The 242,725-nt window shown below is 43.1% G+C and overlaps 1 protein-coding gene, 1 long non-coding RNA gene and 1 pseudogene across 2 annotated transcripts; 2 read left to right on the plus strand and 1 right to left on the minus strand.

The window, feature by feature from the left end:
- The first annotated feature begins 57,240 nt into the window (after positions 1–57,240).
- Positions 57,241–238,276, plus strand: CHD6 (chromodomain helicase DNA binding protein 6). The gene is made up of 37 exons (XM_008158512.3): positions 57,241–57,395; positions 105,433–105,488; positions 111,738–112,258; positions 124,622–124,769; positions 126,570–126,719; positions 139,093–139,155; positions 140,250–140,308; positions 140,967–141,084; positions 145,725–145,811; positions 146,018–146,152; positions 146,724–146,845; positions 148,067–148,310; positions 149,718–149,894; positions 150,485–150,628; positions 154,182–154,437; positions 155,192–155,402; positions 166,040–166,235; positions 179,159–179,323; positions 180,608–180,787; positions 181,749–181,859; positions 183,476–183,678; positions 184,365–184,564; positions 185,272–185,431; positions 190,539–190,628; positions 192,741–192,844; positions 195,302–195,431; positions 197,143–197,203; positions 213,684–213,744; positions 214,380–214,596; positions 216,872–217,080; positions 218,201–219,784; positions 223,045–223,196; positions 223,561–223,767; positions 224,723–225,175; positions 227,127–227,318; positions 228,266–228,385; positions 235,565–238,276. The coding sequence occupies exons 2-37, from the start codon at positions 105,456–105,458 to the stop codon at positions 236,459–236,461; spliced, it is 8,160 nt and encodes a 2,719-aa protein (XP_008156734.2). The 5' UTR covers positions 57,241–57,395; positions 105,433–105,455; the 3' UTR covers positions 236,462–238,276.
- On the minus strand, positions 185,738–219,974 carry LOC114229130 (uncharacterized). The gene is made up of 6 exons (XR_003615217.2): positions 219,905–219,974; positions 212,843–212,952; positions 196,449–196,539; positions 196,067–196,192; positions 194,746–194,783; positions 185,738–185,870 (listed from the first exon to the last, which is right to left on the minus strand). It is a non-coding gene; the product is annotated as an uncharacterized LOC114229130 (long non-coding RNA).
- LOC114230067 (U6 spliceosomal RNA) lies at positions 234,900–234,999 on the plus strand (annotated as a pseudogene).
- Positions 238,277–242,725: the final 4,449 nt, after the last annotated feature.

A 242,725-nucleotide genomic window follows, 5' to 3' on the forward strand; every position in this document is an offset into this window, starting at 1 on the left:
AAGTAATAGGTAATAAATAGATTGAATAATGCCTCTCCCCAAAGATGTCCACATCCCAATTCCCAAAACCTGATAATATATTACCTTGCATGACAAAATGAACTTTGTAGATGTGACTCCATTAAGCGTTTTGAGATGGGAAAAATTTTCCTGGATTATCCAAATGGGCCCAATATAATCACAGGTCCTTTTAAGATGGAGGCAGAAGGGTCAGAGACGATGAAGGTTATATGATGACAAGTAGCACAGAGAGAGACGATGTGACGATGGAAGCAAAGATTAGAATGATGTGCTTTGATTTATAGAGGAAGGGGCCACAAGTCAAGGATTGGGAGCGGCCTCTACTAGTAGAAGTTGGAAAAGACAAGAGAACAGATTCTCTCCCAGAACCTCCAGAAGGAACACAGCCCTGCTGACACGTAGATTTTAGAACCATGGACTAGACCAATTTCCAGCCTCAAGAGCTGTAAGAGAATACATTTGTGTTGTTTTAAGCCACTGAATTTGTGGCCATTTGTTTTAGCAGCAATGAGAAACTAATACAAAGTACATGTAAGATCAACTTTTTGAGACCTATTTTGTCTGAACTTGTCTTAAATTCTGCTCTCTCATTTGCAAGTCTGGTGGCTCTAGAATTCTAGGTTGGAATCCTGTTCTCAGAATGAGATAGGTAGTTTTTTCCCCCTTTACAATTTTTATGTTGTTTATTTCTTTTTCTTGTCTTACTATGCTGGCCAGACTCTGCAAGTACAATGTTGAGTAGAAAGGTATTAAAAGATGCCCTTGTCATTTTCCTGATTTTAAAGGGAATGTTACTAATACTTTACCATTTAAGTATCCTAATTGCTATAAATTATTGGTAAAGTGTTTTCAGTCACGTTAAGGAAATTTCCTTATACTCCTCTTTGGCTACGATTGTTTTTAACATGAATGAGTACTGATTTTTATCAAATGCTTTTTCTGTGCCTATCAAGATAGATTTTCTCCATTAATCTATTATTGTGATGATTTATATGAATATTTTTTGTTTAACTTGGACCAACTTTGTATTTCTGCACTATGACCAGCTTGGTTCTGCTACATTCAGCTTTCTAACACTGTAATTAAAACTTCGACTTACACGCTTATGAGTGAAACTGGCTCTAAGTTCCTGTCTTCTGCTTCCTCATCTAGTTTTGGTTCAGGTTTATGTAATTGAGTTGGGGAGTGTTCTCCTCTCCTCCTATTTTGTTTGTTTTGTGTGTGCATGTGTTTTTTTCATTTTAGAAAGTAATCATTTATTTATAGCTACAGAAGATACAGATTCAATTCTCTTAATTTCATACACTCTGATCCACAAACACACTTCCATTGCCTTCATTCTCCCTATATAGTTATATAATATTTTTTGGTTCAGTCAATATTCAGCATTATCAGGATTAAGTAAATGTTATATACTAATGAGCCACATCATATATTACTTTTATATATCCCTTCCTGTACAACTTTGGTTTTTCCCTGGAGTAAATAAATGGCCTCTTTTTATTTGGTTGGATTTTTTTACTTAGTCTTCTATGTGCCAATCAGTAATTCTTCGCAAAACTCTCTCACAGAACTATAACTCAGTTCACTTCAATATTAGGCAGCTGATGTTGTTGTTTTACATGGATAAATCTCTCCTGGAGTTTTCTTGTTCTCTCCTTCCAAACTGGATTGTACTGTGCCTGTTCCTGCTATTTTGGGATTATTTCCCTCTACTAACACCTTTTGTATCCCTTTTGTCTCTTTTCTATTTTGGAAAACCTTGTTTCCAGGGTTTTCTCTTTCTTGATTTACTGGTTCATTTTGGTGGAGCACATTCTCTCATTTTGAGAAGGGGAGTATGGAAGATAACATTTTTGAGGCCTAACTGCTCTGAGTTTACCTTCCTTCTGCTCTCCCACTTGCTTCTTTGATGGGTCCAGAGTTCTAGATAGGAACCTTGTTCTTTCAGAATGTGAAGGCATGTTGTCTTCTACTTCCAGTCTTGATGGTGAGAGACCAATTCACTTCTATTCTCAGTTTTTTTGTACATGTGGTATTTTTTCCTCTCTTCTTGCTTCTATAATATCCTTTTTATCTCCGATGTTCTGAAATTTCATAAGGATATGTTTTGGTGTAGATTTACCCCTCATTGCATTGGACTTTTAATCTAGAAATGCACATCCCCAATTCAGGGAAATTTTCTTATATTATTTCTGTGTGTGTGTGTGTGTGTGTGTGTGTGTGTGTGTGTATGAGAGAGAGAGAGAGAGAGAGAGAGAGAGAGAGAGAGAGCATTTCATATATATAAAAGAATATGAATAATATAAGTTATGAAACATAGTAGTAAAACAAGCATCTATGAAGCCACCAACCTACTTAGGAAATAGGATATTATCAATACCTTGACCTTCCCTATATGTTCTTTCTGATCTCATTCCCTGCCTTCCCATGCTGCCCCCCTTCCCTCACCCTCCACCAGCCACATGCTCACTCTCATGGCTTTTTTCCCAATTTGATTGCCTTTTAAATTGTTTAACTACACATGTATGTGTTGCTAAACTACAACTTGTTTACTTGTGCTTGCTTTGAATATTGTAGAAATAGCATCATATGAAGAAATGGCATTCTTCTGTGGCTCGCATTTCATTTAACATTGTTCATAAGAGTCATCTATGCACATAGCCATAGTTTATTATGCAGTATAGCATTCTGTTGTATGAAGCTATTACAATTTCTTTATTCTCCCAATGACAGGCATTGAGTTATTTCCTTTTCTTCCTATCATGCCTACTAGTGTGATCATTTCCTCCCCTCATTTTCTCTCTTCTCTCTGAAACTTATATTAGTTGTTGGATCTTCTGGAATAAGCCTTGAATTTTCTTTCCCCTTCTCTCCTGCTTTCTGTTTCTTTGTATTTTTTCTACTATCAGAGAATTTCTCAAATTATGCATCTATTGAATTTTTTATTTCTGCTATCATATTTTGAATTTTTAAAAGCCCCTAGTCTCTGGATGTCCCTTTTTCTAGCTTACTGTTTTGTTTTCATAGTTTTCTTTTGCTTTGTGTATTTTCTGCTTTCCTCTAGGATAGTTGAATGGGTGGGTGGTGGATTTATGTCTCTGTAGTTTATATTAGAAGCTCCCCTCTGATATCATGGGATGCTTAGCTATCTGCTCAGATGTTTGAGCCTTGGGTGCATGAGAGGGGCCCATATTCCAATGGGCTTCACAATAGGGTGATCAAGTGGGGACCCAGCTGTTTCATTGAGGGAACCAAATGCCAGTAGGTTTTTTCTCTTGGCCTAGTCAGTTTCTCCAGAGAGGAATCTTCCATTCTTCCTCCCAGAGGATGTAAGCTTGTCTACCATCATTCTGGCTGCTCAGAAGAGAGAGTATGTGTGTGGGGAGAGGGGGTGGGAAGGGAGGTTGACTCACAGGTAGACTTTCACTTAGTGCCTTTTTTTAGTGTAGTTCTCTGTTCTCCTTTGGTTAAGGGAGGGAGTGGAGATCTGGTGTCTCACTGCTGCTCAAACACACAGCCAAGATGCAGCTCCTATTTTCAGCGCCCCCCCCCCGCCCCCATCCTCATCCCGAGCGGATATTTCAGTTAGAGTCCCCAGAGTAAAAAAATCCACTTGCTTCTTGTTGTGCATCACCTTCCTTTTCAGGTTTAAAACTCAGCTATTTCTGCTCTTCTAAATCAGTTACCACTGACTCTCCAGCTTCCAAAATTTTCTGGACATCTGTCATCTGTTCCTGTACCCTCTTCAATTCACTTTGTCCTTGTGCATATATGCTTTTTTGTTGTTGTAATTTCTCTTCTCTCATTTTGAGGCTTTGGGGAGGAGGCGGAAATGAATGCACATGTTTTCAATGTCATTATCCCATAAAGCAGAGATGTTAGAACGTGGCAAGTACCTGAGGGGAGGGGCACTGGAAATTGCAGGAAGTCCACAGGGCCTTGCTCGGATGTCTGCGCAGCCTCTTGATACTGGCCCACTGCCTTCACCGTATTCAGTTATGTAGTGAATAGAGAGGAATACTGTGTGTGTGTGTGTGTGTGTGTGTGTGTGTGTGTGTGTGTGTGTGTGTGTTTTGAGACCAGTGATGCTTTTGCAAAGAGCAGTAGAGGAAAGTGCTTTTGAACTGAGGAAACAGAATTAGACTCAGGGCCGATCCATAGTGTGTGGGTTCTTGACTTCATGCAGGAAAGATTTCACAACACAAGTCCAGGTAATTTTGAGAGTACGTTTATTAAAGCTGGGGACAATGGAACAAGGAAGGGCCTAGGATAGAAGAAGCAACAGGAGGGAGCCTAGGTGGGGCTGCTTTGCTCTCTAGAAATGTTAGGAAAGAAATGAGCCAAGGAGAGGCTGCTGTCAGCTCACTGGAAAGTCAGAGAAAAGGGGGGCCTTTGGGACACATTCAGGGGCTTAGCCTGGGATGAGCTGCTCCCCTGGTTACAAGTCTCATGGGGATCCTTAGAGTTTAGGAGATGCACATCTGTGGGGGAAGAAGAAGGGGAAGGAATAGTCACAGGCATTATGTTGGGAGGGAGAGCTTGCACTGGGTCCTTTGGCTTGAGGGTTTTAAAGGCAGGGAGTTTAGCCCTGTCTGGTGTGGCACAGTGGTTGAGCGTTGATCCATGAACCAGGAGATCATGGTTTGATTCCTGGTCAGGGCACATGGCCTGGTTGCAGGTTCGATCCTCAGGGGGGAAGGGGAAAGGGGGTGCAGGAGGTAGTCAATCAATGATTCTTTCTCATCATTGATGTTTCTATCTGTCCATCTTTGTTCCTTTCTCTGGAATCAATGGAAACATATTTGGAAGAAAATAAAGGGGGGCAGGGAATTTAGGGGAGCTCCCAGGGGAGAATCTCAATGGAATATCCATCGTTCATGGTCATAGTCTCCACTGATGGGTTAGTGCCAGGTCAGGTTTCATCACAGCTAGTCCTGGTGTCACCCATCTGGTTTTGCTGCTTTTCTGGGCTTGGAGCTGAAATACAACCAAGGCCTAGATGTTATCTTGACAGAGGAAAGGTCAGAGGGGTCTAAATTGCATGGCCAGCAATATGCCAGAGGAGGGAAGGCCACCCTGGGGGCGAGGAGGTCCAGTACCAGTTTTGCCGGTTGCTAGGCACCTGGTGCTTTCCACCCTGGTGACTCTCTGTATCTGGCCAGTTTTTTTCAGCTGTCTCAGTTTCCCCATTCTACTTGCCAAGGAATTTTCCTAGCTTCTTAATATCCTGCCTCAGTCGTAGCAAACAAAAATCTACAGGAAAAGCATTGATGGCCAAGATCCAGATGAATGTCACCCACCCCATTCTCCCATTCAGAGACTTCATTCAGGGGGAGGCAGTATCTGGTGCTTTTGAGGAGCAGCTCAGAGTAGCAGTGTTCACTAATAGCGCCTGCTCAGACTCCAGGAGCAATGCGATGCAATCCTAGGATGTAGGATGTACGATGTAGGATGTACTTAGAACGCATGACTCCAACACCTGTGACTGAGTTCCTGACGTGGGGAACAGCAGATTTCTCACCCTGGGTCAGAAATCGAGGCAGGGATTGGATTACAAGATTATGTGCTTTCTTAATGGTGGTTATGCCTTTGAGGCGTATTGCTTCTGGCATTTCCAAGGTGTGTTAACCTAGATGCATAAGAACAATGGACAGGGCTGGCTTAAGCCCCTTCAGTAGAGAAGTTATAGGCCTGAGGTGTGACTACCCACCATGACCTGCCCAGTTAGGAATTTATGATCTATTACAGCAACTTTTTCGTCCACAGTACTTATCCTTTTCTTCTGCTAGTGAGCCCCTCCATCCTCCCAAGGAGCTAAGACAGGCCTGAGAGGAGTGGGAAGTGCGAGAAGGGCCTGGAAGAAAAGCTTCTGCTCTGGTAGGTAAACAGGTTCTAGACTGTTTTCAACACCACCAAGCCATTCTCAGCAGATACTGACTGGTGTCTGCTGCTCTGATACAATTGAACTCAAATCGGACACTATCTACCTAGAGATAGCAGCAGATCCTACAGGTTAAGGGCTCAGTCCCACCAGACTGCCCCCACTTCAGATGCCAATTCTAAATTCAAGTTGTCACCTGTGTTCCTCATCCATAGGCTATAAATTGGAGGTCCCCAACAATCCTCCCCAACGCCCCCACGTCCCCTAGGTTCGATCAGTTGTTAGAACAGCTCACAAAGCCCAGGGAAACAGTTGCTTACACTTATGAGTTTATTATAAAGTTTTTTATGATAAAGGATCTAGATGGACAGCCAAATGAAGAGATACATAGGACAAGGTGAGGAAGGGTCCTGAGCTTCTGTTCCCGTGGATCTGGGGTATGCCACCCCTCCCGGCATGGGGATGCCTTCACCATCCCAGAAGCTCATCAAATCTCCTTGTTCAAGAGTTTTTATAGAACTTAAGCTGCAGCACCGAAGCACCCATTCCCACTTTCCTTAGATCGGTGGGTAGGACTGAAAATTCCAATCCTGTCATTACTTGGTCTTTCTGGGTGACCAACCCCATCCTGAGGCTATGTAGGGACCCCACTCTGAGTCACCTCGTTGGCATAAACTCGGGGGAGATTGAAAGGGCTTGTTATGAATAACAAAAGATACTCCTATTATTTAGGAAATGACATGGATTTTAGGATCTTGGCGCCAGGAACCAAAGAGGGAAACCAAATATATTTCTTATGATACCGACAGCCACCCTCAGTGATAGCTGCTCTGCTTTCTCCGGTGGCATTACTCACTTTGGCGAGGAAATGATCCTACACGCAGCTCCCTTCCCCTCACAGAGTGGGTACGGAGGGGAGAAGGAACGGCTGCAGCAGATGCTGTTGGTGCTTTGCCCACAGCCCCTAGGATCCCTGGACTGGTTTTCGTGCACCCTTGCTCTCCTCTCCGTTTGACTTTACTCCAAACAGCCTGCACCTGCATCTCTTGATAGACAGCCTGGGAATGTATGTGCCCTTAGGGCCAGCCCTTTAACAAATGACGAACAAACATGGGGGAACAGTCCTCCAGCTCTCTTGCTCCCTGTTGAGGCAATGGTCAGGTCTCCAGAGTTCCCACAAGGGATTGAGCCAGAGCTGCTCTCCTTGGGACTCTGCTTTCTGTCATATCTTTGCTTGGCCTCGTTTTTCCAGGCCCCATTTCCCCACCCAACCCCCCATCAGTTTTTTCTGGGAACACTTCTTAAATAAATAATTTTTGCATGAATCCTCTTTTCCAAATCTGCTCCTGGAACTCAACCTCATATTTCAGAGCCCTTGCTGGTTCTTTGCTACTAAAAATGGAAGAAATGGATAGCCCTTTATTTATAAAGCATGATAAGGATGCTGCCGGTGTGAAAAGGGTGGACCCTGCCATGAGGAAAGAGTGGAGACTTAAATTATTTTTTCAAATTAAGGAGAGAGATTGGGCTTCTGAAGGGAACCTGGAGTGGTGAGAAGAGGAGGAAGCCAGGAGTTTGGGGTGGAGAAGGGGCTAAGCAGCATGGCAGATGAAACCTCTCTATGGCCCCACGCCGTCAGTAAAGACTGCTACTCACACAACCACTGAGTGGTGTGATGTTTGGGGCAAGGGGGATCCAGTGAAAAGGCTGCCGCCGGTGGTGCGATGCTGCAGTGCAGAGCAGAAGACAGGGCGATCCTGGAACTGTGCTCATTCAGTGGAAGCAGAAACAGAAACTCTGAGCCAGAGAAGAGTTAGGCAGATGTAATCCAGCATGCATGCACCACACACACACACACACACACACACACACACACACACACACACACAGGAACCACCAAGAGGTAGAAAAAGAAGAAATACTTCCTCTGAGATCTGAGTTAGGCATGCAATGACAAACTTGAAATAATTGAAGGATAAATTCTAAATTCATCCCAAGAATACCCAAAGGCATCTACAATATCAGAACAACATTTTGCAATTAAAATCTGTAAGTTGACTCCCACAGCAAACAGGAGTTGCTGGAAGGTGGGGGCTACAATTAGAAAGGACAAGCTAAGCAAGCATGTCAAACTCTAAGGCTAACATGGGCCAAATAAACAAGGCATGCAGCCCGCGGGCCGCAAGTTTGACATGCTTGAGCTAAGGCAATGTCATCCAAACCCACAGTGGGGGTCCTAGGACATGGCATCCCTCTCCCCACTCCCATATGACCTCAGCCCTTTCCCTACTCCTCCATGCCCATGGCAGAGCCTGGACATCCATGGGACGCCCTCCCTCTACCCTGCTCCCCTAGGGGCTCAGCAGCCTGTGCTGATTGATAGCCCTGCCCCTTCCTTACCCTCCCTGTCCACCCTGCTGCCAGCTGCCTCCCTGTGTGCCCGGGGCCTCACGGTGGGTGCTCCAGGGTGAATAAGGTCTAATGCAGTCAGGGAGCTGGGGACCTGCCTCTGGATCCACTCCTACCTCTGACTCTTTCTCCTTTCAAGTCTTTATTCCACAAACATTTATTCACCACACGCTACTCACCAGGAACTGATATCTTTGTTCTGCCTCTATTCCTGTTTCTGTTTCTTTTTCTCTTCCCCCCTGACACCATTCCTGCTTCTTTCCTCCTCTTTTCCCCTCTTTCTCTCTTGACGCTTCACCCTTTCCCTCTCTCTATTCCTTCTCTCAGTCCTGATCTCTTCTGAGTTACTTTGGCCTGTAGCTCTGAAGAGAGATGACACAGCAAGTTTGACAGTGCCCACAAAGCAGTTTGTGCAAACAAGTTCTAATGTCTTTTGCTACAAGGCATAACAGTAATGAACATGATTGTAGATCTTTTTCTACCTCTCAGATTAATTACTACAGAAGAGCTCCCTGGGTGTAGTATGTTTAGGTCAAAGGGTAGAGACATTGTTAAGGCTTGTGATATATTGGAAAATTATTTTCACAGCAATGTGTACATGTAACTAGACTTCTTTAAGTTCATACCAACCTCATATTTAAGGTGGCGGGGGGGAGGTCACAAATGTTTTCCCAGGGTTCCTAATGACACACACCTTCTGGAATACTGCTACAGATAGGTTGGTTTGTAGAAGATACGCCTAGTAACCTTTCTGCATACTTGTTTGTTGATTTGTTCAATACACACTAATATCAAGCATGTGCCAATCGAGACTGTTAATCGAGACTCCTCCTTTTTTCAAACATCTAAACAGCTTTGATGTCCTATAATTTGTAGTCACACTCGCTCTAGATTGAATGTTTGTGTTTGTTGTTGTTTTTTATTGATTTTAGAGAGAGGAAGGAGAGAGAGAGAAACATCAATTGGCTGCCTCCCTTATGCACCCCAACCAGGGGCTGAACCATCAATCTAGGTGTGTGCCCTGACCGAAAATCAAACCTATACGCTTTCAGTGTACAGGATGACACTCCAACCAAGTGAGCCACATTCCATGCTTAGATCTCTTTGCACCTGGTTATCATGACAAGACAGGCATGTGAGAGACCAAGCCTAACAGGCAAGCACATTTTAAGCCTCTGCTCACATCATGTGTACTAATATCCCATTGGCCAAAGTAGGTCATATGGCAAAGCCCAAAGTTAAGGTGCAAGGAAATTTATTCCTCTCATAAAGGTGTAATGAGTAGTGAATATTTGTTGAATCATCATCTAATCTTCCACAAGCTGGATCTTGGAGAACCAAGGGATGTTGTTCTAGGGAGCAATGGGAGGAATGAGTGTTCCAGACTAACCATATCAGGAAAGACTAGGAGACACTGGATGTATGGTATATTTAGGTAATTGTGAGTGGTTTGAAGGACAGAATCCCAGGACACTGTGAGAAATGTTGAGTATCCACAGGAAACTGAGTTAGGAGAGGGAGCCAGGGTTTGAAGGAAACCCAAAAGATCTGAACAGATTGAGGTAAGGTAAGAGGCCTGCCCTCCCTGTTGGATTTTCAGGGGACTCCTGCCCTGTTCATTTTTTTAAATTGATTTTTAGAGAGAGAGGGAGAGAATGAAACATCAGTGAGAGAAGAACATCATTGATCAGCTGCCTCCTGCACACCCCCTACAGGGGATCAAGCCAGCAACCTGGGCACATGCCCTGACTAGGAATTGAACAGGCAACCCTTCAGTGCACGGGATGATGCCCAACCAACTGAGCCACATTGACTAGGGCTCCTGCCATGTTCTTGAAGTATCTACTTGCTGGGATAGGGGAGATTTCCATCAATCATCTGTGCTTTCTAGGCAATGAATATTACCTTCTCTTCACCATTCAAGGAAAGAATTGCACTAACTCTCCTTTTCCTCCTGTGTCCAGTATGGCATCAAATCAAGTTTATTGTATATATACCCTAGAATGTATGAACAACTGGGAGTTCTTTTTTCAAAATAATTTTTTTTCTGATCAGGAATACTTATTGAAAGAATGGTACAAAATGGTGAATGTGAAAGATACACTGCCTGTGGGCAGAAATAACCAACCTTCACACTTTGACCAATAGCCTTCCAGATTACATACAATGTGATTACATAGCGAGAACCATATTCTATTATACTTAACCAGTTTTTTTATATCAACTCGAAACATAAACTCACCACATTCTTTTTAATGCTGCATTGTACTTAATTGTGTTGCTATGTCATCATTTATTCACTCTCTTATTTTTCACTACTTCTAACTAATACTCTGAAAAATAGCCTTTTAAATAAATATTTGCCTCCTGGTCTAGTTATTTGTCTAAGAATAAATTGCTGAAAGTAGAATAGTTTGTTCATATGCATCCCCACTTAAACTTTTCACACATATTGTCAAATTGCCTGCCAGAATACTCCTACTAGTGGTGTCTGAAAGTGACTTTTTCTCACACATTTCATAACATTGGGTATTTTACACATTGCTAATATGAAAAATTTTATCTCATTGCTATAATGGAGCAAAACTTTTTTTTTATTTCTTTGTAAAAAAATATTTTGAACTAGAATTCTCACAACAAATGTGAAGATAAAACACAGATAGTAGGAGAGGAATTATTAAATATAGTAGCAGAAACTAATAAATTAGAAAGCAAAAAATAATTAGGCTGGATAAATAAAAGTAAAAACTTATTCTTTTAAAAAGAAGGGTGGCCCTAGCCGGTTTGGTTCAGTGGATAGAGCATTGGCCCACGAACTGAAGGGTCCCGGCTTCGATTCTGGTCAAGGGCACATACCTTGGTTGCAGACTTGATTCCCTGCCCTGGTCGGGGCGCATGTAGGAAAAAACCAATTGATGTGTCTCTCTCTCTCTCTCTCTCTCTCTCTCTCTCTCTCTCTCTCTCTCTCTCTCTTCCCCTTCCTTCCACTCTCTCTAAAAGTCAATGGAAAAATATCCTCAGGTGAGGATTAACAAAAAAATAATAAATAAATAGATAGATAGATATAGATAGATAGATAGATAGATAGATAAAAAGAAGGGTGGAGGGTGGAGGAAGAAGAAAAGAAAAAACTATCAAGCACAAGCAAAAAAAAAAAGAGAGAGAGAAAGATAAAACAAAAAGCACACAGTGCCAGGTATAAGGAATAGGGTCTGCACTCCACATATAAAGATCTAAAAATTATTTAAAATTTTATGCTAATATTTTTGATAATACAACTGAAATTTTATTTGAAATGACTGGTTTCCCTTGAAAATATAATTTCCCAAATCTTATTCTACAGAACCTATATACCAGAATATACAAAGATCCATTGATAAAATGGAAAAGGTCATAAATAATTTATGCCCCCAAGTGACAGCGCCCCAGATGGTTTTATGAATGAGTTCTAGGAAATCTCATTTTAAAATACCATTTCTCTGTGTTATTTAAACTAGATATTTAAACTAGCATGGGAAAAGATGTAATTTATAACACAAAAATGCAATGCATTTTATAATACAAAAGTCTAACTGGGCACTTACAGATATGAAAGTCTTAAATAAAATATTAGTAAGTTATACCCAGCAGTGTATTAAAAGAACTGTGCACCATGACTGAGTAGCGTTTATTCCCAGAAGAATGATTGGTTCAGCATTAAGAAATCTGTGTTGAATCAAGCATTCTGTAATATATCAGATAGTGAAAGAAAAAAGCATATGATCATCTCAATATATGCCAGAAATGCATTAATTAAAGTATGACATTTATTTCATGCCCTGACCAGTGTGGCTCAGTTGGTTGGAGTGTCATCTGGTATACCAAAAAGTGATGGGTTCTACTAGTATTCCTGGTCAGGGCACTTACCCAGGTTTCAGGTTCCATCCCTGGTTGAAAGCTGCTGATCTCTCTCTCTCTCTCTCTCTCTCTCTCTCTCTCTCTCTCTCTCTCTCTCTCTCCAGATAGGCCAAGGATACTTTTTTAAAAATTTAAAATCAAAGCCACAAGCAGCAAACTTAATGGTAAAACATTACAAACTGACAGTGTCTCCATTGAATGAGATGCTCACTATTATTATTAATCAGATGTTTTTGAGGTCTCAGAACAATGCCATTAGTTAAGAAGAAGAAATATAAAGGGGCCTGGCCAGGTGGCTCAGTTGGTGGGAGCATTGTTCTGTACACTAAAAAGTTTGTGGTTCAATTCCCAGTCAGGGCACATTCCTAGGTTGCGGGTTCAATTTCTGGTCAGGGACCATATGAGAGGCAACCAATCGATGTTTCTTTCTCACATCAATGTTTCTCTTTCTCTCCTTTCTTTCTCTCTAAAATCAATAAAAATAAATAAAAAATAAAACACAACACACAGCATATCCTCTGGTGAGGTTTAAAAAATAATAATAAATAAAAAGAGATAGATATTAAAAGACATAGCAAGTTATCTTTATTTCCTGACTATATTATTTTCTTCCTGTAAAACCAACTGAAATATTATTGAAACTAATGAGCGGTTAATGAAGTGGTTCAATATAAGAAATACATAGACAAATCTTATATACTATCAATAAGTAGTTAGTAAATATAATGAAAAAAGGAGATTCCATTCATAATTGCAATGATAACTATAGAATACCTGTGTATGACTGACCAAAAATATATGATTTATATGAAGAAAAGTATATATTATTTCTAAAGAAAATAAACTTAAGTTGGAGATACCACATTTCATGGTATAAAGATATTTGTTTTTCCTGAATTATTTTATGAATTTAAAACAGTTCTAATCAAAATCCCTATGGGATTATTTTTGGAACTTGAAAGATTGATTCTAAAGTTGTCTGGAAGAAGGTATGCATAAAGCCAAGAAATTTTGGATGGGCTCATAGCCACACAGAATAAAGACTACATTTCCCATTCTTTTCTGCAGCCACATGTGTTCATGTGATTAAGTTTTGACCAGTGTATTTTGTTGATGCATCTAGAAAACTATTTTTTTTTAAATCCTCACCCAAGGATATGTTTTTCATTGATTCTAGAGAGAGAAACATCGATTGGTTGCCTCAGGCATGCTCCCTGACCTAGGATCAAACCCATGACCCTTTGGTGCACAGGATGACGCTCTGACCACTGAGCAACACCAGCCAGGGCTAGAAACCTTTTTAAAGAAACAATTTACTTGCATCATTTCCCCTTAGCTCACTCCTTTATGCATCCTGCTGCTTGCAACATGAAGTCTGAAGGTGAGGATGTGTAGGCTGGACTTGAAGGAAGAAGGTCACATTCTAGTAGTGACAGAAGCCTGGTTTCCAGTACTCAATATTTGGTTTCAGGAAGGAGAGAAACCACATCAGCTCCAGATCGCCTGAATCTGGACTTACACGTGAGGGAGCACAGAACTATCTTGTTTAAGCCACTGATATTTTAGGTTTTCTTCATCCATAGGTGAATCTAATCCTATTATAATAACCTTTCATGTTTTCCCCATTAAATAATTATATAATTACATCCAGATCTATTTCACACACACATTTTACATAGGTTTTTGTCACTGAGGGAGGAAAAACTGTCTTCAGCTTGTTTTTCTCAGTCTATACAACCTTGTAAAATGTTATCCATGTCAATTAATATAGCTCTACTTCATTTTTTTTTTCAAATTATAAGAGAAAGTCTATTTAGAAAGTTACAGAGGTAGCAGAAGTGAGCCAGCTGGGCTGCTTAGGCTTCAGGAAACAAGTTACCGAAGCAAAAGAAGGGCCCTTGGAGTTTAGGGGAGAGAAAGGCAAAGGTAACGCACCTGGGGGGGGGCGGGGGGTGGGGGGTGGGGAGTGGCATGGGCGCACTCCAGACATTACTTCTTTTTTTTTTTTTTAAAGGACCAAAATGTATTTCTCCATCCTCTCATTATTGGGCATTTGCTTTGCTTCTGATTTCTCTCTCACTATTGACAATGAAGTAATAAAGATATGTTCCTGTGTACTGGTGCTCCTGTTTCTAAGGGATAGACTCCTAGGCGTAAGTTAACTGGGTGAAGGGTGCATGTGTTTTAAATTTTAATAGAAATTACTAGATTGCTTTCCAAAAAGCCTGCAACACTTACATTTCCATCAGCAATGTATGAGAGCACCATTTCCCTATATCCCCACCAGCAATAGCTCCTTTTTATATTTCAGCAGTCTAGTGCAGTGGTCGGCAAACTCATTAGTCAACAGAGCCAAATATCAACAGTACAACGATTGAAATTTCTTTTGAGAGCCAAATTTTTTAAACTTAAACTTCTTCTAATGCCACTTCTTCAAAATAGACTCGCCCAGGCCATAGTATTTTGTGGAAGAGCCACACTCAAGGGGCCAAAGAGCCGCATATGGCTCGAGAGCCGCAGTTTGCCGACCATGGGTCTAGTGAATGGAAAATGTTACCTCATGTTGCTTTTCCTGACTATTAATCAATATCTGGTAATGTAAGACTCCTATCTCTTCTTTTCATAATTTTAAGGCATTTATTCTTCCATATAACAAGATCACTTTATTCAATTCAAACAAACCCCTATGGGATTCTAAATGGAATTACAATAAATTGATATATAAATTTTGAGAAAATTGAAATTTTTGTATTAAGACTTCTACCCAAGAACATGGTAAACTTTTTATTGGTTCAGTTCTTTTATGCCTTTCAATAAACTTTATAGTCTTTTATATAGCTTTTCCTATGCCTTTCTTTTTTTTAAATAAATCTTTATTGTTCAGATTATTACAATTGTTCCTCTTTTTCCCCCCATAGCTCCCCTCCATCCTATGCCTTTCTTGTTAAATTTATTCTTAAATATTCTGTAGTTTTTAAAGTTATTATAAATATTTTCCTATTTACACTTCTAGGTATTTATTGGTAAAATAGAGAAACATTATGGATTTTTGTATACTTATCATATAACGAGATACCTTATCAAATTATCTTATTCATATAAGCTTTTTTTTTTTTAATACTGGAACCGCTTGCATTTTCTTGTTAAATAACATCAGAAAAAAAGAAATAGTTTTAGCTATCTCTTTTTATTTTCTTTTTTTGGCATTTTCTAGAACCTCCAAGACTATGACTAATAATAACAGGCCAAATTTATTGGTTTTTAAATTCCTCTTCTTCAATTGCTAGCATTCTTTCATTTCTAACTTGATTGGACCCCTTAACATCTTACTTGAGGACAAGAATAATGTCTGATTATCCCAACACTCTATCCCTAGCACATACTATAAAAATGAAAAAAATATATATTTATTTTAAGAAGGAGAAAGTAGCCAATGTTGAGTTCACTAAGATCAAACAAGAATTCAAAATGTATTTTAGATTTAATAACAGGAAGGTTATTGATGAATTTAGTGATAGTATTTTAATGGTAGGAACAAAAGCCACCGGACAGAAATTTTGGAAGTCAGACAAGCCAGGCATGAGGGAACTTTTTGTACAAACATTGGAGATCTGAGTTTCCCTTATGGGACACTGAATATATTTCAGAATGGCGGAGCTTGGTGCACATGGAGATGAGCAAGAACCATGATAAGGACTTTGAAGGCCAGGCTTCAGCTTGAGGCTGTGGGTAACTATGGAAGAACTTTAAAGAGTTAGAGCAACAGACTTGCTTTTTAGAAAGATCACTCTGACGGAGTACTATTTTATTTAACTCAACCATTTCTCCTGGTAGTTATTTGCATTGCCTTTTCTTAGATTACCCTCCGCACATAGGGATTATTGCAACAACTTCCTGCTCTCTGTGCATCCATTTTTGCTCCTCATCAATTCATTTTTCACACCAGCTTCCAAGGTAATCCTTTTATTTTTCAGAGTAATCTTTTCCAGATTACAAATTTAACCACTGAGGATCTAGTGACCATCCTTTGAGATGTGAGGATGCAGATTTCTTCAAACCTGTTTATTCTCCCACCCTAGAGCCAGTTCATATTGTGCTAAAAGCTCAGGTTATCTCATTCCTCTGCTGAATGTTGCCTACAGGAGGTCCTGATACCATCATGTCTGTTGGAATGGGAGAATGCGTTCTCTGCAAACAGTCTGCACTGTAGATGTGTGTCTGAGAAGAGAACTAGGAGGGTTTGGATGGGGTTTAGGGAAAGTTCTTCTTAGAAAACTTCACATTCAAGGCTAAGATTCAATAATAATAATGGTGATGATAATGTGGCAGGATGGTTAAGCTGCCACAACTCTCCCCCCTTCTCCTTAAAGCCTGGCATCTCCTGAGGCCAAGATATTATAGGTAATGAGACTTGGTCAGATTCTGAATACATCATGATGATAGAGCTGATGTGAATTGCTGGCAAATTAAATGTGGATGAGAGAAAAAGAGATGGATCAAGGATGACTGGAAGGCTTTTAGCCTGGGCAATTGGAAGCATGGAGTTGCTACTTATTGACATGGAGGAAATGATAACATGAGAAAGTTTTTTTTGTGTGTGGTTTTGTTTGTTTTTTTATAATATGTTTTTTATTGATTTTAGAGAGAGAGGAAGGGGGAGGGATAGAGAGATAGAAACATTGATGAGATCGATCAGCTGCCTCTGGCACACTCCCTACTGGGGAGCCAGCCCAAAACCCGAGCATGTGCCCTGCCCGAGAATCAACCAGTGATCTCTTGATTCAGGGGTCAACACTCAACCAGTGAGCCACACCGTCCAGGCAAGATAAGAAAGTTTTGAAGAGGTCTGGAATTTAATTTTAGACATATTATATTTGAGATGCTACTAGACACCTAAAGGAGGATATCAAACAGGTAGTTGGATATACAAGCCAAGAGTTTTGGGAGAAGCCTGGGTTGGAGATATAAATTTGGGAGTGTTTAAAGCCATGGGACTGGATGAGGTCACCAGGAAGTAAGTGAAAATAAAGAAGAAGATCAAGGACTGAACCTGGGGAAATCCAACATTTAGATGGGAAAATGAAGAAGAACCAGCAAAAACGACTAAGAGCAATCATGAAAGTAGAAAGAAAACTGGAAGAATGCAGTGTCATGAAAGCTGAGCACAGACAGTGTTTTCAGGAGCAGAGAATCATCAACTGTGCCAAATGATAGGTTGTATTAGTCCCAGTAGAACTAGCTGCTGTAATCAAGACATCCCCATATATCAGTGGCATAGACAATATAAGTTTCTTTCTCACTCACATAAAGTATATTCATCAGCAGAGAGAAAGGATAAAAGGTGGAGAAAAGCATTTCTCTGCTCCACGATGATAATCAGGGCCCCATGTTGACGGAGGCTGAGTCATTTTCAACTTGTGGCTTTCAAGGTCGCTCAGGGTGTCATTGTCCTCCAGTAAATGGGGGTGGGAGGTGAGGATGGTTCATGGAAAATGTATTGGTAAGAGGCTGGCAAGAAATAGAGGGCACACTCAAGCCGGGTAATTTGAGAAAGGTTTATTTAACAAAGAGACTATCTATAAAGGCATGAGCAGGGGAAGGAAAACTATCAAAGGATTTTCATAACCTTGAGGTTGTTGATAGTAGAAGCTGTTACCACCCCAGATCTGAAGAGACAAAGTTACGGTTAGTGGAATTGGGAGAGAGACACAACTGAGTGGGAGGCATGCCTGAGTGAAGTGTTGGTATAAGAAAACAGCCAACTCAAAGCAACCCCACAGTAGGGAGCCAGGGGAACAAATACCCTACCTCACTCTTCTCCCTCCCTCCAGTCTCCTGTAGGTATCTGCCATGGACTTAACACAACCAGAATCCAGAAGTCTCATTGATCAAGTCCCTGATAGGTAGGCTCCTGATACACAGAGCAGGGTGGGAAAGGTGAAGAGTGGGTCTGGAGAAGCAGATATCCAGTAAAGGACATTTCTGTGAATCAGACTTGGAAGTTGCATACATGCCTCACATTCCATTGGCCAGATCCCAATTATTTGTTCACATCTAACTACAGATAAATTTGGGGAATATGGTCCAGCTGGTACCCAGGTGGGAGAAGGGAGAGATTTGGTGAGCAGCTAATCTTTCTCTACCTCATGATCAAGCAAGCTGATAACCGAGAATTAACATTAGATTTAGTTAGCAATATGGAGGCAATTGATGATTGTGATAATCAAGGCTTGGTAGACTGGTGCATGTGAAATTGAAGTGAAAATGGGAGGAGGATAATTGGAGCAATTGTTAACAACAACTTCTTTCAATAAGGTTGCTGTGAAAAGAAGACAAGCAAAAAGGCAGTAGCTGGAAGGTTGTGCAATCAAGTGGGTTTTGCTTTGTTTTATACAATGAAGAACTAAAAGCATGTTTTTATGCTGATGGGAATGTTCCAGTAGAGAGAAAAAAAATTGATGATGCAGGAAAGAGAGAGAATATTGCTGGAGCGATGTCCTTGAGTAAGCAAGAAAGGATGGAATCTAGCGATAAGCAAAAGGTCGACCTTGGAAAAGCATACAGGCAGTTCATCTACAGTAACAGTGAGGAAAGCAGAATATATGAGCAGAGTCCTGGCAGGGAGTAAATTCAGTGGAGGGAGCTTGTTGAAGTTCTTTTCCAATTACTTGTATTTTCTCAGTGAAACAAGAAGCAAGATTCTCAGCTGAGAGTGAGTCTGGAGGAGGAATTGGGGGTTTCAGCAGAAATAAGACAGTACGACACAGTTATCTCAGAGAATGTGAGATATTATACCCAGAATTTAATCTTCCCAGCAGAGATGGTTCATTTGTCTCTGAGATGTTCTACTCTGAGTTCACACCCAGGTGAAATCTCTAGCCCTCTTTTCTCTACTCTATCTGCAGACCTCTCCTTGCCCTAACCAGTATCAGAACTGGTATAGGAATAGATAGCACTTCTTGAGCACTTACAAGGTCCAAGCACTGCTCTGTATTTAGTCAGAGTAACTCTATTAAGTTGATAGTACAAATTTTTATTTTATTTATTTTTATTAAATTATTGGGGTACTGGGATAACATTGGTTAATAAAATTATATAGATTTCAAGTGTACAATTCTGTGATACATCATCTGTGTATGGCATTGTGTGCCCACCACCCAAAGTCAAATCTCCTTTTGTCACCATAAGTAGGCACTACTACCATCAACCCCATTTTATAATGAGCTATAAGGTAGTTAATATAGTAGATGTGTGAACTGAATTCAAATTTGGGCAGTTTGGCTCCAGAACACTTGCTCTTGACTCCTACATATCTATCTGTGCATACTCGAAGTGTCAGAGTGAGAAACACTAGCAGGGGCTGGGGCTTGGGAGAAGTAAATTAAATTTTAAAAGGTCAAAGGGCTGTGGCTGTGTAGGTGAGGATAAGATGCTGCACTTAGGAGATGGTTGGTAGGGACTTGCTGCTGAGAGAGGGGTGGCTACATGGTGACTCAGAGAGCCTAGGACCAAAAGGCAGAACCAATGTCAGGAGCACAGGGCAAAGCTGAGTCGGCTGGAGGAGACCCTGGTGTTTTCTCCATTTTGTGTAGGTTCTGCATCTTCACCATATATTGCTTCATTTAATCTTAATTTAACATACCCCTGGTTTCCGTGTGTGTTTCCCTGGCTGACTAATTCGGTTCTGTTTCCATGACAGGGACACATAGTGCTGTGATCATAGCAATAATGATGCTGATATGGTAAAATAGCTCCCAATCAATGAACACTTCATCGGTGAACAATGAACTTCATATAGAACTTTACCAATGAAAAATCCATCAATAAGCAAAGACGAAAGCATTTATTTACATTATATCATTCAATGCTTATAATACCTCTGTGATGGATATACCATTATTCCCATTTTCAGATGACGAAAGTGAGATCCAGAGAGGTTGTATCACATGTTCAAGGTCACTAGGTAATAGGTGGTGGAGCTAGGGCTTGAGCCCCAGCCTGTGAGAGTCAGAAGCCTGCACTGGCTACACTGTACCAGCTGCCTCTCTGTCTTGGGATGAAGCACCAGGAGCATTAAGGAACCCTACAGAGCCCCAAGGGTGAGAGGGACTCCCTTTAATGAAGGCAATTGAGAAACAATCCTCCTCTTTATTTGCCTGTAACAGGGGCTCAGAAAAGCTAATTATCTTCCTGTGAACCAGTTAACTATTCAATTTTCTCCATTTGGGTAATTAATTATCAGAGTCAAATGCAGGATCCAGCTAATTTTAGAAAGATGCAGCTGTAGGGTCATCTGGGGGAACAAGCTCAGCTGAGAAAGGAGGAAGCGAGGGCACCAGCCTCTGCAGTGGCTTGGAGGGAGCCAGCAAGTTGAGGGGCCTCAGGTTGGCTGGAGTGGAGAAGCAGGCAGAAGGCAGGCTGGCTGGGATTCCCTCAGCACCGCAGAGCAGCAGAGTCAGAGTCCTGGGCCCGGGAGAGCAAAGCTGCCATTGCAGCTGCCAGCACCACTTGAGGGTAGAGATAGGGACATTTCAACCACCAGCTGCTTTAACTGTCTCCTTTGACCCTTTGAGGGATCAGTGGGAATCTGCCATCCCCTTGGTCCTGTCTCTGGCTATCAACACATGTTAACATTGCTAATAGTATTTATCAAGAGCCAGGTATGTCTCATACGGAGAAGGCTAGGTACTATTACTTTCCTGTATTACAGATGAGAAAACTGAAGCTCAGGGAGGTGAGCTTCATGATCAAGATCTCATGATTAGGACATGGCAGAAGCTGGGATTTGAACTCAACTCCTGAATCGATCCTCTCACTGCCTCTTAAAGTGACATGCTGCTTTTATAATGTTCTGGGACAGCACCAAGATGAAGAGTTGGGATATTTGGGGCAGCAAGGGTTGGAGGAGAACTTGGTTCCTTAAACAAAGTTAACGGGTCAAGGATAGTCAAACCCTTAGCAAGCTCCTCAGGGGAAGTGATCATGTTCCTTCCATCTGCAAAAGTAGAAAGTCTAGGCTGCATTGATATATCTACTCTCATGTGCTCTGTGGGCATCAAGAGAAAGGCCTGGCCATAGAGTCTGTCATCTGGGCAAGTTGCTGAGAGTGAGAGTTGGGTGGAGATAATGATGATAGTTTTACTGAGCACTTACTACATGTCAGAAAGTGTGATAATCACGTTTACATGGGTTAACTCAGTGGTCGGCAAACTCATTAGTCAACAGAGCCAAATATCAACAGTACAACAATTGAAATTTCTTTTGAGAGCCAAATTTTTTAACTTAAACTTCTTCTAATGCCAATTCTTCAAAATAGACTTGCCCAGGCCGTGGTATTTTGTGGAAGAGCCATACTCAAGGGGCCAAAGAGCCGTATGTGGCTTGCGAGCTGCAGTTTGCCGACCACTGGGTTAACTCATTGAGTCCTTACAGTAACCCATGAGGTGGACATTCTTATTATATAAATAAACTGAAACACAAATTTTAGTCCTTTGTCATTGGGTGAGGAAGCTGAATTCAAATCTCAGCAGTTGGACCTCAAGCCTACTTCCTGGTCACCTGGGCCCTGGCAGAGGGTCAGAGAGAGAGCTGGTGGGGAGGCCACCCAAAATCATGGACAGCTGCCCATGGCCTATAGTTGAGTAGCCAGGTTCCAGAGGCTGGCTTGTTGTATCTTCTGATGCCCACTAATGTCCACCCATTTTGAAGAGCTCTGCTTTCTTGCAGAGGAGAATTCTTCTTGGACTGACTCCCAGGGACCAGATGCTCTGACTTGATTTGAGTCCGTAGAAGTCCTATGAGTTCGGTCCTAAGCCAGGACTCTCCTCTGAAGACCCTCCTCTGAAGAAGCATCTCTCTGAACTCTGGTGCAGCCCTGCCCTTCCTACACCTGCCATTACTTCTCACGTCCCATTATGTTGGGCCCTGCAGAAGCCCAGGGCCCAAGCTGGACCTGCCCAAATTAGGTCTTCCTCCTTTTTTTGCCAGTCCTGATGGGGGTTTCCAAGTTCAAAGCCAGGCTTCCTGGCCCAAGCTGCGGGCTCAGAGCCCCAGCAGGTGCAGCAAAGTTGCTAAGCAACATCTCTGGAGCTCTGTGTGTTCCTGTCACATGATTATTGTTGCTAAGGAAACAAGTCCTCTGGCATCCCAGGACACAGCAAAGCCTAGACAGTGGTGTGTTACCTGAAGCCTAACAAAAATCTTCCTGTCCCATATTTTTGATGAGTTGTGAGTCCCTAATTGCTATAAGGTTGGTCCTTGTCTTTTGCCCAGGCACTGGCTCTTAGAAGGGTGTGCCTACATTGGAGTCTTGGTCTCTCACTAGGCACTCTGGAGTCTAATTCTTTTGGAGTGGGCCATAGTAAGAGAGGCTACAGAGAGATGTATTAATATGCTAGGGTTTAAAAGATCATCTTATATTCCCAATTCCTCCCCTCTCTCTTTTTTTTTAATCTTCACACAAGGGATGTTTTTTCCATTGATTTTTAGAGAGAGTGGAATGGAGAAGGAGAGACAGAGAGGAACACCGATGTGAGAGAGACACATCAATTGGTTGCCTCCTGCATGCCCCCGACCAGGGCCAGGAGCCTGCAACTGAGGTAGCTGTCCTTGATGGGAATCGAACTTGGGACTCTTCAGTCCGAAGGCCAATGCTCTATCCACTGAGCCAAACCAGCTAGGGCCCCAATTCCTCCACTCTTTATCACAGACTTAGCTGTAGAAGCACAATGGGAAAGATTTGGATTGGAGGATGGGAAAGCCAATGAGGGGCTCTGGACAGAGGGTTGTAGCAGAGGTCCAGTACTATACCAGCAAGAGAGCCAAAGGGGGTTTGCCCCCAATACTATCTCCCAAAGGAGGAGATAGAATGACTAAATAATATGAATTCACAAAATAAAGAATGGAGAAAACAGATGGAAGTAAATTATCAAAGAAATAATATAAATATAATGAAAAGATAATCATGAGTTTCCAGAGTGGCCAAAACAAACACTAAAAATATTTCTATCCTAAGTCACATCTTTGGGAAGTATCAGATTATTGGGGACAAAGAGGAGACCCTAAAAGCTTCCAGAGAGTCAAAATTTTTTCAAAAATCAGAATGATATCAGATTTCTCAAATAGAAGATGGAAGACCATGCAGCAATATCCTCTAAATATCCAAGGAAAATAATATCATCCTGGCTATTAGAGCTGTTTTCATTTCCAAGACTTCTTTTTTTGATCTGAGTGTTTCCCTTTTTATAATACTGTTATCTTTTCATGGGTGCAGTATCTAATCTTCCCTCTATGTCATCTCGAATTCCTTCAAATTACACCTATTAGTTTGTGTCTCTATTTTCACAGTGGAGGCTTTCCTCAAATATTTGAGAATGTTTAGTGGTTGTTTGGAGATTTAGATTAGGCTTACGTTTAGACATTTAGATTGCCTGATCAACTTCAGAATAAAGCACCAAAAACTGATCAGGAGCTCACTCAGTCGGTGTTGCTCAGTGGTTGAGCGTCAACCCAGGAACCAAGAAATCAAGGTTCAATTTCTGGTCAGGGCACATGAACTGCTTACATGCACTGTTTCTGCCAGCTGACCCCTTATAAAGGAGTTCCTGGTATCCTATTTCAACCAATAGGACATAGCCTTTCCTCATCCAATCAATCCCCTGAAGGGGGCATGCAAGAGGCAGCTGATCAATGATGTTTCTCTCTCATCAATGTTTCTATCTCTATCCCTCTCCCATCTTCTCTTTCTAAAAAATCAATAAAAAGCATATTATTAAAACAAACAAAGCAAAAGAAACCAAGGAAAGAATTTAAAAAGCAACAACTGATCAGAAGCTTTTTGCACTTGGCTGGGCATGTAGTTTGTGAACTTTACTGTAAAGTGATCTCCCAGGATCCATGTGTTAGAGCCTTCTTCTTAGGTTGCTTAGATTCCCTGGAGAAAAGGGTTGCCCACTCTCCTGTCTAGAGGGAATGATCCTAGCTACCAGCATTCTAGCAGGGTTGAGATAACAAGAAGGGAGTTTTAACTTTTAGTATGCAAATTTACATCCAAGTTCCCTATTTTCATCAGGGACCACCCCTGCCTTCAATTGAAACTGGCATCCCCCAATTCTGAAAGCCCTCTTTTACCTTCTCAGGAAAACAAAGCTGCAATCTTCTGCTGGGCCTGTGGAGAATTGGGGGGTCTGCATCTTAGACTTGTGGACCAGGAAAGAAGATACCTACTAAAAAGGGCTGCCATGGTTAACTGGGGTCTAATCTAAAACAAACCAAATTAAAAACCAGCCGAGCAGCCATTTCTATACAGGGGCCTCTCATACAAACTGTACTTCAGGGAGAAGCCTACACTGAACTGCCTACATGCACTGTTTCTGCCAGCTGACCCCTTATAAAGGAGTTCCTGGTATCCTATTTCAACCAATAGGACATAGCCTTTCCTCATCCAATCAGAGCAGCCTTTCCTCATCCAATAAGAGCTGAGCAGCTTTATCTCAACACCCCTTTCCCGCCTTTTGGACCAACCAAACTTCAAGGATTTGGAATCCTCATTTGCATAAGAATGAACCAATCAGGGACCACAGGGAGGTACTTCTGTCTATATATGTCAGCTCCCAACTGTCTCTGGGAACATATATTCCCTTTCAATCCAAAACTGTGTGTCCTCAGCTGAACTGAAACACCAAAGTTGTCTCACCAGGGCAAAGCAGACCAGCATTGAGCAGAGCAGAGCTGTCTCTGTCTAGCCAGAGAGGGGCCTGCCCCCAGGGTGGCCTCACAGCCCAGCTGTTTTCACCACCATTACAATTGAGCTGTTTTGCACTGAATAAAGTTTCCTGCTTCACCACACCTCAAATTGGGGATTCCTGTTGGTGTTGAATTGGCACCAACAACTGACCATAGGTTGACAACTTTAAACCAATCTTACTGTTTTAAACCATCCAGGGATGCTACCAATCCCTGAGCTTTAGGAGTTTCTGCTGTGAAATCGGTTGTTGTTTCTTGGCTTTTTCCACAGCCAGTCTAGGATTTAGCTTTCTGGGTCTCCTAAGCCACTCACCATTCATTCATCTGTCTTCCGGCGTCTAATATTCTATTGCTACTTGGGGATATTGTCTCCTCTCCCACCTTCTTTGTCTTCATAGATTAAAACTTTTTAAAAAATTCCTGCACTATTATTTTAGTAGGACTTTGGGAAAGAAGGTTAGTAATCAGTTGTATTTATTGAATCTTCCGTCTTGAACTGAAGTCTTCATGTTGAATAACAGCCAGGACTGAAACACACATCCAGACTGCCTGGGTTTGAATGCTGGCTTTAGCATCCTGGCTCTTAGCACATAGTAGCTGCTTAACCATGGGAAAGTTACAGAAACTCTCTATGCCTCAGTTTCTTCATCTAAAATGAAGGTAATACACACTTCACTTGACTATTGTGAGCTCTTAGAATAGTGCCTAGCACATAGTAAACCATTCTATCAAAGTTATTATTATCATTATTATAATGTGTTGACTATGTGCCAGTGCCTGTAGCAAGAACAGTGGGTCTGGTAAAACCAAGAACACTTCATGTGAATTTCCACTCTTTCCAGCCTTAAACTGGTATGACCAGTTTTCCCACTCTGGTCTATACCATATAAATACAGTATGTGCCCTAAGTAAATTACGAGCAGGTGAAAGTTCTAGTTGTGCAAATATATCTAGTAACAATGTAAATAGAGTATTTAAATGAACTGGAGGCCAGGAACACAGGGCAGTTGTTTTCAAATATGGTTGAATTTCTTCTGTGTAAGGATAATGTTGCCGGCGTCATTTTCCAAATGACTGACTCACACATTTATTTCTGAGCATTCAAACCATGTTGTCTGTTACTTGTTTTGCAGAGCAAATGACACCATCTGGACAACGGGAAACAGCACTTGCTTGGGGCAGTGTCCTCCTCCCTCCCCAAAGGCTTCCGCAAAGTCTCCACCCCCTTTCAATGAGCTCCTCCGGTGTTTCCTTTCTTCTGGTCGGCTTGGCTTTTCATCTTCCTCCCTCTGCTCTCCGTCCCGCTGAGCAGGCAGCAAACCTGCAGTTTCTGTGTTCCTGCTGCTCAGCTCTAAACCAAACCAAAACAAAACAAAAAAACTCTTTTGTAATCTGTGAACCTCCCCTCTTAGAAGGCATAAGCCATCAGCCTTTGTCAAGTAGCTACTACAATGTCTTAAAAATGTGGAGAAAGAGAGACAGAGGAAAGAAGAGAAGCATGGAGAAGAGGGAAGGAGGGAGAGAGAAAGCGAAGGGGGGAGGCCAGCCAGCCTCCAGGTGGAACAGTGTACTCAACCGTTAAGAAACAGGGCTTCTCTAACATGAATGCATATACCAGCCAAAGCATTTCCACTGCAGATTCAGGACCAAGCTGAAGATGACGAGACATTTTTAAAGTGATAGCAGCTGGGCCAGTCATGGAAGCTGCAGTGATTCAGGTTATTATTGTCTCCACACCTCCCACTCCCTCTGCTTGGAATGGTCATCATCCAATAACCTGTATTTTGATGGCTCTTGCTCCCCGCTTCAAACACAAAATTCCCACTTCCAGGGGATAATCTCACACCAGATCACTCAGGGCTCCAGGGGTTATCCTGGGAGGTTATCCTGACACATCTGCAGGTATAGTCTTCTTTGGCTCCTGCCACCCTCCCAGTGGATACAGCTATATTGCCGGGTAATGGTCTCCTCCTCCAGACATTGCCACTGATACTGAAATGCACTGGGGTAGCAAGGTGTCATGCCGTGGGAACCAACAAGACTGATAGCTGTACTGTGCTTGAGGAAAGGGCTTTTTATAAAGTCTCTAATTTACAGTATGTTTTCACTTTGCAGAGTTCAGTATTTCCTTCTCTCTATCTCCCCCTGCCCCACCTTAGCATTCAGATATGTGCCCATTGGACACAAATCTAAGTGGAAGCGACCTTTCTGAACTCAGAATTAATTACCCAGAATGAGGACCTCACTCAGTAGGTCATCTTGTTCTTGGAGCCCCTCTTTGTTTAGGGTGAGTTTTCTCCCAAGAAGTCCCCCATACCCTCAGACCAAGAGATGACTGGTTTTATCGAGACAAAACCAAACGCGTCTACACCCCATGCATGGACCCAGCTTAGACCAAGTCAAGCTGACTCTGCCTCCCTGCTGATCTCAGTAAATCTTTAGTCCCTTTCATGAGCCTCTTCTTTCACCTACCAATATCTCCTTAAAAAGTGGAGATATGATGATTCTTCTATTAACCAAGACCCTTGAGTGCTTCTTCAGGGCTTAGCTCTTAGGGACAATAACGCCTTATGCTAAATAACTCTGTGCTAAATTCTAAGTACAACAGTAGCTGTTCTAACATACCTTAAGAACAGAGTAAGTAGGCGCTATTCCTGCCCTATGCTGTGGCCTCCTGTCTGGGAATCTGCCTCCACCCCGTCTCGTCCACCCCCAGAAGTGATTGGTTTGGGGATCACCCTGCCAGGCCCTGAGTTACATGGAAGCAGGCAGCTGTCTTTGGCTCAAAGGTGGAAGCAAGTCCATAAGGATCATCTGGTCCCCAGCCAGTGTCTCTAGCAATAGCTACTTCATCCTCGGATTGGCCTCCATTTTGGTTCTTGGTCAGTTTCTTCGCTGAAGAAGATTCTCCTGTTTCCTTTTGGGGCCACTTTTTCATGCCTTACTCTTTACATTTACTGTGGACCCGGTGGCAAATAACACAGCTTTCTACCTGCTCTCTCTTTGGGGGGCAAACTTTTCTGCCTTGCCTTTGGCCTTGGGGTCCTGCTCTCCCTGGGAATGTTGAGCACTTAACTCATGCTGAGCCAATTGGACCCTTTCTCTCCCTTCCTAAGATTTTGAATCTTGAGCAGAATGACCCAAGGACAAAGCTACTTCAATCAAACTTTTTAAAGAGATGGCTAATTTCTGCTCCTTAGATCCTGGAGCTACCCTTGTTCCTGATCATTCCAAAAGCTGAATAGTCTGCTTTCTTTACAATTCTGAGACTGTTCCTAGTCTCCCAATAAATCCCTCTTATCTTAAGTTAGCCCAAGTGTGTAGCTGTTGCTCGATTCCACAGGGATGGCCCTCCCTCCATCACCCACTGTCACCTCAGTGTCCTTGCCCTGAACTCATTCAGTCCAGGGCTGGGAAAGCCCAGGTTCATTCCCTTACCACAGGCCCACTACTCCCAGGCAAACTTCAGCTTCTGGTTCTTTGTTACCCTCATTCAGAAAGTTGTCATCTTCAGTTTAAAAAACAAAAATGTTCCATCCATGACCCCTCTCCATTGATGTTACATTTATCAGGCAGGACTCAACCAGGAAAACAGAATCACGCTAAAGATTTAAAGGCGAGGGAATTCAACTCAGAGAATTGGTTATGTAAGTGATGAGAGAACTGATACGCCAAATAGAGGATAAAGCAGCAACACAGAGTTTAGCAACAATAGGAAGGCACTATCACGCCTTAGCTGGAGGGACAAAAGAAGGAGGTGGTGATACTGGAGTGCGGGGTTTAGAGTCACTATGGGAGGCGGGACCATGCCAGGTATGTCTGATGAGAGCTGGAATCACAGAAAAGACAGATGCTGTTGAAAATGCTGCCTGTGCCAGAGCGGGAAAGAAACACCCTGGGTTCTCCTTTCCTCCTGCTGTCCAATCTCACGTCAGTACCTGCCATGCTGTAACCCAGCTGACAGAAGAGCCTGAGAAAGGAGCCTGTGGGGTCGGTCCTGCTGTGACACGGAGCAAAGCAGGGGAAGGACCAGGAATGGATCTGAGAACAGACAGACCTTGGACAGCACATGCTTCCATATTTAAATTACATTTGTTAGAGTATTATTTAATTTTTAGAAGTAAATTAATTTAAATAGCACTTAATTAGTATGTATCAATGTTCAGAATGTATGCACTAGTTTAATTCCTTATTAAATACAGATATTATTACACAAAACAAGAAAGTCTTTTTTTTCTTTATTGGAAAACTTGCTATCATTAAGATGAGGGTTCTATCCAAAGTGGTCTACAGATTCAATGCAGTCCCAATTAAAATTTCAGCATGAATTTTGCATAACTTAATAACCAAGCTCTAAAATTCATTAAGAAACACAAATGATCATATAAAGAAATAGGAGCCAAAACCGGTTTGGCTCAGTGAATAGAGTGTCGTTCTGCAGACTGGGGGGTCCCAGGTTCGGTTCCGGTCAAGGGCATGTACATTGGTTGCGGGCACATCCCCGGTGGGGGTTGTGCAGGAGGCAGCTGGTCGATGTTTCTCTCTCATCGATGTTTCTAGCTCTCTATCCCTCTCCCTTCCTCTCTGTCGAAAATCAATAAAATATATTTTAAAAAATAATAATAATGTGTGTTTTTTTAAAAAAGAAATAGGAAAGTCTTTTCTATTAGAAAAAGCTCTGTACTTGATCATGTTCTTGACATAATCAAGGAACCTGTTCCTTTCTTTACTGTTCATATTAACAACACTTTCTTTGACTCATAAGTCTGTAGGGTGAAGGGATGCAGTGACCCCTCAACAGAAGTTTCGCTGCAGAAGCAGCGTCCCAGATCCCCACACCTCCAGGCCCTTGGTGACTTAGTTACACAAATCTCTCAATTGCTCCCCACCCTCCCCTGCCTTCTCCAGGCTTATTTCCGGCTCTCAATGACTGCAGGGCAGGCTGGCCTCACATCAGAGGCCCGAGAAATGGGAGCGGCACAATGAGAAAACAGGATTCTATTTATTATATACATAAGGCGTTGTCAGAATACGTACAAACATTTTGTTCAGTGACTTGTTTTAATTTAGTTTTGCAATTTTAACTATAAAAGCAATACAAGTACTATGTGATTTGAGCAGTCCGTTTCATCCGTCTATGCTGGCTGAAATGAAGGCTCCAGCATTCTGTAGTAGCTTACATAATTCTGAGAGAGGTTCTGCTGCAGTGTTTGGGCTCAGTCTCCCTGAGAGAAGTGCTGACCTTCTTTCCTGCAATTGTAACAAAACAGTGAGCCTGGGGATGGGATATAGAAGGGAACACATCAGGCGAAGGTGCAAAGCGGGCCCTCAATGTTTATTACATAAACTAGAGGCCCGGTGCACGAAATTCGTGCACTGGGGGGGTGGGGGGGGGTGCCCCTCAGCCCAGTCTGCACCCTCTTCAATCTGGGACCCCTCAGGGGATGTCCAACTTCCAGCAGTCGGACATCCCTCTCACAATCCGGAACCGCTGGCTCCTAACCACTCACCTGCCTGCCTGCCTGATTGTCCCTAACCCCACTGCCTGCCTGCCTGCTCGCCCCTACCTTGATCTCCTGCCAGCCTGATTGCCCCTACCTTGCCCTCCCCTATCAGCCTGATCACCCCAAACTGCCTGTGCCTTGGTCCCCAGTCTGGCCTCCCTCTGGAGGCACCACCCCCAAACCCCAATGCTGCTGCCACTGCAGCTGGTTATGGATGCCTGAGCCTTGGCCTTTGTAGCCACTGCGGCTTTGTCTGGAAAGATGTCCGGAAGACAACCACTCTAATTAGCATATTACCCTTTTATTAGTATAGATTTGGGGACCATTACAACCACGCAGAACTTGAAGAAAACACATGGCCCTGGTCAGTTTGGCTTAATGGAGAGAGCATCGGCCTGTGGACTGAAGAGTCCAGGTTTGATTCTGATCAGGGGCACACATGCCTGGGTTTCGGGCTCAATCCCCAGTAGGGGGCCTGTGGGCGGCAGCTGATCAGTGATTCTTTTTTTTTTTTTTTTAATATATTTTATTGATTTTTCACAGAGAGGAAGGGTGAGGGATAGAGAGCTAGAAACATCGATGAGAGAGAAACATCGACCAGCTGCTTCCTGCACACCCCCCACCGGGATATGTGCCAGCAACCAATGTACATGCCCTTAACCGGAATCGAACCTGGGACCTTCCAGTCCGCAGACCGACGCTCTATCCACTGAGCCAAACCGGTTTTGGCTGATCAGTGATTCTTATCATTGATGTTTCTATCTCTCTCTCCCTCTCCCTTTCTGAAATTTTAAAAATATATATTTTTTAAAGAAAACACATGATCTTCACTTTGGGCTTTGTCATCTTACAATATCCTTTGTGCAGTGTTTTAACTTCCCTCAACTTTCCTTTACCCACCTTTAAAGTGCAATCTATTTTGGGGAAGATGATCAGGAAAGTGATTCCAATGGGTAGAAGTTTTTTTTGGAGGGGATGGGTCATGAAGATATTTATAAATTGAGCATGGTGATGGTTGTACCACTCTGAATTTACTTTAAAAAACCAGTTCATTGTACACTTTAGGTGACATGTACAGTATATGGGTTATATCTCAACAAAGCTGTTCTTTTATTTCTTTTTAAATAAAGACCAGTCTTATAATCAATTGCAGATGTTTTCAGAGGCCCCTCAAGATTTGCTCACCATGTCCCAAATCACGGCTGTGATTCCCAGTTGCCTCCAGTCCTGGTGGATCTGGATGGTGTGGTTTGCAAAGGAGAAGGTGGCAAGAGGCTTATGGAATTTCGGCAACCCCATTCCCCAGGTCTCCTCATAGGGCACCAGGGCCATTCCCACTGTGCCAGCTCTGCTCCCTTTAACCTGTTGGGCAAAAGAATCCTGCGTGCTCTGGCCAGAAAGTGCATTCTTTCTTAGGTGGCCCGGATGCTTTTTTTAAGGTCGTTTTATGGATTCAAAAGAATAAACAGAGATGTGGAAAGCTTTTGTCAAAATCCTTTTACATGGTTCTTCCAGTCTCATGGGAAATGAGATGTGGCTCTGAATTCATCCCAAAGTGTGTCTTTGGGCAAAAGCACCCAGAACGGCACAACTCCTGCAGAATGCCCCACACACTTTGCTGTCAGGACTCAGGGGGGCTTGAGGGTGAGCGAGGCGGAGGTGCCAGCACAGGACCTGGGAGAAGGTAGCGCTTTCTACACTCCCCAGGCCACGTGGACTACAGCAGTACCCGCCCAGGTGGGCAGGGTGTTTCTGCTGTTTTGTTTTGGTCTGGCCTCCACCCCGTCAGCCACGGACCTGTGCCTGCACTGAGACTGAATGCTTTGATGGCCCTACTTTTTGGTGGACAGTGGATGCACTCCCAGAGACTGGCAGTTAGACTCTGGTGGCTTCTGAGTCCCTTGCGGGGAGAGCCCAGCCCTAGGTCAAGAACAGACTCAGGCGTCCTCGGCCAGGAGGCCTCCTTTGGCTAGGGGCCGCCACAGTTTGAAGGCTGGCCATGACCCCAATCCTGGCAGGGGTCTCCTCTGGGGTGCTGGCAGGCCTGGGCTAGGGCTGCGGGCGGTTTAGAGGCCGGTCACGCCCCCGATCCTGGTGGGGATCTCCTCTGGGGCGCTGGCAGGCCTGGGTTAGGGTCACTGGTGGTTTGGAGGCTGGTCACTCCCCCGATCCTGGTGGGGGTCTCCTCTGGGGTGCTGGCAGGCCTGGGCTAATGGCCACCCTGGTTTAGAGACTGGTCAAGCCCCCGATCCTGGTGGGGGTCTCCTCTGGGGCGCTGGCAGGCCTGGGCTCTGGCGCCGCAAAGGGAGAGGTTCCTGAATCTGCTTCCCACACACCTAGGCTAGGATACATCTTGTAGGAGGCGGCTTCAATGCCGGGGGTCGGTGACCAGGTCCTCCGGAGCCTCGCTTTCTGGGCTGCAGTCCCACGTCTCCCAGTGCCCCAGCCTCGGATGCGCCCACGCAGTTGCCCCCACCACCAGCCACCTCAGCGCAGGCCACAGCAGCTGAAGCCAGCCTCTTGGAAGCCAGGCCACCACACCCACCACCTCTAGTCGCTCTCTGCTGCTTGCTCTCTGTGCCCTGTCCACTGGGGTGGGGGAGTACTCCCAGCCCAGAGGCCCTCCCTCCCTCCACAGCCTGGCTTGGGAAGCTGGCCTCCTGCTGGGGCTACTATGCCAGCATGCCCACTCGGCTTCTATGGGTGTGACACGGGCCCCAGGGAGGCAAACCTGGAGAACGTGGACCCCAGCTCTGCATCCGGCTGCTGCAGATGGCCTCGGTGGTCAACTACCACCTGCTCCTTCCACTGGCCCCATTGATCCCTCTCAGCACCAGCCATTTAGGCGAGGGTGGCGATCGCCGGGGACCCCGCCCCGGGAGCAGCTGGCTGTGCCCGGCCACGCGCCCCCGTCACGATCCAGCCCAGGACCCCCCGGAGGCTGCTGGCCGTGCCCGGCCACGCCCCCCGGGTCCCGATCCAGCCGGACCCCGGGGAGGCTGCTGGCCGTGCCCGGCCACACCCCCCCGGGTCGCGATGGGTCCCGGGACCCCCGGGAGGCTGCTGGCCGTGCCCGGCCACGCCCCCCCGGGTCGCGATGGGTCCCGGGACCCCCGGGAGGCTGCTGGCCGTGCCCGGCCACGCCCCCCCGGGTCGCGATCCAGCCCGGGACCCCCGGGAGGCTGCTGGCCGTGCCCGGCCACGCCCCCCCGGGTCGCGATGGGTCCCGGGACCCCCGGGAGGCTGCTGGCCGAGCCCGGCCACGCCCCCCCGGGTCGCCATCGAACCTGGGACCCCCGGGAGGCTGCTGGCCGTGCCTGGCCAAGCCCCCCCGGGTCGCGATGGGTCCCGGGATCACCGGGAGGCTGCTGGCCGAGCCCGGCCACGCCCTCCCGGGTCGCGATGGGTCCCGGGACCCCCGGGAGGCTGCTGGCCGTGCCCGGCCACGCCCCCCCAGGTCGCGATGGGTCCCGGGACCCCGGGGAGGCTGCTGGCCGTGCCCGGCCACGCCCCCCCGGGTCGCGATGGGTCCCGGGACCCCCGGGAGGCTGCTGGCTGTGCCCGGCCACGCCCCCCCGGGTTGCGATGGGTCCCGGGACCACCGGGAGGCTGCTGGCCGTGCCCGGCCACGCCCCCCCGGGTCTCGATCCAGCCCGGACCCCTGGAGGCTTCTGGCTGTGGCCCGCCACGCCCCTCTAGGGTTGCCATCACTCCCCAGGACCCCCCTAACTAAGAGGATTTGGCGCCGCCATCTTGGTTTTTTCAACGGCCAGATAGGCCACCCGGAGTCCCGCCCCCAGCCTCTCGCAGGCCCAATCATGGGCATAGCGGAGGTGCAGTCAATTTGCATGTTTCCCTATTATAAGGTAGGATGTTTAATGGCAAAGATGGGGCCAGAGTCTGGGCCATGGGACTTCAGAGTCCCAGCATCCTCGGCTCCAGTGTCCCAGCTGGCACAGACTCTAGCACTGCTCTCAGGGACACCAGAAACCCCAAATGGTTCAAATTTTCACATGTAATCCATATGGGTATGGGTGGGTTTCCCCAGGGACCTCTCTTGTAATGAACTTCCCAGTGGAAGTCTCTACCTGAACGTTCATTCCATAGATGCCTAAAACAATGGGTCGGCACATTAATTTGTTCATCTCTACCCCAAACCTATTCTTCCGGTTCCCTTTCTCAGGTGATGGTACCCCCAGCCATTCATTTGTCTATGAAAGGAATCAGGATATTGTCCTTGATACTTTGCTACCCTGCCAGCATAACTATACCCCAAGCAGTATCTAATTTATTGTCACCCAAATATCCCATGAATCTGACCACTTCTTTCCATCCCCACAGCCATCACTAAAGGTCAGACCACATATTACTTAATATTTGGACTATAGAGTCACTTTCTAACTGATGACCATTCCAAAGTGGTCATTCATTCACCCATTTAAAATATATATTTTTATTGATTTCAGAGAAGAAGGAAGAGGGAGAGAGAGATAGAAACATCAATGATGAGAGAGAATCAGCTGCCTCCTACACGTCCCCCACTGGGGATCAAGCCTGCAACCCGGGCATGTGCCCTGACTGGGAATCGAACTGTGACCTCTTGGTTCATAGGTCCATGCTCAACCACTGAGCCATGCTGGCCGGGCATTCATTCATTTTATAATTGTTTACCAAGCACCTACTATGTGTTAGGTGCTGGTCATACAGTGATAAGCAAAACAAAGTCCTCATCTTCATGAGACTAACATTCTTACAGAAGTCAGTTGTCCTTCCTAAAGCACAAATATTGTCATGTCTTCTCCCAACTTAAAATATATCAATAGTACCCCACTGCCCTCATGATAAAATCCAAACCCACTAATATTCTTTCTTCTCCTGCGCATCTCACTCCACCATCCCCTTTGCTTATCTTCCTAGCCATGTGGAATCAATGTCAGTTACTACCTAAATACACCAAGGCTTTGCACATCCTGGAATAAGCTTTTGCATAGCCTTCCCCTATCTCCTACTCACCCCTCAGGTCTCAGCTTAGAGCTCTCTTGGCCAGAATCGCCAATTGTAATGAGTTAAGTCATGCTCAGAATAACAGAATTTGGAGGATGCCCAGAATTTCCCGAGACGTGAGACCCATCCTGCCACAACCACTACTGTCCGTCACTTCTCCCCAAGTCTTTGAAAGAGAACAAGGCCAGAAAGTCTTTTTCTGGGGTTGTGGCCTATTGTGCTGAATTGAACAATGTGAGGATTTCTTTGACCTGGGCTGGAGGGAGAACAAACTGACCTCAAGAGGACATTTACCATTTTTTGGCTGCTCAGCATCTGAGCACCCATTCTATTTGGAGGAAACCAGAGCCCAGCACAATGGAGGTGTTTTTCCAGTGGCAGCAGAACTGGCAGAAGTGACCTAACAGGATTGTCCCTTTAGGAGGAGCTTATCTGTCTTTTCTGAGGCCAGTTTTCCAGTGTTCCTATCATTTTCATATGCTACTTAAGATTCTTCTAATAAATTCCATTCTCTTTATGATCACTGGGTAGGCTGTCTATTGTTGGACACCAGAAACCCCAAATGGTTCAACATCATTTTCATTCTATTCCCACCATGGGGCCCATCCTTACTCCCCACTCCAGTGGTACAAAGTGGCAAACCCAATGACAAATATACTGAGCAAGATAGAGATCTTAAGTTCCACAGCCCATCTTTTTAAAAATATATTTTTTTTATTGATTTCAGAGAGGAAGGGAGAGGGAGAGAGAGATAGAAACATCAATGATAAGAGAGAATCATTGATCGCTGCCTCCTGCACACCCCATGCTGGGGATCGAGCCCACAACCCAACCTGGGCATGTGCCCTGACAGGGAATTGAACCATGACCTCCTGGTTCATAGGTTGATGCTCAACCACTGAGCCATGCTGGCTGGCCAGGCATCCACAGCACATCTTGATTTACCCACCCACTCTAGGCTTTCTTTGACGGGCTGGAAATGCAGAACCTAAGTGGGAACAGACCCAGGCCATTTCCCTTCTCAGCCACATGAGAGGAAGAAAGGGAGAATTTCACAAAAGAGCTCATCGCAAAAGAGGGAGATTAACTCTTAGCCATGTGGCCCCATTAGCATCCTGGCCCTAGGCCCATCCATATTGGTACGCCTCCTGCTTAGAGGCAGAGTCAGGGAGAGTGGACCTGCATCTCTCCCTAAAGTCCGGCAGTTGTGGAGGATCAGAAAATACTTGTCTTCCCAGGCATCCTGTGACACCCCCCTCCCCACCAAGAAATGAGCACTATTGCTCTTCGCCTTTGTCACTTCACCATGCTCATGATTTCATGCCTTTCTATCTCTACTTCTAGCTCATGGTTTCTTCCTCTGGTTGGTGTATTGATTTCTCTACCCCCTCCCAACCATTTCCTCTCACAGGGTCATAGCTTCATGCCAGGCTCCTTCTGTCTGCCCTACGGTCTCTTCTGCTTGGTGACTTTGCTGCCTCACTGCTTCTACTTGCAGCCTTCTCTCTGTGGTTCTCAAAACTTGAAGGCCACTCTGCTGTTTAAGTTGATCTCTTGGATCTCAACTTCCCAAAAGATGGTGTGATTAGATCTCTTAATCAGGGCTCATACAGAGAGTCCTGCAAGGCCTAAGCTCTATACCTATATTGCTCAGAGAGGCTAAAGATGTAGCAAGTACACAGATCGAATGGATTCCACTCTAATTCAGCATTCCAGACTCAACTTGTATAAACCTAGCATGTCATCTTCACTCCCAGGTGTGTTCCTTCTCCTGTGTTCCCGAGCTCAGTGACTATTCAGCTGTTCTGCTATAGAGATCTGGTCTTCAAAATGAAGTCCTCTCCTGTAACCTACTTTTTCAGCTTCATCTACCTCACTCCCTCTGTACCACAGCCATCTGATTCTCAAAAGGTAATTCTTAAAGTGAAATCTGCTCTCCCAGCCCTCTGGCCAATGCTCTCTCCTTTCAACCACATTGCACACAAGGGAGCTTTGTTTGGACTTCTTTGTCTCTACTTGTATTTTCTCTACAAGAGCCCAATCTGGAATGCTTTAAAACATCCTCATCTGCTGGACCATGAACCCTTGGGGGCAGGAATGATGTCGTAGTAATGTTTGAGGCTGGTGTAGAGTGGGTGTCAGTGAGTATTTAGAGACTAACTCAGTTATGACTCTCAAACATCCTCACCCTAGAGCTCAGAACACACATCCTCCGTTATCTGATCCAACAGCTCATCTTGAGGAGGTGTGAAAAAATGAGGGTCCTAGAGACAGGCAGGGGAGGAGGAGGGCATGGTCCTTCCCCTATGCCAGGGATTGCTTGTGTGGGAATGGATCTGTAGGATTGGCACAGAGAGCACTTCTCTCCAAAGAGTAGCAACAGCTGGGAGGACACAGTTGTATCTAGCTGGTTCTTTGCCTGACCTGCCTGGAACTTTAGGTTGCCTGGCTGCTCTAAGTGCCTCTCTGTGGAATGAGCTAATTTCCTTTTCCATTGATTTCGCTCATGATGGTGATGCTGCAGGACTCCTGGCCCAGGAGTAACTCAGCTCATTTGCTTTCTGACATGCTTGAAGTGGTGTAGGAGGTGGGAAGAATGGTAGGGGGTCAAGTTGGAACCAAAATTTGAATCTGATGGTCATGAGGAGGCCTGGTCTTATGTTTATAAGACCATGGAGATGGCCAGAAGGTTTAGGACCTGGTCCTGAACTTGCCCTGGGAATATGGCCAGATTGGGGAAGCTGCCAGCTCAGGTAGGATTTAAGAGGTTTCAGGGTTCTCAGTAAAGTCCAGGCTCCGAGATTCTCCCACCAAGCAGTCGGAATTAGCTGGCAGGTAATACAAAGCAAAAGATATATCAGGCCCTCATAGCAAGATTGAATGGGAACCAATCTTCACAGAAAGTTGGAGAAGGAAGCAAATTATTCAAAGAAACTAATCAGAGTGAGAGCTAAAGCAGGTCTGTGTGATGCGTGCATTTTCTCCCGGGGCTCACATGTATGTGGAAAGCCAAGTTTTCATAGGAAGATACATAATAAGAAACTTAGAAGCAGAGCAGTGAGACTCAGAGGATCTAAATGTAAAGTGGTTTTAGTCCATGCTACCACAAGCCAGCAATTTCATGTTAGGGATAGCTCTGTGAGGCTGGGAACAGGTTGGATGGGGAGAAGAGACCTCAGGTTCAGAAGCACCGTCATCCATTCATCAGTCTGTGCTGGGCACTGGAGACGCAGAGATGACTGAGCATGCTTTCTGCTCTGGAGGACACCCCTGTTTGAGCTTGGTGGATAATCTAGATATACAATTTAAGTGGTCAAATTCATCAATGTTCTCCTTTTTTTAAAAAAATATTTTTATTGATTTCAGAGAGAAAGGGAGAGGGAAAGGGAGATAAAACCATCAATGATGAGAGAGAATCATTGATCAGCTGCCTTTTACACACCCCTTACTGGGGATTGAGCCCGAAACCTGGGCATGTGCCCTGATCAGGAATGAAACTGTGACCTCCTGGTTCATAGGTCGATGCTCAACCACTGAGCCACGCCAGTCGGTGAATATTTTCCTTTTTAGCTGGGTCAAGAGGATTAAGTTTCACAATACACAGCATGGGAAAGGCTATCCCTGATATGAAATTGCTGGCTTGGGGTTACATTTAGATCCTCTGAGTCTCACTGCTCTGCCTCTAAGTTTCTTATTATGTATCTTCCTATGAAAACTTGACTCCCCACATTTGTGTGAGGCCAGGTAGAAAATGCACAGATCACACAATCCCTGAGCATTCTAGTCTTTTTAAAAGCTCAGTTTCTCATTGAAAATTAATTGACTGTGATTTGCTTTATAATTGGTCTAATGAGTTTTCCCTAGAGGTGAATCTGTTCTCAATGTTGACAAAATCAGGTTCCTGAATTGTAAATTTGAGAGTCGGAATTTAGGCCGAGTTAATTCATACAGATCTTTTTAATATATACATATATATATATATATAATATATATATATAATTTTAGAAAGGAAGAGAGAGGGAGAGAGATAGAAACATCAATGATGAGAAAGAATCATTGATCAGCTGCCTACCCACATGGGGAATGGAATCTGCGCAACCCAACCTGGGCTTGTGCCCTGACTGTTGGGGAGCACATGAGACTTGGTTGGAAAGTTTGAAAGGAGGACATTCTGAGAAAAGGGAAGTGTGTGGAAGGCTGTCTGCCCTATTTATCGGAATTCTGACTTAGGGGAGAATTAGGGGAGTGTCGAAGGCAGCGCCCCTAATTATTCCTTGACCTTTCCAAACCAGTCTGTGCACATGCAGACCCCTGGGTATTTACTGGAATCCTTATGCTTAATCTTTTGGGTGTCCTTGCTTAAAAGACACTACAAACACATGTGTCCTCCCAAAATTACTTACCCTGATGATTGTATCTAAAAGATAAACTTTATTTCAAACTGCTGTTACAATAAAAGGCTAACGAGGCAGGCAATCGAGGCAGCCTGGTCCCTTTGGCCAGGCTGTCCCTTAGCCTCTCATTCACAGCAAACGTTGTGTCAGAGTAATCCATTCATCCATCGTTCAGGGGCTTCTGGTCAGCCCCAGCACCTGACCAGGAATCAAACCATGACCACTTGGTTCATAGGTTGATGCTCAACCATTGAACCATACTGGCCAGGCTTAATGAACTATTTAATAGCCAGACAATGTATATGCTATAAACAATACTTGTTTCTAATTACAGATGCAGAAAATGGAGCCCAAAGAAATGGAGTAACTTGACCAAAGTCATGAAATCAGAATGATTTCTGGACCATCTGCTTTCTCTGTGCTAGTCTTTGTAATAGCTGAATATGACCCCATCTGGACATCTCTCTATAGCTTAGATATCTTCACTGCTATCTAATTAGTCCACTAACTATTCTAAAAATAAGTTGATAACCCCTTTCCAACTAATTTCTTTATTTCTATCTGAATTTTCAAATCTTCAGCATTAAATTATGCACGTGAGCACTCTGTGGGTAACTCACAGGGACATCCTGCCAAAACTCTCTTCCCAGGAAATGTAGGCCTCCATTCTTCCACTAGCTTCATGGCTGCTGTGTCCAATTTAAAATATAAAGGGTTTCTTGTGCATTGTCTTCTAGCCAGAGGCAGCAGCAATAGGCTGACACATTCCATATAAGGTCTTAGGCCTCCAGGAAAATGTCTTTCCCTTACCGGCTTCCAAAGTATTTATTTAGCTCTTTATTTCCTGAATGTGAATATAGAACTTTATTTACCAGTTTCAGATGGCTTAGTAATGCTCAAATAACTAAAATTGACCAGTCTATAATTGAATGGAGTTATTTGGAGGATATAAAAATACTGTGCAATTTTGTTTTTTATGTAGTGCTATTTTTATGAGGACTAGAAAGTGTTCTGGAGACAGAAAAGTGGAAAATAGAAAGGGAGATTGCATTTTGCCTCAGGAAGAAACAAGAGAAAAAAAACTTGGAATAAAGAAGGGAAATTAATAATTGATTGTCACTCGCTGTTGCCAGTCATCATGCTAGATGCTTCATTTATATCATCATGCTTAATCGCCACAACCACCCTGAGACATATATTTATTGCATCCATTTCTCGGATTAGAAATCAGGCTCAGAAGGGTTACATAACTTGCACAAGGCACACAACTAGTTCACACAGAGCTGGGATTTGGGTGCTGCTCTCTCATGTACAGAAAGGAATAGAAGATAAAGTTCAAACTGAAGCCTAGCAGATAACTGTAAATGTCAAAGTGAAACTAACGGGATGAGAGAAAAGAAGGATGATCAGAGTGACAGAAGAGGTTGTGTTAGCTGTCTGTCAGAGGTGTGGTCTCTGGATCTGTTGGCCTGGAGCAGGGAAGGGGCAGGTGGCAGGACCTGGCACTGATGGAGGTTGGGGTGGGAGATGGCTAGACGGCCTCATCTAGTCAGAGAGGCTGCTGGTTCCAGGACCACTGAGTAAGGAGAATCTGAGTTAAGGCAAAGAAATAGTTAACCTTGTCTCTGGCCTCTCTAGGTCAGAGGAAGATTTGAACTCAGTGGATGGCTTTTCTCTTTTGGAGGAGCACATTCCTGGTCAAAGTCTGCTATCAGTAAAGCCAGACTTGGTCATCAGGGGATCAGTAATACCCTGGCCACCCATCAAGATCTTTCCTGATGATTTGACTGGGAATGCCACAGGAAGGTTCCAATCCATCCAAAAAAGCACATTTTCTATGGGCCAAGCATGACTTAAGGGATGGGGATAAAATGGTATGCAAAAACACTTGGATCCCTGCCCTTGTGGAGCTATTGTCCAGTGGGATAGACTTATACTAATTAAATGGTCATACAAATAAATGTAAAATTGAAATTTTAACAAGTGCTGCAAAGGGAAGGTACACTATACTATAAACACATTTTAAGTAAGGCTTCCCTGAGAAAGCAGTGCTTGTGCAGTGATGCAGGGAATGAGTAGAAGTTAATTACTTGAAGAAAGAGTATTACATTCCAGATAGAGACACCATCAAGTGCAAAGGTCTCTTGTTTTATTTTTATTGATTGATTGATTGATTTTAATCCTCACCCGAGGATATTTTTTCCATTGATTTTTTTTTTTTTTTTTTTTGAGAGAGAGATTGGAAGGGCGGGGGAGAGACAGAGAGGGAGAAACATCAATGTGAGAGAGACACATCAATTGGTTGCCTCCCACATGCGCCCTGACTGGGGCCAGCAACTGAGGTATGTGCCCTTGACTGAAATAGAACCTGCAACCCTTCAGTCCACAGTCGAACGCTCTAACTATTGATCCAAAACGGCGGCAAGGTCCCTTGTTTTAAACTGTTCATCATAGAGGATGGAGGCTTAGTGCACGAGGCTTTGTGCTCACTTTATAGTCTATTTGGATGTGCCCCTTTCTAATTGGAAACTCCCCTACTGGCCAACATCCACATTTCTGGTTAAGGTAGTGCTTCTGTCTTTAAGCATAAGATACCAATCCATGTATTGTCCACCCACTCACCAGATAACCATTTATCTATCCAAGTATCTACCACATTCTGTCTCTCCATGTGTTTATATATCCACTTATCTGTTCATCCTCCACCCACCTATTTACCCATTCATTTACCCTTGTGTCCATCTATTAATTTATCCATTCATGTATCTATTTATTCATTTATCTATCTCTCTGTGATATAATAAAAAATAAATGTTTGGTCTCTACCCCCAGTTTCTGACACAGACCTCCTAAAACCCTTGTAATTTTTTGAGTAGTGAGGTGATAGAGTGTCTTACACAGAGCTCCTAAGTCTCTCGGAATTTCCTGGGTGATAAGAATATTTTTTGTCCTAAGGAAGGGATTCTTGGTGGGCTCCTGAATAGCTCCCATATGGCGGCTAGTTACCAGAAAGATCAAGCCATGATTAGAAGCTTGGAATTTCCAGCTCTACCTGCCCCCATCTCTGGGGGGGAGAGGGGAGGTGAGAAGGACTGGAGATTGAGTTAATAAGCAATCATGCCTATGTGCTGAAACTTTCATAACAATCTCTAAACTATGGCCCCACCAGCGTGGCTCAGTGGTTGAGCATTGACCTGTGAACCGAAAGGTCAGAGGTTCAATTCCTGGTCAGGGCATATCCATTTATTATATATCCATATATTATAATTTCATTTTTACCCATTTATGCCCATGTTTCGGGATCAATAATTCTCTCTCATCATTGATGTTTCTATCTCTCTCTCTCCCTCTCCCTTCCTTTCTGAAATCAATAAAAATATTTTTTTAAATCTCTAAACTATGGGGTTTGGAGAAGTTCTGGATTGGGGAATGCATCCATGTACTGGGAGGTGGTGCACCTCAAAGTCCACCAGGTCAAAAGCTCCTATGCTTAGGACCCTTCTAAACCTCACCCTGTGTACCTCTTCATCTGACTGTTCGTTTGTACACTTTATAATATACTTTATGATAACCTTGTAAATAGAAGTATAGCATTTCTCTGAATTCTGTGAGCTGTTATAGCAAATTATCAAGCCCAAAGGAGAGGGTCATGGGAAACCCCGATTTATCTAAATTGGACAGAAGTGTGGGTAACCTGGGAACTTATTACTTGTGATTGGTATCTGAAGTGGAGGGCAGTCTAGTGGGGATGAGCCCTTAACTTGTGGGGTGTATGCCAACCCTAGGAAGTTAGTATCAGAATTATTTAAAGTGAGGGAAAAACCACACATTTGGTGTGAGAAGCATTATGAGTGGAGAAACAAGTTTTCTTTTATCCCCCCCCCCCCCACCAACCAACCATTTATTCATGTTTCTGTTCATCTATCCTCCCATACATCCATTCATCTACCCATCTATTTGTGTATTTATCCCTTTATCACACCCATTGAATCATCCAGGTACTTATTCATCTTCCATTCACTTACTTACCCACTGATGTAGTCATTCATTTCTATTGCTGCAGTGGCCAATGACAAACTTAGTTCTAGAGTTCAGAAGTCCAAAATGGGTCTTAAGAATTGAAATAAAAATGTTGGTAGAGCTGCAGTTTTTCTGGAGGCTTTAGAGGAGAATCTGTTTCCTTGCCTTTCCCAGCTCCTAGAACCACCTGCATTTCTGGTCTCAAGGCTCCTCCCTCCAACTTTAAAACCAGCAGTATAGCATCATCACATCTCTCTGACTCTGTTCCTTCGGCTTTCCCCTTATAAGGATACTTGTGATTATGTTGGACCCACTTAGATAATCCAAGATAATCTCCTCATCTCAAGGTCAGCTGATTAGCAAGCTTAATTCCCCTTTGCCATGTTATCTAACATATCCACAAATTTCAAGGATTAAGACATTTTGGGGGACCATTATTCTGCCTACCATACCATCCACCCATTTATACATTCATTCATCCATTCATTCATTAGTCCATCTTTGTGTCCATCCATCAATCCATCAGTTTGATTGTTCATTCATCTATCTATCTATCTATCTATCTATCTATCTATCTATCTATCTATCTATCTATCCATCCATCCATCCAATTGTTCATTTATTTATCCATTCATCCAACTAATCATTCTCTTGCACACCATCCATTCATCTGTCATATCAACCATCAATTCTAATTTCATTATAACCATTTATCCATTCATGCATCAATTTATTTATCCATTTAACTATTCATCTAATCATTTATTAGCTACCCTTATCTACCTTGACTCTGAGCTTTTATTAACTATACAGTACCCTTTTAAGACCCCTAACACATATACACGCGTGCACACACACACACAATTTGGACCTATTTACCAAAACAGGTCTTCCTACCTGGATCTTTGTCATTTGTTCTCAACCACCTCTTTTTATGCCAAATGCCTCGAAGCCCCTGGCTCCTAACCCTGACTCAGTTTTGCCTGTGGCACCGTGTATACTGGCTGCATGCCAATGGGTCTTCCTGGAATTTTACTTAGTTTACAGAGCCCTGCCTGTGTTGGTCCTGATCTGCCCTTCTCCTGGTTATGCCCAGAAGGAGTGAGAAGAACAAACAACTCTAACACATGTGAATATGTATGTAGGGGAGGTACTGGATTACAACTCTGTCTCAATGTTTTTCCTGCTCCACCCCGCAACCCTCCAATGAGGAGGTTTGGGTGAGACCCATACTCTGCACAATCCGGGTTGATTTTTTTACCCCCAGGGAAGTAAGGCAAATAATACTAAAAATATTTGTGGTACAATGGTCATAAAAGCATTTTTAAAATACAAAAAAAATTAAAGAATTTTTAATCATTAAAATTGCTGTTACATAAGTAAAAAATTAAGTAAATGTGGTTAACTTTATTTCTAACAAGGTTTGTTTTTCCTGTAGATTTTCAGTAGTATATGAGAAACCACATGTTACTGAAGCAAAAGAATTAATTGTGGCAATAACTATAAAATCACCACTCACAAGCACCACCATAATTTATAGTTGTCAGACTGGTAATAATCTTTCACCATAGGCTGAGGCATAGGTAAGGTAGACTGTGGACTATGTGACAGTCCCAAGGCCCAGCTAAAATGCCATCCTCTGCTCTATTATTCATGAGAGCATATTAGAATACAAATGAACAGAAGTGACAGTATTATAAGAATATATGCTCCCATTTATTTATTTTGTAAAAGGCAAGTCATTTGGACTGTGGTACTTTATATATGATCTATGACAAGTTACTTGCCATATAGCTCATGACTGGCTATGTCAAAACATGATCACTGACAATCATGACTAAATGACTGCTGGTTTCCTATAGAGTTTTAAGGTCAATAATCCATCATGGGCACAAGTTCAAACTGGAATGAAATTGGGCAAGTCTTGGTAGCCCAGATCCTCTCCTGCAGATACCATTCACTCAGGTGAACAGAAGTGCTGGCACTTCATAATGGAGCTCGAACTGGCCCTTTGAGGGCACAGTCCACCCCAAGCATGTCAAACTTGTGGCCCACAGGCCACATGCAGCCCACAATGAATATTTTTGCAGCCCAGCCAATATAACAGTATGTAAGAAATGTTTTAATAAAAATTTCATAACTTAATTTTTACAATATCCTGTTATACATAATCTATCCTATATAATAAAAGCCCAGTGACAGAACGGTGGAACAACCAGAACAGCTGGTCAACCAATTGCTGTGACATGCACTAACCACCAGGGGGCAGACACTCAATGCAGGAGTTGTGCTCTGGTGGTCAGTGCACTACCACAGTGGGAGCGCTGCTCAGCTGACCAAGATGAGCAGCTGCTCCCGCTGTGAACCCCAGGCCACTGGGCAGGAACCTGGGCTGCAATTATCATCTCCTTGCCCCAGGCTCCTCCTCCTTGCTCCCTGCCACCTCCTCCGGATGCCTGCAGGCTGTGCAGCATTGCCGCTGCTGCTGCTGGGTTCGCAGAGCTGACTCTGGAGGCTGGGAGGTGGGTTCATATCTGCTGAGGGACTGAGGCCTACTCTGCTGCGGGTCCCCTGGAGAGGTGAGTGCTCTGGCTCCACGGAAGATACTGGACCAGGGAGCAGCCACTCAGACAGTGGGTCCACAGCTGCTGTGCAGACTGGGATGAGTAGTGCTCCCACAGTGGGCCGATGCCTGCAGGCCATGCCCCACACCAGTGCACGAATCCCATGCACCAGGCCTCTAGTATATATGACCGACCATACATCTGTCCGACCATTTGACTGACCATCCGGTACATATGACGTGCACTGGCAATTTAAAAATAAACATTGACTCGCGCATAGGTGATATATATAAAGCTCTCAGTGGTGCCAATCACATGCATGTGTTTTGATCTGTCATTGTCGATTGTGAATTTGGTTGACACTTTTATTATAGAGAAAGGGTGAAGAGTGATATTAAAATATTTCTTCTAGCCAAAACTGGTTTGGCTCAGTGGATAGAGCGTCGGCCTGCAGACTGAAGGGTCCCAGGTTCGATTCCGGTCAAGGGCATGTACATTGGTTGCGGGCACATCCCCAGTAGGGGGTGTGCAGGAGGCAGCTGGTCGATGTTTCTCTCTCATCGATGTTTCTAGCTTTCTATCCCTCTCCCTTCCTCTCTGTAAAAAAAATCAATAAAATATATTTTTTAAAAATATTTTTTCTAATTAATTTCCTTTCAATGTGCATGAATCCGTGCACCAGGCCACTAGTTATTAATAACAAACTACAACATTTGCTAATGACTGTTTACTATAATCGTGTTGCATTCATTTCCCATATGTGCAAGAGCACCATCTCTTTCCACTAATACTAGCAGCGAATATTTTAGCAGCTGATTGCCATGTCATTAGTCTTGGACTGACTTGTTTGGTGTGCACAACAGGAAATATTTCGCTTTTGGAGAACAAGAAAAATAGGTTAATTTGCTTTACGCTTATTAATTTGTGCAGTTATTCAGTGTCTGGTAAGTTAATGTTGAAGAAAAAATATTAATTTTTATTAAAATGTTCTATTATTTTATGTTAGTGATTATTCATTTATTTCAGCCCTTTGTATTCAGCATGTCTCTATCGAAATAAACCTGCGTTTCCATGAAAATCAAAGCTTTTGTTTTTTTTGCAGCCCACATAAACTTAAACCTTGTTTATTTGGCCCATTGAGTTTGACATGCTTGGTCTACACTTTTCAAAACCATTCAAGAAAGATTTAATGGAAAGTGTGCTACTATCAGAGCCGTGGCAAAACAAATATTTCAGAAATGAATGGAAAGGGCCAGTGCCCGGGCAATACTCTATGTCTTATCGGCAGTCTGGTCTGGGAAGATGTCACTCCTTAGGAGATGGAAGATTCTAGGGCTCTGGGTCAAAAGATCTTGAAAGAAATGACATTTCAACATGAGACCACTGTTTTATGACTATGGGCTCTGGTCAAATTACACATAATGGGTTTATACTTTGATGTCCTTTGTATAAAACGCTACACCTGAAATCCTCAACAATAATTCTTGGCTTTATGCTGAAGCTCTTTCACATGCTGTATCTCATTTGACTTTTATAACAACCCCTGAGACATATTCTAGACAGGCATTATCCCTATTTTACAGGAGAAATGACTACATCTAGAAAGTCAATGTCAAGAGATGGCAAATAGGTTTCACACTGCAAGCCATTCCTAGTTGGCACTATTCATTACAGGAGGGACATTATAAGGGTTTGAATCCCAGCACGTGGAAATGAGATCATGGAGGCCTATCTTGAAGCATAGAGACCATCCTTACCTCAGGATAAACATGGAAACTAATTAATTCATTTTGAAAAGTGTGCTTTATTCCTAGAGTGTAAAAGAGCATTGCTTCTTTTTATTTTTTAATTGATTTTAAAGAGAGAGGAAGGGAGAGGGAGAGAGAGGGAGAAACATTTATGTGAGAGAGAATTGTAGATTGATTGCCCCTCTCCCATGCGCCCTGACTAGGGATTGAACCAGCAACCTGGGTATGTGCCCTGACCAGGAATCAAACACGAGACCCTCTGGTGCATGGGACAACACTCCAACCAATTGAGCCACACTGACCAGAGCACAACATTGCTTCCTTTATTGTCAATTTGCAGATGGTAGCCCCTCTAAATTGTTCAATAATGCAGATGGTAGAATTGTGCATAAGGAAAAGGATTCCACAGCAACTTGAGGCTTGATAAAAAGCCTCAGCTTATGCAAGTTTTTATGGCTAAACTTGTGTGTCTCTGCAGGAAAGTACACTGCTGAGTGAAAATGAGGGATTTATGGAGCTGTTTCAGGGCAGAACAACCAGTGATTTTTAAAAAGTCCTGCCCAAGAACATTTGAGGAGTGACTTTCCATAAATCATAGTTACTGACAGTATCTCAGATTTTAAAAGATCAAAATTGTGGTAGTGCTATACATGGGTGGGAGAGCTCTGCAGCTCTTTAAGAGTTAAATCAGTCAGATTAATACACAAGGGATGGAAGCCATATATCAGCAGAAGGCACTCTAAAAGACAGGTCTCTCCAACCAAAGACAGGAAGAGCAGAGATTGACTTTAGTCGAGTTAATGGAATTAATATGTTTCAAAAAGAACAAGTCAACAAGAAGGAGATTCACACAGAACATGAGGAAATGGGAGCCAGAGGAAAGGATGTAATAATAACGCAGTAATTAGCAATTGGTTGAGCAGTTACCATGTGCTAAGTAGTTTGTATGAATCGCTTAATGCATATAACAACCTCATTATTGGCATCAAGAAACTGTAAGTTAAGTGACTTACCTAAGGTCACTAGTGGTAGAGCTGGGATTTGAACCAGATTTCTCAGGTTCTGAAGCCTGTGGATTTCACTCTTCTTATCCAGTTTTGTCCACTCTTCTTTTACATCTGTAAGTTTATTTTTACAAGCTCCATGAACCCCACTCTACCAGCTCTGGGGAATAAGGTCCATGATGGAGCAGGGGAATTTCATTTTTTGGCAACAAGTGAGATGTGATTCTAAAGAGTTGCAGCTCATTTTCTTACATGGCTTGTTATATGAGTCATGGTCTAATCAGAAAATGAGACACTTGGAGAGGTTAAAACAAAAGGACTGGGGACAAATAGGCCTGGGACCAGCACACTAATAAACTGGCTGAGAATTGTTTGCCAGGGCAGCATTATTAGAAATAAGAGTATAGCCTCATAAGATATTACTTTGAAGGGCAAAATTCATTGAGGTGATATGAATTCATATCATATTTCCGATCTCAGCTCATGAGTAGCTTTCCTGACCTTGACCAAGGCTGATCCTTCCAGCACAGGCTCTCACAGCACCACGTGCCCCTCCTTTATAACACTTACTGTTGTGAGGTTTTATATTTGTTTGAATGATTATTTGACTAATGCCTGTCTCCTCCATAGACTGCTAACTCCATGAGGGCTGAGTTTGTGCTGAATTTTATTCACCATTGTATTCCTAGCACCCTTGTCAGTCATAGCCATTAAATAAAAATCCTTTTAATAAATGTGCTCAATTTTAAACATCAATTTCTTTAGGTATCTACCCAAGAGAAATGAAAACATATGTCCACACAAAGACAGGTACATAGAATGTAGTCCCAAAGTGAAACAATCCAAATGTCCATCAGTTGTTGAGTGGATAAACAAAGGTGGCATATCCACACAATGGAAGACCATTCAGCAATAAAAAAGAAGGAACTAACAATACATTATACAATATGATTGAACCACAAATATATTGCATTAAATGAAATAATCCAGACACAAATGACTACATATTATACTATCCTATCTAATAAAGAGGGAATATGCTAATTGACCCTCACACCATTGCAAAGATGGCGGCGCCCACAGCCCATGAGGAGGGAGTATGCTAATTAATTGACTGCCCCACCCTCAAAGATGGAGGCGCCCAACCCAATAAGGAGGGAATATGCTAATTGACCGCCCCACCCTCAAAGATGGAGGCACCCACAGCCAATAAGGAGGGAATATGCTAATTGACTGTCACGCCCTCAAAGATGGCGAAGCCCACAGTCACAAGATGGAGGTGCCCAGTCCCCTCAGTCCTGCCAGCATGCCTGCCTCCAGAGTCCCCCAGTCCCCTCAGCCCCCAGCTGCCCAGGGCCGGCCCAAGGTGCAGGCAAGCCTTGATGGCGGCTGCCCAGCTGCCCAGGGACACCCGAGGCTCAGGTAACCAGGGTCAGCCGAGGCTTGCGCTGCCAGCAGTGGCAACAGCAGAGGTGTGATAGGGACGTCGCCTTCCCCTGACCACCTGGTCGCCTCCCGCCCCTGAGGGCTCCTGGACTGTGATAGGGGGCAGGCCGGGCTGAGGGACCCCCCGCTCCAGTGCATGAATTTTCATGCACTGGGCTTCTAGTCTATATTATAAAAAGCCAGTGGCCGGAACGCTGGAATGACCAAACGACCGGTCACCAGGAGGTACATTGATGGGTCCCGCAGCAGCGGCGGAGGGATTCTGGGTCCTGCGGTGGTGGTGGTAGGGACTCGGGGTCCTGCGGCAGTGGCGGGACTCTGGGTCTTGCACGCTGGGCCACTAGTTCTGTATATATGAAACTTCTAGAGAAGACAAAATTTACAGAGAAGATAGCAGATCAATGATTGTCTGATCCTTGGGCAGAAATGGGGATTGACTACAAAAAGATCTCACTCATTTGTGAAATATAATGAACAACATAAACTGATGAACAAAAATAGAGACAGAGGAAAAATATTTTAGAATATAATAGAAGTAATCCTGTTATTTGCAGATTTTTAATATTTCTAACAACTTTTGTAATATTATACTATGTTAGAACAGTTTTGGTAATATTATATTTAAAATATTTTTTCTTGAAATATTAATGTTTAATGCATGTAATATTATTGTATTTAAAATCGTTTTTCTTGAAATATTAATGTTCATTGCATGTAATGGCTAATTATTTTGTATCTATAATCTGGTAATAGATTTATTATGTATAATGAAAAAAATAATAAAAAAAAAAGAAGAGAATTTTTGGAGGTGATGGAAATGTTCTAAAACTGGGTGATGGTTGCAGAACTGTATAAATTTACTAAAAATCACCAAACTATACATTTGCAATAAATGAATTGTATGGCATATGAATTACACCTCAATAAAGCTGCTACAAATTTTTTTTTAAATAATCTCCTTATTTATTTTATCCCAACTTATGTTCTGTGGGAAATTGTGCCAGAGACTGCTAGTTGAATCTCTTTAGTGACAGAACCTCACTTTTTTTAGAACCTCAATTTTTAACTTTGCATCTAGCCAATCAAAATAAAAATAGCATATTTCCTAGCTTCCTTTGCAGCTTGGTGTGGCCATGTGACCAAGTTCTGGCCAATGAGATCTAAGCACAAGTGATGTGTAGTATTTACAGGAAGGCAGTTTAAGGAACATGACTCAGCTCCACTTTTTCCATTTTTCCTTTCAATTTTTCCTTCCAAAGACATGTGGACTGGTGCTCCAGTAGCCATCTTGGACCATGAAAAGGAAAGCTAAGGATGGAAAAGCAAAATTACCAAGGCCTGGACTGCTCACAATACCACAGAGCTGCCATACCATTCTTGGACTACCTGCTTCCCAGTTTTCTTTAAAGCAAGGCAAAAAATAGACCTCAGTCTTATGTCCTTGTTCTTTTTCTATTATATGTAGGCAAATCTAATCCTAATATCAGTATTAAATGAAAAGGGGAGGAGGTCTGTGGTCAAATAATTTTGAGAACTATTATGTTAAAGTTTAACAGATGTCATTAATTCTCAGAGTTTTTAATATGCTACTGAGCATCAATAGGAAGGGGCTAGAGTATGTGCAATTTACCAATCGAACTTGACCCCAAAACCTCTTTTCTTTTTTTAAAAAATATATTTTATTGATTTTTTACAGAGAGGAAGGGATAGGGAGAGAGAGTTAGAAACATTGATGAGAGAGAAACATCAAGCAGCTGCCTCCTGCACACCTCCTACTGGGGATGTACTGGCAACCAAGGTACATGCCCTTGACCAGAACCGAACCTGGGACCCTTGAGTCCGCAGGCCAATGCTCTATCCACTGAGCCAAACCGGTTAGGGCCAAAATATCTTTTCAATGGAGCATCTTATGGAATGATTTGGGGCAAAGGGAAATGTTGCTTTAAAAATCCATATTTTTGCTTTCTCCTTTTTAATTCATCCTTCTTCTAGGCTGCTAAAAATATTTTTCTTAAACATAAACTTGATATCACATCCCTGTTTAAAATCCTTGAATGATTCCTGTAGGATATCGTTCAAACTCCTTCCATAATGAATAAGACCTTTTGTGATGTGGCCCTTCTCTCTAGCCTCATCCTAGCCATTTCCCTCTCACACCATCAATCATTTGCACTATTGAGAACTATGTATGTTCTCCCCAGTCTCTCTGCTCTTCACATGCCATGCCCCTCCGAATACGCCACTTTCAACCTTCTACCTTGTCTGATATTCTACTACTGATCCTTTAGGATCAGGCTCAGGTATCAGCTCCTTCACACCCATTTACCTAGTATACCTTGAGCAGTGCCTACTATTATATGTCAGGCATCATACAAATACTTGGGTTACAAAAACATATAAACATGATCCCTGCCCCTGACGGACACAGATTTATTATTATTATTATTATTATTATTATTATTATTTAATCCTCACCCAAGGAGAGAGGATATTTTTTCCCATTGATTTTTAGAGAGAGTAGAAGGGGTTGGGGGAAGAAAGGAGAGAGAGTGAGGGAGAAGGAGAGAGAGAGAGAGAGAGAGAGAGAGAGAGAGAGAGAGAGAGAAACATCGATGTGAGAGAGACACATCAATTGGCTGCCTCTTACAGGCACTGGAAGGAACCTGCAAACCAGATATGTGCCCTTGACTGGGAATCAAACCCTCCACCCTCCGACTTACAGGCTGTCGCTCTAACCACTGAAAATACCAGCCATAGCAGGGACACAGAATTAAATGGAGTCAGGCAAGTACTGTATTAGTCAGTGTGCTAACAGCTGTGACCAACAGCCTTCATATTTCAGTGACTGGACATCATGGCACTGTATTTCTCCCTCACAGCACAGCCTACTGCAGGGAAGCACAGGGGTTCTGCTTCATGCAGTCAGTCAGGGACCCAGACTCACTCCATTGCCATTTTCTGGGATGGTACTTCTCAAAAGTATTCTTTGCATCTGGCCAGCTAAGGAATGGAGGGGAGTTTGAGGATTACACAGGAGGTCTTAGGGGATGCCCAGAAATGGGATATATCTATCACTTCTGTCTAAATTTCATTACCCAGAGCTCAGTCACATGGGCCTGCCTGATTACTGAGAAATGTAGTTTTGCTATGAGCCTAGGAGGAAAATGAAATGGGCTGACGAAAATAGCCTTTCCTCTGCCACAGATACATACCGTATTTTCTGGCGTATAAGACGACTGGGCGTACAGAAGATTTTCCTGGGTTAAAAAGTCGTCTTATACGGTAAATAAGAATAGTAAAGAAGCTCACCATCTAATGGAGGAAACAGACAAGTGAACAGAGGCAGGAAGGTGGAACACAACTTGTGTTTATGGAGTTACTATGAGAATGTTCCAGAACTGCTGGAAGCCCTTCTGTAGCTTCCCTTCAGAGCTCTTAAGGATTTGCTCTTCTGGGGATTTTGTAAACGTGGACATACTATATAGTACAGAAAGTTGTGGGTTACTGGTGTCACCCCATAGCAGACCTTCAGAGCCTCTAGTGTCAACCATCTCTTGTTCCAGCGGTTGCTGTGGGACCCAGTTCTACATGGCCTCCATCTGATTTGCAGCTGTACCCTGATAATGCTTTAACTCACGGCCCCGAGTTTTGGGATGCCACAGAACCCCACCTGGCGCTTATTTGTGAACAACTGGAGTAAATCTTTTATCCAATGGGAGATGAGCAGGTGGATAAATTTCCTTCCCTTCCCCCTCCCACAGGCTATACTGAGACTCATTTTATGTGGATAATCCCTTGAGCAGAAGCAATCAGCCACACTTAGTGGAGACCAGATGAATAACCACCCTGCCTTATTCCTTTCGCCTCTCACATCTGACCAATAGAACCAGATTCTGCATTCTGGTGAATCCAGGCTAAATTATCTCCATGAATGGCTATAGCTAAAAGCCACTGAGCTGTCTGTTTCCCTTCCAGTGCCTAGCCACAGGTCCCTGGAAACTGTGGAAATATTTTAAGGAACAGAGTCCACTAACCCTGCTCAGTACTGCAAACCTGACTCTTTGAAGGTGAAGCCTGCTGCCTCTCCTGAGTGCAGCTTCCAGATCTTTCCGTTGCTTATACCTGTTCCATTCATTTGTGAATCAATCATGTCCTCCTACTGATTTATTTAGTGACATATTGTGTCTCTGTGTGTGTACTTCTTACATGCTACTGACTTTTCTCAAGTTTAAGAACAGGAATTATTGACAAGTCTACCTTCCCCCTCCCTCCCGCTCCCACACCTCCCAATGCTGTCTCTTGCTTCTATGCGTTGGCATATATATTCGGTGCTTCCTCTGTCTGGATCCCATTCCTCTCCAGCTAATTTATTTTATCTTTTGTGTGCAAAGAGAGGACTATATAGAATATCCATATAGGATTCAAGTCTATCTCTAATATAACTCTGCACCCACCCCCTTTCCAGAAACTAAAGTGCACAGACCTGAGCACCATGATCACTCTTGAAAATTTTAGACCCCTTGATCCTGGTGTCAAAATGAAGAGGCTGTGGCTATCAGCTGCCTGGTCCTGCCTTAGCCCCAGTAGCAGCTGGCTCAGGAGAGCAAGTTCCTTGTCCCGTGAGGCAGGGGGTAGGGGGCAGGGGACAAGCTGCTCTCTGCACACTCACTCACCAACAGCTTGGCAGGATTGGAGGGCCATGTGTAAATCTCTATCTTGTCCTCAACTAGTTTATGAGTTCCCTGAGGATAGGGATGTTGTCTGCTTTATTTAATGCTGTATCCCTTGTGTCTGGAACAATACCTGGAACACAGCTGGTGCTTAATAAAGATTTGTTTAAGGAAGAAAGAGGAGGAAGGAAGTACCATGAACCTTCTTTACCAGCCTTGAGTCAAGTGAGAGCTAGGCATGTACACAGGTGAGGTAGACAGGTGGCAGGGGGCTGCTATCTCTGTATTTTCAAACTGGTGAACTCTCTGGTATCTGCCAAGAAGAGAAGTGGTCCTCAGAAGAGAGTTAAGATCACAGGCTGAAAACCACAGGAACCCCGGGGGTTTCAAAGACACTAAAAACATCCTCTTTCTGGGGGTGCAGTAAGGCTCTGCTAAAGTGTTATAGCTACTCCTGACAAAGGCAAATTATGTTTATCTGAAATGTATCGGACAAACTGCTCTTGAAATCATCAGGACTCACATCACTGCTACTTTAATGAAGGTAAAAATGAGCCTCTACAGTTAGAATCCAACCTTTAAAAAAATTTTTTTAAAATTGATTATAGAAAGAGGAAAGGAGAGGGAGAGATAGAAACATCCATGAGAGAGAAACATTGGTCGGCTACCCAACTTGGGATTCAGTCCAGCATGTGCCCTGACCAGGAATTGAACAGGTGACCTCTTGGTGCATGGGTCGATGCTCAACAATTGAGCCACACGGGCCAGGCAGAATCCAATCATTTGTGTGTGTGTGTGTGTGTGTGTGTGTGTGTGTGTGCGCGCTAAGGAAACACCCATGGTGGGGACAGGCAGAGGGTGAGGGGTCAGATGATTCACAAGGTCCTAGCAGGGGGGCATTCATGGGATGCCATACTCAGCAAGACAGGGCAAACTCCCCATCCTTCCCTGCCTCCATATATTTTCTCTAGAGCATTTATCACTGCCTGCCCCTTGTATTTACTTATTGTCTTTCTTTCCTATTAGCTTGCCTATTCCCTGCGGTCTTTGTCCTATTGACCGCTGTATCCCCTGTCTTAGATCAATGCCTGGCATTTAGTCGGCACTAAAAAATTAGCTGCTAATGAATGAATTAAAATTTTTTAAACAATTACTTGAATCCCTGCCCTATGCTGGGTCCTGTCCTTGAGGATGCTACAAGGATGGTGCAGGAGAAAGGCCTGAAAATATATACACCATAGCGCAGACACCTGCTTTTACACAGGTATACCCAAAGCGCTACAGGATCCCGGGGCCTGGAAAACTCCCGGGGTGTGCGAGGGCCTTGGGAAGAAGCAGGTCGAGTGCCAGGGAGCCAAGCGGAGAGGCAGAGATGTGGCTGGAGACAGAGCATAGATTTCCTTGGCTATTCGCTTAGCTTTTCGGCACCTTCGTTTCTTGCCCTGCGGGACCCTCGCCTCTCCTGGATTCTGTCTGTGGGACCTCGGCCCCAGCGGAATCTCTCGGTCGTGGGACCCCAGTCACATCCTTTCCCATACCCGGAGACGCCAGGCCCGGGTCTTCCAGATGGCTAGCCGGCTACCTGCGAGACCTCCACCTGCCGGCTGAACCCCGGCCCAGCTCGCGCGCTCTCCAGGTCCCCGCCCCCTGCCTGCCGTCTACAGTGTGCCAGACCCCGCCCCCCCCCAAGCCCCCAGGACCCCGGCCCCGCCCCGCCCCCCGTGGCCCCTCCACTCAGTCCCGGGGGGCGGGGCCGCGCGCAGCGGCGTCTCCAAGGCGGGGGGGGGCGCGAGGCAGGGGGCGGGGCGGTCCCAGCACTGGCCAATCAGCGCCGCGCTCACATCCATGCAAATATGAGCACAATGGAGCGAGCCCATCACTCGCCCCTGCAAGCAAGCTTGAAATGGGCTTCTACCTGAGCGGCAGCCAGACTGACCAATGACTCTATGTTTTGGGCTGGCGAAGCCCAATGATGTGGCAAGGAAGGCGGGCCCGAGCCGGGTTAGGGTGTCCTTGCAGGGTGTCTGAGCTAAACTTCACCAAATAATAGCTGTTTGTATTTTGGCTGCTGCAGGAGCCATTTTAGGTAAGTTCTTCTCTTAACTTTTTATTTTTCTCCCCGGCCTCGGGGGGCCGGCCTTGTCCGCGGGTCCCCGGCCCCGCCCCGCTGGCCGGGCTGGGGTGCTCCTATGAATGGAGTCGGGATGAGGGGCTGCAGTGGCGCCGAGGCCCGGTCGGGCCGGGTCCGAGCTGGGCCAGCGGCGGGCTGCCTGGCGGAGGGCAGGCGGCGGCCTGAGGCCTGAGGAGAGGGGCCGGCCGCTGCCGCGCCTCGCACCCGCTCGCGCTCTGGCCGCGCTCGGGAGGGAGGCCGTCCTTGGGAGCGCGTTGCTGCGGGCCGCGCGGAGGGGCGGGGGTCCGGGCAGCCCCCGGCCCTAGGCCTGACGGGCGGGGGCGGGGCGTGCGGAGGACCCCTCGGGACAGGTCGAGGAGTGACCCCCCAACCCGGCCGCACCGCGCCTTGGCGGGGGTGACCGCTATTCCGCGGCCGCCCCCGCGGAGAAGTTGCTCTATTGGCGTCTTGCGTCTGTTTGCAGGGGTGGAGAAGGGTGGGCTGGTGCCAGGCTGCTGCTCCAGGAGGGGGCGGGGGCCCCCGCGTGTCCTCGGAGCGCGCACTCCTCCGTCCCCTTCTTACGCACTAGCGCGCAGTCGCCCCCCAAATTGGCACCCTGGAGGTGCCCAGCAACCCCGTAGCCAAGTTTTATGCTTTATTAGATTGCATGTTTGAGCTTTAAAAAACAGGCATATGTCCTCTTCAGGGTATTTATTTCCTTTGCTATTGGGAAGTAACGGAGTCTGTTGCTCCCAAATTTCCAGGGACGTGCCTGTCAGATGTGCAGAGGGTTGGCAGCGACTCGGTTTTTAAAAAAGATGCTATTAGGAAATCCCCTCACTAGTGAGATAATTGAAATTGGAGTTTGTTTGCAGCTTCAGTTTTATTTGATCCAATTAAAAATACATAAGCAGGCACTTATATTTGTGTACATAAAGTATTCCTAGTTCCAGTTATGACTGATGGGACTGTGGTTTCAATAGTGTGGGATCTAATAAGGCAGTATAATTCAGTTTTGAACTTGTAGGCCCATGTGCTCCAAATTAGGGTTTATGAACCATTAGTAATCTGGCCAAGGATTTTAGCGAGTCCCTGGCATCTCCAGGCATCTTTGGGGCTGTGTGTGGGCATTATTCCTCCTCCTCCCCTCAAGACTACCCTTTTCTGGTGTAAGCAGATCCACGAACAGAGAAATACTTAATTTTTTTATTTTTTACAATTTTTAGAATGTCTGCACTATTGCTGGAGATTGTATTGTTTCTCAAATACTGTAGAGGAATACCATCCTAGTAGGCCCCAAATTTTGACATATTTGGTAGGGATACATTTGTGGCCCTTAGAAAAGTCTGGACAGGAACCATTCTGTGGTCCCGAGGCTGAGTTGTCTTTCTTACTGCGGATGTGTACTCATTAACTGCATGACACAATAAGAGTTTTTTGGTAAGCCAAATTGGGAGATCAGGTAGATAGTTTTGGTGAACTTTGTGGCTCTCTGTCAATAGAAAGAAGGTTTGAGATTCATGTGTGATAACATGATTAGGCATGAATCGTCAAGTAACATGGTTTATGCCAACCAGAACAGGTGGTTTTGTATAAGCCATGCATGATTGTAACTGCAGGCCTGGGAAAATTCGGAGTGATAAAATTATTAGTTTTGGACTGCTTTCTGTACCGGGGCAATTTCCAAGATGAATTATGATGAATTATTTAAACATTTTTTTTTTATTAATGGGCTATTAAAAGCTATCCTCTATAATTTTTTCCCCTTCGTTTCGCTAACTTTGGAATCTCCCTTATAGTAACTAGACTTTGATACTGTTCTTTCTGTAGTCTGGCTATGGCAAGTAAATCTAGACCTTTTGTGAAATTAATTGTGTCTTATCATGGTATCCCAGTCTGCCTAGAGTCACATCTTTTATACTGCAGTTATTTCTTTGCTTTTTACATTAGCTCTTTCGTTGTTATAGCACTGAAAACTCTTTCAGTATGATCACTTTCACAACTTGTTAATATTCTCTTTATAATTATTTTTATAATTTATTATTAATATAGCTGGAAGTTCTCTGAACTCTTCAGTATAATACTTCATGCGAACCACACAAGAAGTTGAAAGGCCAGTTCTAAGTGAAATGGGGAAGCCATGACTAACACCACTGCATTCCTGGAAAATCCTTTGGCAGATAGTTTTTTGTATTTTATAATTTACTTTTTTTTATAACTATTTTAAATACCAAAGAAAATCTGAAGTAGAATTATATCTCTTTAGAAACCAGATCTCATTTGTGACTGTTGCCATTATATTACAGGAAACCTATCAGAAACGACAGGCCCTTGGGCTACTGTGTCTTGGAAGTCTCTGATTTATAGAAGCTTCAAAGGAGTTTTTTGGTTTTCTTGAAAGTATGGCTTTGCCCCCAAGCAGAGTTTATGGTTATGTCTTCCTGTGTTAACCAGGAGGGAAACTGGTTTCACATCCTCAGGCTTGTTTTTCAACTTTCATAGAAAGACTTTGTATTAGTTATGACCAAATGGAGTCACACGTGGACCCCTCATGTTCTGAACCCTTTTGAACAGGTTTTAGGATTCAAGGATTCTGCCTGCAAAAATATCTTTGGTATATGACAATGACAGCAATTAGGACAGTGACGATATCCAAATCAATTGAGGTGACTGACTGTTCCCTCCTTCCCTCTTCTTCCCCAGTATAGCAAGGCTTAAACTAGTTTTATTTTTAATAAATATTTAGTGGTTCTCTTTATACTTTCATTCCTCCTACAAAGCTTTAGTTTAATTCTGTGGAAGAGCTACAGCGAATTTCATGGTACTTGCCTGAATTCTCCAGTACCAGGTTACAATGGTAGTCCCCCTATATCCACATGGATATATTCCAAGACCCCCAGTGGATGCCTGAAAGCAAAAATAGTACCAAACCCTATATGTACAGTTGACCCTTGAACAACATGGGGGTTAGGGGCGCTGAACATCTATGCAGTTGAAAATCCACATATAACTTTTGACTCCCCAGTAACTTAATTGATAGCCTATTGTTGACGGGAAGCCTTAGTGATAACATAAACAGTCTATTAACACATATTTTGTATGCTATATGTACTATATACTGTATTCTTACAATAAAGTAATCTTGAGAAAAGAAGATGTTAATAAGAAAATCATAAAGGAAATACAAATAGAGTATTTCTGAAAAAATCTGTGTCTGAAACAGCGCAGTCCAAATCTGTATTGCTCATGAATCAACTGTACTATGTTTTTTCCTATACATACATACCTGTGGTAATTGAATTTATAAAATTGGTGCAGTAAGAGATGAACAACAAAAATAAAATAGAACAATTATAGCAATATACAGTAGTAATGTGGTCTCTCTCAAAATATCTTATTGTACTGTACTAACCCTTTTGATGATGTGATGATTTAATGCCTATATGATATGATGAAGTGAGTTGAATGATGCAGGCATTGCGACAGTGTTAGGCTACTATAAGGTATAAGAGTTACTTGAACACAAGTACTGCGATACCTAGACAGTGTCTCTGATAACTCAGATGGTTACTAAGTGACTAACAGGTGGGTAGTGTACAGAGCGTGGATAGACTGGACAAAGGGATGATTCATATCCCGGTGGGACAGAGCAGAACGGTGTGAAATTTTTATTACACTACTCAGAACGGTGCGCAGTTTAGACTTATGAATTGTTTATTTCTGGAATTTTCTCTTTAATATTTTGGACTATGATTGACTGTGGGTAACTTGAAACTGCAGAAAGTAAAACCGTGGATAAAGAGGGGCTACTGTATATTGAAAACTCTTTGAAATACATAAAATAATAGCTAGGGCTTAGATATCTGTTCCCGAGAAAACATTTTTGTTTGCAGCAGAATGTGACATAATTGTGAAGGAAGCAAAAAAAGGAGCATTGAATGATTACCTGGTGTGTGTTGAGCACTCAGCCAGGTACTGGGGCTAGAGATGAAAAACTATTCCTGTTTTCATAGCCACTTGGTGAGTCTGTCATGTTTTAGTGGTATGGTGCTAGGTAAAGTAACACACCTTGTCTACATTCTTCTCTGCACATGTCCATTTTTACTTTATCATTTAAAGTATTTGTCACTGAAAAGGCATATTGGAATATAGTTTGGGCACCCTTTTCTCCCCTTGTCTCTACATTGTAGGTATGTTCTTCCTAGGACTTAGGAGTTCAGGCTTAGCTGGTACAGTAATAACCATGAAATGCAGAGGGAGAGTGCAGAAAACTGGAAAGTAGAATTTTAAGATAACTTCAGGAAATGAATTGAAACAACTACAAAGTGATGTATACAGATTGCACTTTCTAAATAAGTAAAGAGAGTCTTTAATTTTTCTCCTCCTTTATTAAAATTCTTATGGAGAGTATTCATTAATTTAATATAGTATTTTCTCAGTAAATTTATATATATACTAGAGGCCCAGCGCACGAAATCGTGTGCAGGTATGGTCCCTAGGCCTGGCCTGCAATCAGGGCCATCTTCCCTGGCTGCCAGCAGCCGGCCCCGCCCCCTGCTGCCACCCACCCCGGTTCCCCATTCACCATCGGGTGATTGGAGCCTGCCGGCATGGGAAAGGGACTGAGAGGTGGTCAGTGCGCTTCACAGTGACTGGTCCAGCGGTCATTCTGATTGTTCTGCTGTCAGGGTCAATTTGCATATTACCCTTTTATTATATAGGATAGAGGCCTGGTGCACGGGTGGGGGCCTGCAGGCCTGCCCTGATGGGGGCCCCGGATTGCGGTGGGGGTCCCTGCTGGGGATGGGGCTGGCTGGGGCGAGGGGCTGCGGTCATTCTGGTCTCTGGTCGTTCTGGTCATTCTGCCGTTTTGGTCTCTGTGCTTTATTACATAGGATATATATTATTGATTTTAGAGTGAGGAAGGGAGAGAGAGAGAGAGTCATTGAGTGTAAGTGGGAGAAACATGGATCGAACCTGCAACCTGGTTTTGTGCCCTGACTGGGAGCCAAATCCACCAACTTTTGGTGTATGGAATGACACTTCAACTAAGCCACACCAGCCAGGGATCTCAAAATTTTTAATATGCTTTGGATTATCTTGTATACCATGTGACTAAGATATTTTATTTTTAGAATCTCTATATTTTTTTATTCAAAGATTCTTTATGTAAAAAGATCAGGCTTCAGGTTAAAAGAAGGTCTAACTACTGTGGTAACATTGACCTTTAGTTCTTACCTATTTAGGTTGAGACTTTTTGTCCTGGGCTTCATGGACCCCTAGAGAGTCTTTGGTCTGTGAACTCCCCTAAATGGTATGCAAAATTTTGTTTGTGTGTGCACTTTTATGTGAAGTGAATCTTTGCTTTTTAGGATCTTAGAGGGGTTTGTGACTCCTACTCTCCTGTCCTCTCCCTAATCTCTTCTCATTCACATGCAGAAACAATAAGGATCATTGATTTAGGTCATTTCAGAACATTTGTTTTGTGTGACCATAGTCTTTTGCCTGGAGCCTGATTTCTTTTGTCCCCCTTTAGCAGGACCTACAGTCTCAGTCTGGATCAGTTAGCCTGGTCTTGGGGAAATACTTCTGCAACCCTCCTGGCAGCGTCCAGGCAAGGATCTTCCCCAGAATTCTCCCTTGCCTAGTTATACTTGGGAAGCTGTTCCACACTCTTTCCCATGCAGCCTGATGTGGAAAGGTTGAAGCGGGAGGCATGAGGTCAATTGCTAGACAGTCTTAGAGGGTCCTGGGCCTCAGTTTCAGCCATCTGCCTCTGCAGATGGGACTGGAAGGGTGGCCATGGCAGAAGCTCCTGACATTTTCTTGCTTTGAGTACTACTTTTTATTCATTCTGTTACTCTTTATTCAATATGTTGGGAGGAAAAGAGTTTTCTTTCATACACTGAGAGAGGAGCAATTAAAAAAAAAATCCCTCTATTTTTGTATTCTCCAGACTTTGTATGAGATACTTTGCAACTTCTTTTTTTAAGTAAATCTTTATTGTTGAAAGTATTACATATGTCCCTTTTCTCCCCATTACCTCTCCCACCCTCATCCCCCCAGCAACTTTTCTTTTAATGTTGTGCATTTTAAGTGGAATTTGTCTTAATATAAGGTCTAGTTCAGTGTATAACCTTATTTTACATGCATATCTGTCAAGTTCTATTGAACTAGCTGTTACTATAGGAAAAAGGATCACATATTAAAGTTCTCTAAACCTTATTTTATAATTTACTTAATAAAAAGTCAAGCAAATTGGCAAAACAAAATTCTAGAGCGACAAGAAAATCCTAAGATTAGTGTCTCAAGGAAGTGGTTGAACTTGAAGTTACCCTGAAGATTTTCATAAAAATCCATTTGTGGGGCTAGACCAGAAGTTGAAAAATCTGTTTGACTTGATAGTAAATTGGGGAAATCACCTAAGCTTCAGGCAGTTCCTTACCTAAGTGTACCTGGTAAAGAAATGTACCTGGACTCTTTATTTTGGCTTCAAGGAAACCATCAGTACGCTAAGAAATCTTTGACAAGATTATATCTGATAAGCTAGATTCAGATAATAGATTTTATTGACTGAAAGAAATTTTACATAATTTAACAGAGACTTTATTGAAGTTCATTGTATATTTTGGCATAACACCTTGCAATATTAGCAGCCTAAATTCAACCATGGGTTAGCATGAAAAAGTCAAGCCATCATGCATGTTTTACCATGTGACAGAATTGGATCACATTATAACTGATGATGCCATCAGATTGCTTCTATCAGCGAACCCTGTATAGTGTCATTTTAAGGGACTCAAGGGTATTCTGCATAATGGAATTAACAGTTGTGCCTTGAGTTGTAAAAATCCACTGAGGAAATGATAGAGGGTATGAAAGAGATCATTAATGACCAGCTCCAGAAAGATTATTGTAAAAATATAAAATAAGCTCTCTTAGGTCTGTGCTGCTCAAAGTTAGTCCGCAGATCTGTGCAGGTCTATGGACTGTTTGTGACCTGTCTGTGATGGGTAAGTCCAAAATTCGAAAGGAAGCATTTAGATGCTTTTGTAGAAGTTTTTAGAAAAAGGATTTTTCTGTTGAATCTAATAATAAAGAATGTAAGTTTATAGTGTAGTCCTTGTTTAAAAAATATTTTTTTCTGGTAATTCATTTTTCTAGTATTTTAAAGTATTGGTCCACGATGGATTGGGAAAAAGCAAAAACTAGTCCTTCTTTATAGAGAACACTACTCAGGATGATAGGCAACATTAGTATTATCTTAGAGCTTGTTAGACATGAAAATTTTTGGCCCCAATCCCAGACTGACTGAAATAAACTACCTTGAGTGGGGACCCAGTAATTTGTGTTATAACAAGCTGTCCTGGTGATTTTTGTGCACATTAAAATTTGCAAAAGTGTTCTAGATTAGCACTGTTCAGCAGAACTTTATGCTGTGATGGAACATGTCCTATGTCTGTGTGAGGCCTGTTAGTCATATGTGGCTTCTGAGCCCTCAAAAGGTGAGTAGTATGAGTGAGGGACAGAATTTTAAATTTTATTTACTATTAGTTAATTTAATTTAAATAGCCACATATGGCTAGTGGCATTGGATTTTGACAGCAAAACTCTAGACCCTTTCGCTGCCTCACAACCTTTTTTAGGGGTCGGGGAAGTAGAATTTTTTTCTTCATTTACAAAGGAAAAATACATTATAGGACAAGACTACTCTTTAGCCTAAAATGAGACTAAGCAAATCATTTAATAAAATTTGGCACGTTATACCCATTTATATTTACCTATTTATTTTTATCTAAAAGTTGATTTGATGTTAAGAAAATAGTAGGATCAAAAAATAAATTTAGATTTGTGCCTTGTAAGGTTTTGCAAATAGCAAAGCTGTTCCAGTGACCCCTTCATGGCTGTGACTAACGTGCATATTGTCTTTCAACATGACTTCTGAAGCTTTTTCCTTTCATATAAAGATTCAAGACAGGCGGCTGTTAAAGGCAATACTGTATTTTCCAGTTCTCCATATAAAACGCTGGTTATTGAGGGTTCTCATTTCTTTAGACTAGTTCCATGGTTGGCAAACTGCGGCTCGCGAGCCACATGCGGCTCTTTGGCCCCTTGAGTGTGGCTCTTCCACAAAATACCACGGCCTGGGTGAGTCTATTGTGAAGTGGCGTTAGAAGAAGTTTAAGTTTAAAAAATTGGCCTCTCAAAAGAAATTTCAATCGTTGTACTGTTGATATTTGGCTCTGTTGACTAATGAGTTTGCCGACCACTGGACTAGTTAATGGAGATTTTTCTATGTAAAGTATTTCTGGTTTTTCAGTTTACTTAGAGGATGGTTTTTCAGTTTATAAAGGTAATCTTTGTTTTTAATAATATTCATGAAGGCTCCCTAGAAAGATTGAGACTTACCCTCTGTCCCCAAATATTTAAAAATTGATTCATTAAAAGAAAGGTGTTTTTTGTTTTATTTTTCTCATTCAGGGTTGTTTATGCTTCCTGCCTCCAGCCCCATCTTCCTATAATTTAGGTTTTAAACTCCTAAAAATCAAGGGTAACAATGATTCCAACCTATTGTTCAATATCCATTTCAGAATTGGAAATTATTTTGTGATTGACAAGTAGAATGAAACATGGCTATAGAAATACATGAAGCGCTGGCCAGCATAACTTGCTGTTTAGAGTGTTGGCCTGTGCACCAGAGGGTCACCCATTTGATTCTCTCTCAAGGGCATGTACCTACCTGGGTTGTAGGTTTGATCCCCATCCACAGTGGGGGTATGTGTGGGTGGCAACCAATTGATGTGTCTCACATTGATGTCTATCTGTCTGTCTCTCTCCCTCCCTCTCCCCTTCTCCCCCTCTCCCCCTCTCTTCCTCTGACTCCCAACCCCCTCCGTTCCACTCTCTAAAAATTAGTGGAAAAATGTCCTCACTCCTCGGGAGAGGATTAAAAAGAAAAAAAGAATGGAAAATGAAGATCCACATGTGGAATCTTAGCTTTTTAAGATTCTGTTCAGGCATAATAAGATGAATCTTTCTAATCATACCATAATTTTATTAAATATATTTGCCAGGCTTTAGGTTTTCAAGCAGGAGAGTGTTAGTCATTTAGGCAGCGACTCTTGAACCATGAGAGGCAGTAAGGGGTCCCAATATGCTCTATACACTCAGAATGTTGGAATCGGAAGGCTTCTTAAAGATCATGGATAGGGCTGCAGGAATAGCAAAATTATTAATACAGCAGTGTCTGTTGCTTTGTTGAAATGATTGTCTTATATGCTCAGACATGGTTGTCTGGGCAGAGGCTTCTGTTTAACCGAAAATGACACAATTATCACTGATTGGGGGCTTATTGTTTTGTAACATGCTTTGGGCTCTTTTTGTTTGACTTTCTCCCAAGGGTTTCTAGGCTTACATTTGGATTATTGTTTTGGGGTCTTAAGGGCTTGGAAAACCCAATCTGTTGGGTTTGAGATCTGATAGTTGACAGATCCTAACCTTGAAGGTTTGGAAGTTCCTTGCTTCAAGTTTGTACCTGTCACTGTCACTGGTTCCCATAGCTGCAGCCGGAATGTGGTATGAGATGTTACTAGAAGATGGATTTCATAAGCCATGCCCAGTCTCCTTATTTATACATGATAGTCAGACTCTATTCACTCCTCTGTGCTCTGACTGCAACATTTCATGCTAGCAGGGCTCTCCCTGGATACTCTGACTTTCTTCATGTTCACTCTTGAACAAAGTTTGTTGCCACCATTATAGGTGTGGTCGTGGCAGTTATTTCTGGTTCAAGATTTAAGCATTATAAGGTTTCACACAATTCAGCATATTAACTAGGTTCTTCTAAATCAAAGCCTCTTTCTGGCTTCTCAGAATTGCAGAAGAGTAGAGTAGGAAGGGACTTCAGAGGCTATCTAGTGCAATTATGGATGATGTACAGAGTCCTAGTCATGTAAATATTTCTTGATGCCATGAGTTGGTCTATGGCCAAGTTAGGATTAGAATTCTACTCTTTCCCTAACAGATGGTTAGGGTCTTGAAAATTTTGTGGGGAATTATGGGCAAGGAGTGTTCTGAGATTAGAAATAAATTTGTGAAAATCTACATAATCCTTTTTATGTTCTTAAAAATAAAATAAAGATAATTATTAATGAAATTTTACACTTCTTAAATGAGTATAAATGAGTGGTACTATTTTGGTAGCTCTTGTTTATTAGAAACATTTTGGCATGTCCTTCCCTTTTGGTAGCTCTGTTTACTATATTTTGCTTACTGGAAACTTTTTGGCATGCCTCTCTATTATATCATGGTGAAATTCACCTTTGCTTTATTACAAATAACATGCATGATAGATTTTCTCACATCTGCTCAGCTTTATGACTTAGGGTTATTAGAATAGGTTTTTCCCAACCCCCCTCAATAATCATGATAATAATAATAGCAGCTATGCCAGGTATGGTCGTCGGCTCTTGCATGGTGTGGTGGTCATTAGGACCATTCACCAATATTCTCTTTCTTCTAGGTACATTGTCAGACTGCATTTGTCCATCACCTTGAAGTTGAGCATGGCTGTGTGACTGCTTTGGACATCATTTCCACTCAAATTTCAATATCCAAAGCAGAGTGGAAATGATGTGAGACACTTTGATACCTTTTTTTTTTTCCCCTGAAAGACATCTGCAATGGTTATGTAATGTAAGCAAGTAAGCTAATGCTTTAAACCACTGAGGTTTTTGTTTGTTTGTTTTTGTTAATCCTCATCCGAAGTATTTCTTTCCATTGAGTTTTAGAGAAAATGAAGGGAGTGAGGGACGAGAGAGAAAGAGAGAGAGAAGAGAGAGAGAGAGAGAGACATCGATGTGAGAGAGACACATCAATTGATTACCACCCTGCATACACCCTGACCATGGCCAGGGATCAAAACTGCAACCCAGTACATGCTCTTGACCAGAAATCAAACCTGCAACCCTTCAGTGCGTGGGCTGAGGCTCTAACCGCTGAGCATACCAGCCAGGGTGCCACTGAGTTTTTAAAATGGAGTTTTAACTGCACATAACCAAGCCATCCTAATGAGTGTATGTGGATTATTATCGATTATGCTCATGACTAAGTGCTGATACTGAGCCCATTCAACTGTTGAGTAAATGAGACAGGAATTAAGTTGTCTGTAATTGCAGAACTAGTAACCCAGGCAGTTTGAGCCCTACATTCTTAAGCACTAGAGTTTGCTGTCATTCTCTATGCTGTGCTATCTCAGTACCCATTATTATATACAGACTAAGGACTCCGTCCATGATAACTTCATGCCAAAGCTTACACTTACCTCTGTTTCATCCCTTCCTTCAGATGCCCTTAAATTTCTAGTATCAAGGGTGATTGTCTCTTATTAGCACTTGTCTTTCCCAATCTTGTACTGCAAAGATCTCCATTCCTTTTATATTACCTGTTACCTACTTTCACTGCCCTCTGGAATTCCATCTTTCATGTAATGAGGGTACTTTTTTGCCTTAGATACCTTCACATCTCTAATATTTTCTAAGTAAATTTCTCAGAAGGCCACCTTTAGCTTTATGAATAGGAGGCTACCCAGCAACCATGAAGGCATTACAACTAGTGGTTAAATGCATGAATTCTGCAACCAGACCTGGGTTTGAATCTTTGCTCTGCCACTTAATTGGCTGTGTGAACGTCTCTATGTCTAAGTTTGCTCATACGCAAAATGGAGATAAATAATAATACCTATCTCATATGGTTGTTTTGAGGATTAAATGAGTTCACTTATGTAAAGCCTTGGAATATACCTGACACATTATAATATGGTATAGGTGTTGCATATTTTATTTTATTTAGTTTTTTAAGTGTTGGATATTTTAAAGAATCAGGTACCATAGAGCCATGATGAACCGAGATAGGTCATTATTGATCTTAATCTTTCTGATGTTAATATGATAATATTAATATTTAATTTAATTTTTCCTTTTATTCAACAGGGATTACTGAAAAACTCTCTAAGGCACTGTGCTCTGGAAGCCTGGAAGCTGAAGGGGATGGGGGGATGTCCTAGAGCTTGCCTTCAAAGAATTTACAGTATAAAGGGGGAGATAAGATAAACTTGTACACAAATAATTTTGCTATTACGATATAGTCTGTAAAAGTGTTATAAGACAAGGATAAAGGGAGAGGTGGGGCTTCATAAAGCCTTAGAGTCAGATAGGACATTTATTAGCGTTTGGGAGGATAGGCAGGATTTGGATGTGTGGAGACTGAGTGAGGTTGGCTTCCTAGGTGAAAGGGAGCATTAGAGCAGAAACCCATAATAAATCTGTTCATTTACCCTTTCAACAAATATATATTGGACATTTACTATGTGCTAGGCACTGATATAAACCCTGGGACAGACAATAAACAAAAGGAAGTTCCTGCTCTCATGGAGCATATGTTCTAGTATTTGAATATGCAAAACCATAATGTATCAAGTGGTGATAAGACTTAGAAGAAAAATAAAGCAGGATAATGAGACAGAGAGTAGATTTCTATAACAAAGAAAAGCATGCTTAATTCCTAAAAAAAATTTTAGGGTATCTTTTGAGGAAACGCAAGGCACAGCTAAATGACTTTATCCCAAGCTCATAGTTTTCTGCCCCTTGCTCCTGGCCTATGTAGATATTTTCCTTCCTTTGAGACTTGAGAACAAGTCCCAGTGTCATCATGGGGCCTTCCCCCCTGTATATCTGCCAGAAGCACTCTCTTTCCTCTACACTTCTGAGTCAGATTTTGCCTCTATAACTAATTTGCATTTCATATTGAACTGCCTTTTTCTTTTCTCATGTTACTTGTTTATTCCACAGTATGTGATAGCTATTTATTTAGTAAATAATTATTGAACTTTCATTTTGTTTCAGCATTACTGAGCATTGAGAACTTGAAGATAAATGCACTTGGTCTCTGTCCTTGAGGAATGCACAGTTTATTAGTAGAGATAGAAATGTAAACTGCTACTACAATGTCAAATTTCAGCTATGTAGAAAGTTTTGTTCAAATATAAGAGGGAGCAGCCATCTACCCAGGGGACTTGGTTAAGGCTTTGGAAAGGAAGAAACTTTAAATTGCTTTTTGAACGTTGGTTTGGAGTTTCATAATCAGAGACTGGAAGGAGTGTTTGAGTTTAGAGAGTCTCATGCATAGGAAGTATTCTGTGAACAGATGGAGGCAAATGTAAGTTCATTGTGGCTGGAGTATAATGGAGAGCTGTGGAGTTGTGGTGGGCGATGGGGCTGGGGGAGTAGGTGGGAGAAATTGCAAGGCTTTGAAGATCATGGTAAGGAGTTTAGAGTTGTTTTGCCATTGAGGAGTCATTAGAGGTTTTAATGCGAGAGAGTGGCTTGTATTCTACACTTGGCCAGCTGAGGTTGGTTTATAACAGCGATGCTCAAACTCTGCTGCATATTAAAATTGAGAGCTTTAGCCCTAGCCGGTTTGGCTCAGTGGATAGAGTGTCGGCCTGAGGACCAAAGAGTCCCGGGTTGGATTCCAGTTCAAGGGCACGTACCTCAGTTGCAGACTTCTCCCTGGCCCAGGCCCTGGTCAGGGCGTGTGCAGGAAGCAGTCAATTGATGTGTTTCTCTCACATTGATATTTCTCTCTGTCTTTCCCTCTCTCTTCCACTCTCTCTAAAAATCAGTGGAGTCTGGCCAGCGTGGCTCTGTAGTTGAGCATTGACCTATGAACCAGGAGGTCCTGGGTTTGATTCCTGGTCAGGGCACATGCCCGGGTTGCGGGCTCGGTCCCCAGTAAGGAGTGCAGGAGGCAGCCCATCAATGATTCTCTCTTAACATTGATGTTTCTTGCCCTCTCCCTTCCTCTCTGAAATCAATTAAAATATATTTTTAAAAAATCAATAGAAAAATGTCCTCGGGTGAGTATTAAAAAAAAAAAAAAAAGAAAAGAATTGAGAGCTTTAAAAAATACCAGTGCGCAGGCTCCACACAATAAAATCAGATTCTCTGGAAGAGAGACCTAGGTATTGGATTTTTTATACTACCTCAGCTGATTCCAGTGTGCACCCAAGTTTGAGTACCAGTGGTCTAGAGCAGCGGTTGCCAACCAGTAGCTCCATGAGGTCTGAAAGGTTGGCGACCGCTGGTTTAAGGAAACCTAGAGGTCTGACAGCAGGGTAATGAATTCCGAGGTTACTGCAGTGACCTGGCTAGGATTTAAATCTTTGAATTGAGGCATTGGTAGTGGAGACAGGGGAAGATGGAGCCAGCCATTATTATTTTTTCTTCTTCTTTTTTAATATATTTTTATTTAAGCCCACAAGTAAAACTGCTCTGGTGGCAATCAAAGGGCTTGCCTTCCAGGAAGGTGAAATGGGCATCTTTATTCTATGATTTGTGGTGCCATCATCCCTTCTCCCTTCTAAAATAAGAAAGTGATTGTGGGGTCGGAGTGGAGGGAAGGAAGATTGATTTAATGTTAGATAGTAAAGCCTGAAATTCTTGAAATCCTCATTACTTAATTGGATTTATCCATAAGAATATTTGAGAGAGTGACTATAGAGATCTGTGTATTTGATTAATTTACTGTCATTAATCTGTTAAAAGGGAATAGAGCACTGAGGAAATGAAATAGGAAACTAAGTTAGGGGGAATCAGCAGTGTAAAAGTGGAAGCGAGTGGTGCAAAGGCCCAGAGAGTACATTTGGCCCCAGTACCGGGCAGGGCAGGAATATGATAGGACCAGATAAAACCCAGGCATCCCCATCCCATCCTAGAGCAGCAGAATAATTAGAGCAAACATTTATCAAGTGTTTGCTATATGCTAGGTACTAAGTATTTTACATTTATTCTCTCATTTAACCCTTTAAAACTGTGGGAAGTTGTAGGTTGTGTTATTATCCCCCACCCCCACCCCCATTTTACTAATGAAACAAATTGAAGCACAGAGAGGTAAAGAAACTGTTTAGGGTCACATGGTTACTTGTGCTTCCATGTAATATAAGTGCAGGAACTTGGAGAGCCTGCCTTGAAGTGAATGAACCCACTGCTTCGGGGACCATTCTGCTGTACCATACCTCTGTCTTCTGGAGCATAGCCTATCTGGCAGGTCCCATGATCTTCATTTAAGTCATTTAGTCTCTAGGTTGCTTCTCTGAAGTTCACTCTTAGAGGCTGGTGACTACAATACTAAAAATAACATTGTCCTAGAGAATATTTATAGTTTTTTTTCACTCTTCTTAAGTACAGACTATTCCTTATCTGGGAAATATTACTTATTTTAGGACTCTGTAGTTAGACATTTAAATGGTAGGGTTTGGTCGGTGGTAGTCAGTTCAACAGATATTTGCATACCTCCAAAGTACTCTGCCATGCACTTGGTGCTGGGGTGAGAGATGTGATTACAGTATAGAAGTGTAAGAATGCCAAAATAAACATGATCAATATTTAAATTGCAGTGAAATAAAGTATACACAAACATTAAAAGGAACAGAGGAGGGTGCAAGGTTAAGAACTTCCCAGGAGAGTTAACATCTGAATTTGGTTTTGAAGGATGAATAAGAGTTTGCCAGGTAGGCTGCAGAATAATTAAATTAAGTTATAATTGCTAGAGAGATGGACAGAGGCTTCCTTCTGATATTATTGCCAATGTGTCTAGATTCTTAATGTGGTAGAACAAGTTGTGAAATTTCCTTTTTTCTGCTAGTATCTTAAAATGTCACTGGGATTCTGTGTCTCAGCAGTAGGGCTGGTCACGTAGGGATTTTGCTTTCGGCAGTTTTAGGAGGGAAAAATTGCTACCCATTTAGCACTTGCAGGCTTGCTGCAACTTGGGGCAGACGTGAGTTTCCTGCTTATGTGGGGATGATAGTGTTTCCTAACCTAGCTCCAGTTTAAGACTTTGATTGTAATGCTTGCTGAGACTTTTCTTCTCTTATATGGAAAGAGTAGATAGATTATTGTTTTCAAAAGGCATTTAGGGCTCTGGTTAGTGTGGCTCAGTTGATTGAGTGTTGTACCATGCACTGAGTGGTTGCTGGTTCCATTCCTGGTCAGGGCACATGCCCAGGTTGCAGGCTCAATCCCCAGTAGGGGCATGTCGGAGGCAGCAGTCAGTATTTCTCTCCCTCTCCCTTCCTCTCTCTCTCTAAAAAAATCAATGAAAACATTTTTTTAAAGATATTTAGGCATTCAGACAAACGTTAATTGAGCACTGACTTTTTTGGATGGAGGGTAGGTTAGGACCATAACATAGAAATTGGGTTTTTTAAGTATAACATACATTCAGTAAAGTAAAATGCATTTTTTTATATGTGTATATACCTTTGTAACCATCACCTTCAGATTAAGATAGAAAACATTTCCTCTCCCCCAACACTATTCTGACTTCTGTCACCAAAGATTAGTTTTGCCTGTTCTTGAACTCTATTTAAATGGAATCATACAGAATATATGTTTTGTATCTGGCTTTTTTACTCAACTTTTTGATTATGAGATTCATCCAGATAGTCAGGGAACACTGATTACCAGACACACTGTTAGGAAGAGACCCAGAATAATCACATATGAGTTATGTCATTGAAATTTAGTATGAATTTATTGGTGGCATTTATTTATTCAGTACACATTTACAAGTACCATGCACCAGGTGAATTAAGCTGAATAAGTTTCTGCCACCAAGGAGCTTTCAGGCTAATGAAGCAAATATCATTTTGGGAGGAATTTTTGAGGAAAACATTGATGTGTAAGCTTGACTGAGGTCTTAGGCTGGAGCCATGGAAGAAGACCACTTTAGCAAATGGTTATAATGTATCATTGTGGAGTAGGCAAGGAATGGAAGTGAATTTTGGTGATTGCTGTGTAGCTAAGGAAAAAACGTCCAGCAGTGTTTTATGAGGTTAGATAAAACTTTAGATGCTTATTATGAATGTGTTTTATTGTTTTTTCCCCCCAGTTGTTGAGATGACTTGAGATGTCCCTTAAGCCATCAAAAATTTCCTAAGGGTGGCTTTAGATGCAGCATCTCTTCTTTAGTCAGGGCATTTTGTAGCAAAATGCGTTCCTGGTAGTATCAGTTTGCTGAGGCTGTTATAACAAAATACTAGGAACTGGGTGGCTTACACAGAAATTTATTTTCTTACAATTCAGGAGGCTGGAAGTTCATGATCAAGGTGGCAGGTTTGATTTCTTCTGAAGCCTATGGACTTGGCTTGCAGTCCTTCTCACCTGTGTCCTCACTTGGTCTTTTCTGTGTGTTTGTGTCCTCATCTCTTCTTAAAAGGATACCAGCCATGTTGGATTAGGGCCCATCCCCAGTGACCCCACTTTAACTTAGTCACCTCTTTAAAGGCCCTATCTCCAAATACGTTCACATTTGAATTACTGGGAAATAGAGCTTTGCTTCAGCATATGAATTTGAGGGGAGGAGGGAACACAGTTCAGTTCATAACACCATGTTGCAAAACCTACCATAACATTGTTGGACTGTCTGAGAGTTGTTACCAGAGAAAAGCAGGGGCCATAACAGGGTCAAGATAAGCAGAGGTATAGACCAACGTCTGGTGTGACCCTTGTTGGGGCTGGGCTTGGTCTTAAAGTCCACCTCTGTGTTCATAGTGTGTCATCTGTGCACACACAAACCCATGAGCCTTTGGTAATATGTCTAACACTGTTAAGACTATGGTGTTTTATCCTCCTATATAATAAAAGGCTAATATCCAAATTGTCCCCTCGACCAGGAGTTTGACCAGGGGGTGGGGCCAGCTGGCAAACCGCCTGCAGCCCTCCCCCCCTGGCTGGCCCCGCTCCCAATCAGCCCTCCCCCTGGATGGCCCCACCCCCATGGGCTCCGATCAGGACTGGGCGAGATGGCCCCCATCATCCCCGATCGCTGGCCAGGCCAAGGGACCCACCAGTGCATGAATTCGTGCACCAGGCCTCTAGTCTATACTAATAAAAGGGTAATATGTTAATTAGACCAGGTCGACCAGACATCTTCCCAGATGTCCAACTTCCTTCTGGACAAAGCTATGGTGGCGGGGGCCGAGGCAGAGGCAGTTAGGGGCAATCAGGCCGGCAGGGGAGCAGTTAGGGGGTGACCAAGCTGGCAGGGGGGCAGTTAGGAGGTGACCAAGCTGGCAGGGGGGCAGTTAGGGGGTGACCAGGCTGGCAGGGGGGCAGTTGAGGGTGACCAGGCTGGCAGGGGACCAGTTAGGGGGCGACCAGCCCGGCAGGGGACCAGTTAGGGGGCTATCAGGCTGGCAAGCAGAGACAGTAGGGGCAATCAGGCCAGCAGGGGTGGGCAGTTGGGGGCAATCAGGCTGGCAGGGGAGGGCAGATAGGCGGCGATCAGGCAGGCAGGCAGGCGAGTGGTTAGGAGCCACCGGATTGCGAGAGGGATGTCCCGGATTGGAGAGGGTGCAGGCCGGGCTGAGGGACTCCCCCCTTCCTCCCCCATGCATGAATTTCGTGCACCAGGCCTCTAGTATTAATATAATACTTGTGTTATCTTTGACTTGCTTGGTTGTTTACTGAGGAATGAGGTCCTTTTAATAGACATTATCGAGTCATTGATAACAAGAAGGAACTTCATTATTTGAAATGGGTCACAGTTCAAAAGTGTACCCAGAATTTTACTTACTTTTTGAAGAAACAAAATTGTCATTTTCAAAATTCTTCTCTGTTTAGGACACTAAACAGTAGTTCTTATACCTCAAGCAAATAAAATGTTTTAACTTTCCAAATTTTTCTTTTTTTAATAAATATATTTTTATTGATTTCAGAGAGAAAGGAGAGGGAGAGAGAGATAGAAACATCAATAATGACAGAGAATCATTGATTGGCTGCCTCCTGCATGCGCCACACTAGGGATCGAGCCTGCAACCCAGGCATGTGCCCTGACCAGGAATCGAACTATGATTGCTTGGTTCATAGGTCGATGCTCAACCACTGAGCCACACCAGCTGGGCCAAATTTTTCTATTTTGTATTCATTCTGTTTTCTACCATTTTGTTCTACTTTTAGATTTGACTCTATTTGCTTATTTTGATAATTCATTACTTTTTTATTTTTTATAAATTAGGTAGTTAATACTATTCTAGAAAAGTGTTTTTTAATCCATAAATATGCTGACTGATTTGAAATTCTGTGTACCCTGGTAGAGCTGTCTGATGTTTTTTTTTGTTGTTTTTTTGTTTGTTTGTTTGTTAAATATATTTTATTGATTTTTTACAGAGAGGAAGGGAGAGGGAGAGAGAGTTAGAAACATCGATGAGAGAGAAACATCGACCAGCTGCCTCCTGCACATCCCCCACTGGGGACGTGCCCGCAACCAATGTACATGCCCTTGACCGGAATCGAACCTGGGACCTTTCAGTCTGCAGACCAACGCTCTATCCACTGAGCCAAACCGGTTTCGGCCTGTCTGATGTTTTATTGGCATCTTCCATCTATGGAAATCCTTGAGCAGCCGCTGCCATATTTTTTAGACATGTCTTCTGACTTTCTTAATTCTTCCTCCCTTCTTAATTAGAAATATTTCAATAAAATAATTCAGATGGTGTCCTACCTCTAAGGGGAGAAGGGAGAGATATGGGATTCAGAGGTAGAGTTGCATTGGGAAGTGGACGCTCCCAGTGTAGTGTGCCTTTGTTCCTAGATAATTTTTCTGATCTCTGTGTTTTAATTAGCCTAGTGGCCCGGTGCACAAAATTTGTGCATGGGGGGGGCGGTTCCCTCACCCAGCCTGTACCCTCTCCAGTCGGGGACCCCTTGGGGATGTCCACAGGGATCAGGCCTAAACCGGCAGTCGCACATCCTGCTTGCAATATAGGACCGCTGGCTCCTAACCGCTCACCTGCCTGCTTGCCTGTTTGCCCCTAACTGCCTCTGCCTGCCTGCCTGATTGCCCCTAACTCCTCTGCCTGCCTGCCTGATCACCCCTAACCTCTCTGCCTGCCTGATCGCCCCTAACTGCCTCCCCTGCTGGCCTGATCTCACCCCCAACTGCCCTCCCCTGCCGGCCTGATCTCGCCCCCAACTGCTTTCCCCTGCCGGCCTGATCGCCCCTAACCACCTCTGCCTCAGCCCCCGCCACCTTGGCTTTGTCCGGATGTCCAGAAGATGTCTAGGCTAATTAGCATATTACTCTCTTATTAGTATAGATTCTTTGAGTTGCAACAAACAGAAATTTAGGCCAAGTTAGTTTAGAAAAGTGATGCAGAGTGGTTGAGTTATTGGCCCTAATTTTTGACTCTTGTAGTAGTATTTCACATTTAAACCCTTGCCATAACCTCATAGTAGATGGAATCATGTCCCTACCCTTTGATTTTAGGCTTGGCCTTATGAGTTGCTTGGCCCAGGGGGATGTAAGTAGACATGATGAGAGCAGAGGTTTGCAGGACGCTTGTGCTGATGGGCTTGTCTTCCTGTGCTTTTGCCATCACTGTGAGAAGAGCCCTGAGTAGCTGTAGCCTTTTCAGGGTGGGCCTCAGGGTGAGGCCATAGAGCAGAGCCACACAGCAGACATGAAGCTGAGCCAATCCAACTCAGATACCTGAGGGAAAATTAAATGCTTCTTGTTCTAAGCCCTGAGATTGTGTGGTCTATTGTTGCTTAGTATTATTGTGGCAATAGATGACCAATGCTGGGCAGCTCTAGGCCTCTAGTAGCAGGCTTTCTTGGATGGTCTCTCTTAGTACTTTGCCATTTACATAATGCCCAGTGGGTCTGCCCCACTCTACTCTTCTCACCCACTAGCTTCCTCATCCTATGTATTGCTCTCCTCTACTAGTACTTTACAGTGTCTGCCTACTTATATATTACTAGAGGCCCAGTGCATGATTGAATCATGCACGTGTAGGGTCCCCTACACGCTTTCCCTTTCGATCACGGGGAGCTGGGTGCCTGTCCGCTGGTGCACCAGGCGCCAGAGGCTTCTGAAAGGCCTGGTGCCTGAGCGGAAAGGCACCCAGCTCCCACGCTTTCCTCTCAATCGCTGGTGCACCAGGCCTTTCAGAAGCCTCTGGCATGGTGGAGGCTTCTGAAAGGCCTGCTGCCTGAGTGGACAGGCACCCAGCTCCCACACTTTTGCTTTCGATTGCGGGGGAGCTGAGTGCCTGTCTGCTCAGGCACTCAGCTCCCCCGCTTTTGATAGTCCGCGCGGCGGGACGTCAGCTCGCTGCCCTAGAGGCCCCTTCTGTGCCACAGCACAGCCATGGCTCAGACGCTGAGCTCGTGCCGCTGCTGGCGACGCAGCTCAGCGTCCCGCCGGCCCAATCAGCTACCCCGGCCACCCCGAGTCCCGCCCCCCCGCGCCTCCTGGCCAATCATGGGCATAGCGAAGGTACGGTCAATTTGCATATTTGTCTATTATTAGGTAGGATGTTCTCTCTTAACTTTTCCATGATGTCCAAGGCCTCTTAAGAGTTCCTCCAGGCTCTCTCAACTTCATGATTTCTGAGCTTCTACTCCTGTTGTTTAATGCCTTGTTCTTTTGGTACTTTTCATTTTAGATTTCTGAGAAAACCGATTTTGCCGCAACAGGGTGTTCCCTGCCCCTAGAAATGTCATGTCCTCAGTTGTTGGCCTGTTTTTAGGCATTGGCTGCCCTTGGGTTAGGGGTCCACCTCTGGTCCAATTAGATGTGTTTGGGGGGGTGTTGGGAGGGAGGGACATGTCTTAAAATACATGGGTGCAGTAGCCTTATTAATAGAGGCTGTGAATGTGTGGAAGGCTTAGTGATAAGACAAGTCTTTTACACAGTGTTGTATTTCATCTGGGGATTTTAGTATTAAAGCTTGTCAGTGTCTGGGTTCATCAGTCACCAGAAGGGAAGCTTTTAATTTGGATTTTGCAAGCTTTTAATTTTCTGGGGCTGCATTCCATTTTTGTTTCTTAGTTCCAAGATATCAATCACACAGCATGAATTCTCAGGATGAATCTCTTCTAAGGGAAAATGTGAGGAAAGGGACTATCTACTGGAAGGAAAGCTTACTCATGCAAAACCTTCCAATGAGTTGAGAAGAAAATAAGTCAGCTTACTCTGAAGTTTTAGGCTATGTAGGCTTTACACAGCTTTTCTATATAGAGGAAGAGACTGGTCAAATTAAAGCTGGTTTATAACAGTTATAAAGTTGCTCTTAATTTTGATTTACCTTTAAGTATTTAATGTTTTGGGGTACTCTTATAAATGGTACTTTTAAAAAATGTTAACTTATAGTCCTGGCTGGGTGGTTTAGTTGGTTGGAGCATTGTCCCGTACATCAAAAGGTTGCGGGTTCGATTTCTCTCAGGGCACATACCTTGATTGTGGGTTTGATCCCTGGTCTGGGATGTAACTAACTGATGCTTCTCTCCCACATTGATATTTCTCCCCCCCCCCCCCAATCCTCCCTTCCCCTTTCCCCCTCTTTCTAAAAATTCATTAAAAACATATTCTTGGGTGAGGATTTAGAAAAAGTTAATTGGAGTATTGCCAGCCTCATAAAATGAGATAGGAAGTGTTCCCTTCTTTTCTATTTTTGATTAAGAACTTAAAAAAAACACTGCATGTAATCTCTGAGGTGTCCGGAAAATTCATTTATGCAAAGTATTTTTTTCTCTCATTATGCCTAGTAAAAGAAGTGTCATGTAGAAAAGTATTTGTTTTTGAATGAGTTGTCTTTAAAAGGTTTTATGGGATTATTAGCCATTTGTGAAATATTTTTATCTACATTGGGGCTTGCTCCAAAGTTAACAAAGTTCTAATGTTACTTTGGTTGGGGATTATGGATCATGAATTCATGTAAGTCACTTGAATCCATGTAGGTCATTTATTCTCACTACTGTGATCACATATTATTTTTCCTGTAATCCTACCTAGATGGCTGTTGTATAAATGTCAGTAGTAATATTTGACCTTATATAGTACTTCTATATGTCATATACTGTACTTTGTAATTTGCATGTACTAATTAATTAATCCTCAAATTAATTATCATTCCTCTTTTACATATGAGGAAACTGAGGTAGAGAGATTAAGTAATTTACCCTGATCACATAGCTAATAAATGGTGAGTGCCAGGATTTGGACCCAGTTTGGTTGCAGAATTTGTGCTCTTAGCAGGAGAGAGTGGATTATGTAGTCTCTGTTACTAGAAAAATACCTCAAGTGTACTGTCCTACAAGCCCTGGAGGATAATCTATATTTGTATGTAAATAATCTACATATATATTCTGTTTGTTTATAGAGAGACATATACAAACATAATATGTCCAAATGGAGGAGCAAGTATATAGGGTTTTCCCTTTAGAGAGGTCCTTCTTATTCTAAAACCTTTTTTTGAATCTTTTAACTTGACCTTATAGATAGAGGCAGAAACAGCCCCTAGACTCTGCTAATATGCTCTGATGTAGAGGGACTTATAAGGACAGAATAGATGGAAAGGTACAGACTTGAGTCACAGATTCACTCACATAGGCACAGAATACTACTCTGGCCGATAGATCGTTTCTGTCTTGAAGATGAAGCTGCTTGCTCTCTAAGCAGCCACCCAGCTACACAATTTCAGATTATTTTTGGAGTAAAAAGCCATATAGCTAGTATTCAATACCATAAAAACAAATTTTCAAATTCTCCCATCAGCAGTCGCCAACCGGTGATCCGTGGACCACTGGTAGACTGTGAGGTCCGAAACGTTGACAACCACTGCTCCAAGTCATGATAAATAGCAGCCATAGGTCTCGATTACAGAACCAGGAGTCAGGAGGCACTGTAGATAATCTTGTCCCGTTTATCTCTACTGTCTCTTTGCCAAGTGATTTTTTTTTTTTTACGTTGAGGTAATGTAGCTCATATTTTAACAAGCTATTAAATAATTCTCTTCCTCTCTTTTTCCGTCATTCTGTATTTACTTTAGCAAATGAATTTATTATTTCCACCAAATGTCAGTTCAGATGGGAACATTGAATAATTTGAGTGGTCATGTTCTTTCATAAAATATCTCTCCATTTATCTATGTTTTTATATTTGAATTGTGCTTGTTTTTTATGGGTCTGATAAGAGGTTAATCTGTGTGGGTAAGAAAATGACTAGATTCTTAAGAATGTGAACATTGTTGTAATAGTCTTATGGTTTGAACAGTTGGATATCATTGATAGGGGTAAGAGCTGAATGATAGGGATGTAGCTAGTTCTCTTTTAGTCTGTTTGAAGCTTCCAGCAGTTGTGTGCCAGTGGTAAAATTTAACAGGAAAGACCTGATTGGATTGATTCTCCAGGTATAAGAGTGAGGATGGATTTAAAGACAACACGCTTCTTAATTTTGTTTTATTCTATTTATAGATTTAAATATTGACACTGTATATAGCTTTGGTAATTATTATTGCATGGTTTAATTTTTCCCAAATTTAGAGAATTTCTTAAAGTATTTAATACTTTTTTAAAAAGTAAATTGTTCTTGCCTTCTAACAGAAATAGATTTCCTGAATCATCTTTCTGACTTCTGTGCAGCCCTTCCGTTTTAATAAGTCTTTTTGAAGAAAAAAATGTATTACCTTTCTATCTTTAAAAAAAAAATCACAGAATAGTTTCTTATTCACCTAGAGAATGGAGAACTCAGTAAAGCAGGGAACATATTAACTTTTTACAGGATTCATTTCCATAGTTGGTTTTTTTTTTCCTCTCTCTTACTATGTAGCTATTATATGTACTGGAGTCATAGAATTATAGGATTTTAGGGCATAGGATTTTTAAAACCTTACGTCAAACACCTTTATTTTATAGTTGAGGAAAGCGTCAGTTCTTTAGTTTATATTGGGTTTTTTATTTTTTTTTTTATTTTTTTTAGAGAAAGAGAGAGAAACGTTGATGTGAGAGCAAAGTATCAATGGCCTGCCTCCTGCAGAACCTCCACTGGGGATCGAGCCCACAATCCAGGCATTTGCCCTGACCAGAAATTGAGCTGGCAACCTTTGAGTGCATGGGGGACGTCCAGCCAACTGAGCCATACCAGCCAGATCAATTCTTTAGTTTCATTGGTGAAACTAGTTTCATTGGTTCTGTATATCCTCTTGTTGGTTGCTGAGTGAGATGGCCAGCTCCTGAGATATACGATAAAACAAAAAACGAGATGGAGAAATTTGAGAAATGGTTGAATTTGTCATAATAGAAATTCAAGATGAATATTATGTTCATCAGGCTAAACATGGGTTGCCCTTGTGTGGGCTTTTGGCTGATTAGGTCTGTTTCAGTATGGTGCTAAACCATACTACAGGAGGTTGGTTCTCCTGTCTGACCTGTAAGTGGGCCTTTGCCTTGGCACCAGTCCCTGAGTAGGAAGTCACAACCAGAGTAGTAGAATTGGTTTCACTTGATATGCATGACGTGAATCAGCAGCAAGTGCATACATGAAGCTTGAGGGTTTTTTCCACAAAGTTATTGATATTTACATAAATATATTTTTACTGACCATTTATAAACTCTTTCTTGATTCTCATGGTTCTCAAATTTCTTAAAGGCTTAGAAGAGGAACAGTCACATCATATCCTATCTAATAAAAGAGTAATATGCAAATAGACCATTACTCCAACACACAAGATGACCGCCCCCATGTAGTCAAAGATGGCCGCCCCATGTGGACACAAGATGGCTGCCACAAGATGGCCAGCAGGGGAGGGCAGTTGTGGACAATCAGGCCAGCAGGGGAGGGCAGTTGGGGGGAACCAGGCCTGAAAGGGAGGGCAGTTGGGGGTAACCAGGCCAGCAGGGGAGGGCAGTTAGGTGTGACCAGGCCTGCAGGGAAGGGCAGTTGGGGGTGACCAGGCCTGCAGGGGAGGGGGGGGAGGGGTGACCAGGCCTGCAGGGGAGGGCTGTTGGTGGGGGACCAGGCCTGCAGGGGAGGGCAATTGGGGGTGACCAGGTCTGCAGGGGAGGATAGTTAGGGCCGACCAGGCCATCAGGGGAGGACAGTTAGGGGCGACCAGGCCTATAGGGGAGAACAGTTTGGGTCGACCAGGCCTGCAGGGGAAGATAGTTAGGGTCAATCAGGCCTTCAGGGGAGGGCAGTTAGGGGCAATCGGGCCAGCAGGGGAGCAGTTAGGCATCAGTCAGGCTGGCAGGGGAGTGGTTAAGGAGTGATCAGTCTGGCAGGCAGAAGCTGTTAGGGCAATCAGGCAGGCAGGCAGGAGAGCAGTTGGGAGCCAGCAGTCCTGGATTGTGATAGGGCAGTCGGACATCCCTCGAGGGGTCCCAAATTGGAGAGGGTGCAGGCTGGGCTTAGGGACACAAACACACACCCCCGTCCACAAATTTTGTGCACCGGGCCCCTTGTATAAATAATAATTTTGTATCTTTCTTTACAGTTTATACATCTTATAATTTTCCTTCATGTTCTCTAGAATGTCTAGAGCAATGCTTAATGGATGGTGTCCAGATTTTTTAATAGGAGTGCCTTCAGCATCTGACCATAAGATCTGATTTTGTTGCAGTTGAATATTTATAAGGGTTGATACTACTTTACCCAGATAAAGTATCTTAGTTCAGGTTTTGACTTCACAAATTAAGGAGGATACAGAACATAGAAGGTTCAGGAAAGAGCAGAAAAATATATGGAGTATTAAATAATAATATTAAATATCTGGGAATATTTACCCTAGAGAAGGAAAAGAAAACACACCTATGGGATGATTTCATTATCCTCAAGTGTAGGTATGACCTATGCTGGCAAATTAAAACTTCCAGATCATCTTTGAGAATAAGAAAACAGTCTAATGCTCTGGGCTTGTGAATAGACCATCAGATAGATGTCCCTACATACTTTCACTGGTGACTCTGGAGTAGGAGCAAAAACAAGCAAAAGCACTGCACTCAAACATGAAAGACCAGCTATCTGCTTCCTGCAGTGTCCCTCCACTGCCCTCTCCTGACCAAGCTTAATATCATACTCTGTAAAGGAGAAATACTTAAGAGCACAGTGCATTATCACAGAGCAGGTACTGAAGGGTGAATTTGGAGTTGAGAGGCAGTAGATGATAAGTATCACAGAAGCCACACACAAGAATATATACTATGTAATTCCTCTTTTATAAGGTACAGAAACAAGCAAAACAAATCTATACTGTTAGAAGTCAGACTAGTGGTTATTCTTGGAGAAAAGTAGTAGTGATCAGAAAGGATCATGGATAGGTCTTTCATTGTGCAAATAACCGTGTTCTGTTTCTGGATGTGGATGCTGGTTACATGCATGTGTTCATGCATATTACCTATATACTAGAGGGCCAGTGCACAAAATTCATGCACTCAGGGAGAGGGGGTCCCTCAGCCCGGCCTGTGCCCTCTCACAGTCCGGAAGCCCTCAGGGGATGTCTGACTGACAGCGTAGGCCTGCTCCCCAGAAGTAGCTGGCCTAAGCCGGCAGTCAGACACCCTTAGTGCTGCCGCAGAGGCGGGAGAGGCTCCTGCCACCACTGCTGTGCTTGCCAGCCGTGAGCCCGGCTTCTGGCTAAGTGGCACTACCCCTGTGGGAGCTCACTGACCACCAGGGGGCAGCTCCTACATTGAGTGTCTGCCCCGTTTGTCAGTGCATGTCATAGTGACTGGTCATTCCGCTGTTTGGTCGATTTGCATATTAGCCTTTTATTATATAAGATAGCTAAGCTCTGGAAACAGTCCAAGTGCCCATCAGTAGATGAGTGGATAAAAAAGCTGTGGTAAGTACATTTACATAATGGAATACAATGCAGCTGTAAAAAAGAAGGAACTATTCTATTACCTTTTGAGAACAACATGGAGGAACCTAGAGATTATTATGCTAAGCAAAATAAGCCAGTCAGAGAAAGACAAATATCACATGATATCACTTATATGTGGAATCTAATGAACAAAATAATCTGTCAAACAAAATAGATCCAGACTCATGGAAGCATGCAACAGACTGATGAATCTCAGAGGGAATGGGGTAGGGGGGAGATTAACCAAAGAACTTAAATTAATATAGGCATAAACCATGGCCATAGACAATAGTGTGGTAATGGCCCGGAAGGGGGACAGGAAAGGGAAAAGGGGGGGGGGGAAGGGGGGAGACATCTGTAATACTTTCAACAATAAAGATTTTTTAAAAAGTAAGACAGCCCCTCCCTCAAAAAGAAAAAAACTGCTGCAGAAAGTCACCCCATGTGAACCAATTACTGCTCATGATGCCGTGTGATCATGTGATAGTCATTTGCCCAAAATTGTTTACGAGTGGTGACTCTTGGATTTAAATATGTAGACTATAGTTGTAGATATGTAATATTTATGTCAGCAAAATTACTCCAGTGTTTTTCCAACATATGGCCTATTCACTAAAATTTGTTAAAAATAACAGTGAGCCAAAACCGGTTTGGCTCAGTGGATGGAGCGTCGGCCTGCGGACTCAAGGGTCCCAGGTTCGATTCCAGTCAAGGGCATGTACCTTGGTTGTGGGCACATCCCCAGTAGGGGGTGTGCAAGAGGCAGCTGATTGATGTTTCTCTCTCATCGATGTTTCTAACTCTCTGTCCCTCTCTCTTCCTCTCTGTAAGAAATCAATGAAATATATTTTAAAAAAAAAATAACAGTGAATTAATCACCAAAAAAACAAAAACAAAAAACCAGTTAATTTAATTACAAGCAAATCTTGGTTAAAAACATTTAAAAATGAACATGGTGTTAATTTTCACATATGGTATAGGGGCCAGAAGTTTTGTCCATTACATCCAAAGTCCATTAAATTGAGGTCCTCAAAATTGTTTAGCTGTTAGAAGTCAGTAGTTTTAATAATATGATGCTTGCTAATACATTAATTTAAAATAGGCTGACTACATATTTACCAATTTGTAGGCACATTAGATGGATCACCTATAATGTAGATGGTGTTACCAGATTTTAGTTAATTGGCTTGCCTAGGGTGGGTGGCCTCTTAAGTGTTCTGTTTGTTGCCTGCAGTTTCTACTCTTGGTGCAGTACAACCAGAGTCAGAGAACCAAGGCATTGTATTGGTAGGAGACTCCTGTGCCAGCCACCTGCCTCATCAATCAGCTTGCTTTTGCAAGGAGAACCTTTTGCATCTCAGTCACATCCCCACAGACTGGTTCTGCATTTATCATAGCACTCTCTTCCTTTTAGGTTTCATGTAATGGGGAATTGAGGGTGAGAGAGGATTAAGAATAATTTTTTAAAAAAATTCAGAGCTTAAAAAATTGTTTGCAATTTCCATTAAACAGAAATCCCTAGGCCCTAAGGAAAGTGCAGGAGGTGCCAGAGTTAAACAGCTTTTAGGAGACGGAAATGGCTATGGAACCCATCAGGGTGCAGCATCCTCCTGGGCTGGCAGCAGTTGATTCAATGCAAGATGTGAAAGTTAGGTTTTAGGGTTGAAGGAAATTTGCGTCAGATTCAGAATCCATTATTTGTTTTGTCTTTAGACAATAGGAAAAAAACACTTGGGAAAAATTCTGGGTTTTTATTTTACTTTAACAAAATGGAGTTGTAGAAATAGGGGGAAATCCCATCTTTTTAGTGCTAGTGTTACTGGGGCCTCAGGCGGGCTTGTAGTGTGTGGGTTCTTGACGTTGTGCAGGAAAAGATCTCACAACACAAGCCCAAGTAATTTTGAGAGTACGTTTATTAAAGCTGGGACAGTGAAAGAAGGAGGGCCTAGGATAGAAGCAACAGGAGGGAGCCTAGGTGAGGCTGCTTTGCTCTCTAGAAATGTTAGGAAAGAAATGAGCCAAGGAGGGGCTGCTGTCAGCTCACTGAAAAGTCAGAAAAGGGGGCTTTGGGGACAGGTTCAGGGGCTTAACCTGGCATGAGCTGCCCCTGCCCATTGCTCCCCTGGTTGCAAGTCTCGTGGGAACCCCTAGAGTTTAGGAGAAAGTAAAAAGTTCACCAGGATGTGTTCCAGAGAGAGTGCACCCTCGGCTTGTCTTCAGGGGTTTTATCTGCTTTCCAAAGGTGGGGAATTTAGGGGAGGATCTCAATAGAATATTCATCAGCTTTTCCAGGTGTGATCTCCACTGATTAGTCAGTGCCAGGGCAGGGGTCATTAGTCATTATAGCTGGTCCTGGTGTCACCCCCCTAGTGTTGCTGCGTTTCTGGGCCTGGAGCTGAAATACAACTGAGGCCTACATGTTATCTCTATGGAGGAAAGGTCACAGGGGTCTCAGCTGCATGGCAGCTATATGTCAAGGGAGGAAAGGCCATCCTGGGGGTGAGGTCTGGCACCAGTTTGGTCCCCCAGAGCTTTCCAACCCAGGTGAAGTGTATCTGGCTTTAAATTGCTCTGCCAATTTGTTCAGCTATCTGTCTTCAGTTTTCCCATCCCATTTGCCAATGAATTTTCCTAGCTTCTTACTATCCTGTACCTCATTGAGAATTCCACAGATTTAGTTGATAAAATGTTTTCATATTGTACAGTGGTTTGTACTTAGGCAGGCTCTTCTGTTTCCTGTAGAATAGAGTGCATAGCCTGGATGACAATAAATATGTCATTTTTCTTTCATTTATCCCAAAGTAAAAACTCTGCTGAGTATTGTCTGTATTATGATTCTGTTGGTGTTTATTTTGTTTCCTGCTATCAGGTAGACTTTGTTCCTAACTGTAAATTGCCCCCAAACAATTTTGCTTTTACAATTTAGAATTCAAATGGAAAACTTATTGAAAGTAGATAAATAATTTAAACAATTATTTGCAGTTATATCACTAAAGGTTTTATCTGTTTATCATATGAGTAATTTATATATTTTGTTCTCTGCAGTGATATCACTAAAGGTTTTATCTGTTTATCATATGAGTAATTTATATATTTTGTTCTCTTGTTTGTAATATTATCTGAAGGGTTCAGCCATCTTGTGTAAATGTGCTCAAAAGGTCCACATGAATGATAGTTATATCAAGCTGTTTTAATTGCTTCCTTTTCACCCCATGGATGGATCAAATAAATCCATTCTCTGCTATAGCCTGCCCCCCCCCCCTTTTTTTTTTGCCATATGGGCTTTCTTTTTTTAGACTGTTATCTAAAAAATAGCTTTCTAACCTCTGCCCACACTCTGTTCCAACTAGAACATCTCCAAATTCTGACTTTTTACCGTTTTCATTTGCCTACAAGGCAGCTTGATGTAGTGCTAAGAGGGTTGAATTGGAACCCAGGAAATGTACTTCTGAGTAACTTGTGAGCCTTTGGGCAACCAGGCAGCTCTCTTAGTTTCATTAATCCTATCTAATAAAAGAGCAATATGCAAATTAACCATCACTCCCCTACACCCACACGCCACGCCCACCAGCCAGAGCCCACCAGCCACTCAGAGCAATTATGCAAATTAACCCAACCAAGATGGCTGCGGCCATGGAGAAAGCAGGAGGGAGGCTTGGGTTTCCCAGGCGATGGAGGAAGCCAAGCTTTCCACACACCCTGGCCAGCCCAGGCCTCCGCTTAAGGCTACAAAGTTTCAATTATAGAAGGTAAATAAATCCCCTGCCGCCATTGAGCGAGCAGGAGGCTTGGCTCCACTCTAGGCTACAAAGTTTCAATTATAGAAGATAAATTAACCCCAGATACCAGGGCCTCCACTTGGGTCGCCTGTGGCTGGCCTGCAAACCACCACAGGCCCCTCGCCCAGGCTGCCCCATGCCCCAAGGAACCCCCACCCTGATCCAGGACACCCTTCAGGGCAAACCAGCTAGCCCCCACCCATGCACCAGGCCTCTATCCTATCTAATAAAAGAGTAATATGCAAATTGACCATCACTCCAACACACAAGATGGCTGCCCCCATGTAGTCAAAGATCCTGCCCCTATGTGGACACAAGATGGCCACCACAAGATGGCTAGCAGGGGAGGGCAGTTGGGAGGGACCAGGCCTGCAAGGGAGGGCAGTTGGGGGTGATCAAGCCTGCAGGGGAGGGCAGTTAGGAGTGACCAGGCTGGCAGAGGAGGGAAGTTGGGGGCAAACAGGCTGGCAGGGGAGCAGTTAGACATCAGTCAGGCTGGCAGGGGAGTGGTTAGGAGGTCATCAGGCTGGCAGGCAGAAGCGGTTAGGGGCAATCAGGAAGGCAGGCAGGCGAGGAGTTGGGAGCCAGCAGTCCTGGATTGTGAGAGGGCAGTCGGACATCCCTTGAGGGGTCCCAGATTGGAGAGGGTGCAGGCTGGGCTGAGGGACACCTCCCCTTGTGCACGAATTTCGTGCACCGGGCCTCTAGTTTAAGATAAAAGGATTGCATTGCCTGAGCTTTAAGTTCCCTCCCTTCACTTTGTTGCAGTCTTTTTTTAAAATATACTTTTATTGATTTCAGAGAGGAAGGGAGAGAGAGAGATAGAAAGATCAATGATGAGAGAGAAGCATTGATTGGCTGCTTCCTGCACACCCCCTTTTGGGGATCGAGCCTGCCACCAGGGCATCTGCCCTTCAGTGGAATCAAACCTGGGACCCTTCAGTCCGCAGGCTGACACTCTATCCACTGAGCAAAACCGGCTAGTGCTGTTGCAGTCTTACTGTTCCTTCAAATTTAGCTTGTTCAAAATAAAACTCATCCATCTCCTCTCCCTAAAGATGGTTTTTGTCCCTAACATACAAATGAAGAAACTGAGACCAAGGAAGATTGAATAAATTGTACAAATACTGCTACGTGAGTGAGTGTTCAGAACCTACATATCTTCACTCCCAAATCTACAGGTTTTAATCTTTCTTCACAGCATTACTGGTGAGACCTGTTGAGTTTGAATGTGGAGTGTTATTTGTAAAAACCTTTGGTCTTCCCACATATGGTTAGTTTGCATTTTCAGGGCTCTGTTCCTTGAGTGCTGGACTGTCAGGAGATGTGATCGTTTTTTATCTGGATCAGTTGACATTATGGTGTGTAGGGTTTAATGACAAAAAAAGTACAATCAAGTTTTACTTTACAAGGTGATCATTTGATAGCACTGATAGTAGTACCTGATTACTTGCTTCTACTATCCTTAATAGTGATTCTTACCGAGGAAGTTGAATTTTACCACCAGATTAGGAGTTAAAATTATTTTCTCTGATTGAAAAGATGAACTGGTAGTTAGAGTTGATGTTTCTTCTGTATTATGCAAATGTGTCTCTTTCATTATTAAAATCAAAGTGTTTGGCTGAAGGAGCTCAAAGCTCCCATTTACGTCTGATTCTGTGAAGGCAGCATTGTTGAAATGTTTCTAGCCAGTGGAGAACTTCCTTAGTTTACACCAAGCATGTCACACTCCTGGCCTGCGGGCGGCACGCAGCCCACAACAAATACTTTTGCGGCCCAGCCAATATAACGGTATGTAAGAAACGTTTTAATAAAAATTTCGTAACTTAATTTTTACAATATCCTGTTATACTTAATTATTAATAACAAACTACAGTGTTCGCTAATGACTGATTACTATAATTGTGTTGCTTTCATTTCCCTTATGCACCTTACGCGCAGGCGCACCATTTCTCTCCACTGATACTAGCAGTGAGTATTTTAGCAGCCGATTGCCACGTCATTAGTCTTGTACTGACTTGTTTGGTGTGCGTAACAGGAAATATTTCGCTTTCAGAGAACAAGAAAAATAGGTTTATTTGCATTATGCTTATTAATTTGTGCAGTTATTCAGTGTCTGGTAAATTAATGTTCCAGAAAATATTAATTTTTATTAAAATTTTCTATTATTTCATGATAATGATTACTCATTTATTTCAGCCCTTTGTATTCAACATGTCTCTATTGAAATAAACCTACGTTTCTATGAAAATCGAAGCCTTTGTTTTTTTGTGGTCCATATAAACTTAAACCTTGTTTATTTGGCCCATGTTAGCCTTTGAGTTTGACATGCTTGGTTTACACTTTACTGTCTCAGGCACAACAGATTCTAGTAAGGAATTATACAAACACAAGACGGAAGTCACTAGTATTAGTTTAAATAACCAGAGGAAATTCATTCAGTTAGTAAAAAGCATTGTTATGCAGTTGACCAATAAGAAGCCTTTCAAAATGGGGTTTTCTAAAACTCTTGATTCAGTAACAAGAGTTTACTAGGTTATTATTACACTTACTGCTGACTATGTCTTCTCATAGAGAAGGATTAAAATCACTACCCTTGATTTGCTTTTTTGTTCACATCACCCACATACAGAGTATCACAGCTTTCACTATAATACATTACGTGTTTAAAACACTTGTTTTTAGGAGCAAAGTATTTAAGTTAATGTTGGTGGTGGTAGTGTACTTTCCAGCCAGCAAAAGAGAGCTGCCTCAGTTTGGAAGTTGACAGTACTATGCCTTCTCACTAGTAATGTTTGGCTGTTATTTCAATTTAGGCATATACATTTTTAGAGAGAACAGTTTTTAGTCCAAGCCTGATACATATCCCTTACACCGGTATGATCCTTCTCTTTTGACCCTCCCCCATTGATAAATTTATTTGTAATATTAATACATTTAATTTATTGGTTAAATACTGTACTAGAAATTAGCTATATAGTAGTAGTCAAAATAGATAGGTTCCCTCCCAAAATATAAATAAAAATTTAAAAAATAGAAAAAGTATTAACAACAAAAATAAGTAAAAATAAATGAAAAAAAAATTTTAATTATTTAAAAAAATACCCAAAATGATGAGAAAAAAAAAAAGATAGGTCCCTATCCTCATGACCCTCTTTGTCTTACAGATGTGAATGCCTTTGACATATACTTAGGAGATTAAGGTGGTATGTTATCTCTAGCCTGTAGTAGAGAGCATCAAAGATCAATCTATGCAGCTCATCCAGTGTGGTTCAGTGGTTGAGTGTCTACCAATGAGCCAGGAGGTCAGGGTTGGATTCCTGGTCAAGACACAAGCCTGAGTTGCAGACTCTCTCCCTCTCCCTTCCTCTATCTGAAATCAATAAAAAGAAATTATATATATATGTGTGTGTGTGTGTGTGTGTGTGTGTGTGTGTGTGTGTGTGTAATGTTAATCCTATATAATAAAGAGGTAATATGCTAATTGACCATCACTGTCACAAAGATGGCTGCACCCACAGCTGAAGACAAGTTCCCATCAGGAGCCTTAACGAGCAATCAGCAGGGACCTGAGGCTACGCCCTCCCCTGCCCCCGTGGGGCTTGACAGGGGACCTCTGGCTGCACCCCCCACCCAGGCATCAGGCTGGGGAACCTCAGGCCCCATCCCCCGCCCCGATGCCAGGCCAGGGGACCTGAGGCCATGCCCCCCGCCCAGCAGGGCTTGTTGGGGGCCCTCAAGGTGTGCTTCCCATCCTAGTGCTGGGCTAGGGGACCTCAGGCTGCTCCCCCCGCCCCAGCGCCAGGCCGGGGGACTTCAGGCCGTGCCCCCCACCAGGTGGGGCTTAACAGGGGACTTCAGGCCGCACCCCCCACCCCAGCACCAGGCTGGGGAACCTCAGGCTGCACCCCCTGCCCTGGCACCAGGCGAGGGGACCTGAGGCTGCGCCCCCCTGCCTGGCGGGGCTTGACAGGGGACCTCAGGCCGTACTCCCCACCCAGTGGGGCTTGACAGGGGACCTCAAGGTGCACCCCCAGTGCTGGGTCGGGGGAACTCAGGCCGCACCCCCTGCCCAGCGGGACTTGACGGGGGACCTGAGGCTGCGCCCCTCTGTCAGTGGGGCTTGACGGGGGACCTGAGGCTGTGCCCCCCTCCTGGTGCCGGGCCGGGGGACCTGAGGCTACGCCCTCCCCCCCCCCCCCCCCGCCTGGTGGGGCTTGACAGGGGACTTTAAGCCATGCCCCCCACCCAGTGGGGCTTGACAGGGGATCTCAGTCCCTGTCCTCCACCTGGCAGGGCTTGATGGGGGACCTCAAGGCACACCCCCTGCCCTGCTCTGGGCTGGGGGACCTCAGGCCATGCCCCCCATCCTGGCACCAGGCCAGGGGATCTGAGGTTACGACCCTGCCTGGCTGGGCTTGACAAGGGTGGGACTGGCCAGGTCTGGATCTAGCCCAATGTGGGAGGGGGGCTGGCTGGGTCTGGGTCTCATGTGATTTTGAGGCGCATGTGGGTGGGCGGGGACTTGACTCTGGGTCCCGTGGTGTGCCCCAGACTCTGACAGGAGGAAGGTTTTCTTATACGTTTTACTAATTTTCTTTCATCTCTGACACTTCTATTATAGAGAAAGGGCAAATAGCAATATTAAATTATTTCCTCTAATTAACCCCCCTTTAATGTGCATGAATTTTGTGCACCGGGCCACTAGTATAGTAGTAATATGAGTTCCATTAAAAGAAAGCAATAGGGAGGGAATTGTGAAGAAATAATACAAGAGGATTTCTGAGAACTAAAGCAAGAATTTCTAGATTGTGAAAGAATCCACCGGATGCCTAGTCTCATAGATGAAAATAGCCCCAAGGCACATCATTGTGACAAGATGATCCTGAGGGGAGTGGGGCAGAGGTTATATATACAAATGATCAGGGATCAAAATGGTTCAGATTCCTTAACAGAGATGGTGGAAGGAACTAGACCAGTGATGGGCAACCTTTTGAGCTTGGTGTGTCAAACTTCGACAAAAAACTGAGCATAACTCGGGTAGTGTGTCACTTTGAGGAAAAAACATTATTTCGCGATATTTATAGTTTAAATAACATAAATGTATAATTGTTATATATAATTGTATTTAATAAACCAAAAACTAAATATTTAACTTACCTGCTTAGTGACTTCTTGGTTCATCCGTCAGTCGGTTTCTTTTGTTGGTCTTGATATTATTTAGCTTGTGTGGGGTGCCGTGAACTAAGATAAGTGAGGGGGAGGGGGAATTCTTTAACTAACCTGCCTATTAGTGACTTTTTTGTTGCTGAATTTCATTGGCTAAATCTTCAATTGAAGGTTGGTATTTTGTACACTTCAGGCCCAAGCAAGCGCTACTAACTTCATCTGTCAATCTGTTTCTTTTGTTGGTTTTGATATTATTTAACGCTGAGAATAAGGCCTCACAAAAGTATGTAGAGGGAAAAATTGTGAGTAGAGCCATTGCTATATTTTTCAGGGTGCTGAAAGTGTCTGGTAGTCGGTTCCAGGCACTCCAAATTTCCTGTTCGTAGTGGCACTCCTCTTGATTCTCCAAGCGGTACCTTTCCAGATTCTCAAGCTTTGACCTCAGGTTGACAAACACCTGAGCCCAGATACTGTCTTGAAATTCTGCAAGTTGCATCTCCAAATCATCAATTTGCATCCATTGGAAACCATTTAATTCCAAACTACTGTAGACTACTACATCAGGATACTTAATTATTTTCATAGTCTGTTCTAGACTTCTAAATTGACTAAATCTATCACTAAACTGGTCAAGTAATGAGTCTAAAACATGCTGGTACTTCATATGCAAGAGTTCCATTTCATTTTGTACAGCTGCACTGACCTTCTCAAAATACTTTGTTACTCGAGGAAAATACTTATAAGTTTTAGTTTCTACGTCTCGCTTGAAAATTTTTACTTTCAAAAGCTTTTATGTATCCAAACATAACGTCAATACTTTTGCCAAAACCTTGTAACTTTAAGTTCAGTTCATTAATATGAACAGAGAGATCTGTAAAAAACATCAGGGTGTTGACCCACTTATCATCATTAAGCTGAGGAAAGTTTCCCAGATCCTTATCGTCAAGAAATACCTTAATTTCTTCAAAGCACTCCACAAAGCGCTCAAGAACTTTGCCTCGGCTCAGCCATCTTACATTATTGTACATCAGCAGTCCACTGTAGGTGGAATCAACCTCCAGTAAAAGTGCTGAAAATTCTCGCTTGTGAAGGGGGTGAGCAGCTATTAAATTAACTATTTTTGTAACAACTGACATTAAGTCGTTTAAGTCGGTGAATCCTGCCTTGGCACATAAAGCCTCCTGATGGATAATACAATGAAAAGGCACAATCGGATGTCCAATAGCTTCTGTAAACAATTTGACAAATCCGACTTTTTCCCCCACCATATTTGGTGCCCCATCTGTCATCACTGACACAACTTTAGAGATATCAATGCTTAGGTCACGAAATGTTTGTATAACAACCTTACATATTTCGCTTCCTGATTTACTTGTTGACACTGATACTAACTTTATCAACTCTTCTCTCATCGTGAGACCATCAGAATATCAACCAATAATGGCCAACTGAGCATGTGATGTGACATCAGTAGTTTCATCAAGAGAGATCGAAAAATATTTACACTTCCTTAATGTCTCTCTATAATTGATGTTGTACGTTTGTGTTCAGTCTCATTGTTCGGTCTTTTATGATATTTCTACTGAGTGGTAACTCAGATATTCTCTTAATAATTGCATCTTTATTCTGCATATTGTGAAATAGAACTGGTGCACATCTTAGGAGAGTTTCTTTAATAAATTCTCCCTCACTGAGTGCTTTTCCATGCTGAGCTATAGAGTGAGCAATGCTTAAACTTGCAGATGTTAAATTTGTAGAGCCTTTCATAAATTTAAGGATGGAATTAGATTGTCTCTTATAAAGGTGTAGCTGCCTGGAAATGTATTGCTTCCTTTCATCCTCACTTTTTTCCAAGAGCTGGGAATGATTAGTTTCAAAATGTCTATTTATATTCTATGTTCTGCTTACTACTGATTCAGTACATAGAACGCAAAATGATCTGCCATTTTTTTCTATAAAGCCATACATCTCGGTCCATGTCTCTTGAAAGGGTTGGCCACTGCTACTACCACTTCCTTTACTTAACCTTAGTTTTTTATTTTTTGGGTTCTCCATCAGGGGGGCAGTGACAGAAGATAGAATTATAGATAGCTTGTTAGGCCTGCAGGCAATTAGGGGTTAACTAGCCTTACTAACCACAAAATGGTGCATATAACTGTCTTTTAGGAAAGGGCAGGGTTAATAAGCAGAAATAGGGGTTAATAAGGATGCACAACAGTAATAGTGGTGAAATGGAGTCTGCACTATGGAGCAAGATGGTGTTCCTTATGTGAATTAAAATGGCTTCCGCTATTTCTAATGGTGGGAAACGGCACACATAGCACACCACAAACCCTCGCCTCTCCCAGCCTCCCCCTCACTTATCTCAGTAATGATGGATTAGAAATCCATGACACCCCAGAACAGTAGATAATGGTTGCTGTGGTTAACTGTTATTTGGTTACTGGTAATGGCAGGGCCCTCAGAGATGCGTTCCCCGCTGCGTTCCGCTGCTAACTCCAAGACTCTAGTCACAAATGTTCCATCCTCAGGAGCAGCAAATGTTTCATCCTCGGCATGCGGCCGCCTTAGCGGCCGCGTGTCATCAGAAATGGCTACGCGTGTCAGTGCTGACACGCGTGTCATAGGTTCGCCATCACTGAACTAGACAGTGGCACAATGCTCTCAAATTCTTAGGAGTAATCAATCTCCAACCTGTGATTTGCTACCTACCTATCAAGGTAGAATGGAAACATATTCAGACATGACAGTCTCAAAAACTTATCTCTCATTCATACATTTCCCAGAGGGTTACTGGACATTGTGATTAACCAAAATGAGAGTAAACCTAGAGAGATGAAACATAAGAGCCCACTCTTGAGAGGCACAAGAAGGATGATAACGAGTAGTCCTAGGAAGATGACTTTGAAGCAGGTTAGACAGACTAAGACTCCAGATACAGTGATCCAAGGGAGAAAAAAAATTTTTAAGGTTTTGGGGGAGCATTCTAAAAAATGAGGTACTATTTTTAGGGGGAAAATTAGAAAAAAAAAAAAAGAAAGAAAGAAAGCTTTAGCATAGTATAGTTCATGGCTTAACTGTGAATTGAATATTGATTTAATAATGGTGATAATAACTATTGGGAAGATAACATTTCATATTCAATTGCAGGAGCTGGCTACTTGTTTTTGTAAATATTTATTGGAATGCATGTTGTTCATGGCCTGTTTTTGTGCGGCAGTGGCAGAATTGAATAGTTGCAGCAGAGACCATATGGCCTGCAAAGCCTAAAATATTTATTACCTGGCTTTTCATAAGAATATTTGCCAACCCCTGTTTCATATGAAGAAGCCAAAAGAATAAAGTTTAAAATTGGGGGAGGGGTGGTGTAATAGCATATTAGCATGTTTAAAAAATATTATGGAAAGTAGCAGAAGGAACAGCTAAAGATCAAATGATTATCTTTGGGAAGAGTGAATCAGGAATGGGGAGGAATAGAGTCAGGGGTTTATTTTTTGTTTGTTTGTTTTTGTTTTTTTTGTTACTCCTCACTCGAGGATATTTTTCCATTGATCCAGAGAGGGAAAGACTGAGAGAAACATCCATGCGAGAGAAACACATTGATTGGTTGCATCCTGCACACGAGGGCCTGAGCAGGGGAGGAGCCTGCAACCCACAGTACATGCCCTTGACCGAATTGAACCTGGGACCCTTTGGTCTGCAGGCCGATGCTCTATCCACTGAACAAAACTAGCTAGGGCTTAAGTTTTATATTATTGAATTCTTAAGCTAAGTACATGTATTTGAAAAGTCTGAATGAAGAATGCTGAGAAATTTGCTTGAACTAGAAGAACAGAATAAACAAGAAAGGAAAAAAAGATACAGGCCACCAGTTATGAAGAAAGCAGGAGCTCAAAGCCTTTCCTGTAAACAGGCTTTCTCGTCTATTCTTATGTCCCATTTTCTCATTTATTCATTTCATAGATTATCATTTCAGAGTACAAATGTCAGGCCCTGAGCTCAGTTCTGCAGAACAGAGTTCCTTCCCAGAGACACTTAACAGCTAATGGCACGCACAGAGAAAAGATGGTATCTCAAGATGCTTTCATGGTTTACGGAAGGCCAGTAAGGCATCCTGGAGAACATGACATCAGACCTCAGCTATGAAGGATAAGAGATGGGAGAGAAGGACACTGGAAGAATTTCTTAGATGGAGGCATAGCCTTAACAAAGACCTGAGTGAATAGGGATGGTTTCAGAGTCTGCAAGTATTTACTATAGTTGGATGGATGGCAGAAGGTAATGTCAAAGCTGTAGACAAGGACCAGAGGCCAGATTTCTTATACAGGGCTCTGTGCTATAAGCAATTTTGTGTTTTTTTGTTTTTGTTTTTTTGTGGAAACACTAAAGAGATTCAATCAGATTATATTTATACTGTAAGAAAACAGTGAGGGTAATGGTGCAGTGAGGGTAATGGGATGAAGATAGAAGGCATGAAGAGTAGAGGCTATTTCAGGTTAAAAGAAGACAAATGTGGGAATAAAGTAAAGAAGTGGACTGGGGAGGAAACAAGGGATTCAGGAATTATATAAGAGTTCAGGGAAAAGGAAGGAGTTAAGATGTCATTCTGGGCTGGGGGACACAGGAGCAGGTGTATATGTGTGTGAAGGTAGTATGACCAGCAGGGGGCAGACGCTCAATGCAGGAACTGCCCCTTGGTGGTCAGTGTGCTCCCACAGCCAACCTCACACCGCCGTCCGTCCGGCATCTGTTCCTTCTGCGCCCAGCCCGGCGACCGTTGCCTCCTTTCCCAGCCCTGCTAGGGCCTTTGGGCCCTGGGCTGGGATGGGGAACCGACGGTGGGTGGCAGCGGACACGGTCCCTTTCCCAAAGGGGCCGAGGGCCGGCTTCCTCCTCAGGGCCAGTGGCCAACCTCCCGCGCCCCATCCTCCCCCCAGGCGGCAGGCCCCGATCAGCCTGGCTCTGATTGGCCCTGATCACCAGCCAGGCTAGGGACCCCACCCGTGCACGAATTTGTGCACCAGGCCTCTAGTAAATTTATAATAAGCTAGACATAATGTCAGGTAGTAACAAGTGCCAGGAAGAAAACTAAATTAGTGTAAAAGATAGAGAGTGAAGTTGGGGCTGAGGTCTAGGGGAGGTGTATTTTCCCATGGGGTGGTTAAGGAAGGCATCACTGATTAGGTGGCATTTGAGGAAAGACCTGAGTGAAATGAGGAAAGACTAACTGCAAAGTATCCCGAGGGAGCTGAGAAGTGGGAGAGAATGGATCCCAAGTACTGATGCAAAGGGTAGTTGTCCTCAGGAGAGAGGGCCACCTTCTTCTGACATTGGAGGAAGCCCATAAGGTCAGGCAATACTAATGTTCACCACGTGACAGACACTATAGATTCTCATACCTTTTAATTCTTAAACCCTTTGAGGTAGTTATTGTCAGAATTTTGCAGGTGATGGGGCAAAGTCTGGAAGAGGTTTTACCTGGCTAGTCATTATTAGAGCCTGGATTTACCCTCTGCTTCTTGACACTTCAAACCCTTGCTGTTATCCTCCTGTAGAGTGCTCCAAGCCTAGCAAAAGACATAGATAAATTTGTCCAGTTTGTGGAAGGTGATGGAGAACTGATAAGCTGAAGGATATCTTGCCCATTACATCCTCTTTGTGGTCAAGAATGACTGTCAAGAGTCTTGGTAAGAGGTGGTTGGAGAGGGTTTACTAGTAAGCAAGTTGGCGTTCCCCAATACCTCACTGCCTTCTTGAGTAACTCTTCCCAAGTGAGTTACTATTCTTCATGTCCCTTTCCTATTCCCTTCTAACATCCCACCCTGTAACAATATGGGATTGCATTATTTGTGCCTGCTGATGTTAGAGTAGTTCTCAGGAACCAACCTTGAGGTTGAGGGTGGGCATAGATTATAAAAGTACATGTTCATTATGGAAAATTTGAGGTGTATCTGTTTTTTACAGTTGCTTCCCACATACTCTGTCCCAAAGGGCCTGACAGAGTGGAAGGGACAGGGGCCTGTTAACAGCAAAGGTCCCCATCCTTCCTGACGTCCTCTGCTGTCTCCTTGAATACAAAGGACCATGGTAGCAGTTTGCTGTGTGTGTGTGTGTGTGTGTGTGTGTGTGTGTGTGTGCGCGCGCGCATAAACACACACTCTTGTAGTGAAATAAACCAGGGGAATTGAGAGGCATTGTTAGGGTGGCAGAGTTCGCAAGGTATAGTAAAAGTAAATCTCTGTGAATGAATGGTGGAAGAGTGTATACCTTGTTTTATTATTTTTAACTAGAGGCCCGGTGCATGAAATTCATGCATGGTGGGAGGAGGGGGGTTCCCTCAGCTTGGCCTGCACCCTCTTGCAATCAGGGACACCTCAGGGGATGTCCGACAGGGATCAGGCCTAAACTGGCAGTCGGACATCCCTCTCGCAATCCGGTACCGCTGGCTCCTAACCGCTCACCTACCTGCCTGATCGCTCCTAATCACTCTGCCTGCCTGATTGCCCCTAACCCCTCTGCCTGCCTGCCTGATGCCCCTAACTGCTCGCCTGCCTGCCTGATAACCCCTAACCACTCTGCCTGCCTGCCTCATTGCCCCTAACCACTCTGCCTGCCTGCCTCATCGCCCTTAACTGCTCGCCTGCCTGCCTGATTGCCACTAACCGCCTCTGCCTCGACCCCCACTGCTGCGGCTTCATCTGGAAGGATGTGAGGAATGACGTCCGGAAGGTTGTTTGGCTGTCCGGTCTAATTAGCATATTACGCTTTTATTATTATAGATTGTCCATAATGGCACCAAGGAACTTGAAATGGCACAAGCACTGTTGCAAAATTTTTGAAATGGAGAGAGAGACACAGTAATAACAATAACTTTCAAAACGTTCTATTTGAAACCTGGCACTCACCCATTTTTCTTAAGGGAAGCAACATTAGGTGGGTGAGAGTAAGAAGGAATGGGAATTTTATATTTTTTCCTTGTTACATTATTAGCTTATCTTCTTGTGAAGGTAATTAAATGCTATATGCATACATAAGCATTGAAACGAAGTGAGGAAGAGAGCAGGAGTCCTACCAGTTTTCATATAATTCAGAAGTTATACACATTTCCCCCCTCCGCTGACAAATTTCTTGGTTTGCCCACACAGTCTGTATTATGTTCTAATTAAGTTGTGGGATGCTGAAGTTACTGTTTAATTTGTTCTTTATTGAGCCAGAAAAATGTAATCACAACTTTTGAGCGATGGCAATGCAGCAACAGAGGCTGTAAAGCCATTTCCAGTGTTGTGCAGAAGTATAGGCTTTAGTGTGCATCTATTCATCCACTCCTGCAACATAAAATTTCTCTTTACAAAAAGATTATGTAGTTTTATATTTTTTAAATGTGCACCATTAAAGAGGTAAAAAAAAAAATTAGAGGTAATTTAAGAGAGAGTGCTTTGTAAATCATTAGTTACTATTTGTAGAAATAAAAGTCATTCAACACCTATTGATGTTGTTGATGACATCTGTTATGTTGTGGAGTGGCAGCATGCTGGTGTGTGACAGTCCATCCGGGTGCAATAAATGATTTCACAGTAATAACATGAGATTTGCCAAAGATTGTTTTCAGTGAACTAGAGCAGTTGTTCTTATAGTAGTATCACTCCCACTCACTCGGAATTCACACACACACACACACACACACACACACACACACACACAGTATGGGGTGAGGTTATCTGTACAGCATGAATATCGCTGAAGGTGCAGGTGGCAATATCTTACATGTGAACAAATTGGGGTGGGGGAAATATTTGGTTTCCTCGATCTCTTTTTCCTCCAAGTCTTCTTTCTTTGCTGAGTAATCTAATTCAAGCCATACTTGAGTCAGTCCCACCTCTTTCCGAGTCATTCAAGCCTGTGTTCTCTGATCTTCTCCGGCCCTATGATAACACAGGCCCAAGGAGTGGTGATCCTGTGTGATCTCTGTGCCTGTGTGATCTCTGTGCCTGTGTGATCTTCGTGGCTGTCTCCAGTGTCAAGCATTTTATGTCACACTTCCACCTACCTCATCCCTGAGCTCCCGCTAAGGCCCGGGTTTATTTCCTCCTACCTTGTGGAATTGGCAGAGAAAAGGACTGCAATAGTTTACATATCTCATGGCACATTGCCCGAGTGCTCTTCAGAAAGCTTGAAAGAATTAAAAGTGCCATTAGCAATGATAAGTTGGACCTGGTTTCCTCACATTCCTGGCAATGTTGTGGCCCTACTTATTTGCATGCTAGTTTGTGGTACTTCATCGGAAATTGTTTTTTGTTTTATGTGTTTTTGCGGTGAAGGAAGCTTTATTCAGTGCAAAACAGCTCAATTGTGATACAGCATGGCTGTAGGACAGCTCTGCTCTGCTCCTCCATGCTCTGCTCTGCTTCGTGCCAATCTGCTTTGCCCTGTGCTGGTCTGCTCCCGTCTGCCATGCTCTGCTTCACTCTGCTTTGGCGAGACATCTTCAGTGTTTCAGCTAAGTCCAGAAGACGCAGTCTTTATTCTTCGGTGGAAAGAAAGTGTGCTTGGAAATTGTGTTTTTGATGTCTCTACTGCATTATACTTATTCTTTTATATGTTAAGAAGTAATGTTTGCCCTGGCTGGTGTGGCTCAGTTTGTTGGAGCATCGTCTGATACACCAAAAGGTGGCAGGTTTGATTCCTGGTCGGGGTACATATCCAGGCTTCGGGTTCGATCCCTGGGCAGGGTGCATACGGGAAGGAACCAATTGATGTTTTTCTCTTTCTCCCTCGATTGATGTTTTTCTCTTTCTCCCTCTCCCTGTCCTTCATTCTCCCCATCCCCCCATCTCTCTCTGTAAAAAATAAATTTTTAAGAAAATTTAAAGGAATTTTTATTAGCATTGGTGAAATTTTTCTTTATTTTTTAAATGACTGATTTCATTTTGTTGGGCAGAATTTTGAGTACATATGTCTGATTATAATATATATCCCATTTTATTAACTGGATTTATTTCTCAAACTTTCTTCATTTCAGAGTTTGTAACTGTTGAGAATGGTTTTCTGGGGTCTGATAATTTAAAGTTGAGAAATAAAGGAGATAAACTCGTATTAATGTAATTTACCTAGAACTCACTCCACTAGTAAAGATTGAGGGGTAAAATTCATTTAACTATCTTGATTCAGAGCACTTACCATTTCTCTGGTATTTATAGTTTTCTTAAGCTGAATAATTGTTCCATCAATTGCTAATCCTCGCTGTGATTCTTAGAAACATCCCTTACTAACCTGACTTTCCTTTTCCAAATTCCTCTCTGCCCTCCTCCCTTTCCCCTTGGTCTAGGGCTGACTACACCCACTTTGAAGCTTGTTATTACCTCTTTGTGAGTACCAATATCCTGGCAGCGTTTTAGGGTCCTTTTTATAGAAAATGCCTCTGACTCCTGGAGAAGAAAAACCACACTAAATATACAGATATTAAACTGATAAACTGTAATTGTGGCCCTAAGGATGCTTGGAATCACAAGTCCTTCCTTTTTCATCAAACATACCATGAACACAGAAAATGGGGCCCTCTCACTTTCAAGTTCTGCTTAATTGCCTACATGACACATTGATTTGGGTATGAGAAATAATCGTGAACATGAGGATAATTATGTGCCTCTGTGATGGTTTCCTGAGGGTATGGTATTCTGTAGCTCTGTGGGATGTTTAGGAAATCAAAGTACATAATAAATAATGAGGCAGTGTCTGCCTGGGCTAGAGTGGGCAGCTGAGACTCTATGACCTGTTTGTACACTGTTTGTATATGAGGAAGGTGAGTGCTTCAGACCCCAGGCAGTACAACTAAATTCCAGGTTTCCTAGACTAGGATTGTTCCTGTTCCCCCTGATGCTCAGTGTACCTCCGAGACCTCTAAAGCCACTTGCTGGGCTCTTATTATTATGGTGCTCCGAAGTCATTTATTTATTTATTTTTTAAAAATATTTTTATTGATTTCAGAGAGGAAGGGAGGAGGAGGAAGGGAAGGAGGGAGGGAAGGATGGATGGAGGGAGGGAGGGAGGGAGGGGAGAGAGAGAGAGAGAGAGAGAGAGAGAGAGAGAGAGAGAGAACAAGAATGAGAGAGAATCATTGATTGGCTGCTTCCTGTACGCCTTCCACTGGGGATTGAGCCCACAACCTGGGCATGTGTTCTGACCAGGAATCGAACTGTGACCTCTTGGTTCATGGGTTGACATTCAACCACTGAGCCACATTGGCCGGGTTCTAAAGTCATTTATGAGGAAAAGGTCAATGTCATCAAGGGCATTGTGGTTGGAAATGGGACTTAAGTCCTGGGTAGCATAAAACCAGTCATTTAAAAAGTCATATGAGCCCTAGCTGGTTTTGCTCAGTGGATAGAGCATCAGCCTGCAGACTTAAGGGTCCTGGGTTCAATTCTGGTCAAGGGCACATGCCTGGGTTTCAGGCTTGATCCCCAGTGGGGGGCATGCGGAGGCAGCTAATCAATGACTCTCTCTCATTATTGATGTTTCTATTTCTCCTTCTCCCTTCCTCTCTGAAATCAATAAAATATATTTTAAAAAATAAAAAGTCATATGAAATATTGGAATAGAATCTATTTTGTCAAGTAATATATGCACATGGTTTTAAATATCAAATAATACAGGATCTCATATTATGAGGTGCAAGAGTGACCTTTCCTACCTCACCAATTCCTCTCTCACTTTTTCTTTTTCTTTTTTTTTGGTTAATCCACACCGAGTATATTTTTTTTCATTGATTTTTTTTTAAGAGAGTGAAAGGAGGGAGGGATGGAGGAGGAGGAGGAGGAGGAGGAGGAGGAGGAGGAGGAGAGAGAGAAACATCAATCGGTTGCCTTCTGCACATGCCATGACCAGGGCCAGGGTTGAACCTGCAACCCAGGTATGTCCCTTGACTGGGAATTGAACCCTTGACCCTTTGGTGTGCCAGCCGAAGCTCTAACCAGTTAGAAACACTGGCCAGGGCTCACTTTTCAAAAGAAATAATTTGAACTCTTTTACCTCTCATTTTTATTGTGTATATTTGTATTTCGTGATTTATCAGTTACCGATATTATTTATTGATTTTCTTTCAAAGGAAACGAGAGCTTAGCTTACTTCTGTCCCTTATCTGGAGAAATAAATTAGGGTTTGGGATAGGATTGGGTAGCACCCGGGCTATACTAAGGACTCTGGGGGTTGTTGGACTAGAAGACTACTGATTACAAATGTTCTGTAGAAGTATTCTTTTCTTTGTTCTGTGTACTCCTCATGTGTCACAGTTAATCCTGAGATAATCTAAAATATTTTATTTTGGATTTTATCAGAATCTTTGCCTTTTTTTTATATTTTACAGAAATAAATATCTTCCTTCAATAGATGATAATGAAAATACAGAAGAAAGAGAAGCAGGTAGGTGATGTTACTTATCTTTTTTATTTTTTTAGTTAATCCTCATCTGAGAATATTTTTCCCATTGATTTTTAGAGAGAGTGGAAGAGGGTTGGGGGAAGGAAGAAAATGATGTGAGAGAGACACATTGATACGTTGCTTCCCACATGCACCCTGACCTGCAATGGGGATTGAACCTGTAACCCAGATATGTGCCCTTGACCGGGAATTGAACCCAAGGCCCTTTGGTGCATGGGCCGACACTCTAACCACTGCTCCAGCTGATTTCACATATCTTTTAAGTGAATGCATCCAGCATACACTAGTGCTTTTTTAACAGAAGGGAGAGTCGGCAGTTTTGACTCCTATCTTAGCCTCTGGTTGTTACCTTGCTGCCTCTGTTTCCCATTCTCCATGTAGTAACTGAGAGCTCTGTTGTGAATGACTTAATATATGGGTTTCTAAGTTTTTATAAGGAGCAATGTGATCAATTATTTATATGTTTATCACTTTTGATGTTTGGCTAAAATGAAAGGATTCTCATTTATAAATTCTGTGGAAGTTTCCTTCTAGAGAAAACATTAACTATTTGGTACTTGGTTTCTGCAAGAGAGGGGAGTTGATAAAAAAAAAAAAAAAAAAAGGCCTCTGTGACTGATCCTGCCAGGATCTTTTTCCTTAGTTGGTACTTCTATGCTCCAGGTGGTTACATATTTAAAGGAACCCAGAGACCTCAACCAGTGAGGCTCAGGGAAGTGAGATGGGGGGACCTGCTTCTGTCTCTTGGAAACAGGCTATCTCTCATGGGCTGGTTTTCCTTGTATAGAATCAAATGACCACCTGGTAACTGGGGAGTTCTGAATTCCTGCCCTTCACCTGCCCCCTGTGCAAATATGTTGCGTGGGACCAGCCAACTTTCCTCTCCACTCTGCTCCTAAGCAGCAGTGACCAATTAGATAAAGGGCAATTTAGGGATTTGGTTAAAAGGACTACCTTCTGGTCTGTCCTCAGTGGATAGGTCCTTGTGAAACCAAAACAAACGACTTGTTTTGGGAAATTAATTGACTCATCTGCTGCCAATTCTTAACAAGAAGAGCAGTGATTAAATACTTTCTTCACACTGATTTCTTCCTGTCTGGCCCTATGGGGTGTCAGCTGGTAGACAAACACCATAGGGAACGCAGTTACATCTGTCAGGCATTTATCCTATGGATATACTTAGACAGGTATGCAAAACTGTATATACAGGGCTTTCATTGCTGCTTTGTTTAGAATAGCAAAACTGGAAAGACTTACATGTCCCTCAAAAAGGGGACTATTTGCCCTGGCCGGTTTAGCTCAGTGGATAGAGCGTTGGCCTGCGGACTCAAGGGTCCCAGGTTCGATTCCAGTCAAGGACATGTACCTTGGTTGTGGGCACATACCCAGTAGGGAGTGTGCAGGAGGCGGCTGATCGATGTTTCTCTCTCATCGATGTTTCTAACTCTCTATCCCTCTCTCTTCCTCTCTGTAAAAAAATCAATAAAATATATATATTTTTTAAAAAGGGGAACTATTTAATCATAGCATATCCACCCAGTGGAATATTATGCTGTTGTTAAAGAGAACACGTTATTGAAGAGAGCCCCCAAACCCTCAAAACAATTGGCATATTTAATTTTAAGACAATCTTTAAGGCAGCGGTCACCAACCTTTCAGACCTCAAGGACCACTGGTCCACGGACCACTAGTTGGTGACTACTGGATAAGCTTTTAGTTCAATAAAAACATTCTTTACCAGAATTACCCCCAAATGAATTAGAATTTCTTTCTTTTGAAGTTTTACTTGTTCATATTAAGATCTTTGGTATGTCAGCCAGCTATTGAGTAGCCTCAGAGGGGTTTTCATTTTAGACTTCACAGTAATATTGATGAACAGGGCAGCATTTTTATTTAAAAGTTAATATTAGCTGTGGTAGAGGAGCAAGTTAATTAAGTGAAGACATTTTCAGGAGGAATTGATTCTACTCCTCCTATGGCACTGGTGATAGGCCATACTGATGATTGAACCACAAGAAGTTTCAGAGCATGAAAACAGAAAATTATGATCATGCTAAAGCAGTCCTCAGACTTCAGGACCGAGCATATGTGTAGAGAGTTCATTGCCTGACAAAAAGGCACGTACCTCGGTTGCAGGCTCCCAGACCTGATCAGGGGCATGTGGGAGGCAACCAATCGATGTGTCTCTCTCATATGGGTGTTTCTCTCTGTCTGTCCCTCTCTTTTCTACTTACTCTCTCTAAAAATCAGTGGAAAAAATATCCACGGGTGAGGATAAAAAAAAGAAACAAAAAACCTATACTGTTGTCCGACTGGCATGGCTCAGTGGTTAAGCATCGACCTATGAACCAGGAGGCCATGGTTCGATTCCCGGTCAGGGCACACACCCGGGTTGTGGGCTGAAACCCCGGGAGGGGGCAGGCATGCAGGAGGCAGCCGATCAGTGATTCTTTCTCATCATTGATCTTTCTATCTCTCCCTCTCCCTTCCTCTCTGAAATCAATAAAAATATAAAAAACCAAACAAAAATACCACACCATTTCTGGTGGGTTATTGACAGATAATAAGTTTATAATTTTTATTACTAACATCTTTCTTTTGGGGAAAATCCCCCTTTTTATCATTGATTAATTGTGCTACATTTCGTGGGTTTCCCTTCTCCCTCTAGTATGTCCTAGCCCTGCCACTGCCTAGGAATCTAACCATGACAAATTTCTTCATCTATTTGAACTAATGGTCTTTTTTTTTTTTAATAAAATCTTTATTGTTGAAAGTATTACACATGTCCCTTTTTTTTCCCATTGCCCCCCCCCCCAAAGCCTTCACCACCCTATTGTCTGTGTCTATGCGTTATGCATATATGCATATGAGTTCATTGGTTGATCTCTCCCCCACCTTCCACCTTCCCCTGCCTTCCCTCTGAGGTTTAACAATGTGCTTGATGTTTCTATGTCTCTGGATCTATTTTTGTTCGTAAGTTTATGTTGTTCACTAGATCCCACATGAGTGAGATCCTGTGATACTTACCTTTCTCTTACTGGCTTATTTCACTTAGCATAATGCTCTCTAGTTCCATCCATGCTGTTGCAAATAGTAGAGTTCTTTTTTACAGCTGCATAGTATTCCATTGTATAGATGTACCACAGCTTTTTAATCCACTCATCTGCTGATGGGCACTTAGGCTGTTTCCAAATCTTAGCTATGGTAAATTGTGCTGCTGTGAACATAGGGATGTATATATTCTTTCTAATGGGTGTTCCTGCATTCTTGGAATATATCCCTAGAAGTGGAATCACTGGGTCAAATGGGAGTTCCATTTTTTAATTTTTTGAGGAAACTTCAAACAGAGGCTGCACCAGTCTGCATTCCCACCAGCAGTGTTTAGGGTGCCCTTTTCTCCACATCCTAGCCAACACGTGTCGTTTATTGATTTGTTGATGATGGCCATTCTGACAGATGTGAGGTGGTACCTCATTGTCATTTTGATTTGCATCTCTCGGATGGTTAGTGACTTTGAGCATTTTTTCATATGCCTTTTGGCCTTCTGTATGTCCATTTTTGAACTGATGATCTTATTTATGAAATGAGGGATAGACTAGACAACTATTTATGATTCCTGGGAGTGGAATTGCTGGGACATCAGTTAGGTATATGTTTAGTTTTATAAAGAAGTATCTGAGCATTTCCAAATATCACACGTAACGTTTCTAACTTTACGTGATCATGTGGGTCTGGTGTCCCAGTAGATGTTATGATTCCCAGGGATGGCATAAAATACTTAATGAAATGAGCATTGGCCTTTGGCCAGAGGATTAATGTCCAAGCTCCTCCGGCATGTCACTTAACATCAATAATCTTCTATTTCTTTCTATATAAAATGACATCTTTACAGTAACCTTATAGGATTGTTGTGAAGACTAGAGATAATCATGAAGCATGCTATGTGTCCAGTAAATGTTAGCTGCGCTATTGTTATTGCCAGTTCCCTTGAATTGAATATCCAGTTGCTTCCATCTGCCTCAGCTTCATTGGAGAGCCTATCCCTCAAAAGAGAGACCTTGACATGAGGTATGAGTTGAAGAGAGGATCCCACTTTCACCTACAGAGACCTGCTTTACTGAAATCAGGTCTTTATAATGTATTGTTTTAAAGGCCTCTTTAATAAGCAAATCTGTATCTCTTGCTTTTTTAGTGTGTTCACCTTCACATGCTAAGCAAAAACTTCCTTCCTGAGGGCCCTGTGTCCCTGGCACAGAATTTAGTAATACCAGGGATGGTTATGCACTAACAGGGCTTCAGCTTCAACTGGGCACCTGTTGCTGCACTGTTGGGTTTCTTGTTGCCTTGTATTTTCTTTTCTTCTTATTGCAATAAAAAACACATAACAAAATTTACCATTTTTTAAGCATTTTCTTGTATTTGATTTTAAATTCCTTTTAAGTTTCTTTAGCTCCTCCTTTTCCTAAACCACTCAAGTACTGAAATCAGTAGTTACTCTGAATTGTTTTTCACTTTGTGTAAAGTAGTAAGTCCTGCCAGAATGACCAGTTTCCTCTGGATTTAGGCTTGTTTATAAGGCTGGCTTTAGTTATGAAAAAGATCCCCCCCCTCTACCCCCCAAAAAAATCCTTTCTTTCATCTTTTTTCTCCTGGGATTCTGAGTGTTATGCTTAGGATTATGCTTGGGAATATCAGATGAGGGAAGGGAACTGGAAACAACAGAAGGGGAACCATGCAGCTGAATTTTGTACTCTCCATCACTCCCAGGGTGGGCCAGGAAGTCTGAGCACAGATTGGGTAACCAGAACACTGGAGGCAGACCTCACCACCTGGCAAGTGTCTGTGCCCTTTCGCACCAGCCAGACCTCTTGTTAGGAGAGCAGGCTACTCACATATGGTGCTGTTCCTGAGCCATCAAAGATCATTGTAACCATCTTCCTGGAAAGCCTGCTTGTCCCTCCCAGGTTCTCCTTAAGTTAGTTTCTTTGTTCCTGACCCAAAATAAGGGAGTTATTTTGGTTATTACAGGAGAGTGTGTTGCTCTGTGAAACTGGCATCCATGTTATTACCAGATTACTGCCAACCTTAGCTTAGTTATGAAATGACAAATGCACTTTGCCACACCAGACCTAAAAGTATGAGCTGTAACTTATGCTTCCAAAGAGATGTTTCCTTAGAAGTGGTTTGATGGTGCTCAAAAACAGCTTTGGAACTTCCTTTTTAGGGTTGTCTTTAGCTTCTGTGACACATTCTTTCTAATGGCATCCATCAGAAGAAAGCTTTCTCCTATATGGTAGTTGTTTTTTTCATGTGGGCAAAGGTTGTTTGGTGCTGAATCTGGTGAATAAGTTAGGTTATCATACAGCAGAACACCATTTTTAGTTAAAAATAAAAGGCAGCCGAAACCGGTTTGGCTCAGTGGATAGAGCGTCGGTCTGTGGACTGAAAGGTCCCAGGTTCGATTCCGGTCAAGGGCATGTACATCGGTTGCGGGCACATCCCCGGTAGGGGGTGTGCAGGAGGCAGCTGGTCGATGTCTCTCTATCATCGATGTTTCTAGCTCTCTATCCCTCTCCCTTCCTCTCTGTAAAAAATCAATAAAATATATTTTAAAAAAAAATAAAAAAATAAAAGGCATAGTTTTGAATGATGCAGATTTTCTTATTGAAAATCAAACCAGCTGAATTTTGATGCTGCTTAATGATATGTGAGAGCAAAGATTTGGGGGATATAAAGCAACATACTGAGTTTGACCCTGCATCCTTATCACCCAAGTAATATTACCTTTATTCATGAACACATTTGAACAGAACTTTTGTGTATGAGCATGATAAATGCAACTCTAGGTGAGAACAGTGTTCCTTGGGTTTGTTTCTGTTAGTGCCATCTAAAGGTATTTTGTGGGAAACTATTGTTGTTACCTGTTTAACAACATGGAGCTTTAAAAATGTTTCAGAATTTTGCATATAATGTGGAAAGTCCTTGAGGTTTTTACATATGAATTTCTTACATAATTTCTTATTAACAATGACTTGGTATAGCTCCACCAGAGGAAAGGCAAATAATGTGTGTCCTGTTTGCCACCATATCCCCAAGGCCTAGCCCTGGACGAACTAACACATAGTAGGAACTTAGTAAATGTTGAACAAATACATGCCTTCAAACTTAATAATGTTCCTTGCATGAAGCATGCAAAAGAAGAGTAATACTCTTGTTTCTTTCTTTTTATAGTTGTCACATTTAAAAGTTCTGAATCACTCCCCAATGTCTGATGCCTCCGTCACTTTTGACTACAAATCCCCCTCCCCGTTTGACCGCAGCACTGATCAGGAAGAAAAAATTGAAGATGTTGCCAGTCACTGTTTGCCCCAGAAGGACCTGTACACTGCTGAAGAGGAAGCCGAGACCCTTTTTCCTAGGAAAATGACATCTCATAATGGGATGGAGGACAGTGGAGGAGGAGGCACTGGAGTGAAGAAGAAACGGAAGAAAAAGGATCCAGGAGAGCAAGAGGGGGCAGCAAAGGGAAGAAAGGACAGGGAGCCCAAGCCAAAGAGGAAGCGAGAACCTAGAGAGCCAAAGGAACCCAGAAAGGCCAAGGAGCCCAGGAGGGCCAAGGAGCCCAAGGATCCCAAGCAGAAGGAGGGAGCAAAGAAAGCACGGAAGCCCCGGGAGGCCTCGGGCACCAAGGAGGCCAAAGAGAAGAGGAGCGGTGCTGACTCTACAGCCAGGACAAAGTCCAGGAAGGCCAGGTGCGTCCCCTTCACCCCATTCCGAGCTCTTGGCTCTGTCTCTACCAAGCAGTTTGCCTTTGGGCTTACTCCAGCCCTGGACAAAACTTGTCTACGTTCAGCCAAAATGAACCATTTTCTCACCTCGTAATGAGAGAAAGATAACCTAGTACTGGCCCTACAATTTCTTGCCATTCCTTTTGAATTAAAAATTAGAGTATGTTAGCATGCTCAGCATGGAAGGGAAGGGATGTTACAGTGTGATTCAGGGAGGGCAGCGGGTTTTAGAACAGCAGCAGCATACAGCGGCAAAGAAAGGGTACAGTCCTGGGAATCAGTGGTGCAGGTAACCTGCTAAAGCCATGGGTGTGTGCAGAAGAAAAGGACTGCCAAGCTTCCCTAGGCTATGAGCTCTTGAGTGCAGGACCATTCATTCCTAGTCTTTATTTGCATTCAGTAATTAACACAGCGCCTGACATGTCCGTAGGTGCTCAGGAAATGGTGAGTAAATGAGACCAGAGGAGACCACATGTAGAGGGAGATGAGAGGACATGGACCAAGTACGGAGTTGGGTGATAACTGAGGGCCCTGGCTGCAGATTCTATCAGGATCCAGATGTACTCAGGGAATTCAACATTTGTCGTCTGTATACAAATGTAATATTTTACGTTTGGTTTATTTCTCAGTTCTTTGTGCAGAACATATTTTGAGGACATACAAAACAACAAATATATAACTTTTTAAATATATTTAAGAGGAATTTAAGTTTCTAAAATCTAAGTGCAGAGGTAGAATATAGACCAGGGGCACCCATAAAAACACAAAAATGCGAATGCTAACAGAACATAAAGTAGTGAGTCCATCCTGTATGAGGTGAGGCATGGAGGAAGTAATTTTTAAAGAGAGAAAGCATTGTAGGTGTTGTCTACTGCAACTCTGAATTTACTATATGGTTCCGTTCATTTTCAGAAAGACAGTTGGTTGGGACCAGATGGATAATTTTGTAATCCAAGTTAAGACTGTCTTATCAAGTTCATTCCCTTCTGTCTGGCGGGAGATTTCATCTTTTGTCTTTTGTAGAGGCTTGGGTGGGATCCTAGGAATGTCTGCCTGCCCCAGAAGGTCAAGATAAATAGGTAAAATCAAGATTCTGACTAATGAGAAACTTGTGGGCTCTGTTTCTCAGTGAACCTAATGTATAAACTCTGATCTCTGATGTGTGTAAGGGGTGGCAGAGTGAGTTTCTGTCTTCTGCCAATAGCTTTCCTCTTCATATTGCTTTGCGAAGCTGAAGTGGTTCTCTGGTAATAGCATGTGTGAAGAAGGAGAGTCAGATGTGAGCTAGTGGAGTGACTTATTTTGGTTATTACAGAAAACAGGATCCTTCGGGATAATGTTTTAGAATTAGGGTAATTGGAGGAGAGTTTCACAGCTCTAATAAGGGGCTTGGTTTGTGTGTAAGGCAGTAGAAAGCCAGAAAGCCATTGCTATCTGGTATCTGAACTCACTTCAGCCACTGGTGCTTACAATTTTCTTCCCTTTCTAAAAGGAATTCACATTTACTTTGGATAAAATGTGAAACAAGGTGATGAATACAGACATTGCTGGAAAGTCCATTTTGGGGCAAATGAATGTGTAGAAGATATTGAAGAAACCTGATTTTGATTTGATTAGTCTGTATAAAGTATGAGTTGGAGAAGTGTTTGGTAGTACTTTCAAGGGATGCTAACTTAGAAAACAGAATCTCTTGAGGTTTAGACATTCAGAAGACACCCTTTGGGAGGATGCTGATGGATAGATAGGGTTAGTTATTCCTTTATAAATGTGGGCAAGTTCCATGAAGCTTTCTCTCTCTTGATTTTGGGGCTATGTAAGAGGGACTTGTAACATAATAGAATTTTTCTATGTAGCCCATTAGGGATTCTGAATGTCAAGCCTTTCACTTCTTGTCCTTTATATATTTATTAAATTGTTTTGGTTCCTTTAATTAATGACCCTACTGGTCAGCAAAAGCAATTTTAGTTATGACAGAGTGACATTAATTGATAAAAAAATATATGTTGGTAATTAAGTCTCAGTGGTTTTTTTTAGCTCTTTGATTTATCATCTTGCAGATTGACTCAAGTACATGTCTTGATGTAAGCAGTTATTGATTAGCCCCCAGACAACACTTGATGGTTACAAATGGTTCACTTGAATGCTTGGATTATTGCAGTTGCTCCAGAAGTGATTTAGGGGCTTCCAGTCTTTTCCTCCTTCAGTCCATCTTGCTAGCTGCCACCTGGCTAATCTTTCTGAACCACTGCTGTTTTCTTATTTATGTTTATAATTGGTGGTATAAATCAAACCCCCTCTTCCCCTCTCTTCATTCACACCAGTTGAGAAATAGTCAACAGAGATGGAGATGCACTTAAGCTTTATTATTGATAACTGGATTGACAAATTTCCATTGGCTTGTGGCCAGAATCAGGCTTCTTGTAAGTTACTCCCTCAGTTGAGTTTTCCCATCAGAACTGCAGGCTTGTCCCTGAGCAGAGAGGACGCTGGGCCACATGGGCTCCTGGGCCACATGTGCTTCTTTTCCTAGTCTCATTAGTCTGGTAGAGAAGTGAGAAGTGTGAAGAAAGGCCGAAAATATGTTTTCAATATTGTTCCCTTCTTGGTAGTAAAACATGATTTTCCTCATGAAAACACAGGGATAGGGAAATGGGATTTCCTCTAACATTTTATACCTGCTTAGAAACCTCTGATTGTTCCTACTGCCTCCAGGACAAAATCCAGACTCCTTTTTCTGTTATGTAAACCCTTTGGGGTCTCACCTCTCCCTGCCTTCCTGCCTCTGACAACAGATCTTGCCAGGTTGAACTCACTAACCCTTAAAGGTACTTGACTCATTTCTCCTTCAGATTGCTCTTGCTCTTTGTCCCAACATTATGCCCTTTGTCCTCCCAGTGTTCCAAGTCCTCTCCATTCTTTAGGTCTCAGTGCAAGTCCCAGTTCCTCCACAGAGCTTCCCAAACCATTGTGCTCACCCATCCCGTCTCAGTTTCCATGGCAGTTGGAGCCTTACTTTGCATTGTCACTCAGATGTTTACACCCGGGAAGACTAAAGGAGATCTAGTCCAACCCTGTTGTACTACAGCCATGGAAACAGAGACCCACGAAGCAGTAACTTGATTACAGGTGTCACAAACTCAGACCTCCTGATCCCCAGTTTTGTACACTTCCCTCTGCAATAGGCTACCTTTCAGTCATACACTGTTGTTTTTTTGTTAATCCTCACAGAAGGATATTTTTCTATTGATTTTTAGGGAGAGTGGAAGAGAGGGAAAGAGAGAGAGAAACATTAATGTGAGAGAAATACATTGGTTTGGTTGCCTCCTGCACACGCCCGACCAGGGCCCCGGCTGGGGAGGAGCCTGCAACCAAGGTATGTGCCTTTGACCGGAATTGAATCCAGGAACCTTTGGTCCACAGGCCAGCAGTCTATCCACTGAGCCAAACTGGATAGGGCATCCATACACTTTTGTTTTCTTGTATGGGTGACTTGTCTCCTCAACAAAAGTTAAGTGCCTGAGATCAGGACCACCATGCTATTTGTTTTTTTATGGTTCTGGGGGTCCATTACCAGAGAGGTTTGTCAGGTTATTGGCTACATAGGAGGCATAAAATTTATTTTATATAAATATATTTAATTTATATATAATATAAATTTACTTTATGTGTGAAATATGTATTTATATAATACTAGAGGCCCAGTGCATGAAATTCATGCATGGGTAGGGTCCCTAGGCCTGGCCAGCGATCAGAGCGGATCGGGGCCTTCTGGCTGCCAGCCGGGGCCTCCCTTCATTCTGCGCTGACCACCATAGCAAGTGATGGAACTCCCAGTCTCCCGGTCGAACTCTCGTGGTGACACTTTGCATATTAGCCTTTTATATATATAGATATGATTTTATATATTATTAACATACACACACTAGAGGCCCAGTGCACTAATTTGTGCATGGGTGGGGTCCCTCAGCCTGGCCGGCAATTCAGGCGTCTCACCCAGACCCCCGTGGGAAGTTGGCTGGCGGGGGAGGGGGGGCTGCGGGAGGTTGGCTGACCAGCAGTGGGGCAGAGGGGCCGCGGGAGGTTGGTTGGCCGGCCAGGGGAAGGGCTGTGGGAGGTTGGCTGGCCGCAGGAGGTTGGTTGGCCACAGGACGTTGGCTGGCCATGGGGGGTTGTCTGTGGGAGTGCACTGACCACGAGGGGGCAGCTCCTGCATTGAGCGTCTGTCCCCTGGTGGTCATTGCGTGTAATAGCGACTGGTCCACTGGTCTTTCTGGTCATTTGGTCGTCACGGTTGCTTAGGCTTTTGTATATATAGAATGTATATATCTATATCTATCTATCTATCTATCTGTCTATCTACATATATATATAATTTGATATTTTCTTGGAAGTAATGGATAGAGCTCTTCTCCCTGAAAATAAGATTCATATAAGATAGCGTATAATAACTTCCATTGTTAAATAACAGTAAGTGGTGTTTTCATTTTATAATTAAAGAAATGAAATGTTCTAATGAGGCAACTCTGGGTGGGTTCCTGAATGGCTACTGGGGGCTGGTCACCAAAGACCAACCCATGATTAGAAGCTTGGAATTTTCAGCCCTACCCCTTATCCTTCAGAGAGGGGAGAAAGGCTAGAAATAGTTAATAATTGATCATGCCTATGTGAGGAAGTCTCCATAAAATGCCAAGTGTAGGGGTTTTGGAGAGCTTCCAGGTTGGTGAACGCATTCACGTTCAGGGAGGGTGATGCACCCCAGTTCCACAAAGAAGTGCCTGTGCTCAGGACCCTCCCAGAGCTTCCCCAATGTATCTCTCCCTCTGACCGTACATCTGTGTCTTTTATCATATCCTTTAACAAACCGATAAACATGTTTCCCTGGGTTCTGTGAGCCACTCTTGCAAATTAATTGAACCCAAGGAGCGGGTCATTGGAACCTCTAATTTATAGGTGGTTGGTTAGATTTATGGGTGACAACCTAGGCTGGTGACTGGTGTTGAAAGTGGGGTGGGGGGCAAGACGTCTTTGCACTGATCCCTTACCCTGTGGAATCTGCTGCTATCTCTGGGTAGATGGTGTCAGAATTGAGTTAAAAGCTGGTGTCCAAGAATTGTTTTTGTAGGAGGAGAAATGCGTGGTGACCAGAAGTGAAGTGTTTTGAATGAGTAGTCAAGGGACTCGAAGGAGAGGAACATTGTAAGAATTGGGTTTTCTCTGCACAGGAAGGTGGAAAACTGAGTTTTTTCCAACACAAGCACCAGTTTCCGTGTCTCAGCTTTTTACCCTCTTTGTTGTGGTTTTGTCAACTTACAGCAGATTTTTCTCCTATCCAATAAGTTTATTAACATCCTGGAAGAAAGGTTTTACCTTTTCTGATTTTCTTCTTTGATGGCTGCTTCTAGAAAGTTAAGCCCAAGAGTTTCTGATCATATACCCATTTGAGCTGTGAGTCAGCTATAACTGTGACTCAGGATGAGTAAAATTCAGTCAGCTCAGCTCTGCCTCCCTGTTTGAAGGTCATCACCTTTGTAGAGTGCATATCTTTATTGAGGAACTAGAGGCCCCGTGCACGAATTCATGCACGGGTCAGGTCCGGCTGGGGGAAGGGGCTGCGGGCAGTTGGTTGGCCGGCCCCACCCCTGATTGAGGTTGGTGGGGCGATCAAGGGTGAGGCTGGTCGGGGGAGGGGCCATGGGTGGCCCCGCCCCTTGGTCGAACTCCTGGTCGAGGGGACAATTTGCATATTAGCCTCTTATAATACAGGATTCTTGGGCTCCAGAGCAGTCAGTTGACCAGATTCTTTCTGTTGGGAGACTTGTTTTTACATTCTAATAATTTATTAGAAGTAAGAAGACAATGAATAGACACCTTGCGCTTTGAACCCATTGGGCTTTATGTTAAGTAGGGGAAGAATTTAAATGATAAGGGCAGAGACCATTTCTGAAGCTTTGGACTAAGTCTCCATTCCTAGTTTTCTAAGAACACCTGGAGTGCTTCCCCTGTAATCCCAGAGCTTTCTAAATTAGGGTCTCATGTATGTTGGACCTAATCGATAAGAAAGCAGTTGCTAAAATACTAATGCTTGATATATTTTTCTGGTATATATTTAATGTGTCCTGTGTGCCTTGCTTTGTTTACAAGTACTTTTGTTGGGAATAATATAGTTGAGGAAGGAAAGTGTCATAGAAGTATCATCTACGGGCTCTATCTTTGAGAAGCTTTCAGGAGTAGAGAAACAGCCTTGCAAACATTCAAATAAAAAACAAAAACAAAAATACAAGCAAACAAAAGAACCTAGTATAATTGTATATAGGATAGCTGAAAGAATTTACAAGATTAGGGGTATTTCATTTCTGTTCCAGAGAGTCCCTTGGAAGAGGTGAATATTGAGCCAGGTACTAAAGGAATTAGTACATGAGAAAAAATGAAGCAAAAGACCAGACTGCATTTAAATAAATGTTCTTTGGGGGGTATTTTCAATTTTATGATGGTAGACTGAGCATACTTTTATTTTCCATTCACTAAATCTTAATGAAATGACTGGAAGAACAGAGGGAATACATTCTTCAAAGATGAGCAATGTTAGGAATTTCTGGATGAGGAAGGCCAGTATATCATACGGATGGATAAATGCTGTGGAGGGAGTCCCAGCTCAGAGCATGTGCAGGAGCTATGCTTGTAGCCGAGGTAGAAGTGCTTCCTCATAGTAGACCTTGCAGGGACTATCCGCAGAGTGGCGGTGTGGTTTGTCAACTCTAGGCTGAAGTTAGGCAATTACTCTAGAGCCGTGGTTCCCAACATGGGGCACATGCCCCACAGGGGGGCAATTCGAGAATGAGTTATTAACAGTGAATTTTTAAAATGATTTCTTAGTGATTTCTTCCACAGTACTTCAACTGTCCTTTCATTCTTTTATTTTTCTCTTTCATGGATGCCATGTTCTTTGGAAGCTTGTTTAGAGCAAGTTAATGGCTTTTTAGGCTTCCTCCACGTGACTAAGAGTTCACTTTTTGAATAATAAGAATTATATGTCACGGGGAGTGGGCATCAGGATTTTAGAGATGTGTAGGTGGGGCATGTCCAAAAAAAGGTTGGGAACCACTGCTCTAGGGATATTGAGCAGTTTACTCTGGGGGAGGTTCTAGGGCTGCAAGTGGAGACTGACATCCACAAGAAGGGAGTCTAGGGGCACTAGCTTCTCTGCCTTTCCCTGCCCATACTCTAAAAGGGAGGGAGAGGGCCACCTGTATGCATGTTCCCAGGCCTGGCCTCCTAGTCTGAGGCTTGTTGATGGAGAAAGTGACTTTTTAGGCAGCAGATAGCCTCACCTGCATTGTCAACCTCATTCATTTTAAATAGGAACAGTTCACCAAAGACATGAGACTGTGAGGAAAGCATGCAGCAAAGAAGAGGAAAAGAAAAATGAGCAGAACAGCTGTCTTAGGAGAAACAAGTCAAAGAAAAGAACTTGTAAGATTTTAAAATATATATATATTTTATTGATTTTTTACAGAGAGTAAGGGAGAGGGATAGAGTTAGAAACATCAATGAGAGAGAAACATCGATCAGCTGCCTCCTGCACGCCCCCTACTGGGGATGTGCCCACAACCAAGGTACATGTCCTTGACCGGAATCGAACCTGGGACCCTTCAGTCCGCAGGCCGACACTCTATCCACTGAGCCAAAGCAGTTACGGCAGAACTTGTAAGGTTTTAAGTTAGAATCCTCAGATCAAGATGAAGCTTTGTCTGCAAAACAAGAATGGGTTATGAAAAAGAAAGTTTAATAAGAAAAATGTAATACATGGTTGCCTTGATTAAAATAATTCAGCAAAAATATTGAGTAGAGGAAGAAGTGGGGAGATATATAAGATCTAAATTCATTAACTTTCATATCAGGATGCCTATAACTGGGCTTTATGTGGATAACTAAGGAACTAGAGGCATGAGCATATTTGGAGTTAGGGAGGTATCAGTGAAAAGCGATTCTGACTGGAAAGTGGGATTTGTTTTAAAGGGACTGAGGACAGGGTGATTTGGTTCTCATTTTGTCTACAGCTGACTATATCTGTACCAAAACAATTAGGGGTGTTTTGTTTTGTTTTTTTTTTTTGCATTTTTTCTTTTAACCAATATTTTAAAAATCTGTGCCCAACTCAGTTCTCTGGATACAGGCTGAACTAATATGGGCATTAAGTAAAAGTTGAATTATTTTTGCAAATGAGCTCTTTGGAGGCAGTATCCCTGTTTTCAGTGTTGTACTCCTGGGAAGAAGATCAGAGCCTGTGACTAGGCCTGGACTGGACGCTTCTCTGAAGAGTTGTTCCTAGGGTGAAGCAGTGGCTCTCAGGCTGGACTCCCCAGACCTATGCATGTCTGTGAGCACAGTGATTGCCATCATGAGCTGTTTTCAGTCATTCTGAGCTGGGGAATTGTGGCATCTCACTATGGCAGTAACTGATTCTTATCTGCTAAGACTTTGATGGACATGTTACAAGATTTAATTTAAAAATGGGAAGACTAATCTTTTTTTAAATAATGCAATTTGTTTGGTAAATAAAAATTTTCATTACCTGGAATCCAGGGGAGCAAAGTAATAATAAAAAAAGAAAATCATAGTAATACAGTGTCGTGACACCTACCCAGACTTTTCTCCTCATACTCAGATCTAACACCCAGTCTCTTAACTACCAATTTTAGCCTCTAGTAGTTTTATATATTTGAAGTTTCTTGCATGTTGTAAACACATGGTATGTGCTTTCTTTAAAGTGGGTATATATTTTATTATAAAATCAAGGTTTTTTTGTTTTAATTTTAAATATATTTTTTTATTGTTGACTAGTGGGTTAGGGTTAGGGTTAGGGCTGGCTATCAGTCCAGATATAGGGATTATGTGTTTTTGTCTACCAAGAGCATCTCCTCCTGCTGAAAAAGGCTTTCCCCCCCATTCAAGCAATCCTATCCTATATAATCTATCTATACTAATAAAAGGGTAATATGCTAATTAGACTGGGTTGACCGGCCATCTTCCAGAAGTCCTACTTCCTTCCAGACAAAGCCATGGTGGTGGGGGCCAAGGCAGAGGCAGTTAAGGGGGATCAGGCCGGCAGGGGAGGGAAGTTGGGGGTGAGATCAGGCTGGCAGGGGTGGGCAGTTGGGGGCGAGATCAGGTCAGCAGAGGAGGGCAGTTAGGGGTGAGATCAGGCAGGCAGAGGCAGTTAGGGGTGATCAGGCTGGCAGGGGGGCAAGGTAGGGGAGATCAGGCCGGCAGGGGGGCAAGGTAGGGGCAATCAGGCCAGCAGGCAGAGAGGTTAGGGGCGATCAGGCAGGCAGGCAGGTGAGTGGTTAGGAGCCAGTTGTCCCGGATTGCGAGAGGGATGTCTGACTGCAGTCGGACATCCACTGAGGGTTCCCAGATTGGAGAGGGTGCAGGCCGGGCTGAGGGAACCCCCCCTCCGTGCATGAATTTCGTGCACCGGGCCTCTAGTAAGTTCTTTGGTTTATCTCTTCTTGCCTGCCCAACCGCACAACGACGTATGTCAGTCTGTTCCATGCCTCTAGGCTTTGGGTCTTATTTTGTCGGTCAATTCATTTTGTTCATTAGATTCCACAAATAAGTGAGATCATGTGACATTTGTCTTTCTCAGATTTCACTTAGCATAATACTTTCCAAGTCCATCCATGCTGCCCCAAAGGGTAAGAGATTCCTTTTTTTTATAGTTGAGGGCGGGACTTTGGGGCCTGTGCTGCTTTCAAACCTGTTTCTTCATCTGGATTAGATGACTCATCTGCTTTGCTCCCTCATAGAATCGTGGTTTTAACAGTTCAGTGAGGCTCGGAACATGAGAAGTGCTTTGTAGAATATAAATTGCTATACAGTTTTCTTAGTGAGAAGCCACATAACATGAGATACATATTCCTGTGAAAATTTAGCATCTTTTAAAACCGTTTCACCTGAGTCTCCTGTCCTGAACTGATAAGTGGAAGAAGTTTTGCTTACCCGCTCCCTGCTTGAGAGGGCAAGCCTCTTGTTCAAAGGTGTAATCCTCTAAAAGGGCAGGACCCCTTAAGTTTCATTGCCTTCGGTTGGACCAGAATAATTTTCATAACTTTCCTGATAGGTAGACCAGCCAGTCTTCAACCTGGGGAATTGAGAGTGGGCTGTTTATGCTGACCAGTCATCACCGGCTGCTAGTCCTGCCACAGTTCATCATGCTGGATTTCCCTTCTCCAAACAAGGCCCTCGGTTCTCCTCTCCCCCCACACTGTCCAATAACTCACTTGATGGAAAATACATTTTCCCATTCTGTCATTTGCCAAGACTTACTGGTTCTACTTCAGCTGAATCTTTAAAATTATTTCCACCTTTGAGTTTTTATTGATTATATCTAGCCTAGGTCTTCATTGCCTCTTGTGTGGGCATACCATCATGGCCCTTTCACACAGATTGAAGTCTAAACTCTCTAGGCTGGTATACTCCTGGTTTCTTTCCAGCTCTATCACTTAGTACTTCTGTTCACTTCCCTGTCACCCAGTCACGCAGACTGTCTTTTACTAAATGTGCTCTTAAAACTCTTCCATTCCCCAAAATGTCATGATGGTTAAAAGTATGTCTGGGTTCAAATCTTTTCTCTGCTGTTTACTAGCCATGTTATCCTGGAAATCTGACTGAACCTCATTGTGCCTACTGATAAAATGAGACTAATAAGACTAGTATCTGCCTTACAAGGTTGTTGAGAAAAGTAAAGGAAGTAATTCACATAAAGGTCTTAGAGAATTGTGTCTGCATGTATCGTTTATAAGAATTAGTTGTGATGAGGATGATGGTGATTGCGCCTGCATGTATTGTTATATAAGCATTAGCTATGATAATGATGATTCCTATCTTGTGTCAAAATTCTATGTATATCTCCACTCATATACATTTTCCTAAATCTCCCCAATGATAAGTAATCTAATCCATCCATTGATAAACTCCATCTGTCTGTATATTCAATAAATATTTATTTAATACTTATGTATAAGGCAAATATAAAACTTATCCAAATACATATTGTCCTCTAGGAAAAGTCATCCATTCAACAAATGTTTATTGAGCAACTGCAGAGGATCCAGGCACTGTATGGTACTGAGCCCATGTCAGAGTTAATGACTAACTTTGGTGACAGATCAGAGTTTGAGTACCTTAAGGAAAGAACAGTTGGAATGCTTTGGGAGTGTAGGAAAGAGATTCTATGCACTAGGAGGGTCAGGAAGCCTTTTTAGAGGAGGTATTGCCATTTTAGCAGGGTTGCAGAATGGGTGGACTTTGGACTGTGGCTCTGCATGGTCTTTGGAATTTTCATAATTGTAATCTCCTTAAGGGCAGGGACACTGTTATCTTCCTTTTTCATTTTTGAGTTTTTAGTACTCACTTTTAGTCTTATACATAGATTATTCTCAATAGAGGATGATGACAGATTAGGGAGATGTCTCTTCCCATGTAACTTAAAGGGAGATTGAAATTTGATGATTCTCAATATCTGCAAAGCAAGTGCATTTCCTAGAGAAGACATTTATATAAACTGGAAGTGAGGTTTTTGGCAATGTTCATATTATAGTGGGACCTTGTTTCTCGAACTCAATTCATTCTGGAAGGCTGTTAAAAAACCGAATCATTTTTTCCCATTAGAAATAATGTAAATTGAATGAATCCATTCCAGACCTCCAAATGATTCCCTGTTTTAACCTTTTTTATATACAGTACATGTCTGTTGTACAGTTTAATCTATAAACACTTTAAAAACAAAAAGGACATGAAATATAAATGATAATTTAACAAAAAAGAAAGGAATGTACAGTAAAAAATAAAATATAGCATTAATTATAAACAGCAACAACAACAAAAACCACGAAAATATTCACAGCACAATATCCTGAGATTTTAGCAGTGGTAAACTGACTCATATTCGCGGATTCTCTCCTTTGTTTGTCACCTGAGAGATGTGTGACTGTTCATACAGGTATCAGCATGAAAAGGTTGTCAGGTTGAAAAGCGAATTGTTTAAGATGGGAGACATTTGAGTAACAAGGTTCCACTGTATTTTATTTCTTCTCACATTAATCATAGCCATAGGAGTCACAATAGGGGTGTAAAAAGTGAATTCTGCATGGGAAGCTATTTCTTCCCATGTTTTTGTATATTTTGGGGAAGAAATTCTTTTAGATTTTCAATTAAAGTCTACCGTGGTCCAAGGATTCCAGGATGTGATATCATAACTTTGATCACATGAGAAATCTTAGTTTAAAAAACTGCCCAACAGGTTTAATTTTGAATTTCTCCTTGTAGCAAGGAGCCAGGACCAACCCCAGTGGAGAAAAAGAAGAAAGGAAAAAGGAAAAGTGAAACCACAGTGGAGAGTTTAGAGCTGGATCAGGGCCTGCCGAACTCATCCCTGCGGAGTCCTGAGGAATCCACTGAGTCTACAGACAGCCAGGTACAGCTGTGACCGGGAGCCCTGGTGAAGGTTACGGCTGCCAGATGGGATCTTGCTGACGCGATCCTGTCACTCCTCTCCCTCTCTCAAGCCTACGTCCCTTGTGCACAGACCTAGGCTGGGCTTTCATTGTTTTGGTGGGTAAGCACCAAAAGACCACAGACCTTTTCCCTAGCATCCTGATCTTTAGTATATTATAATTAGTATGAAATAATCTCCCAGTTTTCTTGTGGTGTTTGCTTCCTTCTTGGAAAGGAGCATATTTGGCTGCAGAGAGAATGAATGTGGAAAATGAAGTTGAGAGCTAAGCTAGGTAAGGCACAGGGCCCTGTTTTGCAATGTAAGTATGCATTTAGGACTCAACGCTGGGCCAGTCTGCACAAGGACATTTTCATAGTCCTAGATGCTGGAAAAGTCAGGATGTATTTATTACGCCAAAATAGGAAGGAAAGTTTGGCCAAACATGAAAACAAGGAGTTGGCCACCTACATGCAATTTCTGACAATATGCCAAGTGTTCCCATGACCTTGGTAGGACATGACTTTGGTGAGATATGACCTTGGTCAGCATGCACTCCCTGAGTGAAGCAACATGAGTCTCCCTTTTGAAGTGCTATTCCTCTGATGCCCACAGCAGTTCATCTGAACTGTGATGCTGCAGGGGACCATTGAGAATAAGACCAACTTGCTTTAACTTCAGTGCCATCTGGACCCTCATAGGTTTCTAGGTGATCTTCATTGTAGGAAGGTGTCAGCTCCTGATGTCATCATGGTAATAAGTAGTAGTGTCTGGAGTGTCAGAGCCAACCCCCCTCACTGCCTATAAATTTGGGCTTGTAGCTGCTAGATATCTGATTGGCAGAGGAGAAAGCACATTGGGTTGATGGGAGTTGGCAGGGGGTTAAGTGTTTCTAGGGTGGTGATCTGTATGTGGGACTAGGGTTAGGTTTCTATGTAGAACCCCTCATGTAAAGTTAAGCACCAGAGGTGACACAGTGAAGAAATGGTGGGAAGGCGTAAGAGAGGCTCAGGAGATACCTTTTAGGAAATAAGGGAGGTGGGGTTTTGCTTTTGTTTTGTTTTTTAAGGTTTAAATACTTGAGAGTGAGCTAGCTGGTGAATGGTTCCCAGCATGTTTCTGCCGCCTGCATGATGTGTACACAGAAATGAACCATGTGTTTTTATGTTGGAGGAAAGCCACTGGGCCACTCTATTGCAGAATGTTGTCTCTAAAAGGTCACAAGCTGCTTAATTATAGTCGAGTCCTCAGATGGTGACTCATGAGTCTTGTTTTGTCACACTTAAGATGTCTCATGTCTCCCTGTATTTCAAGGAGTATTATAAGATTCTAATAAAATTGGTATTATTTAATTTAGGAGTTATGTAAGTTGGTGAATTTAAGCAAAACCAAAATCAACTATTATATATCATTGTCATAAAATCAGAGCTTCCAGCTAGGCTAGAAGGGACCTCAAAGATGATGAAGTTTACCTCCCATCTCTGTTTTACTGGAATAGAACCCAATTCTAGGAGGAGGTGAAAAGTCACTGCTGTTGATGAATAAAACATGCCTCACTGGATTCCAAGACTGCACCTTCTCAGTTCCCAGCAGTTTGGACCCCCTCCCTCAACTAGGTCCCATTTTGAGTGAATTTAGTTCTTAAAAGAGTTGTGTTTAAGGAAGACTCCTTTTGTAATGTAAGAAAGTTCTCCTTTGCATGTTAGTGAGTGTAGTTGAGAGTATTCTTTTACAAGTTTTTGCTTCTGACTCACAGAACTCTCTGATGTGTTTTCCTTGCAGAAACGACGCTCTGGACGGCAAGTGAAGCGCAGAAAATACAACGAGGACCTGGATTTCAAAGTGGTGGATGATGATGGGGAAACAATCGCTGTTCTTGGAGCTGGCCGAACATCTGCCCTCTCAGCTTCTACCCTGGCTTGGCAGGCAGAGGTATGGCCTTTGCATGGGATGTTGGCCTACCTAATGGAGTTGTTCTGTGGCTATTTGCTAAAACAAGTTAGATCATTTTAACTACCGCTTATAAAATTCAGACCCTCGCTGTGCCAAGCAGGATCCTCTACCATTACACTATTTCACCAAATGCATTTTTCAGATAAATGACTTTTCCTCATCCCTCTCATGACACTGCAGCCAAAAGACGTTCTGTCTTTTAATGCCTCAACTAGCAGTTCTTTCCCACCTACTGGCCTTTGTATGTGTTGTCCCTTCTTCCTGGAATGCTCTTCACCATGTGCTTTACATTTTACACGACTGGTTCACCGTCTTTTAAAGTAGGTTTCTGTCCCTCAGCCTAGTGATTCTGTATTTCACTCCTGTGTGTTTCCTTCATAGCGCTTACTACACTTGTAATTTGGATTTATGATTTCATTTTGTTGTCTCTCACTAGAATGGAAAAGTCTGATATGTGATAAATAGTTGTTCAGTGAATAAAATCATGTGAACTAGTCATTACAGTTGGAACTTGTGTTCTCCAAATGTGTATTGAGAGCCCACCGCAAGGCCAGGTCCTGGAATTCAAGGATGAGCATGAAGGGTTGGTCCCTGCCTCCCAGGAGCCTTAACTAGGAGAAGGAGCGTATAGCTGTCCTACTACCATGATAAGTGCAGTCCTAGAAGTATGTGCTGGATACTGTAACTGCACAGAAGGAGGCATGGACAGGAAAGGGAGGGCAGTCAGGGCTTTAGGAGAGGTAATGTCCAACATGAACTACAGCCCCAGAGCCTGGATGGTACCACAGGCTGTGGTATGATAGATAGACAAGCGTGGCTGGATGGTGCAGTCTAATTTGCAGAGTGGTGGGAGATGAGATCTGAGTGGTTGGTAGAAAAAGTCACATAACGTAGATCCTTGGATGTCAGCTAAGGTATTTGGCCTTTATACTGTAGATCAGAGAGGCACAGGAGGCATCGATGGGCTCAAGCAGAGAAGCAGGATGGCCATATTTGCATTTTAGGACTTTCCACTGGCAGCAACATCAAGGAGGAAGAAGATAGCATTAGGACCTATGCCCAGATGTTAGAAAGGAAGAGCGGTAAATGTTGAAAAGGAGGAGGTCTGTGCAAAGGAGCTTACAGAGAAGAAATTAGAAGCAAAAGGAGAAGCAGGCTGAGCATGTAGGAGGGGCATCATTGCCAGCAGCACCTTCTGGCTATCTGTTGTTTCGGAGTCACCGTTGCTGACTTGGCAGAATTCATGCTCTGCATGTGCAGCAGCAGCACAAATACCTGTCCTTTCTCCTGGGCGCCGGTGTGGCTCACTGAAGCCGATAATCCTTTATCTGTTGAAACCACCTGGCCTCCTATTTGAAGCAGTTTTACATAACTTCACATGTCCTTTCACTCCTTTGGCATGGAAGGGAGCTAGAAACAGGGTCATTGTTCCTTTTATAACAATCAAGAAAGAGGCACAGAACGACCCAGGTCATATAATTATATAGTAGGTGTTGATCAGTGACTAGCACTAAGAGTTGGTTTCATGTGGGATATAAGACTTAATAGGAATAATAATTGACGTATTGTCATTGTAGTACTTTTCAAGCAAATAGTTAAGAGTAGCCCTCGAAGACTGCTGTGCATTGATAGGATTATATTGCTTTATAATGGGTTTTTCTTCATTGGAGATTTAATGGTTGGTTTGGTATTTAAAAAACTATAAGGGAGCCCCGGCCCGCATGACTTAGTGGTTGAGGAGGTCATGGGTCGATTCCTGGTTGGGGCACATGCCGGGAGTTGTGGGCTCGATCCCCAGTGTGGGGCGTGCAGAAGACAAGCCGATCAATGATTCTCTCTTATCATTAATATTTCTCTCTCTCCCTCTCCCTTCCTCTCTGAAATCAATAAAAATATATTTTTAAAAAATCTATAAGAGATTTTATTTTCTCCTACTAGCCATTTAGCCTAAGTCATTAACTATATTTCAGTTATTGTTATGATTTCTCCCCTGGTACCTGAAGGGCAGAATTAGCTGACCTGACAGAAACAATTCAGGAACTTGTATGTATCTTAAAGCTCTTTTTATCCTCTTAAGGATACAGCAAAGAGAGGGATATGTACGGTGAAATACTAGATAGAATCTGAATTTGAATTAATTATGCCTCAACAATTGTTACTAAATTTAAGCAAGAAAGAGGCCTGATAAGAGGTTTTGGTGCTGATGTTCAGAAAAGCAACCAGACCATAGGCCTGGCCCAACACCCAGGGCAGACCAGATAGCTTGCAAGGGGGGTTGAGTGAGTTTCAAAATCAGTGCTCCATGGAGCTCTGGCTGCTGCAGAACCAAACAGCTTCACTTTCATCTGTTGGGCTTCCTGGTGAGGTGTGAACAAAGATTTCCTGGGCTAATGCAAAGCTTAAAAGCCTTGGATCTCATCTTGGATTCCAGGCAATCCTCAAAGCATCCAGTGGCACAGAAAAATCAGTTGAAGAAGATGAGGCTCTCTTTCATCTCCCCCCCACCTCCCCGCCCAGGCCCTTTGGATGGGTGTCTGCTTGCTTGCTGGCTTTAGCTTGGGGCAGAGAAGGGTGTGGAAAAGGCATAAAAAAGGCCCCTCTGGCACCTGTTTGCAATTCTGTGCTATCTCTTATCAGCATACTTAGCCCAATTCTGTGGCTGCTGGCCCCTGTCCCAGCCCCAGATTGCAACCTCAGTATTGGTTACCTAGTGGTGAGTTGCTAAAAACATCTTTACACATGATTCATTCTAGTTCAAGACTGGCAGATTAGCACAGCCTGCTTTAGAGTCCAGAGGACAGTCCTCTTACGGGAGCTGGGATTCAGGGGCTGGAAATAAGTTTCCACCCTGACACGAACTCCTTGTTTTCCTATTCTTTGTCACATGGATGTTAGTACTTGGAACACAGGGAACTTTCACAGGTGTACATTTACAGGGTATAGATTTTTACAAGGTTGTCTCAGTTTTTGCCTCCTACAATTTGTGTGGTTTGTATAATTTTGCCTTTTGGAACAAAAGGACTTTAATTTGAATGAAGTTCAACTCATGGTGCTCCCCTGTGCCTCACCACTTTGCAGACAGCCCCTCTGCTTTGGCCTTTTCCTGTGCCTGGCAGGTTGAGCTCAGTTATTGCCTCCCCCAGCAAGCTCCCTACTCCCCCTGAGCTAGGGATAAGTTCCTCTCTCCAATGCTCCCACAGCATTCTCATATGATTAACTTTTTTATTGTCCTTTCAACACCTGCCAGTTTTTGCTTTCGTTCTAAACCAGCAGTTTTCAACTTTTTTTTCTGATAGCACTCATAAACTAATTACTAAAATTCTGCAGCCCACCAAAAAATACACTGTATTTTGCCTGACCAAAAAAAAAAAAAAAAAAATAGGTATAATTTTTATTCATTTACAATGGACGGCTATTGTTGTGTTAACTGTTGTCATTTTTTTTATTTGACAATCTAAGGAAAAAGAGGTCAGTGTCCCTGACTAAATAGTCAGGTATTGCATGTTTCAAAATTTCTTGCAGCACACCAGTTGAAAATCGCTGTTCTAAACCATGAACTATTTAAGGATAGGGTTTGTATCTTTTTTTCTTCTTCTCTGTATCTCTCAGGCATGAATTTCAATAAAGTAAAATTTACATGAATTCCCAGGAACTATTCAGGCAAAAACTCACTTATGGCACTTTCCAGTCTCTGTTTTGTGGTGTTATGACTGTTTATTTATTATTACCAAAGTCAGGAGTCAGTTGGAATCCATATCCCACGTGTCCAGTGCCTGTGACTCTTCGGATTTGTCAGTGCCTCTGTCACACTGTTCTGAATATTACTCCCCATTGTTCCCTCAGTCAGATTATAAACTTGCAAAACAAGTGTCACTTTTCAGTTTAGCATAATGTTCACCTAACATAGGTAGTACTAATGTAAAGACTTGTACTAAGTTGTACTTACATATTTATTTAATACTAGTGACCCAGCATGTGAAATCGTGCAAGACCTGGGACCCCGGAGTCCCGCCGGCACTGTGGGACTCCCCTGAGTTCCTCCGGCGCTGTGGGACCCAGAGCCAAGTCCCCGCCCACCCGTGCGGGCCTCGCCATGCACGCAGCCTCCTGGTGACTGCTCTTTGGTCATTACGGTGTTATGACCACTGGGTTTTTATTATGTAGATATGAATAATGAATAAATATGCTTAAAACCCATTATGTAAACAGGTATGATTTTTAACTCCTAGGTTAGAAAAACAAGGATGAGATATTTTTCTTTTTTCTCTCAGCCTCTTGTTTTCTCCATTTCTTTATACTGGCATATTTTTCCCATTGGTATTCATTTACTTCTTGCTCCAAGTAGACACTCTAGCCTGCAAACAGACCCCTTGGCAAAAATGACTCGGTGCTCTTTGGCATTTGGCACTGCTCTAGTTTTGGACCAGCTTCCATGATTCAGTGCTTTGGCTCCTATCCACTTGGCCTGGGAGGATGATCTCGATTCTTCCTATTTCTTCATTGGCTACAACCACCACTTCCCACCCTGAATCTTTCTTCAGATCATCTCCTGTACTTGTTTCCTCTTGGTTTCTGCTGCCACCCATTGTGCTGAGGCCAGTGTTCAGGATATTGCAGTATGCACTTGTATAGTTTCCTGCTGCAATCTCTGTCCTCCTAATCCATTACCAAACTAATTTTCCCACAATACCAGAGAAAGTTTGGTGTTTCTCAGTGTCCTGCTTAAGAATCTAAGCTGGTTATTTCTTAACTCCTATAAAAGGTTGAAATTCCTGCCTAATTTGTTTAAAAAAAATGTGGCTGCACCTGTTTACCCTCATTTATTTCCACTCCTCATTGTGTATAATGCTTTTGCTCTACTGAGACTGGTTACTGAGTGTTCCAAATATGCATCCTATTCCCCATAGACTCCTTCTTTCATCCTTTGGGTTCATTTTGGCTTTTCTTCCTGTTTGCTGACCTCTTATGAATCACCATTCTTTTGAGCCCAACACCAACTATTCTGTGAATTCCAAGCTGTTCTTGCCTTCTGCATTCTGGTTAGCTTATGGTTACTATCACACTAATTAGCTTTATCCTGGGACATCTAAGAAAAATCTGTTTAAATTTGCTTTCCCTGAATGAGTATAAACCCCTGAAACTGGACATCTTGTTTGATGCTACTTTTGTATTTTCCTTGACACTTGGGAAATCCTTGATGATTTCAAAAGGTGATGTGCTTCTTGTTATAGTCTCTTCTTATGGTTAGTTAAATAGAAGTAAATCAGGTGGTTGGTTGAAGTTGGGAGCAAATTGGTTTGAAAATTTTTGAAATTTTCCCTAAGAAAAACTGTTTCATTATGTGAGTCTCTGACATGAATGTGAATGAATTAAAATGGTCTTCTTTGAAGGATAATTTGAGAAAATTCCAAGCAGTTGAGAACAGATGGTTGTTATGGAAGTGTGCTTGGCAAGCAGATTTAGTTTATATCTGTGTGTATCTGTATACACTAAGTGTTTATACACACATGATCCTGCTTTTATGCACAATCTCTGTTTAGGGGGGAAAAAATCTTGATTTCCCAATTTCCTTCCTATTTTGATGTTTATTTTGGAAATGCTACTCTCCTTTCCTTTTATTAGGATAGAGTAAGAACCTGTTCTCGGAATTTGATGATGACCATTGATTTTTTTTTTTAACCTCTGCCAAAAAAATAAATTGAAAATGTATTTCAAATTTCTTAATTGAAATTTTTTTATAATTAAGAATGTTTTGAGTCTTCCATCCTTTTAATAGTCAGAATAAAGTCCTGTGCTTTCTTCATCCATGTGTTACCATTTCCTTGGATTTGGTTCTAGTTAAAAACTCTGAATAGCAATCAAAATTCTATCCTCAGAAACCATCTTTTCCTGTTTTTCATGGTAGGTAAGAATAAGAGAATATTTGAAGCAATCTGGTAATGAGGAAGAGGTTTCTCTCAGTATGTATGAATGCCTGCTGGCTAGTCTAGTCTGGATTATGGAGACTTAGGAGTAGGTTGGAAAGGTAGTTGGCAATTATGACACTTTAATGCTGGCTAGCAGAGGTCTAACTCAGGTGGCACTGCATTTCCAAAGCCTCTACTCATTTTCCCACATGCTCTGGCTTCTGTGGTCCCATAGCACTTGCTTTATACTGTTACCAAGTTGTATAGCAAAAATCTCTTAGCATTATTTATTCAAAAATATTTATTGAGCACCTACTAATGCCAAGTAGTGTTCGAGATAACATCAAGAAACAAAAGAGACAAAAATTTCTGCCCTCATGAAGGGAGCCTACAACAAATGAAGAAGAAACCTGCAACCAACACACCACCAGTCTCTCCCTCCAGATATTTGCCAGATTTTGAACCCATGTGGGATGTGAAGCCAAACAGATAAGTTCAAAACTTCCAAAGGGTAAAATTTTCTAGGGAATGGCTGTTAGTAAACCTGAAAATAAGAAAATTGTATAGTCAGTGGTGGTTAAGTTCTATGGGGAAAAAAATTAGAATAAAAGAGTTGATAAGGATTTCAGAAATGGGGATTACAGTTTTAAACAAGGTAGTCAGTGTTGGACTATAAAGATAACATTCGAGCAAAGAATTGGAGGAAGTAAAGAAGCAAGGGAGTTATGTAGGGGTGAAGAGTGCTTCAGACAGAGGGAATAGCCTATGCAAAGTCCCTGAGGTAGAAGCATGCCTGTATGTATGAGGAACAGGCAAAGAGACCTTAAAGGTAACAAGATGAGATGGGAGACTGGGTACAGATACTATAGAGTTTTGTAGACTTTTGGAAGATCTTTGACTTTATTGTTATTATTTTTTTTTCTTTTTTTATTGATTTTTAGAGAGAGAGGAAGGGAGAGGGAGAGAGAGAAACATCAATGTGAGAGCGAAACATCAATCGGCTGCCTCCTGCATGCCCTCTACCAGATCAAGCCCACAACCTGGATATGTGCCCTGACTGGGAATAAACCAGCAATCTTTCTGTGCATGGGACGATGCTCAACCAACTGAGCCACACTAGCCATGGCTTATTCTGAGTTAGAGAAATATTTTAAGCAGTTTAAGCAAAAGGTGTCATAATAAAAAGGACCCTTGTGAATGTTTGAGAACAGAGTAGCAGGGCAAGACTAGTGAAGAGGCTCTTGGAAATAATCGGGGTGAGAAAAAAAGGTGGTTTAGATCAGGGTATAAACAGTGGAAATGGTGAGAAACGATTGGATTCTGAACATATTTTGAAGGAAGAGCCAACAAGATTTCTTTGCTAATCAGAAATACATTAAAAACTCTTGCAAATCAAAACAGAGAACAGTTTTAAAAATAGGCAAGTGACTTGAATAGGAGCTTCACAAAGAGGATATCCACATGGCCAATAAGCATATGAAAAGGTTTTCAGCAGCCACAGTTATAAGGGAAATGTGAATTAAAGAGACAATATTACACATCCACTAGAATGACTAAAATTTTAAAGACTGACAATATCAAGTCAGCTGAACCATCCATACCTTGCTTGTGGCTGTAAAAAATGTTAAGATCACTTTGGAAAAAACGTTGACTGTATCTTTTAAAACCCAACATATAACCAAACTCGTAGTTTAGTAATTCCACTCCTGTGTATGTATCCAAGATAAATGAGTGTACTTGTCCAGCGAAAGACATACATGAACATTGAAAGCAACCCAGATATTCCTCAACAGTAAAGTGGATAAATAAATGTTGGTGTATTTATACAATAAAATACTACATAGCAATACAGAAGTATAAACCATGTACTATAATGATTCAATTTATATAAAGTTTAATAAAAAACAAAACTAATTAATAGTGGTAGAAGTCTGAATAGTAGTTAGTTCCCATGAGGGCACAAGGGTTTTCCAGAATGTTGGAAATGTTATATAACTTGCTCTGGATGGTACTTACACAAGTGTGTATGTGTATATCTAAAAATCCATCAACTGAACACTTGAGGTCTCTGCATACTGTATGTATGCTATACCCAGTAACTTTTAAAGCATTATGTTAGCATGTCTGATCATTCTTGATGATGAAGACTGTAGCTCATTTATTTCCATAAGACCAGTGCATAAACTTAAGAGACACTCAGTAAATAATATGGAAGGAAATTAGGAAGGAAGTAGGAAGTTAGGAAAGAAGTTGGTTCACTAATCTAGTTTCTCTTAACCTAGCACCTGCCAGCTTGCCATAGAACACTGTTTGTTGGCTGCAAGGTCGGGGTAGTGATCTTTACTGCTCAAGAAAATACATCTAGCTCTGGCTGTTGTGGCTCAGTTGGTTGGGTGACATCCTGTGCACTGAAAGGTTGTGGATTCAATTCCCAGTCAGGGCATATTCCTGGCTGCTGGCTCAGAAGGGTTTGTGTAGGAGGCAGCCAATTGATGTTTCACTCTCACATTGATTTTTGTCTCTTGCTCTCTCTCTGAAAAATCAATAACAAATGTTAAAAAAAAAAAAAAAGTACACCTAGCTTTGGCTCTTTTCTGTTAGCCATGCTGATAGTATAGGATAAGTCCGAGGATATGGAGAAGGGGGAGACTTTTTAATTACATGATGTAGATTAAGAATAATAACAGTCTGCAGTCTGTAGTCCTGGTGAGTTGAATGCTTTATTTCCTTTTAAAGCATTATGAGACAATACTATACATCCATTAGAATGGCTAAAATTTTAAAGACTGACACTATCAAGTCTCTTTCTCTCTTCCTCTTCAACAATTCAACAAATATTTGTTGGGACTCTCTTCCAATTCAAGAAATATTTGTTGGTCAGCCACTGTTGCCTGACATTTTTGAGGTATCGAGCAACATCATTGAATAAAACAAATAAGGATCTCTGCCCTCAAAAGGTTTATATCGAATGGGAGAAGACAAGCAGTAAGCAATAAACTGCCTCCTCCTTTCCTAACTTGTGCTTAAGAATTAAACAGAACAAATACTTAAACAGAAAAACAAAAGCTTCTTCCTGTTGTATGGTAGGCACAGTTCACTTGCCTTCTTGTTGAGCTGTGGGAAAAGACTTATCATTTTGGATTAACTTCTGCATGGAACCTACAACAATGCCATGTGTGTGGGGGGACATAATAAATATTTGTAACCTTTGGGAGCATCTGTCCGTGCCTGCTGATTTCCACATTTTTTTCCTGCCATCTGCCCTCCTAATTTTTTGTAAACTATCATTTTTATGGGAAAAGCTTGATTTTAAGATCTGAGAAAATATAAGTTTTCCGTAGTGGTATGGCTTTGTGACAACCGAACCCTAGAATGGGTAGACAGTGATATGCAGAATATACCATCCTTTTGGTAAGTTCTGATCAGGCACCCAAATACTAGGTGTTGGCTGCAAGGTTGCTTGTACCAGTTAATAATGGAGGATTTTGTAATCAAAGAAAACATGGTAATTTCAAGAGAAACATCAAAAGTGCTTTATTCAAAGTAATGTCCATCGCTAGCTACATTTCCCCATCTTTCAGGTAATTTGTGGATACCCTCCCAATAGAACTTTCCTTGTTTTGAGGCAAACCATTCAGAGACCCAATTTTTCACTTGTTGGTACGTTTTGAAGTGCTGCTCAGAAAGTGCCTGTGCCATCGATCGGAACAAGTGGTAACCTGTAGGAGCAAGATCTGGTGAATAAGGCGGGTGGGTTAATACTTCTCAGGCAAGATCTTTTAACATGTCTTTAACTGGTTTTGAAGTGTGTGATGGTGCGTTATCATGAAGCAAAATTACTGTGCCATGTCTTCTGGCCCATTCTGGTCTTTTTACGATCAAAGCATGGTTCAAATTGATTATTTGTTGTTTGTAGCGATCAGTATTAATGGTTTCACCTGGATTTAGAAGCTCATAATACACCACACCTTCCTGATCCCACCAAATGCAGAGCATTGTCTTCTTTCCGAAGCGATTTGGCCTTGCAGTCGATGTTGATGGTTGACTTGGATCAACGCATGATTTTGTGCGTTTGGGATTCTCAAAAGAAATCCACTTTTCATCACCAGTCACAATTCGATGCAAAAAAGACTTTCTTTCGTGCCGTTAAAGCAACATTTTACTGATGACTTTTCAGTTTTCCATTTGTCTTTCGTTCAGTTGATGTGGCACCCATTTTCCTTCCTTTAAAATCTTTCCCATTGCTAGTAAATGATCAGAAATTGTTTGCTGAGCAACGTTTAATCTTTCTGCAAGTTGTTTTTGAGTTTGACATGCATCTTCACCCAATGATGCTTGTAATTATTGGTCTTCAAACTTTTTCAGTTGATCTGGACGTTCTTTGTCTTTCACAATGAAATCATCGCTTTTAAAGCGTTTAAACCAGCGTTCACAAGTATCTTGAGATAGAGCATGTTCACCATAAGCTTCCCGAAGTATAAGATAACTTTTTCTTCAAAATAAAGTAATGAATTAAAATTTCCCACAAATGCTCTTTTCTTGGCACAGAATTTGACATTTTTAAGCGTAAAAATATCTATGTTAACACCTTCAGCAAATTTGACATATGAAGTTTTGAAGCTTGCTGTCAACACAACAAAATAGCATACATATCAAATCGCATATATATCAACATATGTGTACTCCATCTATTGAAAAAAATCCACATTATTAACTGGTACACCTAGTAGTTATTTTGAGAGTTATGGTTGTTGTGATGAGCATTCTTTTTATACACAGTTCTAAGCCTCATATCATGATAAATACTAGATCTGGGAAGTCTTACAGTATATAGGAAACCACTGAAATAAAACTACTTAAAGTCCTAGAGAGAATGTTAAATGCAAGAGTGTTCTGATTCAGTGCATCCTTTTTTTTTAAGTTTTTCAGGGTATTTTTTGTTTGTTTGTTTTTGTTGTTGTTTTTAATCCTCACCCAAGATACCTTTTACATTGATTTCTAGAGAGTGGGAGGGAGGTGGTGGGGGGAGAAATATCGACTCAAGAGAGAGATATCAATTGATTGCCTCCCTCACATGCCCCTCCCTGGACTGGGGAACCTGCAACTGAGGTTCATGACCTTGACCAGGAATTGAACCCGAGACCCTTTGGTCTGCAGGATAATGCTCTAAGCACTGAGTACCAGCCAGGGCAATTTTGTCATCTTTAATGCAGATTTTTAAAGATCACATACTCTGTAAAAGAAATTTCATGGAAATTAGTAGCATAGAAATGTTGATGTGTATCTAGGGTAGTAAAGGAAGAAATTTGTTTGTGTTGGTTGGGATTTGTAGTCAAAGGATGATCAATGAAACAGCCATTTCCCAATACTGAGGGGAAAGATGGTACAATTTAGAAGGGAATAATTACATCTTCCATCTACATAGTGCTTACTCTCCAAAAATGTTATTTTATCCTCCCAGTGATCCAGTGAGATATTCATTTTTAACTCCTTTAATAATAGACTAGAGGCCTGGTGCACAAAATTCATGCATGGGTAGGGTCCCTAGGCCTGGCCAGCAATCAGGGCTGATCGGGGCCTTCCAGTTGCCAGCGAGGGCCTCCCTTCCCCAGCTGCCAGTCGCTGGCCAGGGCCTTCCTTCATTACGCGCTGCCCCCTGGTGGTCAGCGTATATCATAGAGAGCGATCGAACTCCCAGTCTCCCGGTTGAACTCCAGAGGGGACACTTTGCATATTAGCCTTTTGTATATATAGATTTGGAAACCATGAGGTGTTCATTGACTTGCCCACAGAGACTGGTAGGTATTAGGATTGGGACCTTCTTCCCTAGCCAGTTTGACTCAGTGGATAGAACATTGGCCTGCGAACTGAAGAGTCCCGCGTTCGATTCCAGTCAAGGGCACATACCTCAGTTGAAGGCTTCCTGGCCCTGGTGGGCATGCGGGAGGCAACCAATTGATGTGTCTCTCTCACATCAGTGTTTCTATCTCTTCTACTCTCTCTAAAAAATCAATGGGAAAATATCCTTGGGTGAGGATTTAAAAAAAAAAAAAAGAATTGGGATCTTCTGATTCTAAAGCGCCCAGACGGTAATTTTTACACTTTTCTGAAAGTTACATGTGGCAACATGTAGGCAGTTTTGGCAGAGGAAGAAAGTCCTTGGACCGTTTTAGTGATGCGTAAAGGCAGATCTGAAATTAAGAGTCTGAAAAACAGAATAACTTCTAAGCATGTGTTTGTTTGTGGAGGCGGGTAATAGGATTGTGCCCAGAGGTTAGGTTTTCTATCTTTTGATCATTCTGTGGTCTGAGAGAAGGGAGGCCTCAGTATTCATTCAAAGGTAAACTTTTGGATTTAGTAGTACCTGTTGTATTATTTCTTAACAGAATTATTTCTTGGATTCTGTGCTGCTAGTGATTCTCTTTCCTTTTAACCCCCATCTCCAGGAGCCTCCAGAAGATGATGCAAACATCATTGAGAAGATCCTGGCATCTAAGACTGTCCAGGAGGTCGGTGACTGATTATTTTGGCTTTTATATCACTAGCACAGATTATATCCTCTGTGAAGAGATGTTTGGCTAGCCCAGCTGATTTTGCTCAGTGGGTAGCATCAACTTATGAATGGTTCGATTCCCAGTCAGGGCATATTTGGGTTTCAGGCTCAATCCCCAGTTTGGGGCATGTAGGAGGCAGCCGATCAATGATTCTCTCTCATCATTGATGTTTCTATCTCTCTCCCCCTCTCCAATCAATAAAAATGTATTTTTTTAAAAAAAATAGAGTTGTTTGGCTAGAGAATCTGGGATGGTCATTCCTGGCTGGAGTATGAGCTAAGCTAGTCAACACTTATTTTTTAGGACATAAAATTCTTAACCTTTTGCACTCGGATATCAAGTGTGACTCGACACGGTTAGCATTGGCAGCAGGAATCGAGAAAAAAGCAAGCGAGTGCAAAGGGTTAAATATTTGAGAATGGCCCAAACTGATTTTTTCCTCCATTGTGATCCTAGCAAAAGATCTTTATCCCTTAGTTTCTATAGGCCATTGAAAGTCATCAGAGAACCAAGAAGAAGAGATGGCAAGATGAAAACATTGGAGTTTTTCCTTTAGATATCCCAGGGCCATTGTAGGGATTCCTAGAGAAAGTTCCTGAGTGAAAGTGCCAGTGAGAGCATAAACACTTCAAATATTTATGAAAGTAACATTCCTTACTTTGAGAGTGAACACCACTGGTGTTTTGGGGTGACGGTCATGGGGGACTCCAGAGATATAATACATGTTCTTACTTCTGCACCAGGCTCTGCTCCTCGTGGGTCTCAGAGCCCTGGGCCAGTTTGCAGTTATCAGCTGAACCAACGCTGTCCCAGCCTGGACCTTGGAAGGACACTGGGAGGATCATTTTTTTCTTTTTTACCTTATAGCTAGCTGTGTATTCAACCTTATTAACCCTGCTCAGTAGCTGTCAGAAACAGACCTGGAAAAATGAATATGTCCTCAAGAAATCTGTATTAAAACCAGGCAGAGATGTTGATTTACGTTCTTTTGGCATACAAAGGCGATCTGCAGATATCTGGGCTGATTAACTGCTTGCTGTTGGTTACAGGTTCATCCTGGAGAACCCCCATTTGACTTGGAGCTGTTCTACGTTAAGTATAGAAATTTGTACGTCTATTTAATGTATTATTTGTATTTGAATTATATAAATGAAACTTCCTTTCCATATTACATCATCTTCTATATTTTTCAAGAATGGCCCCTAAGGCATGACCCACAGTTAGTTGACTCAAGTTCCCCTCATGTGATAGGGCTCAACTTTGGCTGCACATAGAATCACCTGAGAGCTTTCAAACTACTGAAGCCCTTGGTCCACTCAAGACCTGTTGACTCAGACCCTGGGAGTATGTCCTAAGAATTGGTGTTTTTTTAAAACTCCCTGTGTGATTCTCATTTGCACCCAGGGTGGAAAACCACTGTTCTTATAGCCTATGCTCCTCCCCCGCCCCATGCATTTTTCTTTTGTTCTCTGCTACATGCCCACTTTCACTAATGTGTAATGATAGCCTGCCTGCATCTGTCCTCTGCTCTGAGCCAGTTTCTTTCTATAGAAGCTGCAGAGTGCTCCATTATTGGAATTGCTGCATTGTTTCTCCTGTTTTTGCCTTTAAGGGCAAAACCCTTGTAGGCCAAATCTCCAGCAGTTTCACAACAAACCACTCCAGTTGCTTCTGTGTTAGATGGTTATCCTGTTTATTGAAACATTTTAAAGCTCAGTGATTTGCTAGTTCCGTGCTTGTCTCACAAGTTATATGTCGTTGGATAGTTCCTACTTACACTGTAAATGGGCCACGATGGAAGAGCTCGAAAAGGATCCTCGCATCGCACAGAAGATCAAGCGATTTAGGAATAAACAAGCCCAGATGAAGCACATTTTTACTGAGGTGAAGCAATATTTACTGATTAATCTGACCATTGCTTTTCTTGCAGAATTAAATACTGGGTATAAGTTTCTTTAAATTGAAGTTTTGTGTAGATCTGTTGCTTAAGTCAAATTGGTAAGTATGCACTGATTTATAGCAAAACTAGTCCAGATTTAAGCCAAAGAAAACAAATTATCCACCGAGGTATGAGGAGCAAACCTTACAAACTAACAACCCATAAGAACAGACATCTTGGTCAGAATACCAGTGAACAGCTAGGGCAAGAGGAATATGCACACAATTCTTTCATCTCCCAACTCCAAAGGCAATTCCAAAGAGACCCAAAATTTGAATGTAAATAAAAACAAAGCCCAAATGTTCAAAAATAAATAAATAAATTTATATTAAACTTGGGAACTTCTAAGTATGGGGCCTATAGCAAGAGGAAGGGTTGGTGGATTTGGATCTTAAACAAATCTATAGTATCTGTACATTAAAAAATACTATAAACAAATCTTAAATAGTATGTATGTATAAATATTTTTATTATATACATATACACATACATAGTAATTAGAAAATATGTATCTGCATTATGTATACATATTTTCTAATGATACACATACATACATACATACATACACGATATACATTTTTTATCTAGTATGAGAACCTTCCTATGTATGTTTTTATACATACACACATATTATACACATACATATACATATAACCAATAGTTTAATAAGAAATACTCTTATAACTAAGAAAAATATAAAACCCAAAATGGAAAAAAATGGACAAATTAACTTATAAAAATGTAGTCAATTTGACTACTAGTCAAGGAATGTAAATTAAAATGGGAATCTTCTAATTTTTTTCTTATCAAGTATTTGAAGGTTTTAAAAAGAAGTACTGTCGGTTGCTGGTGAGGGTGTAGGGAAGAGACACTTGTACATCATTGGGTGGGAGCATCACGCCATATGACTGTCAGAAGAGCAGTATGACAGACGACATCAAACGTCTCAAAATTTGCATGTCGTCTGTCCCAACAACTAACTGTCCTTTATTTTAAGGAAACTATCAAGTCTTTGTGCAAAGATTTAACAGTGATAAACAGTTGTTTATATTGGTGAAAAATTGAAAATGAAGTGTTAGATAATAGACTTTTGTTAAATTATACAGCCCACAGGATGGAATACTGTGCAGTCAGTAAAAATGGTATTGGAGGACAGTTATTAATGACATGGAAAGTCTCTTCTCTGGTTGATGGGATTGTGGTGATTTTTATTTTCTTATTTTTTAACATGTGATTTTTAAATTTTATTTAGATAACTTTTGAAGAAAGGAAGCAATAAAAATTATTCTTAAAATGTAGTCATAAGTACTGGACCTTAAGAGAGCACTCAGATGTCATCAAATTGTAGTAAATTGCTACAGATATTTACCAATTAATTATTTATGTTGTACTCCCTTTTCTTGTGACAAAAAAAAAAATTATTTTAGGATAATGTCAATAAGCATTCTTCATGTCCCAACATGGGGTTCTTCCTCTTTAACCTTAATGTTTGGCCCAGGTCCACCCCCTTCCCCCCCCAATAATTGTTTAATGCCTGTGAGAACTGTTTTCAGGGCATCATCCCTCTGGTAGAGAATTGGGAAAGGAAGGTGACTACTAGAATTAGAAAACCATCTTGAAGCCCTGTTGGATACTCTCCCTCTGTTCTTGGAACATTTTTTCTACACCTCTATTTTAGCAAGTATTTGCAGTGCAGTAACTTGTTTACAACATGTCTGTGTCTTCCATTTTGAGCCCTGGAGACAGATAGGGCCCTGGTCTTCCTCGTATTTCTAGCCTTGGTACTAGGCACAGAGTCAGTGCTCAGTAATTATTTGGCTGTTCCCAGGGAGTAAGAATGGTTTGACCTATGCTGTTTGTTACCCTGCTCCAGAACCGTCAGCATTTCCCATTTTCTTGGAATAAAGTCCAAGCTTCTTAATATAGCCTTCAAAGCCCCATGTGTCTATTTTCTGATTTATTCTCAAGGGTGTGAGTTTTCCTTGGTTGGGAATATAGAGAGAGGAAATTGTGTTGGGTTTACAGAAATACTGGTAACAGTAGTTCATACTCTTGTGGGAAGAAAAGGGTTGGAGGACATCATGAAATTAAGGAGTAATCCTGGGGACTAGTTCCTATAATACTACCTTTGGTTTTAACATTTTTATTAATAACTTGGATAAATGCTATTCTTATAAAAGAAATAATAACTTAGTTTTGAGTAGAGTGTCTTCGTATCTATTATTTCCAGGTGCTTTATGAGGTAGCCAGGGGAGAGGGTAGTCTTGCGAAGGAGACTCCAGTTGGAGAGACTGGAGTTCCCATATTCCATAGGGATAGAGGCCCAACTAAAACCCTTTCTGAAAACCAGAAATAACGCTGGGAGAATAAATGACAAAGATAATGTTCAGGTTTACCTGGACAGGCCAGGATGAGTGAAATACAATGGCTGTAAAATGTAATGTCATACATTTGTATTTAAAGATCTTTACATTTTGGAGTGTGGAGAATGACTGGATAGCAGTTCTCAGGAGGAAAGATGTTGCCAGTTTAATTACAAGTTTGCTGTGAGCCAAGAGTAGGGTGTGGCTGTTTAAAAAGTAATGTTAATCCTGCACTGTACCAATTGAACAGCCCTGCTGTGCCTTGCTGTTTTTATTCCTAAACTAGAGGCCTGGTGCACGAAATTCATGCTTGGGTAGGATCCCTTCTGGCTGCTGGCTGGGACCTCCCTTCCCCAGCTGCTGGCTGAGGCCTTCCTTCATTCCACGCCACCCCCTGGTGGTCAGCGCATGTCATAGCGGGTGATAGAACTCCCAGTCTCCCAGTTGAACTCCTGCGGGGACACTTTGCATATTAGCCTTTTATATAGAGAGAGATGTTAGGTTTATTTTCTAGTACCAGGATTCAGTGAGGTTCTGCAAAACCTGAGGGCAGCTTCAGGAGGACTGTAATGGTGGTAAAGGGATCCAGCCATAGCTGAGTGATTGAGAAGACAGGTGGAAAGCAGACTGCATGCTGCTAGGAGCCTGGGTTCTGGAGCCAAACTATTCCCCCTACATGCATGCACACTCCTGGGTGGCCTTGGGCCACTTGCATAACATCCTTCCTAATAATGTCAACCTCACAGAATACCTGGGAGGATTAAGTGACACAATGTTTATACCAGTAGAAGAGCTTAGTACAATACCTGACCCATAGTCACTCTTCCACAAGTGTGAACTCTGTATCATTAAGGGATCTGGAAACATTAAAGCATCTGAAGGACAGTTAGATGCCTGGGGCTATTTAACCCAGCTAGGGAGGGGTTGTTGAAGAGCCAACACAGAGAGGTAAGAATCAACTTGGTCACCATTGCTGGAGAGGAAGCAGTTCTCACCAATGAGTCACAGTTACAGGATGGAAATGGAGCTGTAATTTAATAGTCATAATGATAAAGATCATGATGCTACTGCTGAGCAGGCAGAGGTAGAGCTGTCTTGGCAGTGGGTCAGGTCTTAGAGTGTAATATATTCCTGAACATGGGAATAATTGAACCTGAGGGTGGATTTGCCAGAAATGCTATATAAAGTATTCTTGCACTGGTTAGAAGATGAAACTAGATAGCGTCCAACTTAAGGGGCCATAAGAACATTCCAGCTGTCCAGGACTGGGGCTTCTGGGTAAGAAAGACCTGGGTAAACCTCCAGTTCTCACAGCTCTGTGTTCCTTGGTCATGTTACTTAGCCTCTCTGAGTCAGCTTTCTCATCTGTAAAGTAATTATAGTACCTACTCCATAAAGTAGTTTTGAGACTTAAATGAAAGCATTTAATATGATTTCCAGACACACATTAAATATTTCTCAGTGTTGTTTATTGTTGTTTTGTAAGTACCCTTTTTTTTGAAGCATAATGTATATAAAAATAAACAGATCCTAAGGTCAGTGAATTTTTACAAAATTCTAATTCCTGGATCAGGAATTAGAACATTATCTGCACCCCAGAAGCTGCCTCTTTCCAGTATTAGCTATTACTGTTATTTATATTAAGAAGGAAAAGAGCCCTAACCAGTTTGGTTCAGTGGATAGAGCGTCGGCCTGCGGACTCAAGGGTCTCAGGTTCGATTCCGGTCAAGGGCATGTACCTTGGTTGTGGGTACATACCCGGTGGGGAGTGTGCAGGAGGCAGCTGATTGATGTTTCTCTCTCATCGATGTTTCTAACTCTCTATCCCTCTCCCTTCCTCTGTAAAAAATCAATAAAATATATATTAAAAATAAATAAATAAAAGGAAAAGAAACCAGGGTGTCCAAGGGTGATCTTTGGAACAGGGAGCGGTAATAAAAGGGCACCTCTTTGTGCTGATTTTTGCACAGCACTACAGTAATCAGCAGGGAAGTCTTCCCCAGGCTGTGGGCAGCCTGTGAGGTGTGGTTGATTCCTTCCCATTTAGTCATAGAGAGCAGGATTTAGGACAGTGAAGAGTGTCTGAGGTGACTTTTAGTCTCAGGTGAACCATTTTATGTGTTTCCTGATAGGTCCAGAGTAGGGGTCACTTAAGGGTAAAGCATGAAGTGGGATTTGAGGGCAGGGGACACTCTTAAACTCTTCTCCTCTGTTTGTATTAGCCTGACGAAGACTTGTTCAACCCAGACTATGTAGAAGTTGATCGCATCTTGGAGGTGGCCCACACCAAGGATGCAGAAACAGGAGAGGTAGGTGTTTCACTATGCTGACTCTCCTAGTGTCTTCCCTTCTTACCTTATATTGTGCTTGTTTTGTCAACATGTTGTCTTTGTTTTAATGGCATCCGTGTGTTGTGTTATATTATAGGTTGGGTTTCCATAAGTTGGATAGAATATGACCGATGCCTTTAATCTAGTAGAAAGCACATTTTTCTCTCTCTCCTCTTTCCCACCAGGAAGTGACACATTATCTGGTGAAGTGGTGCTCACTGCCCTATGAAGAAAGCACGTGGGAGCTAGAGGAAGACGTGGATCCTGCTAAAGTTAAAGAATTTGAATCTCTTCAAGTTCTCCCTGAAATTAAGCATGTGGTAATCTATCAGTTATATGTAGAATTTGGTGTTTCATATGGAAAGATAAAGTAATAAGATTGCTAGTGTGTTTATGGAGAACTTAAGGAATTTGCAATTTTGATTATACAGGCTTTTTGCCTGATGTTCTGACTCTAGAAACTAATCAAAATATTTGACACACTGTACTTTCCTGAGCTCATACCACAGGCACAAAGAAATAAAAGAAATTCTGTCTATAGAAACCAAAAAACCTGACTAATATTGGCTTTCAGGGAAATTAAAATATAAGTAGGATTGATATCTAAGAGTCTAAGTAAAACAATATAACATTTAATAAGATTGGTGGATCTGTTTCTCTTTTTTATTAATTACTTGCAAATATTAGAGAGATATTCTTAGTTTAATCCAGTGAAACCTAGAAAATGTAGGGCCTATACATTAGTCAGAAAACAGTCACTGTAGTTTGAAGCCAGATTTAGGGCAGTGTTTTGAGATTTACCACTTTCCCCATTATTATTCTGTGTCCCTATTTGTTTTATGCTTCTAAAACATCATTCTCTACGTAGTGTGCTCTGCTTTTTCCCACTAGGAGCGGCCTGCTTCAGACTCCTGGCAGAAACTCGAAAAGTCTCGTGAGTATAAGAACAGTAACCAGCTCCGGGAGTACCAGCTGGAGGGAATGAACTGGCTTCTATTTAACTGGTATAATAGGTGAGGATCCAGAACCATATCTGTCTTCATGGGTGATTTTTTAACCAAGTGTTTGTACTTGGAGGTGGCTTGCTGCCTTGGCCCACTTAGAGTAGAGCAGCAGAGAGCTGAGAGGACAACACAGCCATTGATTCAGGCTGGCAGTCCTGGCATGTCCCTCATACTAGGACATCATATTTTTATGTCAGTATTTCTCCCAACCAAAGGAATGGTCTTTACACATCATCGACTTTGTGCTTTTTTTTTTTTGTTCCACCTTTGCCGATCTAGCCAAAAGGTAAGGCTCTATCTTGGTTATGCTCAAAGGGTCCTTTAAATGTGTTTTCTATCTCTATGTCTTTAGCAAAAATTGGCTTTAAAGGGGACTAGATCTGGATTCTTTCCCAACTCCGCTACTTGTTTGTGAGCCACAGATGTTCTGGACTTGTACTAGAATGCTCAGGTTGGACTCTTTGTGCTTTAGTTCCTATCAGAATAGATGAAGCAGATGAAATTTGAGAAAGATGGGTTGAGATTTTCTTAACATTCTAGAATGTCCCCCCCCCAGTATTGATTTTAAAGACAGCATGTTGTAACGGAAAACACACCAAGATGGGACTCTGGAGGCGTGTGTTCTGGCATAGTCTTCTGCCCTTATTCTCAGCTCAGAGCATTGCTTTCTAGGTCTGAGGTTGCCCTCTATGCAGTGAGGGGTGAGACTGGATGGGGCCACACCCTTGCTTCAAGTGTCTCGGCTCTGTGCCATCTGTGACCCTGAATCACCAGACGAGACCAGCATATTGTCTCTGATTAGAAATTTATTATGTGGGTTAAGTTTGTCATTTGATAACACAAGTGAAAGACAATGAGAATCATGTAACTTATCATTTTATTTTTGCCTTTGCTTCTATGAAGTTTGTTGGGTACAGAAACTGGCTTCGATTTGAGGCATATTTTTGTTCTCTATTATTTTAATTTTTAGTGTTTTTAGTTTATATTTAAATGGATCCATTTCATGTATTTTCTCACAATCTGCCATAGTTCCTTTTTGGAAGCAGGCAAGATATGACTAAGAATAATAAAAACTTGCCTTAGTTGCATCTCTGGCAAATGCTGATAAGACCTTCACTGACATTCACTTACAGGTCAAGGTATGCATCTGAAGTATCTTTTTAGTTATAACCAACCTCTACCTCTGTCCTGTATTGATTGTGAATTGCCTGTATTTCTTACTCTCTGCAGGAAAAACTGTATTTTGGCTGATGAGATGGGCCTAGGGAAGACCATCCAGTCCATTACATTCCTTTCAGAAATATTCCTCAGGGGAGTCCATGGCCCTTTCCTCATCATCGCCCCACTCTCCACTATCACTAACTGGGAGCGGGAGTTTCGGACATGGACAGAGATGAATGCCATTGTGTACCACGGCAGCCAGATCAGTAGGCAGATGATCCAGCAGTATGAGATGGTGTACAGAGATGCACAGGTGAGCCTTATGCCGATCACAAAGACTCAGTGACCCTCGATGTCATAGTTGAGAGCAGCATTTCCGTCACTTATCTTCTGGAGTTTAGTGTCTTGTGCCTTGGGCTACTATTTACTGATTATGTAGAGTCAGTCATATGCTTATTGAGGCAGACTTCTTGCTCCTCCCTGGTAGTTTAATTTATGATAAAACACAGAATTATAGAGTATGCTTTACACTCCTTGAGATATACCAGCGACCCTTTTTAGGACTCTGAAAGCTTGGCTTCTGGGTTGGATTATGAAGTTACTTTTACACACAAAATTTTATCTGAATTACTATATGCTCAGTGAAGAAAGTGAGCAGCAGAATTGTTGTATAGAGAATGGGTTCCTAGCCAGGGAGTTTGGAGAAGAGGTTAACAGATTTGACAGGGAAGGATAAAGAGAAAACAAGATTCAAATCGTTAAAAGCACAATAGGATTTTTAAAAAGCTTTTGTTAAGTATTATAAGGACTTTGCCGAGTATGCTTGTCCTGGGCACTGAATTTTATAATTAAGGTGAAAATTAAAAGAATCTAATCAGAGAAAAGCCATCCGGGAGCTTTGTAACTGCAGGAGACACTTGGAAGGAATTTACGGTGTGCTCTGACATGATATGCAGCTCTGTTCTTTAAATGTGATGGCAGCACTGAGACAGGCAAAAAGACAAAGGTGTGCCCTCCTGGTAGCACCTGTCCCAGGGGAATCAAGATCTTTACTGTGACTCTGTGCTAGAACCCAAGTGATAAGTTGAAATTAATTGTATCTGAAAAGTAGCAAAGAAAATTTGCTTGGGCTTACAAGCTATGCATGGTTTAGACCAGTGGTCGGCAAACTCATTAGTCACCAGAGCCAAATATCAACAGTACAACGACTGAAATTTCTTTTGAGAGCCAAATTTTTTAAACTTAAACTTCTTCTAACGCCACTTCTTCAAAATAGACTCGCCCAGGCCATGGTATTTTGTGGAAGAGCCACACTCAAGGGGCCAAAGAGCCGCATGTGGCTCGCGAGCCGCAGTTTGCCAACCACGGGTTTAGACAGACTAGTAACTAGAATATGTGAATCAACACCCATCTGCTTTCCTTACCCTGGCAGTTAATAAATAGAAAGCTTCCTTGCTGTGCCTTCATACTGCTCATCTGTCTCAGCTTTGTGAGGGCACATGCTCTCTTCTGTTTCACCCATGTAATGAGGTCTGTCTCTTGTCTGAAAAGCTGGTGCATTCTTGTTCTCTCTTTTCTCAAATAAGGAAGAGCAGTGCTTATTGGCTTCTCACCTAGGCCCTAGCATTACTAGTGCTGGCTCCTCTTGGCCAGCTGGTGCCCATTAGCTGGATTCTATAGCCATTGCATAAAGTTTTGCCTGCTGTTGTATCATCCTCAGGGAAACCCCCTTTCAGGAGTCTTCAAGTTCCATGTTGTCATCACAACATTTGAGATGATCCTGGCAGACTGCCCAGAGCTGAAGAAGATTCACTGGAGCTGTGTGATCATCGATGAAGCCCACAGGTTGAAGAACAGGAACTGCAAACTTCTGGAGGGTCTAAAGCTCATGGCCCTGGTGAGAGTTGCAAGCTCTTCACAAAAACACTCTTTACTATGGAGGAAGCATTATTCATGTAACTTACTTCTGAGTAGTTTCTTTACTCTAGATTTTCTGTTTGCCCTCTATAGCTATGATAGTGTAGGAATCAAATGTGTTTGTTTGTTTGTTTGTTTTTTGTTATGAACTGGGTTACCAGTTTGACCTTTGCCACAGATTGATTCCCAGAGGGATACAAGGGAATCTTAAATCCCATTAAATTTGTGACCTGGAAATGTAAGGTGTTCTGGTTTGTTTCTGGGTCCCTGAATGACCTGATACCAAAGATTATGGCTTTTTAACATTATTGTCTTGGCACAGTGCCCGGTATGTGGGGGAAGGCACTCAGTAATATTGAATGAATGAATGGTTGCTTTAATTAACATGAAATTGCTGCTGGAATTATTAATGTGAAAGGAAGGTTGATCTGTCCATTAACTGTACTCCCATGAAATGTTGGCACCCTGTCTTTTCATTAACGCACAATAGAATTGCCCCAAATTGAGCATAGAATGCCCTGGCCTACTGTTTGGGGAGCTCAAACACTCATCATGTGTTAATTTGTGCAGGAACACAAAGTGCTGCTCACTGGGACACCCTTGCAGAACTCTGTGGAGGAGCTCTTCAGTTTGCTCAACTTTTTGGAGCCATCACAGTTTCCTTCAGAGACTGCTTTCTTGGATGAGTTTGGAGATCTGAAAACAGAGGAACAGGTAAATAGGAGCCTGAAGGATCAAGGAGACAATGTGATGATTACTTTACCATCAAGGAGAGAAACCACTGTGGGGACAGGGGTTAGCAAGTTCTGACATCCTTTATTTAATGTATTTTTTGTTTATGTTGAGGAGGATAAGCTGATTATCAGCAGTTCTTATTACTGCAAAGAATAAATGAATCAGCACCTAAAATATTTTATGTTGACATATCAGACCTCTAGCCTTCACTAATCTCCCATGTAAGTTCAGTGATTTTGCTCATAGCTGTGATTTCAGGATCATGGTGCTTTCTTTTGCTCCCCTCATCCTTCCTCCTTCCTCCTACATAATCTGCAACATATTCTCAGGCTCATTTTTTAGTTCAACAAAATACTCAAGAGCAGTGAGGAAAAGAAGGCAATTATATATTAGAGTAGTTGGTAAGTCCATCTTTGTCCATATCAACTGAATTTCCTCAATTTTGAAAGATCTAGTCCTGAGTCTGGCTTATTGGACTCAAAGCTGATTCAAAACGGCCGACATTAATAATTCTACCAGGGTAGAATTATCTACTAAAGATTACAGAAATAAGCCAGACAAGTTTAAATGCGTCAGGAGAAACAAGAATAGAATTGGGGGCTTTATTAGGAGAAAAAGGTCACATCTGTTTGGAAATCAGGAAGATTTCACAGATTACAGTCTGAAAGTGGACTTGGAAGAGTGGATAATTTTTCAGTAGGTGGAGAGAGAAGAGATGGTGACTATTTTACATAGGAAAAATGGGAATTTATTGTTTTTTAAATAGAATTTATTCTGGAGTAAGGAATCATTCATATAAGCTGGAAACAGGATGGATGATTATGGAGTACTAGAAGCCCTGTGCACAACATTCGTGCACTCAGCGGGTGGGGGTGTCCCTCAGCCCAGCCTGGGCCCTTTGACAGTCCGGGAGCTGTGGGGAGCGGGCCTACGCTGTCAGTCGGACAGCCTTAGCGCTGCTGCAGAGGTGGGAGGGGCTCCTGCCACTCCACTCACCAGCTGTGAGCCCGGCTTCTGGCTGAGTGGTGCTCCCCCTGTGGGAGCGCACTGACCACCAGGGGGCAGCTCCTGCATTGAGCGTCTGCCCCCTGGTGGTCAGTGCACGCCATAGCGACTGGTCATTTCGCTGTTCAGTCAATTTGCATATTAGCCTTTTATTATATAGGATGAGGACAGAGGTTCAGAGCTATATTTTGGGAAGATCTGGAAAGACAGGTTGAAGAATTTGGTGGGTATTAGAGGAGCAATGCAAAGCTTTGATTGCAGGAGTGACATAATTAGTTCTGTTAAATTAATCTAGCAATGGTGTGACAATGGGTTAGGGCAGAGAATGTGGGGACTGAGAAACCTAGGGACTTTCACTAACAGATGTCAAGGGTACACTCTGTGGTTCCAATCTGTTTGCTTCTACTTCTGTGGCAAGGCAGACTGAGAGCAATGAATAATCAAACTGAGTTCCACTTCTGCTACATGTGCAGTATCTATTGATCCTCCAAAAGCCAGCTCCAGCCCCCTCTCCATTTTTGGACCATTAGAAATGCATTCTTTTCTTCCATTGCACTTATTTTGTAGTATGCATTTTTTCTTCTTCCTAGACAATGACCTTCTTGAGGAAAAGGCCCACATCTTCTCTAAAGTTGTGTGTGTTGTATTGACCAACACAGTATCTGGCACATAGTATAGTTTAAATCAGCGGTTACCAACTGGTGGTCGGTGAGGTTAAAAGTTTGGTGACCACTGATCTAGATGATCCAAGGTATGAAACAAGTGAAGGGCAAAGCGGAACCCAGCATGTGGCAGATGGGCATTTGTGCCTATTTCTTTTCTCTCTGGGTTCTTATGTAGTAACTAGAGGCCTGGTGCACGAATTCATGCACATTGAAAGGAAATTAATTAGAAGGTGGCACCTGGGGTGGCGCCGGAGCTTGAAGGGTTTCTGCATGTGAGCAGGGTCCCTCTGGCAGGTGGGATCCCTTGGCCAGGCCTGAGGGGATTGGGCCAAAACCAGCAGTCCAACATCCCCGAGGGGTCCCTTTTTACAAGGTGGCACTCTGCAAAGTTGTTGTCGCTCCACAGCTCCTGCATTGAGCATCTGCCCCCCTGGTGGTCAGTGTGCATCATAGCTACCGGCCAGTCTCTTAGCCTTTTATATATAGATTCCTAATCCACTTGGGGGATTAGATTCCTAAGTACCATGGTAGGTAAAATGAAAGTCTCAAATGAGGTAGGTTTAAAATTGGGGTTAGTTAGGATAAAACCACAAAAATGACATCAAATGTGTATGTTTTAAGTCACAGTAAATAAAAGTTCTAGAAAGCATCTGCTTCCAAAGTAAAGCATTTCCATCATTGTTTAAAACCTGCTCCAGTAAGTAGCTCTTCTGAATCACTCTCTTCAGGAAGCATTGGCATGTGCACAACTTATTTATGCAGAATCTACTCCTTTAAAATTTTTGAACAGGCTTTATGACTCAAAACTTGATCTTTTGCACTTCCATTTTCCTGTATTTTATTTTCCCACCAGGATTACTCTTATTGGTATCATGTTTTAGCTCAGGGTTAACTTAGGTGCCTTGACTTTGAATTGTCTTCTTGGGAGAGGGAGCAGGTCTCTGGTCAGTGCAGTCAAAGTGAATAGAGTTCTCTTCTCCAGGCCTGGGCAGTCAGAAGAACAGAAAAATCATAGCAAAGAACACTATCAGGCTGAAAGCACCCCTGATGTGATAGCTTTCATGATGGAATGGTAGAAGTCACCTTACAGCACCAGCTTTCTATATTCTGCTACCCCCAAACACGTTTGCTGAAGTTATTTGTAACATATATGAAGAATCTGTTTCCAGATTGCCTCTACTTCTTACGTGAGATATAATTGACATACTAGTTTTAAATGCACATCATAATGATACAGTGAATAGATATATTATGAAATGATTACCACAATAAATCTAGTTTAGTTAATATCCATCACAGTGCATAGTGACAAATATTTTTCCTAGTGATGAGAACTTTTAAGATCTACTCTCAGCAACTTTCAAATACGCAATACAGTCTTATTAACTATGGTCACCTTGCTGTTCATCCTCGAGACTCATTTATTTTGTAACTGGAAGTTTGTACTTTTTGACACCTTCATCCATTTCGCCCATCCCAGATTGCCTCTACTTCTTACTTTGTTCTTTCAGCATCTAAGTCTTCCCTTTATAATATGTCACTTATACCTGTTAATGGGCTTAAATATTTCTCAGTTAATTGCTGCACACACGTGCATGTTAGAGGGGGAGAGGTTTGTTTTCTCCAGGCGGAGAATAGGTACTGTCTTTTGTATTTTTCTTTCTTTATGTCTTGTAAGGTTGTCACATAGTTTCTCAGTAAACACTAGTGAATGAAAACCAGACCCCTTTTTTCCTTTCAGCCTCATGTTCAGAGATCAGTTATGATCTTTCATTTAGTCTGCTAACACAGTACTGTGCTCAAGAGTTTGTAGTGAAGGGTGGAAACCCCCGTAATCATTAAATCTGGATTTACCTGGACAGGTGAAGAAACTGCAGTCTATCCTAAAACCAATGATGCTTCGGCGGCTGAAAGATGATGTGGAAAAGAACCTTGCTCCCAAACAAGAGACGATCATTGAAGTAGAGCTGACCAATATCCAGAAAAAGTACTACCGGGCCATCCTGGAAAAGAACTTTTCCTTCCTGACTAAAGGGGCAAATCAGCACAACATGCCCAACCTCATCAACACCATGATGGAGCTGAGAAAGTGCTGCAACCATCCCTACCTGATCAATGGTGAGTGGGCGATGCAGGGTGATACTCAGGCCTGCTGTGGGTCTCTGCCACAGGCTCATGATAACCAACAATTGTAGTTATTGAGTTCCCATTAGATACTAGGATGTATGTATTCTCACCTTTTTACAGAGTATTAAACTGAGATTCATAGAGGTTGATGGATCTACCTAAGCAGTGTAAGGAGTACAAAGAGCCACATTTTGAAACTGTCTATCTGAAGATGGGGATGTTACTCATCAGTCTGTTCTCCATTATGTCCTGTGGGGACAGAACATGTGTTACTTTGTTGGGTAAATGGTCATGATGCAATGAGTGAAAACTCTGTAGATAAATGAAGTTGCCTATACAATAAGAGTATATATTGGAGCCTTTTTTTTTTTTTTTTGCAATAAAACTTTTTGATAAAATTTTAAATCAATATCTGGCTTGGATTTGCTTATAGATAAATTTTTATGACATTTAAAGATACGTCTTTTTGTCAACTTTCTGTGAAGGTTTCTTTAACAGCATAAGTCATCTTGGTATCTCAAATTCTTCTCTATCAGGAGAGCAAAGCACCTGAGTTCTCTGTACCTGCTGCCACTGCAGAGCCCTCTGCTGGGGCACAGACTAGGGTTGTACATACAGCATTGCCTCACTGGACTTGGTCCCGAACCCAAGAATTCACTTAATTTCTCCTAGGATCTGTAAAGCAGAGAGCAGCTTTTACCCTTAATGTTTTTTCAAGGAATATTTTGTTTTGTTTTGTTTTCAGGGGCAGAGGAGAAAATTCTGGAAGATTTCCGGAAAACCCACAGTTCTGATGCCCCTGACTTTCAGCTACAGGCCATGATTCAGGCGGCAGGGAAGCTGGTGCTGATTGATAAACTACTCCCTAAGCTGATTGCAGGTGGCCACAAAGTACTTATCTTCTCCCAGATGGTGCGCTGTCTTGATATCCTAGAAGATTATCTCATCCAGAGAAGGTGAGACTGATGTCAAAGCTGTGTGTCAATGCTGCAGGCACTACCTTCTTTTTGATACATTTTGATTCATTCAAAAATTGTGCTTTAACAACAACAAAGCATTCAAAAAGGGAGGAAAGGAATATCTTCTTAAAGATTCTCTAAAACACAGAGTTAAATCTTATGACCAAGTATATCCAAGTTTAACTCTCTAGAGTGAATTTCATAGCTTATAATGTAGAGCCCTTGCTTTGCTTAAAAACGATATCCTACATGTTTGTTTATATTCTTTGTAGTTGGATAAAACAATTTAATCAACATTAGAGAATGTTAAAAAAAAAATAATGTGTTTACTTTTATTGTTTTTGCTTAATGATGATGAGAGAAATACATCCTAGAAAGCATTACTATGTGTCAGGTTACTAAAAGAGCATAATCTGACAACTCACAGGAAAATAATTTGGGGGATATTTCATGTCCTTTTTCAGCAAACTCTCTAGGTTTTATGATACACTAGCTATGGCATCCTAATTTATTTTCTTGTTCACAGTCCTATAATTTCTTGATCCTAGGTCCATTACTCATGAAGGTGGAAAGTCAGTGGTGTTATTTGGATTCTTTGTGGGTACTGCATTTGTTACGTTGGGATACATCAATGATCTGAAGATGATAAATGGATTTTTAACAACTCTTAATGATAAAAGATTTTTCAAGCTCATAGAAACTGTTAGTCTAGGCATTGCTAAGTTTACAGGAAATTCTTGTTTTCTTAAAGTAAAATCATGGCAAATCTCAGTTGTCTTAAATATTCTTGTCCTGGAAGATTCTGTTTGTTCTTCTAATATGTAATTTCTAAAAGAGTGTTAAATGGCAAATTTAGGTATGGGTTAGGCTGACATTTAATATTTACATAAATAATTCCTTGAAATCGGAACTCACTTTAGATTAGGAACCCATTGCCAGAACACTTGCTTTTCATAAATATATTATCTTACTCTTCAAAATATATACAAAACAACTCATAGTTTTCAGTTTTTTAAAGAACCCCACAAAATGAGTAACAGTATAATTAACACACTTTTATTCAGAAGGGTATCCTTATTTAGCTCCCTTTATGCTATTTTTATTTATCATTTATTGCTTACTTTGTTTTCAAATTACTTAAGTAATACAGTTTCTTTTGATAATATGGGCCACATATAACACCAACACCTGCCCAAAGCCCCCATTCAGACTTAGGTGTTTATCTTCTTAGTCTTTTTTCTTTGTTCATACATATATTTAGCTTTGTTGTTTACTTGTTTAAGTATTCTACATTCTACTTTGTAACTCACATTTTTATTTAATATATTATGAAAAAAATTTTAAATTATTTTCCTATGACACAATTTTGGTGATCTGTCTGATATTCTTATTGTGTCTTATGAGTTGTTTTCAAATTTTCAGTACTTTAAGAAACTCTGAATATCCCTTTACATCCATTGTAAATATTGCCAGTTATTTTCTTAGGACCAATTCTGATGTACATTTTTAAAAGCATTTAGTACATATTTTCAAAGCCCCTGTAGATATTTAAATTATGTTTTAGTTTGTATTTATGATTATTAATGAGTGAATTTTTTACATATCTTTATATTGCTTTTTTATGAGTTGTTCATGTTCTTTCTCCATTTTCTGTTGCTCTTTGTCTTTGTTTATTCATTTATAAGAATTGTTTGTTTACTTAAGAATATGGTGTATATATTTCCCCAGTATTGTTTTTGACTTTTTACTATGGGTGTGGGCTTTTGTATGTTTACTTTATTCCCAGAAGTTTTAAATTTTATAATAGTTAAATCTCTCTATCTTAAAACAGCTTTAAAATAAATTTAAATGATTAAATCAATATGCTTAAATAGCCTTCACTCACCTGTTAACCATTACATCATTTGAATATTCTGAGGTGTTTCTTTTATGGTTTCTTCATCCTGATAGCACCTAACAGAGTTCTTCTGGGCTTAATATCATCATTACTCTTCTCCTTTTAATTCAGTGGTTTTTTTTTTAAATGTTTTTATTGATTTTAGAGATAAAGAGAAACATCAATCGGCTGCCTCCTGCAAGACCCCCTACTGGGGATCGAGCCCACAATCCGGGCATGTGTCCTGACTGGGAATTGAACCAGCAACCTTTTTGTGCATGGGACAAGGCTCAACCAACTGAGCGACACTGGCCAGGGCTAATTCAGTTTTTATTTTCATTAAAGTTATGCATTATTCAACATAACTTAAAGAGGCAAATTATTCTATTAGACTTATGAAAAATTGCATTTCCTAATTTACTCCCTTCTAGCCCCTGAGTTTTTCCAACCTCAGAAACAATTAATTACTTTAAACTCTTTATGCTATTTCTTTTGGTATTTCTAGCTATATCTAAAAAATGTTAATAGTTATAATTTTTTTTCAGTTTTAGATATTATCTGTTCTCACTATGTAAATGCCACATGTGCAATTTCCTGTCCTCCTATCTTCCCAAAATGCCACATATTACTTCGGATTAGATTAATGTTCAGTGTTTATTAGGACTTATGTAAATGCTAAATTACAGCTTAGTCATGTCGTACCTGTTATTTCTTTATTGCATGATTTTTATTTTCCCTGAAGCTAAAAGTTAGCTTTTTATTTCATTGCTTATTTTTCTGTGTAGTTATTATAATTCAGCTCCACACTTTACCCTTGTTGCCTGAATCTCCTCTTGTGGCGGTCACGCACATCAGTTTCATCTTCTCAGGGCCATCTCTTCTGGGACCTTCTAACGTGCTCCTCTGTGTTCAGTGCTCTTCTCACCTAGTACACAGTTGTCATCTGTTATCTCCCTTCCTTCATCATGCTGACAAGTTTCTTTCCTTCCCACTTGAATCAAATTTCCTTATTGGTGGATCTCCTGTACCTCTTCTGGGAGCTTCTGAGAAAGGGTGAATGATAAGTGAATTTTCAGATTTTGAAATGTTTGTAGTCTACTCTCATTCTTGAGTAATAGTTTGGCTGGGTTTGAGATTGCAAGTTAGAAATCATTTTCCCACAGAATTTTGAAGAGTTATTAGTTCATTGTCTTTTTGTATCCAGAGATGTGGTTTAGAAGTTCAAAGCCCTGCCCTTCTGATTCCCAGTCTGTGTATGTGACTTTTTTTTTTTTTTTTCCTGTTTAGAAGCTTTGATATATCCTCTTTGTCCCAGTGCTGTGAAGTTTTACAATGAACTGTTTTTTGTATGGGATGCATTGAATTAGATACTAAGTAGTTTTTCCTATCCTAAGTTCATCAGCTCTGGAGGATTTTCTTGGATTTTTATCTTTCATTATTTCTTTATGCTTTGTTTTATCTTTGTGGAACTCCTGTTATTTGTATGTCAGATCTTCTGGATTGATCTCCTGATTTTCTCTTTTTTCTCCATCTTATATTTTGCTATATTTTCTGATAGAATTCCTTTACTCTCTCTTCCAACTTTAACCCTAGGTTTTCTTTGTATAATTATATTTTTAATTTCCTAGAGCATTTTCTTCTCTAAATTTTAAATTCTTATAACATTGTACTGGTTATTTCATAGGTACAGTGTCTTCTTTCGTTTTTCTGAAATTAATCATGATAGATTTGTTTTTTCTTCCTGCAGCTTTCTCCAAGTCAGAATTATACACACACACACACACACACACACACACACACACACACTCTAGGGGCCTGGTGCACGAAATTCGTGCACTGGTTGGGGGGGGGTCCCTCAGCCCAATCTGCCCCCTCTCACATACTGGGAGCCCTCAGGGGATGTCCTATTGAGGCAACCGGGCTGATCAGGGGAAGGCACCAGCCCCATCACCCCGCTGCTGCAGCCACTGCCATTCACCACAGCCACCAAGGTGTTTTCATCAATAGACTCCAGTCCCTTCACCATGAAAAAATGACAACTTTCTTTAGGCATTTTCAAGATGTGTCTTTCATAGGATATGACATTTCTTTCTTTATTTTTTTTTTTATCCTCACCTGAGGATATGTTTCCATTGATTTTTAGAGAATGTGGAAGAGAAAGGGAAAGACAGAGAGAAACATCAAAGTGAGAGGAACACTTTGATCGGTTGCCTCCTGCATGAGCTCTGACCTAAGCCCCAGCCAGGGAGGAGCCTGCAACCTAGGTACATGCCCTTGATCAGAATCGAACTGGACCCTGTGGTAGGCAAGCCTAGGCATTATCCACAGAGCCAAACTGGCTAGGGCAGGATATGACATTTCTTAGCCCTCCAGCAGTGGACCTTCCTTTTTTTCTCCAGGAGTGTGGTGGAAAAACCCTAGATCACCTTTTTTGATTCTTATACCCAAGCTACTAAGAATATTACCAGTGGCAAACAGGGAGCTTAGCCAATGAGCGGTCAGAAAAGGTATTTCCTCTGTAGTTCACACCAATCGCCTCCAATCTCTGGCTCTGCCCCTGCCAAGGCCTAAAGCCTCGGGCCTGGGCAGGGGCCCCCCAGCTCCCTCCGATCGCCCGATTGCCTGGCTCTGCCCTGCCCAGGCCCCAAGCCTCTGGCCCGGACTTGGGGCCTGGGCAGGGGACCCCCAGCTCCCTTTGATAGCCCGATCGCCTGGCTCCGCCCCTGCCCAGGCCCCAAGCCTCTGGCTGGGGCTTGGGGCCTGGACAGGGGATCCCCAGCTCACTCCAATCGCCAGCTCCACCCCTGCCAGGCCTATAGCCTCGGGGCCTGGGCAGGGGCCCCCCAGCTCCCTCCGATCTCCCTCCACCCCTGCCCAGGAGCCCCCTGGCTTGGGCCCTTCCCAGGTTACTCAGGACCCAGAGGGGGCCTACCTCGGAGTGACCTGGGTGCTGAGAAAGTTCTCGGGACACAGGCTGCTGGGCACCTACGTATGCAAATTAACCTCCATCTTTGTTGGGTTGATTTGCATACTCACTCTGATTGGCTGTGGGCATAGCGGAGGTATGGTCAATTTACATGTTTGTCTATTATTAGGTATGATTGATATATATATATATATCTTTTTTATTAGAATTCTGGGTTTGTTTGTTTTTCTTTCTTTCAACACTTTTAAGTATTATTCCACTGTGTTCTGGCCCCCATAGTTTCTGATGAGAAGTTCTGCAGTCATTTAAGTCATTGTTCTCTTGTATGTAATATGTTGTTTTATTCTGTGTAGTGAGATTTTCTTTTGATTTTTGATTCGCAGTTTGACTTTAATGGGTGGAGTTCAACCTCTGCAGAGTTCACAGAGCCTCTTGAATGAATGTGTAAATGTATATCATCAAATTTGGGAGGATTTGAATCTCTATTTCTTCTATTTTGTTATTCCTTTTGCCCCAGCCTCTGGTTTCTTTGTAAGACTCCAATTACCTGAATGTTTGACCTTTTGATATTGTCCTACAGGCCCTTGTTCTGTCTCCCCGCCACCCCTTCAGTCCTTTTTCTCTCTTGTTTTGATTTATCTGTCTTCAGATTCTGACTCTTCTCTGCTATTTCTTTCATGCTTATTAAGCCCATCCAATGTTTTCTTTATTATACAGATTATATTTTAGTTCTAAGAGTTTCATTTGTTTCTTAGTTTGATGTCTCTCTCCTGTGATTTCCTATCTTTTTGTTCATTGCATACATTCCTTCACTTTATTGAGCATAATTATAACAGCTATTATGAAGTTCTTATCTGATAATTGTAAATTTTTGGATTTTACACCTGTTGATTGGATTTTTTACTCTTGAGAATGGGTCACATTTTTCCTGTTTCTTCATGTTACATAATTTTGTTTTTTTCCATGGACATTGTGAATATTTTGTTGTGGGGATTCAGGAATCTGTTACATTTCCATGAAGATGATGGTTTTTATTTGGAGGTATTATATGAGATGTGACTAAAAATGCAAATTCTGTCAATGTCTCTAGTAGATAACAGCTGCAGTCTCAGCTCAGACTACACTTGGTCTGCCCCAAGCATGTCTGAGTCAGAGGCCAGCCAGAGACTTGAGTAGAGTTTATAGCCAGAGTTTGGGGTACACCCTCTCTGTCTTTTCCTCTTCTCAAAACCACAAGTTTTTGTTGCTCTCCAAAATCTGCCTGCTTTCCTTAACTCTCCAGTGCCCTCAGAGAAATTTCTCTGTTCATTTGTTTTGTTTTCTGTATTTCATCTGGACTTTGTGGTTGTTATTTGCTGAGAATTGGTGTGTTAGGACCTTGCCCCTCCATACCAGAAGCAGAGCCTCTGGTTTCAGATCGTAGCCATCAGTTGGTGGGCACTGTCGAGCTGATTGGAAGCTCTGGGTATGTGGGCTAGGACTGCTGGTTCTGGGTCACACCCTGCATATGTAAACACTAGTCGTCTAGATGGACCATTTCATTGGGGAATCTCCAGTGTCAGTATTTTTGGGTGTTTCCTTTCTTTCCCTAGCTGAAAGGATGGGAATTTGATTGTACCTGGAGCTGATTGTAGGGAAGGAGGGTGGAGAGAGGTAGGGAGATCGCACTCTCTCTTCCCTTTTTTCAGTCTAATACTTCTACCTTTAGCTGAGATTGGAACCCCTTCGGGGAGAGAAGGGTATGGTTCTTTTGTTTTACCCTCTCAGGGCAGGGATGTGTGATCTATAGGGCTGATATTCAACCAGTTCCCCTGGTTTTTAGATTCTTTGCATTCTCATTTTCAGGAGTATCTGATGCCATCAATGCCCAGTCCCTTTGGGTATTCTGCAGTATTAGGTCAGGTTATTTCTCACCTGGGATTCTGCTTTCTTTAAATTTAATACCATATAGCTGACTTTCCATCTTCTAGAATTTTGTTGTAATTTCTCCTGTTCTGTTTGTGGGTTTATTTAGGGGAGTGTATTATGCATTTTTAAAAAATTCTTTAACTATTATTTTACTAGAAGATTGGGAAGATAAAAGAATAAAATATGCATGTTAATTCATAATCTTTAACTGGATTTCTTTTTTTTTTTGATATGTCAGTCTGCAATCCTTCTGTAATTTTGATAAATGGTATATAATGCGCATTTAATCTAGTTTATTTCTAAATATGTCTAATTTTCTATTTACTAAATAGTCCATGTTTCCCCCCTATTCATCTAAAACACTATCCATAAAATATACTGAGATATTATATATGCTGGGTATATCCCTAACCTTTCTGTTCTGATCAGTAGTTTTATTCTTTTCTCATATATTATTGCAGATGAACTTCAGAATTATTCTTTTTTAGTCTATCCTTGACTACTTCAGTCTCCCACTATTAAAAATTATGTGTGTGTGTGTGTGTGTGTGTACACACACATTTACACGTCTGTATTTATCTCTATATACATATATCCATTTATTGGGATTTTGATTGGCTTTTACACATTTAGTAGAGTAGGATTGACATCTTTACAGAATTGAAGAACATAATGTTCACTACACTTATTCAGGTCTTTTGTATACACTGTTGATTGAGTAAATATAAAGTGCCTACCTTGTGCTAGAACCTCGGTAGGTGTTAGGGAGATGATGAACAAACCAACGTAGCCCCTAGTGTCATATTGCCAAATCCTTCATATTTCTTACTAAGTTTCATGCTAAGTGTTTTATATGTTTATGGCTGTTGTGAATGGGTGATTTTTCACTCTTTATGTTTTCCAGCTGTTTATTGTTGAGAGACAAGAAAGTCATTCATTTTCCTTTAGGCCTTGTGAGAACATTTCCTGTTGTGCCAAAATGTGTCCCTCCACCCCTTCCTCCTCCCCAAACAAAGTGCACAGAGGTTTCCCAGAGTGCCACCTGCTTCTCATTGATATTTGACAATGACTCAGAATTACAGTTTCATGAACCACATCAACTCCTAGGGAGTTAGTTCACAATACAGTTGATGCAGGGGGTTAATTGCTGCACTGATGTTTGGTGTGGGAATTTTATGATGTCTGATTTCTTCATTCAGACTTACTCGCCCTCAAGATTTTCTTTGTTTTTGAGCCTTGTTGCTTCTCCAGCTGTCAGTTTGGTTTTGTTCCCATTTAATTTCATGCCATACACTCTCATCCAGGGTGAGGGCATAGCCAAAGGATTTGGCTCAGAAGTGAGGGGATGAGGAACAGTTGAAAAAAACTCTAATAATTGAATTTTTATTTTAGTTTAGTTTTTGTGTTCTTCGAGAGCACTCCCTCAAAACTGAACAAGTGATGGAAATGAGAATTAATGTTCCAATCATCCTGCACAATTTCTAAAACCATCGTTAAGTCATAGCTGGCAGAATGCTATCTAATTTTATGGAAATAATTTTCCCTGGGTGATGGCCAAGCTATGTCATCACATTCATTGACTTCTCCCAAGGCTATGCTCACTCCCTGCCTCACTCAGATCCGTGGGCATCTCGCTCCTCTCTGATGGCTGCGGGTGTCTTGTCAAAGAACATTGAGTTCTCTGTGCCTGTGGTTATAATCGCTGGCATGTGTGATGGTTGGGGTGGTAGCTGCTATTGTTTCATTGTGTCAGCCCTGTCTCCTGCCTCCAAATCCTGTGCTTCTTCCACACATCACTTACATGGCCCAACTGCTGTGGGAACCCACCCAAACCAGATCCTCGCTGCATTGATTTATCAAAATCATTTTGATACCTGTAGTTTCTTCTTTCATTTTCTGCCAGAGCTACAAGTTTCCTAAGTTTACTGGTGTTTCCTATTTAACTTTCTCTTCTAAGTTCTTAAGAAAATCTTTCTGTTCTGCTGCATTGAAATGTAGGGCACAATATGAAGGCCACATAGAAAACTGGTTAAGAGTGTGGACTTTGTTTGAATCAAATGGATCTGAGTTAACTCACTTACCAGCTAGGTAATAGCAAGTTATTTTGATTGTATGGGTTTTTGTTGTTTTTGAAATTTTCTCAAGTGTAAAATGGGGATGGTAATAGTAAAACTACCTCATAGAATTATTGTGAGAGTTAAATGTGATGATACATGTAAAACATGTATCACAGTGCCTGGCACAGAGTTGACACTTCGGTTGCTGCTAATATTGTTGCTGTGGCTGTTATTAATAATAATGATAATTTTATCTAATTGCTTCATAGTGTTATAGAATTTAGAATGTAACTCTTACCTTTTATCTTATGATATAAGATCTTCTTAGTCTGCCTTCATGACAATCCTGTCATCATCACTCATTTTATTTGCTACTGTAGTTTCAAATATTATTCCTAAGTTTGTTACATAAAAAAAAAAAGAAAGAAAAGAAAAGTCTTCACCTGTAATTCCAGGTATGGATGCACTGCAGCTTTGTAAGAGGAAGACATATGTTCGGACTTGGTTCTTTGCTGTGTTACATGTCCCTTAGAGTCTGAGTTGGTTTGGTTTCTTTACGTGGATTTCCTTGGGTGGTTTCTTTACATGGATTTTCCTTTTCCTCAAGAAAGTCAGGATTGTGTTGCCCAATTTAGTTGTCTGGAATCATCCCCACACAGAGTCATCTGCCCCTAGACTGTCTATTCTTATTCTCTTACCAATTATTTGTCTGAAATTTTAGAGGCCAGATTTCCCAAATTCTGGGCTACTGGTAAGATTTTCATCAAGATTTATGTTCTTGACTATTGTTGGGTCTAGGATGACTTGGTCCTCTTCTCACAAGGTTCTATTGCTTCTACTTTACCAACCAGTTCATGCTTGGAGGTCAAATTGGGTCCAGGTAACATCCCCTTGTTAATTTATGTGTTGGCAGGGGTAAGTAAGAAAAGAATAAGACTCTAAGCAGCTGTCCAGGTTGCTACAATATTTTAATGCTCTGTTAATTACATTACTTCATCATAAAGGTACCGTCTGTGTTTTCTGATTGGGTAGATAGATAGTAATATGATCCCATAGTGTTTCATTTCTTTTATTCTCCTTCCTTTTCCCTTCTCCTCCACCATGCTTTCCACCTTTATTTCTTAACTTCCACACAGGTATATACCTTCTTAAGTATATTCAGCTTTACTTCCTCACTTTATTTTGCTTTAAAAATTCTTTAGTTTTCCCCACCCCTGACATAGCACAAAACATTTTCTGTGAGTTCTCCCTGCTTACGTGGCAGTATACTGCCCAGAAGACCTTGGTTTCAGCTGTAAGCCTGGAAGTTTTGCTGTGCACCTCTAAAGCGTTGAGGAACTGTTAGGTTAGAGATGACCAGCCCAGACATCAAGGGACTGCCTGTCATTATAGTCTTCTTCCCGTTTTCAGTTTCACAGAAAGCAGTGAGGGGCTGATTTAACTCTGATTCCTTTTATGAGCACGACTGAAAGCAGGTGGTTGAGGCTTTTATTTGCTTTTCGGGGTCTTATGATTACATTCAGTGCAAGTTAAAACTGGGAAATGACTTGAGAATAAGTTGTTTGGGCAGTGGGAATTGATATTTTTTTGTGTTTACAATTCTCTTAGTCCTCCTTAGTTTGTGGCTGTTTTTTTTGTTTTGGTTTGGGTTTTGTTTGTTTTGAGGGGTGACACTTTGCAATGCAGTTTTAGATGTCTGTCCTGCTGCATATGTAGAGGGTGGGGATTCTTCTAGACTGTGGACATTTGGTCCATATTTAGAAGTGAGGGATTTAAGGCCATCGGTCAACAGCTTCTTGCATTGTTTGCTGTTCTCCATTGAAGTCATGATTAACACCTGGGCTTTCGTTCGTTTGGGTCCCCTCAGATACACCTATGAGCGAATTGATGGGCGAGTACGGGGAAACCTGCGCCAGGCAGCCATCGACCGGTTCTGTAAGCCAGACTCAGACCGCTTTGTCTTTCTTCTGTGCACCAGAGCGGGAGGCCTGGGGATCAATCTCACAGCTGCTGATACCTGCATCATATTTGATTCAGACTGGAACCCACAAAATGACTTGCAGGTAACCATTAGGATGATTGCTGTTTGCCTTAGCCACCCCGAACCCAAGAACATATGGCAGGGCCTGGCTTGGCTATAGAGTATCTGCCATGTTCCATGCTATGGTGTGAGCCAGAGGGCAGGCTTAGGGCCTCGGCCTAGGGGAACTGAATGAAAAGTAAATGTCGGCCCTTCCTACTAATAAGAGAATTGTTTTTTCCTTTTACTTTAAATCAAATGATATTTCATAGTGGTAGCCTCCAAATATAGAATTGAACTACTTCTTTATTATTATCATCATCAGACATAAAGAAAATTATTAAGCTTGACTAATCCTCAGTCCTGGCATTTTCACTCATCTTGTTTGTTAGATGGTCATATGTCATATTCAGCTAGGGAGATAACACAGGGGTGGGAAATTTCCACGGTGTGTCAGGGTTGACAGGCATCCTCACTAGCTCATTTGTTCTGCACTTAGTGCAAAGTGTATATATGCCCTTTCAAGTGGATTTGCAGGTTGTATTTTCTAGTTTTACCCAAGTTAAATAATGGTGACTTTAAAAGATGACTTACAAAGATTGAAGTTATTCAAAGATCAAAGTTTATACATTTAAAAAGTAAGCATAGACAAACAAGAAAATGACAGAGCTAACACTTCCAGTTTAGAGTTCTTCATCAACCCTGTTTGAAAGTAAAAACAGTGACCAGATTAGACAGTAAATTAGCCAAAGAGATTCTAACTTGTCAAGAAGATCATTTAGAATATAGATTTACATTATTATTAACGATGAATGTATCCTAAGTGTATCTTGGTATATTTTCTAATACTCGGAGTGTGAGTGTAGGGTAGGGAGAGTAGTGGGTGCCTTACAACCTTTTTCATGACACAGTGATTAATAAAAGAAGTTTGGAGGATGCTTCTTCACAAAACTGAAGAGGTATCCTAGGGGATTCCACAAGGAAAGGAAGGCCAGGAGGGAGAGCCAAGCTGATGCCTGTTGGGCCTTCTTCCATGGCCACCACTTCACACAGAGCATTCTGCTTTGTCCTTTTCATTTAATGAGTTTCCAGGCAACATTTTATTTGAAGAAAGCAGTCTACTAGTTAAACAACCAGTCCTTTAAATTATTAAATTGATGACAATTGGCTAAAACTCAGAGGGAAAAGTCATTGTAAAACAAATTGTGTGGCACTGTGTTCAGTAAACAAGGAAAAATATATGAGTTACAGAGAGTAATACTTATTACAAAGAAGTAAAACAGGATAAGCGGATAAGAATGATGAGGGTTGGATGCCCTGGTTTAGAAAGTGGTCTAGGAAGGCTCCTTTAAGAAGGTGATCTGAGCAGAGACCTCAGTGATGGGGAAGGATCTTAAATTACAAGGTTAGAAGGAAGAATGTTCCAGACAGAGGAAATAAAAAGTATAACCACTTAGGGTGGGAGTGAACATAGGTGGCACCCCTGAAGCAGGTGGGCCAGGCACTTACTGTACAGTCTCAATCCCAAATACAGTGAATCAGGTTTCTTTTGAGTTCTCTCCTGCCTCTCTTGTCAGTGTCCTCTCTTTTTCACTCCCTGCTCCTTTTTTTCTGCTGCCCCAAAGCATCCTTTTCCATTTCCCATGCTGTCAACTCCTCTCCTATTCTCAGCCAGCTCTTGACTGACTTATTGACACGTTTATTGAGCCCAAATGTAGGCCTGCAAAAGGAAGAGCCACTTCCCAGTACTCCCTGACTCATGCTGCCAAGAGCCCAATTCCTCTTTTGCATGAGTGGTGACCCTGTGGAGGCAAACTTTTAGATTGGCAGGAGAAATGTAAAATTGCTAGGCTTGAAATAAAATACTTGTGTGTAGAAACTGGGCTACAGTATTATACCAGCATGCTAAAAGTGGTTGGGTTCCAATAGCACTGTAGTAATTTCTTTAACCTCTCTGATTATGCAGTTTTGACATCAAGTAATAAGTAGTATTTTAAAGTATTAAAGAAAATCTGCTTTTTAAATGTAATAGAGCTAATGACTTGAAATAGTACTATAAAGGTCAAGAGAGGATATAGCATTATGCTTGGTTCTTTGTACCAGCTATTTTATTTTCACACTAGAGGCCCGGTGCACGAATTCATGCACGGGTGGGGTCCCTCTGGGTGGCCTGCAGGGATCAGGCCAAAACCTGCAGTCCAACGCCACCTGCAGCTCCTACCTGCTGCTCCCACTCATCCCGGCCCGACTGTGCCTGATGCTGACTTGCACCCAATCATTCCTGATAGGGAGAGGCCCGCGTTGCCGCAGCAGTGCTCACCAGCCATGAGCCCTGCATCTGGTGCCCTCCCAAGGGGAGTGGCCTGCGGGATCGGGCTGAAACCAGCTCTCTGACATCCCCCAAGGGGTTCCAGATTGCGAGAGGGTGCAGGCCAGGCTGAGGGACCCCCTCTGGTGCACGATCGGGCCAGGGAGGGACCCCCTCTGGTGCACGATTGGGCCAGGGAGGGACCTTGGGAGGGCTCCAGGGTGTGTCCGGCCCATCTCGCTCAGTCCCGATCAGCTGGACCCCAGCAGCAAGCTAACCTACCAGTCGGAGCGTCTGTAGTGCACACCAGTTGACTGTCTGCCCCTTGGTGGTTAGTGCACATCTTAGCGCAGGCATCCTCAAACTATGGGCCACATGCGGGTGTTTTTGCCATTTTGTTTTTTTACTTCAAAGTAAGATATGTGCAGTGTGCATAGGAATTTATTCATAGTTTTTTTTAAACTATAGTCCGGCCCTCCAACAGTCTGAGGGACAGTGAACTGGCCCCCTGTTTAAAAAGTTTGAGGACCCCTGTATAGCGAGTGATTGAGCAGCCTTAGCATACCATTAGCATATTACACTTCGGTTGTTCAGTTGTTCTGCTGTTCGGTCTATTTGCATATTACCCTTTTATTATATGGGATGATTGTAAAGGCATGGTGAAAGGTTTTGTCAAGTTCTGGACGTGAAAGTGACAATAGTCAATTAAAGGCCTGAATCAATTTAAAATCTCACTGCTTGGGCAACGAGACATTCCCCCTTCCTTCCCTTTGCAGTCACTGGGATCTGAACATCACTACTTTTTTTCATAGGCCTTTATTCACCTCAAATATATTAAAAACTAAAGAACTAACCGGGGGCCTGAAAATTATGCAGGAGCACATCAGAGCTCTGTAATTTTTCCTGTGTGGGGGTGGCACCGCTGCCCCCACTTGCCTAACTACTCCAGGGTTCTGTATATATATCTTTGCTGATGGATCTTATTTGGACTTCATCTCAGTTGCTGCCCAAGTTCTCTCTTTACCACATGTTTTTGTATTTGAGTTCAGAAAATTAGGAATACCTGATTAACTGTTGGATATTTGACTGTAAAATGACGAGTCTCTTAAATGTGACAGGACTCATCTTGTTATCCTTCAGGTAAGTTATCTTGGTAGAGCACATGTTTATCTCCTGGTATAGAGATAAACCAGTGGTCCCCCAAACAGGTTTGCTTTTCTCAGTTAATGAGAAGTCCAGAGATGTGTAGTCAGGATTAGTGGGGTGGCTTCATAGTGTCATCAGAGTCCCAGGTTCCTTCTGTCTTTCTGCTCCTTCATCCTCAGTGAATGTGGTTTACATCCTCTTGGTTCCCAGATGGATACTTCATGACCCAGGCAGGAAGGTGTGGTGCTTTTTTCAGGAGAGCAGAACCTTCCCAGATATCTCTAGTACACTTCTACATCTCACTGTCTAGACCTGTGTTACCTTGCCATCCCTGGGAGGCTGGAAGTGGTTTCATTTGGACATGTTGCTGCCCTTTGCAAGAATCAGGGTTCTAGTAATGAGGAAGAAAGGAAATGTGGATACCAAAGAGGTAATTAACAGTGTTTGCAGTGCTCCTCTTATTAGACCTTTGCTCAGAACCATTCTTAAACTTCCTCCTGTAATTTACTCACAACACTAGATGAGCCAGAAAAAAGAAAAATCAGTGTAAAATCTATGGCCACATATTGTTGCTGCTTTATAGATTCCATAAACTGTATTACTTACCTTGATTCCTTTCTTTACCAGAATTATCCATCAAACCTTCCCCTGATACTAAAGATTTAACTACCACTAAAGATACAGAAAGAAGTTGTGGCAACTAATTATAATAGCCAAAGACTAAACAGTTTAGTTGTCCAGTAATAGAAGACTGATTGACTAAGCCATATATAAAAGAACTGAGGCCCAGTGCATGATTGAATCATGCACGTGTAGGGTCCCCTACACGCTTTCGCTTTCTATCGCGGGGGAGCTGGGTGCCTGTCTGCTAGTGCACCAGGCCTTTCGGAAGCCTCCAGCTCGGCAGAGGCTTCCGAAAGGCCTGGTGCCGGAGCAGACAGGCACCCAGCTCCCCCGCTTTTGATGGTCCACAGCGGGACATGAGCTCGCTGCCCCGGAGGCCCCTTCTGTTCCGCAGCACAGCCATGGCGCAGACACTGAGCTCGAGCCGCCGCTGGCAACGCGAGCTCAGCGTCCCGCTGGCCCAATCGGCTACCCTGGCCACCCCGAGTCCCGCCCCCTGCGCCTCCCGCTGGCCCAATCGTGGACGTAGTGGAGTGATGGTAATTTACATATTACCATTTTATTAGGTAGGATGAGGAATATGTCTGCAGACACCTAAATATAGTGTTGGGTGAAAAAAATAAGGTGGAAAAGTATGCATAGTATGCTAGCATTTATCTAAAAAGGCTGCTCTTCCTTCCCCTGCCCCATGGAAAGATAAAATGAACAAAAGCTTTATTTTTATTTTTAAATATTTTTATTGATTTCAGAGAGGAAGGGCGAGGGAGAGAGAGAGAAACATCAATGATGATAGAGAATCATTGATAAGATGCCTCCTGCATGCCCCCCAGCAGGGATCGAGCCCTATGCCCTGACTGGGAATCGAACTTTGACCTCCTGGTTCATGGGTTGATGCTTAACCACTGAGCCACACTAACTGGGTGCCTTTTTGCATTTTTGACTTTGGAACCATCCTAAGTATTTTATAGCATTATAAAATAAAATTAATTTTTTTAAATGTATCTTTATTGTTAAAGTATTACAGATGTCTCCTTTCTTCCCCCATTGACGCCCTCCACCCCATGGCCGCCCCATACCCAGGCCTTCACTACACTATTGTCTGTGTCCATGAGTTATGCATATATGCATATAAGTTCTTTGGTTAATCACTTCCTGCCCTCACTCCCTCTGAGATTCATCAGTCTGTTAAAAAAACTTTTTATTTTGAGATCATTTTAAACTTTAAAAATGTTGCAAAGTAAGTGCAGAATTCTGGGACCCTTCACCAAGCTTCCCTTAATGTTAATATTTTATACTAGAGGCCCGATGTACGAAAATTCGTGCAAGAGTAGGCCTTTCTTTCCCTGGCTGCCAGCACCAGCTTCCCTCTGGCACCCAGGACCTGGGCTTTCCTCCTCCGGCTGCCGGCAGGCACCTGGGACCCGGGCTGCTTCCCCCGGGCTGCCGGCAGGCACCCGGGACCCCGGCTTCGTCTGGAATGATGTCCGGTCTAATTATCATATTACCCTTTTATTATTAGTAGTAGTAGTAGTAGTAGTAGTAGTAGTATTGAAGATAACCATAATGCAATTATTGAAACCAGGAAATTATCATTGATACAATACTTTATCACAGACTTTCTTCATATTCCTTCAGTTTCCTACAAATGTTTTTCTTGTGGTATGAGATTCAGTCTAGGATTTCACATTTCCTGTAGAAGTCATGACTCTTTTGCCAGCTCCAGTCTGTAATAACTTCCGTCTTTTCTTATTTTTCATGACCTTGACACTTCTGAAGGGTACTGATCAGCTGTTTTCTAGAATGGCTCAATTTGTGTTTGCTTGATGTTTTCTTATCAGATTTTCAAGTTATGCATTTTGGACAAGAATATCATAGAAGTGATGTTATAGCCTTTTCTGTGTATCATATCACGAGGTATATGATGTCAATACCTTACTTGTGATGTTAATCTTGATTACTTGGTTGAGTGGGATCTGCCTGGTTTCTCTACTGTAAAGTAACTCTTTTTACCTTTAAAATTCATCAATATCTTGGGAGGAGATATTCTGAGACTTTAACCTGTTTCTCATCATACTTTTGCCTATTTTAGCATTTATCAATGGTGTTTGGCTAAAGGTAATTTTCTGTTTCAGTCACTCCTTCTGCAGATATTAATTGGAATTCTACTATAAAGAACAGTTGACCTTTGCCCACCATTTATTTACTTGTCAGTATGGACTCAATAATATTTATTTTATGGGTTATAATTCATTACTCTCATTGTTTATTTTGTTGTTCAGATTTGGTCATTTGTAGGTCCTTCACGTTGGCTCCTGTGTTGTGTGACAGGCTGCCATCAGTTTTTGAGCACTTCCTTTCTAGCACCACGAGGTGTTCAGGTTCATGCCCCATGTTTCCTGTTTTAGCCATGGAATTGGCATTTCTCCATGGATCCCTCGTTCCTTTTATTTGAGAATGCCATTTAGAAACTAAGATTTGGTACTAGGTATGCACATTGCTACTGGAGTATTATTGCTTCTAGATACTCTGAGCAGACAGAGCTAAGAAATACACACACACACACACACACACACACACACACACACACACACACTCACTCTAACATAAATACTCATACCACACATCTCTATTTATTCCGTTTCTGTCCATCCATAGTGAGATTTCTGATTCCAGACCAACACCACAGAATTCTTTCTAGCCTTTCCCACTTCCTTATTTGAAACTCCTTTCCCTGGCTGTGAGAAGCCTGGATGCCATTATCACAACAAAGTATATTTATTCATTTGTTCAATCCTAATATACACATAAGTATACTAATTTCAGAATTACTAGCCCATATTCTGTGAAAAGTAAATTTACCAGCCTGTAATATTGGACTATAGAGTGGTTTTTTTTGGTTATTAGTCTTACAGTATACAATGAAAATACCATTTTCCAAAGTTACTGGGTCTAGTTTTTTTATTTCCCACCCCCTTCATTGTGATTAAATTAATGTAGGGAAAATTTATTTTTAAAATTCTAAAACAAAACAACACAGTTGAATCTAGCTGTATATCAAGTAAACAGCATGAACTCAAGAGAGAAATTATTTCAAATGCCTATATTTAATATTTTTTTCATTGTCGTTTTGATATGATTTCAGTTTGCAAGTCCTGTATACCCTTTATCCATATTCACCAACTGTTTACATTTTGCCGCATTGACTTTGTTATTTTTGCCCTTTTTAACCCTCTCCTCTGTGTCTCTGAGTGCATACATAGACATAACATGCTCATGCACACAAACTAGCACACACACCATTTTTGTCTGAACCATTTGAGAGTAAGTTGCCCCCTAAGGACTTTAGTGCAGCAGTCGCCAATCTTTCGGACCTCGGACCACCGGTTAGTGACCGCTTCTTTAGTGTGTATTTCCTAAGTGCCAGGACATTCTCTTATATAAACACAATTCAGTTCTCAGAATCAGGAAATGAGAATACTGTCCAATCCATAGTCCTTATTCAAATTCTGTAATTTCTCTCAACATTCGTTGTAGCTATTATTCCCCCTAAGATCCAGCCCAGGATCACCCATTACATAAAGTTCTCCTCTCTCTGCCACCTTTAACTTGAGTCAGTTCATCCATATTTCTTTTCCTTTTATGACTTTGATGTTTTTGAAGAGTACAGGCCAGTCATTTTATAGACTGTCCCTCAGTTTCTGTTTGTGTCTCCTCAGGATTGGATTCAGGTTTAGTAATACTACTACTGAAGTGATACGTCCTTGTCAACATATCATAAGAGGAACATATGATGTCTGTTTGTCTGATAATAGACTTTGGTCTCTTAGTTAAGTGGCATCTGCCAGATTTCTCTACTATAAGTTGCTATTTTTTCCCTTTGAAATTAATAAGGAATTTTGGATAGATAGTTTGAAACTATGTAATATCCTGTTCCTCATCAACATTTACACATTGATTTTAGTTTCCATTGATTATCTTTGCCTGAATCAGTCATCATTATGATGGTTTTAAGGTGGTGATTTTCTGTCACCCTACATTTTGTTGGCTACTACTATAAAAAAGAATTTTCACTTTTCTCCCATTTATTTATGTCAGTATGTACTCATGGATTCTTTTTTTATTCAGTGGGTTATATTCCACTACTATCTTTATTTCTTTTGATGTTTAAATAGTCCTAGACTTAGCCAGTGGCAGCCTCCTCAAGTTTCGAGTGTTATTTTAATATATCTCCATCATTGTGTGAGTACTTCCTTGCATTCTGGCACAGTAATATGTTTTAGGCTCATCTTATACTTTGTCTGCCCCAGCCCTCCAATTAACCATTTCTCTAACATGACTTTGTTCTATCTTATGAACAATGGAATTTAGAAACCAAGATCAGAGAGTCAGTTGTATTCTTTGCCACTGGAATGCTATTGCTTCTAGACCCTCTCAGTGAACATAGCTGGAATACATACACACAGAGAATATAAATATGCATATACATATAACATGCCTTCATATGTATATGTGTATATGAACAAGTATACATATAAACTTAATTATGAATACACACATATATCCACATCTATTCTATGTATATATATACATGTATATATACACATGCACATACCTAACCATGAGTTAACACTGATAACCTCCAATCTATTCCTACACCACAGTCATTCTAGTTTTCTTCCTTTCCATATTTGTAATTTCCTTTTTCAACTCTCAGTATATGTATTAATGTGCTCAATCCTAGATTACACAGAAAGTAGTTTTGAAACTGCTAACCCTACCACTGTGAAAAAGAAACCTACCTGCAAGTGGGTATTTAAAACACTATGATTTGACTGTACATAGATAGTAGGATATAACCCTAAATGGGTGAAAACAAAAATCTTACATGTTTTTCAGTAATTACGTTTTGGTGAGATTATAATGATACTGTTTTTCTGAGACTGTTATATATATACTAGAGGCCCGGTGCACGAAATTCATGCACGGGTGGGGGCGGGTGTCCCTCAGCCCAGCCTGCACCCTCTCCAATCTGGGACTCCTCGAGGGATGTCCAACAGCCTGTTTAGGCCCGATCCTACTGGGATCGTGCCTAAATGGGCAGTCGGACATCCCTCTCACAATCCAGGATTGCTGGCTCCCAGCTGCTTGCCTGCCTGCCTTCCTGATTGCCCCTAACCACTTCTGCCTGCCAGCCTGATCACCCCCTAACCACTCCCCTGCCAGCCTGATTGATGCCTAACTGCTCCCCTGCCAGCCTTTTTGCCCCTAACTGCCCACCCCTGCAGGCCTGGTCACCCCTAACTGCCCTCCCCTGCCAGCCTGTTTGCCCCTAACTGCCCACCCCTGCAGGCCTGGTCACCCCCAACTGCCCTCCCCTGCAGGCCTAGTCCCCCCCCAACTGCTCTCCCCTGCAGGCCTGGGTACCCCCCCAACTGCCCTTCCCTGCAGGCCCAGTCGCCCCCAACTTCCCTCCTCTGCCAGCCTGGTCACCCCTAACTGCCCTTCCCTGCAGGCTTGATTGCCCCCAACTGCACTCCCCTGCAGGCCTGGTCCCCCCCAACTGCTCTCCCCTGCAGGCCTGGGTCCCTCCCAACTGCCCTCCCCTGCTGGCCATCTTGTGGTGGCCATCTTGTGTCCACATTGGGGCAGCCATCTTTGACCACATAGGGGCAGCCATCTTGTATGTTGAAGTGATGGTCAATTTGCATATTACTCTTTTATTAGCTAGGACTAGTGGCCTGGTGCATGAAATTCGTGCACGGCAGGGGGGGTGTCCCTCAGCCTGGCCTGCACCCTCTCCAATCTGGGACCCCTTGGGGGATGTCCGACTGCCGGTTTAGGCCCGATCCCTGTGGGATCGGGCCTAAACCGGCAGTCAGACATTCCTCTCACAATCCGGGACTGCTGGCTCCTAACCACTCACCTGCCTGATTGCCCTTAACCACTCTGTCTGCCAGCCTGCTCGCCCCCAACTGCCCCCGCCACCGGCCTGCTTGCCCCCACCTGCCCTGCCCTCTGGCCTGCTTGCCCCCAACTGCCCCCCCCCCCCCGCCAGCCTGATCACCCCCAACTGACCCCCACTGATGGCCTGCTCGCCCCCAACTGGCCCCCCCTTGCCAGCCTGCTCACCCCCAACTGCCCTTCCCGCCGACCTGATCACCCCCAACAGCCCCCCCCCCCCGGCCTTATCACCCATAACTGCTGTCCCATCCTGGCCTGATCACCCACAACTGCCCTCCCCTCTTGGCCCCTAACTGCCTCTACCTTGGCCCCGCCACCATGGCTTTGTCCAGAAGAACATCCAGAATGTCTCCTAGAAGGTCTCCCAGTCTAATTAGCATATTACCCTTTTATTAGTATAGATAGAGGCCTGGTGCACGGGTGGGGGCTGGCTGGTTTGCCCTGAAGGGTGTCCCAGATCAGGGTGGGGGTTCCCTTGGGGGGCGGCCTGGGCAAGGGGCCTATGGTGGTTTGCAGGCTGGCCATGCCCCCATCAGGGTGGGGGTCCCCACTGGGGACGGTGCCAGACTTGGCGAGGGGCTGGGGAAGTTTGCAGGCCAGCCATGCCCCCAGGGGGTGAGGGTCCCTGCTGGGGGTGCCTCGCAAGCCTGGGAGAGGGGCTGATGGCTATTTGCAGGCTGGCCACCCCCCCCCCAGCGGGGACCCTCACCCCGATGGTGGCATGGCCAGCCTGGGTGAGGGGCTGAGGGCCCTCAGGCCTTTTGTAGGCCCCTCCCTTGGCAGCTGGCCCGGGTGACCCAAGCCTCCTGCGCGCTCAGGCCAGCTCCATGGCTGCCATCCACAGGCCCCTCCTTCGGCAGCCGGCCCAGGTGGGCGGGAAGCTTGGCTTCCTCCATCGCCGGGAGCCACCCAAGCCTCCCGCCTGCTCTGGCTGGCTCCGTGGCCGCCGCCATCTTTGGCCCACTAATTCGCATATTCCCTCCTGATTGGCTGCGGGCATCGTGGAGTGACGGTCAATTACCATATTACTCTTTCATTGAATAGTATATGTTGTGGGATAAATCAAATGAGTCATGACATTGTTGTGGTTAAGAACTGAGTTTTAAACATGGTTGAAGAGATACAGATACATGGTTAATGAATTTAAAATAGTGTTATGATCTCATGATGTGTTTTGTCTTATATGTGCAATGGCTGTATATACTATACACACACAAACGCTTCTATTTTTTCCCATTTAATAGGCTAGAAACAATGACCAACCAGTAGCAGAGAGCACCTCTAGGGCATCCAGACTGTTGTCTCCAGCTACCATTTCCTATCAAAGAAACTAGGATGCCTTGAAACAAATGGCTGACTCCACTTCTGGGCAGGAAATATGCAATAGGAGCATGAAACATATTGTCATACCAGAAAGCATGGGAGCTATCAGAGACTACTGGTCTTTGATATAACATACAAACATAAATAGACATACCCATATATTTTTCTTTATCTGTATGTGTATGTATGTATGCATGCGCACAAATGCGCATGTGTACACACACACACACACACACACACACACACACACATTAACCATGAGCTCATCCTGATACCTCCTACTGCATTTTAATACCAGAGTATATTCTAGTCTCCCTCCTTTCCATATTTGACTGGATCATGTCAGAAAAACTCAGGAGCCAACTTGAAAATGTTCTCACAGGACATTTTTGAATAGCAATAGAAATAATAACAGCAGTGCAATAAAACATAGGACATGTATTTAAATGTAACCTCATTTTGTTTCTTAAACAAAATATTAAAAATCTTAGTCGCTTTGGTGGATGTTATTTTGGAAACTGGTTAAATAAAGAGAAATAATTAAACATTTAGCTTGTCTCTCCTATATGAACTGTATCATCAGGGCAACCAAAAATTTGACAAGGGAAATTATAATCCTTAATGAAACAATTGTTCTGGACAGTGATCATCAATTCAAAATAAAGATAACCAGACATCATGTGCCTCTTGATGGAAATTCAGCACTACCTATGAAATACACTTGCCAAAAATGAAATCTTAGCCTGCTTAAGTCTCAAGATATAACTTCCACTTTAGGGGAGATACAAGGAGCAGGGGCACTTATTCTCGGACACAACCAGAACGAAGACGGCAAAATGTAGACTGTCTTAAACTATAAGACAGATATCTGGTTTCTTAAAAAAAAAAAAAAATTACATATGAAAAAAGAGAGATCAAAGGCAAGGAGTATCTATAGATTAAGAGACTTGAGACATATCAACCAGTTACAGTGTAATGTCTTTCCTTGGATCCTGATCCAAACAAGCGAGCTTTAACAAGTATGTATGAGATAAGCAGGGAAATTGGAAGAAACGGAGTATTAATTTTTTGAAGTATGGCAATGATAATATGTTTTACAAGAGTTCTTATCTTTAGAAATACATATTGAAATGTGTAAGGATGAAACAATATGGTGCCTAGGATTTGCTTCCTAATCTTGGCGGGTAGAGGCATAATAGATGAAACAGGATTGTCTATACGAAATTATTATACTTTACTTTTGTGTGTGTGGAATTTGCTGTAGTAAAATTAAAAAGTGGTGCTGCCAGCTCTGAGGCATTTCCCAAAAGAGCAGGACCGGATCCCGGGAATGAATGCCTCCACTAAGATCATAGGCTAGCGGGGGGAGTACGCCATGTTCTTCTCATCACTTTACCCTAGCACACACTGGTCACTCAATAAATAGCGGGTGACGAAATAAGTGACCTTGAAAGGGCAGCTGGCATTTTGGTGAATTCTGTCCCATGACTCATAACTTCAAGACCTGACCACTCATACCACATGGAACTTAAGCATTTCCCTATTCCTTGGGCCACTGCCATTATATCTGGTGACATGATGTGTATGGCCTTCCTTCCTTCCAGGCTCAGGCCCGATGTCACCGGATAGGCCAGAGTAAAGCTGTGAAGGTGTATCGCCTCATTACTCGGAACTCCTATGAGCGAGAAATGTTTGATAAGGCCAGCCTGAAGCTGGGTCTAGATAAGGCTGTTCTTCAGGATATCAACCGAAAGGGCAGCACCAATGGAGTGAGTATGACGGTACCTGTGCTGGAGCCTTGAGCATTTGTCACACAGCTGGGGCCTCTGGATTCTTCCTGCAGCTGTTTTAAGATTGACTCACCAAACTGAGTCAGGCCAAACAAGTTTGTTGGGTAATACCCTACCCTAGAGGGTAATTCGGGTCAGGTCTCTGCATCTGATAGATGGATAAAGGAAATCTGTAGGAACAGTTATGTAGTAGGACTGTCCAACATGCAGTAACATTTCAGTAAACAGAGTTTTTTAACAGTGCCTGTTAGAAGTGAGTAGATCTTTACACTTAATTCTAAATTATCTATTGTCACCATGCTTTTATCTCATACTCCAGACAATGGAACCTATTTTATCTGTATCCTTCAACGCCCCTAACAGTCCTTGGCATATTAAAGATGTTCAATGTATGATGGTCAGTGAATAAATGAATGAATAGATTAGTAGCTTAAAGTAATAAAATCTTTTTTCCCCTCTAAAGGGGATAAAAATTGCAGCTAAGATTCTTAAATTGTATTAAAGTATAGACAAACAAAGTAGAATATCTCCTTAATCTCTGGGCTCAGGGCATCAAAGGTTGGGAATTAAACCTTCGAAATGAATTCTCTTTAGTCCAGATGTTCTATATCCTCGTAGCTATGCATGTGTTGCTAAGTATAATACTTCAAGTTACCAGTGCTGCGAGTTATGGAATTCCCTCTTGTGATTGATATAAAGAGAACCAGATTCTTAATTAAAACCAGGAAGGGGTGTTTTGAACTCCCCATTTCCTGTTTTCAACAAGCAATTGAGAAGATCACACTTGGCACAGGATCCTCTCTTTAGTTAAGAAATGACATCATTTCCAATACTAATGTATTTATTTAATAATGAAGAAATCATTCTTTAGCTCATTGGGTACATCTGGAGGTTTTTAAAGATACAGACTCAAACTGAAATATAAAATAAACATTAAATATATCCTCTTTAATGGTGCATAGTTTTAATGGCTTGTGACATTTGGTAATAACCAACGTCCTGAAGAACGTTAGGGTCATTGGGTCATGGGCTGGGTTTTATTCTGGAGCTCCCTATAGAGGATCGTCTGCCTGCCCTCCCCATAGTTCTCTTGAGTGCCTTTATCTGGGCTTTCATTTTCTAAAGCTTGTTGTTCATGTCTTTATTCTTCTGATATGTGCAGTTAGTGGAGGTACTGTGTACTGAGTCACAAGGGCCAGATTTGAGGCTGTTTTTCTCCTGTGCATTTTCTACTTTGTGAGTAGCCTTTGGTGACCTGTCCAGGTACAGCAGCTTTCGAAAATGGAGGTAGAGGACTTGCTCCGGAAAGGTGCTTATGGAGCTTTAATGGATGAAGAAGACGAAGGCTCCAAATTCTGTGAAGAAGACATAGACCAGATTCTGCAGAGGAGAACCCACACCATCACCATCCAGTCTGAAGGGCAGGGGTCCACTTTTGCCAAGGTATATAGGACCTTCTCTCCAGAGTCCATTGGGGGGAGCGAGAAGAAAGTTGTTCAGGCTTTGACTCTCATTAGTCAGACTTCTATTTCCCTGAGTACACTATTGAAATTTTCTGGCTACACATTTATTCTGTGTGACACTGAAGAAACAGGTTCTTAGAGGATGTGTCAGTAATGAGCTAGAAGCTACAGAAAGAACGCCACTCCTAACCTCTGGGAGCTGGTTTTCAGTGAACAGGATAGACACCTTAGCTCGCAAGTCACACTATTCACTGTTCACGAAGCCTGCTCTGAAGCCTTTGTGGTCACTTTGATTCCTTGCAGAGCACTCCTTGGTCATTTTCTAGTGAACACTCCAGTCCTCAACCTCAAGCAAGTATCTTCTTCATTTCATGAGAAAATACATTTTAGTCAATAATCCCAGCTAGGTGCTGCCCTGCAAGTTACTGGATTTAGAATTCAGCTAATTAGACCACTTATCAGATCACTCTCGGGTTTCCCTGACCACAGGCTCCATGAGCTTTGTGACCTGTCTAATTAAACTCCTGTTTGACATGGGACATTTTCAGTAGGATATTTTGTGTTTTATAGCCATCACTTATCTCTGTCCACCTCATACTGCCCACCTCAGTGCCTTTTCTGTAGCAGGCATTTGGTAACTGGTGGACTGAAAGAAAAGTTTTATCTAGGGAAGTTTTAAGAATTAATTCTTTCTCAGGGAACTAGATGTCAAGTAATACATTGCCATTGTTTTCCAGGGCTGTCTTCCTGCTTCCAAGTTTAAGTTTCAAAAAATGATCTGTAGGTTGAAATTGTAATTTCCTGAACCAGTCTTTTAAAAGAGAAGAAGAAGAATAGCTTTGAGGCTCTGTTTGAGTTTCTGATACATTTTAAAGAACACAGGTGTTTATTAATGTGTACTGTGTTCAAGCACAGCTAACTGATGCTTATCTTCTTCACAGGCTAGCTTTGTGGCTTCAGGAAACAGAACAGATATTTCCTTAGATGATCCGAATTTTTGGCAGAAATGGGCTAAAATAGCTGAACTGGACACTGAAGCAAAGAACGAAAAGGTACAGCATTAAGAATATTTTATTCCATTGAACATTTCACTGTGTCTTATAGGACCATAAATTCCCACACAGCTCAAGTCATTATTTACTCCTGAGCCGTAATTCTTAAATGAGATGGTAGATGTAATATACTTAAAACATGCTTAGCTTCATAAACATTAACTGTTAGAATTTAAAATGACCTATGGGACATACTGAGCACCTGAGAAATCAAGGCAATTAGAACTGGAACTGGCCCAACAGGTCAAGTTTAGTCCTCTGGCCCAAGCCAACATCCCAATCTTGGTATGTGACCATTTTACCTCTTTTTCACCATTCCTATGAAAGAAACAGGAATACTGAGAAGAGGGGGAAAGCACAATAAGTAAAGTTTGTTGGCTTCACTTCCTTTCTTTCAGTATCTTGAATTTTTCTATTTCTATACATAAGAGAGAGAATGGTCTTAAAATAAAGCCAGAGTTTGAACACTGCCTCTGCCCCTGACTGGATGTGAGCCTTTGGGCAAGGTACTGGACCTCACTGAAACAAGTGGAAAAGGAGGTGGTGGTAGCACTCATGACTATAACTGCCTAGGACCTTGTGAGGCTCCCCATGCCTTAAGCGTTAGTTCCCCCTCCCTCTGTCTCAGACCCTATTGCCTCACCGCAGAATGAGCACACATCCCTTTTTACCTGTCTTCTTAGGTGAGTATTGAACTCTTGTGAACCCACAAGCCCCGGAGACAGTTCCTGCAGATATCCAGCTGATTCAATAGCCAGCACCCAGCCTTAACTCTTCTTCTGTAGGATCACCAGAGGGTGTTTAATTCAACTTTCTCCAAATAGGAAGATTGTGCAGTCCTTTAGTAACCTGTGTTTTACAGTTTCACAGTCAAGAAGTTACTCTGTGCAAGAGAAGTTGGCAAAGGGGGGTGGGGGGAAGGGTTTTTGCCCTATGGATAGTAAGAAGCAGTTGGAGCAGGTGGAAAGTAAGGTGACTGAAGCAGGGATGACACTAGAAATTTACCTGGACTACATAGGGGAGTATTCAGGACCTTAGCCTACCTTTGGAAAGAGATGTAAGGGGAAGGAGTGAGACGCATGAGATGATGGAGATAAGAGAAGAGGCGATGGTTGTGGCCAGGGGAGCCACCAAAACGAGAGGTTCCTGGGCTAGAAATAATGTGAGACAAAACGTTAGTATTTAGTGCCAGTGGAAGGCAGAAAATGGAACAGCTGGAATATGTGTTTGTCTTGAGAAAGTTGCTGAGCAGATGGAATTCTCCAACTGGTCCTGTCTCCAGAACACAGCCTGCCTCTGCATGCTGGGCAGAACGGCTGGGGTGCACCACTCCGTCTTTCTTGGCAAGAGCAGACTGTCACTCTGGGCACTGGGGGGCCTTGCCTGCCCATACTGTTAGAATGACTGCAGAGACAGCAGATGGTGACAGATGACACGTCAACTTCAGCCAGTCCCAGAGAATCCCCACTGCTTGTCGTGGACAGAGCAGGTGTGCTGAGACCAGGGTATGGTTCTTTCCCAAATGTGTCTTGAGGAATGTCAACAGGATGTGCTTGTGCATTGTGATGGGAAGACAGAAGCAGGGCTTTCTCCCCAGTAGTCCTCTCTGTTTCTAGGAAAGCTTAGTGCTCGACCGGCCTCGCGTGAGAAAGCAGACCAAACACTACAACTCCTTTGAGGAGGATGAGCTCATGGAGTTTTCAGAGTTGGACAGTGACTCTGATGAAAGGCCCACGAGGTCAAGGCGCCTCAATGATAAAACCAGGCGCTACCTCCGAGCCGAATGCTTCCGGGTAGAGAAGAACCTGCTCATCTTTGGGTGGGTATTGGCTTTGTCTATTTGTTGTTGGTGTTCGGTCCCTGAGATTTGTCCAGTGTGTCTCTCCAGTCACCTCTGGAGTTATGGGCTGATGCAGGCTCGGTTAGAGCAAGAGAGAACTGTGCTTTCTGCCCATGACCACCCCCCCCCCCACCCCAGTCACTGTACACTCTGCTGCCCTATTGTAGATGTGCCATTTCTCATATGCTTGTCACAGCGAATCTTTGCTACTAATTTGCTGCCTGGTACTGATTTCCTGCCTTTCCCCCCACCAAGGATATATAAGGAGTCAGTGCAACAGATGTTCCCGTTAAGGCATGATTTGTACAGGGCTCTGGCTTTGATCGAAATAGAAGGTTTACCTTCTGGGAGCTCACCATTGCTTTTAAATACTGCAGCTGGACTCCTTTAATTCCAAATTTTTATTTTGCGATCCAAATATTTTTGTCCCTCTCTTCTTAATCTAGTGACCATATAAAGCACTCAGTGGCCAGTGGCCAGGTCACCTTAGTGACATTTGGTATGTTACAACATACAGGCCTCCAAGGCCTTGCAGGACAAGGCCCTTGGACCAGTTAATAGACCCAATAGAGGATGAGAAGCTCTCTTGGCCCCTCTTTGTCCTGCAGTGTTGAGGGCATGCATGGCCCTCGCTCCCCCCAACAGCCTTCTATATTTCCACTCAGCTGGGGCCGGTGGAAGGACATCCTGACTCATGGGCGATTCAAGTGGCATCTGAACGAAAAGGACATGGAGATGATTTGCCGTGCCCTGCTGGTGTACTGTGTCAAGCATTACAAAGGGGACGAGAAGATCAAGAGCTTCATTTGGGAGCTTATCACACCTACCAAAGATGGGCAGGCCCAGACCCTCCAGAACCACTCAGGTGAGGTGGCCTGAGAAGCACAACTCTCCTACACTTCCAGCCCTCTTCCCATATTGGTCCATGTTGCTGTGCTTTGGGGACTTCTCTTTCTCAGGTCTGTTTCAGAATGTTACCTGTGGGAAAGGATGATGATTCTTTCAGTTCCCCCTCAGCGTTATCCCGAGCTACTGTGATGTTTTGTTTAAGTACTATTGGGCCCTCCAAAGTTTGCCAGGTGCCAGTCCTGCCCGTTTACTTGAGCATCACAGGGGTTCCTCTTCTGATGAGACTCACACCATGTGCTCCATGGTTTGTCTTTGCGTTTCACAGTGCTATCTCCACTCCACCTCTGTCTGCGCCTTTCCTTGTGCTGTGCTTCTCCTTCCTGTGCTTGGCCATAGCTCACCTTCAGGTTTCAGATCAACTTCCTTTTCCCTGACTGTGTTGTAAGTTCCCAGAGTGCACAGGTTATGGTATACCTTTCTTGATCCTCTTGGGATACTTGATAAATTCTTACTTCCTGACTGAACAGTCCTGAGGTTTACTAAGTTTGGGACCAGGCACATCTCTTCACCACCATCAATCACTATTTGGTAGATGGAGGAGTGGGGTCTGTTGTCCAGAACCACCACACACAGCCTGGCTGCCTTTTTGCAATCCCAGCCCAGTTCTGTTCTCATGCCCATGTTTATGCTGCCTTGTCTCATCGACCAGCCTTTCTGTTTCAGGGTTGTCTGCTCCGGTCCCCAGAGGGAGGAAGGGGAAGAAGACGAAGAATCAGCTTCTGCTCCCAGAGTTAAAGAATGCAGACTGGCTGGCCACCTGCAACCCCGAGGTGGTCTTGCATGATGATGGCTACAAGAAACATCTCAAACAACACTGCAACAAGTGGGTGTGCCTCCCCCTTTCCCTCCCCTACTAGTAGCTCTACTCACTGTCCAAGTTCTTCGGACCCCTGCAGGAGCACCTGGTGTTCCTGTACTGCCATGCAAGGTTTGGAAAAGCAAGATATGGGGTCTAAGCTGGGTCATGATTCACTAGCTTTAAAGCCTCTCTGATCCCTTTACCAGTATCTCTTCTCCACAAAACCTAACCTCTCTGCTAGTGCAGTTTTTACCCCAGAGGATTTTTTTGGCCTGACTCAAAATCCAATTAAGACCCTGGTGATTTCACTGTCTTTTTATTTGCCTCCTTCACAGAGATCACATAACTCTCAGTCCCTCATGCCAAGTTGCTTCCTCTTCTCAGTTGCTATTGTCATTCATGGCCTCCAGGTATTTGATAGACATGCATCCGAGATAGTATTCTTATGTCCCTGGGCTGACAGCTGGATGGGGTAGGGAGAGACAGAGGAAAAAATGATAGATAATGAAACTCTGTTTGTATGAAGTTTAGTTTTGAGGAGTTAAAGCACTCAGCCACTGAAACATTGATATGCTTGCACATGGAAATTGCATCACTATATAGTGTATCTATTAGAATTAAAAGGACCCTTGAAACCCATCTAATCCAGCTTCCTAGGTCATGCAAGAATTATATCCCTGGCATTCCTGGTAGGTAGTGAGAGGACTTCTGCTTACACATCTCTGGTTATAAAGAGTTTAGTACCTTATGAATTAAGAGGTTTTGCTAGGTTTTTCCTTCTTCCCTATAACATCAACCTAATGGTTTTATAGTTGTTTGGGGGTTGGTTGTTTTTTGTTTTGTTGTTTCTTTAACAGATAAAGTCTAGTCCTTTCCCTTCATTCTTCCAAATATTTGAAGATATGTCTCATGCCCAATACTGTAACAAAAACTACTGTACACAAAAGTACAAGCTCTTTAGGGACAGTAGATCTCAGTCTCACATTAAAGGTCACATGCTGTGGATAATGGAGCCTGATTGGTGCAGGACCCACTATCGTGGTCGCTGTGACTGAATGAGAGTAACTGTGTGGGACACAGAAAGAGGAGGCTAGCTAAGCAAGAGGACCTGTTGATGGCAGCGCTTATGCAGCAGGCTAACTAAGTAGTCTATTATAAATAAACTAGAGGCCCGTTGCACGAAGATTCGTGCAATAGGCCTTCCTTCCCCTGGCTGCCGGCACCGGTTTTCCTCCGGCACCCGGGACCCAGGCCTTCACTCTGGCCGCCACCTTCAGTCTTCGCTCCAGCTAGAGCACCACTTCTGTAGCTCTCCGCCCCCCCACCCTCTCCTTCATAGCAGGTGCCCCAGCCCACCTGGCTGCTCCGTGCCTGCATATGTGCTGCCCAGAGGCCCGGAGCGGCTGGGGGGCAGGGCCGCCATCATCTTTGTCAGGTTGATTTGCATACTCACTCCTGATTGGCTGGTGGGCATCGTGGAGTGATAGTCAATTTGCATGTTTCTCTCTTATTAGTGTAGATATTAAGCAACCATTTCTTCTTGAACAAGTTAGACATGATAAAAATAAGGTATTTGGTGAGAAAAGTTAATCTGGCAATAATTTGCAAGATACAGAAGTTAAAGCTAGAACTGAATGACCAACTGGAAGGGTTCTGTCATAGTTTAAGTATTGATCATACGGACTTAGATTAGGATGCTAAGTAGAATTGGGAAGAAAAATTAAATAGGAGACACATGACTAAAGAAGAATCCATAGTGTGTGATGAGGAGTACAAAAAGGAGCTAACTCCATGACGATAAGCCTTGATGGAATGAGCAATGACGGAATGAGAATCATTATATTCACTAACAGATGAAGGGCTCAAGTTTTGCCTTGTTAAGTTAGAGCAGCAATATTTAGCTATTCCATCCACAGCTACAGATGTGGGTCTGGAGCACTGAAAACAGGCTGAGCTGGAGAGGTTGACACAGAACTTCCCTCTACACCTGAAGAGATGATCGCAGTATCCCGACAGGGCATCTTCCAGCCTCTGCTGAGCCTTCGGACTTATGGGAGTTTGCCATTTCTCAGCAAGGCTCATTTAATTACCAGATGACTCTAATTAATTGTCCTTCTGTATATTAAATCTAAACTCCACTGCCTTGAAACTTGAATTTCTTCAGCATAAATGACTATGAGCTCTAGATTGTGGGCTCTCTTAATTAGCAAATTTACTGCCACCCAATATCATATAAGGGTTAAGACAAGCTCTGGGGTCAGGACTGCCTGGATTTAAATTCTGGCCCCATGGCTGACCAGCAGGTGAATTCTTTAACCTCTGTGTGCCTTTTTTTTCACCTAAAAAATGAGATTAACAGTAGTGCCTACCTGTTAGCATTGTTATGAGGATTAAATGAGCTAATACATGCTGGCACACAGTAAATACTAAGTACTCAAAGCATTGTTTGTTATTAGTGGTATAGTATTTAGGGACATGAAATTGTCATCTAAAGAACTTTGAAAAGTTAAAAATCAGCTGCTTCAAATCTAAGCTGTAAGAAGTCAGGACAGTGGTTAGTCATTCGGGGTGGGGGTAGTGACTGGAAGGGGATACCGGGATGCCTCTTGGGAAAAAAATGTTGTGCTTCCTGATCTGGATACTACATGCACATGTGTGATCACTTTGTCAAAATCCCACCAAGCTTTAAGCTTATGCAAAGTGGACTTTTGGGAAGTATATTTTATATCAGCAAAATGTTTTGGGTTTTTTTGTTTGTTTTTTTAAGAAAGAGATGCAGCCCTGGCTGGGTAGTTCTGTTGGTTAGAGCATCATCCTGATAGGGCAAGGTTTAGGGTTCAATCTCCAGTCAGGGCACATATAAGAATCAAGCAATGATTGCATAAATAAGTGGAACAACAAATTGATGTTTCTCTCTGTGTCTTTATTTCTCTCTCAAATCAATAAGTAAAAATTTTTAAAAAATAAAGCAAGAGAATTGAAAGAAAACAATACTTGCCACTGTAATATTAATGGGTTTTGTTTGAGTTCAGATACCAACTGGGAATATCATCTCACTCTGGGAGGAGGTGGCTCTCTAAGAGGAGTTGTCCATCTGTTCACTGAATTGATTTGCTTCTCATATGGAGACCAAGTGAACACTGTTGGCTTTAAATTCTTTTCTCTCGTGCGATAGGTACTGCCACATATTAACACCTTGGCTTCTCTTTAGAGAAGTAGGACTAGTTCTCTGTGTCCTGCATCTTCACGAAAGCCTTGCTCTCACTGAGCTAGATCTAAGCAAGCAGGAATTCTGTACCTCAGACACCCTTTTTCTGGTTCTTACTAAGGAGGTTGTCAGCTGCTGCCAGCAAGATGGAAGGATCAGTGATGGTTGTCAATTCTTAGAGTACTTATTCTTTGAACTTTTTAAAAACAAAACAAAGAAAAACCCCTCAAAATTATTTGAGTTGATTGACAGCCGAGGTAAGTAATGCCGTACCAAAAAAGTTAGGGATCTTTCTGATCTAAAAGTTCACTTTGTATATTGCTACCTACAACTTGAGCTACAGTGGCACTTTCTGCCTGCATCTAAGAAATTACGCTTTTTTAGAGGCCTCAACCCATTATTAACATCTTTGGAATAGTTAATACATATATGTGTTAAACAATATTTTTTAAAAGTAAGCTTTCTTCCAACTTCCAATTCCCCTATTTCCCTCTCCAAAGGCAACCACTGTTAACCTAATTCTTCCAGACAGAGATACTCTGCACATGAATTAGCACAGGTGAATGTACAGCCTCCTTTGTCTTCCCTAAAACAGCACACATCTAACATACTGTTTATGCTGTCTTTCTTTGTTTTTTGACAACTTATGTAGGTAAGTTCCTATATCAGTATATATAAATGAGCTTTTATTTTTAACGAGAGTCCTGGTGCACAAAATTCATGCATAGGGAGCTGGAGGGTGTCCCTTAGCCCGGCCTGCACCCTCTCACAATCCGGGAGCGCTAGCTCCTAACCACTCGCCTGCCTGCCTGGCTCATCACCCTTAACTGCTCGCCTGCCTGCCTCATTGCCCCTAACCACTATGCCTGCCTGCCTCATTGCCCCTAACTGCTTGCCTGCCTGATCGCCTCTAACCGCTCGCCTGCCTGCCTTCTTGCCCCTAACTGCCTCTGCCTTGGCCCCCGCCACCGCGGCTTCATCGGGAAGTCGTTTGGCTGTCCGGTGTAATTAGCCTGTTACACTTCTATTATTATAGATAGTTAGCCTTTACTCTTGGCTGGTATTGGCAAGTTACGGGTGCTCTTCTATACCTCTTTGCAGCTTAGCCATGAATATGAAGCATTTTCTGGAGCGTGGTTGGCTTCTCTGTGCCTACCCTTATTTTCACCATATTTGCACCAGTGAGCCTTTCCCTCCCTTGACCCCACTGTCACCCTCTGTGCTCTGATTCTTTCTTGGGTTGGTGTCATTTCACAGTTAGACAGCTGTGGGCTCCTCCAGAACAGGGCGAAATGGTTTACTTCCATTATGTACCTCACAGTACCCAGCTTGGTGCATGGCACACAGTGTTGCCCAGCAGATACTTCCTTGATTGCCTTGTCTCAAACATGTTTGGTGTGTTCCCCATGGGGCTGGAGTGTGGTCCTTGCAGAATCCCAGTGAAAGATGTTACTCTCTGATAGTATTGCCACGAAAGGGACTTTAAAAGGTTCATTTAATGATGTACAAGTGGAACTGTTTGAAAGCAGTGCCATTCACCATGACTCACTCTTCAATAAACTGGTAACCAGCCTCTTGGAAGGCAGCTCTGCCAAAGAAATGATTGAGGCCATAGAAAGGATTGAGAACTCTTTTAGGGACCAGGAGGAACTGTTTCTGCTGTCCCCCCGCCCCACATGGCTCACAGGGTGACTTAACAGATGACTGATGAAATGCATTTTCTTGTGTAAAATGGGATGATCACAATAATGTCTGCCATTGGTACCTAGTGGTTTGTTTTTCTAGTGCTTTCTCATACGTTACTTCATAGCACTAATGTAATGACATGGGAATGCCCAGAATTTCTCTGTCAACTGGGGGTGGCAGTTCATAGGCAGCTCCTGGGTTCTAATGTGTTTGCATTAATGTGTTCACCTTTCATAGGGTACTTTTGCGAGTTCGGATGCTCTACTACCTAAAAGCAGAAATACTGGGAGAAGCAGCTGATAAAGCATTTGAAGGAACTCCCGCCAGGTAAAATGAGTCAACCCTACCTCTCTGAGGTAGGGAGCTGCCATCAGTGCCTATTCCTGGAAATGGGCCAGTGTGTCCATGTTCTCATCTCACCCATCAGTTACTTAGATGGGAGAGCAGGTAGGTGGAGTAAGGACAGTGCAAGGAGAAAACACTTCCTTAGAAACACAGCTTTCAGTGAAGTTTTACTAGTAAGTTAGTTTTTTTCTCTTTTTTACAGTGTTGTAAAATCTTTTCAGAACTGTCATTTCTCTTAATCATTGTAGAATGAGTGTTAATTACTTTCATATGTTTGATCTGATGGGTATACACCAGAAGTTTTACTCGGAATCCCATTCTTGGCCTTTGAGTGCTTCTCCTTTATTTGCTAATCCTGTCACCTCTGACCTGTTTGATTTCTTGCACCTTGATTTTGTGAAGTAGTTTCTAAAGCTGTAGAATTCTGTGGGAATCTCCCGAGATTTGGGGGAATAAGGCTGTCAGCTCCCAAATCCCACTTGAAGCTGTCAGATGGTCACAGTTTGTAGGTGGGATCGCCAGGCAGCCCCTTTCCCCTTCCCCATATGTGCAGTTGGCTCCAGCCCTGTGCTATGCCCGTCATTTCCAGAAGTCACCAGAAGTGTTGGTATTTGAACTTTGCCTTGAGATGACCTGGGGCCATGGTTTCTTCTTTCTCTTCCTTTCCATTGGGCAATTCTAATGTTTAGTAATCATAGCAGCACTGAAGAAAGAGAAGGATGAAGAACATTGACAGCCCTGTTCACGGACAATTTGCAATCCAGAGCAATCATCACAGTGACTATGGTTACTTGATAGGCTTTCTGTAGTTACTGTAGTCATTTTTAGGAGGAATAGGGAAGTTGAGTGTTTGGTAAAAAGGTTCAATTTGTGAGTCATATAGATGCAGCAGAATTCAACCAATCATTTGTATTAGGTGTTATCTATCTGAACTTCCTCATCCCTGTCATTGCTTTCGTAGACATGTAGATAGATGGAAGCTAGGCAGACGTGGAGAGTGCCAGTCCATTCACCACGCTTTTTCCTCCTCTCTGCTTTCCTCAATCCTGGCTCTTCCTCGTCCCATTCAGGTTTAATATCTTATTGTAGAGAAGTTGCCACAGGGAATACATAACAATTGATCCCAGAAAAGTTGTTCAGCGCATGGCACCACACAGGCAGAGCAGTGGGCCCTGCAGGGGAGCCAGATAAGGGGAGCTGCCTGGAAAGGTGGGGCTGGGGACACCATCCTCACAAGGGAGTTGGGCCTGGCAAGGGCCTCAGCCCTGTGTCACAGTAAAATGAGCCTGATTGAATAAGAAACTTCAGATGCAGCAGAGGAACCATCCCGGAGCTGAGAGGTGGGAGAGGAGCCATGCAGGTAGAAGTTCTCTCCCAGGGCAGGACAAATGAAGACAGTGAGCTGAGGATCCATGTGAGCTCTCAGAACGTGGACAGAAACTCAGAGAGGGGCTAATGGTACAGGCCTGCTAATCCCCTCACGTCTACTCCCTAGGAGAAGTCATTGTTATTACTTTGGCCAGGAGCAGTGCAATTTGTGGTCATTTTTGACCCTACAGAGCATTAGCAGACCACTGCCACCTATTGTGGCCCATGTCCTCTGAAGGGCTCTCTTCATATCCCTGCATGTTCCAAAGCCCATCATCTTGTTCTCAAATCGAGCTTGAGATCTCTCCATGGTTTGGACACTCATCTTCTCAGCATTTGATCATGTATAAATTCAACCATTTGAGAGGTGTTCTACCTTCAGAGAATGGTACATAGATGGATTTTGCTGTGGTTCTCAGCTGAAGGTGCACATCAGAACTACATTGTGCATGTAGATCCTAAGGCCCCACTCCAGACCGACTGACAGGAGTTTTCCACAAGGTATGCCAGTCAGTCTAGGGTGGAGCCTGAGAGTCAAGTACACATGCAGAGATCGCTCACTGGGAAAGCCCTGTAAGGAACCTTGGCCCACAATTCCTGCATCCTGTTCCTTAGTGTCTAAGCTTGCAACTAGGCATGTGGCTTAATACCAGGGTTTGACCAGTAGCTCTGACGTTGTTTTCTGTCTGTTGAAGGAACTCTAAGTCTATGCCCTTCCTTCCACAGGGAGCTGGAAGTGCCTCTGCCCGACATCGACTACGTGGAGATTCCAGTGGACTGGTGGGATGCTGAGGCCGACAAGTCCCTTCTGATTGGCGTATTCAAACATGGTGTGTATTTCAGTGTTCCCCCTTTCCTGAAAACGCCACATTCCTATTGCACGTCTGTCTTAGAAAGTAGAGCCTTACCTCTGACCTCTCAGAATTTCAACCAGAGGAATGTGGAATCACGAAATTACAGTGAATGTTAGGATCAGTGAGGAACTTCAAGAGAGTGATTTGGCCATAAAGACCTTGTATCTTCCTCACCTAACCTGTCTGTATGCTTGGGCTAGGACTGCCTCATACTCATTTACTCCATTGTCCCAATATTTGGCCTAGTGTCTGGCATGTGGTAGGTGGGGAAAATGTTAAGGTTTTAGCATTTCATTTGTGTATAGAATTCTAAGGTCATTCCAGATATCCTACACATTTCTAGTTTGCCCTACTGGGTATAAAAATTTGAGAATAGAAGTTGGCATGGGCATCTTTTTTTTTAATGTGGTAAGCAAGAGAGCAAAGGATATTGAGAAGCCTTTGAGTAGCTTTGGAAACTGAAATAAGTGCCCCCTTTTTCACTTCTGACACTGTGCTAAGCACGTACCCTTGCTTTCAGCCAACAGTTAAAATGAATGATGAAGATGCCGGGTGACAGTCACTAATGTGCCTGATATACCTCTTCCCTGCCAGGTGAATTAACTAAAATTTTAAACTGGATAGCAGGGTTTAAAGTGGGAAGAGTTCGGTACACCTAGCTTTTGCTTTCAGCTCTGCCACTTACTAAATGTCTGATCTTGGGTATTTCATAAACACCTACGATCTAATTCCTTATCTATAAGGGGAATTCTATCAAAACAACTAACGTGGAGGGTTGTTTGAAGATTAACTAGAACAATATAGGTAGACTGCCTAGAACAGTGCTTGGTACATAATAGATGCTTGACGTTATTTCACTGTTGCTTATTACTCTGCCTTTGGAAAGTAAACTTCCTAACACATGCCCTATGAGTAGGATTCTTCAACACTTACAGGCTATAACCAGTTGCATTTCCTCCATATCTGCGGGTTTCGCGTTCACCAGTTCAACCAAATTCAGATCAAAAATATTTCCCAAAAATAGTCCCAGAAAGTTCCAAAAAGCAAAACTTTGAATTTTCCATATGCCAAACACTACACTGAATCCATGTGACTGAATTGCTGTGTAGGTTTACCCTGCTGGAGCCTCTATGCAAATATAGATTTTATGCAAATAAAATGACGTTTTTTGTAAGGCACTTCAGCATCTGTGGATTTTGGTATGCTCAGGGGCATCCTGGAACCAATCCTCCCTGGATACTGAAGGATAACGTTACATATTTTAATGAGGCATACCCTCAAAACTTGGATTCTGGTGTTATCAGAGCAGGCTTTAGGAGGTCCAGTGCTGCTGAGGGCTCTTTGTCAAACCACTGGGTTAGGCTATAACAGTGCTGCCACAGGACTCCCTGTTATTATGGAAATGCCTTTTCTGCACTGGAAGTCCGCTATGGAGGAGCCACATGTGGCTGTTGGGCACTGGAAATGTGACTAATACAACTGAGCACTGTGTTTTTTTATTTTATGTCATTGTAATTAAAATAGCCACGTGTGGCTCCTCTTTTGGACAGTACAGGGCTGGAGCTCAGCTCTGAAGGAGAAGCATGTGACCTCCCTGTTAAGCACAAAGGGCCACAGTGTAACTGAAACTTGGTTTAATCTAATTTCGGAAAGAACCCAAAAGTAGATCGGCTGCTGCAGGCAACCACATTCCAGAGCATGTGAGCGTGGTGTGTGCAGGAGCGTCCATTGACGGTGTCTCATCTCAGTAGTGGCTGTGGAGCACATTGCCAACTCCCTGATGGAGCCAGTGTGCTGTCAGGACACACCTGCAGCCCCAGGAGTGTGGCAGACAGATGCACATGCTTCCTCTCCCTCCCCCCACCCAACACACTCACCACAGACATGCGAACGCTGAGGTGAATTATAGCTGAACCTGAAAGAAATGAAGGAAAGCCCCAAATGAAGAGACCACTCCAGATACCCTACATATTACAGCCAGAGCTGACTGATATGATAGCAGACCAGGCGGTTTAATACCCACACTGAAACAGGAAGGAAGGCCCTCCAGGGAAGGAGGGCAAGAAATGGCTCTCTGACTGGCCCAGGGAAGCAGTGCTGGAAGTGAGATAAGATCAGATGGAAGATAGAATGAGATTGACATCTAAGGGGTGAAATAAGATATTCCGGGCAAATACTAACAACCAAAACAAAACAAAAACCTGCTATGGCAAAGTCACTAAGCTTTCGTTTTTGGCCTAGCACTACTCAGAGGTGTCTACTTTAGCTCAAGGATCTTCCCAGATAGGAAATCTTAAAGGATCCAGTTAATCGTCAATAAGTATTTTTGTTTTGTTTTTACTTAATAAGGGAAACAAAATGATCATCTAGGGCCCAGGGCAGATTGTGTGAGTTCTGACATGACTTCTGATGTTTCTCATTACTCCTGATCAGGGTACGAGCGGTACAATGCCATGCGAGCAGACCCTGCACTTTGCTTCCTGGAGAAAGTTGGGATGCCAGATGAGAAGTCCCTTTCTGCCGAACAGGGTGTTACGGATGGGACCTCAGACATTCCTGAAAGGTGAGAAGCTCCATAGGCCATCTGTGCCGTAACTAACGTGTCATGCCACGAATCTATGACCCCTTCCACGTATGTCCAGCACACTCAGTCTCCTCCTCACAGAGTGGCATCTCCTTTAGCCTTGCCATGTTGGAGCGGCCCTCCAGAATGGCTGCTTTGGTTCCATCCTCTTACACCTCAGGCCTTTTCTTTGACTTCTAAGCACTTTGAACCAAGTCCTGGTTCCTGTCCTACATGGGCTCCCTGAGCTGCTCACCATCCTTGTCTCTTACCTGGTCAGAGGATTCTTGAGGAAGAATTCAGACCTCTCCTACCTGGCAGAAAGCTAAGAAGAGGTGCAACAAGTACAGGCTTCCTGCCCTCAGCATTCCTCAGATGAAATTCCAGCATTATTTAAGGATTGCATGGTCTGTGACTAAGGTGGATTTAGGAGCCACACTGCTTGACAGCCATGGTATATAAGCCTTATCCCTGGGTATGCAAAAAAAGTACGGAGGTATCCTCTTTGGCTGGATTTTATTTACTCTTGGCATAACCTCCAAATGTGTAAGTTTATAGGAAAGCTAAATAACCAAAAACTAGTTCTCCAAAATACATGTATATACATTTAAAAAAACATAACATATATGTCTTACTTCGTGTTTGGTGAGCTTTTGACCTGATCTTCTCCCCCAAAGTGGCAGATACTGCTTTTCATTGCCTAGGGCTGTGGCCAAGCCTGGACATGAGGGCGTGGCTCTGTGTGGAGCCCTTCACTATTTCTATGGCAGAGAAAAGAGCGAAATGCATTTTCCATCTGTTCTTATAAGTATCACGCGCTAACCGATTGCGCCACTGGAGTCCATCTGTTCTTAACCCCTGATTAACACTTTAGCTACCATAACATTCTCTACCCACAGGTGATTCCTCTAGCAGAAAGTAGATGCAGTCAGAGAGATGTTAACAAATGCCCAGGTGACCAGTGTGGCCATTAGATTCACTGGGTCTGGGAAAACATTGGCTGAGTGAGTGAGGTACCTGGATAAGGCATGAGGTTCATTTTCTTACAGGCTGGCTGTTCTTTCTGTGGTTAAGCAGTGAAGGTAGGAGGTTCTCCTGCCTCCAGGATCTGAGCAGCAAAGATAAGAATATTTGAGACAGGAATACTTCACAGGCAGTTTTAAAAGGAATGATGAAAAACAGATAGACACCAGCAGCAGTTAAGCTCACAAGAGAGAAGACATTAGGCAGCTAACCTAGAGGCAAGTGATTGGTGGTACAGGGGGCAAAATGTCCTTTCTTGGATGTTTCGGCAGAGCTTCCTTTCGAAGCAGTGTCTGCTGCCAAGAGAGGGATTCTGTGCGAAGATCATCCTATTGTGATATAGGGGTTGGCACGTCAGGACTGGCTCGGTTTGCACAGCCTTCAGTCTCTAAAGTCTTATTTTATCAAAGCCACAGATCCAGAAAACCCTGGGTGTGTTATGATAGAATCATTGTTGAACAGCTGGCCTCTTACTTGACTGAGTAGATGCTAGAGTCTCGGTCTGACAGGGGGCCTTGCCCATAGAAGTTACAACATTGGAAAGACCCAGATTTTGAGGCCTGTGGGGAAAGTGATCTACTAATATTCCCTTTGCTCTGTGATTTAGGAGGCTTTCTTATAAGCATGCTGGTTGCCAAATAGCTCTTAGGTAGTATTTAAGGCTTTTTTTTTTTTTACTTTTATTTAGAAGCAACACGGATAAAGATGACAACACTGAAGACAAACTAGATGGCCTCCAGAAACAAATGGTGAGTCATATGTGCTATATTGGTAGTCCCCATGATCTGCCACATGAAGAAAGAAAACCCCATCTTAGCAGTGCTTTGGGGGAACTTGATTGCATTCCGTTTTCCCCAACATTTTATTATAAAAATTGTCAACATACAGACTACATTGTACTTTCATTCTAATGAAACTTGATTTTGAGATAACTGTAGATTTTAGGTGTGGTTGTAAGATACAATACAGAGTGATCCCTTGTACCTTTCATATCCGTTTCTCCTCCGGGGAACATCTTGCAGAACTATAGTACAAGATCACAACCAGGATGCTGACATTGATGGAGTCTTGACATTTCCATGGCCACAATGTTGCCCTTTTATAGCTACCTCCACTTCCCTCCTGCCTTCACCTCCTTTTAATCCCTGGCAACCACTAATCTGTTCTCCATTTCTGTAATTTCATCATTTTAAGAACTAGAGGCCCGGTGCAAGAAATTCGTGCACTTCAGGGGGGTGTCCCTCAGCCTGGCCTGCCCCCTCTTGCAGTCCAGGAGCCCTGGGGGGATGTCCGACTGACGGCTTAGTCGGACGCATTGCCATGGAGGCGGGAGAGGCTCCCACCACTGCCGCTGTGCTTGCCAGCCATGAGCCCGGCTTCATGGGAGCACACTGACCACCAGGGGGCAGCTCCTGCGTTGTGTCTGCCCCCTGGTGGTCAGCGCGTATTATAGTGACCGGTCATTCCACCATTCGGTCATTTGCATATTAGCCTTTTATTATGTAGGATACACTGTAGATCAGGCCCCCTAGAACCATAAGAAATGCAAAAAATTCACTGTTAACTCATTCTTGAATTACCCCCACTTAAAATCAAATTGCCCCCCCTGTGGGGCGTGTGCTGCATCTTGGGAACCACTGGGCTTGACACTTTTCCTCTCTGCGCTGCATTTCTGAATACATACGCATATACCATGGAATTGTAATCTCTTCTCCGCCTGTCTCACTGGGTTGTCATGAGGAGATTCTGAGCTAATAAACCTAGAAATGTTTTATCAAGTAAGTGATGTCTAAACGGGAAGGGATTGTTATTTTTTAAGCCCACAGGTACCCTCGCAGGTAGCAGGTGCTGATTAGGGGAGAAGGGCATGATTGTTTCCTGGGACTGTAGCTATGGAAGCTTTGCAGAGGGTTCCGCAGGCCTTGGAGGAGCAGGCTCTGGCTAACAGCCCTGTAGCGGTGGTTGTCCCTGGAGACGCTGGCAGGTGGCGGGGCATTAGGGGGGTGCTCGGGGGTTGACAAGGCCGAAGGGGGAGTAACTGTCAAACCTTCCCACTTGGCGCCATTCTTTATTTTTTTTATTATTATTTTTTTTAATAAATCTTTATTGTTCAGATTATTACAGTTGTTCCTCTTTTTTCCCCCCATAGCTCCCCTCCGCCCAGATCCCACCCCACCCTCTGGCCTTACTCCCCGCCCCCACTGTCCTCATCCGTAGGTGTACAATTTTTGTCCAGTCTCTTCCCACACCCCCCACACCCCTTTCTCCCCGAGAATTGTCAGTCCACTCCTTTTCTATGCCCCTTGAATCTATTATATTCACCAGTTTATTCTGTTAATCAGATTTTTTATTCACTTGATTTTTAGATTGACTTGTTGATAGATATGTATTTGTTGTTCATAATTTTTATCTTTACCTTTTTCTTCTTCTTCCTCTTCTTAAAGAATAACCTTCAGCATTTCATATAATACTGGTTTGGTGGTGATGAACTCCTTTAGCTTTTTTTTATCTTTGAAGCTCTTTATCTGACCTTCAATTCTGAATGATAGCTTTGCTGGGTAGAGTAATCTTGGTTGTAGGTTCTTGCTATTCATCACTTGGAATATTTCTTGCCACTCCCACTGGCCTGCATAGTTTCTGTTGAGAAATCCGCTGACAGTCGTATGGGTGCTCCCTTGTAGGTAACTAACTGTTTTTCTCTTGCTGCTTTTAATACTCTCTCTTTGTCTTTTGCTCTTGGCATTTTAATTATGATGTGTTCTGGTGTGGTCCTCTTTGGATTCCTCTTGTTTGGGGTTCTCTGCACTTCCTGGACTTGGAAGTCTATTTCTTTCACCAGGTAGGGGAAGTTTTCTCTCATTATTTCTTCAAATAGGTTTTCAATATCTTGCTCTCTCTCTTCTGGCACCTCCATAATTCGGATGTTGGTACACTTGAACTTGTCCCAGAGGCTTCTTACACTATCTTCATATTTTTTGATTCTTTTTTCTTTTATCTTTTCTGGTTGGGTGTTTTTTGCTTCTTCATATTTCAAATCTTTGACTTGATTCTTGCGATCTTCTAGTCTGCTGTTGGATCTCTGTATATTATTCTTTATTTCAGTCAGTGTATGCTTAATTTCTAGTTGGTCCTTTTTCATATCCTTGAGGGACTCACTAAATTTATTAGCGGTTTCTAGAAAATTCTTGAGTAACCTTATAACCGTGGTTTTGAACTCTATATCCAGTAGTTTGCTTTCCTCCATTTCTTTCATTTGTGACCTGTTTCTTTGTCTCCGCATTTTGGCTGCTTCCCTGTGTTGATAGAGTGGCTTTGTGTGCTAGGTGTCCTATAGGGCCTAGTGGCTCAGCCTCCCCAATTACCTGAGGTGGACACTCTTGGTGTACCCCTTTGTGGGCTGTGTGCACAGTATTGTTGTAATTAAGCCTTGATTGTTATTGGTATCCCTGGGAGGAATTGACCTCCAGGCCGATTGGCTGTGAGGATCAGTTGTGTCTACGCTGGGAGAACTTCTGTGCTGGAGACATCCTTATGGGGTAGGACTTGCTTCAGTGGGGCTTTGGTGCTCCCTGAGTGTGTCCCTTATGGATCTGAGGAGTTGTAATCTGGATGGTCCCACTCTGATCACTGGGTACACTGGATCTTGGATCTCCAAGGAGGTGCAAATTTAGCTCTGCCTGAGGCCACCCAGCAGGAGCTACGGAGAGATCTGCAGATTCCTCTTCTTTGTTTGGGGTTTGGAGGTGCCCAGATGAGGCCCAGCTGTGAAGCAATGCAAGCTGCTGTGGAGCCTTGGAAGTTCTGGGTCTCCCTGACCCAGCTGCAGTTTGTTAGGTAATTTTAGATTGCCAAGGGCCAGGCCATTCATATGCAAAAGCCTCTGGGCACAGCTAGGGTGGGGTTGTAAATTGGGTGGGACAGCGTCTCAGGGAATCCACAGGGCAGAGCAAACAGCAATGGCTGACCTTCAGCCCTGCCCTAAGAGGCCCCTGGGTCTCAGTGTCCCGCGGTAATCGCTGCAAGCACCTCTGAGAGAAAGCTGCCCTCGTGTTATGGCCCGATGCCAGACAGTCCAGTTTCCCCCCGTATGAGTCTGGGTCCCCAGAGTCTCGCCCAGAACTGTAGTTCAGAGCAGTAGGGAGCTTGTCTTTCCCTCCCGATTGAGAAAGACAACCGCATCCTCAGTTGCCAGCCCTCTCTGTGCTCACACGCACCTCCGTACCTCCACACTTTACTTTCGCACCTCCTCTGAGTCTCAGTGTGCTTTACTCTTCCCTTCTAGTTGTAGAATTTCCACTCAACCAGCCTTCCTGTGGTTCTGGATGATGTCCGTTTTGTCTTTTAGTTGTAGTTTTGAAGTGGTTGTGCGAGGCAGCAAGTTCAGATGTTTACCTATGCAGCCATCTTGGTTTCTCCACACCATTCTTTACATTGTACGTGGCTGTTTCACAGCTGTACCTGCTCAGGGCAGGGCTCCAATCTCCTGGAGTGGGGTGGTGTCCGGCCAGGGCGGAGCCAGGCAGGCTAGGAGGGCGGGTTTAGCCATGCCCCCAGCGAGGTTCAGCATGCTTCAGCTGGGAGACAGCGCTGCTGCTGTCAGGAGGAAGGGTCTGACCCTGGGGAGCCACTCAGGCCTGCCTCCACCCGGGTCTGGAGTTGTAGGGAGGAGAGGCGTGCCCGGCCCCAGCGGAGGGGCCCTGGCAGCAGCGGGCTTCGGGCCCCGGGTGCCTCAGGGGCGCTGACGGGTGGTCGCTGGCATGCTATTGTTGTGGGCGCCTCTGGCGGGGGTGGCAGGGGAAGAGATCAGGAGTCGGAGGTGCGGGCTGCAGCTAACCCCGAGGCTGGGTCTTCTCCCCATCCGGTCAGCCTCCTCGTCCCCCCGGGGGTGCGGGTCTAGGGTAGGGTGTCCATCCGTCCCTCTGGGGGTGTGGGGGCTGTGGTAGGGTGTCCGTGCAGGGGGATTGGAAGAGCTCTCCATGGCCGCTTCCTCTTCCTTCTTTGCAGTCCGGGCTCCTGTCAGGCACTCTCCTCAGACCCCCAGGAACTTGGCTCTGGCCACCGCCCCCTGCTGCGTGCACAGCCTCCTGCTGGTCTGTCAATATGCAAATTGGTCATTACTGTGACACTGTTAGGACCAATTAGAATATTACCTCTTTATATATATATATAGATGTTATATAAATGGAATCATAAACTATGTAACCTCCGGGAATTGGCTTTTATCACAAAGCATAATTTCCTGTAGGTTGTTGTCTGTAATAGTAACTCATTCCTTTTTATTATTGAGGAGTAGTCCATGGTGTGGATGTACCACAGTTTGTTTCACCCTTCATCCATTAAAGGACATTGGTTGATTACAATTTTTGAATATTACAAATACCTCTGTAAACATTTACGTACAGATTTTGTGTGAACATACATTTTCATTTCTCTGGTATAAATGTCCAGGAGTACAATTGCTAGGTAATATGGTAGTTGCATGTTTAGTTTTTTTAATAAACTACCAAACTTTTTTTCCAGAATGGCTATACCATTTTACATTTCCACCAGCGATGTGTCCTCATCCTCACTAGCTTTTGTACTGTCACTATTTTTTAATTGAGCCATTCTGATAGGTATGTAGGATATCTCATTGTTTTAATTTGCATTTCCCAAATGACTAATGATGTTTGGCATCTTTTTTATGCTTAACTGCCAAATGTATACCTCTTGAGTGAAATGTTTCTTATGTCCTTTGCCCATTTTCTAATTGCATTGTTTCTTTGTCTTACTGTTGATATTGAGAGTTCTCATATATTCTAGATACTAGTGTTGTCAAATACATAGTTGGCAAATATTTTCTTCCACTAGTAGTTTGTCTTTTTATGCTATTCACATTGTCTTTCACAGAACAAAAGTTTTTTCATTTTGATGAAGTGCAACTTGCCAATATTTTTCTCTTATGGATCACATTTTTAGTGTCAAATCTAAGAACTCTGCCTAGTTGTAGATTTTCTTCTGTGTTTTTTTTTTTTTCTAAAAGTTCTTTAGTTTTACATTTAACTCTGTGATCCACTTTAAGTTCATTTTCATATAAAAGGAGAAAACTAGGTTGAGGTTCATTTTCTTATTGACATCCAATTGCTCTGGCTCGGTTTGTTTTAAAAAGCTATCTTACTTTCATTGAACTGCATTTGCACCTTTGCCAAAAAATCAGTTGAGCATATTTGTGTGGCTCAGTTTCTGGGTTCTCTGTTTTTTTCCATAGATCTATTTATATATTCCTCCAATAGTATATATATCGATTACTGTAGCTATATAATAAGTTTTAAATTGGGTAGACTGATGCATCTCATTTCTTTTTTTAAATTATTTTAGCTTTTCTTGTTCCTTTGCCTTTCCATATAAGTTTTAGAATTATCTATATCTACAAAAATTCTTGCTGGAATTTTGATAGGAATTGCATTAAACCCATATCACTTTGGGGAGAATTTACACCTTTACTATATTGAAGCTTACCACATATCTTTTCATTTAGGAGTTAGTTCTAGGAGGCGTTTGTAGATTTTTTTGAGATCTTCTACATCAACTAACATGTCATCTGCAAATAGGGGTAGTTATATATTTTTCTTTCTGATCTATATGCCACGTATTTCCTTTTTTTCTTTTCTTTATTGTACTGTCTAAAACTTCCAGCATTGTGTTCAAAAAGAGGGATGAGAGCAGACATCCTTGTCTTGTTCCTGATATTAGGAGGAAGGCATTCAGTTTTTCATCATTAAATATAATGTTCTAGATTTTTTATAGATGCTCTTTATTGAAGGTGAGGATATTTCCCTGTATTCCTAGTTTTCTGAGAATTTTTATCATGAATGAATGTTGAATTTTGTCACATAAATTTTTGTACCAAATAATATGGTCATGCAATTTTTCTTATTTAGCCTATAATATTAGTAGATTACTTTGATTGATTTTCAAATATTGAGCCAGCCTTACATTCCTGGATAAACTGGGATAAATGCTACTTAGTAATGGTGGATGATTTTTATTGTTGAGTTCTATTTGTTAATATTTCCTTAAGGATTTTTCATCTCTATTCATGAGGGATATTGGTCTGTAGTTATCTTGGTACCATCTTTAATCTGGTTTTCGTATGAGGATAATGTTAGCCTCATAAAATGAATTGGATGTTCCTTCCCTCTTATTTTCTGATAGAGGTTGTCTAGAATTGGTATTATTTTATTTATTATTTATTTATTTATTTATTTATTTATTTATTTATTTATTTAAAAAATTTTTTTATTGATTTCAGAGAGGAAGGGAGTGGGAGAGAGAGATGGAAACATCAGTGATGAGAGAGAATCATTGATCAGCTGCCTCCTGCACACTCCACACTGGGAATCGAGCCTGCAACCCAGGTTGAGCCCTGACTGGGAATCGAACCGCGATCTTCTGGTTCATAGGTCGATGCTCAACCACTGAGCCATGCCGGCCAGGCTTGGTATTAATTTTTTAAATGTCTAGTAGGATTCTTCAGTGAAGACATCTGGACCTGGAAGCCCTTTTGGGGGAGTTTTTAAATTACAAATCCAGTTGTGAATTTATATTGGGTAAGTTGCAGTTGTTTGTGTTTTTTAAGAAATGGATCTGTTTTATCTGAGTTGTCAAAAATATATGTTGAGTTATTCATAATATTCTCTTATTTTCCTTTCATGTCTGCAGAATTTGTAGTGAAATTCTCTATTTCATTCCTGATGTTGGTAATTTGTATCTTTTCTCTTTTTCCCTTACTCATTTTGCTAGAGATTTGTCTGCTTTATCTTTTTAAAGAATCAGCTCTTTGTTTCATTAATTTTCTCTATTTTTTTTCTGTTTTTAATGTCACTGATTTTTGTTCTTTATTATTCCCTTCCTTCTACTTGCTTTTGTTTTATTTTCCTCTTTTTCTAGATTTTTGGATGGACACTTAGATTACTGATTTGAGACTTGACTGCTTGTTTATTGTATGCATTTAGTGCTATAAATTTTCCTCTCAGCATTGCTTTAGTTATGTCCCACAAATTTTACTATGTTCTATTTTCGTTCAATTTAATGTATTTCAAAAAAAAAAATCTCTTGAGACTTCCTTTATGAAACATGGATTATTAGACATGTATTACTTAGTTTCCAAGTGGAGACTTACTCATATCTTTTGGTTTTGGTTTCTAGTTTGGTTCCATTTTGTTCAGAGAACATGATCTGTATTATTTCAGTTTTAAATTTGTTAAGGTTTGTTTTAGGCCCAGGATATGGTCTATTTCGGTATATGCTCCATGGGTACTTGAAAAAAAAAGTGCATTGTGCTGTTTTGGGTGGAGTGTTGCATAAATGTGACTTAGATTCTTTTGGTTGGTACTGTTGTTAAGGTCTTCTGTATCCTTACTGGTGTTCTGTCTAGTAGTATCATCAGTTTTTGAGAGCAGAGTCTTAAAGTCTCCAACTATAATTATGGGTTTGCCTATTTCTCCTTTCAGTTCTGTCAGTTTTTGCTTCATGTATTTTGCAGCTCTGTTGTTTGGTGTATACACGTTTATGATTGTGTGTTCTTGGTGGATTGTCTCTGCTATCATTATATAACGTCCCTCTCTGTCTCAGCTACTCCTGGTTTCCTTTGATTAATGTTTGTATATCTTTTTCTACCTTCCTGCTTTCAACCTGCCTTTATCATTGTATTTGAAGTGAGTTTCCTACAGACAGCATATAGTTAGGTCATATTTTTTTCATGTATTATGCCAGTCTCTGTCTTCTAGTTGGTGTATTAAGCCATTTACAATCAATGTAGTTATTGATACTGGAAGGTTGAAGTCTGACATTTTATTGTTTCCTCTGCTTTTTTTTTTTTTTTTTTTTTTTTTTTTTTTTTTTTTTTTAGTCTTTTTTTTTTTTTTTTAATTTCTTTATTGATTAAGGTGTCACATATTTGTCCTCATCCCCCCATTCCCATCCCACCCCTCTCCCCACGCATGCCCCAATCCCCTGTTGAACTTAACCGTTGGATAGGCTTATATGCATGCATACAGTTTCCTCTGCTTTTTGATGCTCTATTTTCTTTTCCCTGCCTCCGTCTGGGTTGCTTGAATGTTTTTTATGATTACTTTTTGATTTATCTATATTTTATTGCTTTTCAGTAGTTATTCTAGATGTTTTATTATCCTATATTATAAAAGCCTAATATGCTAAGTGTCCGGTTGACCTGTCAGCTGTTCAACCAATCAAAGCATAATATGCTAATGATATGCTAAGGTTGCTGAACCGCTTTCTATGACGTGCACTGACCACCAGGGAGCAGACACTCCAACTGGTAGGTTAGGTTGCTGCTGGGGTCTGGCTGATCGGGACTGAGCAAGACAGGCCGGACACGCCCTGGAGCCCTCCCATAGTCCCTCCCTAGCTGGCCAACCTCCTGTGTTCCTCCCAGGCCTCAATCGTGCACCGGTGGGGTCCCTCGGTTTGGCCTGCACCCTCTCACAATCTGGGAACCCTCAGGAGATGTTGGAGAGCGGTTTTGGTCGATCCCGCAGGCCAGGCCTAGGGACCTCACTGGTGCACAAACTCGTGCACCGGGCCTCAAGCATATACATAATATTACAGTCCACTGGTATCATCATTTTACCAGTTAAAGTGAAGTGTAGAACCTTACTTCTAATTTCTTTCTTTTATCCTTCCCAATTTATAGTATAACTGTGTTAAATATTCCTTTTACATACATTTAAACCATATCAGAGAATGTTACAGTTTTTGTTATAACTGTCAAATATAATTTAGAAAATTCAAGAGGAGAAGGAATACTGTATTTACCCATATTTTTGTTTAATATATTCTTTTTTCTTCCTGGTGTTTCAATCATTCTATCTAGAGAAATTCCTTTAGCCATTCTTTGAGTGTCTATCTGCTGTGACAGTTCTCTTAGTTTTTCTTCATCTGAGAATGTCTTAATTTCCCTTCATTCCTGAAAGATATTTTTACTGGATATAGGATTCTGGGTTGACAGTTCTTTTTTTTTAAGCTCTTGAAAAATGTTGTGCTACTTCCTTCTGGCTTCTATGGTTTCTGATGAGAAATACACTGTCATTCAATTTGTTTTTTTCCTATTGGTAAGGCATCTTTTCTCTCTTGCTGCTTTCAAGATTTTTTTGGTGTTTTGTTTTCAAGAAGTTGAACTATGATGTTTTTTGTGTGTGGATTTCTTTGAGTTCATCTTATTTAGGTTTCCTCAGCTTCTTGAATCTGTAGACTTACGTCTTTTGCCAAATTTGGGAAGTTTCCAGCCATTATTTTTTCAAGCCCTTTTTCCTCCCTTTCCAGGTCTCTAATGATATGAATGTTAGATCTCTTGTTATAGTCTCACAAGTCCCTGGATTCTGTTAGATATTTTTTTAAGCTTCTTTCTGTTGTTCACATTAATTACTTTCTGTTTTTCTGTCTTCTGGTTTACTGGTTCTTTTCTCTTTTTCCATTCTGCTGTTGAGCCTGTCCGTTGAGGGTTTTTTGTTGTTGTTTTTTATGGTTATTGTATTTTTCATATCTAAAATTTCCCTTTGGCTCTTTAGATAATTTTTTCTTTGCTGGGACTTTATTTTTTCATTTGTGGTGAAAAACACAAATTTGTGTGTTCAGAATAAATTGTTGATGACTGCTTTAAGTTCTTAAGTCAGATCATTATAAGATCTCTGTCATTTCCGTGTTAGCACCTGCTGATTATCTCTTTCTATTCAATTTGAGATCATCTTGGTTCTTGGTATAATAGTGATTTTTTTAGAGAAACCTGGATATCTTGGTTATTTTATTGTGAGACTCGTGATCTTATTGAAAACTTCTGTTTTAGCTGACTACCTCTGACACCTCTCATACAGGGGAATAGTAGGGACTGCACCCCCTTGTTACTACTAGGTGGGAGTAGAGAAGTTCAAGTTCCTACTCAACCCCTGATGACACCCAAGGGGGTTGTTTCTCATTACTATTGGGCAGGAATGGAAGTTCAGCTCTCCGCATGGTCTTTGCTGACACCATGAGTGGGGTGGGCACCTCATTACTATCAGAGATGAAAGTCCCACTCCCTGTTGGCTTTTTGAAACCACCCCAGCGTGGGAATGGCATGCCCTGTTAAGCCTGGTGAAGGTAGAGATCTAGATTCCCCACGCAGCCTCTGCTGGTATGGTTATCCTGAGCCACTGTTTTTACTTTGTCATTGCACTGGAATGTAGTGGGTATTGACATAACATTTTGTGTTTCTAACCTGCCCTTTTCCTGGTCCTTTGCTAGAGCAGGCTTTTATTGGTGGCTCCCCCCCTCCCGCCCCCCCCCCTTCTGTACCATTTGCCTTTTCCAGGTAGCCAGCTTCTTTATTTCCAAATCTAGTATGTAAAAGGCAATAAAGAAAACCCAGAGAACTCACCACTGTGTCATTCCTTAGGTCCGTGATCCCTAGGTGGTCTGCCTTATTTTCTTTGCATAAGAGTTTTCTTATGTTTGTTTTATGTATAATGTCCAAGTGTTTTAGCTGTACTTAGAGTGAGGAGTGAAGAAATGTGCACCTTCCCAGAAGCATAAGTCTGTATTGCATTTTACAATACAGTTTCTGGGACTTTGCAGAAGACAACAAAACCTTACCAGGACTCAGGCACCATTTACTATTTTTTCCCTGGCTTTGAGGAGTGGAGCTAATTTTATGAATTCTGGATCCCAGAGGCTACTGTAGCATTGTCCCCAACTTACTCCATTGCCTAAAGAATCTCTCCTCTTCTCCTGGCCACCACCTAAAAGTTATCAATTCTTTTCTTTTGGTTCTAGTTTAGAGAATGTGTGATATTTACTTTGGCTTCCATCAGCTCTGATTCCTGTAATAGTAGCAATGACATCACTTTTCCCAGAGCAGGAAATAATTATTTTTCGAAGAAACTATGTTTTCATGTCTCCCTACGGTGAATTGGGGAGTGGTAGATTGAAGCAAATCAGCATGAAGCTTCAGACCCTGGACCTGACGGAAATTGAGTACTGGTCTTGACAATTAAAATCCCAAATTCTGCCATTTTGGTCATAGCTTATTCTGCTACTTATTTTGTCTGGAATTTGGGGTGTGTTTTTCATAGAAAACAACTCTGGTGCCAAAGAAATGAAAGCAATACCTTGTACTTATGTGGAACTTGACTCTTTCCAAAGCACCTTTTCCATTTGTTTCATTTGATTCTCACCTCAACTTTGTGAAGTAAACACTTCAGATATTACTGCCCTCCTTTGAGAGCTGAGCAAATTTAGGCCCAGGAAATTAAAGAACTTGGCCAAATTCTCTCAGCTACTAGATGTTAGAGCTCAACCTAGGTATTCTCTCGATAATCTGGTATTCTCTTTTCCAATTAAGTATTCTTTTCATAATGAAGAAGGGAGAAAGTATTTCAGCTGTGCATACATGCGCCGTCCTCCCGGCAGTGCTTCTGCGGAAAGGCAGCCACCAGACCTCCTGCAGGCCAGGCTGGCGAGAGCTGTTCAGTAAAGTTTACCTGCCTACCTGGTCAGTCTTTGATCTTGGAGAGCTTTGGGCACTGAAGGGGTTGCAGCAAAACTGATAAAATAACTCAAGTTTTCTTATAGTAAGGTAAAACTCCTCTGGAACTACATTTTGATTCATTTATAAAATTAATGCCTATATTATTTCTTTTGCTTTTGAAACCTCTAAAACCTGGGCTATAAATACAATATAATCTAAAGCAGATGGAGTGGAGAGTGGCTTCCCCCAGATTTTGAGGTGGGCAGATTATGTAACAGATTAAGCTTGATTTCTAGTCCATGTGCTAAAGTAACAAATGCAGAAGAACAGCCAACATCTGAAGCAAGCCTGCTGCCCAACCCCTACTCCCCTGCCCTCAGGCAGATCAGCAAGCAGGGTTCAAGAAGCCCAAAGAGCCTATCATCCATACCTAGAGTAATTCCTCTGAATTAAATAGACCTGGACACAGAAAGGTTAGCAGTTAATAGATTGGGAGGCTCTTAGCATTGCAAGGAGCCCTAACAAACGTCTGAGTGTCTATCCCCTCGGCAACTTCAATGTCAGGGGGTCATTCAGGTAGGTTCAGGTACTTCCAGGGGTCCGTGGGGAAAGAGGAGGAATGTGCTGCCCTCCAGGGAAGCCCATTTCATTGGGTGATGCTCCCTTACACTGACCCAGATATCTGGCTCCCAGTTGGTTCCATAGATTGTGTCTAGTTTTCATTGGTGCTGCAAAGAACAAAACTCTTCTTTCTTTCCTCTCTGATAGGATTTTAAATTCTTGAGGCCAGTTAGCAACCTTAATCTCTTTAAGTCTGCAGATATAGTTTCCCTAGTTCCTCTGCCTTTCTTCATATCACATCATCTCCAGACCCTCGCTACGCTGGTGCCTTCCAGAGCACACTGTGACGGCTGTCCTCTGCAAATGTGGCAGACGGAGAATCATGAAATGTTAGAGTTAAAAGGGATGTTTGAGATGATCTAGTGCAGCGATTGCCAACCTTTCGGACCTCACGGACCATATGAAGTTTATGCAAGAGTGGAAGGATGCTTGATTTTCCTGCAAAATGGAAACGGCTGTGGGATCTTTTTAACTCCGTCATTGTACCTCCTGTTGCCTTGACACAGAGAGCTCTTATCTTCCCCCCGGTGAACTCCTGTGTTCTTCAGTGTAAAGCTCAGAAGTCACTTCTTGGGTATCTTTCCCTGACCTGATTTGGGGCTGGTAGAGTTGGTGACACTTTCTTGTTTGTCCACTGTGTTTAGGAGCACTTATCACACTGCATGGCCAGCATAATGTGTCTGTCATGCCATCAGACCGTGGGCTCCAGAAGGATCAGGGTTCCATATTTCCCACTGTTGTAGTCCCGGAACCTAGCACAGTTCCTGGCACTCGAGACACTCATTGTTTGCTAAATGTGGGAAGACCACTCAGCTAGCCTTTTATGAGGGCATAGAGGGAATTCTCTGGGTCCCACAGGGTCTGTGCTGCCACTGTTACCACCTCCACCTCCACCCAGACCAAACAGGGGAGGCAGCCAGGCCTGGAGGAGCAGCCATGAGCTAGGGAGACTAGACCTTATGTTTTCAGATAAGAATAGATCCCCACACCCTCAGAGGAGAAGTGATGGCCTGGAATTAAGTTACTGTTACTACCGACCATGTTTTTGATTCAGCGCAGTGTGCCTTCTACCCCCCAAAGGTAATGCTGCGCAATGGTTAGAGCTCACCAATAGTGTCAGACCTTCTGGGTTTGTATTCCAGGCACCACTTAATGACTCTGGGTAATACTGGACAAGATTGTCAACCTCCCCACTCCGCAATTTCCTCTTGTCTAAAATCCCCATTATAAACAAATGGAAATGTATATAAAGTACAGTATCTAACTCAATAGACTTTTGTTGCTGATATTGTTGCTGTTTTATTGTGTTATGAAGTCTTCCTGAGAGTACACATTTTAGTTGAAAAAGAAATACTGAGTGATCATCTTGTAGTTGGGACTGTTTGTTAGTATTTCCTCAGTCCTAGCTACCATTTGTTGGACATTTGTTTTATATCAGCAGATTAAACACATTATACAATCAACCCATTTACACCCCACAGTCACCCTATAAAAGTATTATCTCCATTTTACAAATGAAGAACTGAGCCTGAGAGAGATGGAAACATCTTGCCCAAGGCCTGATGAACTGTCAGACTCCAAACCATATGCGTGCACAGGATGGAGAAATTGCCGGTTGTAGTCAGTTTCCTTTGTTTTGACGTTCTTGTTGTCACCACTCGTTGGGACCCTTCACTCTGAAATGATTGATTCATACCTCTTCGAAGGTGAACATTTCTTTCACATTGTTCCTCGTAGGCAGAACCTGAGATAACTAGTTCAGCCGCTGGGCTTTGGGTGTGCTTGTGTGACCCCAGTCTGTCACTGCTGTCCACACCACACACTGCCATTAGGTGGCTATTAACCAAGGTTATGACATATTTCTCCATTCTGTCCTTTCTAGAGAGGGGACGTGCCTTCAAGAGAGGGCAGGATTCAGAAAAGGGTGGTTGGTGTATACTTACTGCAGCAACAGAAACCGTTAGATGGACTGGAAGGGAAAGCTGATGTCGTGTGTGTCTGCCTCACACCAAGCTGGGAGCCACCCCATGGGTGTGGGGTATGGTGATGCCCACAGCAGCCTCCCATGCGTCATAATAAGGAACATGGCAGCTCTGGCGCCTGACTCCCGCATTTTATAGTCTGTAGAACATTCCTCAGTCTGAAAATGTTTGTAATTACAAATTCAGCATTCAAAGGATCTCCGTGGATACTGAAAAATGTTCTCTATGGCAGGAAAGGCTATAAGGCATGGTCGTGGGCTTTTTGGCCTATTTTTTAGCTACCTAAGCAGTGGGAGAGGATGAGATGGCATGTTTAAGTGCTACTTCAAAAAGGTATCGTAGACCAGCTTGACATTTTCCACTTTTTGCTAACATTAGATGGCCGGAAACAGTTTGGGCCAAGAAAGAGAGGCTAAACTACTCTTTTCCAATTCTAAGTATATTTCATTCTCCAAAACAGAAGTTCAGCCGGACCCTCTTGCCTCTTGTTTTTCATAGCTAGTGGCTGAAAGTGTAGGCCTTCGTCAGACTACTGTTTGAAACCCAGCTCTGCCACTTACTAGCCGTGTGACCTTGGGCAAGTTACAGAGCCTTTGGAATGACTTGTTTTCTATAAAATGTGGGTGGTAATACTTTCTCCTCCGTAAAGCAGTTCTAAGAACTAAATGAGACATCATGTAAAGGGTTTTCCACGGTGCTTTAAGTAACATAATTCTCAGTAATGTTAGCTCCTCTCACTATTCTGGTAAGAAACAAATGCATTCAGAAAATGCACTCCTACTCCTGTTGCCTTTTCAGAGTTTTCTCTTTCAGGGTCTCCCAAGAGAGTGGCTTGAAATAGTTTTTTAAAGAGAGGGAGAGGGAGAGGGAGAGAAAGAGGAGAGAGAGAGAGAGAGAGAGAGAGATCAATTGCCTACTACACACGCCCCAACCGGAAATCAAACCCAAACCCTGGGTATGTGCCCCAACCAGGAATCAAACCCTTCACCTTCGTGTGTACAGGACAATGCTCCAACCACTGAGCAACACTGGCGGGTGAAAGTGGTTTGAATTTTAACTATTGTCCATCATAGGTGTCTATCCATTGCTCTATGCCTGGGTTACTGGCCTCCTGTGCTGTGTGTTTGTCCAGGAGGCAGCAGGCATTTTCTGTAAAGGACCAGGTAGTAAATATCTGGGCCTGGGGCCACATCAGTCTGTCACACATCTTCTCTCTCTCCCGCCTCTCCCTTTCCCCTTCTTTTCCTTCTTCTTCCCGGTAAAAATCTAAAACCCATTCTTACCTTGAAGGCCATACGGAACAGTTTGCTGGCCTTTCTCATCTGACCCGTGCTCTAACATGGCCAAAGTCTTCGCTCTGGGGTCATTCTCCCATCATTCAGATCAACAGACACTGGTCAAAAACAAGTTTTCATGTTAAAAATGGAGTCCAGTGGTAAAACAGCACACTCTCTCTCCTCCCACCCCCAAACTCCACATGCCTTATATATATGGAGCTTTTAAGGTTCCGTTCCTGAAACCAAGGAGTTCATGAAGGAATTCATTAGCTCCAGTTTGAACAATGCTCCAACTTGGATAAGCTGCATGCCTGTGACACTAGTCCAGATTCAACCAGAGCCTCAGAGCGTGAATTTATTTTTAAATTCCTGAGACTTTGCACCATCAGTCTCATGCTGCAGCAGCCGTGTTTCAGGAAAATAGCATCTTTTGCTGTGACTAAAGTAAGCTAACCATAATGAACATGAGCATGATACTTTTCACAGCAGAAATGTAGGCACAACCTTCGTGAAATGACTATTACATTGCATGGTAAAGCAAATATTTAAATTCACAGCTAAAATAGTGCTTGTAAAATGTAACTGCCAGGGAGAACATTCAACTTCATCATTGTTTGAGCTGTAATTCTCTGCATTCCACACAGTTCCAGGGGGAAAATGCTTTTTTAAATAAACTGCTTTCTGGCTCTTTTTAAATTGTGCCTAAGTGAGCTTTATTTCTCAGGGGCCATGGCGTTGGAGCTGTTCCTGGGCAGATCTCTGTGCATGTTTGTTCCTTCTGGACAAGGGTTGTCTGGGGTGCTTTCCTCTGAGCTGCAGCTTTGCTGATGGCTTCCTTTATCCCCAGGAGAGTTCCAGTGATGGAGGGGATGGCATTTTTGGTGAGAAGAAGGATGACAGCCGGGCAGGTGAGACTGTGACCTTCTGAAGGCAAAGAAAAGTAAGGTCCCGGTTCATAAAATGCTGTTTTTTAAGGAGGCTCTTTTAAAAAGCCATGGAAGTGGGCGTTGGTCAAACTCCCCTGGAGTAGTACACGGAGCTGCAGCTTGGCTCTGGCAAGCCTCCTCCACCTGGCATTGAAGTTCAAAACTGAAATCACTGATGGTCTCTGACGTCAGGTGGAGTCTGAGGGAAACAAAGGAATTGTGGTTTCCTTTTTTTTTTTTTTTAATTTAAATGTTTGGCGAGGGAGAAAAGTTAGGAGGGTTTGGTTTGGTTTGGATTTTTTTGGTTTGTTTTTCTGAATTCACACTTTATAGTCTTTGGCATTTGAAAAGCCCAGCTACACAAAAGCCCATAGTTCTCCATGGGGGAGGCCTCAGAGGGTCTGCTTTTTCCTGGCTTAGAACAAGGTCCTCGATCAGTTCTACCCCCACAGACAGGCACGTTTGTATTTGAGACAGAGCAGCCAACCACAACCAAGCTGTTTCTAAAGCAAACTTGCAGCCCACTAGCTCTGCCTAACACTTGAGCTCCTTCAGTTATTCAGTCACCTCTGTTGGGTTCTGTTTGTAAATACTAATGTCCTCACTGATGTTTGAAGCCCAGGATGGCTCCGACCCAGACAAATCGCCCTGGCCAGTTTCATCTGCGCTCACAGCTCGGCTCAGACGACTGGTCACTATTTACCAGCGTTGCAACCGCAAGGAACTCTGCCGGCCTGAAATTCTGGGACCAGGTAACCAAGGATACTGGGTCCAGGAAGAGATGTTCAGGAGGACTTCTGAAATGGACCTCATCAACAAGGAAGCCCAAAAGAGGTAAAATAAAAGCTAGTGGCCGAGAGGGCGTGCTGAGCTGCCCAGTGGGTAAAGGGGACAAAAAGGAAAGCTGAGAGCCGCAGGGAAGTGTACTTCATGTTCTCTCATGGAGATAGGTGGTCTCCAAAATTAATTAGAACCAGCCTCCAAATGTTACTGTTGTCTTGCTGACTGGGGAGTCCGATGAGATCTAGGACAGCCTCTGTTCACAATTCCAAGACTTTTATGATTTTCCAACTTGACCCTCTTTCCTAAATGGGACCCCAGTCTCTGGGGATGGGGCTTAAAAACACCATGCTGGATAAAAGCGACAAAGGGTCTAGAAACACCAATCAGAAAGGATATATGCACCTCTATGTTCGTAGCAGCACAATTTACCATAGCTAAGATTTGGAAACAGCCTAAGTGTCCATCAGCAGATGAGTGGATTAAAAAACTGGTACATCTACACAATGGAATACTACGCTGCCATAAAAAGGAAGGAACTCCTACCATTTTCAATAGAATGGATGGACCTGGAGAGCATTATGCTAAGTGAAATAAGTCAGTCAGAGAAAGATAAATATCACATGATCTCAATCATTTGTGGAATATAATGAACAACATAAACTGATGAGCAAAAACAGAGACAGAGAAGCATCAATCAGACTGTCAAACCTCAGAGGGAAGGTAGGGGAGGGTGGGGGTTTGGGGGAGAGATCAACCAAAGGACTTGTATGCATGCATATAAACATAATGGACACAGAGTTCCCGGGCGTAAAGAAAAAAATAAAAAACACATAATGGACACAGATGGGCGGGGGGGGGGGGGGATGGGAAGGATAAGGACACATATGTAATACCTTTATCGATAAAGAAAAAATATTTTTTTAAAGTGACAAAGGGCATATATCAGACGTTCTTTTAGCAGCAAAGTGAATAGTGTGCATTGAAGCTGTCTTATTATAGCTGGCAGTCCTTGTCAAGCCTTTGAGAACAATAAATACCAAAAAAATGCCAGGTGGGGTGGCTCAGTTGATTTGAGCATCATCCCCTACACTGAAAAGTTGTGGGTTCGATTTCAGATCAGGGCCACTTGCAGGCTCAATCCCGGTTGCTGCACATATAGGAGGCAACTGATATCTCTCTCCCTCCCTCTCCCTCTCCCTCTCTCCTTTTCTCCCTCCCTCTTTTCCCCCCTCTAAAAAAATAAAAAAATATATCCTCATGTAAGGATTTTTTTTTTTTTTACAAAGCCAACCTAGGATGAAGATATTAATTGTCAGGAGTTACTTGCCTGTCTGAGAATTAAGCTAAAAATGGCCACAGAAGGCCCGGTTAGGATTGATACCACCAGAAAAATTAACAACACTGCAATTATTTGAGTTTTTATATCTCTCCATCCCTCTGATGTAACATCCAGTGAGTTAAAGCACCACCACATAACACATTCAATTACTTCTTTGCACTCCTGGCTTTATGAAATTTGGTAATACGGGGGAAATATTTCTTCCATCTTTTGCAGCTCCGAAGAGAAGAGCCAGAGTCCCTTCTTTCTTGCTTCTCACTTTTCCTCTGATCCCCTGCTGCACTCCTTACCCCACTTCTTCTGGGGGTGAAGAGTGTAGTGCCCAAAGCCCCTCAAAGACTATGGTGGAGTATAATCATCCAACCCCCTTAAGTCATTATCTTAATTCTACAGGATATAAAGACTACAGAGTCTTTGTGTTCTAGAGAAAATAATTGATATGGGAAACCTGCCTACATAACCAGGAAGAAAGCCAATGTGTGATAAGGAGTCGTGGAGGTGTGTGGCTGAGGGAGGTGCTTTCCTTCTCTGGACCAGCTTCTTGTCAATAAAGCGAAGGAGGTGAATTTAAAGGTCTGGAAGGTCCCTCCAGGATTCTGTGATTCTAGGATGTCAAACGGGGGCAAAAAATATGGCAAAATGTGTAAGCATACATAGTATTATAAAAATCTTTCTCACAAGAGGAAATAAACTAGGTAATTTCTTGAGTTTATGAGTCAGGAGATCACACATGGTTTAGAAATGGAGAGGTAAGTACCAGAAGAGAGCTGAAAGGTGTGGGAAGTGCAGGTCGGCTGGTAGGCTGTTCTCGTTATAAGCCTCTCAGCCCAACTTAACTTAAATAAAAACAAGCAGTAAAATAGACAAACCAGCCCTACCTGCTTTCTTGACTTCACAGTCTCTTTCAGGAGGTGTTTAATAAGTTAGTTGTTGGTTTTTTATAAAGAAAGAGAAACCGCTCACCCTCCCTTGCTGATTAAATCTCAGGTGGACAAGGAGGGAGCAAGCCGACTTCTACAGAACAGTGTCTTCCTTTGGTGTTGTTTATGATCAAGAAAAGAAAACTTTCAACTGGACGCAGTTCCGCATCATTTCTCGTTTGGACAAGAAATCGGATGAGAGCCTGGAACACTATTTTTATAGTTTTGTGGCCATGTGCCGGCACGTCTGCCGTCTGCCCCCGTGGAAAGATGGCGGTGAGAAAACTCTGTCATGGTATCCCAGATGAGACAAGGAAAGAACATGCTTAAATTTCCAGGTTCAGAATTATTTTAGGTATAATTATAAAAGTGGAGTCTACCTGAAGATTTCAGGTAAAAACAAGTGGGTTTTCACAAATTTATGAACTCCAAATTAGGTCCACCCTCATAAAGTAAAATCTCTCTCCCAAAATAATATAACTCCAATAAAAATTGAAATTCAAATTAAAACCTCACAGAAATATTGAGACTACTATTAATCACCTTTTCCAAAGTATAGTTTTATTTTTTTAAGTCTCATAGATTTATCCTGCTATGAACTTGGCACCTTCCTCAGATTAAATCTTAACTTCATTTTCTCATGTATTGACTTGTAGCTAGAGAAAGGAAGTGGCTATCATTTAACATCTCCTGGTCTGATAGAGACCTCTTCTGAGAAATTTCTTCCTGCTTGGAATTATTTGCAGCAGTTCCTTCAAGGTCCTCTTCAGCCTCATCCTTGTAGATAAACTTGTTCTGGGCCATGTGACTGCATTTTAGGAAAGCTAAAACACACATTGAGCCTACCCAGTTTGGGTGCTGGGCTGTTGGCAGCATGCACAGATGTCCCAACTCTTGCCCCCGGGTGGCATGGTTAGTGTGTTTTCACTAAAGCTGGAGAGCTTGGATAGAGTGGGGAGAGCTGGACCTTGGCGTCCCACTGACAAGACCTGGATTAGAGTCCGGGTTCTGCTATCTTGAGCAGGTTAGCTTATCTAAACATGTTTCCTTAACCTTCAAACAGGATGATGTTGGTATATCTTAGACTTTCTGTCAGAACTAACATGTGCAAAGCACCTAGTGTCAGGAGCACATAGTACATGCTTACTGCAGGGGAACTAATCTTACTTCCAGAACTGAAGTGTTTGTGCTCTTCTCTGACCCTCGCTGGGTCTGTCCTGTTTCATAAAAACCTCCCGTTCTCTTTTAGCTTTTCATTTTGGCAGGGGCGCACACACCGAGACTGCCGTGCTGCGGACCTAGGGAGTTAAACTGTAAGACCAAAGAGCAGGGACTAGGTGGGCAGCAGGTGACCAAGGGCTCCTTGAAGTGATGGGCTCTTTGTTTACCTTCCCAGGTCCCCCAGATCCCACCATCTGTGTTGAACCCATCACTGAGGAACGGGCTGCAAGAACTCTGTACCGCATTGAACTATTACGGAAGGTCCGAGAGCAGGTGCTGACGTGTCCCCAGCTGCACGAACGCCTCCAGCTCTGCAGGCCCAGCCTCTACCTCCCAGTGTGGTGGGAGTGTGGGAAGCACGATCGGGACCTGCTCATTGGCACCGCCAAACATGGGCTGAATCGCACTGACTATTATGTCATGACTGACCCCCAGCTGTCCTTCCTGGACGCCTACAGAAACTACGCCCAGCATAAAAGACCTGACACTCAGGCTCCAGAGAGTCTCTATTGCCTTTACCAGACCAACTCCAAACTCTATGAATCTCCTACATATACACAAATGAGCAGGACTTCAGAGTCCCTTGAAACTGAACCTGAGAATCTAGGACAAATTGAAGGTAGGGATGATCATCTTGGTCCACCTGAGGGCAGCTTATCGGACATAACGTGTGAGAACTTTATTTCTAAAGTTCAGGATGTCATCTCCATCACCCACGAGGAAAGTCTGCTGCCTGAATCCTTGGAGAGCATGATGTATGGTAAGAAGGGGCTCAGCCGAGAGCCGGGCTCTTTTCAGGAGAGCCCACATACCAACACAGAATCCAGAACAGATGCTCTTGGCATCTCAGCAAGCAGAGGTGTGAACTGTCGGCCCGGTGGCCACGAGGCAGAAGTAGCTGCAGGCCCCTCTCTTATGGATAGTTTGGAAGCAGGAGTAGCTCAAATGAACATTAAAAATGGAAAACATTTGTTGTTGTCTCTTGCAAGAGACGAGGAGCTCTGCTGCAGTGAGGCAAAGCAGAGGCCTGAAAGCGTCGGGCAGCTGGAAGCCAAATTCTTGGCTTCCCCTTCCTTGGATCAAGGAAATGAAAGTGGGTTTGTCGATATGTGTAACCTTAGTGTCTGTGACTCCAAAAGAAACCTGTCATCAGAGCAGCAATTAATTGATTTACTAGAAAACAAGAGTTTAGAAACTGATTTGATACTGAGTCAGAACCACAGTGATGAAGAGGAGGAAGAGGAGGAAAACGAGGAGGAAAACTTGGATGTAGCAGCAGGCGGGAGGGGTAGGCCAGAGGTTCTGCCTCTGGGCGAGCCCACCGCTAGTACTCCAGGAGAGAAGGGCCGAGGCTTCCCTGCAGAGGAAGCCCAGAAAGGCCGCCTAGGGGCCGGGAGCCAGAGTGCCGGGCTGCAGGGGGCTTTTCCTCAAGCGGCCTGTCAGTGCCACTGCAAACACTTGGAGAGGTGGACACGCGGCCTGGAGAGTGATGAATTTGAAGTGGAGAAGCCCAAGGGTCATAGCCCAGACCTGTACAAAAGCAAAACTAATAACATCACAATGGAGGGTGAGCTCACGGCCATTCCATTGGAGCCATTTAAAGTGAAGCATGAACTTGTAAAAGAACCTTGGAAAGAAAGTGCAGAAGGGAAGAAAGGGTTCCCTACATATCCTCCTGAAGGAAGTGAGCTCAAGTCAGAGGACATGGATTTCGAAAGTAAAGATGACTATGACAGAGATGGAAACTGCCATAGTCAAGGTACAGTATGTGGGACCTTGTGGTATTTTGGATAAGCCAGTTCTCACATGACAGGGAGGGGGAGGGAGTGGGGAGTGCCAAAAGTTTTACGGCTTCTGAAACAGGTCTACCAGCACTCACCATGTGTTTAAAACTGAAGGTCCCAGGCCTTGGTCTGAAAATGAGACTACCTTAACTCTGGTCATTCCAGAAAAGCGAGGAGGGTTATAGATGATCATAGCGCCTTTATTGCATCAGCCATGTGATTGGGGCAGAGGCTGTGTGCTTTTTATCTGATAGATGCTAGAGGTGGCATCAGGGGGAATAATTGGCTATTCCCCTCGATAGGGCATTTCAAACTAAGTAAAACAGAACAGCCGGGGAACCTCAGGAACCTGTAGCTTAATATAGGTGGAATTTTTCAGGCACTCCACAAAAATACAAATAAATGTGATCTTTATTAAGGTGAAGAAAGATAGCACTGTTTATTCATTCATTGTTAAAACCCTGTGACTTAATGTTGGGGTATTAGTAACTCAGCAGAGTCCTTTTAGTAACTCAGCAGAAATTAAAATAAAATTATAAGTAACTCAACAAATACACAGACATACTTGATCTTTTTTTAAATAGGGGGAATCTTAGATGAGGGTTCAAATTAGAAGGAATTTTAAAATATTAAGAATCTAGATGCCCCTGAGATTTTTCATGCCTTGCAGGGATATAGATACTGTGATTTCCCAGCCTTTGGTTTTAGTTAGTGTGATGTGATTATCTTGGGAAGTCTTCTGAAGCCAAATTAAAATTGGCACAATAGCTAGGATAAGGACAGAGGAGCTGAGCTGAACATGGCTTGTGGCCCCAGCTGACTCAGAGGAGCCAGTCTGTGACCTGCCAATCCTCCTCACCCCAGGCCACGAAGGACGGCTGCCATGTGTGATTTATAAAACCTACTTTGCTTTTTGAAACCCAGGCAGTCAAACAAGTGCAGGGTATAGACGAGTATGGTTTAGAGGAGAGCTGCTGTGCACTGACTGATGTCCTTTGGTGGCAGTGGCTGCCTTGCTGAGCTGAGGTGGAGGGGGCAGTGGCTGCCTTGCTGAGCTGAGGTGGAGGGGGCAGTGGCTGCCTTGCTGAGCTGAGGTGGAGGGGGCAGTGGCTGCCTTGCTGAGCTGAGGTGGAGGGGGCAGTGGCTGCCTTGCTGAGTTGAGGTAGAAGGTGGAGGGGGGGCAGTGGCTGCCTTGCTGAGCTGAGGTGGAGGGGGCAGTGGCTGCCTTGCTGAGTTGAGGTGGAGGGGGCAGTGGCTGCCTTGCTGAGTTGAGGTGGAGGGGGGCAGTGGCTGCCTTGCTGAGTTGAGGTAGAAGGGGGGCGGGGGCAGTGGCTGCCTTGCTGCGGTGGAAGGGGCAGTGAACTTGATAAGCTTGCGCATATTCGTAGATGAAAGTTCTTTGCACCGATGCCTTTAAAACTGCTTCTGCAGCCCTCTGAAGGGGCCCTCACAAGTGTGTGATGTGGAATAGGTGTAGCAGGGAGGGTTAGCCTGGTTCTGAGACGAATTCTACAGCTGAAGGAGCAGTCTTTGGCATGGCTATTGGGCCAGTTCCCGGATCTTCTGGCTGCTTTTCCAGGATTTTCTCTCACACATCATTTTGCTTTTTCTGAAAACTTAAATCCATCTCCTCTGCTTCACACCTTTCATTGGTGCTCCCCATAGGATCTAGAATAAAAGTAGCATTTACTTTCCTGGCCTACAGAACTCAGCATGACCTAGAGGAGTCTGCCCCTCCAGCCTCATCCCTGTGCCTTTCCCTGGATGTCTCTTAGTTCCTCCACATGCCCAGAGCACCCTCCCCATTGCCTCATCTTCTTGAGTGTTCTCGCCTGTGGGATGCCCTCTCCCCAGCCTTCCCCCTGCCAGCATGGCACCTTGTTTCTTTCCCTTTCTAGCACTCCCCATGGTTCATAATTGGAGTTATTTGTTTATCATTGCTGTGGTGGTTTTTTTATTTGCTGTTTTCCTTTCTTTCCCCATGAAACTGTACGATCCTTGCGGGCCAAGGCCACGTCTCTCTTGTGTATCCTTGAATCCCCTGGCCTAGCAAGGCCCTGCTCATGGTAAAGGGTCTCTCCAGTTCCCCGAGAGACTTGTACAGTCAAAAGTGAACTCTGTATGGTGCCAGGTGGGCACTTGAAATATCGGGGGGGGGGGGACCACTTTGTAAAGTATGTGATTGACCACTATGTTGTACACCTGAAACTAATATAAAATATTATTGAGTCTAAACTGTAATTGAAAAATACTTTTTAAAAAAAAAAGTGAAATCTGTACCCATCAGAGGATACACATTCCTTGTCATTTCACCAGGAAGAGAAGTTCACAACTTTTCCTGCCTGAGGCATTTTGACCCCCTCTAATTCACTCCCTGTCCTTCCTGGTAAGTGGATCTTTAAAGATCCACTTAAGCTTGAAAGAATAAGTTGCATTTCCATTTCTTTGTATCAGTGAAGTAATTTAAATGTTCTAGGTTCCTATGCATCATTTTTTACACGAATCGTGTCTGTTTTACCTTTGTAGTAGGTTTTATGACTTTTCATTAACAGCCTCTTGCCCTAGCCCGTTTGGCTCAGTGGATAGAGTGTTTGCCCCACAGACTGAAGGGTCCCGGGTTTGATTCCTGTCAAGGACATGTATACCTCAGTTGCAGGCATGTCCCTGGCCCTGGTCGGGGCACATGTGGGAGGCAACCAATCGATATTTCTCTCTCTCTCTCTTTTCTCTCTCTCTCTCCCCCCCCCCCCCCCACCTCCCTTCCATTCTCTCTAAAAAATCAATGGAAAAAAATATCCTCAGGTGAGGATTAACAAAAAGAAAACAGAACATCAGCTTCTTGCTGTGTTGCGTTTCATAGACTGTTCCTTCAAATGCATCTAAGGGTTATAATGTTTGATTTCCTCTTATCCACTACCCCAAATGAAAGCCTCTTTGTGGTCATTCACTCATTTTACTCTTGGGTACGCAGGAAAACATTCTTTCTCGTCTATTTCCTTGTTGTTTTTGTTGGGGTGTAGATGCAACTCTTCTCATGACTTGTATGGGTAGCCCTAGAGCGGCATCTACCTTTACAGTTTAACCTGTGTGGTTTTTCTGGAGATAGAAGACCTGGTAATTAATATTCAATTTAAAATAACACAGAATAGGCTAATTTTAAAAAGAGATCAGATATCCTGATCTTTCAGATTACTCCTATCTCCCAAGTATCTAAATTTTTAACCTTTCTTGCCAGATTACCCAGGGAAATACTCTGAAGAGGAGAGCAAGAGCTCGACATCAGGCCTCACGGGCGACATCGGAGACGACCTGCAGGAAGCCCGGGCCCCCACCATCGCACAGCTGCTGCAGGAGAAAACCCTCTTCTCCTTCTCGGAGTGGCCAAAGGTCTCTCCCAGCGCTTTCCCTCTTCTCCCAGGCCATTCTCAGCTCTGAATTCTTTATATTTACCTTCCAGAGTATTTCTGAGTAACAGATTCAGAGAAATGTTTAATATCTGTAAAAGGTATTAGTATTGTAACATTTGAGCATTGAAGGTATATGCACTTGACTAATTAGACCATAAGACAAAAATGTTAAGTTGTCTTCATATTTACAGCAACTGTGGCTTTGAACTTTATGTTAAGGATTATAAAGTGAGCGCTCCTTTCTAATCAGGTCATTCTGGTTAGAAAACTTGATCTCAAGGGACTTTTCAAACTTGGGTAACTTGGTACTTATTCCTCAGAGATTTTGTCTTTTTTTTTTACAGGATCGAGTGATAATCAACCGCCTAGATAACATCTGCCACGTAGTGTTGAACGGGAAGTGGCCCTCCAGCCAGCAGTATGAGCCCTCGGGCACACTGCCCGCCCCTGTGTTAACCAGCACCGCCGGTTCGAGAAGCAGCCTCTCGGAGCCTGAAGCATCGGAGCACAGCTTCAGCAACGGTGCGGCATTGGTGGCCCAGATCCAGAAGGTGAGGCCGCAAGAATGGTGTTGACCATGAAACAGAGGGTGGGGGACACTTTGCACTTCTTGGCTGAGTCGTCCATTCAACCCATTTACTGAATGAATAGGGTTTTTTGTGGGGGGTTTTGGTGCAACCATTAGTGTTAATTGAAGAATTTGGATTTTTATCCTGTAGGCAGCGAAGAGCCATTACAAGTTTTAGAGCAGGGAAATGCGTGATGAAGGCAGAGTTTTGCAAGTCAGCTGGAGTGGTGTGCAGGCTCACAGGAGCTGAGGTCAGGAAAGAGGGGGTGCCTCAGCAGCTGGAGGCCACGTGAGGAGCTGCAGAAGAGATGAGGTTCTAGACTAGGTTAGTGGCAGAGTGAATACAAAGAAAGGCAAGGAAATTGGCAGGCATATGAGGAAGGGGGCATGAATGGATTAGTGTGTTCACCACATGGAGGACTGAGGAAGGGTGGCAGCTGATAGAAATTAGGAAAATCAAAGCAGGAATGAGTTTTATTTTATTTTTATAACTTCAAACTTAAAAGTCAAGATTAATTGTAGGTACACTAATGAGCACACTTACCCTCACTCTCGACTGCACATTGGAATCCACTGGGAACCTTGAAGAGCTGCTGGTTCTGATTTAATTGGTGTGTGTGTGGACTGAGTATTGGAATTTCTTTTAAACTTCCCAGTTGATCCTGATGTACAGCCGAAGTTGAGATTCCCTAAATTAAAATCTTGCAACTCCAAGTGTAGGTCATAGACAAACAGCGTTCGCAGCATATGGCAACCTGTTAGAAATGCAAACTCTTAGGCCCACTGAAATAGAATCTGCATTTTAACAAGCTGTCCAGGCGATTTGGTACTAAAGTTTGAGAAGGCTTGAGCTAGAAGATGATTAGAAATCATACTCTGCCCAAGGAAATCGGGCCTGAAGAAACAGCTGGCATTCAGCCCTGTGTGTGTGTTCACAGGACAGCTTCTTGGCTCCAGTTTTCGCAAAGGATGAACAAAAGCACAGACGTCCTTACGAGTTTGAGGTGGAGCGGGATGCAAAGGCTCGGAGCCTGGAACAGTTCTCTGCCACCCATGGGCACCCCCCCATCGTCCTCAATGGCTGGCACGGGGAGTCAGCAATAGACCTCTCCTGCACGTCTGAGGGTTCCCCAGGAGCCACGTCCCCTTTCCCAGTGAGTGCCAGCACCCCTAAGATGGGGGCTATCAGTTCACTCCAAGGAGCCCTTGGCATGGACTTGTCTGGGATTCTGCAAGCTGGCCTGATCCACCCAGTGACCGGGCAGATCGTCAACGGGAGCCTCAGAAGAGATGACGCTGCCGCGAGGAGGCGGAGAGGGAGGCGGAAACATGCTGAAGGAGGGATGGACCTCATCTTTTTGAAGGAGCAGACACTTCAGGCAGGAATCCTGGTGGGTATACGAGGCCTTAAATAGAAACATTGGCCTTTCTACACGGAGCAATAAACCCTTCTTCCTCAGACACAAAACTTTTTGGTTTGTGTCTCTTTTCTCCCTTTTTCAGTTGTCCTGCTTACTTTCATTATGTCTTCATAATAAGTTACCCTCAGTTTTTTCTAGAAATAGATGGTATTAATCCACCAAGGGCCCTTAATCTGCAGGCATCCTGGAGAAATGAGCCAGGAGGTCTTGCCTTTTCAAATAGAAACAACCCAAATCCTCGGGTGTCTCGGAAGAGCCACATGATGAGGGAGCAAAGTGAGACAGCAGGGTTGAGTCTGTGGCTGGTAGCTCCAGATGAGTGGCTTTCCAGGAGCTGGGGTTGGAAGAAGGATCAGGAGTAGGACTTCTGCAGGTTGATCATGACTCTACTGCTTGACTTTCTGGTCAGCATTAGGCACATCACCACCTCACTTTGCTCCTCCGTAAAGTGGGGGTCGCAGCATCTCCCACAGAGGGTCGCTGTGAGGATTCACTGAGATCACACTAAGACGTTCTAAACTCAAAGGAGATCATTGTAAACAACAGAAAAGGTTCAGCAGCCAAGAGAGAGACCCCCTTAGACTTTGTTTAATGTGTCAAAGACCACTGACTTCTCTTTATATTTTGGTTTTTCCCATTTATTGATTTTTGAGCTCCAAAACAGGGATCACATTTCATGTTTTCTTATTTTCTTTCTCTCTCTCTCTTCTTTCTCTCTTTCTTTCTTTCTTTCTTTCTTTCTTTCTTCTTTCTTTCTTTCTTGATTTGAGAGAGAGAGAGGAAGGGGGCTGGAGAGAAAAACATTGATTTGTTATTCCACTTATTTATGCATTCATTGGTTGATTATTGTATGTGCCCGACCTGGGATCAAACCTGTAACCTTGATGTATTAGGAGGATGCTCTAACCAACTGAGCTACTCAGCCAAGCATGTCTTCTTATTTTAAAAGGAATAATAATAGCTAGTATTTGTTGAGTACTTACTATGTGCCAGGCACTGTGTTCAGGGTTTTACATGATTGTCCTATGTGATCCTTACAACAACCCTGTGAAGGTGGTACTATTATTCCCATTTTATAGATGAGAAAACTGAAGCTTATAAGCATGAAATAATTAGCCTAAGGTTGTCCAGCTAGTAAGTGGCAGATCAGGGGACCAAGCCAAGGACTTCTTTCTCTATTCCTCAAGCAGCTTATTGCTAAGGTATATTGTTTGAGATGTGTCTTCCTCTTAGACTTTCTGTATGATTTGGGAAGCTGAAGTGGCAGGTTCTTTCCCTGCCCAACCCTGCAAGCTTTTGGGGTGGTTGCCTAATTTTTCAGAGGTGCAAAGCCATAGTTTCTCTGTAATGATGGTGAGAGTCCAATGGAATGACTGATGAAATTTTCCCCTTGACTTGAGAGTATTTTTAAAATTTATTAAGCAAACATTTATTTAGCATTGACATTGTACTTTATCAGCAGACCCAAGTATAGGCATTGGGAATACAGAGATGAGTAAAAGAGGTATTGGAACAATAAAGGGAGAAATAGGTAAGCAAATTGCAGTGAGGCGTGGAAAACCTGCGAAGAGTGCTGTGGGGAACAGGACAGGAGTGGCCGTTGTTGCCTGGGACTGCCCGTGGGGACTGCCAGTGACGGTGACAAGGGAGGTGACCCTGAACCTGAGCAGATAGGATGGGATTAACGTTTACCAAGTAGACAAGACAGAGAGAGGCGTATTCAGGTGGAGGGAACACCCCTCACGTGCAGTGGCATCTGTGTGGGTAAGTAGTGTGTATGGTTCTTACTCGAGCACCCAGCAGAGTAATGTTCAGGTGGAAATAGACAAAGATTCAAAGAATACCTTACACATTTTCCTTTTAGAAACTAGTTTTCATTCTGGCATGATTAACTACACATACTTATTTTCCCTTCATCCAGGAAGTCCATGAAGATTCAGGGCAGGCCTCTCTGAGCACCTCACACCCTGAAGGGCCAGTGCCCACCCCTTCGACCCCGGAACCGGCCCCAGCAGCTGGCAGCCAGGCTGAGAAGACCATTCCCAGCAAAAGTCTGCTTGACTGGCTGAGGCAGCAGGCTGACTACTCCTTAGACGTCCCTGGCTTTGGAGCAGTAAGTGCTTTTGGTACTGCCTGGGATTGCTGTTTTACTTCTGCCTACTTGGTGCTGTTTTGATAAGGAGTATGCTGAGGGAGACCAGGAAGTTTGGGAGAAATCTCTGTCAACTAAGGACATCATTTTAAAGTCAAGAAAAAAGTTATAACCCATGTCAGAACACTATGCCAAATAGACATGCAGAATATGAAGACAACTAGCCTAAGCTCAGCCCCTTCCCCCCTGGAATTACCACACAATATCTTAAGCTCACAGAGAAATCGTTAGGTTGCATAAACACTGCCACTTCATGAAAATGTTCCTGTGTGTTCCTTTCAAGTTAGTACATTATCATTTTATAGGAGTGTGTCTGTTCTTAGTTATATAGTTCTTGCTTTGGGACTTTTCCTCAAGTCTTCTTACTGCCTTAGCCCTAAATCTTTCAGATTAGAAATCTATAGGAGAGGGCTACTGAGCACAGATGTCTTTTCCTGGTTTTTCTTTCCTTGTTTGCTCATCTACCCATCACCATCTGTGTTTTGGGTACATCTAGCTAATAAGAAATGGAGGTAGAGAGCTCACAGGAAAAGAAAGGGAATGCATTCACAGATGCACACCCTCAAAGACAGGCAGAGCTGCTGGGTAGGTAGCAGTGGAGAGAATCTGAGAAAGTGCTGACAAGGAAAGGGCTCGGGATTAGGCAGCGCCCTGGGAAACTGTCTAGACAGCCCAGGTGTTCTAGTCTGGGGGGCCAGGAGGCCCCTCACAGCCTGTTTTCCAGCTTGCTGCTGCTTCAAGAAGAGAGCCTAGGCAAGGGCCAGGTGGCTTTTTCCTTCAACATGACCTGGCTGGGTCCTTTGCAGAGGGCCATTAATGAGAAAAGAGCAAAACCAATTGACATGCACCACCCTCCTCAGACTCTGTGACAGAATGTTTTGTAATGTTGATTTCCATTTGTCTCCTAGACTTTTTCAGACAAACCAAAGCAGAGGAGGCCACGCTGTAAGGAACCTGGGAAATTAGACGTCCACTCTCTGATTGGGGAAGAGAGGGTTTCTGCTGCCCCCAAGGAGCCAGGACTGAGGGTAAGGAAGAGGGGCCTGTCCCTGCAGAGCCTAGCCTTGCAGACTCGGAGAGTGAGCTCCGCAGGGAAGCGGGTTTCCCAGGCGGTCCCAGAGGACAAGGGGCAGCACAGGACATCTGTAGGTGCTGTGGTCATTTGTTTCAACCTTTACCTGCAAAACTTTTAGTTTACTTATGTATTTAACCCATTCCCAAAGCTTGGTATTTTCCCCCTATTGGTAGAGTTCAGGGAAAATATACCTTAACTCATCAGCAGTCTGTTTCCAGTGTTTAACAAACTTCATTATTGGACATTTTAATTTTCTAAGCTTAGCTTTTCTGGCTACCATTTAAGATATTTCCTCCTAGTCCGTCTTCACTGACAATGAGAAACAGCTGACTCCAAGCTCGGCCCTTTTCCTATTACAGAATCATGAGCCTGGAAGAGACTTCAAAGACATCTGCAAAATACTTCTAGTATAACAAATATGAGTTAATTATCGTTTACAGATGAGTACAAATTTGGAATAGAAAATTCATAACCTCTAGAGGGCAGCAATATCATTTCAACTTGAAAAGGCGTTGAGCTTGGGAAAATTATTCCTAAATATGTTATTAACCCCCTAAAAGTGCATTCTGCCCAAATGGGAAGCCTCTGAAGATCCTCACGGGGGCCTGCTCTTCCTGGGAGTCAACACGCTCGCAGCCTTCCCGAGTGCCTCTCTCAGTGCTCGGCCAGCGCGGCCGTCCTGGGATCCAAATTCCCTTCGTGAGATTGCTGGAGGTGATTTATTGTTTTAGCTCCGAAAGACCACCCACCCTAGTCATTTCCTCCTCTGTGCAGAAAGAGCTGTTACTTAATGTTCTCCAAGCTTGTTACTGATTTGTCACCTGCATGATTCCTCTTCTCTCCAGCAACTCGGCAAACATAACTGCTCTCTCATCTCATCTCCGTCCCTGTGGCCTGCTTCTTAGAAAGTTTGTCATGTTGAAAAGAGGCCCTTTTTCCAACTCTCTTGTTCTCTCCTCAGAAAATGTCCCTCCCGCCCTCTTAGACCGGCTTGTGCTGGGCGAGCTGATTCAGCTTCGGTTCTTATCCCATCTGTCTCTCTCCAGCCTTCACGCTGCCTCGTACTTTCTGCACTCAGCAGTGTTGTCCCGTAGAGACCTCCAGTTCTTGCTTTGTTGTAACTCAGAGCTCTTGGTTTAGAGATTCGTCAGAAAAACCATGTGGTTTCCCCTTGGCCCTCTCATGTCTTTCTACATGTCTGACAATTTCCCTCATGTTCTCTGGAAATTAATGTTCATCACTCCCTACAGACACTGACCCCTTGCCAGAAAACCCATTTCTAAGCTGTTCTTGCAAGTCAGCCTCTTACCAGAGATGCACTTTCCCTGCTTTGTTAAATAAACACAGTCTCTGCCTCGGAGGCCCTTTCCTGCAGCTCAGCAAGAACAGGAAGCACTTGTCCACATGGTCCTCAGGGTTGCATGGCCTTCCCACGGGCAGAGCCGGCCCGGCTCTGACATCGACACTCTGCTAGGCTCCAGGAGGGCCCATTTCTCAACCATGTCTCCCGCGGTTCCTCCTGGGGCAGGAGCCCTCTGGTGCACTGCACTCTTCTCTCCCAGGGAGACCCTACCCTTCTAGAGACAGGCTCCCATCCCACAGGGGCTTCTCGCTGCTCTGTGGGCTGTGGCTCACTGGTGCGTGGTAAGGCGGGGGATTCGGCGTCAGAAGGCCCAGTACACAGTGGTCGCTCATTAAATGTATGTGTGTACACGTACATACTTCATATATTTCATATGTGTAAGTTACATTTGTTTCACATTATATGCACACATGTGTGTATAGTTTTGCTGTTTGTTTCTCACTGGGTCATTTGACATGACACGTCACCCCTAAATACTTCAGCATGCATCTCCTAACAACATTTTCCTATGTAACTATTTCCATTATTGCGCATGTGAATATTAATATCTAGTTCATATTTAGATTTTTTCAGTTCCAAAAATTTTTTTTTAATATATTTTATTGATTTTTACAGAGAGGAAGAGAGAAGGATAGAGAGTTAGAAACATCAATGAGAGAGAATCATCGATCAGCTGCCTCCTGCACACCCCCCACTGGGGATGTGCCCGCAACCAAGGTACATGCCCTTGACCGGAATCGAACCTGGGACCCTTGAGTCCACAGGCTGACGCTCCATCCACTGAGCCAAACCGGTTTGGGCCAAAAATGTTTTTTAGAGCTAGTTTTTGTTTTGTTTTATTTTATTTTGTTTTGTTTGTAGGATTTTTTAAATTGGGATCCACATGCTGCATCTAGTTGTTAGGTCTCTTGCCACTCACTGGATATTTGTGGGCTGAACCTGCTCACCTTCCTGGGAGGAGCAGGGAGGTTTTCGTTACCACCTCCTCTGCCCAGGAGTTGAGTTTTAGAGTTGGAATCTGCAGGCTTTGGAATAAGTGCTACCAGGTGCTGATGAAGACAGACGTGCTTCTCGGGTGGGAGGCCCCTGTAATCATCTGCAAAGGCAGCCCTGCCCCGGTGCTGCTTCATGGCTGCCTCTCCTTTCCTCGCTCTCCTTGCCCTCTCCCCAAGCCTCCCTGGAAGGGAAGCAGGTTTGCTCCCAGGGTGTAATTACCAGGAGGGAGCGCTGCCAAAGCCCCACTTGCCGCTGTGTGTGGTCGCCGAGCTGCTGGGAGGGGCATCTGACGAGGGTGGGCAGCAGCTGGGTGGCTGAAGCGACTCTCCCTCCCACAGGAAGTGGTAAGAGCCGACTTCCTCTGCCAGCGCGCCTCTGGCTTTGCTGTAGGTGAGAATTGTTCTCGTCACGCCTGGGGCCTTTGCAGCTGCTCTCAGTCTGAAGGAGAGAGTGGCCAGCCTGTGCCTTCTTGGCCTGTTCCCAGTTCTGAAAGGGCCCAGCGTTCTCTTGGCATCAGTGGTTCATAACAAGGGTAGGGAAGGGATATTTTCAGACATCTTGGTGCCTGAGGAGTGCGCCGTGAACTTAGTGGGCAGGGCCAGAGAGCCCACTGGTCCCACAGGATGCAGGCTGTCCTAAGTGCACTGTCTGGTCCTAAGTGCCTCGATGAGCTCAAAATCAAGTATGTGGTTTATAGCAGATTGTTTGAAAATAAGATGGAGGGCGTTATTCACCGAGCTCTGGGTTTGCTTGCTTCCCACAGAAAGATTTACCCCAGGAGAGTCATAGGGAGAGCGAGGAGGGGAACATTTGTGGGTATAAAGGAAAGCGACCCACCGGCACTTTTCTCTGGCTCTTGCTGTGGGTGGGCTGCAGGAAAGAGGGCTTGGAAAAGCCTTGTGGTTGAGCTGTGGTTACCCTGCCAGGGCCCTGGGCTGGGGTGCTGTGCCCAGCAGGGGCCTGAGACTGCGGTGGAGTCCAGAATGAGGCAGTTTTCCTTAATGGGCTCAAGACACACTCGAGAGAAATGGCACTTGTAGCCTGGCCCCAGTCCATCAAGTCCTACTACCTCAGTTGAGGAATTGTTCCACCAGCATCCCCAGACACAGAGTGAGACAGTGTGGTATGGTTCGGGGCCACCGGACCAACTGCCCAGCGGCACATCCCTGCCCCTCTCACTTCGTAAGGAAGAAGGGGACCACGCACGACAGTATCAGAGGTTTCTGCTCTTCCAAACCAAAGCTTTTGAGAGATGACCGTCACAATGCTCTTTGCCTGGCTTATGGTGACCGGGTTTTTCTTTCATATTCGTTGGGAAACAGATGTGGGACTTCAAAATTAACATTATTTGAGGGGAGTTGGAAACATTCAAGTGCACATTTTTTCACGTGTCTGAATTCGTAAACGCCCTGTAAAATGGCTCAGATAACAGTACTAACTCCATGGGGTCGGTGTGGTGATTAATTGCAATAGTGCAGATGGAGCCCTAAGCACGGTACCTGACGTGGGTAAGTGCTCACTTAATCTACCGTCAGCACTCCTGCTGCTGCTCCTCTTACCCACGCCCCCTGCACGAGCACCCTGGCAGCCAGTCTCCCTTGCATCTCGGCTGCTTCTCATACACGTGTGTACTCACGCCTCGTGGAGAACCTGACTCAGTGTCGCTAGCACACCCTGTCTCTACAACAGCCCCTTAAGCAAAGGTCTGTGGGGTTTTCTAAGGATTTGACTTGACTGTTAAGGAAGAGGAGAGGCAGTGAACCAAATTGGAACGCCAGAGCAACTCGATTAAAGTTCAAAGTAGGTGTCCTTGGGAAGTTTGTAAAGAGATTTCTTAACTGCTCTGATCACCAGTCTCAGCCCTTTAATGTCCTTAGCTGCTCTGACTTCTTTCTCCACACTCACCAGGCCTAACAACGTTTTTCTGGTCCATCCGCTATCTCTTGGTGAAACCTGTCCCTCCTTTCTTGCTCCGAGTGCTCCACTGAGGAGAGCAACTGGGTCTCTGCCTCTGAGCCTCAGTGGGCTTGCAGGAAAGGAAGGCGTTTACACAGACGCCTGAGAATCCTGAAAAGGCAGCACAGCCGTCATAGAAAGCATGGCTTCTCCAGCATCCAGAGGCCCAGCCGAGAAGCCTCACTGTTGAGCCCTCCCGCCTCCCACCCAGTTCAGGAGCTTCTTAACCCTATCACATGTCCACACTCCAGCCCTAACTGTGACCTGCGTCCCAGGGCGAATCCAGGGTCACAGATCTCACAAGGCCACTCTGAACATTTTTTAGCCTTACCATTGTTGTGATCAAAGAGAAGGTTGTAGCCGGCTGATATGGCTCAGTGGTTGAGCATTGACCTATGAACCAGGAAGTCATGGTTCCATTCCCAGTCAGAGTACATGCCCGGGTTGTGGGCTCGATCCCCAGTAGGGGATGTGCATGAGGCAGCTGATCAATGATTCTCTCTTATCATTGATGTTTCTCTCTCTCCTTCTCCCTCTCTTAAATTAGTACTTTTTTTTTTTAAGAGAGAAGGTTGTAAAAGAACACCCGCTTTGTGACAAGAACCACAAGGAGGAGACACCAGAATAGTTAGAGTTGCTTCCTCTCACTGTGGCTCAGAAAGGGATGATGGATGACTCCCTAGGAACCCACAGGGGAAGGCCTGTTCCTTATGCTCCTGAGCAAAGAAGACTGAGGCTGCTTAACAACAGAAGTACAAGTGGCCTTTAATACTGTGGACATGCATCACCTTGATAAGCCTAGTGACAGCTGTGAAGAGTACGGGGCGTAGGTATCAACCAGAGGGGTGTAGGCATTTCAGACGAGTCCTGGAAGAACTGTCGCCCTTTCCATGAGGAAAACATTTCTCCCTGCACATGGGGGTTATTCTGGCCATTTTTGAAACACATTCAGAGTCAGTTACATTGTAATGGCAGTGGTTGGTTTAATTCTCTGTAGCTGCTGCGCTGGGGGAGCAGGTTCTCAGCAGGTTCTCACTGCATCGTTTCCCCCCAGAGCTCCTGAGCCACAGTCACAGGAAGGAGCGCATGTGGCTGCAGCAAAACCACTCTAGGCGGGTGCTTTCTCCCCCACATCTGCCTGCCACTCATTGATACATTAGACAGTAGGTCCTCCTCTGTGATTCTCTGTAGCTCAGTCATCCAGATGTGTGGTGCTAGTGACCTGTGTGCAGGCATAGCTGTAAGTCCCAGGCACAGTCACAGTACAGTCCACGTGGAGCAGAGTGCTGAGTTCTGGAGCTCTCCACTAAGTAAGAACACTGGAGAGTGCCTCTGAACAGAGGAAAGAAGATCGTCTCCTTGAAGGGAAACCAGAATACTGCTGCTTTCTGATGCATTTCCCCAGTGATCGTCAGGAATGCTTTCATTTCCGGGCAAATACATAGGTGTGTGAGAGTCATTGCCCTCCAGGAGCTCACAATTCAGAGGGGATTGGGCACACACAGCTAAGTGTCCCTTTAGCGAGACTTCTTCCTGTGGGCTGGGTAATGTATTAAACACCTCACTTTCAGTTACCTACTCTGCTCTGTGGCTGATTGAAAAGTCTTCCTGTGCCGGGCCTGTGTGGCTCAGTGGTTGAGAATCAACCTATGAACCAGGAGGTTATGGTTCAATTTCCAGTCAGGGCACATGCCTGGGTTGCAGGCTTGAGCCCCAGTAGGGGGCATGCAAGAGGCAGCTGATCGATGATTCTCTTTCATCACTAATGTTTCTTTTCTTTTTTTAGTATATTTTATTGATTATTTACAGAGAGGAAGGAAGTGGTATAGAGAGTTAGAATAATTGATGAGAGAGAAACATCCGATCAGCTGCCTCCTGCACTTTCCCCACTGGGTATGTGCCTGCAACCAAGGTACATGCCCCTGACCGGAATCGAACCTGGGACCTTTTAGTCCGCAGGCCGACGCTCTATCCACTGAGCCAAACCGGTCAGGGCTACTGATGTTTCTATCTCTCTCTCCCTCTCCCTTCCTCTCTGAAATCTAAAAAGTTATTTTAAAAAAATTTTTTTTAAAGAAAAAACCTTCCTGAGTCATGAGGAAGACGAATGTTGGGATCTGGTCAAGGAGTCGCAACCACAAGAGTCTTGACTGCACACGTTGGTAGCACATATACTACACTTGGGACGATTCCGAGAAGATTAGCATGGCCCCTATACAAGAATGACACGCAGTCCAGTGCACCAAAAGGTGGCAGGTTCGATTCCCAGTTTGTACACATGTCCGGGTTGCAGGCTCCATCCCCGGAATGGGGTGTGCAGGAGGCAGCTAATCCATGTTTCTCTCTCATATCGGTGTTTTTCTCTCTTTCCCTCTCCCTTTATCTCTCTCAGGAACCAATAAAAACCTACTTTAAAAAAAAAAAAAAAAAAGACATGCAAATTCCTGCAGTATTCCATATGGTTTTTACATTGTACAACCAAAACTAATAGGTTATGCCAGTTATACTTCAATAAAATTTTTTAAAGAGTCTTGACTAAGACCTGGGCGTCTACTGCTGGTCTCTAGCTCCCAGCACTGTCAGCTTCTCCACAGGGTGGACACTGCTTTTGCACAATGAGCATGTTGATGGCACTGCTTGGTGGTGACAGGCTGTCTGTCGGCCTCGGAGGGAGAAAGCCTTCAGGTGCAGTGAGGCAGGAGAGCTGCCTGCTTCCGGCAGGAGGCAGTGCCATCAGGGACCCTTCGCAAGCTGGGACAGGTGATCACACGTCATCCAGTAACCTTCAGCATCTTGTGTTTCTTTGTCCCTTTTCAGGGGTTTCTCCCAGAAAACAAGTTTAATCACACCCTGACCGAGCCTGTTCTTCGCGATGCAGGCCCCCGCAGGAGGGGGAGACGGCCTCGGAGTGAGCTTCTGAAAACTCCCGCCATTGCGGCGGACTCACCCTCTGGAATGGGGCCACTGTTCATGAATGGACTGATTGCTGGGATGGACCTGGTAGGACTTCAGAACATGAGAAATATGCCGGGCATCCCTCTCACAGGGCTGGTGGGGTTCCCGGCCGGCTTCGCCACGATGCCCACAGGTGAAGAGGTCAAGAGCACCCTGAGCATGCTGCCTATGATGCTGCCGGGAATGGCCGCCGTGCCCCAGATGTTCGGTGTTGGGGGCCTCCTCAATGCCCCCATGGCAACTACCTGCACTTCGACTGCTCCAGCGCCTCTGTCAAGCACAACGAAAAGTGGCACATCAGTGACTGAACAGACTGCAGAAGACAAGCCTAGTAGCCGTGACGGAAAAACGGACACGTCTGCGGAAGACAAGCCCGGTCCTGGTCCATATTCCGATCAGTCTGAACCTGCAATAACTGCGAGTAGTCCTGTGGCTTTTAACCCGTTTCTCATCCCAGGAGTATCTCCTGGACTCATCTACCCACCCATGTTTCTCTCCCCTGGCATGGGCATGGCTCTGCCAGCCATGCAGCAGGCCAGACACTCTGAGATAGCAGGGCTGGAGAGCCAAAAGAGGAAGAAGAAGAAAACAAAAGGGGACAACCCGAACCCCAACCCAGAGCCTGCTCCCGGGTCGGACAGGGAGCCGGGCAATGACCAGAACTGCCCCGAATCCAGGGCACCTGTGCCCTCAGATAGAGAACATGCAGCACAGGCCGGGGACGGGGGCCTCAAAGACTCCAACAGTGACACCAATTAGAACTTTTTCATTTAAGAAATGATGTGACTTGTAAGTTTCTTATCCCATAAAGGTTTGTTACTTCCCTCCCTTCACCTTCATAAGAACCTGTGTTTCCATAAGTAATATTTACCTACCTAATTTCCTGTCTGAGAACTATGGTAACAGATGTCAATAGCTGCAGGGTCTTGCCACTTCATTAGATAAGTGTCGTCGACCTAGTCTAGGAGGCACAGAATTCTCCCTCTGTTATCCAGTTGTTCATTCCAGCAATCGGAGTTAATACAGTACTTGGTGACACGCCCTACCCCCTTCTCTTCCAAGTTTCCCACGTATTTGAGGAGGAAAAATGGCATAAGAAGGCTGTCTAGGGACTTAACTGTTACAGGGCCGAAGGACAGACAGAGCAGCTCTTTTTTCGTGAGCTGTGTTGGATGGGAAAGAATGTAATGGGGAACCAAAAAGCACAGGAAAAGGAAGTGCTGGTGCACATTTTTTAGTTAAGATATTTCCCTATTTTATCATGATTACTAAATGAGTAGTATAGACAGAAATATATAACTAATGATTGAAAATGCATATATTCATTTCTTTATAAAACAAAATCCTTATTGGTAATAAATTAACTTCCCCCTTTATGGTTTTTCAGCACCTGCAGCAAGAAGAAGTACTGACTAGGCATTATTTTATATACGTATGCTCTCTCCCAAGTTAAAGGGTGAGTCTCAGTATGAGGACACTTTACACACCTTGAGTTATTGCTGGCGACGGGGGTGGGTGAGGGGCTCGCCCTCCATGGAGCTGCACGCTGCTCACAAGCACATGACTAGCACTCCACTCCCCTCATTCTCCATTCTCCAAAATTGCGCTAGCCACCACCGGGCCTGATGGGTTTTTATTTTGTGCTTTCGTCCACCAAGAATCAGGCTCTTTCTGGAGCTTGCGAGAAAACAGTCACTCAACACTTTTACACTTGCCTAGGTCCTTTTGTCAAAGTCATCTGAGGTTGTCAAAACGTGTGTACCACCTTTTATAAAACGACTGTGAAAAGTTTTATTCTCCATTTTTTCTCTATTTGGTTTTATATTTTACAGTTGGACCCAGATTCCAAATCATCAAGTTAGTCGAGACTATTGCAAATTAGCATTATTTTTCCTTCTTCCTGCCCGAGCAGCACTTCAGCCGTTTCCTTTGGCCTTCCCACTCGTGTTCCAAACCTTCCGATGACCTTACCCTTTCCTGACAGTCCACACTCTGAGACTTGAAATAAGCTCATGGCTCAGTACTCCGGGGCACAGGGCAGTGCAGGACCATTGGAAATGTTGGAAGTGTTACTAGTACCAGTTTCACTTTTTGTTGTCACAATTTACTGTATTTTTTACTTTTTCTGTTACCGTTTTGCTAATTTATCAGAAGGTCCAAAAGTTTGACATAACTATTTCAGTTTGCATTATTTATTTATGATGCTTTTGTCATTGTCTTTTATACATTTGGGATTATAAATTATGTAAATGTTAAAATGAGCATCTCAAAGAAGTCTGTTAAATCGTGACCGAAAAGAATCAAATGTATTTTCAAAAAGTGGAGTCCCAGTTTTGTGAATCAAAGCTATAAATCAGAAAATCTATAACTGATCGTATAAGAAGAAAGAACCCAGTAATTGAACAGATCCTATTTAATGACATCTTTGTAGCATAGATGGTCTGTAATGCTGACAACAGATTTCTTAGAAATGCTGCTCTCTCTATTTAACTAACATTTTGTTCAGTTTTGCCTCCAGTGGAAGCAGAAAGGGTTTTTTCAGCTGTTAAATCCTGAAAATCAATATAATTTATTTATGTAAAAAAAAAAATCACTCAATCAATATATTTTTGAACCTTTTAAGTACTAATTTTCTTTTTATCAAGTAGAAAAAAAATGTATTTGCCCTAAATCCTTAAAATACAAATGCTATAAAAATTCATGTATCTTGAAAGCCTTACTGCAAATGAGTATTATAGACATCCAGCCGAGCCTGGGCTCGTCGTCGTCGTCGTCGTCGTCCTTGTTTTGTACGGAAAAGCTGCTTCCCCAGGTTCCACTTAGAACCTCCAGTAGGTCACAGGGTTCAGTATGGATTTGCTTTTGAAACCCACCAGCATGCGAAACCCCTTGTTACCGCTTCCCGAGCCTGTATGTTAGCTCTCCTGGCGTTTAGGCTGATATTTGACTGCTATTGTGTCCCTGTTTGCAAAATGAAAATGACACTTTGTGGATTATTTTCTCTGTAAGGCATAAGTGCTTCTTCTTATTTTGACGTTATCAAAAGCAAAAGCCAAATTTAAACTTTCTTCAGCCAACTTGAGCCTTTTCATCCAATTCCATGTCGCTCACAGCCATAAATTCCCTTGATCGTTCCTCACCCTATGTCTTACATAATAAATTGTCTGTGGTCTTGATGCTGGATTTAAAAAAAAAAAAAAGTTGAAAAGTCAAATTTGTACGTAAGGACTTCAGTGGAACTTGGGTGTCTCTTGCTGCCTGGGTGCTTTCTGAAGGAATCATCTGCACACGGGAATTCAGTCTTTCCTGGGTGCACCCTGTTGCGAGCTTGTTAAATATTCATTCAGGAGGGTTGACTTGACCTGCCAGTCGACCTGCCAGAGCACCTGGTTAAAAGACGCCATGGCAGGGGGTGCAGCACAGCTTCTGGGACTTGGGGCCTGAATGCCTCAGTGGCGCACTTTGCTGAGCACCATTCCCGAAGTCCCGCCTCAGACCGCACAGCTGGGACTTAAGGATGCAACTAGACCTATGGGTTGGAGCAGGTCCATAAAACTCAGGGATGCCACTTTGTGGATTATTTTCTCTGTAAGGCATAGACATTCCCTTGATCGTTCGGTAGCTGAAGTTCTTAGGCTTATTGAGAATTTCAGAGTCCTTCGTTTTGGGAAGCATCACTTCTTGGGCCCCAGAAAGTCTGTCAGGAATTGTCCACAAGGCTGGCAGGGAGTGCTGACGTCTCGGTGAGACAGAAAAGAGATGACCTCCCTCTCCCTTGCTGGGTCCCCACTGAGTACCAATAGGTGGTGGATGACTAGCCTGGAGGATGGTGGGACATCCTATATAATAAAAGGGTAATATGAAAATTGACCAAACTGTGGAACTACTGGTCACTATGACACGCACTGACCACCAGGGGGCAGACGCTCAACACAGGAGCTGCCCCCTGGTGGTTAGTGCGCTCCCACTGGGAGAGCACCGCTCAGCCAGAAGCCCAGAAGCCAGGCTCACGGCTGGCGAGCGCAGCAGCGTGGCGGGAGCCTCTGAGGCAGCGCTAAGGATGTCCGACTGACAGCTTAGGCTCGCTCCCATGTGGAGCGGGCCTAAGCCATCAGTCAGACATCCCCCGAGGGCTCCTGGACTGCGAGAGGGCATAGGCTGGGCTGAGGGCCCCGCTCCCCTGCCCCCCAAGTGCACGAATCTTGTGCATCGGGCCTCTAGTTGTTTTATAAGGCTTTACAGTTACACCATTTTTAAACTAAGGATTTTAGACCTTTAGTTGGTTGAGACTTGGAGAGCTCTGGGTAGAGGAATAATTATTTTTTTAATCCTCACCCAGAGATATGTTTATTGATTATCAGTTGCCTCCCATACACACCCCAACCAGGGATCAAACCCGCAACCTTTTGGTGTACGGGACAAAGCTCCAACTGAGCCACCTGGCCAGGGTGAGGGATGATTTATGCAGAATAAGTAGGAAAGGGTCTTGGTTTCATTTGTGACCTCAAAACCTGCCCCAGTAGATGCCTCCTTGGCCAAGGGAAGAGGAGTACAGGTAGCCCGGGACAGTCCATTGGGCCAGTGTTTTGTGTGTGTTTGCCATAAGTGACCTCCTTTGTCTCATACTATCTTGGTTGCTGGGTAGACACTGGCACCGATCTGTTAGCCTAATGAGAGCCAACAGAAGACTGCAAAGCTATCTCATCAGTGACGGAGAACAGAGCTGGGGCTAGACCCTCAGTCCCAAGGCCAAGACTGGAACACTAGCCTTTATGATAGTCTGGGACCCCTCAGCCTCAGAAACCAGATCCAACCGAAGTGCACTCAGAAAAGCTGAGGCTGGGAAAAGCGGAACAGTCAGATCACACCCTCTGGAAAACTTTATGCTTGGTTCATTTACACCAAAGTTCTTAAAATGGTTTCTTGCAAGAATTACTGTTCATTTGTCTGGTCTGCAAGTCACACAAGGATCTTTCTCAGGTCAGCAGTGGAGGACTCACCCAGCCCAGAGGCTGACACCTGGCTTCTCAGGACCCAGTCTCAGGTGCAGAAGCACGAGGGCAGATCCTCAGGACACAGCTTGTGCAGCCCACGGGCCTCATTTTCCAAACTGGGCCCCGGATCTGTGGGCTAAGATAGGAAAGGAGGGAAGGGGAGAAATTAGGTCCTGGCTCCTACAAGGAGGGTGTTCGTGAGTTCAGTTTGGGAATGAAGACCTGAGCATGATGGTGACTCCCCCTTGTCTGCGCTGTGGCTCAGCCCTAGTCCAGGCCTGGAGGACAGAGCGAGGGGAGAATGAGGAGGAGAGGAGAGGGCAGTGGTAACCTGGGAAGAAACATGGCTTCCCCGAGGGAGGCAGGAGCAACGTCCCCACCTTCCACAAGCCTCGGTTTCCACATCTGATAGAACAGGGGTCATTATAACTTGGACCTATAGGGTTGTTGTGGGGTTGATTGAAATGATCAATGCCAGGTCTTAAAATTGTGCTTGATACATTTGGTTTGTATATCTTTGCTCCTTTGGAGTAGCTGGCGGGGGGAAGGATTACCAGTCCCCTGGAAAGATAAGGTAATCAAATCAATGTTCTAGCAAGAAAGTTATGAAGGAAGATCTTGCTCTAGCCTCAAGGCAAGCACAGAGTGGGTATGGGATTGGACTCAAAGCACTGCAAGACTCGGGCTTTCTGGCTGGCTCTGTCCCCACAGCCCTGCACACAGCCAAGGAGGGGCCTTTGCCCGTGAGCCCTGAGCTAAGGGATGGGAACAGGGAGGCCCCAGGTCTGTGAAGCCCCCTCAGTGTAGAGTTGCCAGATTTGGGGGGGGGGGAGAAGGGCCACGGAATGACACCTAGTTATATTTGAATTTTACATAAACTATTTTTTTTTTTTGGTATAAGTATATCCATGCAATGTTTGGTACATAATTTTACTCAAAATATTTTATCTGGGATTTAAATTCTCACATGCAGACATTTCCTTTGGTAACCTTACTCAATGGAGTAACACATTTACTAGGCACTGCCTCTAGTGGGGCTTGTTCTCAGTGCTCCATGGCCATGTTCTTCATCTCCACAGTTACTCTATGAGGTTATCCCCATTTTACAGATGAGAGAACTGAGGCCCACAGAGGCTAAATAACTTCCCCAGTCACCCAGCTGGTAAATGGCGGGGCTGGGATTTGGGGACTCGGGGAAAACAGGTTTCAGAGCCATAAACTGACCAGTAGGGGAGTCAGGATGGGCAGCTAGCCTGAGGCCTGGGGCTGGCTGTCCCTCTAAGGTGCAGCTTCATAAAATAGCGGTCATGGAGTGATGAGCAAGGGGAGAGGGGCTGTTCGGGCCACGCTGCCCCTGTATACAGCTGCCAGCCCCGCAGCAGAGGAGCAGGGACCCATGGAGAAGGTATTTCCTTCCCATCCTGCTGGCGAGCCCAGGGATGTTCTGTGTCTGGTCTCACCCACCCAGGTCCAAGGGGCCATGGGAGAGGCAGGTCCAGAAGGTGGAAAAGAAGGTTTAGGGGGTGGGGGTAACTGCTCAGCTAGAAGGGCCTGGGGGAAGGGGCAGGGGAGAAATCCCCTGGGTTAAGAGAGAGGCAAATTGCAAATGATGTGGAATGAGCCTCCCTGACCATGGGTCCTCTCTGAAGGCAGAGCCTAACCTCCAGCAGGTGTGAGTCATGACCCGGAAGCAGGACCAGGAATCCCAACTGGGAGAGCTCTGATTCAGCCTTTTGGTATGACAACGGCTCAGCTGTCGCCCTAGGGTGTTCATGGATCGCCCACCTGCAGTGCTGGGCGCTGCAGGAGCTGCCGGGAGGAGGCAGCACCAGGCCCTGGCCGAGGCCTTCCTCCACCCGGCGTGGCTCAGCCACAGGCAGCTCTAACGGTGCCCAGCACTGCCTCCTGGGTGCCCTCTCTGCTGCTCACTGCCAGCCCTGGCCAGGCATGCGCTCATCCCAGAACGCGTTTTCAGGTGAGGACCACACTCAGGTAGGCTGTCGCCTGCCTTCAGTGGCACAGTTCGGGA

The sequence above is a fragment of the Eptesicus fuscus genome, chromosome 12 (assembly GCF_027574615.1).
Source record: "Eptesicus fuscus isolate TK198812 chromosome 12, DD_ASM_mEF_20220401, whole genome shotgun sequence".
NCBI classification, from domain to species: Eukaryota; Metazoa; Chordata; class Mammalia; order Chiroptera; family Vespertilionidae; genus Eptesicus; species Eptesicus fuscus.

Coding starts and splice junctions, on each gene's coding strand:
- CHD6 (XM_008158512.3), top strand. CDS start 105,456: ATGATAATGAAAATACAGAAGAAAGAGAAGCAG. Junction 179,324..180,607: donor GAAAGGGCAGCACCAATGGA/GTGAGTATGACG, acceptor TGACCTGTCCAG/GTACAGCAGCTTTCGAAAAT. Junction 180,788..181,748: donor AGGGGTCCACTTTTGCCAAG/GTATATAGGACC, acceptor TCTTCTTCACAG/GCTAGCTTTGTGGCTTCAGG.